The 212,705-nt window shown below is 38.4% G+C and overlaps 5 protein-coding genes and 1 long non-coding RNA gene across 7 annotated transcripts in view; 4 read left to right on the forward strand and 2 right to left on the reverse strand.

The window, feature by feature from the left end:
- Positions 1-5,915: 5,915 nt before the first annotated feature.
- LOC121467594 lies at positions 5,916-8,981 on the forward strand. Of its 2 annotated transcripts, none has more exons than XR_005977653.1 (3): positions 5,916-6,419; positions 7,976-8,130; positions 8,183-8,981. It is a non-coding gene; the product is annotated as an uncharacterized LOC121467594 (long non-coding RNA). The 2 variants fall into 2 exon arrangements; XR_005977652.1 differs by having other exon boundaries at positions 5,920-6,419; positions 8,177-8,981.
- A 7,369-nt stretch (positions 8,982-16,350) lies between these two features.
- On the forward strand, positions 16,351-62,231 carry LOC108147131 (endonuclease G, mitochondrial). Its single transcript, XM_041709264.1, has 4 exons — positions 16,351-16,668; positions 16,726-16,899; positions 16,954-17,811; positions 62,128-62,231. Exons 1-3 carry the CDS (start codon positions 16,510-16,512, stop codon positions 17,755-17,757), a joined length of 1,137 nt encoding a protein of 378 aa, XP_041565198.1. The 5' UTR covers positions 16,351-16,509; the 3' UTR covers positions 17,758-17,811; positions 62,128-62,231.
- A 477-nt stretch (positions 62,232-62,708) lies between these two features.
- Positions 62,709-127,028, forward strand: LOC108136907 (irregular chiasm C-roughest protein). The gene is made up of 16 exons (XM_017258365.2): positions 62,709-62,812; positions 82,629-82,752; positions 82,845-82,968; positions 83,047-83,131; positions 83,926-84,036; positions 91,534-91,734; positions 97,282-97,433; positions 97,493-97,637; positions 101,331-101,461; positions 107,278-107,437; positions 109,404-109,612; positions 115,956-116,118; positions 120,362-120,583; positions 122,067-122,366; positions 123,106-123,263; positions 124,130-127,028. Exons 1-16 carry the CDS (start codon positions 62,722-62,724, stop codon positions 124,967-124,969), a joined length of 3,216 nt encoding a protein of 1,071 aa, XP_017113854.1. The 5' UTR covers positions 62,709-62,721; the 3' UTR covers positions 124,970-127,028.
- Positions 127,029-162,592: 35,564 nt separating this feature from the next.
- On the forward strand, positions 162,593-163,279 carry LOC108136745. Its single transcript, XM_017258088.2, has one exon. It carries the CDS (start codon positions 162,633-162,635, stop codon positions 162,879-162,881), a length of 249 nt encoding a protein of 82 aa, XP_017113577.1. The 5' UTR covers positions 162,593-162,632; the 3' UTR covers positions 162,882-163,279.
- Positions 163,280-195,973: 32,694 nt separating this feature from the next.
- On the reverse strand, positions 195,974-197,106 carry LOC108136725. Its single transcript, XM_017258050.1, has 2 exons — positions 196,988-197,106; positions 195,974-196,926 (listed from the first exon to the last, which is right to left on the reverse strand). Exons 1-2 carry the CDS (start codon positions 196,996-196,998, stop codon positions 196,131-196,133), a joined length of 807 nt encoding a protein of 268 aa, XP_017113539.1. The 5' UTR covers positions 196,999-197,106; the 3' UTR covers positions 195,974-196,130.
- A 14,798-nt stretch (positions 197,107-211,904) lies between these two features.
- Positions 211,905-212,705, reverse strand: part of LOC108137000 (UDP-glycosyltransferase UGT5) — a 1,905-nt gene continuing 1,104 nt past the window's right edge. The window contains exon 2 of the mRNA XM_017258498.1: positions 211,905-212,705. This exon is cut by the window's right edge and continues 607 nt beyond it. Within this exon, the coding sequence (XP_017113987.1) occupies positions 212,003-212,705 (703 nt within the window). The 3' untranslated portion in view covers positions 211,905-212,002.

Below are 212,705 nucleotides of genomic sequence, written 5' to 3' on the forward strand. Positions count from 1 at the left end.
CTGGCGCTACTCACCGTGTCCAGTTGGACCGGCTAAATTGTTTGCCCGTCGCTGGCCGCATAATTACGGAGTTTCGGACAGAGGCCGCGTGTCAGGCGCCATGGCGACATTTTAAAATTGGCGCATAAAATGTCAATTTGATGTCATTGGATCAACTTAAATGCGCTACTAGTCCGGCTAGTCCGGCCCTCGCAACGGAGCCTGATGGCTGCCGGTCCTGGCGGGTTAATTTTGGCACCGCGTAACACCCTTACACACAGCACAAAATTTTAAGATTAAAAATACCTTTTTTTTTTTTACTTTTTTCAACTTTACTTTGTGTTAAGGCTTGTATATGAAAGGTATATTATTTTAATCTTAGTTATATTAATCAATATCTTACCTACATTACATTTTTTACCATTTTTTTTATAAGAAATTTTTCTTAGGGACTTTAAATATTTTAATTTAATTTCAATTAGTGGAATGTTAAGTAGCTATTTTATTTGCAGTTAGCCTTAAGCAATATTAGGTCACATAAGACTAAGTTAATGGTAATTATTTTCTGTGCACTTATTCACATGAGTCGACGAAATTCCAACCCCCGAAATGCAAACGATGTTTGTCATGTTGGAGGCAACGATGTGCCATGAATTTTGGGAGGCGATTGGGGGCGGTTTCCTTATGTTCCGTTGACATTGATGTTGTCGTGTTGTGTTGGGCGTGGCCTTTCGGCCAGCTCGGCAAATACCTGTTTATGTTATGCCTGGCACATCAGGGCAGCCTCACTGACCGGTGTCCACAGCCCAGAGTCCTGTGCTCAGTGTCCGGTGCCCAGTTTCCATCGTTAACTCCGAGCAGATTAGTTTACTTAAATTGATGGCAACTTAGCGCTAATAACAATGCACCGCGATGTGTTTGTAGTTGTTCACTGGAAAAAAAAATTAGGCCTTAAGATAAAATATTTCAAATAAAGCGATTCAGTTTATTTATGATGAACACAGTATTCACAACAGTATTAAGAAATATTGAAATCAAAATAGGTAAAATGTTTATGAAATCAGCTTTTATAAGAATAGACAATTTTAATTATTTGTTCTTAGGAATTTCACATTTGAAAATATTTTTTTTTCCGTAGTGCAACATAGTTGAACACCTTGAGGAAAACCAAAGTGGGTCACCGAGTGGGCGGAGGCTGCTGCGATTCGGTGCATTAATGATGAAGTGGGGCCGCTGAGTGGTCAACGGTGTGGGGCTTAATTAAATGATCTGGCAGGTGCATTAATCAATTTTTTCAACTCTCTGTTCAGCTGTGGCATAAAGTTTGCTTATTTCCCAGGCGATTTCGCCTGCTTCACCTGCCCAGCCACATACATTATTTACCATTCTTATGGCGCCCTTTTGGCATAACTTCGGCTTACTTTAAATAAATCAACGTTGGCCATGCCAGTCGCGGCGACTCCCACTTTTGGAACAACTTTTTATGGGTCGCATGTGTGCACGTTTTGAAATATGGCCAACCTACTGCGGAGATGATGACCGCGTTGTAAAGTATGCAACAGTTGATTGGGAGTTGCCAAGCAGCACACGGAGCTATTGACTGCGAATAATATATGGCCAAGAAACAGAGATGCCTTACCTTACGAATGATACCAAATGATAAATCATACCTGTCTTCTTATTTGGTATGTTTCTTATCTTCTTGAAACATACCTGTTAAAAATACTTTATAATCCATTTATGTCCTATGTGTTTTTTTAATACAACATTTTAACTATTAAATTAACTTTGCAATTCCTAATATTTAACAGATAAGCAAAAACATTTACAATATTTATTGTAAATTTTATTTACTAGATAAACAATTGTATCTGTCTGATTTAAATGGGTTGGTGATGGCTTTCCACCTCAATAAGTAATGTCGATTCTCAGTACTCCATAATTTCCTTTTTAAAGTCAGGCAATATCCGTCGAATTCCATTCTTGTCAGTTCTCTGGTGTCAATTAAGAGAAATATTTAAATTAACTTCGAATACGGCCACTTCCAATGCACAACTTATTTTTTACTAAGCCACTGGTGACAGCTAATTTACTCAGACCCAACTCGTTCATAGAACTGAGTAGTCGTTTAATTATTTTTAGGAAATTCACGGGGAAATTATGCAAAGCCGGGCGAAAATATTCATTAAGTGCTTGCTGCTCATCAGAAATTTAGTGGCAACCGGGCCGAGTCAAAGCTTTTAAAATTCTTGCCAAAAATGAACGAAGTAGGGAGTCGGGCAGAAACTATAGCTATTTTCAGAATGTAATTTTGCCGGCGACGCTGAAAACTTTCCATCCTGACCCAAAAACGTTGGCCAGGTTTAGCAGCTTTAAACCTTTGGAGGTTTCGTGCGCCGGCGTGTTTATTATAAGTTTGCCTCTTGCACCTCGGCCAGCTTTTTTACAGCCACACTGGAAAATGGCTGTTCCAAGAAGTTCTATCACTTCAGATATAACAAACAAATTATTTATTAAAAGAATAAAAAATATTTTACACTATAAAAAATTGTGATAGATGTCAGACCGACTATTTGTTTTTAAGTAGCGTTTTAGTTAGTTTACGAGCAAATTTAAATCAGATCAAATCAAAAGTAAAGTTAATTTTGAAAATATGTTAAGACAAATACTGTATACAAATATTGTATTTGAGAACAATGGAGCGAAAAATATTAGAAATATGACGTTAATACAATTGCAAGAAAACTTAAAGTATTATAAACATTGATAAATTTATATTAAAAAGTATAATCATTGTAACAGAGATTAGTTCGACTGAAAAATAAATGACTGATAGAGCTGTCTTGGATACGGTATAATTGTTAATAACGACTTCTGTATTATGTTTCTTTATAGAGAAGTAAATTGTTATTATTCAACATTATTATTATAAATTTAAATTATTAACCAAATTTTAAGCAAATACTGTTTTTTTCCCTGTGTGCCTTCCCTTTTTTCTCTCTCGCTCGCTTTTATATTATATCTCTCGGTCTCTTTAGTTTCAGCACTTGGGGTGAGGAACAACTTTTCATTTTTGTCTCGGGCGCACAGTTTGACACCCGGTGTCAAATGATGTGTCAAAATGTGCACAATTTACCGTATGCCGGACCTGCTAAAAGCTGCCTGATGAGCAGGTGGGCAGTTGGGCAGGTGAGCAGGGGGTGTGGGTGTGGATGAGGGTGTTATCTGGGCCGGGTTTTTCGGCTGGCCGAGAGTATGGGCATGGGCTGGCACTGTGGGGTTAAGTGTGTGCGGGATTAATAGCCGGCACACGCTGTCGAGTGCCTCTGGATTTGACTCTTGTACCTGTCACCTGGCCCCTCACTCACACCCACTTCCAATGGCACTTGGGCCCCTGTCAACGTGTTTCTTTGGGGGTCATAAATGTTTTGGCAACTTTAATGGAGCATCCGTTTATCCAGCACGTGTAATTGCCGTACAATTTTTCTTATGTGTGCGATATCTTTCGGCACTCAACCGGATCCTTTGGATATCCCATACCACTCAGTGTATTATAAATTATGCTTAGCTATTTGGGAAAATTAAAACGCACACGGCACATTTTTAAATGCATGCACGTGCATGTTGTCGTTACTTCAGCACCCTGTTTTCACCCCGTTTCGTTTCGAGTTCCTCGCACCTTTGTGTTTTGCGCCAACGTCAATTTTTCACATAAAGTTTGCCAAACGCTTGACTTGCATATAAATGACTTGGCCGGAACCGGAAAGCGGAGCCACTGAGGAAGCCGGCGAAGGTGGCAGAACAGGCGAGGCTCCCAAAAGCATTCGAGTTGTCAACTCTTTCAACGTGTATTACATTTTGAGCTTGAGAACTGGCGATGGGGGAGCAAGCAAGAGAAAAAAATAATTTCCTTTGCGTAATATATGCTGTATGAGCTCCGCTTTCCTTTCAATTTCTTTTTGCTTCCGTGTTTTGTTTTTCCAGGCAAAAGTGCACGGACAGAGGTGTGAAAAATGCATGCGGGCTAGAGTTGCAAATCGGTTAGGTGGAAATTTCGGTGCGGTTTTTAGAGTAAATTGAAAAGCATTCAAGCAATTAAGTTAAGATTTAGAGATACATAAGAGCAAGTGGAAATGCTTAAGGACTGACAAAATGGCAGCAGTGATAAAATAATGTATTAAGATGCTTTTTATTCTTTGAAAACTGAAGTTTTGAAATTTTATTGCTATAACTTTATTGATCTTAACTTATTAGAACCTATTCTTTTATTTAAAGTTATATATACTTTAATTTCACTATGATTCTGAGACTCATAAGTGAGATAATAGCATAAGTTATAATTCGAAAACAATTTTGTTTCTATTATGCGCTTTTCAAGCCAATGGAAGAGCCGAATTTGTTCTCTACAGTAGGACATAGCTTTAACATGTTAAAAGCTGCTCCCAAAGTGAATAATACTCCCACGACGTGCTGTCATTTTCAACTAAAATAAAAATAAAAATAAAAACACAAATACACTCAAGCACACTGGCACATGCACATTATTCATAAATAGTACGCATATTACAGACAGTCACTAGATGGCTGAAGGAAATGAGACGGAGATGGAGCACGGGCTCCGCTTCCTGCATTTGTAAGCGATCAAATTTGACGTGCACTTATAAAACAAATTGGCATTCCCCGTGCTGGCACAGGTAACACCCTCTACGTTCAGCTATTTTTGCATAAATACGTTATACAGCCATTAAATTAAATTTTCGCACATTACGCATACGCCATGTGGGTGGAAAAACTGAGAGGCATAAGCGAAACTTCCTCCAAGTGCACAGAATTAAATGTTTGGAAGCCATCTAGACACAGATGGTTTTAGGGGATGCATTAACGGCCTGATCAAAGCCTGATCCAACGCATTTGTCATCAATCAAAGTTAAATCTCACTGTTTATGATTTGTGTCAATGCCAAAAACGACCGACAGGAAATATAAAACTTCAGCAGATAAATGTGCGTAAAAATTGTTTGTGGTTCCCCCACTTGTGATTTTTATTTCGACGTGTGTGTGTGTGTGTGATGGCGGTGCAAATTATCAATAAATAAATAAAATTACGCACGCTTTGGCTTAATGTTTGGATTTCAAGTTGATGTCTGGCATTTGATTGGTTTTGCTTTCGGCTGCGCTTCCATCTCCTTTTTATGGCATTCAATGCGATGAACACAAGAAGATAGGTGCTGTGGGGGCTGGAGAACCCGAGGTTCTATTTGATGCCTGATTTTTGGATTTCGATTGAAATGTAATTGGGTAATTATCACAGATAGGGAGGCGGTAATTCAGGCAGAACATGATTGGGTGGGCTTTTTTAATGGTGCCTAGGAAATCAATAGGTACTGCGATTGAAAGAATAAAAGGATTTTTATAAATGAGCCATCATGTTATTGTTTTTTTCATTTGTTTAAGGCATTTATGTTAAACTTGATTCAGCAGTCAGTGAACTTCTTCTCTACTATTTATCTTATAATCGTCTAATTTAACTTATCATTAAGATTAAGGAAATTAGTTTTACCCAATCATCTCTAAATCTCCTTTAAGATGTGAAAGCTTCTTCGAACTGAAGGCAACCGGCAGCGGAGTGCACAACTTGTCCTTGATTAGACAGTTGGCAGACTCCTGAGCAAGCATATTAATTGCTCATAAACAGCCTCGCAATCGCCTCTTGGGTGGAGCAGCCCGGCCTTGTTTATTATTCAGTGTCATTTGCCACTAAGCAATTACGCGTTCTTGTACCCCAATAAAAACCAAAAGGCTTAGACAACAAAAGCCCACATAGAACTCTCAGGATGCCAGACTACACCTGTCAGCAAGTTTGGGGCGAAAGTTTGTTTGCTTTTTTACGCCTCTTGTCTGCTGAGTGCGTGTGTGTGTCTGTGTTAGCCGACTGAGATTTCATGACTTCAACGCAGGCTTTTCAATTTTTCCAAGCGGAGGGAGCGAGGAAAAAAAACGTTATCAAAATTTATTGAGCGCTGTCATGAAGCTGTCAAAGTCGATATCAAAAACATTTGATTTTTGACTTTATTTTGGCAGCCCACAAGCAACAAGCAGTCCGGAGTTCCGAGTCCCAAGGCCCGAGGCCAGGGCCCAACCCAATTCCAGAGTCCCCAAAGAAGTCCCAGTCCAACCCCAAAATCCCACCCAACGCACATTATAGCCGCGACCGTATGTGATTCCCCCTTTGTTGTTGTCTCGGCGAAAAGAAAGAAATAATCATAATAAAAAAGCCCATAAAAGAGCCGTGAGCCATGCAACCATGTCAAAAATTTTCATGCTCTCCCAAGGCGCTGGCACATTGATAAATTAATGATTGCCAAGGCTGGCAAAGACGTCGGAATGGAATGGAATGGCGAATATAAAGCGACTGAGGTGCAGTCGATGGGGTTGAAAGAGGTGAGCTTTAGAATGGTTGGGTTTTATGGGAAATCAATCTAAATGTATGCATAAGTTGTTCGGAATTCCTCTTTTAATAACGTTGATGTATGATGCGAAAGCTTAAGAGGGTTCACCTTCGGAGGGTGCTTTCAAAAAGTTTTTGGGAGTTTAAAAAAAGGAAAACAAATTTAAATATTTATTTGTAATTTATTAACTTGTTGAAAACGAGATGTAACTTAGGAAGAACAAGAATAAAAATGCTTAAAAATATTAATAGGCAAAACAGATAAAAGACTTTTTGTTGATAATAATGCAAAAACACGCAAAAAATTTACTATTTTCTTTAATTTCAGAAAGTTATAAGAAAGTAGTTTCTTGAAGGATTACTGTTATTTTTATACCCTTGCAGAGGGTATTATAATTTCAGTCAGAAGTTTGCAACGCAGTGAAGGAGACATCTCCGACCCCATAAAGTATATATATTCTTGATCAGCATCACTAGGCGAGTCGATCTAGCCATGTCCGTCTGTCCGTCTGTCCGTCCGTCTGTCCGTCCGTCTGTCCGTCTGTCCGTCTGTCCGTCCGTTTATATGCAAACTAGTCTCTCAGTTTTAAAGCTATCTGCATGAAACTTTCCCAAAAGTTGTCTTTCTATTGCAGGTAGTATATAAGTCGGAACGAGCCGGATCGGACGACTATAGCATATAGCTCCCATAGGAACAATCGGAAAAATAAATGAAAAAAAATTATAACTTTGCTGTTTTTTAATTTTTTGTTTAGTTCTTCGACATTTAGTAATGGTTAAATATTTCCGATTTACGGTTTAAATTTCATCAAAATCGGACGACTATAGCATATAGCTCCCATAGGAACAATCGGAAAAATAAATGAAAAAAATTATAACTTTGCTGTTTTTCAATTTTTTGTTTAGTTCTTCGACATTTAGTAATGGTTAAATATTTCCGATTTACGGTTCAAATTTCATCAAAATCGGACGACTATAGCATATAGCTCCCATAGGAACAATCGGAAAAATAAATGAAAAAAAATTATAACTTTTCTGTTTTTTATTTTTTTGTTTTGTTCTTCGAAATTTAGTAATGGTTAAATATTTACGATTTACGGTTTAAATTTCATCAAAGTCGGACGACTATATCATATAGCTCTCATAGGAACAATCGGAAAAATAAATGAAAAAAATTATAACTTTTCTGTTTTTTAATTTTTTGTTTAGTTCTTCGACATATAGCAATGGTTAAATATTTCAGAATTATGGTTTAAATTTTATCAAAATCGGACGTCTATATCATATAGTTCCCTTAGAAATAATAAAAATATATAAAATAACTATCAAATAATTGAGCTGCAAATCATCATAGCTTCAATGTTTTTAAACATATACGAAAGTAAATCATAATTTTAATGTTTTCAAAAATGTTTAATTCTTGCAATAGCTGCAAGGGTATATGAACTTCAGCTTGCCGAAGTTTGCTTTCTTTCTTGTTTGTTTGTATATCTAATATTATTATTATTTTGTATATTTGTTTGTGTGTTCTTATCTCTTTCCGTGGTAGATCCTTGGCTTCAATAGGAATTTCGTAGGCCTTCAACCTAATGAATATTAATCGTAGCCTGACTGACTGACTGAGTGAATGCCCAGTGTTCGCCACTCGCACCTGTGTCTATATATCAAGCAACAAAGCCACTTGTCTTATCAGCCGGCGCGACTGTGAGTTCCGATGAGTTGAGTAGGACTATTAACGAAACAAATATAGTTTCAGCATGAGAGGTCCACTGGCGACTGTGGGCTGGCAGCAAGTTTTTATGCTTTTTTGCGGTTTTGCCACTTGAAACGCTGAACATGGCGGATTAATGTCATTTATCACTCTCTTGCTTTGCGGGGAAGGGGATTTTGGATTTCGAATGGGCCTTTGGTTGGCATTGGCATTGGCATTAGCAGGCATTTGAAATGTACAAAATAAATAAGGGACTCGCTGAATCGCAAGCCTACACACTCGGTTACAGTTTAAGCCGTCGATGTTGCTGGCTTTGTTCGCTCGGTTTTGCTTTGTTGCCGCAAAAAGGATAATGACAAATAATCAAGGATAAACGCTTTTGATTGATCTTTAATGGCAACTCGTTGCCTCCGTTCCCCAGTTGCCTTTGACATCCGCAGGCGAATGTAAATCATATTAACTTAAATGTACCATAAAACAAACCAACGAGCCCATGCGGATTGGGTTGGCTTGCGACGAGAAACTGGGGTGGAGTGCGTGCCCAGGACACTTATCCTTCGGGCCACACACGGGCTTATGAGCTTGCCACATTCTTTTGCAATTGTACTGTGTAGCGGAAAATGCTTTTCAATATATCAAAGGGAGAGGGCAAATAAATAACAAGCTGAGACGAACCAGCTAATGAAGGAGTCGACTGGGAAATGCCCATGGTCAAAAAGCATTTGTAGAAAAGTATTGTTATATTACAAAATTATTTTTTGTACAAATCGACAAAAGCTTTGCTGTTTATTAATTTAAAGATTTTCTTTAACAAAAAGTAAATAGATGCCGACAAGTAGATGTCGATAGGATATACATTTATTAATTAGATTTAAATATGTTTGCTTAAAATAAAGATATTCTATATTTTGGATTTATTGATTATTTTAGAAGTCTTCTTTGTGGAGTAAAAATAAAAACCTTGCCCAGTTAGCAGGCTCGACAAAAAAGGGAGAATCTTTTGGCAAAGTAGGATCTAGCTAAAATTCAGGGAAAAGCCAATTGGAGAAATCGTTAGATGGGAAATGCAGAATGGCAAGGAATGGGCAGTAAAAATGGGAGACCAGGGCAGTAAGGAAGAGCCATTCAAAGACGGCGAAATAAAGCAATTAAGCGGCTTACAAATGCCAGCCATTGCTGAAATCCTCTGCGTGTGGGTATCTAAATATCCCAGTACCAAACACAGATACACACACCTCACACGAATGGCACAGACAGTTGGTGCAAACAACTCTGACAAGACTGAAACGAAATTGAACAAAACATCAGCAAATTAATTTACATCTGCGATTCATCAATCAGCTCCAGCTAGAGTCCAGTTGAAGATGCGCAGCTTTCCTCCGTTTTGGCCAAAAGTCATAAGCGGACATATGTGTAAGAGAGAGTCTGTACATCTGTGTGTGCAGCAGGCCGTGCGTTGATTGATGATAAATACTCCAGTCGGCGCATGGAAAGAATCGCAGTGGTCCTGCTTCAGATAAAGCGTTCAAATATTAAATGATGCAACATGTAAAGTGAAAGGGGGACTTAATGGCATTGAGAGCATAGGATAAAGTGTCAAGTATACAAAAAAAAGGGGGGAACTATTATTGTATAGAAACACTGGACACCAAATCCACTAATTATATTAGAGGCAATAAGATAAAAAATACCTTTTTTTGAAATATGAACAGATTTTTAACATTTAAAGTATGACTAAAAACAAATGACGGAACTATAATAATCTAACTTTAAAGTAGATATTTATCTTTTAAATAATTACCCAGTTAAAGTAAAAAGTTCATTTATGTTTTTAGTTAATTTAAGTGGCATCTTATAATAAGACAAAGAACAACGGCTGATGATAAGTTAACAAACCACTTCTTTAAATTTTAACCAGAAGATCCTACAAAAATTAAAACGTGTATGTATTTAAAAAGTTTTTTTTACTGCCTAATGAATCCTTTATTAAGTGTAATATTTTGTTGAGTGCAGCCCTTGCCAGTCTCAGTTTATTTTATTATTATGTAATGCTTTGTTCCCCTTTCCCATGCCGTAACCCATGGCAATCGTTATAAATGACCATTTGCGAGGGTTCTTTGGCTAGTTCCCATTTTCCTCGTCCCTCGTCCTTGTCAGGCTTTTGTATTGTTTGCTAGCGATAACATTTATGCCATTACATAAATATATAAATAAATCAGTATTAGTTGAACTTCAGTTTGTCGCTATTCAAGGCTTAATGTATGGAATTGTGTGAGTATCTACGTGTTTGTGTGTGTTTGTATTTTGGGTGGGAAGTAAAAATATTATACGGTTTTTTTTTTGCCATTGGCGGTTGATTTATGTGCATCAATTAATTGCAGGTCAAGCTCTCGGTTGTTTTGAATGTGCTTGTATTCTACTAAAAATTTAATTTACTATCGTCAACACTACGAACCTATGCGGAGTGTGTCATTATGTTCTATTTAAAATGTGCTTTAAGTAGAGCATTGCCCTTTCACGTATGGTTGACCTTAGTCAAAGCTAAAATATGAACAATGTGCATTTATTTAATTCATTTTCTCATTTGTATAATGCGTCTGACGACTTAAACAATTTGAGACCAAAATACCCAAAGGACTCGTCTGCGAAGGTGTTGCGCCTTTGATGCTCTCCACCCCTTTATAACCCCCATTAGAGGTCACAGACATTTCAAGCGTTTTGTAGTCGCGACAATTTGCAGTTGGTTGGGCTTGTTGCTGCTATTGTTGTTTATAAGAGGAGGCGCACCCAATTCAGCAATTCACATGCATGCAGCGACCTCAACGGAAACCCCTGTCTGTCCCCCTCTTCCCTTCTCCCTTCTCCTTTCACCTTTCTCCTTTCTCCATTTTCGCCTCTCGTCGCTCCTCTTTCAGAAGCTGTTGTTTGACGCGGTTTTCCAACGATGTAGTATTTCCTTTGCTTGTCACCGACAGTTGGCGAATTTCAGTCACAGTGGTAGGAGGAGAGAATCCTCAGGAAAGAATCAAATAACAATAGCCTCCACTACACTTTAAAACCCGTTTTAAAATATTTAATAAAATAACTAATGTAAATATAATAAATCATAAACTTATTTGCATAATAATAACAAATTAATATTATAATATATTATGATGAGTACTTCTTGTTCTTGATCAAGAAAATTTTGCAACTATTAAATGCATTATTATATTTGCCATTTCGCAGTAAAAATTATTTAACATTTTTAAAATAGTGAATAATTTCTTCTTAATTAATATATGTATTAATAGAACTTTTCAGTTCTATTCTCAGTGTAACTCAACTTCGTGCTAAGCATTTGCATCACCACCCTCAATACTTCCCCAAACCGTGTGCCATTCATAAATTCAGTGTTCCTTCCATCGCTTCGGGGCACCTAATAATAGTCAACCACACCGCAGTGCCACCTGTACCGTCTGCACGCCCCATACGGGTCTCACAGTTCTACATGCGAGGCGGGTACAACAAGTTAATTACGGAGGCATGCAACTCGCAGTTGCCGCCATAAATTGTGCGGGCTTCGGGGACCAACTTGATGTGCAGCATTTAATGAGTGTGCAAATGTTGGCTAGGAAAACGGGATAAATTAAAAGGGGGCGGCAACCCCAAGAGGTGTGTCTTTAAAGTTTTTGCCAGCAAAACTATTCGATTGTCAAAGTTGTGCAGATTCTTGCTCAACTTAAATTGTGAAACTCTTCACGGCAAGAACTCTTCTCGACTGAAGCACTGTTCAAAGAAGTTTGGAGCCCCAGAGATTCTTGTCGAAAGTATTTGCGCTCAGGAAATATTCATACATTTTTGGGGGCATCGATACACGAGCTCATTAGAACTAATTTATTTAAAATGCCTTTGAATGTTAAGGAAATAAAAATAATTTTATTTTAAGCTTATCCAATTACTCATATTTTATAAACTCTTAATTCGGTAAGGCAAACCTCATATTTATTTAGTTCCACATTAAAGTATTTCAATTTATTTCCTCGCTTATCTTTTGTTTTCCTTATTTCCTTCTTCGTCTTCCCAGTTAGCCCATCGTCCGGAGAGCTTTAAATCCTGCCACGTGGAAGCCTTCGGGCCGCCCGACTCTTGAGGTGTTCAAATCCAGTCAGCAGCCGGGGCATAGGAATTGAATAATTCAAACGGATAGATTATGTTCGGCATTAAGAGCAGGGGAGATGCCATAGCTCTGCTCATAACTGTTAGCTTGCCCAAACTGCTGAATATTCATTAAGTTTTCGGTAAATTACTTGGAAGCATGCAATACAATAAAAGTGCAGCAAGGCCGCAATAAACGGGCGAGGGAAATTAGCGTAAAATCCGACCGAAACTGAACCGTAAACAAAAACCCAACTCAACTCGCAGTTCCCTAACCCGCATTTACTATATATATACCATACACATAGAGTGAGCAATACGGGGCAAAAAGTTGAGAGTGTTTGTCATGTGCCAACACTTCCTTCCAACTGCTTTGGTTTTTTGTGTGTTTGTGTAAGCGCAGGGTAGAGCAGACTAATTTGCGCATAATTAAATATAAATTGTATGCGTCATTGTTTGTTTTGCTACAAGCATTGGGCGTAAATATATTAAAGAAATTGCTGCTCTTCCAGCACGTTACGTATGCGCCATGTATGTCGCGCACTTTCAGCTGCAGTTGCATTCGCAGTTTTGTTTTGCTTCTCTTGGTTTCTGTTCTGTTCTGTTTTGCCACCGGCAAGTGACAGGTTGAAGCAAAGGCCAGCAGATGAGGGACAAGTGGGCGGCTAAGGATTCGAGTTTAAGGGGCAGCAGCAGGAATTGCAACGTTTTGGCAACAGCACAAAGAAAACGTAATTATTTACGCTCTTGAGCAGACGAAGGCGACAACAACTTCCTCTCCTCTCCCCCATCGGTCTGCCACCAAAGCTGTTGTTGTCGCGTCAACAGCAATTTATTTGAGTGTGAAAAAGATGAATTAATTTTACAGCATTGTGCAGCACAATTAAAAATTATTTTCTCTCGGCCCCCGCTTCACATTGCTTTTGGGCCCAATGCCAGAACTGGCCCCGAGCTTAATTGCTACAAAGTTGTTGTGGCTTAGCCGGTTGGGCGTGGCAGTGGGCGTGGACTGTGTTTGGTGATCCTTTTGGGGTGACTAGCAATGCCATTGTCTACACGGAAGGAAGAAATACAAAGAAATGCTGAATTAAACGAAAGTTTTTTTTTATAAATTTTGGCCAAATGAAATTTTTGAAAAACAATTTTTGAAATATAGTTAAATTTACTGAAAATACACAATCTTTGGTTAGAATTAACACAATGTATAGAACATATATAAAGAATCTATCACTGTCACGAATGTAAATATGGAGTTCCAACTTCGAAATACATAAAAAGTATAAAATAAATCTTAAATTTTATATAAATAAAACCAATATTTTTTTTTTATTTGTGTGAAATATATTTATTTATTTAAGATTGTTGTTTTTCGCTCTTATCCAAATAAACGAAAATTACAAATCTGAGTTAAGATAGTTCTAGTTTCTTCACATGTGTTAATTATGTTGGCTTTCTTATTGCTTATTTTATATTTTTCGGGAACCTTCGCATATTTTTTGGGCATGGTGCTATAGGAAATAGTCACCATGTTCCAAAGACATTGTTCCCGGTGTTCACTATGTACGCTCTCTCCCTGTTGTCCTGCAGCAATTTATGTTTTGGGCCTTGTCCACCGATTCGGGCTTTAGCTTTCTTCGGGCTCTTTTCGCCCCCTCTCGCTCTCACCGCCGTCTCACTTGCTCTCCCATTGTTTTGGCCTTTGTTTGTGGTTGATGATGAGAAAAGTTTTTGCCTGGCAGGCAGCTGAAGTGTTGGCGACGTTGACGGCGAATGTTGGGCATGTTTTATGCATTTTCTTATGACTTTACTTTTGGCGTAGATTTGTGCGTGGTCCCCACCAACCCCTCGCGCAGCCCAGAGAGTGTGAATTATTATGTACATTTCAAATGTGCAACAACAATAACGAGGAACAACTAAAAGCAATGCCGTAAATTTGTTTTCCTGCCAAGTGGACAAAGACCATGGGGTCAGAGTGAGACCTGAGACAGGAGATGTACTCTCACATATAAAAAAAACTATGACCCGCTTCCGCGCAGCTGTAAAGTTTTTTCGGAAGGCGTTCTTAATGGTACATTTGTCATTTTGGCCGGCCAAAATTAATCCACGATGGGCGCGGCAAATAACTTAATTAAAGTAAATGTGTTGCGGGACATAAGAAGTTGTAATTAGTTGGGCGTGGCTTTGAACAATATTTACCATCAAGTTGGTCCATAACTCTCGAAAAGGAGGAGCTTTTGTTTACCAGTGAATGTTCTAGGGCATTTTTTGGGAAGCAAAATGTATTAAGCATACGAAAACCTAAATTAAGAAAAATATATTTAAAAACATATCTTATAATATACAAGAAGCACGATTTTCTCTTTCACAGAAAACAAAAACAAGTTCTTAAGGGTTTTCCTTACACCAGTAAATACGAAATGTTGTTTTTTTAACTTAACAGAGAGATACCTTGTTTATTTTATTGCATGATGAAGCATAAATTATTAAGAAACTCATTCCTTAAATATTCAAAAAAAATGTAAATACATTTAAAAAATCTATATCTCTATATATAAATATTGACTTTTGTATATTATCTATAAATTAATGAATAACCTGTGCAATAAAAAATCAACATTTCATAGCAAAATAAAAACTAGCTTTTTAATTATCCTACCATTTTATTGACAACTAAAAAAAACTATATGGTGATTTAATTTTCCTCTTCAAATCGGCCTATAAATTTTGTTTCATAGCCAATTTAAAATAAATTTGCCACTGTTCATATTGGAGCTGGAGAGATGATGAGTGCCAAGTAATTTATTTCTCTCGCCAACTGTTTGATATTTCTTGGTAGTTCCGCTGGTCTGCCTTTTGTTTTTCCCTCTTTCGTTTTGTTACGTTTTGCTTGTTGTCTGCTCGAGTTGACTTCCTTTGCACTTTGGAAAGAAGTTTTGAAAAACAGGATTTAACAACGGAAAATTACATTTAGCACAGGACGCGACATGCTGCCTCTTCCTGCTTCCTTCGAGAAAAAGGAAAGTACGGAAGAGGGCAACGAATGGGGAATGGGAAACTGGGCCTGGTCAAGGGGGCATGAATAAATGAAATGCGCTAACTTTGCTGGTCTCAAACAAAGGCGAACTAAACGCGGATGTAAACGTGCACTTTCCCTCCCCCCGTTTCCGAAAAAGTTTCCCCATGGGAAGTGTAAGAATAAAAACTTGAAATTCACTTCCGTTTCCGGCCGAGGCTGATTGAGCTCTTTAATAATGCATTCGTGCGCTGCCGATTCTCGGCAAAATGTTAATTGACATCGCAAAACTCGGGGACCGCAGCTCGCAAATATCACAGCTGCCTTAGAAAGATTGTTGCTGTTAATAGTTTCGAAAAGTTCTCAAAATTAATGAATCTACCATGACGGGCAGACCCACACACATTAACCCCTAAATGACGTCATAAAAACCTCGTTTAGGATAGGATGCCGCTTTTGGGACTCATATCCAGGCATTACAACATTGTAAAACATGAAAATGTAATCATTATAAAATAGGAAAGCGTCGCGGAAGGAAGCGGAAAGAGGTGGTTTTTTGAGGGGAAAGTGGATGCAGATTATCTCATGAAATAGCACAAAATTCCTTTCTATTTCCTATAGGCAGACAACTTTCTTTCGCAGCTCAATGAAAATACATTCAATATGCGTGGGAAGTAAATTTAAAATACATTAAACTTAAGCACAGCTCGCACACAAATATGTGGTAAGTCATTAAGTTCACATTACTCATAATATTTACAAGCATAGAGAGTAAAAGTACAAATATGCTTATCACATATGGCATAAAAACCAGAGAGAATGTCAATAGAAGAGGCAGAAAAATGTAATTGGCAAAATAAAAAGGAAGTAATCCTCAGGACACCTCGTTATCATTCGTAATTGAATTGCTATTGTTTTGTTTTTATTGTTTTTCAGCTGCGGTACAAAATATATATATTTACTAGTGTTATCTTATCATATTCTTAAACTCATATGTTTTCGGCGTGAAACGAAATTTCTTTGCTTAAATTGTCAAATTGTGATGAAAATTATCTATATTAATCTAAGAATTTGGTGTTCGATTTAAACATATATAGAAAACCCAAGTAAACAAATAATTGTTCAAAAATTGCAATTTAAATATGTGTATTGTAATGTATTCATTACTCCATAATTTTGATAACAAAATTAAAGTTTTCTACACAAAAAACAAAACAATAACATGTCCAGTTATGTAACTGCAACATTTTGTGCTGTAACGGGAGCTACCTTTTTTGTTCTCGGTGCGCTTGTGCAACAAGATATATCTTGTAGAAGAATTAAGGCTATCATGGTGACTGATCCATATGTTTACCAATGTCGGACACACATTTTTAGGGCCGTAAGTCATATCCTTTTTATTATTATATTATGTTGTTACAAACCCTTTGTATTTCAGCTAGAGCTTTTTTGGGGGTCAACTAATATGTCCGTCGTTGATAATAAAACTGCGAAGAATAGTGGTGGAGAAAATACACCTAGTGCCAAAACGTCTTTTGAACAACCAGATATTGGTAGTGTGTCATTATTCGAGCAATTCACACTGTGGGGTAGGACGAAGGCAAATAAAATAGTGAGTCCAGACTTAAAAGCCGGGAAAACCGATATTGACTGATTATTATTAAAGATAGCGTTCATGAGTTTTTCCGCCGGGCATCGAGAAGGCAACCTAGAAAAGGAAATGGAGCATGTTGCTGGAATTATGAAGTATGGCTTTCCGGGAATGGATGAAGTACGCGTGTATAAAAATTTTGTACTATCATACGATCGTCGCAACCGCATTGCCCATTGGGTGTGCGAACACATTAAAAAAGACTGTTTAGAGCACAGAGATCCTAAGACGCTGCATAAGCCGAATCTCTACATAACGGATACTTCCATATTGCCAACATTTTGTGCAACTATGCGGGACTATAGGAATAGCGATTGGGTTGGAGGTCATTTGGCCTCGCCCCAGAACTACAAATGCGACATGGTTAAATTTACGGAAGCCTACAAATTTCCCAACATCGTACCCATTAATCGGGGACTAAAAAATCACATTTGGCTTCGCTTGGAGAACTATGTAAGGGAATTGGCTTTTAAATTCGGATCGGTATATGTTTATACCGGTCCTCTATTTATGCCACAAAGGATTTCTTTCAGAAACTGGTCTGTGCGTTATCACGTAACAGGCATGAATACTGTTGCCGTACCAACTCACTTTTTCAAAATCATCATTTGCGATGAGAATGTCGATGGTGCTGCACCTCTTATGGAAGGCTTTGTAGTGCCGAACGCTGATGTCGACAAAGAAATGGACCTGCGATCATTTTTATCTGACATTCGAGATATTGAGCACTTTGCAGGTCTTAAATTTTATGATGGCCAGCAGCGAGATCAGATAGACATGGTTGTACATGTACCCTCTATGACGGATTTTGAAGAATAATAAAAATGTATATGGAAATGTAAATAAAATACTGAAGTAGAATATGAACTTAAGGTAAGTTCGATTTCTAAAATAAAAGAAATGCCAGTATGCACACGATATAGCTTTAGGCGCGATAAGAGGTCAATATGCAATATCCTTTCTGAATATTTTATTTATAATATTGTTTTGTGTTGGTGATTTGACTGAATGAATCTTTATAACACAACTTTTGATAACTTTCATCATACTATCACTCCCTATTACATAAGTTAATTAATTAAAAAATAAAAAAAATATATAAAATATAGTGTAAAAGAATATTTAAATTTTGAAATATTTGAAGGGGTATATAAAGTATGGATTGTCGAAGTTTGCTTCCTCTCAAGTTAAGTTTATTTTTTATGGCATACCATAAACCCGTTATATTTTTCAATTCGATAAAGCCAATAAATACCTCTATTATGATAACTGAAATAAATTTAAGATATGTTTATAACAGGCTTAGAAAAATTTTTGACTTTCTGCACTTCTTTAGACCAGAATCTTGTCTCATAATGTCAAGCTAAACGTTATTTCACACGCCTCCTGTTTAACACAGTCAAATCGCATCCCCTTTCGCACTCACAAGCTCCCCTAGTGGCTGCTGTTGCTGCTGTGCTAAGCAAAACAAATGAGTTAAAGGGTTTTCACTTGCTAACTGGTGGCGCCACCCAGAAAACCGAAACCACCAACTTATTGTGCATGGTCTGGTGGGCAGTCGGTTCCAGGCTTCAGGCTTCAGGCTCCTGGCCCCTTGGCTTTGAAGGAGCCAGGACCCCGGCATAATGGCCCCAACATAATGTGCACATTAGTGTTCGCACATTTATAGATGTGTCTATGTGGGTGTGCTGCATGTTTACGGCTGTCTCTGTGTGCGCGCAAAGGTTGTGGATGTGCGGCCCAAGGAGGTGGTGGCAGGAGCGAAAAAATCACTGAAAATATGTGGTAGAGAATCACGGCACATGTGCAACAGTAGCAGGAGTAGCAAGAGCAAACAGCAACGGCAACAGCAAAACAAGCTTCCACAGCATCCGCAGCATTTGTGAGCTAATGACATTATAAACATGAAAACTCCATTAATATTTTTTTTTTGCTGTTGATTATGATGTTGCTGCTATTTTTTTATGGTCGGTGTTACTCCTTTTTTCCAGATGCGGCAGCCGCCAACAGAAATTTTCACTCTTTTAGTCAGTTTTTTCATTTTCATGAATATGTTTTTTTTCTTTTTTGTTACAGCATAAGCATATGAGTAGACCAGGGATTGTGGCGGTGGGGCAGGGTAAGCCGCAACCATTTCTCACACTTTACTTCGGTTTTTCCATAATTTATTTGATTTATTTGCACGCACCGCACGCGGCGGCTGACAAGTAACTTGGCCAAGTAACTTGGGCTTCATCTCCTGTTTTCCACTGCCTTCGGGCTGAGAAAAGCTCTAAAAGTATTTTGATGCTTGACAATTTTTTCAAATTAAAGAACAGCAAAAAAGGCAACTTCTTGCTGCTCAACTCACTTAGTGGGGCAGGTGGTCGAGGTTGGTGCCATCTATGGTACATGTGGAGTTGCTGCTCGTGTATGTACTGCATCCTTGATGGTGGTTTCTCTGGAAATATGTGGGTCTTTGGCGCAGAATGTGATCAGCATCGGTGGATTTCCAGATTATGGCTTACTATATGGCCAAACTAAAGGCTGCTCCAACTGCACACATAAAAATATTACAAATATTGTTCCTTGTTTTTGTTCAGATTAAACAATATCTTACAACTCCTTGTAATAAATAAATTAAATTGTGACCCTTTATGTTGTTAACACATTTTAAAAACAAGAAATTGATAATTTGTCATTGAGTTTCAAAAATGCTCAAAATCGTCGTTGCTCTAGCTTTTATATTAATTTTCTTAAAACTTAAACTTGGAGGAGCATTGCCATTAATATGGACTATCAATTCTAAACCAAAATTTGGCATAGTGAATTTGGACCAATTGATTTTAAAAGCTTTTCAAAACTTTTTTTTTCCCTTTATATATAGACTTTACCTTTGACCAAATGCCCATTGAATTTTGATTGCCGGTGGGCGTTTTCATTAAATTTTTATTACAGCTCCTTGCAGTCGGCGAAACTTCTCTGTCTCTTTTCAGTGCACATGCAATAAGTTGCACTCCATTAAGCGGTTTTCAATATCAAAATCCAGGCAGGGAAAGCCAGCAATATCGGAGATCCTTGGGCTGAAAGCAGTTACAATTTCATTGGGGTATTTTCATTTCTGTTTTCCAAGGCAACCCTTAGCCAAACTGCCTTAGCGTCGTCGATAATGGCAATTGAGTGTTGCATTTGCTTTGATTTGCTTCTGGCTTGAATTGGACTTGGATTTCGCTGGGGCGCATTTCGCATTTGGCATTTTGTTTTTATGCCCGCTAAGCTTTTGTTTGCCTTCGCCATGCTCCGCTTGGTTTGGGTGGCTTGGCTGTGGTTGCAGTTGCAGTTGCAGCTACATCTGCAGCTGCTTCTGTTAGCGGCTTACGCCGGTTTCGATGCCCCGATTGTCTACACTTTCACCCCTCAAGCCCTCGACCCACAACCCATTTGGCTGCGTTTGAGAAATGTTATAGCGGCTTAGAGACTTGCGGTTTTGTGTTATTGCTGCTGCCACAACCGCTGAGTGCCTTTGGGAGCCGACTGCTTCCCTGTTTTTGTCAATTTCCTTGGCGCTGCCAAAGCCACATTGCACATACGCACCGTTGCCGCAGGACGGCAAAAGCCCCAAATGAATTCGATTTCCGCCAATGGCTGATGCACTTACCCACCAACGGCTTAGAACATTTGTTGCGCTCCAACAAAAAAGTAAGAGTAGTTTCGAATTAATCAATCCTGGTTTTGTTTTAAATTGAAGGCACAAAAGATTTTGGTTGGAAAAACAATCGATAACACCATCGATAATATCGATAGTCGAACAATATTGCAAATCTAATGGTATATTTCTGGGAACTTGCTAGAATTTTCAACTTTCAGGCTAAGAATTTAAAAAACAAACTTTGTAAGATAGTTGGCCTGCAGACCATGGGGAAGCGTTATAGGACAATTATAATATATATTTGAAGTTAATGAAAATATGAATTCGTTACAATTTGCTTTGTTAATCAGTAAAAATAAGAACTTTAAATTTGATTTATTGTTATGTAGTATTATATTTTCAGAGCTGAACAGTAGTCAAAACTATTGATAGTGCACACTATCGATGTCTTACCAACCCAATTTCCGCAATAGATTGAAAGAAAGGTATTTAATCTTCAACCTTAAACAAATAAAGTTAAGTATACAAGTAAGTCAGCGCTGTCCCTACGGCAATCAATCTTACCATAAGCTACACATCTTCTTGGCTTCAGCCAAGTTTGAAACCTAACACGCAATAGTCAGTTCAAAAGTTATAGGCCTGCCATAGTACTGCTTCAGTTTCTATTGCATCGTTTCATCGCCCGTTATAAATCCGACGCATTGCGCTAACCGCAAATCAGAACATTAATGCACTTGAGAACTTGGCAAGCTCCTTTGTTCATGTGGTCAAAGGACTCAACAGGAGCAACATCAGCAACACTAGCAGCAGCAACAGCAGCGACAAACAGCAACAGCAGCAACATCTGCTACTGCAGTAATTGCTATCGCTTCTTGCTGCTGCATTGGCATTGATTTTCATGATTTGTGTGCACAGCAAATTGATTTTCATACATTGACTGACTGGCGTTGCCTATTCAACTTGGCAGCAATTTAATATAGTTTATGCTTACATAATATTCTTATATTTATAGAAAGATTATAAACTATGTGCTTGTGTTATTATTACAATAAATTTTAATTTTACTAAAATTAAATAATAATTGAAAGATTAAAACCATAAGCTTTAATTGATATTATATTAATTTTTTAAACAAAGGTTGCTATTGTCTTGTGTTCTTAAACATTATTTTTAAAGTCCAAATAAAATTCTCTTATTGTGACTTTGCACAGTTTAAGCTTGCAGATGCAAGGCAAATTCAATCAATCCGCCAACAATGCGAAAGAAGAAGCCTGGCCGTGCACTGCAGTGGCAGAAGCCCCTATTCGATCGAGTTCCCCTGAAAGAGCCCCTGTATTTGGGTGTCCCGCCCAGCAGGTCACTTATATTTCACCACTAAATGCTGCACAACACAATTCATTTTTGTGCAATTTCCCGCTGTGTGCCAAGCTGACACTCGCCCACACAAAACCAGACCCCATATAGCATTTTTATTTTTATTTTTGGTATTTCGAATGGTGCTGTTTTTCTGCTGACCGCCTTTCTGGCTTTGGCCAGTTTTGAGCTGCTGCTATAGCTGCTTGAGCTGCGGTTAGCTTTGGTTTGGCTGCCGCTTTTTGGTTTTTATGGCGGGCTCCGTTTTTTTTATATAGCCCGGCTCACTGGCCGTATTCATTTGGGTTGTTTTGTTATATATATTTACGGAGCTTATCTTTGACCACACGTATGTTGGCAGAGCAAAATTGTTTTTGAAATTGAAAAATTGCAATACAAGCTGAGCGGGGGGTCCGGTCGCAGCAGCCACTTCTGAATGTGCAGGGGACGCTGTAATACAAAATAATGCGAACCGAACCCCTCTCCGAGACCCTTGCCCCCAGCCCCCAGCCCTCTACACTCTTGGCCAAAGCGCGGCATTTTCTTTTGGCTTTTAGTTTTGCCTTGCGCCCATTTTTTGTATAGCTCGCCGTTTGCTTTTATTTTCTTTGTTTAGCATTTTTATTTTTTCTCCACTTTTTGTACCTGCTAGATTTCCTTCTCGTTTTGCTATGAAATATGCAGTCAGAAGCGGAGAGCAGAGCTCGGAAAAAATGCTTTTGTACGTTGGCATCTTTTTTATACTTTTATATTTTCGGCTTTCTTTATTTTTGTTTGTGTTTTTGTTTTCAAGGATGCTGCAGGTGCTCGGGGTGCATCTGTCTAGAAGTTATGCACATATTTAAATAAGTACGTCGAATAAAAAGAGATAGAATAATAAATAAATGATGGCCAAAACAGACACAATATTATCATTACTATTGCTTAGCTGGTGTTGCATGGTCGCGTTTAAAATTAAACGCTTATACAAGATTCATGATTAAGTAAAAAGCAACAAAGGTATGTTGTAAAATTTGTTTCAAATAATAATTTCTTAAGTCGGTACTTATTTATCAACCCCATGCCTTACTAAATACCCTTTTTTCGAAATCCAACCAAAGTCTATTTGTTATTTATTGGACCTTATCTAAACCAACTCAACCCCAAGGCAGACCATTAATGGTGGAATAAAATTTACAACTTTTTTGGACACGTTTTGGTGTAAACATGGGAACGGACATTTTGTCGACCATGCCGCCAAAAATGGCAAATAAAATCAGCAAATATATGAAAAGCCTGACAATTTGTTGATAGTTTTTCGATGCAGAACGTAGGCCGAGCTTAGATGAAAATTAAATTTCAATGTTTTCCTGCAGCCCTATCTCCGCGTGCGTATGCTTATGTGTTTGTGTGAAATTAAAATAATTTTAATTACGTTAGCCTGTATGGAAATTCGCGAAAATTGCCGCAAAACGAAGGCCGATGTGAGTCGGTCATAATTATGCAATGCGAGGATTTTAAAGCGGCGTTAGGCTAACCCATTGCGAATAATGCTCTAAGCCCCGACATTTTAGCAAATTGTTACACGAATGATGCGGCGCGGGGTTAGCGGCGTGTCAAAGGCGACAAAGCATAACGGAATTAATTGTGCGCATTAAAAGGGATTGCGCAAACATTAAAAAGGGATTTCTGAAAAACCATTCAAATGCCAGAGACAAACCAAACCAAATGCGATAATGAGCAATTCACTGGCATAATGCCCGTTCGCGGTTTGCAATACCTCATAAAAAATTCAACACAACAATGCGGCTGCAAAGCAATAGGCGGGAATACTATATAGCCGTATTAATATCCAAATCAATTGAAGGGAGTGCTATTGATTATCTTTCACTTGCACGCATGTTTGCGATGGTTTAGCGTTAGTGACCTGTCCGGCTTAAATAAATAATTTTCTTTTATTATTTAGACAAGGCCGTAAGCCTTTTCAAATTATCGGTTCAAGGGTTGGAGAAACTGAAATTATTTTATACAAATATAAAGTAAAATAGACTTAATGAAATTAAAATATTGTCTTTGTTTTATAGACTGCTTTAAATCCGTTGAAATAACATTATACAATAATTTGGACAACAAATTGAATCTCTGAAACAATAACTTAAAAAGCTATCAATATATTTAAAGCTGTAGATACTTAAAGTTTATTAAAAATATATTATTCAAATCAAATTCATTCAGATAATTATTGGGGTTTTTTCCTGTGAAAAATTAACAAAATAAGCTTTTTTTCGACCAACTGCCCTTATCATCATTACCAGCTCAGTTGTTATTTTCGAAAATCGAGTTTCGATTTCGGCTGTGATTGCCGTTACCACTCAGATTCAAATTCGATACCGATTGGGACAGCTCACCAATGCAAAAAATCGGTGATGGTTACCAGGGTCAAGTATTTGGTTAAGTGCCAGTTGAAAATTGAATGATTGTAGCCCGATGTGCATTGCAATTCGAGTGGCTGGGACTGGCAGACTGGCTCTGACAACGGTCGTGGCTGCGTATAATTGCATGTCGTGTTCCGACACCTTTGGATATGCAACAGTTCTCTTGTCCTGGCCCGATGTCATACCCTTTTCTAGAGGCAAGTAATGGCGATTTGTGAAGAGTTTTCAGTTAAAAGACAAATATAAAAAACAAAAAGATAACAAAATCATATTTTGTTTTGTCATAATCTTTTTGAATTGAATGAAAGCATATTTTTAAAATTAATATAAAGAATTTTTTTAGAATTGTAGCTATTCAAGTTAGTAAATTTAACTTAAAGACTCTTTTTAATTAATAGAAAAATTGTCATAATGTTAGGGTATTTCTCTTCACAAGATAGAAGAAATACCATCCTTTTTTATTGTGCTTTCGTATTCTGTGCAGTCGAAGCGACAAGGGGCAAACGATGAATGCGTGGCATTTAAAACAATATAAACGTCTGCCGCGCACGAAGACGACGGCAGTTGTGGTCTTGAATGCCAGGATTGCATGGCGATAGGTCCTGGCTATCCGTATCCTTTGCACGGCCAGAAGCATGACCACCAATTAACGCAAGGCGATGCCTCCTTTCCGCTGGCAGCATAATGTGCGCACACACGTCTGTTAGTCTGCCATCTCCCGTCTCTTTCTTCGGCTCTATCCCCCTCTCTTTCCGTCTGCGTGGGTGCATTGTGGTTGTCTCGCACATGTGTAGACGGCGGTGCATTGTGTGTTTTCACAGGAGAATGCAATTTAAATTGCATTAAAATTGATTGAATTCATGGAACGCTTTTCCCGGCCGCTGACTGCATGCATGAGGCAGGGCATCCTGTCAATGGATCTCAGGATTCCCCTTTACCTCGGCATCCCCGCTTTCCCTCGACCGCCTCCATACTGCCGGCTCCTTGCTCCTATGAGTCTGCCTTGATTGTTTTGTGCTGCGTTAAGTGGGCAGCGTTCTTTCACTTAACCCGAGGGCTCAAATTAAAAGGTGCCGGTCCACATAGATTCGTTTTATTGCCAGGTTTTACCACAAGCTTGTGCACAATTACTTATTGCAAGTTCAATTTAAAATTTGTAATTCAATAATTTTAGTGGAGAAAATAAATTAGTAGGATAAAAAGCAAATAAATATCTGTAAGTTGTATTGATTATTATTTAGACAAAAAATATAAGCTTAGAGCTTATTTTTCGAAAAATTATAAAAAGATATGCTCCAAAACTTTGAGGATCACAATTTAAGCAAAAAATTAGAAGTTCTATTTTTATTTTTCCAAAAATTTACGATAAAAAATTTTCTGAGTTTCTAAAAAAAATATAAGTATTTAAGTTAAGTTAACAATCTGAGAAAGAATAATTATATGTAAAATATGTTGGGGGAGAGGTGTGTGTTAGACATGAACGAATTTCCTTTTGTAACACAATGGCCGCTCTCTGTGGGAAAATGGCATTGTGTTGGCTGGCACTTTCCATCACAATTCCATTAGCGGCTGGTTAAATAAAGCGAACGGCCATAATTTGCGTGTGTGTCACAATTACACAATTATAGCAATCTGGCCAACACGAAGACGCCTCCCAGGGCTGGGACAAAAGCGGACCCATACAATATTTATTTTCCCACAATTATTTCGCCAACCCCCTAACCCCTCTCTACTGCTGCTGATGCTGGTTCCTCGGCGGTGGACTTCTTTTTGTGGGCGGCGTTTAATAAATGCATGTCATGTGCACGGTGGCGTCAACAAAGGCAGCAACAAAAAACAACGACTCGCTGACCGCAGCACTCAACAAAGGTAGCAATTTAAATGACCGAAAGCGGGACGAGAAGAGTTGTGTCCTGATGCACTTCGAAATAAAATCGCAATAAATATAAACGTTGCTGGCATAAATGCGCTATTTTAGTCTGATTAAACAAAGGCCGCAATTAATTTGCCAGCATTGAGGCGATTATAGAGACTGTTCGTGTGGGAAATGGACTTATCCAACGGCCAATGAGCATATGCATTTATTTCCAATTTTCTGCGGCAGTTTCAGCTTTCAGTTGCTGCTGCAGCGTAACAATTAATGCGCATTAATGAATTATTAATTTGTGTACGCGCCGCCGTCGCCTTCAAAAGTATGCAATTAAATTCTATTTGTTAATTTATAGCCGCATCCAAATATGCATTGATTATGCAAATGGAATTGGTCTGGTCAACGGGTCTGGTTTCAGACTCTGATACTGATTCTCATTTTGATATTGATTCCGGTTCCGATTTTGATTCTGGTCGTGGGAATGCCGGCCTTAATCGGGGCCTTAATCAGCGCGGATTTCACTTTTTTTTTAGACGCACCGTTCGCGTTTTATCTCCGTCGCTTTGTTTAATTCATGATCTCTTTTTGCAGCACAACAAATTGTTAATTTTTAATTGCATTTTTGATATTTGCCTTGGCCCGTTTGAGTACGCGCTTCATTCGAAACGACGTCGCATTTAATTTATTATAATTAGAGTTAATCTTACGTTTAATTACATTTAATTGCCTTTGCACAGGCGCCCAAAAGGAGGAGGTGGCCGGGTGATTTAATGTAATGAATAAACAGGCAGGTCGGCAGAGCCGCCTAACTGGGCGACAATTGGACAATTTAGCAGAAGGTGACAGCTGTGGGTGTGGACAGCCCCTAGGAGATAAGATACGAGATTGCAGATGTTATCGATTCAGAGGATAAGCACCAGGGAAATTCAGGTGCGAGGACTCAATTAGAAAGGTAATGAGCCTGCAGTAGAGGGGGTATTTTACGAAAAGCGAATATACAAAGGATGGTTTGTGCAACAAAAATACAAACCTTTAGAGTAAATACCTGAAATATATTTTGTTTTTATACCCTTGCAGAGGGTATTATAATTTCAGTCAGAAGTTTGCAACGCAGTGAAGGAGACATCTCCGACCCTATAAAGTATATATATTCTTGATCAGCATCACTAGGCGAGTCGATCTAGCCATGTCCGTCTGTCCGTCTGTCCGTCCGTTTATATGCAAACTAGTCTCTCAGTTTTAAAGCTATCTGCATGAAACTTTCCCAAAAGTTGTCTTTCTATTGCAGGTAGTATATAAGTCGGAACGAGCCGGATCGGACGACTATAGCATATAGCTCCCATAGGAACAATCGGAAAAATAAATGAAAAAAAATTATAACTTTGCTGTTTTTTAATTTTTTGTTTAGTTCTTCGACATATAGCAATGGTTAAATATTTCAGAATTATGGTTTAAATTTCATCAAAATCGGACGACTATAGCATATAGCTCCCATAGGAACAATCGGAAAAATAATTGAAAAAAATTATAACTTTGCTGTTTTTTAATTTTTTGTTTTGTTCTTCGACATAAAGCAATGGTTAAATATTTCAGAATTATGGTAAAAATTTCATCAAAATCGGACGACTATAGCATATAGCTCCCATAGGAACAATCGGAAAAATAAATGAAAAAAATTATAACTTTTCTGTTTTTTAATTTTTTGTTTAGTTCTTCGACATTTAGTAATGGTTAAATATTTTCGATTTACGGTTTAAATTTCATCAAAGTCGGACGACTATATCATATAGCTCCCATAGGAACAATAAAAATATATAAAATAACTATCAAATAATTGAGCTGCAAATCATCATAGCTTCAATATTTTTAAACTTATACGCAAGTAAATTATAATTTTAATGTTTTCAAAAATGTTTAATTCTTGCAATAGCTGCAAGGGTATATGAACTTCGGCTTGCCGAAGTTTGCTTTCTTTCTTGTTTTTTAATGTTTTTAAAATTTAAAAAAAGGTTATTATAACTGCAAGTAAATAAATGTGGCATGACTTAGAAATTTATTTGGTGTGTCAAACAAATATATAAACTTTTATATGTCTAATTCAGAATTAATAGCTTAATTTTGAAGTTCCCAAATTTACTTTTGTTCCAATTGAAATCTCTACAGCAAAATTATGACAACAGCTTCACGAGTTGATGAAATTCCAGATTAAAAGGAACTGTTTTGTTCTTAAAGTAAAGCCAACTCCTTTTGTGGAAGTGGATACATCTCCCAGATCTTGGCATTCAGCTTTTAACGCCATTTTTATAATCTTTGCAAGTTGGAAACTCTTTGGGGCGCGACATCTTCTAAGCTTGCATCCTAGCAAGTGCAACATCAATAAGTTTTCGTTGTAGCTCACTGGGCTTGCCTCCCCAACTCCTCCCGCTTTTGTCCTTTTGGATCCTGTCACCGCGGTCGCGAGCTCGGTGGGTGGTGGTTGGTGGGCAGGGGGTGGAAGTGTCCATTAAACTCAGCCACTTGCTTGCCAAGTTTTTTGGCCAAGTGCTGGCGGTGCTAAAACATCTGTACGGTGTGCGCCGTGGCGTGTCCGATGGCCAGGAGATACATGTGTATCTATGCACCCGTAATTCACATGCTCACAATTTGAAATTGTAAATTTTGTGTCTTGTTAGTGCTGGAAAAAGGGAGGCTTAGGGGACTTTCGTTTGGTGGGGGTGGGGAGCCTGGGAGCAACGTGAAGCGAAATAAAATAACGAACAAAATCAACAAACATAAGGTAAAGTGCTGATTTGTTGTTGTTGTTTTATTCTGTCTCTCTCTCTCGCTCTTTCTTCTTTCTCGACTGCTCGTTGTTTTCATTGTTTGTCGAGTAAAACTGTTACTTGTTTTTTCAGGCTGCCATTTTTGCTTGTTTTAGACCACAAACACAAAAACACACGTGAAGGCAAACACAAACACATGCGCGCACAGAGATACATTTGTAGTGCAGGTAGGAAAAGAATAATGTAGCGTAGATAGCTCCTCCGCCCAAGACTTTCCCATTTTCTTTTTCCTTTTCCAACTTCAACTCAAACTCCAACTCCAACCGGATACTGGATGCTCGAAATTTATGCCCACTGTATTTTGTTTATACAAATTTAATGAGTACACACAGTGGCAGCCAGGCAGCCATCCCATTGTTGAAAACGTAGCATACTATATAAATAAAAGTGTATATTCGGGACCGTAGGCGTCGTCTATACTTTATGCTCCTGTCCCACCCATGCGTTTTACATATGGCGGGAAGTGCCTGAGGGGCATCCAGTAAAATGTTGATGTGATGTAGAGGAAAAGGCTGCCGGGCAGTTCCTCGAAAAATTACACGTAGCCCAACAATGGCTGATGATGTCTGCTCCAAGAAGTGGATGGCTCAAGAAATTGGTGGAATTTTCGCAGATCCAGGTAAACTGTGTTTATTAATAGTAATGTTTGTCGAATGTAAGTCGAGTAATCTGTTGCTCAAGAATAATAATATCCCTCTTCAATATATGTCTTGTTTTCAATATCTTGCATTTGTATGTTAAAATGAATTTTTTAGCAATTACAAACAAAGTTGGCGTAGGTACGCCAAATAAAATATTTATTCGTACTATTTCCTTTATAAATACCGAAGACTCACTGAATATATTACGTTTTTGGACAAGTATTTCAAAAAAATGACTTGCTGTTGATAAGAACTTCTCTAGAAAATCATTTCTTGAATTTTCCGCCAGAGAATCTCAAAAAAAATAACGAACGATTGCTTGCTTTCCCTGTCTAACTATTTTTAATTTTCCAAACACGTTTTCTTGGTGCAAAAATCCTTTTTAAAAATAAAACAAGAAACGGAGAAAACAAATAGAAAGTCGTGGCCAGAAAGGGAAAAAATTTGTTGTAACTAGTGTAGTTTGTTTATGTTAAATGCGCGGCACTCATGTGTGTGTGTGTGTTTGAGGGTTTGTGTGTAGGAGAATGGCAACAGTGTTTGCAGTGTGTGGGTGTGCCAAAACTTTTGCTTAGCTTAACGCGTGTCCCTGTACGCTCGTCACAGTTGTGTAGTTGTAGTTGTTACTTTAAACAAAGACCGCAGGCAAGAGAAATGAAAGGGGTTGGTATAAAGGGTGAGGGTTGGAGAGAAACCAGAAAAAAACGGCGGGGGAAAGTGCAGTGAAAGGGGCGGCGCAGACAGCCCTCTGACTGACAGCATACTGCGAAGAGAAAACTTTGCGTTTTGCCTAAGTGACGACGTGCGACAAGCGGCGGCAGTTGGCCAAAAAAGAGCTGGCCAACACTGTTAAGAAATTCTATGATTTAGGGTCTGGAAATAAAAACTAAATTGCTTAGGTCTGAAAAGAAAAATGTTTAATCGTTATTATAACCTGAAGAGTTTTTATTGTACCAATATTCTCGATTACCTTTGTCTTAAAAGTTATTAATCGAAAGGCCGAAAAAACTTATAAACTAAAACTATTTGAGTTCGGAAAACATTTTACTGCTAATTGTGTTTTTAAAGAAGGAAGTTATTTCTTTTTGGAACCTACTATGATTTAATGTTAATTGTTTATATGTTTTTCTTATAAATTATAAGTTTTCATTACCATTGATTTATTTTAAACTTTCGTATATTATTCACTTTCCAGTTAAAATTGCTCTCAATATTGTGAGGTGAGAGAAAAATAATTGGGATCTAAAATAAAATGTAGAGGACTACTTACATTATTAAACTAATTTGTACCCATATTATTTTTTTGTCCGTTACATTGACATTGATTTATTTTTCATCTTCAATTAATGTTAATTTCTCACTTGAAATTGCTTTCTCATTGTTTTTAAAATTTTTGTTCCTGGAAATATAGGTTCTACAGTTTGAGAACAATAACTGGAAACTATATTTAAATTCAGAAGGTAAACAAGGATATGAAATAAGGTTTGAGTATTATTTGATCGGTTTTGTGGAACTAAGCATCGATTAAGGATGGAAATCCTTTTTACAAATCCATAATTAAACTGTTTTTGTTTGTCCTTTTTTTCACAGTGATCCCACCTCCTTGCAACTTTGTTCATTCTTCTCCGGCTTGGAGTTTTAATATTTAAGGATGCCTGGTCCAGGCCGGGAGACGTCCATCGTCTATCCGACCGCCGCTGCTGCTGTTGCTCGCTTCACTGGCCGCTAACAGCAGCAATAGCAACAGCAACATCAACTCACACACCCAGCAACATGTGTAGGAAGTTTTTGTTGCAAGGACTTGGTTACACCTCTGCGGCTGGCTGTGAATCTGGTTTGCAGCTAGCAGGAGTCGCCAGCGCCGCTGCTACTGTTTCCTTATAGTTCAGTTTCCCCCTTTCATTTTAGTTTGTAGCTTTTTTACAAGTTTCGGTAAACTTGCCACTTGGCCAAAAAGCAGAAGACTTGTCCCCGCTATGCTCCCTATGGAATGTATCTCAATGTGTGGTAAAATAAATTTACAGCTTGACCAAAAGGATGCAAGTTTCAAGGCAGACGAAGGAATAGAAATAGTTGACGAAAACACAACGAGTACGAGAATGCTCTGTAGTTAAAATTTCGAAGCGAAAAAAACAAAAAACTATAGAATGATTATTTGTACTGTGGGTTGTTGTAGCAAAACCTTTTTCGTTTTGCATATGAAATATTTTTAAGCTTATTTAAGAAAAAATTCCAATTTATTGTGTTTTAAGTGACTGTATAATCAAAAGTGAAAAAAGCTTACATATTTAAGTCTGTTAAAATTGTTTAGTTCTTAAAAACCACTTACAATGCTTTCCAATGATTTATTATAATTTGCCTTGGGCTACTAATTTAATAACTGTTTTTAAAAAATGCATCAACCTTAAAGTACTTTTGTATGTCAGCCAGTAAAGAATTTTGTAGACTGGTATGGAACTTGTATTTTATTTGTATTTAACTAAAATCGAATTACTGTTATTGTTATTGTATGTTATTAGATGTTAACCAGTATTCTTATGCCTCTGCACACACTGCACTCCTACATTCGAATATCTTGCCTGATGAATAATTAAGTGATAACTTTTTAGCTCACCAAAGGACAAAGCATTCCTTTGAGAAAGCTTTGGTCAGCTTAATGTGTGCCATGTTTTAACCCAGCCCTTTCGGTTTCTGTGGTTACTATTTAAAGTACTGATTAATTAATGAGTGAAACCCATCTGAGGTTGGCCCGCCAGAGGTAAAAAAAAGGTCTCAATGACTTGGCTCTGGCAGGCTAAAATTTCGTTTGGCCCCTATACATTAGCACTCCATCGGTAACCTTATCCAAAATCCAAATTGAGCCCGGCGCTCCCAATTCGATTCGTCTCCGGTTTAATTGAGTGTTTGATTTAATTATAGACCATTTAAATGCCGTTGCGCTGCCGCTGATGTTGCTGCATCATTAAGCATTGATTACGAAAGCTGATTAATTAGTTGTCCTGCCCGCACATAGGCGCATGCCCACGCACACACCTCTATTTATGGCGATGCATCAAAAGTGCGTTATAATTATGTAATTGTTGCACACACCTCATTGCGATCGCATGCAAATTGTGTTTGTTGTCGGGCTAATTGTGATTGCAGGGCTGTAAATTTTTGGAGGCGGTTGGGAAAATGCATGTTTGGGCCACCGCCACCGCCAAAAGCTTTTCGATGCACCAGCTCAACTTTTAATGACAAAACGTTGAGCGGCGCTGAGCACTAACTTTTCTCAGCTAACAGGCAGTTAGCCAGGGCACTCAGAGAAATACCTATTTGAACACGCCAAAATCAAAATTAATGTTATGCTAAATAGTTGCCCAATAATTACGTAATTCGGGTATTTAACAGAAATAAGTCCTTAATGACCAATAGCTTCGATTCTAGGCAGCAAAATGCTGTTTTTGAATACCAGTTGCTTTCTGAGACACATTCATTTAAGCCAAACCAGCCATTTTCGACAGTGTGGGCTTATCACAGAGAGGTGGCCATAGAAACCGCCGTCTCATGATTTAAATTTAATGCAACTTTTTCTCTATAGCCAAACTGTCGCATACACCCACCCAGAGTCAGGTCCTCGCACACCCACACACCATCACACAGATTAATGTAAGAGCTATAAAGTCATGTGCAACACCATCGCCACTTCCTGGCGGTGGCATCAGCAGCAGCAGGGGCAGGAACAGTGGAGTAGGAGCAGGATCAGCTGCCGGTTCGGGACTCTCTGGCAGCTATTTGGTCACTGCACTTAGTGCACTTCCTTTACTCGCATTGCTGGGGTTTTTCGCCAGCCAGGGAAACGAGCAGTGGGCTAAGGGTTTTTAAACCTGCTACTCTATACTGATAAAGTTACATGGAAAATGGTTAAAAGCAGCTGTAGCCCAGTTAGGAAGCCTCTATGATAAAAAGAACTCCTGTAAATTTAAATTGCTTTAAATTGGTAAATAATAATCGATCGAGCTATAAAATTTTATTTTGTATTTGAGTGTAAAAAATGACAAACTTGATTAATTTTAGATAAGAAAGATAAAGTTTAGGGAAGTAACAAAGTTCAACATAGAATTCTTTATTTGTTTTCTTTTTGCTTTTTATTTTTATATTTTACAAATATAGCAATGTTTCTGGTTTCTGTTAGGTAATTATTGATGGGTAAAATGAAATCCAAAAAAAAAAACATACAACTTTTTATCTCAAGTAAAGCAGGTCTTCGATTGGTTATTGTTCACAATTAGAGGGTATCAGAAGAGTCGCAATCCCAAGTATACTTGCTTAGATTTGGGCTGATTCCGGTGCTGCTGCCCTCGTTGCTGCCGCCTGATGAAATGCCATGCTTGGCGGTTGAGCGTTGAGATTTTTCAGCTGCAGGAGACCGACAATCCACACCACACACGAACCTGCATGTGTGTGAGTGTTGTCCTGGGTGTTTGAGTGTGTTTATGTGTGTAATGGAATTTTGCAGTTTTAGTTAATGTTTAGCCAGCGCATATTTGGCCCAAAGAATGCTGTGTTGAGCAGCCAAATACTTTGACAACCTAGTAACATTTCCCTTATATCTGTATGTAGAACACATCTTTGTCATACTGTGAAAAATGGGGAAAATCAATGTGTGTGTGTTTGTGTGTGCTGACAAAAGTGGCTTAGTGCTATTTTCATTACGGCATTGGATTTGCCATTAGAGTTTGGCCAAGCGTGTAAATGAAATTTGATAAGATTAGGCTGTGCAATTGTTGCAGTGGAACCTCTGGGCCCATCTTCATCCCTTGAGAGCTGTTTCTTTCGATTCGGGAGCTTTTTTGAGTGGTATAAGAGTGAAACCGTTGGAAATTTTGAAAAATCCCATTCATTGCAAACGAAAGTTTCACAATTCGTTTGCTTTTTCGTTGGTTTGGGGCGCATGTCTGTCGAAACCACTTATTCGAAATCGAAAAGAGAGCGGGAGAAAGTCAAGAGAAAGCGGGAGAGATTCGAGACTCGGGTCTCGTGGTCCCATGTCAACTTACACGCTTACACCCCATTGTAGTAGACGTTTTAAAAGCGGTGTGCTGCGTGATTTTCATGGTGGTGTAGGTTAAGATGTAGCGGTGCCAGTTTTTGGTCTGCAACTTAGCGAATCATAAAAAAAATCTTATTTATGAATGACTTCTCTTAATGCTTGGAGCTAAGCCTAAATATAAAAAAAGTTGAAAACAGATTTTATGGATGCTAAATCCTAAAAAGTTCTTATAGTTTATGATTCTCTATTTTTAAGGACTTGTTTGATTATTCTTGTTATACGGGCTTATGTTGCAGGCACTTAACTATACATTAGTGCATTATTCAATGAAATCTGTGATCCTTAACTAGCTGCCTTGACCAGCGAAGCTGTAGTAACTGTGAGATGCTCTTGGTAACCGCTTTTTGAAACTCTCATTCATCTAGGGAGAGGCGGCATTAAAGGGAGACAGCAAGAGCCAGTTAGACAGAGAGCGAAAGAGCGGGGGAGGGCAAAAGGTTCCACAAAAATGCGTGGTGGAATGTGTTTGTACACAGTTCAGGAGGGCAGGAGGGCGTTGAGGTAGGAGAGACCTAATTAAACAAAGAAAAGGTTCAGACTCTAAAAATCAAACTTAATCTTTTATAAGACAGCGCTTCAAATAGCATTACCTAAAAATATCATCATAATCATCATTAAAATATCAAACAATAACTTTGAGAAATGTTATAATCCTCCAATTAATTTATATACAATTCTTATATATTTAAATACAAAACAATTGGGTTTCTGTTAAATATATTACATAGAACTTGCGTTTCAAATGATGCAAATATGATAAGCTAACATGGCAAAGAGTAAAAAACCTTATTTTTTGTGATCATGGCGCATTCTTTTTGATCTTTTCCTCTTGATAGTTAATATTTCGCTGACAAACTTGACATTTCAAGTTCATGTGGCATTTGAGGAAAGCTTACCTTCCACCGACCCACAAACTAAGCGGTTTTGCTGGATTTTTACCCCCAAGACTCTTATACTCCTGGTGCCAGTCGTTCGCTTTTCGATGTCGAACCGGCGACTTGCGTTGGCCCACTTACAGGGCTCACACACACGGCAACTCAAAGGATTCGCATGCTCGGGAATTCGAAAATGCGCGACCCGAGCTCGAGCCGAAGGATCCGAATCGTGGAGGGCGATGGCAAAAGTGGCCAAAGCCACGAATGGATGGCCAGGCGCTTCAGTACTGAAAAGGTCGTTGATTTGTGTAGTTGTCGTGCTCCGTTGTCGCCGCTCGTCGTTGTCGTTCTCGTAGTCGTGTTGTCGTTGTCGTTGTCGCTGTCGCCGTCGTATGGGCATCATCGCATCGCCTCACATCGCGAAGCCGCAGTGTTGACCGTCCGCATCCGCAAGCTGGCGAACGAAGCAAGGCAGCTGGAAAATCAAGAAACAAGTGCCAGTCCAGATATTTAAAAGTATGTCCCAATCGTCTATCGCATTTGTTGAATGCTGGGAATGCTTTGAGTGAGACGAGAGTGCACGTGCTAGAAACATCTTAAACGCCTGCGTTAAGTTTTTGGATGTGTTGTTATGCAAATCGCGTCGTTTTGGCTTGAGGCAACAATACAGTGAGTGTGTGTGAGTGAGTGCGGTTGAGTGTGTATGTGTGCCGCAGTTACAGAGTGTATGTGTGCTGGTGTACGCGCCCACAATGCATAAATCAAAATACACATTATTGAGTCATAAATAAAGTTCGCATCGGCTGCTACTTTAAATATTGGCCCGTGGCTGGCGGCAATTCGAAGACGAGAAAGTCAGTAGAAAGCCAGCAAAAGCAAGGCCGCCGAAATCGAAATTTATGCCTCTCACCCGCCAAATACTTTTCCATATTTTTTGCTCAATTGCCTGCCGCTCCTCTTTCTGCTCCGCCTCCGCTCATTGGTATGATGTGTGCGTCTCGCTGGCTGCATAAAACCCGCTCAATGCCAACACGCCCTGAACAGCAGCAATAAGCAATAAGCACAGCAGCAACAACTCCATCCCTGCGGGCTGCTTTTATTACAAAGGCCGTAAAAAACGCCAAAAAGCGGAATAAACTCCACAGCGAAAGGATACAATACGGGCACACAGGGGTAAGTGCATGTGCGTAGTAAATATCTACCAAAACAAACACATTCACATTCTCTTATACCTATACCACCCAATCTTCACCCGAAAGTAAACGCTCAAAAGTATGCTAGGAATAATAATGCAGGTCTTTGTGCCTGGCAGGCGGAGGCATTAAAAATAGAAGTAATCATCTAGAATCGAATGGTAATGAAAGGTAAACAAATCAATACGTAACAAAGAGTCATAGTATCGTTCTCTAAAATCACCCACGCTTTGCTTGTAATAATATCAAGTCCCGGAACAGAATGAATGAAAGGATGCAACGAGGCAATACCATTAATAACAGTAGAATATAAATTAAGCATTTTATAGAAATCAAACACTGTGTCTAATCAAAACAATCTTTACATAAATTATGGAACGAATGTAATCCAACGCATTATTTTGAACAAAGGAATAAAAGGAACAAAATTTGTGGGAAATTTTTAAATTTAGAGAAATAACAACAGAGAAATACCAAATTCAATTAAACTAAAAGGTTTTGTTTCCCAGTGAATAAAAAATGTAATTCTTTGATGTTAGCTTATAGTTAAAAAAAGTTAAATTGGATAAAAAAATACCTCTTCTTAAATCTCAAACTGCAAACATTTTTAAATAAAAATATTGGGTATTTTTATTAAATACAGATTTGTTAGAAATTTGTCAGTAAAAAGCTTAAAAACAGAGCAAATGGGCTGAAAATCCAAATGATATATTTTAAGCCACAGCATAAAAGTGGGTCAGACATATGACTGAAACTTACAATTTGTCTGCGACTGTGTCACGGATAATATTTCCCATTGCCTTTGATCATTTTGTTGATGCCGGCGTGTCAGTTAGTCAGTCTGCGAAGTGCGTTAGTCTTTCTCGAGGAGACGTAAGCCATGGAAATCATATTAAAATGATGTCTGTGCATAGCCCACTTTTTATTTTTATATGTACATATATATAGCACGCAGAGTAGTATAAAACTCAGTGAGTCTCGCACCCGTTTGCATTGTGGAAGGGCTGGCAGTCCCATTCACATTCGCACATATATTGTTGCTATTTCACTTTTGCTGAGCACGTCTTCGCATGTGCATATGGGTAAGAGCAAGAGGTTTGTGTATGGGTACGGGTGTTGGCAAGGCTGCAGGCGCTTGCCAAATGCGCTTTGTTGCCGCCATTGTCAGCATGGCCAGAAAGCAGGAGCGGCAGCAGGAAATTTTTGCATTTTTCGGCTCAGTCAGCGCAACGTGGCTTGGCATCGGGCCAGAGGAACACTGAGGGGGTGCTATTTCGGCTCTGATTTCCTGCAGAGCTTAAATTATTAAAAAGCTGGTCCAAAAACTTAAGGATCCTCACATAAATCAAGCTGGCCAGGGGACAACCTGGCGTATGCGCAACTTTAATAACATGAGCAGCAGCTGCAAAAGTTTCGTCTGCCAAGGGGAGCAAGTTTAATGCAGCATGTAAATATTGCCGTGACACACGAAAACTTTCACTGGCCCTTTGTTGACAGGCTCTCGAGGACAACGACTGAAAGGATATGAGTGTGTAAGTAGACATCCGAGATTTATGAGCGCAAATGCAAGGCGAAGCGTGTGACTGGCATCAAGACTCGGAGTGAAAAGTTTCACAATTAATTTTAATAGTTAATAGCGGAACTCTCCAAGCTGACTTCTGACGCATCCGATCTAAGCAGCAGCCTTCTGAAAATAAAACGAAGTTTTTGTACCATTCGTAAATTTGGAACAAGTAATATATTTTTTTACAGACAACATAAAGTATGTTTTTACTGTCCTTAAACTTTACCTTAAAAATACTTTTATAACAGAAATTTAAAGAAAAGGAATTGTGGTTTCTAGGAAAGTGTTTATTTCAGTAGAATATTTTATTTAAATGTTACGGGAACAGTAATATTTTATTTGAAAAGTTGTTATTCATATTTATGAAGCATTTAGAAACTCTCCATGTTTTCATATTCAAATATTATACATTTGCTCGTTAAGGAATTGAAAGGTTATTGATTGCTTTTATATAGTAGTGGGAGAGCAGCACCAAACAAATGGTATTAAATTGTAATGGGATTAAATTACATGGCTAACGGTTTTTCTGAAAATCAAAATGAAATTAAAATTGATTGCCTAATAGCTTCTATCAATAGAGCAAATTATATTTAATTTACATCTTAATTACATAACGTTTAATACGTTTATACCTCCAAGTCAAAGCGCTTTAAAATCAAACCGGGGAATATTAAATTTCAAAGCAAAGAAGAACAATCAAAGCTTTGACTGTGCAAAGCTAAATAATCCATCAAGTGGCATTAACTTGAAACAATAAATTTCACACACAGCTGCAGAGGTTAGCCCAACCCAAAGTATGTACCGAACAACTCGAGCTCGAGCACTTGAAGTGCTTGACAACTAATCAGGTTTCAAATGGCTAAGCACACACACTCGCGCACTGAGCGAATAAGGTAACAGAAACCCTGGCAAGGGGAAATAAATCCGTACTGAGTGTCGGTAATCAAAGCTGCTTACGACCTGCGTTTTTGTTATTTTTTTTTTATGGGAAATCATACATCGGTATTGGAAAATTTGCGCTGCGACTTTCATTTTCCGCCTAATGCATTCGGTTTCGGTCTAGACGATGATAGCCGTTTGAATGTGATTGAAAAATTTACCAAAAATTGTTGGATTACAGCAAAAGCCTTGGAGTAGGCTGAACAGGAAAATGGAAAATGGAATTTATATGGCCTCATTTGGATTTTCATTCTAGTTAAATGTTTGGTTAACCTATAATTATAAACAGACAAAAGCAAAGCAAACTTTTGTTCGAAATTTTACGAGACCTCGATTTTGTTTTCTTACATCATGCCGCAATTAAGGTCTCCCCCAGGTCTCTCCTACAACTTCAATCAAACTTAATCCTCACTCGAGTGCAGCACTCACTTTTCTCTTTCGGTTTTCCTTTTGGCGCTTCTTCGATTTCACAGTCATCATGGCTAAAAATTAGCACAAATTGTTTTGAAATGTGAAGCCATGCGTTCGGTCCGGCAAATGCTAATCCGGAATCTGAGCCTCCGATTACGTTGCTCTGCCAATCAGCAGCCAAAGGTTGCCTGCCAATTTTACAAAATAACTGAGAAAACTCATGTACTTCCCATGTTGACCAGTACACAAAAATAAAAGAAGCCCGACTGGCAGGGAAGCATAAAAAGCAAAAACTGAACGAAGAAATTGAGGTGAGGCAGAAGGTAGCTGCAGAGTATGAACCCATTCAAACGGTCGACCCAAATCTGCAGGGGCTAGAAAATGGAGAATTGCAACAGCATACAAAATGAAAGACCAACATGAGTTAAAAACCACGGCATATTGCTCTAGCTGGAATAAAGCAAGCTTTGCACCAGTTATAGGCTAAGAATTCTGGCTTATAAGAAGAACTTAGTACACGACCTTAGGAATTTATGCACGGTTCTTATGCTTTATAGGATATTTGAATCACGATTTATATTTGTTTTCTTAAATATATTTACAAATAATGGTCGCCTTACAACTAATTTTTTTACATTTTGCTCCTCTTACGGAATTTAGAAAATTTTACATTTCTTATATAGATTGTTCTAAAATATATAAAGCTCTTTTACATTTGTAGTACAGTAAGCACTTCCATTGCAAAGAGTATTAGCAATCACAACCATTACAAGTTTTAGCCATTTCTCTTACCTTCATTTCATTTACTGCTGTTTTGCATCAAACGGTTATTCCATCATATCGTAAAACTATAAAATTTCAAGCGGGGTAACTTTTTACTTGCTCCCACTCTTTTTGCCTCCTTGGGGCTTTTACTTTTCCTCTAGTTTCATTCTCCGCTTACCGTTGGCATTGTGTGTGCATAATAGCCTGAAATTAAATCAGCGAGCGCGTGGTTAACTTAAAATAATAGCCATTGCTTATGTTTAAGTAAAATATGAACTTTGTGTACGAAACAAGTGATGAGGAGGGAGAATGGAGCGAAAATGCTGCAGCTGCTGCGTACTTTTTTGATTTCAGAATGCTTTCTTATTTCCGTTTCCGCTTGCCCTGTTGCATTTTTTATTAGTAGCTCACCGCTCTGGCATATTTTTTAGACCGCCACACTTTCCCTCCGTAGCATTTCGTTTTACTGCCGCATTTCCATTGCATAGTTTAGTGGAGCCGCTTAAGAGCTTTGCTTAATTCTTAGCTGCTTTTTAGCTGGGATTATCACTGGCTAATAAAACAAACAGGAATCGTCTACCCTACAATTTAAACCTGTCCAGTGTCCGTATTTCCGTCTTTATTGACACTAGCTAATGCCTGTAATTCTCTGTTTGTTCTAGCATGTCTAGCATGGGGCAATGTCCGTGGACTCTGGCATATATATTTCAATAATAATAATTAATAAAACGAAACCGAGACTCCGACTGATTGACCGTATTGATTTATGGCCCTTGGTAAATTGTGGCACTTAGTGTAATTGTTTATGTATATGCCAAGGTTCTCCAAATGGGGTAAGGGTGCCCACTTGATTATCCTTCTCACACCAACATAGGTAAACCTAGCTGATGTACTCACGTAGATAGCACACGCCCATATAGCCATATAGTCAGGGCGAATTTTAAATTCTTTATTTTAACTGCAACAGAAATGGAATTAAATGTAAATTTTTGCATTATTTTAAAGACTTTAGTTTTTTATGTTTAAGGCACTATAATTTTAAATAATTGCAGTCCACTTACACTTACCTCTCTTAACTTTTATAAATTATTTGTTCGTTTTTTGCTTACTTTAAAGTTTCTCATATAAATCAGGCAGGAAAGTTTTGCAATTCATTTTTAAAAAGCAGAAAGATAAACCACAGAAAACCAAACATGCAAACGGAGCGAGGAACAGATTTCTGGCATATGAAATGAGCAAATAAAAGAGACATTCAATTATCTAAAAAGCAAAACAAATATGAAAATTAATTTGACATGTTTGACATTTTGGGCAAACACAAGCATGAACGTCAAAGGGGGCGTGGTCGACAGTGAGTGACGGAAAATGCCAGAAAAACATTTGATTAGCCCGGATAAAGAGCAGCGGAGAAGAGGGCAATGGCGAGGGGCAATGACGTGACAAACACTTAACTCTTTCATCAAGGATTCTTTTTGACCCTAGCTCAACTTATTTTCCGCGCGAATGTGAGCATTTCCCATTGCTCTTCTTCTCGCCAACGTATAATTCCCAGCCGTTTTCCGATATTTCCTTTGGTTTTGTCATAATTTCTATGCTCGAGTCACGCAAACTTCTGCGTCTCGAGTGTCCCTGTGTGTTCCAGTGTATTCGGCACGCATGAAGCGCTGACAGCAAAGCAAACAGTAAACAGCAAACAGCTAACAGCAAACATGGGACCAGGCGACTATTAAAGGCATACAAGCGTGCCCACACGTAGAAAACTAAAACGGGGTCCTAGAAAGTGTGCAAAAGCAAGGACACTGCGAAAGGATTTTTTCGCAATAAGCAGCAGAGGCCACAATGTTGCTGCTGATGATGATGGTGATGGCTAAGAAGAACAAAGAACAGCAGTAGCAACAAAATATTTCCTGTCTGCGCTTAAAGATTTCCCAGACACACACAAACACGCACCTAGCCTAAAGCCCTGAAATTGAAAGCGCCTTGCATGTCAGCGACCGTCTCTTTGGCCACGCCTCCTTTTCCACCCGCAGGGCCATGCCCACATCCGTTTGCTTGGGCCCTAACTTGGCTTGCAAAACTTTTGCGACGCATATGAAAATGAATGTGTGTTGGCAAGCACATCATTTTTGCCTTTGCTACAGTCTTTTGATATTATTTTTTTTATTTTTCATCCACCCTAACAAGAGATTCTCTAGTGATGCAAAAAAAAAAAAAATGGCTTTGCAAATATATATTATTATATTTTTGTGGCAATTTTATTTTTTAAATAGAACAAATTAAGATAAAGCAAACATTAATTTTTTGGTCATATAGGTAACGGCAATTAAATCGTTACAATCTACATAAGCATTGTTTCAAAAATAATTGTCATCTTGAAGAAAAAACAGAATACATTTAGGACAAACCGGCCGAAAATATAAAAGAGACCAACCTCATAACCGTTAGAGTATTTTGAGGTTAATTTAGTTTGCCTTTCCTGCCAGACATATACATATTTTTCCGCAATTTACCGCGCCATCAAAATAAAGTTGAAGTTGATTGTTGCCTGCTTTTGCCAATGGCAAAAATAAGAAGGATCCAGAGAGCCATCTTCCTGTTTGTTTTTTTTGTCTGCCGGGAGCATCATCAGTATTTGCCTTGCCATTTGACTGTCTGATAAATACTATACTTTTCGTTTTTTAAATTTCGTGGAAAGTTTTGCATTTAAATTAATCCAACCCATGTGAAATTTGTGCTACCTTTTTCGGGTTCCGAATTTGAGCCACTAACTAAGCTCTAATGCCGACAGAGCCATATACATTTCCCCTTTTGGCTTTCACTTCATATTTCCATAATACACATAAATAAAGTCATTTTGCCCCACTAATGCCCACTCTTTTGAACACACGCACACGGCGGAGAAGGAAAAAACCTAGCTGAAAGTTGGCAAAAAAAAAGTGAAGAGAAAAGTTTTGGTAAAAGTTTTTTACCTAGCTTTCGAATCGAAGCGTAATCAAAGCAGCCGAACACAAACAAATGCTAATGCCAGGACTTAGTTTTCGGGTAATGATGTAGACGTATGTTTGTGTGCTGGTGTATTGGGTGTTTCTTTTTGGTGTGGGTGAAGCGCGTGTGCGGCGCTAAAGGAAACGACAGTCAGTTACGTGACTTTTATATTCTCAACGCATTTTTGCCCACAGACACACACACACACACTTGCAGGGAAAAGGATTTGGGGAATAGAGTGTTTTATCCTGATATGCTGCCCCGACCAAGAGCCAACTTTATATAAGCCATTTTTCGAAGGGGCGCTGTCAAAGGCAAAGGTCAAGTCCGCCGGTTGAGTGCTTCGCATGCTTATGCGGTGACATGTTCCTGGCCGAAGGACGTGACCGGGTTGAGGATCAGAAGCAGAAGTGCTCAGTGCAGCATTAGTAACAGTTACCAGCAGTCAGAGCCACCCGGGCAAATCAATGTAAATGGCTATGGCTGGGGCTAATTATAAAACTCACCGGCGCAACACCTTCTGTCTCAATTAGTGCAATTTGTTCAAGTCATTAATGTCAATTGGGTGGGTGGTAAGTGTGGCAAATGACAATGAATAGACAAAAGGCGCGGGGAGCAGCCAAGGATGGGAAAATTAGCGCAAGACTTTCAGGCGTAAAATTGAAAATCATTGCAGCAACACCTGACGCCTCGAGTGGGCCGCACGCATTACGTGATTTTCGTTTATGATTTCTGCTTACTTTAACTGCTTGCCCGCTTCCATTTCCGCTCCACGATATTTGTCCCCGGGTCTGGCCATAAAAATGACGTAAATATGTTGATATTCGTGCACATAATACAAGCGATATATGGCCCTCACACACGAGCAGTTGGCATTCATCAAATCGCATCGATTATTGTGTACTACTCATATGTGGAGCAGCAGCATCGGAAATTTTCCAAACATCTCTCCCCATCATCGTATATTCCACTTCACCCGCGTCATTTGTCATGGCAAGGAGAAACAGCAGAGCAGTGGTGATTTATCATATTTACCTTGGCCGCACAAGCAGTACATGCAGTACAGGTGCAAGGGTTCAGGACCCTAATGCAATTTGTTTCGCGCCCTGGCCGTCGAGCATTTTATGGCCCGAACACAACCGATGAAGGAGAGCTGCCGAGCTGCAGAGCTGGATAGCTGGAACGCCGGAGAACCCGGCTAAGAGCACTCTGCATCCGCACATGTGTGAGTGCCGGCTTCTATGTGTTTGTGCATTCATTTAAGTGCTTTGCATAACATTTTAAAGAAAATGAGACATATAATGCAGCCCTGTAGTGTCACGTTTTACTGCAATCATTATACTGTTAAAGATATAAAATTTTGTCATCTCACTCAAGTATTAGAAAGATCAAAGTTCAAGGTTTTCTATTTTCAATCATAATGGAAAAGTAACGATAGTTTCGCACTAAAGAAAATTATTTTCTCCTTTTTATTTTAGCTTAACAACATAAGGAGGAACTATAAATAGTAGTAAAAATTTAGTAATTTAATTAATAGTAAACATGAAATAGTGATTAAAAGCATCAAAACAAATTTAAAAATTCAAGTTTGTGATAAAAATTTGATAAATTGTGATTACCTCTAAAAGAATTACTTATCCGGAGAGTTTTTTTATTTTTCTTCGATTTTAAGGAATGCTCTCAATTTTCTCCCAAGTTTACGTTCTGCAGCTGAAAGAATCTTGTGCATATCTGTTCCAATCTGATTTGAGCAGTTGCTATAATTCTCATGGTTTTGCCAGGAAATAAAAACAGAACTTAAGAGCCGTGTATGCTGCTTGGAAATCGAGTAAGTATTTGTGCAGAGGACGGAGCACAGCTACATTATTGTTCCCCTTAGAGGGAGAATAAAAGAGGAAATGCCGCAGAAATAAGAAGGAAAATCATGAATAAGTGAGTGCAATCAATGCCTGAATGTTTGCGGGCCAAGAGAAATTCGAGCGTATTTTCGTATGTAAGTGAGTCTGTGTTTGCATACGTGAAGAGCTTAAAACGATTTGTAGCCTTTAATGCGCCCCGTGGCCTGACATAAGCGCCCGGTGAAGGAGACACGTGGCGCACAGCTCTTCGTGCTCCTCGAGGTCCTTTTTTCTCTTAGCGCTCTTGCTTTGTGTTTTATGCGACACGTTTGGTAATTCGATAGCCCGGCACACATATTTAAATGGCAATCTTACAGAATTTACCAAAATACCTCCCCGACAGCCGACCCACTGCTTTGTTTGCTTTGCCTGGGAATCGATTATTCAATTTATTCGGGCATACTCGGCAAATGATTTTGATTGATACGCTCACATATCGAATGACGCTGTTTGGCTGCTCTGTTAATTTGCATCAATTTCGGACGTCTAATTTGATTTGATTAATGTGATTAATGTGGCCACTCTCCGGGTTTTCCCGCTCTGTGCAAAAGGGTTGTCCAAAGGCGCAACGGAAATGCGAAAAAGCGAAAACGAGTGCCAACTGGCTGATGGGTTTGTCAGTTGACATCAAAGTGCTTTAGTTAGTGTTGCGCCCAAATTGGTAAGGCGGCAGGCACTTTGCAAACACACCTCTCTCAAGCATATCAGCGTCTAAATCTGCCAGGCGCTCCATTTTTGCACCACACACACACACTCACTAGCAAAAGGCGAGAGCTGAACAATACAAAAAATCCCAAAAGTGGGCTAACACTGAGTGCAAAGCTGCCAAAAAAAATAGAAACAAAACGAGGTGGAATAAAAGAGAGAAAACAGCAGATATAAGGGAGCCTGCAAAGCATGTTCGCCAAAAGGGAAGAGGATGCGAGGGTGCGGATTGGGTGGAGGCACTTATGTGATAGCTACCGCTTTGACGGCGGCACCTTTTGTCTATCCATGTGTTTGGGCCCAATCACAGCGCAATAGGGAGGAGAAGAAAGCCAAGTTCTTAGAACCCAGCTACACTCACCAAAAGTACTTAACATTTTTGGTACATTTTTAAAACCCTTTAAGCTGTCTAACCATAAAACTCTTTTATTTATTTAAAAACCTTTAAAAATATAATTAAATCATAGAAATACAATTTTTAAAGACAACTTTTGTTTAGAGCAAAAAAAAAGCCTTTAATACATAAGCAAAAATTAACTAAAAATGGATTCAATAGAAAAAATATTATAAAACCTAGTGCATAGTATCCGTTAAATAAAATATTTTTTGTTTTCTTAAAAATAAAACTGTAATGTAAGTCCGCTTTGTAAGCTAAATAATAACTTTCTAAAGAAATCATATACAACAAAATGTAACATTTTTAATACTAAACAAGGCTTGTTAAACCTCGTACATGGTAATAAAATCTAAGACTATTTTAAGTGCACTCGAGTCCTCCTGTTCTTATTTTTCTGTCGTTGGTCGCCTTTCGCTCGTCTTATCTGCTCATTTCAGCCACAGGCGACGGGGTCTCAACTCTGACATATGACAAGAGGAATCTACAGCATCGGGGAGAACTCAAGCAGGCAAAAGTGAAAAAGAGTTTTCCCCAGCTCTCGGTCGCCTCATTAGGCCGAAGCCAGCTTAATTACGGCTCCTGGAAAACTTCAATTTAAGATGTTGCCACGACAGCTGCCGGTGACCACTTTCCAATTCCTAATTGGGATTTGGGGGCTCCGTTAAATAATTTCAATTTAATCGGCACGCGAAACTTTCACCTAATTGTTAAATCAATGGAACCGAAATTCAAACACAATGCACTAATTACAAAAGTTGCGAGCGGCGCTAATTAGAGGATAAAGGAATCGATACGGGAACGGAAACTTGTTAGCCGAGCTCAAGAATTACCGGCAAATAATGCCCAAACATTGCCAGCGCAAATTCCAGGCGTCTTTCGAGAGCTTTTCAATCAAGCCCACAGTCTCAGTCTGGGTCGCAATCCCGGTCTCCGTTTGAATTTCAGTCAAATCAAAACGATATCCTATTGGCAAACAGGAGAGCAAAACAAAAGCCAAACACAAATACGAGTGCAAAATAAAAATCGATTTCGCCGGCAGCTGAAGTGCTGGTAACAAATAAAATAAACGACACATGGCAGGGAAACGGAAACTGTGAAATGCGAGCTGGGAGCTGCGAGCTGCGAGCTGGGAAACAAACAGACACAAATAGACAGACAGACGGGGTTGAGACAGACAGACGAGGGCAATAAAAAAGCGGGCGGAGAAAAAGCGCCAGAGACAGGCAGCAAGGACACGTTAAGTTGCATGATATTCTGGACAAGACAGGCGGAAGAACCAAAGTCACTATTAAATATTGTGTTAAGACGACACTTTACTTTCACGAAATCTTTCTTCCCGCTCCTTATGTTTTTCCCCCGCCGAGTCGCAGACAAAATCCAAAAGTCATGCAATTTATTTATTACCGATTCCAGATAAGCGAGCCAAGGCTACTTACAAAATGTATTAACTAATTGCTTCCCGTCAAGGTCGTTTCGTGTCACCCCGAATTCCGCCTTACAAAAGACCATGAAAAATCTGATTCTCGAGGGCATCGCTTGGCAGTTTGCTGCCTCTGTCTACGTTTCTGATAAATGAGCATATTTCCCTTTTAGTGGAAAAACACAAAAAAAACTTGGCCATAGCCGAAATGATTCGAAGCTTTTTTCGTGGCTGATTATCTCTTGGTTGGATAGGACTAATGACTAAGGAAAGTGTGAGGCCCTGAGAGACGAGTTCAAATGTTATTGTTGTTTTTGCAGACGTCTAAAATGGTTAGTTTTCCATTTATTTTTACAATATAATTGAGATTTTATTAAAATTGTTTCTCAGTATGTATAATCTTTTATTATCACGAATGAAGTTTAACTAATTTGTTTTGTGTTTTCGCATTAAAATCTAGCAAGGATATAAGCAAATAAACAAGTGAATTTATTGAACTCATTAATTTTATCTTTATTCATGAAAAATAGCGTAATCAGGACTAAAAAATAAAAATTCTTAGTGAGATGGGACTGTAGTCCTAACTTTACTTATTAAGGTTTAAAAAGCTTTAATTTAACAACAATTTAAAAACAAAATGAATAAAGTCATTCAACGCTTTTTTTTAGTTATTTTAATAAATTATTCTTTGCATTGGATTGTGAAATAAAATATATCTAAATAATATATAACAATGTACTCGTTAGTAAAAATATAATCATTTAACTAAAACTTTGTTAAAGTCTTTCCTTTTTTGTTAATTAAAGTGGTTGTACCGAAATACATCTTTTTTTTTGAAGAATTTTAGCCTGAAAAACCTATCTCTTGCTTACTTGGAATATAAAAGAGTGATGCAGACGTAGTGCATCAGCTATGAATATCAATAAAAATGATTAAATTTTTTACACAATCGGTTTTGTTTCCGCTGCTACTGAAAGCTAGTTAGATCCTGTCATGCTGCGGAGTTGTGCGAATCGTTTTCCCCGAGGACTACCAGAGTGCAGCGACATATTGAAATTTGATGGCGGCAGTGCACCGCTCGCAAATGTCCCTGGCGGCATTAATTTTATCAAAGTCTCGCTGGCAGAGTGTGTGTGTGCCTGTGCGAGAGCCCCTGTGTGTGGCAAGTAAAATTTGATCCGTTGCAACAGGACCGCGTTACAAAGGCTTCTGAGCTTCTGCGAGTGTGTGTACTAGCCCAAAGGTAAACAGCCAACACTGGGCCTTCCCCCGAACCTAGCTGAACTGAACTCGGCGGGTATTATAAATCAAAGCCAGGTGGCTGACACGCCCACAAGCAGTGGCGGCATAAGCTGCAGCATCCTTTTCATTTTGCCTACGTGAAATTAGTTGCGTAAATCCCAACACGAGAACGCACTCGACAGCAACAAATTAGGCAAAAAGCTTATGTAAGAAGGGAATAAAAATGAAGGCAGCTGGTAAACTATACGCCTAATAGTGGAGCGGTGTGTGCAATAAACCAGCTCAGAGCAAGTGGGATGGAGATACAGAGTGAGCGAGACGGAGACAGACACACATACACGTCTGTGCATGGGGGGCTCGTCTTTGGGGAAATTAAAGCGTGACAAAAAGTGCCAGGCTTCATGTTAATTTTCATTAAAATTATATTAACTTGTAACGTGGCTGGCGTCGTTGTTGTAGAGCAAAAAGTGAAAGAGATAGCCGCCCACATAAGGAGTGAGACGGGGGTATATACCCACACATATGGGCGAGTGAGGCGAGGCGACTAATTTTTAGTGTCCTTGCAAGTTTACCAAGGGATGGAGGACATAAAAGGGGCGCAAAAAGCGAGTTCAAGTCCTGCGGGACACTTAAAATATTTAAATGCGCAAAATAATAAATTAGAACATTTTTGTGGCCCCAAAAACCTCACTCCCCGTAAAAGAAGTGGGCAGTCACAATGACCCTGTACTTTTCCCCCTCTTTGGGGTAATGGGTTAGCCGGGAGGAGGCTGGGACATGAAGACCTTGCCCATGTTCGTGTCGAGGTCCGACACCAAACATGACAGGGCTCAACTGGGTCACTTGGCTTCAGAGCGGGAAAAACTGGGCTAAGCGAAGGCAAAAGTACCTAAATTACACAGAAACTGTATGACCGAGGTAACGCAAGTAATTATATGCAGGAATGCAAAAGAATGGGTGTTTCGTAATTATTTATAAATCTTGTCCAGTTTAGTAAGCTAAATAAGTTGGGATTTGAATCAAAGGTACTCTCAAACTAACTGGTGGTTATAAATGTTCAAAAACATTTTAAGGCTATATCGCAAACTATAACTTAAGGATTAAGGGTTTTCTACAATGTCGAAAAATATTAAAGAATATTGTTGAATATTAAACTATTTTTATTAGCTTCCTTAACTTAATTAAATATCCCAATTTAGAATTAACAGATGAACACAGTTTTTTTTTTGCGTACCATAGTTATTAACGAAGCATTTTAAATATTAAAACAGAGCGTAGGATTTTGTCTAAGTAAATTTGCTATAAAGTGTGTAGTAGCTCGTATATGACAAATATCTATTGTTATTCCGATTCTCACACCTGAGAGCTGTGGCAGCAGTCATAACCATTTTGTCTCTCTTTGCCCAACATAAACATTCATCTAAACATTTATTTACACTTGAAGTGGCCCAAATTTTTGCCCCAGCACGTCGGCCACATCTGTCATTATTGTAATTGTCAAGTGTGCAGCCGTAGAGAAACATTCGTTGGGCTCCTATTGACGCTGAGAAATATAAACCATTATGAGTTGCTCTCGGTCATAATAACGTCGATGTGAATGTGAATGCGAATTGGAAGGCGAATGGGAATGGGAGTGTCTAGGTATGTGCTTTACGAGTCGGTTGGCGGCAGTTGGCCATTTATTATGTTGCCACATAAACAATATTTTATTTAACATCATTACCAAAGCGTGGGTGTGTTCGTGTACACACATCTCTGTGTGCTGTAGGGACAATAAAAATTGTCAGCTTCTGTTTGGCTTCTGCGTTACAGTCTTTCGCTTGGCAAGGACCACAAACCATGGACCGCATAGCGCTGTGAATTATTTCACGCTTTGCTTTATTATAAAACACTTTTATGTCTTCATATAACCCAAACATTTTGAGTGCCGCACACACATCTCCGCCAGATCTTCCGTTTCCGCTCTGGCATTGTTTCGGCGAGCTTTTCATTGCACATCCCACTTGTGCTGTAAACATAAATTTGACGCCGTAAAGAAATATCAAAAGTATTTCGCTTCGCTTCGCGTGACAATAAAGCGCATCATAATAACAATAAGTGAAGGTTCTGCTTTAAGGAGCCTTTCCGCCGAAGGCCTAGAAGTCGCACAAACACATTTCCACTCACGCACATGTCAGCTGTAAAAATTCGCTTCAGTTAATTAAAACAAAACATTTTCAATTTAAACAGGGCGGGGGGCGGGTGGTGGGGTGTTATGGCTGATGGCTACTGCAGCTGCTGCTCTTGCATAGATACATACAAGTACTCACATTGCAGACAATATACACACCATGCACATGCATAGCTATGTTGCAAGGCAGCTGGAAAAAGTGCAGCATACTTATGTGGCAACATCAGGTATGCGTGGGTCTGCAAAAGGGTGTGTGTGAGTGTGGCTGTCGGTGTGCATGTGCAGCGCCAGGAGTTATTGTCATTGCAGCTGTTGCTCTTACTGCTGCATTTTATTATTATTGTTATTTCAGCTGCTTCCAGTGTTGTTCCTTCTCTTGTCAACAGTTAGCGAGGCATCATGAATATATTAAAAAAAAAGTATTGTATTTGGTGTGGGCGTTTGACTGGCTGTTAACTTTATAATAAGCCCAAATTTTCATAATAGTTCTTAGGTGGAAAAACAATTTAAAGAATGTAGAACTACATTTTTATACCCTTGCAGAGGGTATTATAATTTCAGTCAGAAGTTTGCAACGCAGTGAAGGAGACATCTCCGACCCTATAAAGTATATGTCGGAGAACTAAATTCATCCCCTTGTAAGTCGTCATTGCTGGTGAATTGATCGTTTGGTTCTTGATTGCCTGAACTTAATTCTGGCAAATGCAGCGAGTCTTCGATGCCTTTGTTGCTCATAATTCTCTCTTAAGGACCAAAACACGTGTCTATCTCACGTCACACTACAAACCAGAGGAAAAGGAGAGACCAGACCTAGCAACGCATACGAAGCCACACTCGGCCTCAGCTCGCAAACTGAGTCCCCATTCTACCAAAACTAATATCTAGTATATCTAGTATACCAGCACAACCCATGGTCATACCTGTCGAAATGCTGCACTACATACTCTCCGACACGGCCATTCTGACATAGACACGTCCTCGTGTCTACAATAAACCTCTTTGTTTCATTCCAACATTATAATACTATTGAATACTTCAGAAAAACTTAACCAAGTAATCTCAATTTCATAGAATATTTCAAATCATTACGTTTTCTTATAAACCATTTCTTTCATTTACATTTCCAGTCAAAAGATCGTTTACACATTATCAAATTATAAATTAATCATTACAAATCATTAAGTCATAATCCATGAAACATATCTTGTCTTATACTAGCCAACTTTTGAATATTCATCAATCGCCAAACACATTGGCTCACGCATTTTATTATGCTCTCAGCTCGTCCATCGCCCAATACTTGGCTTCACGAATTCATCAACCACATCGCTCGTTCATCGCCCAATACTTGGCTTCACGAATTCATCAACCACATCGCTCGTTCATCGCCCAATACTTGGCTTCACGAATTCATCAACCACATCGCTCGTTCATCGCCCAATACTTGGCTTCACGAATTCATCAACCACATCGCTCGTTCATCGCCCAATACTTGGCTTCACGAATTCATCAACCACATCGCTCGTTCATCGCCCAATACTTGGCTTCACGAATTCATCAACCACATCGCTCGTTCATCGCCCAATACTTGGCTTCACGAATTCATCAACCACATCGCTCGTTCATCGCCCAATACTTGGCTTCACGAATTCATCAACCACATCGCTCGTTCATCGCCCAATACTTGGCTTCACGAATTCATCAACCACATCGCTCGTTCATCGCCCAATACTTGGCTTCACGAATTCATCAACCACTTTTCTAAAGCAACCTTCGATCATCGCCAATCACATGGTTTCACGACACTCTTCTGTTTCAAAAGACTTTTCTAACAGACTTTGTTCTTTAAAATTTGCATCAGGCTCTCTGAAATTTACACATCCTGTAACTTTCTCAAACTTTCGTGTTTGTTTTTTTTTTTTTTTTTTTTAACATGCTGTCTCCCTTCAATGCCTCAACGAAAGAACCTCTAAACTTTGGATCCGATTTCGTTTGCTGTTTCACACTGTTTTCCAGCACAAAGTAACCCATACTGAATCCAATTACCTTAGCCTTGCTTTCGTAAAATTTTGTTTTCTTATATCTTGTCAATTTCAGTTTCAGTATCGCTTCTAGGATTAGCCCCAGAGGCATAGCATTTAAACCAATCAAAAGTTCTAATGGACTACATTTTGTACTACGATTCACTGCGAAATCAAGGGCCAGCTGTACCTCCACTAGTGCTTCTTGCCACGACATAGAGCTTGTCTCAACAGCCGTCAATAGATTCTTAAGGGTTCTCATAACCCTTTCAACTTGACCGTTGACTCGACTTACACCTGTGGCAATTAAATGTAGATCTATCTATTGATAAGAACAAAATTTCATAAACTTTGAACCAGTCAAGCTTCGCCGCTGATCGGCAATTAGACGTGTTGTCACACCTTAAATTTCAGTGGGTTAATACAAGTATAAGCATCAATAGAGAAGGTGCAAAACAAATAAGCAAACTTAGTAAAAGCATTAATTGGAAACTAAGGATCAAAAATAATCAACACTGACTTGTTCGTTAATACAGTGATTATTCTTTTGCTAATTTCTTAGTGCTCTACACTCCAAAACAAGCTATTATTTTCAAATGTGAGAAAATACAAAAGGTTCAAAAATTGTGCAAAAACCTCGGAAATTTGCGAAAATACGACATCAAACCGATGAGCTGTCGTAATGTAGCGATTGATCTCGATGTTGCTTTAATTTTTCGCCGCGTTAACCAATGTACCGAACTATTGTTTTCAGAAAGAAACATTTTGAAATGTTAAATAAAAATTCATCTTTCACTAAAATTTCTATAACAATTTCCAACCGTTCTTTGAAACACAGAGAAAGCAATCTTTAATCTAAATGGCATCGATAGAAATTCATTCTTCCGATCAGGTGTAACAAAAGCAGTATTTAATTGTTCCGAGTGCATTGGAATCTAATGATATCCACTAGACATGACAAGAAAAGTGAAATAATTTGTTCCCCAAAGTCTAGCTACTTTATCTGATATCAGAGGTAATGAAATTTTATCAGCTACTGTATTTTTATTTAATTCACGATAATCAACTCAAAGTTTTGCTGAACCATTTATTTTATATTTACTTGGTCTGATAACTTTATACTCAATTAATTCTCTATTTTTGCCACGAACTAGCGCCCTCTCACTTGAACCAAATCTATATGGTCGCTTTTGAAGAGTCTTAGTTGATTCAACCAGTCAAATGCAAAAAAATAAAACAAAAACTATACCAAAAACATTGAACCAATATTTGTCTGCCAATGACAATATTTTTTTTTTTTGATTCCACAATTTGGTACTATGTGAAACAAAACTACCAAAGAATTTCCACCAACAATGATATAAATCTTGATTTTCGAAGTACTGTAGTACTGTACTTTCTTTAATTAATGAACACTTAGCTTCCGGATCAAATGTTATTGGAAATCTCTCACCATTAACCAGCATACTCAATTTAGGCTCCTCCATAGTGCACAGCTCCACTCTCTTCCGATCTTACTCCTAATCCGGTATTCTGCACTTTTTTTTGACAATTAGTGGCAATGTGTCCCGGCTCCTGGCATCTGTAACAAGTTACAGTTGGCCTTTCCTGATGAGACTTCCCAGAACGCCGCTCCTTTTCAGTTGACGAGAACTGAAATCCTAGTCCAGATCTGCAGTCTTGCTTTTTATGTCCTGGTTTTCCACACTGATAACATTTTAGATCAGCAGTTTTAGCTCGCTTAGTCTCCGGTTCCCAGTTTGGTGCAATAGGACGCTCCTTCAGTGCAGAAAATACTTGCAGCTCCGCTTGCAGCTCACGTCGATTGCTGATATGCGTTGTGTGTATCATTCGTTGTAAACGCCGGTCGAAATTAGCCATATGCCCAAGAATCAAAGCGATGGAAATTTGTTCACAATTTAAATTACGCAATTTTGTGCACAGTGACGTCACGCTGCGGCTCGCAAAAACAGGCAAGCTCTCACCGTTCCTTGGGCGACTATTTAGAAGATTAAAAATAACAGCGGCTGGCGTCTCTGAAGACTCGAAACGCTGCTCAAATAATTGCCGGAACTGTTGCCAAGTTATTCCTGGGTAGCATATTTGTGACAACCACTGGGCCGCTGTGCCTTCCAAGGCCTTACTCAGCGCTAATATAAGAGCGCTGTCACTTAGCGGTTTCGTTCGTAAAATTATGTCGACCGTAGCGCACCACTGCGTGGCATCCACCCCAGCAATGTCCGGATTATATTTCGGCAAGCAAATCTCGCCAGTCTGTTGTACTGTGCTCGCCGGCATCTGTAGTTTCTTAACCAGTTCCAGAAAATTCCGGTTTTGTTGCTCCAACAACGCGAAGACATCCCTTGACAAAGTTTGGTTAGGGCCGAATCCCACTTCTGATGTCGGAGAACTAAATTCATCCCCTTGTAAGTCGTCATTGCTGGTGAATTGATCGTTTGGTTCTTGATTGCCTGAACTTAATTCTGGCAAATGCAGCGAGTCTTCGATGCCTTTGTTGCTCATAATTCTCTCTTAAGGACCAAAACACGTGTCTATCTCACGTCACACTACAAACCAGAGGAAAAGGAGAGACCAGACCTAGCAACGCATACGAAGCCACACTCGGCCTCAGCTCGCAAACTGAGTCCCCATTCTACCAAAACTAATATCTAGTATATCTAGTATACCAGCACAACCCATGGTCATACCTGTCGAAATGCTGCACTACATACTCTCCGACATATATATATTCTTGATCAGCATCACTAGGCGAGTCGATCTAGCCATGTCCGTCTGTCCGTCTGTCCGTCCGTCTGTCCGTCTGTCCGTCTGTCCGTCCGTTTATATGCAAACTAGTCTCTCAGTTTTAAAGCTATCTGCATGAAACTTTCCCAAAAGTTGTCTTTCTATTGCAGGTAGTATTTAAGTCGGAACGAGCCGGATCAGACGACTATAGCATATAGCTCCCATAGGAACAATCGGAGAAATAAATGAAAAAAATTATAACTTTTCTGTTTTTTAATTTTTTGTTTAGTTCTTCCACATATAGCAATGGTTATATATTTCAGAATTATGGTTTAAATTTCATCAAAATCGGACGACTATAGCATATAGCCCCCATAGGAACAATCGGAAAAATAATTGAAAAAAAATTATAACTTTGCTGTTTTTTAATTTTTTGTTTTGTTCTTCGACATAAAGCAATGGTTAAATATTTCAGAATTATGGTAAAAATTTCATCAAAATCGGACGACTATAGCATATAGCTCCCATAGGAACAATCGGAAAAATAAATGAAAAAAAATTATAACTTTTCTGTTTTTTAATTTTTTGTTTAGTTCTTCGACATTTAGTAATGGTTAAATATTTTCGATTTAAATTTCATCAAAATCGGACGACTATATCATATAGCTCCCATACAAATAATAAAAATATATAAAAGAACAATCAAATAATTAAGCTGCAAATCGTCATAGCTTCAATGTTTTTAAACATATACGCAAGTAAATCATAATTTTAATGTTTTCAAAAATATTTAATTCTTGCGATAGCTGCAAGGGTATATGAACTTCGGCTTGCCGAAGTTTGCTTTCTTTCTTGTTAAATCAAAAATAAACTGTGCTTCAACAATACATTACTATCATGATAAGAAGTACTTTCATTATTTTAATAAATATGAAACTAATTTAGATTTCTGAGTTCGTGTTTAATTTATTATAAATTAAATTTAAAGTGCACAAAAAAATGTATACGACCATGTATACCATGTATAACATTTATAAATATTTGGCTTAGGAAAAATAAAGCATTTTAGTTTTTCAATACAATGAAAACTTGAACACAACTATTCGAAACATAATGTTTTGATTTCACTTTGCCAAAAATCGATAGTAATTAAAATATTAAAAATATTTTAAAATATGTAAGGCCAATAACAAGAAAAAACAGTTAAAGTATAAAAACAGTATCGATTTTTGTTTCCCAAATTTTTGACTAATCAATGAGTATGCAAACGCCTTTTCGTTCGCGTTAATTGCTGCCAGTGCTTCGCATTTCTGAGACCGAACATGCAATCAATCAATCAATCAATCAGTGGACACACGTTCAACATGATTAGACTTCGTCCCGTTTAATTAGTCCGTGGTCAGTGAGAGCCGTGAAAAAGTTGTTAACACCGGGGCCAACACGGCAATTGTTTGTGCCGTGTCCGAAGTGGTTTAGATTAATGGTTAGCCCGAGCTAAAAGCGCAGAGGGTGGATAAGTAGGTCATTTTCACGTGTGCATGTCGCTTATCACTCTTTTAGTAGTGGCTCCCTTTTCACTATTATATCTTCACTGGAAACTAAGCCAAGAAATGTTAGGAATCATTGAACAAATTTAATTTTAAGGCTATAGAAGCACAAAATAAAACTGCAATGAAATTAAACCTTAAAGAAAACCATAAGTAACTGACTAGTTGGTTAAATTAATGGTTTTTTTATCAATCAAGAGTTATGTTTAAAAGAAAATGATTTTTGTCTTTTGACTTAAATTAAAGAGCAAAATTTACGGAATGATTAAGCCAAGAAGTTGCTTCCTTCCCTAACCTTTTCTCAGTGTTTTCCACATTCCGTTCTCGCTCAATTTCTCTATTAAAAATCGACTCAGTTTCATAATTTACGTTTCCCCCACAGCTGAAACCAACCAAACTCTGGGGGAGCGTGGGTTGAATGGAGCCATAAAAGTGGACATAAATAGCTTCCCGGTGGGGCATAGATAAACCCTCAGACGGAGTTCTCTGTCCCTTTCCAGCGACCCCTCTGCGCAAGACGCAGACAAATTATGGACAAATTATGTCGACCTGGAAATGAGCAGCGGGCAAATGCGAGCCTGGTTTCAGCCTCATTATATAGCTGGCTGCTTCCTACGCTGCCCACCCACCACCTAGTATCCACCACCCACAACCCACACACCCCCACCATTCTGTTTGCCTGCGTTGTCGTCTGTTTGGCTTTTGGCTTTGGGGCTGCGGCTTGGCCATATTTAAATCGCAGGAAGTCAGCGCCAGGTTAGCTACGGGCTATAATATCCCATGTGCTCCTATACACACACTTGTGTGTGTGTTTGTGTGTGCCCTAGCGTGTGTGTGTGTGAGTGCTGGTGGCCACTTCCGGTCGTTTGTCGCCATTTTCATAATGTCTGCCTTTGGCCCGTAGGCGTTTGTTGATTTAGTTCTGCCTTTTATTTCTCGCACTCGCACTGCTGACGCTGGGTTTTATTTCTTCTCTTGCAATTTACAAAACGGCAAATATTTAGGTCGCCACCAGCGAAGCTTGCTCGATTTTAAAAATGCAATTCAAGTTGCAAAAAATTTGTATATGTATTTGTACGAAAAAGTTTTAAATTTTTTTTTGCGTTGAGGGTGCTTGCATTGGGCCCCACTGCACAATTTGTTATATTATTTAGCGAAGTTCACTTGAGCGTGTAGTTGAAATGAAAATGGGCATGGTCCAGGCGCCGGAGGGTAAGAGCAGGTGGGGGAAGACGGATAAGCCGTGTCGGCAGTTTGGCGGAAATTGAAGCATACAAAAAAAAAATAAATAAATAAAAAAAAAAACAAACTAAAAAAATGAGAGGCAAGGAGAGCCAGAAGAAATTGTTGCAGTTGCAGGTGCAAAAGTGGAGCTCGACCACTCAAACCCCCGGCACATTCCGAAATGTTCCCCACGCTGTAAATATAAAACATAAAATATGCAGCAGACGAGAGACAGGCTTTTAAAATATTGCTTAAAATTTTATAGCAGGGGGGCGGTTGCAGCTGAAGGCGGGATATAATTGGAGTGCCCGGCAGCGAGTGGTAGAACGCCCCGTCTGCTAGCTGCTTTAAATTAATTTTCATTTAGTCAATCAATTTGTATGTTCTTCTATCCACTGTCAAATACCCACAAATCCCCTGACAAACGCAGATGGGAGTCATCTATCTATCGCAGGAAATGCAAATCATGTGCTGTGCTGTAAAAACAAAAAAAGAAAAGTGCAGGAAATCTGGAGTGGAGTAAAGCGAAACAAAAAACGTTTGGCAGTTTGAAAAGCATGTCAAGCGACTAAATTACCTTTATGCTGGATGCCACTTACTCAACCCGATCGCTTAAGTTTTCCCCTTTCGTTGTACCTTTTTCTTGCCCCATACTTATCGATTTCCTTGCCAGGCGACAGTTTTTCCACCGCAATTTTCGCGGCGGGTGGCTCCCATCCTGTTTCTCCTCCAGGTTCTTTGCTTTGTTTGCCGACTCCGACTTCTCTACCGCAATACCCCCCAAAAAAAAATCACTTACGTGTGTGCTTGTGCTGCACTTCCGGTTCCTGCACTGTCATTCGTCCTGGCTGCGTCTTTTTGCTTCGTTTTTCCTGCTGTTTGCTGGCCAGGCCTGCATTATGCATGTTGCTCGCAAAATTAATGTGATTTACAATTTAGACGATGTGCAGACATAAACGACACACAACACCGAAGGAGACGGGAAGGAGACCAACCAAAATGCTCGAGGGTCATGAACTAAGTTTATTGTGCACATTTAAATGAAATTGCCGCGCTCAATTTATACGCTAAGCGCCCAAAGGCATTGCTAGGTAACTTGCTATGAAAAAGTGAATAACAAAAAAGCTCTAGAAAAAGAAAATTTTTCTGGTCGAAGTTTCGAATACACTTTAAAGAAACATTTTTAGGATTTAAAGAGCATGGTTATACCAAAACTAAAATGTTCAAAATCGCTTTAATAATTATTTATACATTTAAAAATAAAGAAAATTTAAAAATACTTGTTTTAATTTAAATTCAGCATAACAGATTAATAAATTATTATCTGTCGAGTGTTCAAATGGAAATGTTTCAATGGAAAAGAGAAATTGAGGAAAGAAAAACTATGGCCACAGGCAAAAAACATTCAACCAACTTCACACTGACTACTCCATTTCCCCGGACTCCACAACCACTACCACCATCGCTTATTCATTTCGTTCGGTTCGGTTAGGTTTTGTTCCCCTTCTGCTTTTTGTTATTGTTTAACGGTGCCATAGTTTTATGGAATATTCGTGTTGTCCTTGCCAATGTTGTTGTTTTTACTGGTTACTGGCCTGGCATCGTTTTTGAAATGTGTGCATATTGTTGGAATAATTGACTAGGTTTTTGTCAATGGTTTTTGTTTGCTTGCCTGGTTTTTCAGCCGCTGCCATTGGTACTAGGACCTAATGTGCCATTTGTTGACTGTTTCTATAGGCATAGGCAAATGGGTTCACTGACTAGCCAAGTGACTTGGAATTTGTCGAGCTATGCATTTCAGAGAAAAAGCACTAGAGAATTATGACCTGTCTAGATCCAAATCACATCGGTTTATATTTGATTTTGGTAGTTTTAAAGGGATTTCAGAAGACTTTAAATATGTGCTGACTGGGAAACTCCTGAAAATGTAGAACTGTTAAGCTTAAACTCAAAATTCTGATTGCCTTTAAATCAATAGAGCTTTACTTAAGCTATGGGTACAAAAATATTTCAAAAATTTAATAATGTTTTAGCTGTAAAATAAGTGCTTATGAGACAAGGTAGGTCCTAAGAATTTTGTGTTTGTAGTACAAATGATGTCCTAAGAATGTCAACAATGATGTTATCACCCCTTAATCGTTCTTAACGTCGAAGTTCTTTCCTTATGTTTCTGTTGGAGTATACTCAGCTTGGAAAAACTAAACTTTCCCCCACAGAAACCCATTCACACAACCGAAGACACTCTCCGCCGTCAATCTCTTAATAAACACTTGCACAGCTCTTAATTACCCAATGCAAACTTGCTCAAGTAACACAACTTGTCCTTGAGGTGTGTAGGGTGTTACTGCTGGCACTACTTGTACCTGCTGCTCAGGTCGATCTGCTCCTCTGACCCATCGCACCTGCACCCACTTCCTGTCGCGTCCTCCTCTTAATTTTCCTCCTCCGGAAACCTTTTTTCCCAGGCGCTGGAGAACTTCGCTTGACTGGCTGTCATACAAGTTTGTCAGCTTGTTTGGCTGCGTGTTAAACAAAAACGTGGTAACAACTTTCAAGTCAAAGTTTTCTTGACTCTTTTGTCAATTACCGTTAGTTAGCAAGGTGGGTGTTGTGGGTGGCGAAGGGTAGATTCAGAGTTTTGACTGCTTAAGACCATGGCCACGCATTAGGCCATTGACAAGGCGATTGGGAATGTTATGTGGTAGAAATCTCTTGCTGTCTTTCCGTGTTTGTATCTTTGTTTTTTCCCCTACTGCTGTACTGAAAAAATAGTTCAGAGAGTATAAACCTAAATTAAGCTGAGTTGCAGACAAATTGTATGCTATTTGTACTATATTCATATCAAAGCAGTTTAAATTCGAGATTTGAAAATAAAAAATCAAAAATTTACCAGTCAAAAATGTACAGCTCAAGAAGTCAATAGTCGATTTTAGAATGGATTTTTTTTCCAGTGCTGTTTTACTCTGTGCTTCCTCAATTAATTCCCATTTAAGCTTAGGCTATTCGTTTGCGTAACCGAAGCAGATAGATGGAAGTTCTCCTGTGTGTGTCTCGGGCTAATCCATCATTATTGATTGGCATTAAGTTGTTTTCGGTGTGTGTCCTGGCATTATGTAATGGCCTTCGAATTAATGAGCATTTATTTATGGCGGAGCTGGGTCGAGAAATCCCCCAAAACGAACTGGCTAATTAAAACGCAACTAACCACATGAAACGACCGCTATTCCTGACTCACTCTAAAACTCTGTCTCTTTCTGTTTAATTGCAGTTATCACTCGGAAAGGAAAGGACACGGCTAAGCCTCAGGATGCGAGGAAAAAGGATTTGAAATTACATTTTTAATGCAGCCCAGGCAAGAAAAAGAGCGCGAAATGAGCAACACGTGCGCGCTTTATTTTAAATATTTATAAGCAGAGCAAACACACACACACAGCGAAACGCGCATCAACACACTGGCACACACACATATTTAGGTGACCAAAGTTAAGCCTCGTCAAATTCCATTAAAAATTCATCTTAACGGTTATGCGTTTTATACAAACAGCAGCTAAGGAGCCGAGCGGAAAAAAATGTTTGTAAATATTAAAATGAATTTATGTGCAGCGCAAAAGTTTTTAATTAAGTGAAAAGCGAAAACACGAGTGAAAACGATAAAACGCGCCGCCAACAAATCATTGCGACAGCGAATTCGAGCACAAGCTTAAATATTTGAAGCGATGTTCGAGGAGAGCGAGCCCAATTTATTTGCATATTTAATGCTCGTTCAGTGAGCCGCAATCAAGCCGAGCGCCGAATACTAACTAAACAGTAATCACCATCACCATCGCCATCAGCCAAGCGGATCGGGAGCAGAGTCATAGCCATGTCCATCACCGTCTTATTCCTAATCTGCCTGATCATGGGAGCTCTATCCTATGCAAATTCGCACGAGCATGCCGATGGCTTCAAGCCAGGTAAGTGATTAAATCAAATACAGTCTTTGCTGGCAGTTGGCTGTCGAAAATATCCGCTGATCAAATGTAATTAAAAATTGTTAATTTAACCCCGCAAATCTATAATTGTCCTGTTGTTTTCCCTGCTTTTTATTTTATTGGTAATTGTTTGCTGTACCATTTGCATATTTGCCTGGGTTCCGTTTCATTTGTAATGGCCATTTTTCATACCCACATTGTTTACTCGTATTTTTTCCAGCCTTCAGCCTGGCTTTAAATTGCAAGAGTTTTTTGTTGTGAAACTTTTATCATACGCAAAGGAAAAATAAAATGTAATTATGAAGCAAAAGTTATACACTTTTAATTAGTCGCTTGTGACATTGTTTTGAAGAATTTAAGTCAAAGAAAAGTCTGCTGAGAGATAAGGTTTATTTGACTAATTAGGCAGAAGACAAACATTTTGTTTGAGGACATTTAAAAATATGGTTATACTATATACATGTATTTTATTAAATTATCTGTATTTCTCCTTAATCAATTGATTCATTTCCCTTGACGCTCCGCCCTTAATTGAACATTTAAATCCATTGTTTGAAGTTCAGTACATATTTTTTCCGACCAAACATTTAAAAATGTGGTCAACCATTTTTAATCCGAAAGTGTCGTTTGCATAAACGAACAAAAGTTTTTCGAGCGAGAGGTAAAAATGTTTATATTAATGCGGAAAGAAAGAAATAAAATGTTGCAATTTTTACAACTTCATTATGTATACTGGATACTTTGTTGCTGTAGCTTTTTTCCTGGGCGACATGTGCGCACTTCCTTCCTCGCAGCACCATCCAGCAATAAACGCCAATACTGGCCACAAATCCACAAAAGCGTCACCTGTGTCACCTCGGCTGCTCCTGGATGCCAGGATGTCAGGATGCCGGGATGGCGGTATGCCCACCCCACCGGGCAGGATGTTGTTGGTCCCGCTCCCTGCGGTAGCTACTTTGGCTGACTGTTCTGCCTCACCGGTCTGAAGCTCAAAAAAAAATGTATAAATTCTCATTTTTATGTGTCTACGTTGGACTTTACATTAGCTTTGCCAGCGATGCTGCTGCCCTCGCTGATTATCCCCGGGGAGCTATAAAAAGAAATATAACATGGCACTATATATAGTATGGTAAATATATGTGCATTTGTTGTTATTTCACTGGATATGTGTGTAAAAATATATTTTGCTGTCCACTTTTGGCCAGGGGAATTTTTACGGCGTTGGCATGCGAAATTGAGTTAAACCATGAACATTATCATATTGCAAGGTTAACTTTATTTTACGGGTATAAATTATCGATCATTTGCGCTCGCTGCGCTGCGCAAGGTTTTAAAACGTGCTAGACGCACCTGGCACATAAATTACGTAATGGAAAATTAGAGACGAGGGTGGGCTGGCCCACTTGAGGAGCGCTTTAATTTCATTAGGCAACACTTGGCGCTTGAAGCTTCAAAGCACCGCCGCTTACATAATAATTAGTAAAATAAATTTCACCTAAATAAACAGAGCGAGAAAAAGGCAGCATCACTGAGAAAACAAACCATCTCTCGTCCCCCCTTCTATATGGTCCTATATCTCCGGGAAGGTGCGCCAAATGGCCACGTCAAACGCACGTTCACGACCCACTTACTCTGCGTCCTTTTCGCCAGCGAAGGACAGCATCCTTAGCAAATTATTTCCCATCATTTTTCACGCAAAAAAAGCGCACAAATTTTAGCGAGCTGGAGAAACATGCAAAGTGGCACGGCGCAGGACAGCAGCCAGTTGTCAACGGGCGTCGATGTCCGGGAAGAATAATACCAGCGGAATGGCTTGTAGGACGATGTCGTCGCTCGAATGAAATCTAATTAAAGGCCGCCGAACGTGCAGTTCCCGGACTGCAGTTAACGGCTCCAGCTGAATGCTTTGCAAAAACAGAGGGCCAGACAAGGGCAAATGTTTTGGTAACCAAAACGGCCGTTCTTGGCCAGAAAACGTGTCCATTGAAATTCAGGGGGGAGGTTTAGAGAACCATTAAAGCACATGCTTTGCTTTCAAATGTAATCAGGAACTTCGGAAATCAGAATCGAGGCTTGTAAACGGGTTTCCCTAAAACTAGGTATGGCTTTTGAGCTTTAAGAAGTATAACTTCTCTTGTTGTCTAAGAAATTATAGAAATCAAAAACATAGTTTAAATGTGTCTTCGTAAATAAGGCAGTTTAGCTTAACTTGCTACTGAACACTAAACACTTAACTGTCGGAAGAAAACAAATTCATAAAATACTGATTTAGGAATAAACGTTTTGTCCTTAAATTTAATATATTTCATTACCTAGTTTTCTATAAAACTAAAGAACGTCGAATTTATGTTTTACTCCCTTAGAATATGTGTTCTAAAAATGTTGATATCTTAAGAACGTCGTGAACTTTCAAGTCACACATTTTCCTGAGCTATGGTCCATTTCGACCGCCAGCATGGCTGCCAACACAAGCGAATTCTAATTCAATTTCGGTGACAGCACATAAATAAAAGAAACATTTTGAGTAGAAGCAGTCAAAACGAAAAAACTGTAAATGCAATTCCTTGGCAAAAACGACGGAGAAAACTGTAAGGATAAATACAGACGAAGTGGGGAAAAAGAGCACAAATGTCAGTTTTCCCAGGACTGGACCGGCCGCAACTACAACTGCCACTACGAAAATAACCCCCTGTGTTTGTGTGTATAATACCCTAACAACATTTCGACGAATCGTTTACCAATTTTTCTGACTGCTGCAAATCAAAAGCGAGAAACGACTGAAATTTCTCTGCAAACCAGGATCGGCAAAAAAAAACTTTTTAAATTAACTAAAAACAAGAAAGAAAGCAAACTTCGGCAAGCCGAAGTTCATATACCCTTGCAGCTATCGCAAGAATTAAATATTTTTGAAAACATTAAAATTATGATTTACTTGCGTATATGTTTAAAAACATTGAAGCTATGACGATTTGCAGCTTAATTATTTGATTGTTCTTTTATATATTTTTATTATTTGTATGGGAGCTATATGATATAGTCGTCCGATTTTGATGAAATTTAAACAATAATTCTAAAATATTTAACCATTGCTATATGTCGAAGAACTAAACAAAAAATTAAAAAACAGCAAAGTTACAATTTTTTTCAATTGTTTTTCCGATTGTTCCTATGGGAGCTATATGCTATAGTCGTCCGATTTTGATGAAATTTTAAACATAATTCTGAAATATTTAACCATTGCTGTATGTCGAAGAACAAAACAAAAAATTGAAAAACAGCAAAGTTATAATTTTTTTTCAATTATTTTTCCGATTGTTCCTATGGGAGCTATATGCTATAGTCGTCCGATTTTGATGAAATTTAAACCATAATTCTGAAATACTTAACCATTGCTATATGTCGAAGAACTAAACAAAAAATTAAAAAACAGCAAAGTTATAATTTTTTTTCAATTATTTTTCCGATTGTTCCTATGGGAGCTATATGCTATAGTCGTCCGATCCGGCTCGTTCCGACTTATATACTACCTGCAATAGAAAGACAACTTTTGGGAAAGTTTCATGCAGATAGCTTTAAAACTGAGAGACTAGTTTGCATATAAACGGACGGACAGACGGACAGACGGACAGACGGACGGACAGACGGACATGGCTAGATCGACTCTACTAGTGATGCTGATCAAGAATATATATACTTTATAGGGTCGGAAACGTCTCCTTCACTGCGTTGCAAACTTCTGACTGAAATTATAATACCCTCTGCAAGGGTATAAACAGCAAACAAAAAAAGTGGGTGGGTGGCATTGGGGTGGTTGGGACACGTTGTCGCTGGTGTTGGCATTCGGTTTGAGGATTTTAGAGCAAAGTGGAAAACTTTTAGTGGCATGTTTACAAAATAAACTTCAGCTTGCAAAACGGGCAGAAATAAAGAAAAATGCTGATTGCTACCAACAACACAGTGTGGCCGAAAAAAAATGATTATGATGCGTGGGTGGTTGGCGGTGGGTGGATTGCCTTCTCCTATGTATCAGCTGACACACATTTTCGGGGCAAGGTAAGAACAGCGAAACCCGGCTTTGCCAACTTTTGTTTTGTTTGTTGTCACTGTCACTGTGTGTAGGCCAGAAAAGTTTTTTACACCAGTTTTTATACTGCTCATTTTTTTTGGAGGGAACGTTTCGTGTCCCCACTGTTATTGTTGTTGCTGCTGCTTTTTCTGCTGACAGTTGGGCAAACAAAGCATAATTTTTAATCTGGCCGGGCAAACATTGTTACATATGCGACACACACTCACCGAGTCCGCCCCAATAAAAGAGGAAACTCCACCTGAACATGGCTTTTAGCTTGATTGTTGATGGGCCACAGCAAAAACAGCAGCGGCAGCAGCAGCAGCAGCAGCAGTAGCAGCAGCAGTAGCGAAAAATGGAGAAAATTATGTTTATTTGGCTTTGGCCCCGATTTGTTACGCATACGCAGCGTATGATGCCGTACGTGACAATATCATCAAGTTGGGCTCCGTGAATTTGTTGATTCAGAGTTTTTCAACTCTGTGCTTTTATAAAATGGTTTATGCCCCGTATGAAAAACTAATTAACAACGTTGCTAGCGATAAACTTGTACCAAAATATTGTTTATTATTTTCGTTCGAACAATGGAACCTTATGAATTTCTTAATTTTAAGCTGTTGTACCCCGAAAAGAGTAAACTTTGTAGTTTTATTATTAATCACAGAAAATAAGAGGTCAGACATGTATTGAAAAATAAAAACCGAAAAATATGAGGAGCAGAGTATTTTGGAGTTTGTACTTAAAAATTTGCTTAGTATTTAATTTAGTTTTTTGTTATGATTGCTTTAAAGTTGCACAGAGCTGAAAATTATGAACCTGTCTGAGGATCGGGGAACTCGGAGGTAATGTCAAATATGACAGTTATTGGCGTCATTCAGTCGAAAAGCGTTACCGGCTTATTAATGCGTAATATGCGGTGGTCCGAGGGGCTGTTAAGCATTTGATTTTTCCCTGTCTGTAGTTGACATTTAATGACCACAGACAACACACACCGCACACATGTTATTTGCGGTTCGGCGTTTAAAATTCAAGTTCAGGGCGGTTCTGACAGGCCGACAAACAGCTGCCACTGACAGGCAGACTGGTGTGGGTGTGGGTGTGCAGTCCCTTGTCTAGACCGCTTCGTTTGCCTGAAAGGGCCGCCCATTCAGGCATGACAAATGGGTCCTCTGAGCTGGCGAATACCGGGCTTTGAACGGGTTGTTTGCAAATTTCTTAACACGAAATTAGTCGCCATAAACAAATGGCAAACAAACTGCAGCAGACGAGAGACAGTTAGTTGGGTCTAATCGAAAGCAAATAAAATGCATGCCATACCTGCATGCCATAAACTGTCACTTGCATTGTGCCAAAGACACTCATGCAGCAAGGGCACACGGGCCTAGTCAGTCAGTACACTGTAAACAAGATTGATTAAAAATTGGCAAGCAAAAAAAATTTGTAAAATATTTTTAAATATTAAAAACATATTACAGATTATGTGATTACACGTAACGTAATTAAAATTAAAAAACAAAAAAAGAATTATATATTTGAGGCTTTCAAGATTTTATATAAATCGTTTATTGCCAACAAATAAACAAAAATGCCTCTTAATATATTAATACAATTTTCTTATATACCTAAAAAAAAATACTAGCTTTGATAATTTGATTATTTTGTCTGAGAGCTTTTGATTTTATCTCTGAGTGTGGAGATAGACAAACGGCATGCAAGGCTTGCCAGTCTGGCACCGTCCCCTTTTCTACTTTTCTACTGAAATAGCTTGGCTTGCATGCCAAGTTCTCGTTTCACATGCCACCGCCTCCCCGGCCACGCCCCCTGTATGTTTTACCATAATTTGCCACCAGTTAGAGTTTGTGTGCCCCAAGTTGGTGCCTCAAACCATTCAGGGGGGGCTACTCGGCTTTTATCGAATGCGAATGCAAAACTTGCTGCAGTCGTAGGGAAATTAAAATTGTTTACGCAGAGGGACATTAATGGCCCGGGCCCCATTGAAAATAGTTACAACGAATTGCTTTTAGGCGCTAACAGGCCACGTACACTTGCGATGTAATGAGCGGAACAGGAATGACGGCATCCCCCTAATGTCAACAATGATAATTGCACAGTATGTGGGACAATTGCCGAGGGAACAAAGGTGAGCCAATGATGAATTGCTTTTGCTAATGGCAAATCAATCTCTATGTGGGTGCTGCCATATTATCATATATTATTGGGGTGGAAAGATCGCCTTTATTAAAGGTTGTTCAAGGGAAAGACAAGTAAAGTGTGAGACTGTAGGGAACAAGTTCAATTTGATACAGCCAAAAACCTTTGGTAGTCTTTGTTTAAGGGATTCAACAATTACAGGATTTGAAAAGTTACGAGTTAGCTGGAGCAAAGCAAGCACACCTAAATCTAGGGAAAAGCCAAAAGCCAAAACCCAACTGCATAGAGAAATAATTGAAAAGGTTTTACGGTGTGTGTACATTTCAGAGTTTCACAGCGTGGTTGAGGGTGTGTGTGTGTGTAGGGGAAGGGCTGGGGGGATCTACGTAGCTCGTTTTTTATGGGGCACACACACATAAATAACCGAAGGATCTCGAGTGCTAATCCAAAGGGGAGAAAGCAGCAGAAGGACGCGAGTGGCAGTGGAAATGGAATGCTGTCACAGGCAGAGCCGCAGCGTTGGTGTCGTTTACATTGTCAGCGCATGTCGCGCCTTAAATGCTTTGATTTCATTTTTCATTCGGCTTGTCAGACACACACACAATCACAAACAACAATTGCCAGGTGAACGAAAGGTAAAAGACTTCGGTTTGCTGGCTCAATTCAATCACTAGCTACTTACAGACAAAGCCATTATTCGATATTGTTGCTGTAATGAATTTGTGTTTGTTTGCCAGTGTGTGTGTGTGTTGTGTCGCACACGTGAAAATGTTTAAGACACTTTCCCCTATGACCCTGCATGCCCCAAAACTGCGGCTCTTGCCATAAATAATCCAATTCAGTTTAGACTCAAAGCAAGAAAAACAGGAAATGTTTCTTTATTGAGATCCTATGACAGGGTACAATAAAGAAAGCTGAACCCTTGGCTTCGTCGCTTTCACCTCAAGCTGCGGTGGAAATAAGCAGGATTAAGGATGCTTAAAAGCAACTCTATGTGACTCTTATACAAGGAATATAGGCTCCTAAGAAAGATCACTCAGAAAAAAAGTCTCTAATTTATCTGAATACAATTCTTTATAAGAAATGGCATAACTAAATAAATCTCTAGTGCAGTTTTGAAAATTTAAATTTTGTATAATTAAATTTTGTTTGAACTTTTTGTAAATACGAGAAACCGCAGTAATGAAATTTAAATGAAAATGAAATTTAAATGTGTATGAAGGGAAATAAAATTGTTTTTCAGATAAGGCCATTATATGTTGTAATATGTAAGCCATATTCTTAAAGATTTTTCGTCACTGAGACCTCGAGTTCTCCCAGGTGTCGTCGTCTTTGCCAAGGACTCGCGTATATGATTACAGAAATTAAACGAGCCTAAACGATTTTATCAGGTGACGGAATTTTGCGAGCTGCTTTTAACCTTGACTCGCTTCTGGCGGGGTCATTATTAAAGGTTCACGATTTGAATGGCTAGCACTTGAGGGCGTGACACAAAAGTAAGTGCAAAATAAACTAACAAACTGTAAGCATGCGAGGCTCCGCAGGTGCTTGTCTATGCTTTAAGGAAAATAACACCCACGAAAAAAAGGGGGCGTGGAAAGCCGTTTATTTAGTTAGGCGGCCAAGTGATTTTCCTCGGCCTGCTTACCGCTGCTAATGCGCAGGAAAAAACCCAAAGGGAGCAAGAGGGGAACAAACAAGCAGCGCAAATTGTCGTTTCGCGCTTCAGTTGAGCAGCTTAAAGCCAGAATCAACACACACAACAAGTAAGCCCCGGAATTCCTTGAAGCCTTTGTAAGCAACCGAGAAAAAAACACATTAAATTGTGTAAATTTTTTCCATGCCTGAGCGACCAAAAAAAAAATTCAAAGAAGAACCAAAAATACTAAGCATCTTAGGCATTTTCCTTCTGGCCCTTTAAAGATGTTTAACCTTCCCTCACTCGCTCTCCTTTGGCTACCTTCTCAAATTGTTTTCGGTTTTTTATTTTATTTATTTACTTTCGCAGAAGGGAGCGAGCGAACGGGAAAGGTGTCCTTCCTCCTTAGTCCGCTGGCTGATTGAATTTTCCGAGCGAGTAATTTTTAAATTGTGCTCTGGTCAGGGCAGATAATTCAATTTTAGTGTTTAGGTTTCTATTACTAAACTCGCCGCCCCAAAAAAAAAAGTTTGGTCTTGCGGTTTCCTTTAGACTGCCTTCATTTACATGCAACTTTATGATGCTACAGAGAAATTGTTTCGTGGAATTTATGGTAACAAAAAAGCTTGAGCCTGAAACTCTAGAAGCTATGGACCAATATGCTTTTGACTTCTATGTTGATGCCAAGACTTTAGGTATAGTGTAATATTTATTTGCTTCATTGCAATACCGACCAAGCAGTCAAACAACTAGCTTAAAAGTTGTTCACGCAAATCTGAGCTTTATCGATACAAAAATGTTTATTAACTCTGAATGTTCCTAATATAAACTGAACTTATAGATATGACTTACATAAATTATAAACCTAATTTCGCTGTGGTTGCACTAAAACAGAGGAAGTCAAACCCCTTGAAGTTATTTCTTCTACACCTGACCCCTCAAATTTGAAGTAGAGTTTGGAGTGCACTTTGTTACTGAGGGCAATGCCACGCCCGTATCAATGGGCAATCGTTAAATGTCATGTTCAATGCCCTCGCAAAATGCCAGGGAACAGTTGAGCTGGCACAGAAAATGCCACAATTTGTATGCATTATGCTTGCTACGAGTAACAGATACTGCCGGAGATATGGCCAAGGCTTCATGGGGCTTGGCTCTTGGTGCTTGGCGCAGCAGAACTAAGCCAAAAATGCCACAAAACATTTACCATATATCATGCATTTTTACGTACACTCTCAACCACTTGTCGTCCCTCTCTCTCTGTCTATCTATCTCTCTCTCTCTCTCTCCCTCTTTCTGCGGCACTATCTCTCTCCCTCTAAGCCATTCACTGCACTCTGTCGTAATTTACACATGTAGTCGGCGGGACCGGGACTCGTACAACTCTTATGGCTGCTGCAGTCCAAGGTCCGTTTATCTGGCAAAAGCTGTGTGGGTAAACTGGCCTCAACTGGCTCTATCTCTTTCTGTTCACCCCCCTTCCCCTTCCCTTCCCACAATCTCCTCACTCCTTCTCTGTTCGCCGCACACGCTGCGTATGCGTACTGTTTGATGCTTTAAAGTCCTTTTACTGAGCGCCTGTTGTGTTTACTTTCGCCTGGCTTCGACCTGGGACAAACAAAAAGATATTTAAGATTTATCGATTTATTTTGCTCTTGTGAATGCCATTGTGCGTCTACGTGTTTTTGTGTGGGTTAAGCTGTTTATGGTCTCGTTGTTGTTGCGGAAAAAGTATGCTCTAAACAATTTACTGCTAAATTGATGAAATAAATTTTCCAACACACTTATTTTTTTGATGTGCTGCCTCTGACTGTCTTTTTCCCATGCCTACGGGCTTATTATATTATTTTTTTTAAATGTTTGTTGTGGTGGTTTTTGTTAACGACAGCTAAGCGCCCAGGCAAGTTCTATTTTTCGGATGCCTTTAAGAAACTTAACGAAATGTGTCTATAAATAATACCTATTCGAACCAATTATAATTCCCAAGTTCATTATCCCTCCTGCCTAGGCCCAAATATGGCTTCCCATGTCACTTAATTCATCAGGCCAAATTAATTTTCTTTGCCGCACAACGCACTTGTGGCCACAGTAAAACACGGAAATTTTATACAGTTAAAGTACAAAAGCTAAGCCTTTGCCACATTTTATTACGATGGCCAGGATTTTATCCCAGCTCATACACAATACACATGTGTTTGCATCATAATTTATCCAGTGCTTGTAAATTACACTTGAGTGACATTGGTCGTCATCAGCGACGGAAAAAGCAAAGTGCAAGCCCGGACTAAAGTATCTTCCATGTTCCCCTTTCTACTGGATAATCTGATTCGTTACCTGTGCAGAGAAAAAAACAAATTACACTTTAAATTTACAAAACTTATAAAAATTGTTTTTTTTTAATGACATTTTAAAATATAAAATTAAATATTTATGTAAAAAGGTCTCAAATATTTGGGAATACCTCAATTTTATTAGTTAAGACTTGAGGACTTCCTTAAAAATTAATTCAGTTCCATAACTAAAATTTGGATTTTTTAATTCAATACATGTATTAAAAAGAAAAGACTTACTGTTTATAGTAAGTCGTCTCAAATATGTTCATCACGTTTTCTAAGGTGTACTACTTCTTATATATTATGCCATCCGTGTCTGTATCCCATCCACTGACAATTGTCAGCCATACATCTCTCTCTTGTCTCGTCCTGTCTGTCCATTGTCCCATTTTCGTCCTGGCAGACATATCAATTTGAACTCGGCTAAATACTCAGCATGCGATGAGAGTCCCGGGCCAGGTATATTGGCCTCTGGCCCAACTCAATGTCTCTGCCTTTGGAATTTTTAATGATTTTCTCACAATTTCTTGGGGCTTTTTATTCGTTTCCTTGCCTTTCCTTTGTTGGCAAACATTTTTCTTGTCCTACACTTTAAGCTGGCCATTATTAAAATGGCTGATAACAGTTTTGGCTGCAAGCCCAAAGTCAAACACAGCACAGGACCCAAACGCACGGAGACACACACATGAATACGGATGTGCCTGGGAGCTGTCTGGGCCTGTCCTTTTGGTGCGTTAAACTTGTCCCTTTTTCTCCGACTTTGACTTTTTTGCATAGAGTCTTGGCTTTGCTGCGCCGGCAACTTTCGACATGCGGATGGCTGTGGCTGTCTGAAGAGGCTTTGCAAGGTCAGCTACATTTTGTTTGGCCTAACACACCTCCCCTTTGGCTCCTTTTCTGCCCTGTCAATTTCTGGCCGACCACAAAACGTGATAAAGTCAATAACTAAACCAATTTTTCGTTAAATTTCCAATAAAAAAAAAACTATCGTAAAAATCTTTGGCTACTGCCGAAATTGGTGGTCAATTAAAATGGCGGCCTGATTGAAATTCCATTTACAGAGATAACGAACGGGGAGTAATATGCATATCGCTTTTGAAGCTGGCACTGTTTTTGTTTGGTCATTTTTCTTGGGCAACCACAAAAAAGTGCTGGAGGGGCAGGCTAATTGATACACAGACACCGCAGATTGGAAACCTACCCTAACTTCCGACATTCCCATCATCACACCCCTCCATTCCTGGAGTGTGCGTGAAACCTTCTGAAATATTCATGAAATCAATTTCGAGGCGTGGCCCGGCAGTCCACTAATCTCGCCCGGATCGGATTTATATATGCGTGCGAGTGTGTGTTGGCGATTATTTCAAAATATGGCTATGGTTATGGCTTTTTCGGCAGAAGGGCAACTTTTCCTGCACTTTGCCTAAGCTCTGATGGGAAAATGGAGCCACAGCTGGCCCAAAAAGGGAGGTATATATGTACCTTTAGACGAAACCCAAATTATAAGCTTCCAGATACAGGTTAATTTAGCTTGGGTTCTCTATAATATTTAACATATTTGAGTATTTGAAATCTGACAAGAAAATGAAATGGTTTTAAGGTCGAAAAAGGCCATATGCTCAAAATATTACTAAAATTGATTTGCCAATGGGAAATATTAAAGAGTAATAATAAAATTTGAATAGATTTTGCTTGCATCGGTAACAAGGTCCCTTTTTAGGTTCCCAATAAACCGAAACCTCCGAAAACAATTAATCAAAGTGTTTATCCCACATCTCGCAATTCATTTAACACATAAAAAAGGCGAATTCCCCAACATCTGTTGCCACATTAGCCGCAGCCTGAGAATGGCTCAGCGTGGATTTTCAGCCTCCCTTTCCGACTGCCACGCCCCTGTCACTCGGCTTTATCCTTTCACTTTCAAAGTAGCCTCTGCCAGCTGCTGTGGCTAAGCGCAAAATTAAGCAAATTAAAAGCCACACCGAGAGCAGCTGCATAGCTCGTGTGTGAGCCTTTTTCTATGCCCGGCTGACGTGCAAGAACAACAACAAGCAGCACTGGAAAAAAAAAAAAACAAAGCCACAGCCGCAACCCTCCGCCCAGCTCAGGGTCACCTACAGAAAATTTTGTACCATGGCAAACAAAAAATAAGCGGGAAAAAATGTACTGGGTTGTTGAACAAAAAAACAAAAAGAGAAAATGCCATTGAAAAAAGCCCGCTTTGCCGGGCAGTTTGCAGATTTTCATCAAACTCAGCTCTTGGCCACACAGTCGCCCGTTTTCCCTGTCCCATCACATACACAAAATAAGCGCATAAAAGCCGCGTATATGTGTGAGGGTCGGTGGGCGGAGAGAGGCCAGAGACTGCCAAAAACATTTAAATTAAAATTTCTTTATATACATAGGTGTATATGTAATGGGTACGAGTATATATATTATTTGGAAGTGCGGGTCTATGCGATTCGGCTACGTGAACAAAAAATTTCATGGCCTCCGTTGGCATTAACTGTTATGGTACTTTTGGGTGGGCGGTGGTCGTGCTCGACGCTGTGGGCGTGGCCATGTAAGCCGTTTAGCGCTCTTTGATGCCAGCAGCAAAAATTTATAGATTGCTTTTAGTCGAACCGAATCGCAATCAGAGCCCAGAGAAGTGGGCAATATCCAGAAACGCTGGCGACCAAAACGCAAGGCAAACACATCCGGCAAGCAAATAACAGTTTAAAGTGTCTCCACACACAGAAGCGTAAACTATTACGCTTACCAAGGCCCACACGCACACACATGAATGCGGAGCTGAAGGGCTGAAGGAGCCAGCACTTTGGGTGCATGTTTAATGGCATTTGTTGCTAATCAATGAATAATTTATGTGCCAAGGTTTCGCCGCTGGCCAACGCACACCACGACACGCTCTTAAGCGGCGCTCTATTTGAATACTCTGCAAGAAGGCTCCTTAGTTTGGCATACCTGAAAACGGAGATGAATTTTGGATACATTGAAGTGTTTATTTTAATTTTTTCTTGGTAATTATTTTATTATATCGTTTTACTCTAATTTAAATATATAAATTCCAGACTTTGTATGTTATATTTGAGAGGGCATTCTAGCTTTCGATTATTCCGGCTGACCCGAAAGTTGCTGCATTATGCCAGGGCTTCGAAATGTTGTTGGGCGTCAGCTTTACACATTCCCGCCACTTGTTTGGAGCCGAGTGTTGCACGTTGCAGGTCGCCGGTTGCAAGTTGCAAGTCGTGTCGCATTTAATATGCAACTTTTAATAGCGCAATTATTATTTGCATGTTGTAATAGGTTTTTTACATACCCGCTCGGCAGGGGTGTGATCAAAGAGTTCCGCCAAAGAAAACGAAAACGATTTCAGAGGAAACGCACCTGTCGTAGGAAAAACTCGACGTTCTACCCTCTGGATACGAGTTCAAACCATACGCGATTTTTCATTACATTACTGTAACGTAGGGAGCGTGTGAGCATATCGATCGATTCGTCAAAACTATTTGGCCATTCAAGTATTTGACATGCTGGCTCAACAACAAGGGGTCGAGTAGAAAAGACATTAGGCTAAAAGTGTTGCTGGGGCATAACAATTTTCTAGCAATTAATCTTGATAAAGGGTTTTCAGCCAGTGCCATAAACACGGCCATAATCATAACTAACACAAGGCTTCTTGCCAACTACAAAACACAAATAAATTGGCAGGGAAAAACTTTTAGACAAAACCGAATGCGCCCACAGATACGATGTGTGATTGTATGAGTGTCTTGTGTGTGAGTGTGAGTGTGCGTCTGGCATTTAACCGTTAGATAAATGTTGACGAGGTCAATGGGCGCCAAGCGGAAGTTATAGTCTCGAAGTCGGGGCACAAGTCGTTTGGCGACACGTACAAATATACTGGAGGCAGCTCCTGAAGACGCCCCTCCGGCCAGCAGTCAACTTTGGCCCATTAGCAAAAGGCAAACGGATCGAAACGCCGTGAGGCTTTAGCTGCATTACGTGCCCGGACCAATAATCTCTGTCAACATCAATTTGCCCCGCCGAACAAGTGAAACTAATTAAATGGTGTCCCATAAATTGCGCATTAAAGAAAATTTATTGCATTCCCGAGTCAGCGTCGAAATCGAAGTTATTGCCAAAGTCGCGAGACGTTTAATAAACTTTCTGGCAGCGCCAACGTGTAGCGATCGTTGCCCAAATACCGTTTGTGATTTATCGAACAGGAGATGTGACCTGAAGCGGGATTGGATTTTTAAGATAGAACTGGTAGAGTTTTGGAGGAGTCATAGGAGGTGTTTTTTCATCCGAAACGCGTAGATAAAACTGACAAAAAATTGTATTATTTTGACTTATGACTTAACGAAAAAAACCTAGAGTTATCAGGGGTGTGTAGATCTAGGGTTTAATAATATAAAAAGCATTCAAGAAAATCTTTAATTATTTATTATATTTATTTTTTCCTCAATAACTTTTCAATATATATTATATTTATATAAAATATATAAAATTTTCAAATTTATTTATAGTTCTTTAACTCAAAAAACAACTTATGGAACTCTTTACCATCGACTAAAGTGGCTGAAATTGATTGTGTTAACTGGTTAACGAATGCTTTTGAGCTTCAGATGACAAGGTTTCCCCTCCACCAACTTGCTTTCTGGTTGCCTTTAATTTCAGGTCCCGGCATTAGCTGAGCATTTGTTACCTCCTTTTGTTTCCGCTGTTTCCCAACAATTTGGGCTAACGATGTCCGTGAGCAATGAAAGAAAAATGTTTCCCAGACACACCAGCACGTGTCTGCAGTGACCCATAACGTTAGGTTGTGTTTGACTTTTGGCTCGGGCTTATATTTCACTCATATGTCGCTGCCGGCTTTGCATTCTTGGTTCCCATATTTCTCTGGATGATTTATATATTTCTGGTGAGTTTAAGCAAGCCTTTGGTTTGGCCTAAAACGGTGACACCGCAGAAAACTTTTTTGGATTGGAGTTGCAGTAAAATCGGTTTGACATTATCATTGCAAGTTCAGGCCGAAACTCTGCAAATACATTCCTCTGAGCGACTTCTGTCAATTACTGTTGGATGTCAACTGTCTCCTACTGCAGCTTGTCGTCCTTCCTCCCCTTACTATCCAACCCCCAACCCCCCTCCCCTGCACGGAAGAAACAGCAAGGACTCTTTTTTGAGGGTTGCCTGTCAAACTGTCTCTGCTGATTGTATGTTATTTTAGCTGCTACCCATGCTGTTGTTGTGAGTGCTGTCTGTCCTGTTATTGGATTTAACGAAGTGCACTGCATAACGCGCATACGCCATGTGCGCCCATTCCCAGCAATGTTTTTGTTAAGTCATGCGCATCATTTTTAAAGGGCTGTGCGGAAAGTTACTTTAAAGTGTAATGTCCCCCAAAAGAGCCCTAAAGGGAAGCAAGCTTCGGCAAGCCGAAGTTTAAATATATTGCAAAAATTAATTATTTCTGAAAACATTCATATTTTGATTAAAAACATTGGAGTAATGATGATTTCAAGCTCAATTATTCGATATTTTTTTATTGCAGCTATATGATATCGTTTTCCGATTTGCATTAAATTAAAATATGATTAAATGATAGTTCAGTATCAAATCAACTACCATTTACTTTCAAATATAAACATATTTTATGTTTAAGATGTATAAAATATTTACAAAATTGATTAAATAATTTTGATTAAGAAGCTTACCACAATTTTTTCAGATCTAATAAAAAAACCAAAATGTTGACACATTATTAAAGATTATTCATAAATTTCTTCAGTCATGTGTCATGACAACCCAGAATAATTAGTTTCCACCTCTTATGATAGTGTTTCAACAGTGCTTGCCGTTCCCTTACACATCACACATTCCCCCAGTTATCCAGCTTTGCAGCGTTCGCCAAATGCTTTCAGCCAACTGCTTCTCACAGCCTGATGCACTCCGTGCGGTTTTCTTTCTGCGAATGCGTCACAAACTCCTGCTGGCTGGTAGCAACACGAATACATCCAATTGCCGTGCCGCACCAGTGAAATGTCTGCTCCTCAGCCACCGGTCGTCATCGGAGGGGGAACACATTGTCACGTGGTTTTTGTATTTAGTTGTGTCCTCCACCTGTCGCCACAGCAGCTCCTGCAGCCTTTTCTTTGCGGTGACTGCAACCACTCGTATGACTTCCCATTCACATTGGAGCTCACACCAGTGCAATAAATTCGCCAGCCCGAGTTAAGTTTTGTGTGCCATTGTCGAGGGCCTCCATTGTGCCACAAACACAGATACAGACACAAGTCGCCTGTGTGGGTGTAGTTATCCTATCCGTGTGGTTGTTGAGCTGGCATTGTTTTGTTTGCCACTGCGACTACTTTGCTCCTTTTGTTGTGCAGGGAATTTGAAATAAATGTACGTGTAAATGCGTCAAAATTAAGTTTGTTTCTTTTTCGCTGGAGCTTTTTAAATGTCTTTGCCAGTGACAAGTGTCAATTAGAAAAGTTCAATTACATTAAGCCGAAGAAGGAGCAAACAACAACAAGTGGCAGCTTTGTTACAGGCATTTCCATGAAGGATATCTAGAGAGTCATTGTCAGTGTCGTTGCTTGAGCGTTATCAGGCAGAGGTAGCGTAGTTTTAATCACATTATGTAGGCGTATACACTGGCTTATAACTTTTTGGGGATGTGTAAACATCCATCAAATAATAAACCAATTTTTTATTTAAAAAACCAAATATTGTTACTTTGTGTATTTATTTAAAAGATTTTAAAACTTTGAGTTGATGGAACATTTACGAAATAAGGCATTTTTATTAGTATATGTATAACTAATAAATAAAAGAAAATAAATATATTTTGAATTAAGGTCCAACAAATAATTATTCGCTCATTGTTCTTTAATAGGATTACTTCATATTTATGAAGAAACAAGTTGATCAAATTCGTTCAAGACATGATAATAATAAACTTACCAAAGCAAATGTTCTTCAGTGTAGTACGTTTTAACAAATCTTTGAATAAGGCCAATTGCCTCTCAAAGTATTTTCAACAGCTCTTTGGACATGAAACAATTTCAATTTCACCCATAATTTGTCATGGCTAATTAACTTAACATTTTCGAATCTATTTCTTTCAAAATGTTAAGCTGCTCAGCTAATTTCCAGCTGTGGTTTAAACTCTGACGGGATCCAGTGACGACACATGTCATTTCATGACCAATCAGCTAATTAAATAAAATATTAATTAAGAAACTACAGACAGCAGACAGTAGACAGTAATAGTGGTAGAGATAGAGTGCATGGCCAAAATGACGTTTCATCAGTGGACATTTGGAGCTGTCGTTTGAGTAATTGTAATGTTTGGCATGCAATTAAGCAAATGATGAATGAATCATTTAGCGAGGGAGAGATGCGGCTGAGTTGTCTGGAGACCAGACAAGTTGACACTGCGCCAAGTTGGCAAAGTCCGTTAACATGGCGTATGCGCAATAATTTAGTGTGTAGCCAAACAATTCTCTCGTTGCAACGACGTGTTTAGTCAGCAGACAGCGGACACTCGCCGGCGTTTATAATTCGATCATTATTTATATTTAAATAGGTCCTTCCCCCACGCACCCGAACACACATCTGTTCGCTGTCTTTTTTCTCTTTTTTGTCGTATCGCCCCGTTTGCTTTGTTGTTTTGCTGGCCTGGCTAACAACAAATTGAAGGGAAATGATTCCATTTCATGCTAGATTAAACATGTGTCCACATAATTTATCGATTATTTATCATGTGGTCTGCTACGGGTGTGCTCTGTGTGGACAAAGTGAAGTGAAGCCAGAGGCCCCAGGCCCCCAACATGAATCTCTGTTTGCGGCTGGACGGGAAATGTAGGAAAAGTGGGCGATTGCCCTATTGCGTAGGCCTATTTCGGCCACATTGCGCACACAAGTGCAAAATTAGAAACAAAAGCTTTGCTAAAGGCATTTACCGTTTACCCTCTGCCGTAGCAAGTGAAGTTCGATGTCGCTTGCCATCATAGGCACTTGTCGCTCCAATGCCGAGTACCTCAAGGATATGACTGGGGTATGCTGGCAACATAATCAGCGGCAGCACCCCTTAGCAAAGAAAAACTCTCAATTATTCCAGAAAATGGGTCACTGCATCTGTTACCATACTACTACTACTTCTACTTTGATGAAAGATTTTGATTTTAATTTTCATAGGTCAGTTAAAGAACGTGTCCATCAGTCTATATTAAAGAGTACCAAAGGCAAACATTGTTCCACTTTTAAATATTTAGAAAACATTTTTTTATGATTTTTTTTTTTGTAAATTATTAAGCAACTTGTAAAATAATTTAAAGTTTTTGTTGCGCATATAAACACAAAATCCCGTTCACATAAAAAATTTTAATTTTGTTATTATAGCTAAGACTATTTGTGTTGCTCTAGTAATAATTAAATATTGTAAGATTATTTAAGCCAGTAATAATAATTAAAAAAATGGACTTTATAAACAAACTATTACTGAACAATATTATGGAACAGAAGAAGAGTTTGGTACAGAATAAAAAACTGGACTTATGAACTACCAAGTGACTATAATTGAATCTTCATTAATGAACCCATGGAAAAGTAACCTATCCAACGATTGTGCATAATGATTACAACATTTTCTTGTGTTTGCCAGTTTTAAGGTCGGGGTAATTGGATCTTCGATCAGTGAATTTTTGTGGTTTTTTTTTTGTATGTATGTGTTTTTTTTCGAACTCTTTTTACAAGCCAGACGCATTTGCCAATGCATTTTTACCGCATAAGCACACACTAGCACTGGGCGGCGAGCCACTGGGCAGCACAACACGAAAATGGCGGCCATTTTGTAATCCGCATGTGGCTGGGTAATCACCCCTAAGCCCCGCTTTTCCACTATCCGCCCCTCACACGTGCGACGGTTTTTGCCGGGTTTTGCTGTAGTGTTTCTTTCCTGTTTTGTTTTGCAGCATTATGTGGTCGCTTGTCGCTGCATTTTCCCCCTATATCTGGTTTTTCATCGCCAACGCCATAGCCATAGCCCTTTCCCGGTATCTCCATCGCTCTGTGATTTCGTTTGGCGATTTTCGGCTATTTTTGGTTTTCATTTTTCAGACCTCAAACAGCTGCAGATCGATCGATTTTTTAAAGCTTAGCCAAATGGGGCGAGTGCAGGCAGCCTTTTGGTCAGCTTTTGGCTAATTAGAACGGTGGTAAGGGAAGACATTTGCCAGCCAAAAAATAGCAACATTTATCAGAGAGAATTTCCGTGACTGGGTGCCAGAAAATATGAAATATCTTCCTAGTTGCTGGCACAAACAACTTTATCAAAACTTAAAGAACTTTATAATGCTCCTTAACTCCTGCTGTGTGTGCGTGTGTGTGGGGTATGCTGTAATTCAATTGTTGAACACTTTTTGACAAATTCTCGCGGCAGCCACTTGGAAATCAATTTGCCAGCTAAATTGACTTCCATTCTCAGCCAAAAGACTGCTGCCAGCACAACAAAAAAAAAAAAACTTAGAAATAAAACTTGCCAACTTCCAGCGACGACTTCTTTCTCACGACATTTCTCTTCACCAATCTCCTTTTCAGATGGCGAAATCCTGCGCGTTCTGGTGAACAGCTCGGCCCAAATCAAATGCGATGTGGGTTCCAGCCAGGCCGACGACAAAGTGCTGCTGGTGGTTTGGTACAAGAATAATTTACCCATTTACAGGTAGGTCAATCTGAGCACTACGAGCGCGTGCATCTGTATATGTATCTGTATCTGTAAATGTATCTGTGTCTATATCTCAATTCCTTTGACAGCTACGACACACGTGGCGCCCACGCAGGCACCCCATCGCACTGGCGGGACGAGGAGGTCCTCGAGGATCGGGCCGTCTTTCGCACGCACAAGGAGCCGGCGGAATTGATTATAAATCCGGTTAAGGTAACGACCAATCCCCCTCACCTCCGCCACTCGCGAGTGTCAACAGCGCGGCGCTCTATAATTGGAATTTCATTTCAGGAAAAGGATGCGGGCAACTTTCGCTGTCGCGTGGACTTCAAGCTTTCGCAGACCCGGAACAGCAATGTCAATTTGGAAGTTGTCGGTGCGTATACCCAGAACCGAAAGATGTCAGGAATCCAATATACTTGCCTCACACACGAATAAATATTTGATAGGACCTAAATACGTTTTAATTAACAAAAAATCAAGAGGCTTGAAGAAGAACTATGAGCAACTCAATATTTATAAGCATTTAAGTTTAGATTTTAAAAGGAAAAACATGAATTTTATTGATTACTAAAAGCGTAGAAACTAAAACAAATTTGGTGGCAATGAATAAGAACAAATTATTATATGAATTTAGAAACTAATAAAAATTAATGCTTACGCAGTTTACAAAGGACAAAAGGACAATATATACAAAAGCGTCCTTTGGAATTGTTAGTATCTTAAATCGAAAGGTTTGCTTAATTTATATACAAAGCGCAGACAATCATATAAAAATCAGATCTTTTCCTGTTTGTCCAACTCAAATCTCAATTAAAATATTATTTACTTTGACCGTTTTAAATATAAAAACCAGTAATAAATATATAAACAATCTGCGTGCATACAAAATCAACAATCCCATAAATAAATACACATGGCCAGCCAGAAACGATTATAAAAGCAATTAATATTTGTTTCGTCCGCACACATACCGAAGCAAACGAATTGCACATAAATTAGCTGAAATGATTTTTCGGTTAGCCGCAAAACTTACAATTTACAATTTGAGTAAAAGCGATGTATCAATTTGCATTGCTTTTGACAATGCCAAATTGTTTCTGATTTGCGGCTGTTTAAAATTTTAAATAGTTAAACAGTCGTAGTAAATGAATTTTGTTTTGTTTTCAGTGCCGCCGATGGAGCCAATTATCTTCAACGAGCGTCGCCTGCGAATAGATTCAAGGGCAGGTCCCTATGAAGAGGGTGGCAGCCTGGAAGTGACCTGCGTCGTCTACGGAGGTAAGTCACAGGAATGCTGATCGAAAACTCTTAGAACTGGATGTGGGGCAGTATTATTTCAGCGAAATAAAATATTAATTGCTGGCCCTATAAAATGCAATCGATAATTAAACTTTACAAGTGGATGTAAAAACATAAAAGAATTCGGCACGAACACAATCAAAAATTAAAATCGCGCCAGTGCCCGGGAGTGGGTAACTAAGTTTTGTTGGCATGCAAACAATGGCACGAGCATAAACAAAAACAATAAGCAAGGCGGCGGGTGGGAACGTAAAGTTCAATTGTAAAGAAAGCGAACAGAATAGTCGGAGAAACAGATATTAAAAGGCTATTTGAGGCAAAAAGCCAAGAATGTTTCGCAAATGTGTTGCCTTAACAAAAGGATTCAAAATGCTCAAGAGTAAGAAAAAATGAAAGGAAAACGGGAGGGGCCGCGATAGTCAACAGCCTTTGTTATCTATGATTTCCAGGGCGATCCGTTAAACATGAGTAAACGGAGAAAAAGTCTTCGAATTTTAGCTCATACAAATAAAAATAAATGTATATTATTAGTAACAATAGTATTTAAAAGTATTCATTGCCAAGTGTAGCTTTTATCATAACCCTCTAAGAATATTCCCTTTACAAAGTTATTAAAAATCTCTTAAATAACATAACATTTATTTGATATATGGACAAATAAATGACAATATAACTGATAAACTTTTGAATCCTTTTCTCGTTGTGTATAATCAGATAGTCGCCCACAAAACCCTTAAGTCAATTGTTGTTGGAGAGAGCCAAAATAAAGATGGGTTGATCGAATTAAATCCCCGAGAAATACGAGGCTGCCAGCGAACTCAGTCAAGACCGAGAGTCGGAATTCGAGAATCCAGAGCTGTTTCCTCCCTAGAAGCCGTCACAGTGCTCGACATAAGTATGTCAGCAGGCAACGACAATCGCGTGCTTTATCGCTGCGTACTCCCCTTTGTTTTCTGGGTCTGGGCGGAAGTGAAACCACTTTGAATGGTTTGACATTTCAACGTTGACATAAAATAAATCACCCAGCAAGCAAACTGCACTTGAAACTGCCCGGCAACTGTTAACTGGTCAGTAGTTTTCTGGGCGGAACTGTTGGGTGGTTGCCGCGAAAGGGGTAACTGTGAAATGAAAAAAAAAGAAAGCACGAAAATTGGGCACTCAAAATGTTGTATGTGCCAATTAAATGGGGGCAAGAAAAATGTTGCCAATGTACAAATGTGAATACATACAAGATGGGGGGACATTTGGATGTGGTGGGCGGAAGGGTGGAGCGGACAACCAAGTTGTTGACAAGGCAAAAGGAAGTCTGTTGATGTTGGCAAATGAGCGAGGGGGAGGAGAAAGAAATTGGAGTACTTGAAACTCGTAAAAAACAAGGGGGAGCATGGTAGTATGTGTGGTCAGGCTCGTTGACAGTTGAAACGAACAAATTGATCCGAGTTGTAAAGAAAAGGACTGCGCTCTAACAAAATTATATTATTAAAAGTATGCAGCATAAAAATATAAAATGCAAAAAAAGCAAAAAAAGTTAAGCTTAAAATTTTATTTAATTGCACTGTGTGCAACTACATATATAATTGAATAATATTTTGAATCTTATATAAAGCTTAGCTTTAAACACTGTAAAACATTAATTTAATAAAAGAAAATTAAAAAAAAAAAATTTACGAATAAATTTCGAAAACTGTGTCTTTTGATTTCCAAATAATATGTATAACAGAATTAATAATAAATCATTAAAAAGGTTAGTTTAGAGAATGTTATTTATTTATTTTTATACCCTTGCAGAGGGTATTATAATTTCAGTCAGAAGTTTGCAACGCAGTGAAGGAGACGTTTCCGACCCTATAAAGTATATATATTCTTGATCAGCATCACTAGTAGAGTCGATCTAGCCATGTCCGTCTGTCCGTCCGTCTGTCCGTCTGTCCGTCTGTCCGTCTGTCCGTCTGTCCGTCCGTTTATATGCAAACTAGTCTCTCAGTTTTAAAGCTATCTGCATGAAACTTTCCCAAAAGTTGTCTTTCTATTGCAGGTAGTATATAAGTCGGAACGAGCCGGATCGGACGACTATAGCATATAGCTCCCATAGGAACAATCGGAAAAATAAATGAAAAAAAATTATAACTTTGCTGTTTTTTAATTTTTTGTTTAGTTCTTCGACATATAGTAATGGTTAAATATTTCCGATTTACGGTTTAAATTTCATCAAAATCGGTCGACTATAGCATATAGCTCCCATAGGAACAATCGGAAAAATAATTGAAAAAAAATTATAACTTTGCTGTTTTTTAATTTTTTTTTTAGTTCTTCGAGATATAGTAATGGTTAAATATTTCAGAATTATGTTTTAAATTTCATCAAAATCGGACGACTATAGCATATAGCTCCCATAGGAACAATCGGAAAAATAAATGAAAAAAAATTATAACTTTTCTGTTTTTTAATTTTTTGTTTAGTTCTTCGACATATAGCAATGTTTAATTATTTCAGAATTATGGTTTAAATTTTATCAAAATCGGACGTCTATAGCATATAGCTCCCATAGAAATAATAAAAATTTATAAAATAACTATCTAATAATTGAGCTGCAAATCATCATAGTTTCAATGTTTTTCAGCATATACTCAAGTAAATCATAATTTAAATGTTTTCAAAAGTATTTAATTCATGCAATAGCTGCAAGGGTATATGAACTTCGGCTTGCCGAAGTTTGCTTTCTTTCTTGTTTTTTTTAATTCTATTAGAACTTTCACCATGTCCCAAGAAATGCTTTGATACAGTAAAAATTTAACTTGTCCATGAATTAATTCAGTTTCTTGTAGTGCACAAGGAGACTATTGTCCTTTAATAGAACAAGCCCTTCCCTAAGCCGCTGAACATCCCAATTATGTTGGAACAACTTGTTAATGGTGTGAAATTGAAAAGCTTGCCGTCCTACTGAAATCTTAAACAGCGGGCGGAAATAAATTGCAGGTCAATGCTGACATTATGCTCAGTCCGGCACCATCTCCGTTTCCATTCTTAGCAGTTTTCTGTTTTGGGTCTGGTGTGGTCAGGGCTTTGGCATTCAACATGCAATGTCCATTACAGAAATTGCAATTCTGTGGCCAAAACAAAAAGCCAGCAGCATGGAAGGGGCTACGGCATAAAGTGCTGAAAAAGTTGCCACTTAAACAAGTGCAATCAGCAGAAGTAAGTCAAAAGCGGTAGGCGATGAGGAAAGAGCGACCCAGGATGGTAACGGCCGGTGGATGGATGGCGGGGAGGTTTTAGCCTGTTTGGGCTTAAGAGTGTGCGAAATCGACAAAGGAGCAGTAAATTTTATTGCAGCCTAGGAGGTGGGCCACAATTGCAAATGAGCGCGACACGCCAGTCCCGAAAAACGCCAGGGAAATGGGGAGCGAAATGAAGTTATAAACCAGCACAGTCTGTGTGGGTAGTAAAAATTACCAATCTTCCCCGAGTACCCCAATCCAAATCATAAAGAATATATACATTGGAACTGAGGGCAGCCATTGTGCGCTGGCATTGGAAGTCAGGGGGAAAAGTGGGCGAAAGTCCTGGGCTTACGTGGCCACTAATGCATAATATTCAGCGTTGCCTTCTTTTGCACGTCATGAATTTTACACACAGTGGCTTCTGCCCCCTGACTCCAATACCCCTTCTCATCCTTTATCCGGCAACTCTGCGGAGCACATTGTATATTGAAAGCGCCAGTTTGCGGTCGAAAGCATCAACTAAACCGAAGAGGGACATTTTTGTTTAGCATATCGGTTACCCTCTGATCTTCTGAAATTTAAAATACGGTCCCTTGCCAAATTATTCCATATACTACAGTAAAAGAATTTTATTATGCGGAATAAAAGCTTGTCATTTCGAAAGTATAAAAATTGCTTAACTTGGAAACTATTATTTTATTCCTGCCAATATAGTATCGTCAATTAAAGAGCTCATATACCCTTTATTCAGTGCACAGCAAAAGTGTGCTAAAAATGGCTTTTAGCCTCTTTTCTATTTTTTCGCTCTGTGTGTCAAACGGAAGTGCAGGCGTTTTCCGCTTTGGCCAAAGCGAGCGTTGGCCATATTGTTATTGTGCTAGCTGTTGTTGTTCTAGGCAGGTTGCCGAGTACAAAATTGTGTGCATTTTTATAAAAATTTCTCTCCTCACTTTTTTTCTGTTGGTATTATTATTATTACGACTATTGTTGTTGCGCTGTTGTGGCGTATTTTGGAGCACGGAAGTGCAACAATACGGGGCCATGCAACAACACAAGTTATTTACTAAAGCGAAATAGGAACAAGAGGACGGTGGAAATACTTAAGAAGCCGGCGCAGAAGAAGAAAAATGTGTTGTCTGCCACAAAAGCTTGAATAATTTCAACTTAATTTACTTTCCAATTATGTTTTTCTGAAAAGGTGCCGTAAGTGGTATAAACCTTGAAAGTATCGGTAATTACATTTGGTTCGTTTTAAATATTTAACAATTTTTAGACAAACAAGTTTTTTTTCGTTTTATTTTTTTTACTGCTCTACTTTTAAAATCATTCAACGGCTTACTTCATAAACAAAGTACAATTGACAATTGAAGGTGGCAACTTCTGTTGTTTCTTAAAAGGACCCCCGAAGCCAGCAAGTTTTAAATTTATTTTACAGCTTCCTCTCTGGACAAAAGGTCAAATGCCAAAGAGCACACAAAGGAGCGAATCAGAGGGAATGCGAACTGAATAAACAGAAAGCGTACCAAAGACAACAACATAAAATATATTTATGTGGCATGGCAGAGCTTCCTCCTTTTACTGTTTTGTTACTATCACGAGCCCTAAATTTCTGCTGCTGTTTCTTCTATTTCTTCAGGGCTTTGTTTGCGTGGTCCCTTCACCGCACTCGAGTTTTTAGCAGTGTATCTCTTTCACCCGAGTCAAATCCAAAGCCAAAGCAAATGCAGATGATGTAAAGATATGCAAAACTAAACAAGCAAATATTTCAGCATTGCATAACTAAAGCACATGGTCTATGTTTTCATATGCATGTTGAAGGGTGTCTCTTGCTCTCAGTTGTTTATTCCACAGAGAACAAAATAAATAAAAATTATTAACAGTACTTTTTTAGCATCTCATATATTTGCTATAAATCAAAGTAAATAAATAGATAGTTTTTTAAATTGTACTATATTTAATAACACTATCAGATTTATTTCCCCATTAGATATTATAAATCAAAAAATAGTATCAAATGAGAAAACTACATTTAAAACTTGTTTTAAACTTTTTTTATAGACTGAAAATTTCAATTGCTTAACATAGGTATTTGGAAATACCAAGTGGTGTATATTCTTCCCGCTGTGCATTTCTGAATAATGTCGGTGAACAGAACAATGCGAAACCAGAAATAAGGACTCTTTGAGCTCCGGTAACGTGTGTGCAAAAGTGCATAAATGAGTCGGACTTCGCTGGCAGCGGCTTTAAGTCTCCGCCGAAAGGAAACGCTAAAAACTGGCACGCAGTTTGAATGCTGCTGCTCATTAGGAAGTGGGTGTGGCTGTGGGTGGTGGGCCGGTGGGCAGGTGTGCAGGAGGGCAGGAGCACGCCAGGTGGACATGGCAAAGAAATGCTAATGTCGCTTTTGCCGCTACTTGGCTACTGCTTTTCTGCTGCCTGGCACAAAAACCCGTTTTTTGATGCCTGCTCAAAAAATGGCAAAGCACTTGGCAAAAAAGCAAAAGGAAATAAATGAAAGGAGCGTGGTTTTTCGAGGAATGTTGGAAAAAATACTCTGTTAATAGTATAGTTCTTATTGGGTTTTCTTTTAGTAACTAAACCATTGATTAAAATTCTCAAAAGTTGTATTTAATGATCATTATAAATTACCTAATATGTTGATTAAGAAAAAACTTTTTTTTAGTATTTAATTTATTTAGTTACATTTAGTTAGTTAAATATACAAAAAATTATAAGAAGTGAAATGTTTTATAAATTTAAAAAATAAATATTTTATTTGCTTATATAGCAAGCAAAATGCAGTTTAAGACAGCAAAAGTTAGAATTTTAGTGCTTACTTTTTGGATAAGCCAGGGTATGGAAATGCAGGATAAGAGAAAGGAAACCAGGGCGAAAGAGTAAAAAACTAGTGCAAACTTTGTGTTTGTTTGTGCGGAGAGTAAATGCAAGTCAGCTTCTGGTGTGTGCGTGGGAGTTTGCGTTGGCTGTGGCACCTTATGTTGACATTAAAATACAGCAGACATCACCTGATTCTTGCAAGCAAACTTGGTCTGGGTTTAAAGTGAAAGCAAGAGTTATAAAATTCTGAAACACAGAAGGGCTTTAAGTGATTTAAAGACAGCAACAATTGCAATGCACAATCGTACTTTTTACATGCGTTTTCCCTGGCTTTTCAGTTGTTTTTTGTTACGTTTTTTCGATGTATTTTTGATGGAGGAGAGGCCAATAAATAACAAGCAACCATTAAGCCGCCTTGCTACATATGCGCTAATCTACTCCAGCACAAACACTCACACACAGAGGGCCTTCTGCTAGTATGTGAAATATTTTCATAAACAACATAAAACTCTACCGAATGGCAGTTATTAATCAAAGTAATGTGCGTTTACCTCTCTGTATATCGGCATACGTATATGAAAATCTATATGTGAGTGTGTGACACATTTTTCAAACATATCAAGTGCAGTTTTTGGCCTATCCGTGGCTTAGTTTTAGTGAATTTCCAGGTGGATTTAATGGCACTTGTTCAGACGCATTGCTTTTTATGACTACTCATCAAGCATTTTGCGCAATAACTTAGTAATAATAGAAAAATATACAACAAGCATGTCAGAGTATTTATTTGTGTCAACGCCTGACACTGACAGAAAAGTAATGAGAACTCTTGTTATTAAATAATGTTTAGTTAAATGACTTTGAGTTTAAAATGACAAATGGAACTAGATGAATCCCCTCTATACATCCCTTAAGTTGCAGTTTAAGTTTGATTAATTATTTTTTTACAGTGTATTATTTGCTCTCCACACAGTAGTAAGTAACCGACCACCCGTTGCTATTAAATTAATGTGCGCTCATATACGCACACAAAAGCTAATTTCAGCGCTTGATTAAGTTGAAGTCGTTAAAAGCGGCCAAGTGCCGCACGCTGCGTATGAGTAATGTAGCTGTACGTCTGTGTGTTGATTTAAGTGGACTCCACTCCTCAGCGATTGCACCACTGTGGTGGCAAGATAACATCGCCCACCAGCCAACTAAATTAAAAGTTAAAGGAATAGATTATAACGAGCTCTTTAACCCAGGAATGACACTTGTCTAGTGAACTTTTCACCATGGAAAAGTTCCGTAACTGAAGAATAACCTGTTATATATATTATAAAATATTTTATAAAATATCTTCTGAAACACTTACGAATTTAGCACTATAAATTAATAAACTTAAGTGTATTTATAAACAATTTAAACAATTTTTTTGCAGGTTCTCCGCCACCGACTGTCATCTGGCTGATGAATGGCCAGCTCCAGAACAGCGTTGTCGATTACACATACGATGGCGCCATCAACAGCAAACTGGTGGTTCGCAACCTGTCACGAATCCACCAACATGCGGTCTACACCTGCCAGGCCAGCAATTTCCACAAGAAATATGTGGCCACCAACATAACTATTGAGCTCTACTGTGAGTATAAGACTGCTGTTTGTAAAATTAAAAAAAAATACTTTTCTTTAAAGCTAGTCAATCAGTGTGTGAGAGTCTTGAGAGTCTAGTTTGTATTAATGGAATTTGTTCAAAATACAAGTTGTGCATTTATTTTCCAATTTAAAGTTAGTGAATTCAAAACACTGTCTGCATTGAATCGAGTTTAAGCGACCCAAATATGGTGCTAAAAGCGTTTTGCCAAACAATTTATTTATTTATTGTATTTATTTCACTTTTTTTGATCGCTTTTAAGAGTTGCGATAAAAGTTTTAACAAATAGCTGTGCAGATAAAAACAAACTGCCAGCCACCCCAAAAAAGTAGGAAAGAACCCAGAGAGGCTGAGTAGGAAAAAATAGATAATAAAATGGCTTATGCAAATATAACGAAATGCAAGCGGCAACAGCAGAAACATTGCATGCGATACCCGAATGCCAAAAAAAATATGCACAGAATAGGGACAACAGAAATTCCTGTGCGTAGCTTATTCCATTTACCATGGCCTCTGACCTGGCACATATTGTACGCCCCCGCACCATATCGAACTCTGTGTTTTTATTAATATAGAAGTTGCGTTCAGGTTAGTGGACTGCACATGACCCGAATGGATTTATTATTTTGTGACAATTTTTTAAATGCCCCTTTTGTACGCTTTCCACGGGCAGGAGCAATTGTTAAATTGAATTAAATTGTTGCCCATTTCGTGTGATTGTCAGCGAGTGTACGTGGCTAGGAGATTTGTGTTAGGAAAAGCTGCTTTGCTGCAAGTTTATTTGTAGTAACAAAAATTAATTTTCATATGGGATAACGAGATAAATAAAATGCATTGGAAAGTTAAGCTTTCTATATGAAAACCAAATAAATGGCATTTATGATGTCCCAACTAAATATTTTCAAAACTCTGAAAACGAGTTTATTATACCCTTGCAGAGGGTATTATAATTTCAGTCAGAAGTTTGCAACGCAGTGAAGGAGACGTTTCCGACCCTATAAAGTATATATATTCTTGATCAGCATCACTAGTAGAGTCGATCTAGCCATGTCCGTCTGTCCGTCCGTCTGTCCGTCTGTCCGTCTGTCCGTCCGTCTGTCCGTCTGTCCGTCTGTCCGTCTGTCCGTCCGTTTATATGCAAACTAGTCTCTCAGTTTTAAAGCTATCTGCATGAAACTTTCCCAAAAGTTGTCTTTCTATTGCAGGTAGTATATAAGTCGGAACGAGCCGGATCGGACGACTATAGCATATAGCTCCCATAGGAACAATCGGAAAAATAAATGAAAAAAAATTATAACTTTGCTGTTTTTTAATTTTTTGTTTAGTTCTTCGACATATAGTAATGGTTAAATATTTCCGATTTACGGTTTAAATTTCATCAAAATCGGTCGACTATAGCATATAGCTCCCATAGGAACAATCGGAAAAATAATTGAAAAAAAATTATAACTTTGCTGTTTTTTAATTTTTTTTTTAGTTCTTCGAGATATAGTAATGGTTAAATATTTCAGAATTATGTTTTAAATTTCATCAAAATCGGACGACTATAGCATATAGCTCCCATAGGAACAATCGGAAAAATAAATGAAAAAAAATTATAACTTTTCTGTTTTTTAATTTTTTGTTTAGTTCTTCGACATATAGCAATGTTTAATTATTTCAGAATTATGGTTTAAATTTTATCAAAATCGGACGTCTATAGCATATAGCTCCCATAGAAATAATAAAAATTTATAAAATAACTATCTAATAATTGAGCTGCAAATCATCATAGTTTCAATGTTTTTCAGCATATACTCAAGTAAATCATAATTTAAATGTTTTCAAAAGTATTTAATTCATGCAATAGCTGCAAGGGTATATGAACTTCGGCTTGCCGAAGTTTGCTTTCTTTCTTGTTACTAAATATGTTTAAATTCCACAGAAGACTTTATATCATTAAATGTTAAATTTAAATCCAAAAATATAGAACGACGATTTTTTTTATTATCATCTCAAAAAACATCGAACTTCATGTTTAAGTTCCTTCTCATGGCGCCTACTTTACTAATTTTCCTTGTTCTTTAATATTTTGTTGGATGCTTAGTTATTAGGCCCATGGCATTGCGCTAACAGCCAAAGATTGGCCATAGAATTTTATGGCACTTAGGCGCGTCTGTCATGGCTCTCAAAACGCCAAAGCAATTGGACGTCAATTCCTACTTAGGCACCCAGTACCCGAAAAGTAATGTTGAAATGTTTCAGCGACAGCAGCTGGTGATGCGCCAATTTGATATTATTGCCTTGAGTTGGGGTTGGGGCAAATATTAGGACTAAGAAAAGCATAAGAATATGTCGCACTTGCAGGCACATAAAAGTTAACACGCCAATAAGGAATGCTTAGGACGAGGCTGTGGAATTTCGATAACTTAGTCAACTAATGTGGCCACAGCCTCGTACTGCGTTTAACAAATGACCTTGAAACGTATATAGTAGTGGTGGACTTAACCAGGTTTTTTCACTTTTCCTTAACACAAATTCTGCTGTTTTTTGTTAGCATTAGCAACAGAATATGGGCATGGGAAACAGGGCAGTTGTATAATAAGTACGACCGTAATTAGTTAATTTTATGGCCACCAACAATTAGATTACGCCCGTCACGATACTCAGTCCCCCTCACAATACAGTTATGAGAGTTCCTCATTAGCACTTAGTTTCAGCTACCAATAGGGCTGGGTGAACCCGAAATGCAGCATTTAATTGAATTAAAATGTTTCCTCTGCATTTATCATTTTGCTTGCAAGCTGAGGCTTCCTTGGGGCTTGGAATCATAAATTTTAATTGCTAAATCATCGCTATCAAATTAGAAATAAGCTATTGAAAATATTTAAACTTATTTTGTTTTTGAAATTTCTCTAGAAAATTTAATATAAAGGATATTTACAATTTAAAGGATATTTTTGCATAATTGGTCGCGAATCAGGGCCTTGAGGCTGGTCCTCTATGCTCTCTGGTGTAGTGCGTTTAATTAAACATTTAAATGATTTTCCAATGCAAATGTGCATAATTAATTTAATTACAATAAAGCGCTTCTGCAGCAGCAGCAACAACCGCATTGCCTACGAAAACAATAAAAAGTAAAATAATATTGTAATGTATGCACGGAAAAAGAGAAAAAAAAGGCATTGAAATAAATAAAATTATAGATAGCTGCATGTCTCTCTTTCTCATTCTGCCTTCCTTTTAGTTTTCCTTTTTTATTATCGCATTTGGGCTTAACTGAAGTGTCACACGCCTTTAAATTAGCGCATAAAACTCGCGGCCAAACGCAGAAAATATAAAAATTACAGAAAAAAGTAACAACAGTTGGCTTAACTTATTTAATTACAGGAAATGTAACAATATATTATTAAAGGTATCTGTAAATCTTTACCCTTTCATCAGTTAATGGGCTTGTGAATGTGTAAGCCTAATAATAAAGATATAAAAGTAGGAATCTATTAAGACTGTATTTTAACCAAAAACAAATATTAAACTATTTCAAAAAATAAATATATTGCAAAAGAGTAATATCAAACGATATTTTAGTATTTGTTAGCACTTTCCAATTACAAACCAAAGAGCGTAATTTATAATTTTCCATGAATGCGCCAAAACGCAACAAATAAATAAAGGTAAGAAGCACAAAAACATTTGCAATGACAGCGATAACTATGGGAAATTGTGTAATGCTGATAATGAACCTGGACTCTGAAGCGTTACGTGACCATATTAGGGTGGCGAAAAAAGAACTATGTTTGTTATTGTTTATTTGTTTGTCCAATTTTCAATTTTGTGGACAAACAAATTGCTGTCATCATTAGTATTAACAAATATTCAAATTACATAAATGTAATTGCATGAATATTTATTGGCTGAAATGTAATGCATTGTTTGTGAACTACCAATTGAACAAAAGCCCATAAGCCAATTATATATTAAACAGTCATTGCAATGCGGAAACGATATATCCGCGTTAAGCTTTTTAAAGTTTTCGATGAACTTAGGCAAGCGGAACGAAAAACCTTAATGAGATTTTTATACCCTTGCAGAGGGTATTATAATTTCAGTCAGAAGTTTGCAACGCAGTGAAGGAGACATCTCCGACCCTATAAAGTATATATATTCTTGATCAGCATCACTAGGCGAGTCGATCTAGCCATGTCCGTCTGTCCGTCCGTCTGTCCGTCTGTCCGTCTGTCCGTCTGTCCGTCCGTTTATATGCAAACTAGTCTCTCAGTTTTAAAGCTATCTGCATGAAACTTTCCCAAAAGTTGTCTTTCTATTGCAGGTAGTATATAAGTCGGAACGAGCCGGATCGGACGACTATAGCATATAGCTCCCATAGGAACAATCGGAAAAATAAATGAAAAAAAATTATAACTTTGCTGTTTTTTAATTTTTTGTTTAGTTCTTTGACATTTAGTAATGGTTAAATATTTCCGATTTACGGTTTAAATTTCATCAAAATCGGACGACTATAGCATATAGCTCCCATAGGAACAATCGGAAAAATAAATGAAAAAAATTATAACTTTGCTGTTTTTTAATTTTTTGTTTAGTTCTTCGACATTTAGTAATGGTTACATATTTCCGATTTACGGTTTAAATTTCATCAAAGTCGGACGACTATATCATATAGCTCCCATAGGAACAATCGGAAAAATAAATGAAAAAAAATTATAACTTTTCTGTTTTTTAATTTTTTGTTTAGTTCTTCGACATTTAGTGATGGTTAAATATTTCAGAATTATGGTTTAAATTTTATCAAAATCGGACGACTATATCATATAGCTCCCTTAGAAATAATAAAAATATATAAAATAACTATCAAATAATTGAGCTGCAAATCATCATAGCTTCAATGTTTTTAAACATATACGAAAGTAAATCATAATTTTAATGTTTTCAAAAATGTTTAATTCTTGCAATAGCTGCAAGGGTATATGAACTTCGGCTTGCCGAAGTTTGCTTTCTTTCTTGTTATACAATTATAATTGTATGGTCTCTTGTTTTCCTGCAAAAAATATTAAATAAAAATAAATATTTAAATAAAGTTGAAAATGTATTGGGAGATGTGGACCAAAATTACAGATGCTTTTCCTCGATTTGTGTCGGTTGCTTTGCCTTTGCATTTTTCGACTGACATTTATCATTTCATATAATGCGCCCTTTTATGGAAAACAGAAATATTTGCTGCCCTATGCTCGACATTGTTGCACTACCCAGTTTTTCTTGCTGCAATTTCTGTTGCTGGTGGCGATCGTAATTTGCTGCAATTAATTTTAATTGCATTGCCTGTCATTTCCATTTCCATTTCGATTTCGATTTTTCACACACAATTTGAATAAATCAACAAAAAGCTGCTGCCGCATCAAACAACACGCAGAAAGAGTAAAACAAAACTAAAAAGCGTCAGGGGTGGTGAAAGTAAAAACCAATCTTAAATGTCATTTAAGCAAATAAATTACGGATGGAAATTAATGTGCGTCTATAATCAAACTGTTTGCATTGCAGTGCGTCCTCTTCTGGTAGAAATCAGCTTCAACAACCAGCCGATGTCAGCAGATCGAAAGTACGAGATCGAATGCCAGGCGATCGGATCGAGGCCGCCGGCCAAAATCACCTGGTGGATGGGCAACCTCGAACTACATGGGCACAGTCAGAAGGTAATTGGCAAATATATTTTCTTATTTACTCACAAAATAATTGATTAATTTTACTACAGGTCTCTGAGGATGGCAATGTAAGCACTTCGGTGCTATCGATCACACCCACAAGAGAGGATCATGGCAAGGCATTGTCCTGCCGGGCAACCAATGAGCTCGTACGGAATGGCATCCGAGAAACGGCCATGAAATTGAATGTTTTCTGTGAGTATATATAACATAAAAAAATATATATTATTCATCAATTAAATAATTGATACTGAAACGTTTTAATTAAGCCTATTATTTGCATCGTTTTTTACGGGTGCAAAAATCTTAAACGAAAACATTTTATACATCCTGCTTTTATTTAAAAGATTAAAGGCAATTTAACTGGTTATTTGCTGACCATCAGTTATAAATGCGATAATTACCAACAAAGTATTTATTTACATGTAGAGTATTTTATATTAATTAAGTTGATTAAATAAAATATGATCAATAAATATCAAACTTTTAAGCGAACCAAATGTTTTTGGGGTAGGCAAAAAAAAAAAATTAATGAATGCAAAAATGAATAAATTAATAGAGTCTTAATTCTGTCTTCTAGATTCGGGTAAATTATCTAATTCCTGTTTTGGTCTTGAAATCAATCAAAACATTGTCAACTGTTCTCCTGGAATATTTTGTGTGCCAGGAACAACCTGCCCATTCCGCATTAATAACAGCCCGTTTTGACACATGCCGCTGCTTTATGAGTGCCCCATAAACCATCGATGGGCCCTCGTTCTGGTTCTCGTGCGATCCCATAAACTATGTCAACCGCTTATCGCCCATGTCCTTTGGGGAATCAATACTGTTTTGCATACCAATGCCATAGTGACAGGACGGGCTGGAGGCGGGATTTCGGAACTCTGTTGCAAATATTGGCGGGCTATACATAATACATTCCATTTTTTTTTCCGTTCCAATGGCTCGTATGTCAAACGTTTGTTTTATGGGCCGCGTCAACAATGTACTGGGGGTAAAGTTTGTTAATAAAATTTCTATGGCAAAATATTAAAAACGCGCGCGGCCAAGAAAGTTGTGCACACACACACACGAAAAGCCGGAAAGCTCACTTAAAGCCACACCCACACACCGCACATATGCGCGGATAGCCCTTAATGTTTCAATAGTCTTGGGGTCTCGTGTCCTCATCTTCTGGGCTGTGACGACAGCGTCTTGGGCAAACAGTTGCCACGTCTATTATCTAAAAAGCTTGCCGCCTCGTTGTTCCCCAATGCTATTGAAACTTTTACTCCTTTCGGTGCTGCGGCGATGATGGGGATGCTGCCGCGTTTGGCTGCAAATGATGCACTGGGAGAAATGCTTGCCTTAAAATCAGGGTACAACATTTTTCTGCCTTTTTTAATGTAAAATATTTTAGCAAATAAATATTTCAAGCAGTGAATTTACTCTTTTTTTGTAGGTATGATTCCACAGTTTTGTAGTAAAATTAACGAGACGAAACTCTAGTCAAAACAATCTTGGCTTTCGATTTTGTGCTAAGATTTTATCACAGTGCTGTCTTGTGCAAAGAGTCAGGCGCAGCTTCTGCGCGAGCGCTGATATAAAAAATTAGATAACAATTTCAATTTCCATGCTCATTTACATGTTTATAGCGTGCTTAAAATATTTTGGACCCTCTCCGTTTTCCTGCTCCTGACACTTCCTGAGATTTCATATTTCCCGGCTCCCAACCTTTTTTCGTTGCCACGAAAAGATTTTGTGTCTTTTTTAAGCGCGTTCTTTGTTTGTCTCCTGCGTCGGGTGTAAATTGAAAAGTTGATGCAATGTCGACTGCTACCAGTGTTGAGATGGGGCAGGTTAAAGTTGACGCTGCCAATAATTTTCTCATTATATTACCTCACATTTAGCCGGGCCATAATAAAGTTATCTTTAATATCTTAATTCGAGCACCTCAGCGCAGACAGCCCTTATTTTCCAGACAATCAACTCCGGTTAGGCTCAGCAAAATTAAATCAACAGGAAATGACAGGCCCACAAAAATGTAAGGCATATCCGCGATAAACTTAATGATGAGGCAGATTTTGGTTTCAAAAAAATCACGGACTGTAGACCTTTTAAGGATCAGGGTTAGAATAAGTATTAGCACTTATTTTGTGTTGTTAGGTGGTACAAATAAATATTTACAAACGAATTTGGATATTTTTCTATACCTTTAAATATTATTCTAGATTTGTTTTTAAGTACTCCAGAATTTGTTGTTATTTTTAAATAGTTTGTGACTTCATTAAATAGTTTCCCAGTTATTTATTGAACCTAAAATGAATTGCAAACTTTTCGATAAAACTAAATTACCCTCAGGAAGGATATAAAGGAATAAAAGTGGAAAATAAGCTTTAAGCTTAATGCAATTTATATGCCAGCAGAGGATAGTGGAATCAATTTAAGGACTGCTAACGAAAACTGGTTCAACTTTGTGCAAAGGACAATGACAGACCTTACCCACACTCATACACCCATACACAAGCACCCACACAGTGGTAAACACACAGATGCAGTCCTTCCTATTGCAACTGCAGCTGAAGCATAATGTGCCACTGGCACTCAAAAGTCGTTACGTTAAGCTGCAGTTACGACTGGGTCGGGCTTGCTTTGGTTTTTCCTCTGGTTTTCGGGACATTCGCTCCACGAGGGATCGGTGGGTGGGCTGGGTCAGGGGTCACCGAGATGGAGGACCATAAAATGCATTAGCCCGACGTAGTTGGCCAGCTTGGCCAGTGACAGTTATTACCACTTAAGCCCATCCTAACCGCAACAGTGTGGCCTGCCAGCCACTTGGAGCTTCCTTCGGAGAACGTCTAGCTGTCATTATGCAGATGAAAAAATATGCGGGGGCTATATAATTTAATTTTAATTATTGTGATTTTAGCAGGATATTAAGCGGCTCGTTCTGTTTTTGTTATTACTTTAGGCTATTAAAAATAATTCTAGTATTTATTTTAAACGGGAAATATATGTGTTTTCTTAACAAGTCTAAATTACATTATTATTTAAGTATTAATTTCTATAAATATTTTAGACACAAATTATTATATTTTTACTCTCTAAAACTTTTGTTAAACCATTTAAAAAATTGTTAAAATTAAAATCACTTAAAGACAACCTCATTTCTCCGAGTGCAAATCCTCTATTTCCTTCGTCCTTTCGTTTCTGTTTAGTTTTCTGTGCCGGCTTAAAGTCATCGCTAATGAACTTGTTGAGCGGGAAAAAGATAGACACAATGAGCGGGACGGGCGAGGCTGGAGCAGTGGGCAAAGTCTTTAAATTATGCAAACTGCTTTGACTCGTTCTTCCTGTCCTCATTGTCACCCCCCCCCCCTTGCCACCCCCCTCTTCCACCCTCATTTATTCGGTTTACGTCCATTCTCTTTCCATTTCTGGGATGGTGTGTGTTAAAGAACTTTTCATTTTCATTAACAAGTCTTTTCAAAAGACGAAATCGGCTTAAAGAAACTTGCTCATAGAACGTGCCACCCCAGAATGCAGAAAAGAAATAGGCAGAAACACTAAGCGGCCAGACCCCCAAGACCAAAACTGCGACTAGGTAAAGTTGCCAAAAACAATGTGCAAAATAATAATAAACAAGTGGAAGGTGGCAAAGAGCCGACAGATAGAAGGCGAAGGCGAAGACGAAGCGACGCTAATCACGGATAAGCCGGGATTAACCCCCTTTTCCCACCCATTTCATGCCTTTCTTGGACTCGAGTTGAAGGATTGTCCAAAACAGCATATTACGTTTGATGGACTCTCCTCCGAGTGAATCCCAATCCAAGTCTAAGTCTCAGCCTTAGTCAGTGAAATACAATGTTTCCTTCAGTGTTTTGATTTTCTTCACCACTTTCTTTGCAGTCATTCCCACCTTGCAGCTGGACCTGGGCTCCAATCTAAATCCGGAGGATATCGAGGAAGGCGATGATGTTTACTTCGAGTGTAAAGTGCATGCAAATCCGGCTGCTTATAAAGTTGTATGGAAGCATAATGTAAGTGAGCAAATAAAAACTTTTCTTGACTTGCAATATTTATGAAGGGCTGTTTGAAATAGAAGAGCTCTTTTTATTGAGTCAGATACAAAGCGAAAAGGAAGAGTGCGGTCTAGGGTGTAAAGTAAACTTTTAGTAAAAAATACCCTTTAGTGTCATATACGATATATTATTTGGAACATTAAGCTCTTGTTTAAATACACACACAATAATATATTCGATAACAGTATTGATTTTAATTTATAATATGTAATAGGTAAGGACTACACTTATTATTAACCGAGAATAATGTAAAAGAAATTTAATTAATATATAATTCAGATCTAGAGCAGGGAATATGAGAAATATATATAAATATTCTATTATATATTATATAATGAATATTTTTCTCTGTTTACTGACCTTTAAACATACTTCAAATGTTTCAGTCAAGGCAATTGAGCGAACAATTGCCGAACTTCCGGCAATTCCCAAGACATTGGCGTGCTTCTCTTACACACGAGCCTCCGTGCGACTAAAATATTATGAAACCGAAATTAAGTGGTCATTTTTACTGAATTATTGGCCAATTATTTTAAGGCAATTGAGTCAAGTGGCTGGCATAAGACAGGGCTTTGGGATGGGAAGAATTTCGAGAGTCCGTACAAGTTTACAAGGCAAATCATTTGTTTATTAGTAGACGCGCCAAAACCTCTCACCACAGCAGCCACAATGGCTGCCAAATAAATGTTATTCAATGCCGAACAAGAAACGAATCAAGTGTATGAATAATATGAATGCTAATTGAATTCATTCACAATGAAGTACATGACCAAACAAAGAGCTAAGCTAAACAACGGCAACAGCAAAACCAACAACTTAGCCATAACTTTTACCGAAAACAACAATAAGCAAATACAAATACTCGAAGACGACCAAAAACTTTTACGTTTTAGGGGGCGGCCAACGAAGGATATTTAGTACAAAAGAACTTCCACAAGACATGAGCGCACGCTTGAGGGTAGGTAGATAAAAACTTTATATGAAATAATAATTTAACCGACAGACAATGGCTTGGTTCGAGTGCTGAATCCATTATAGTCTATCTTACATCGAACAAAATGGTAATTATATAGGGGATACAGACGAAACAGGGAAAGTGAACGTCTGGAAGAATACAGGGGCAATCAATGAGCTTTAGAAGTCAATGTTAAATGCAAATGAACTGACAACAGAATTTTTAAAAGGAAACTAACTTTAAACAGAAACTTAATTGTCCTAACAAAATGAAAAACAATTTTTAAATAGAGTTCTCCAAAACAGTTGATAATAGTTAATATTTGTTTTAAATGTTTTTTGAGTGCTTTAATTGATAATGGCAAAAACAAAACTGGTTAACATTAGCTCAAGTTTTGATATATTTTTTATAACTTAACAGAAGCAGATTTTTATTTGATTTTTATTTTAAAATGTTCAAAACCAATGGCGTAATAGTCTTTAAACGAGACAAAGAAAATGTATTACAGGCTAACAAGCCAGAAAGCGACAGCAGCACAGTTAGTTAGTTTGCAATCGTCACTTACATTTAGCCAGCTCAGCGTGAAATCCCCTACACTGTTCCCTCCGCCTTCCAACTTTTCCCCTTAGCCGAGTGTCATAACAATAAAAGTTCACTGCGGCAGTGCAAAAATGGAAATGAAATGGATACGAAACTAAGCCAAACACACACTGTGAAAACAGTAAAACATGGACAAAGGCAGAGAGGTTAGACAGACAGCCACACTTGGTCGAGCTGTGCACATGGCGTATGCGTAATGAGTTCAAGGCCAAGCGGAAAATTGCAAATGACTTGGACCAAGTGAAGGCGAAGAAGCCAAGTCGGGCGTTCATTAAAAGTCAATTGTTAATTGGCAACGGCGACAGAGACAGAGGCAGTGCAACCTGCAAATGCAATTAAAAGTCAAATCAAGTTATATCAACTCGGTTGCACCCAGTTAACAAGTAAATTAATTTTTGTTTTGCCACCACATCGATTCGGTTTGAACCATTCTTCTTGGCAGAGCAGCCGCAGGGCGAAAGTGGAAAGCATGCAACTTGTCTTCGTCTGTTATTATTCAATTAGACAAGCTGACAATTAACGACGAGCTGGCAAATTAAATTAACAATTAGTTTTATTAAACATGCACACACTCTCACAAACAAACAGCGGAGAAAGTTCTCCGATGAGTGTCTGTGTGCGTGCGAGTAAAAGTTTTACATGTTCATTAACAACAACAGCTAGTGGGAAAGGAAAGAGAACTTTGATGGAATCGTTGCCACAGCAACCAGCTAGCTTCGAATGAATCCGAGTCCCGTCGGCAGCAAAACTTATTTGGCACACACACTGGCATTTATCTGAGTTGCGTCAGGAACCGCAGAAATAGCAAACATAGCCGGAAAATTTGATTAGAGAACAAAGTCGGTGGAAACGACTTTAGAGTTTTCCAGCAACTTGAGCATGAATATTTACATAGTTCCACAAGGCAAATGGCAATGCTTGGTTGGACCATAAAGGCAGTTGGAAATTTACATTGATTTAAATAAATGTTTTCATATCCTATACTCAGCTATCAACTGGAAGTTTAAGGCTAGCAAATACATGTGAATAAAATAAAATTGTTAATTGAATAACAGTTTGTTCATGGTTTTAACCTTGCGTAAGCTTACAAATAAAAATTTGTTTATTTTGAATTTATTTTTATTATATTCTAATTTTTATTATGTACCGTTGTGATCTGCAACTAATGTTTAGAAATTCAAAATCTTTCGTATACAAATACCGACCATTTTATTTATTTCCCAGTAATGATAAATATATCATCAAGAGATTGTGTTTTATATATCAAGAGATTGTCTCACTAAAAATTTAGATTTTCCTAAATAGGAACCAAAAACACGTTTAAGTTGTTTTATAATTTATTATTTCAAAAACGTTGAAGAAAAGTATAAAGTAACGTTTAGTTTTTTAGAGAAACTTTAAAGAAGAGAGGCCGTGTAAAAAGTGCCCAGGGAAAAGCTAAACCAAATCAGTTCAATCAGGCCGAGCCATCAGATAAATTACGGAAACTAATTGGGTATTTATAGTCGGAACAAACATCAGCGACAGACGAACACAAGGGGCGGCGAGGATTGTGATTGTGGCCCTGGGCTCTTGGCGCTTGAGGAGTGGCAGGCAAACATGTCGAAAACACGGCCGAGAGACAGACAAACAGAAATGGCAACGCATAAAATGCGCCATTAGCATTGAGGGGCACTAAAGGGTTGTGCAGACATCATCAAGTCAGCGGGAAGTAGGTGCTGTTGGGGGTGGTGACCTCGAACGGGTGATGGGTGATGGGGGATGGCGGGCGGGCGGAAATTCTGCAGCGGATGTGCCCCAAACTATTTGAAATAATCCTCTACGCCCACTGGGGCGGAACAGCTTTGCTGGCCCTCCTTCTGTTTGCCTTCCCTTACACTTTTTGGTTTTTCTCCTTTTCAGGTTTTTTTTTTATTTTTTTTGGGCTGCGACAACCTTGAACTTTATTTACTTTTCGTATATGCATGGCGACATTTTTATTTGTTTTATGACAACAAGGTCGCTGAGCCAAGCCACAGTTCATTCCCTCCCCCTTTCGGGCTATTTAAGTTAACCCTACGGGAATTGAGGCTGTGCGGAAAACGAGAAAGGTCCTTCGTTCAAGCCGGGCTAACAATGCCTTTGGGACTCTTCTGCACTTTAAGAGTCTTTAAGAGCGAGTCAAGAGAAATGCTAATAGCGACAAAGCATTGTACATAATATGGATACATCTGTTACTGCAATCGGGTTTCTTGTTACTCTGATACTTGGCCAATAGTATCAATCATTTCGCCACAAAGTCAATGGCCGAAATGTGACTAGTAGGCAAATATGGTCATGACTCGGCATTCACCGGCTGTCTAACCATTTAAATAATTGTTTACATCTGCACAATGGAGAGGGCACACACCAGTGGGCCAACAAACAAAAGATGCGGCGTGGTATTCCCAGGATCTACGACCCCTACACAATGCAATCGTATATGAACTTCTGCCCGTTCCATTTTCTAAGCCCTATTTAGTTCTCCAATGGCCTATTATGTACACTTAAAAATAGTAAAACTGTATATGTCAAGATTTTACCAAATTCTGCATAGCAAATAAATAAATAATTTAGCAAAACTTTAGTCAATTAAATCTATTAAAAATATTGTTGAATACTTTTAAACTCTTTATTAATCGATCGATTTTGTTTTTGTAGGTATTAATATTTTTATTAACAAAAGTGTTGATATTTTTGAATAGACATGCACAGATACCAATTAAAAGTGTACAATAGCAGGAAAATCTATTGCCAAACTAACACTTAAATGAATATTTTAAGAACCAATTTTTATATTTTCGAAATTACATGCCAAATTATGTTTAGGCAATTTTTTCAAGTGTAGTCGACAACACTATTATCTAAGTGTTGGGTTTCCGGACTGCATTGTTTCTATTTATTTGCACACACATCCAGATAAAGGCATCTCAGTATGGATGTGTGCTAAGGTCGTCGAGGCTTTGTTCGGCTGGCTCTGGCTTTTTGACTTTTGTCGACCATATTTATATACATTTTTATTTCTATTCCTATTTATTTCAATGCTTTCATTGTTGCCACGCCCTCTTCCCGCTGCCCGCCGGTTGTTTGTTTGCTGAGCTCGGGCAAAGAGCGAATTTGTTTTGCTGCTAAATGGCACAAGGCTCTGGGGAAATGCGTCAAAATGTTGTCGAGTGCCGGCCTGTTGGGGAAAAGGCTACCAAACCAAAAGGCGAACATTGGGCTTCGAGCATTATTTCAAAATGAGAGCGAAAGTGCGGAAAAGGCAGCAACAAGGTCAAGCCTCTGTAAGCATTCGGGTGTGAAGGCCTCTGTGTGGGTGGCCCTACGTTAGTGTATGCCTAGGAACTTAAAGTAAATATCGGCTGATTTTTCAGTACCGATGCCAGGCACGTAGCCAGCCAAGGCTCAGCTCCTTAATGAAGCTGCGGGTTCAGTGATGCGCGCATTTATGAGTGCTTTTCAGGGGGGCGAAAAGTGCCCAGATAGGTGACCTTGTATCCAAGGGATATATGTGAATAAGTGCTAGCCAAGCAAACTTTTAAGGGAAGCCTTCGGGTATGGGTAAGATGAAATCCTCGGTGGGGAACGAATTTTGAATGAATTTAAATGAACCACAATTTTAACTGCGGAACGTCCTTTTAAAAAATTGCAAGTCTTTTGCAGTTACTATCGCCATTATGTTTATAGCTCTGGAACTACTGCCTACCTTAGTTTTATTTTAAAGAATATTATTATTGCACTGGTTGTAGAGCCTAGTTCAATAATTAAGGTATATTAATAAGTCTAATATTGGAAGGCTTACACCCACATTATTAATTTTATGAAAATTAATTCCTACACGTATTTCAATATTAAAAGTTCAATAATTAAGGTATATTAATAAGTCTAATATTGGAAGGCTTACACCCACATTATTAATTTTATGAAAATTAATTCCTACACGTATTTCAATATTAAAAGGTATTTAATAAATCCACAAAGAAGGAGTGTTATTACACAAATTCAATTAATTAAAGGGTTTTGAAGCACCTGTGAGGTATTAAATGCGTGTACATTAGGTTTGAAAAGCTCACACAAAGGCAGCTTAATTAAATTCAATTAGCTTTGGCCAAAGGCACTCTTCCTCTCTCAAGCTTTACCGTTCCATCTCGAATTTGAACATTTTCCCCCCTAATAACGACTTAATCCCGCATTGCAGCACCAAATCATCCAGCACAACCAGCGAGCGGGCGTGATTGTCAGCAGCGGAGATCTGGCGCTCCAAGGAGTCACTCGTCACCAGGCTGGCAACTACACCTGTACCGCCTCAAATGTTGAGGGCGATGGAGACTCCAATGTGGTCGAGCTGAAAGTGATGTGTGAGTATCGCGTTGAGTGGGCGGTATATGTTGATTTGTGGCACCTCAACACACACGCACACCACATTGTGTGCCGCGTATTGTGTTGGCTGACCCATAAAACGCTCTCGAACGGCTGAATTCGGGCCATTAATGAATACTTCGGCGTGGGCTTAAATAGAAAATCGAATTGTGACCCACAACCATCCACTGAAATCCTTCTTCGGCCACGCTGCTTTAGCTGCTGCTGTTTGGATTCTCTAGTGAACCTTTGACACACAAAAACGAGCATTATTGAGTGTTCGAGTATGGCCCGAGATGAGGATGGATGGCCAACAGCGGGGAATCCGGGGCTCAACGGGGCACTCCCAGCATTGTGCGCTCGTGCGGGCCTCTTGCAGTTTTATTGCGTATACGCCCCATTATTGTGCGCTGCTTGAATGCTCCTTTGTGTATCGCTGAGCTGTGGACAGGGCGAAGAAGTGGATCTGGGAAAGAGTAAAAGCAATCTCTTGCTTCGAACTTTTGTGGCACAATAGTGGAAAATAGCTCGAGTTATTGTCAAGTTGGATAGGTTGATATTTAAATGCGCCATTTAACTAGCTATGGATTATGGTACGGTCAAATTGAAATGTATTCAAGTAGGTAGGCGATAAAATGTTGGTAACAGCTACTAAATAAAACTTCATAAATATTGAACTGAATAGAGGAATCTCCAGACGAACTTTGTTAAAGGGTATACAAAAACCATTTACTCAACGATATTATTTAAACTGCTTTGGGTCTTTAGCTTAAGTTTGTTGTGGGGGCTTTCCTGCTTGCAAGACAGGACCGCAAATCTTCTGCTCAATTTGTGCTGGATTCCTGAACTTGGCCCTGTCTCGAGTCAAACTTTGGTTAATTAGTTTGCCTTTTTCGAGCAATTTAGCAGGCCAGAGAGCCTTCTATTCATTTTCGCCTTCATTCATTCATTTGTTGCTGCCTTATGCCTTTGTTTTTACGGCACCATTTTCCTTTTATCACTTCCACTTCTTTTTTTATTCCTGTGCTGGCCGGGCTTTTGTTTAAAGCTCAGTGTCCAACTGGCAACTTTGTATTCCCCCGCTGCCCGAGATGCGCTTAAAATTTGTTTACGGCTTGGCCAGCTTGGCATGCAATATCGACAGTTGTCAAATGGCACAATAAATGCGGCACTTGCAACTTTCGCAAGTTTTGTGGCTGGGACAAGAGGCAGTTGAAAGATTTTCCCCAGCCAAGGATTAGAAAACTGAATATTCCCCTGGCCTGCGCAACTCGGCTTTTCCTTGAAATCGCCGTCGCTTCTGTTCAAAGTTTTCACTACAGGAAGTTTTTCTTTATGTCGAGTCTTCTTTTTGTGGTTTTATAAAAATGGATATGTTGTTTAACGAAATAATGCTAACGGGTCTTACTTAAAATTTGTTATTATTAATTTAATAATAATGTGGCTGCAGTTATTGGGAGTTCGTGTTCAAAATTGTTGGGTAATTAAATTGAACTCATAAATATATACAAAATGTTTATTAAAATGAAAGTGTGGGGCAACTGTGATACATGCCACATGGGCTACAAATTTCCATTACTTTCGGTTTAAAGTTGAGTTAAGCTTAAAGATCCGCAAAGGTAATTAAGCCCTTCCGTACTAGCCCTCTACGCGGTTTCTTGTTGACCAACCCGATTCGGTTCTGTTGTTTTTTGGCTTTTGTTTTCTGTTCGCCAATTTCTCTGTTGAGTTAGCTGCTTGAATGGGCAACAAAGGCAGCCGAACAGAAGGGTGAACTTTTCTACTTGGGATTTCTGAGCCTGTAGAGAGGCAGGGTCTCAAACAAAGAATCCTTCGAACAGAGTTTGATGCGATTATTGATTCCAGCTGCAGATGCAAACAGCAGAATGCACTACAGCCACAGCACAGCCAACTTTGTTTCGATCTCCGCACTCACCGACTCTTTTCTCTGTTTCCGCCACACAGATAAGCCAATTTGCCGGCCCGATCAAAAGAAAATCTATGGAGTGGCGCGGAACGAGGCGGCCGAAATCGTTTGCGAAGTGGATGCCTTTCCGCCGCCGGAGAACTTCAAGTGGTCCTTTAACAACACGGCGGAGACCTTCGACATGCCGCAGAGTGGTTTCCGGCCACATTCCGCCCAGGGCTCCACCCTAACCTACACGCCCGTCAAGGTAAGTTCCCAAAGTCCGGAAAGCCCGAAAAGTCCGGAAGGTCGCCTGGGAACGGACAAATGTCGGCGGGATCGTGCTCTGGGGATGCGTGACCCGTTCGTCACGTTAAATGCTAAACAATTTTGACATTCGATTCACTCCTAGTCGTAGATAGTAGCATGCGGCGCTTTGCTGCGCTCGCCTTTAATGTGAAATTGTTAATGACACATTTGACATTTTGGACGGCAGAAACACTGACCAGAAGAAAGAAGAACAAAATTGAATCTATATAAGAAATAATGTAGTCTAAGATTCTGAAATCTATAATATTATTGGTGTACATTTAAATTAAAAATGTATGATTCCATATAAATAATACTTAAAAACATTAAGAAATTATATTACCTCCGTAATATTAAGAAAACGTTGCATGCATTTTTTGAATGTGTTGTTAGCAAATGCAGGCACCCTTTATTACCATTTCTGACAATAAAATTCTTTTTTCAATTTTAAAATTTTCCCATTTATGTTTTAAGTCATATTTTTTATATGTGCACCGTAGTAACTATTGAACTCCACGGGGGTTGTCTGTTATTGAATAGCAAAAATTTTAATTAATAGGCGGGTCACATGGTTGTTGCCATTTATTTGGCCTGTGTGCGTGTCATGTTGTCAGCCAGCAACAGGGCAAGTAAACTGGAGCAAAGTCCTTCCTGATAGAGACAACAGCCAGCCATTTGGGGCGGTCGAGCGATTTAATTAAAAATTCTATTAGCACTGCTTTCTAATTAAAAATCCAATAGCAGAAGCACCACCAGCACCGCCATCACCATCATCATCATCGACAACAACACCATTGAATGACAAAGGTTATTTGGGGAAAACTCAAAAAAGCTAGCACAAAAGAGCTGGAAAAATTATTGAAAGTAAATGCCATTGACTTTAATAGCAATCATTATTGGCCAAAATGAAGAGGATAAAGCTAAGCACCTTCCACCTCTCTGTCTAAAGTTCTGGGTCCGTGTCTGTCGATTTTGGCAACATTTTCGCATTAATGGCGGCAATAGCCAACAGCAATTGCGATTGCAGTTTTCGGCGCTCCTCCCCAGCAATTCGCCAAGCAAATTGGCCATCAATGAGCTGCACTCCCATCGAATCGTTGGGATTTCGGTTTTTGCATTTGATATTCCCCATGTCAGCTCTCGACAGCAGATGTTGCTTTGGGTGATGTGTAAATTTTAACGGTCAGCCAAAACATAGTTGCATGCTATGCTTGCACATCGGAATTGACACACAAAAAGATTGAGCTTGTCTTTGCCGGTCAATAATACTCAAAAACGAATGGTGAAACCTAAAACTAAGCGTTGTGAAAAGCAACTGATAAAATCGTTGTTCTTTCGCTTTCGTCTTTTTATAGATTAGAAATGAATATCGAATTATTAATAATTTTTCTGTAAAGAAAAAAGTTTTTTTTTAGCATCGGCTTCTTGTAATATTAAATTGAATAATAAAATATCTCACTACTAACATGTAATTTTGAGTGCCTTAGCATAATAACTTTGTTGTCAGAGCAAAATACATCACTCACTTGGTTTGCATTACATTTTGGCAGTTGTGAATAAGCTAGAGTTATATTAAAGTGGCAAATAAATCTCTGCAACATTGGAACACTTTTTGGGATCTCGACAACTCCTGTCGAGGATTTTTCATGGCTGGATTTGCCAACCAGTCGGCACCTACATTTCCGCTTGGCTGTCTGACCACAAACGTGTTAAGTTTTTCGGACTGGGCTTGCGGTCGCTTGTAAGCCAACATGGCTGCCATTATGCGATGACAGTGGAGGAGCTGCAACTGGATGCTGCAAATGGCATTGGACAGAAAGGGGGTTTACGAGGGAGGTGCTGAGAAGAGGCACTCAACACAGTTGTTCAAGTTGCATGGCACCCAGTTGGTTTGGTTTTGGGTTAGGGTTTCGGGTCCCCTGCTTCGTCTGGTTTTCAAGCTGACCCAGTTTAAAATGTTGCGGCTTCTTCTGCACTTGCCGTCCTTTTCCACTCTTTTTCCACACTTTTTTACGTATTTTTCTTTATTTTCGCCACCATTTTTTTTTGGCATGGAACTAATCAAACTGGTGGGGAAAACCTCGGCAAACATTTCGCCGATCAAACGAACAAATTTCGAGGGAGCAAAAGGCATTCAAATGAGTTCCGCTCACAAACACTCGTCCATCGCACTGATTGGACACACACACACACAATTACATCCAACCGAAACACACACACACACTCACACAGACATAAATCATTTAGCTCAATTGAATATGAAAAATCCCTTCCGTTCTGTTGTCATATATGCTGTTTCCGGTTTCCGCTAACCGCAACTCAAACGTCGTTGTCGTTGTCGTTGTCGTTGTCGTTGTCGTCGTCGTCGTCATCACATTTTGGTTAGGATTTTTCTTTTCGCTTTTCCCCCCTTTTCTTTTTTTTTCCTGCCTGAGCGACTTGTTCAAAGGCAGCCAACAGCTCATTAATTTTGTTTTGTGCATGGGCATTTCTCGTTCTCCATTTCCCCACATTTTTTCTCGATTCCATTGCTATTTTCTATGTGTGAGCGGAGCAATTTTGCCAGGCTTTCATGTCAAGCAATTTCCGCTGCTGACATATAAATTTCTCAAATATTTCACGAAAATAAATTTCGGTCTCTTGGCTTTTTGGAGCACAGCCATCGCAGCTCTGTGTGAACTTCACTGCAAGAAACTCATTAAAATGTCACTTAAATGTTTAAATTTTTAATTAAAATGCATAAATAATAACAGCAGACTTGACTTGAAACGAAATGCACAGAATGCCATGCCTAGAAGTGGTATTTTGCCTTCTTTAGATCTGGGGCCCCAAAACACACAGATACACGCATGGAAAAATACCCAGTATACGTGGGTATATTTATTTTATGGATTTCGGTTTTCCTTCCTACGAAGAAAATGTTGCTGTTGCAACAATATTTACACATTTGCTGGCGCAACATTAGGACAATATAAACACAATAAAATAATCATAATAAATAGAGGGGCATAAATTCAGGGGCCCTAGGGCACTAGAAATTATCAAGGATTGTCGGGCCGGGCGATGACAGTTGCAAATAGAACAAGAAAGAAAGCAAACTTCGGCAAGCCGAAGTTCATATACCCTTGCAGCTATTGCATGAATTAAATACTTTTGAAAACATTTAAATTATGATTTACTTGAGTATATGCTGAAAAACATTGAAACTATGATGATTTGCAGCTCAATTATTAGATAGTTATTTTATAAATTTTTATTATTTCTATGGGAGCTATATGCTATAGACGTCCGATTTTGATAAAATTTAAACCATAATTCTGAAATAATTAAACATTGCTATATGTCGAAGAACTAAACAAAAAATTAAAAAACAGAAAAGTTATAATTTTTTTTCATTTATTTTTCCGATTGTTCCTATGGGAGCTATATGCTATAGTCGTCCGATTTTGATGAAATTTAAAACATAATTCTGAAATATTTAACCATTACTATATCTCGAAGAACTAAAAAAAAAATTAAAAAACAGCAAAGTTATAATTTTTTTCAATTATTTTTCCGATTGTTCCTATGGGAGCTATATGCTATAGTCGACCGATTTTGATGAAATTTAAACCGTAAATCGGAAATATTTAACCATTACTATATGTCGAAGAACTAAACAAAAAATTAAAAAACAGCAAAGTTATAATTTTTTTTCATTTATTTTTCCGATTGTTCCTATGGGAGCTATATGCTATAGTCGTCCGATCCGGCTCGTTCCGACTTATATACTACCTGCAATAGAAAGACAACTTTTGGGAAAGTTTCATGCAGATAGCTTTAAAACTGAGAGACTAGTTTGCATATAAACGGACGGACAGACGGACAGACGGACAGACGGACAGACGGACGGACAGACGGACATGGCTAGATCGACTCTACTAGTGATGCTGATCAAGAATATATATACTTTATAGGGTCGGAAACGTCTCCTTCACTGCGTTGCAAACTTCTGACTGAAATTATAATACCCTCTGCAAGGGTATAAAAAGCGGAGCGTTCTATGCATCTCCCACATTGATTATTACCTTAAATGCCATGCAATTGTGTGCGAGTGAGTGTCTGGCCTGGTGCTTTTGGTCCTGGCAGCTCCATTATTATATTGCCGTAGCCGTAGCCAAAGCCGAAGCTCCTGCTTTCAGCCACTTTCCCTTTGACCCGTTGGTGTTGATGCTTAGTGTTGGCAGCTGCCAACTGGCCGCCTTTGTGGCGACACTTTTGCCACACACAACAAAAACTGCAAAAGCTATTACACACTGGGCAAACCTATTTTAATTTTCACAAATTTGTCATAAATTTGCATAAGCATTGTTGCTTAAAATTCGAGTCCAAGGATGCTGAATATTTGCAATCTATTTTCGTCTTTAAACATCCTGACGGCAAAATAAGCTGGTTATTCACAACTAAAGATTTTCGACTAAAATTTCGTTTTAAACTCAGTCTAAGCTAGATAGTCGAGTTTAATTCTTAACTCTTGTCTAACTAATTGGTGTGATGGCATATAAATGATATTATTGAATTTCATGTCAGAAATATTTATAAAACGTGTTTAACTTCTAATTAGTAATATTCGAAGAAATTTAATAATTGTTTTCAATTATTTATTGTAAAGTTATCTCAACATCAATAATTTATGATTTTCTTGGGCTTGTATGAAGTTTATGGAAAATTAGTAAAAGCTTAAAAGCTTTTGAATACATTTGTTGGATGACTTTAAAAAAGAAGAATTAAAAACAATTTAAATATTTCGTAGATTATTCATTTTAATGTCATTTTTAATTGGTAAAGAAATAAGAAAGCAAATAGTTTAAAGTAAACTGACTACAATGACTAAACTACAATTTAAACCTTAAAAGTGGAATTAGTAATCGGATAGCTTTAGCTCATAAGGACCCAAAACGTTCTCTATTGATTTTTGGGGGAATGAATGTATTAGGCAAAGTAATCAATCAGTTCTGCTAAAACCCCAACTCTTTTACTAGATGATTGGAGTTTCATCTACGACGGCAGAAAAAACCGAACTCATTTCCCGATCTCCATAAATCTCGACTTTCCCCGTACTGAAGCAAACTTTCCTTTTGGTATTTACTTCTGTTTTTTTTTTTCTTGCCCTAATTAAAATGACAACCACGCCCAGTTGCGACTTGAAAGATAGCGAAAGCAAAGAGACGAGGTTGAAACGCGTGCAGACTGATTAATAAGCTGCAATTTGCGTTGACATTTCGCCGAGCACCCGAAAGTGATTTCAATTTTTAATGAGTCCGGGCCGCCTGAAGTTGATTAAGTGCGTTGATTCCAGTGCTCGCAGTCAACGTTAAAGGCCAAAGGTAAACACGTCCCGCAAAGATACAAAGATACGCAGATACGCATATACAGGCCATGAAGGCGAATCAATTGTGGGGGACGTGAGCGAATGGTCCGATAGTTTGGTGGGTGTGTGTGTGCTCTTGACCGAAGACGAAGGATTTCATTAGCACAACATTTGACAAAATGCAAACAAATAAACAAGAACGACAAACAATGGCCAAGACCGCAGGCGGCCACTTAGCACTGGGATACAATGGGATAGACAGGCATTAGGACCATGTTAACATGACTTCCTTCCTCTCCCACAATTTTCACGAGCGAACATACATAAACGAGTATGTAATGGCCCAGGGGTGGAGAGCCACAAAATGCTTCATTTGTTTTTACTGCCAGGCATTTTTCTGTCCTTCCTTGGCCTTTCTGCATCGACATGACATGAAATTATATTAATGAAAAACTTATTGACAGCTGCAATCAATCAGAAGCAACTCTGACAACACACTGGCCCGTATCCATATTGATTTAATGAATTAAGTTCACATTGATGTCGTGTGCGGCTGCTTGGATTCCATTTAAATGTGTGTCCAAGAGATGAATTCAAGTAGCAGCACTGGGAGAAAATTGAGAAATAATTTGTGCTTATATAATGAAGTACATTTATTTCATAACATTCTTAATATAAATTACAAGGTATTAATTAATGTCTTTTGGTTTTCATTTTCTCAAAGTTCACACAAAGTCCTTAGACGCCAGAATGTAAATGTTTTGTTGTTTAGTTATCAAGTCAACACATATATATATTACTGGAACAAATTAGTTTTTATTGAATTAATATGTATGAAAAATATTCCAAACGCAATTCCTATTTCCCAACGTTTTTTCATGTGTGCAATCTATTTTTAACCCATGTTCACACTTGAGTATTGATGAAACGCTGTGTTCTCCGCATTTTCCAGGAAATGGACTTTGGCACCATCATGTGCTGGGCCGACAACAATGTGGGTCAGCAGAAGGAGCCCTGTGTGTTCCATTTGATAGCCGCTGGCAAACCGGAAGCGCCCACCAATTGTACGGTGGTCAATCAAACTTCCGACTCGCTGGAGGTTTATTGCATTGAAGGTGAGTTATATGGCCCACACACTCATACTCATACGTCAAATTGCCAGCCAATTTGTTGCCCTTTTTCGTTCGGTTTGGTCTCTTTTCCTTTTTGTTTCTATAATTGCTGATGAGCCAATCAATGGCCGAAAAGGCATTGGTCATTGGTTGGGGCGGAGGCGGGGGCCGGGGGTTTCGCAGGGCAAAAGGGGGAGTGGTCATGTCCTGAGACATCCTTTGCAGCATGAGCACGAGTGTGCGAGGAGAGCTGTAACTTGTATATGCTGAGTTTCCTGCAACGCTTTTCAGACTCATTTAAAATACATGAGCAACTTAAGTGCACTTTGGCAGCCATCTACGAGTATGTCTATCCACTCATACAGACACGGATTCGTATTTACCCCTTCCCCTCCCCATCCCACTCCCCACACACACTCATACAATTGTAAAGCAAAGCCAACTTCCTTTCGTGATGCAGACACAAATAATAAAAACGCAATGAAAGCATAAAACTAGAAAGGAAACACAGCGTAGAAGGGGGAAATAATGTTGCTAAAATTTCAATTCCAGCTTAAAATTTTCAGTAATAAATAAAATAGAAGCAGTCAAGTGATGAGCTGCGAGCTGAAGGAGCGCACGGCCTAAAGTTAAGCGCAAATTTGTACATACAAAATGTTTTGGCTTGTTAGGCAACTTGCTGCCTGCGAGTTGCCCAAGAAGGAGAACGGAAACTTTAAATACAAATTCAATTCGCATATTTTATGCGCAGCACAAGAGCGGAAAGCGCAAAGACAGAAAAATGCCAGCAAAGCGCAAAATAAGCAGCACAAATTGCAGTCCCAGAGTTCAAAGTTCGCAGCGATAGAGTTGCACATTAGCGCAGACAGAGAAATGTCCTTGCAAATTGCAACAGCTCCTCCAAGCTTATGATGCATTTATGCAACCCCTGAGTGCCGAACCGGAGACAGAGGAGGGGACAAAACAGGGGAAAGGCTGGCGGATCCTGCGAAAAGGCAACGCAAATCAAAGCGTTGCGTAACGAGGCGGCTGCTGCAAGAAGTGCAACAAAAAGCGCATAATAACTGCATACTTAATGGCGCTCTTTTCCAGTTACTGTTTGTTACACCCCCTCGTGGCGCATTCCGCTGTTCTTTTTTTCCACCGCTTAAAGCGCTCAATGTTTTTTCACCAATTGCTGGCAATCGCAATTGTTGTGCTCACTTAATGTTGTCTCAAGTGCTCGCCCACCCCGCGTATGCGTAATGTGTAATTGCATTACTACGCGCTTCAGAATGGAGGGAAATTCCATTGCAATGTCTTTATTGTTGTAATTTACGGAGCTCCTCGGAAATGTTGTAGCTTTTTAATTTTTATGTTCGAATTAAAGGCTGGGTTTAGCAACTGTGGTAGAAAATAATTTATGACTATTAATAAACGATAAGTTTTACGAATTAAATGGTTACTTTTTTTAAACTTGTATAAAATCGAAAAATTAAAGTTGGAATCAAATCTTAAAAATTGATGAACCATTATGTTGCATAAATAATAAACTTGTTAAATTTTTGTTGGCTTACTTACCTTAAAGCGCCATGATATAAACTTAAAATTAAAGCAGTAATAAGTTTAGATGCCTCAACTTTGAATATACAAAATTATTAAATTTTGTACTGAATTTCCTGGATAATACGTTTTCTAAAGAGTACTAAACAATAAATACAACTTTAAAAACGTAGTTCTTATCAGAATTGTACACACTTCTATATATTTATCTAATCATCCCTTAGCGGCCATTGTGCGTATACTTGATGATCTAACTTTAGATATCATTACAAATGCACTGCAACTATGGTATTAAGCAGCTTTAGCTCTATGTCTCTCTCCTTGTGGCAAAGTCATTGTTCTCCTTTTTACCGCACCACCCCCACTGCCATTTCTGCAGTCTCGACCGTCCCTCGGGCTGCTAATTTAGTGGCTGCACATTATTATCATAGTCATCAGCATCATTAAAACTTTAACGCAAGTTGTTTAAGCACAACACAAGAGCAGCAGCATCAGGATCGGGGTACCGCGCACAATGCGATACTTTTTATATTGCGCTCTACATTAAGGCAAACGACGACTGAAATGCCACGCCCCATTCTACCCACCATCCAACAAACAACGCCCCCAGCCCTTTGGTCGTTTGTTTTTATAATAACTCAACTTTAGCTGCGGTCGACTTTAATAAGCCAGCACGCAACTTGGCCAACTCAACTCGACGTGGTCGTCGCCGCAGCTCAACTTGGCTCAAACTGAACCGAACTAAACTTAAACCAACTCTGCCCGACTCAAATTGAATCCAATGTACGCTGCTGAAGACAACTCTCTACATCTTTGGCTGGCTACTGCTGTTTTTTCTCGGAAAACAAAAATAAACCAAACTGGCAGGCAGCGGCAACAGCAACTAACCAAACTCATCAACCGTCGGTTTAATATAATAAAATTTCAGTTTATAACATTTTTCTTCGCTGCTGACGATGCTGCTGCACTGAGAAACAAATTAATCTTATAGAAAGGGTGTATACAAATTAAAATGTAATATTGTATCATTTAAATGAACTTGAACTGAAGGTACTTTGCTTGCTCTAATAAAAAGAGTAACTGAATTTGTGTACCATAAATTATTTATTTCAAAAGATCTTAAAATCCTTAAAAAATCAGAAAAAATTGTATGCAAATATGCATCAGGGCTTGCAAAATCACTAGGAAATTCTACACCATTTATTTTATTTATAGTATATTATATTTTGGGTTCAGCTTAGTAATGGACCAATAATTATTTTAAGCTATAGTTGACCTTACTATTTTAAACTGAATGCATTTTGACCTATTTTTCTGAGTGTTCCTGCTGCTGGTCGGTCTTGTTTTATTATTTTACTCCACTTGCGCAGCATCCATTGCATAGTCAAGTAAATAAAATTAACCCATTACAATGAAGTTTTTTTTCGCTCTGACAACGGAGCTGCGGCAAATTTCATTAGCTAAACGTTTTAAAGTGCGCACAAAATGGCCGCCAACGAGCTGTGGGAGTGATCCCTTGAAAGGGAGCAGAAAGTAAGAATGGAATAAGCCCGCCAACCCGCCCAGCCACCCTGCGAACAATGACGCTTTGAGGCAAAGGCCAAGCACATTCTCTTTACTCTATTTCCGTGCCATTTTCTTTGTGAGTGCAAGTTCGGGTGGCTGAAAAAGCTGGCCAACAACAACTAAAATTCATAGCAACATATAAAACATTTTCCACAACAATTTCGCCTTGGGGTCCATGGCGTGTGCCCGTCTGAAGAAGTTCCTCGGAACCCGCCCTAAACCTTTTCACTGGCCGCTGCCTTTATTACAAAATATTATAACATTTTTCGCAAGTGTTTTAAGTCGGCTTTTGTGTCTACAATGAAGTGCCATTTGAGCTGCCAAAGCTAGCAAAAGCAGCCGCTGAAGAAGTGGTCCAACATTAGCCTCTTACTTTTGGCCAAACCGCTTCTCCCTCCTCTTAAAGGGGCGAATTCGAGTGGGTTCGGCCAGTTCTTTTGTGGTGTGATTAAATGGCATTTAAAATGTAACTTTAGATTACTGAAAATACATATTTCAATGGCAGTCGGTAACGAGTTGAGGAGTCCTTACCAGTGAGCTTTTCCCAAAACTGGAATGGAGGGGTGACCTTTAGTTGACCGGTTTTGAGTAATAAATTGTTTTTAAAAGGCTTTTATAGAAAAGTGGGACAAATTTAAATAGAACGACACCATGACATTTATAAGACAGTTATTTGGTTGTTCTAAATCTTTTTTGCGTCGATTATTAGAATTTGTATCAGATTAAACTCAAATTCTAATGATCATGTTAAAAAATCTTTGCCCTTGTTCTTACTTTGATATATTTATGTTTTTTTTTTGTTTCCCGAATTATCCACAGCTTATTTGGTGTTGTCGCGAGGGTTACAACTTTTGGAACAGCAACACAATAACTTTTCTGATGATAATTCCATTTGTCTGTTGTCCTTGGCATCAAAGAAATCCCAAAACAAATGTCTTGCCCAGGCAATCTACCTTCCACAAATCTCCACCAAAACCATTGGCAAAGTGTAAACAAGAGCCGCAGTCGATTGGCAACTACTTAATATTAATAAGCTCGAAGTTCCATCCCCTTGGCCAATGCCAATCCCAGTCAATATGTTAAGTAAGCCCCAGTTCGTGCCAAGTTATGCAATCGGAGTCTCCCTCTTTTTTTGCAGGGTTCGATGGCGGAATGCGGCAGTGGTTCCTCATGGAAATCTTCGATCAGCACAGTGGCCAGCTGCAGGCGAACATCAGTGCCAAGTTCGCGGCCTTGAGCGTTACGGGATTGGATGCTGGCCGCCTGTTCCGCATATATGTGTATGCCGTTAATGGACGGGGCCGCAGTGATGCCATTGCCCTCGATGGATACACCCTGAAGGCGGCCGAGAAACAGACGGGTAAGTGACGATATAGCCCATGAATTTTAATGAATATAGTGATGGAGCTGTGCACTGTGGGAAAATGTTAGGAAAAGCAATAAATAAAATAATTTCAATTACTCACGTTCTTACAATTCTTGTTTTACAATGTTTTCTTTACAAAATCGATGTTTTAAAACTATTTGATAAAAAAAATGATTGTTTTCAATGAACCAACAATGTTAGGAATGTTAAGTCTAAATAATTAAAAAAATGAATACTTATAATAACAATAGTAATTAAAATTAACTCTTGCCATCACAATACAAAATACCTATTCATATACAAAATTGTAAAAAGCAAACTTGTAATGAACATTTTTAATTTTATATTAACTATCCTTAAATCATGAGGTATGAATACTTTTGTGTTCCTTTTTGCTAATCTTTGAAGACCTTTTTTCTCGAAGTGAATTGTATTTTTTATGAATTCTTTATGCTAATACTGTAGACTTACGCTCTCTTTTACTGAAAACGAAACGAATTGCATAACTTTGCATTCGGCTCGGCCCCTGTATCAGTTTCGCTCCAGAGATTGCTCAGGGTTTTATGATTATTATGCCACCTCGCAATTTAATTACGCTAAACTGCTCAATGAATTGTAAATTCTGCGACTTCAAACTTTCACCTGCAGTTTGGGGACAGTAAACGCCAAATTTTATGCAGCCTTCCCCCACAAAGTAGCGCAAAAAATCTGAAATGATTAGCATTTATGAATTGGGGTTGAAAGAATGCGGAAGGAGCGTTTCATTATTGAGGGTAAGGGGTCTAAGCGAAAAAGGAAATTGTAATGCTAATTAGCCAAAGGAGGACCTGACAAGAATTTTATTTTCATTTTTGTACATTTCCCTTTTGAGGGAAGCCAGGAAGCCGAAAGGCGGGAATCTAGGAGGGACGGTCACATTTTGTGTAAACAACTTGAGCCGACATTTCAATTTTTCATAAAGTCAGCCGGAGCAATGGCAACAGGGAAAAGTGCAAAGCAAATAGCAAACAGCAGAAAAGCCAGACAGAGATGAAAATCAGAAAAGAAAATCGTCTTGGCAAAGAGTCAAAGAGTGGATGCTCTGAGCAAAGGTTAAGCTTGATTATGATCAGTATTTCTCAAGGTTTCATTTTCTCAAAAAGGGGGATTAACTTTACTCGTTGGGCCAGAGAGCAAAGATCTGAATTGTTTCGGGAATGAAAAGAAAATAAGACTGAACTTAAAAAGCATTTTGAAAGGTATTTTAGCAAACCAAAATTTTTAAATAAACAACAATAAGTAAGGAGAGTAAATTATGAAGACATGTAAACATAAAAAGCCAACTAAACTAAATGTAGTCCATTAGAAAGCTTTTAAATTTTTAAATAAAAGATACACCTATTTTAAAGAGAATAGTGCTATATAATTAAATATCTATGAAAGCTTAATTTTTCTTTAGACCAATTGTATATATATATTTTATTACTTATATTTGCAGTCGCCTTGACCTCGTACAAGGGCAGTGCCCAAAGTCCGGACAACTTCGAGCTGACACCGATCCTGTCGATTGGCATCTTCGTGGGCATCCTGGTGGCCATCGTGTGTATCGGGATTGGCACAATTGCGGCACTGAAGCTACGCTCGCACAAACATCAGCAGCAGCAGAAATTCGTACATCCGAATGCGAAATTCTCACGTCCGGGCAATTTGCAAATTAAGGACAAAATCTCGTTGCCATTGAGTCATTCCGAGGAGATGTACGACGAGAAGAATCCCGATGTGGTGCCCTACAATGAGGGTAAGTTGCCTGTTCCCGGTTCTTGGTCCCAAGCCCCTAAGACCATCGCCACTTCCCTTCGGCTTACCCTCAAGATAAATGGTGTCTGCCAGGCTTCTGCCCGTCTGCTCGCAATTTATGGACGCTGGCTTGAGGCTTTCCTTTATGCAAATGCATTTGACAGGCCGTCCGGCTCATGTAGGCAAAACAAACAGGACTCGGCGTCCTCAAGAGCTGACTGCATTTTTGTGCCAGTGCTGAAATATTTAAATGACAGCTAATTGCTGTCAGGTCCTTGCCGGTTAGCTTGTTTGCTCGTGTGTCTGCAGTCAAGGGCCTTAAAGACCCTTTTAAACGTGAAACGGGAGAGCTTGGCCAAAGCAGCAGCAAATTCACTCACTGCACGTGCTCGCTTGATTAATGGCAATCAAGAAATCAGGCGGCAGCCAAAACCAGAAGCAGTTCTAGCACAGCACAACAATTTAATCAATTTTCCAAACGTAAAGCAATTTCATGGCCAAAAAAAAAGCATAAAAAAATAATGTAAGGAAGCTGGCGGAGGGAAAATTGGGCAGGAAGAAAACTTGCTGCTGAAAATAACCAAAAGATTTGAGGGCGTCGGCCGGGCCAGAAACTTTTGCCTTGCTACTTAACAACAAAAAACAGAAAAACAGAAACGACGACGGCCAGCTCAAACTTTTCGAACTAACTAAGCGTTCTCCATTCTGTTCTGTTCTCTTCCCCCAATGTTTCCACCCAGTTGATGGTGAATATAAACAAAAATCAGCAACACAAACGCCATCGGGACATCTTTCGACGACCAGCGAGGTGGAAATCAGCTGCAAGCCGGGCTCAACTTCCGGCACCGGAATCGTACAGGCCAACTCGGCGGACAGTGGCACCTATCAGAGCAGCAAGGTGAGTCTGTCGGCCAAACTTTTGGTTTGGCCACCGAAAAGTTTTAATTACAGTCGAACAACTCTATGACGAACTCCCCCGAGTGCCGGCAACATTGCCATGACAAATGTTTTGATTTGATGTCGCGAATTACTTGCGAACATCTTAATGCTCTTGAAAACAATTTGGGAGAGATTAGAAAATAAACCTGTGATTATAGCCAGTTTCACCTTGGGGAAGGATGATCCCTTAAGGAGTTATCTTAGATATGCTCTCCTGTTATTTCTTGGAAGGCCAAATTGGTTGTTTTTAAAGCAATTGAATTTGTGTTGCTTGTAATTATCTTGACAAATACTTTGATTTGGGTTACGCATTTCTAGAAATATTGGAAAATGATGGAAACATGATTAAAGTCAGTTTGAAATGCAGAATAAAAAGTGTATATATGGGAGACCACATTAAAAAAATGATTACAAAACTAATAATAAGATTGCTATCCTTAAATATATTTTTATTTGCATTTTCAGTTTTCCAAAAATATCAAAACTATTGAAGCTTTTAGGCTACATAAACAGCTTTTTAGCTTTTTATTTTTATAAAAATTTTTATTTTTTATATTTTTGTTGAGACCAACCATTGTCTCTTCTATAATTAAAATACTTTTGTTCGTGTTCTAATTTTTATAAAACCACTCTGAAAAGTTTCTTTAGTTTCTTACACTGACTGAGATTTACTACGCTATAATATTTTTCAAATCATTATTTGCTGCCAGTTTTATCTATGCTGGTTTCGACTGTACACCTTAATCCACTTTTTCCAACTCCCCGATTCCCGGAAGTTCTCTGATGACAGTTTATTAAATGCCTGGCCATTTTCTCCCTCTTCAGGACGATGAGCTGCACTACGCGGAGCTGTCGCTGGCCAACATGCCGTCCGGCAGCAGTGGCGCCTCAAAGAAGGGCCAGCCGTGTGGGGTGGTGGGTGTGGTGCAGCAGCAGCAGCAGGTGCAGCATCCCCACCCCCTGATGGGTGGCACCTTGCCGCACGGGTCGAGTATGAGGAAGCTGTTGCCCACGATTCCGGCGACGGCGACGCTGCAGCGCCACAAGCCGAATGCGGGCGGAATGCAGCATCCGCACCAGCACGCTCCGCCGCCCACGTACGACTACGATTACTTTGAGGAGCCGACGATATACGCGCAAATCGATGCATACAAGACGATGCAGGTGGACACAACAGGTGCTGGAGCAGGAGCAGGAGCAGCCGGGTCAGGGGTCACGGGCGCCGGGGCATGCATCTCCTCGCCCGGATCGCACGGCACCCCCTCGACCGTTTCGCCTGGCACCGTGCAGATGTACACCCTGCCCGAGCATCCCGGTGGCTACCACACTCTGCCACACAATCACCACGCCGGAGGAGGGGCCGGGGGGACAGGTCCACAGAACTCCACTTCGATGATGCAAATGATGCAGCACCAGTTGCACCACCATCCCGCGCCCAACATGCCGCCCTCATACCAGCAGCACCAGCAAAACCAGCAGCACCAGCTGACCCACGGCCAGATGCTGGTCTCGAGCAACAGCAGTGGACTGGCCTCCACCACGGCAGCGGTGGCCAGTCCCAGCAGTTCGCTGTCGGGCCTCTCGGGCGTGGGAAAGTCCTATTCGCGCGAAATCGTCACCGTTCGCACCCCGCTCATGTACTCGCAGCAGGAGAGCTGCGTCTAAACACTATCCTGGCCCCAAATATCCCCCATTTACTAGTCATCTAAGTCCTGAGCTCTTCGTGGTTGCTGTCTAGGCTAAGTGTTGCCAAAACGAATTGAACTTAAATGCAGCATTCAAGAGAATTGAAGTGAATCGTTTGTGTGCTCTTGGAGGAACTGATTATCTTTAAATAAAAAGGCTTATCACAAGGCTGCCACATAAGTCCTTTTCATTTCAGAGAAGACACCGAAAAGGGATTTTTTTCATGTTTCGTCGTGGGCATTTTTTGAATAGGTTCCTTGTACACGTTCAATAAGAAGATATTTCTTTTTGCTCCGGCATTCCACTTTTAGATTTGACCAAAAGTTAAGTTTAAAAGCATTTAACTAAAAATTACTTTATTTGTTTAGTTAAAACAATATTAACATTTACTTTAATTTACAATAAAATAGTTTTTCATCAAAATGTTAATATAATTAAGAAAATGTTATTCTCTTAATGCCCTAATTGAAAAGTTCAAATATTAAATATAATAGTAACTCAAAAAAAAGATTATAATTTACACGTCTAAACAAGAACGTTTCATAAATGCGGCATAAAAATTTCAAATTACTGATAACAGTAATTTTAATAAATCAAAATTGATTGGTGAAAATAGGCAGAAGAAAAGAAATATTGATTCGTGATTTATGTTTTGTAGGAGTTCCAGCGTAAACGGCAAAATGCTCAAAAGAAGACAGATAAATTTAGTTTTTAAGGTCTACTTTTGAACATTTAGAAGCAGAAGAGGAATGTTCCTTCCTTATAGTAAGTACTCAGATGGACACTCAGTCATTGCAATATTTTTTCAAGATATTACTTCACAAATACATATGAATTATCTTCCCAAGGAGACTTTGTAAATGTTTGTAAATGTCAGCTGGCGAGTAAAGAGCAGCATTTTCTAGCAATTAGGCTCAAATCTAGTATATATCTAGTAAGTATATCCTTGATATAATAGACTTAAAGCTCACTCTCACTCAACCAAAGATAGGCGAGCAATGCGAAGGCGCAACTTCTTGGCAATTATATTGAAAATAAATTACATTATTCGTATCTATGGAAAACAATATAAATAGTACGAACACATATACATAAACACAAATAAGAAATTAGATGCAATTAGATTAGCATAAATTAATACTAAGTATTAATGTGTAAATAGCAAAATCGTAAATCAAATTTATTTTACAAAAACCAAAAGCAAATCAAGCTGAAATGCAGCAAAGTAATGAATGTAAATTATTTGCACATTCGATGCGAAAAACTCCAAAAGACTATAAATAACAAAAAGAAAATACAACATGGACCTATCGTTGGTATGCAAACTTTGAAAACGTAAAAATAACAAAAGGGATAATTGTTGTTTGTAAATTGCATTTATATATCCATTCGTATTTTTCTCTTCAATGTATAAATAAATGTTTGAACTGTGAAAAGGTATAAAAATAAAGAAATAAATGCACCTTGTAAATTATTGTTACATTTTAATATTTGTGTTTAGTGAATGGAGATGTGAACACACAAACAAAACGAAAAGCGAAAGTATGTATGAAACACAATGTTGAGCTGTATTTGTAATAGACAGGAATAATGGCCAAGCAAGGCAAATGCAATTTCCGTTCCCAAACTAGTTAAACGGAAAAGATCGAAAATTAAATAAAAATGAAACAAGTGATTTCTCTTACATCAATTAGAATAAATTACAAAGAAACGTACACATATATGTTGGTCATCATCTGCGTATATTTCTGCATGTAAGTGTTCCAACCAATATGAATCTAAACTAAGTGTAGCTAATTTAACATCTAAACGAAGCCATAAAAGATAATTGTAAAATATATTAAAGATTTAGTTTAAAGCAAGACATATACTCTACAAATGAATTATGAATGTATGTTACGATTAAGCACTCGAAACGATATGGAAAATACCCCTCCCCTATCCCAATGAATACAAGGAATACAATAAAAACTTGAGACACAAAAAATAAACTGAACAGCAAACAACTGAATGAACTCAACCAAATAAATCCATACAAAATTTCAATGAAAAGCAAAGTATTTTTTTTCTTTGAGAGCGGGCTTCCAGATATTGCAGATCCCAGATGTCTACCCTGGTAGTATTATCCTTTTTCAGTCAGCGATGAGGACTCAAAAGAAGTCTCGGCCCATTGGCGACAAGGCTTGTACTGCTGCAATGTTGCAACCATTTTAATGCACACACAAAATTCAAAGAGAGAACAACATACCAAGTGATTTGTAAGATCTAAAAATATTTTGTTGTTGCGTAATTATTTAAATTCCTCTATATATAAAATTATATATAAAACAGATATTTAAGTTTTTTTGTTATTATAATGTTTGAGGAGGTAAAGCTTATATTTATATGACTGCTTTATGCTGAAATATTTTTATTTGTGTATAAAAAAAACACATACACCCAGGCTGACATAAATTGACAATGCAATGTTGTTGTCATCTGCTTGCAGCAGAGGGCCCAAGGCCAAAATCGAGGCAAGTAGCCTTTTCAAAGTGTGCACTCAAATGGACACAGGCGAGGACAAGCGACGACATGGCGTATGAGTTATTTCGGCATGTGTGTGTGAGCGGGGCCCAAACATCTCTTCCATTTGGCTTTCTTCATTTTCTTTCGTCGTGGGCTATTTTTTTTTCTTTTTTGGCAACCGTTTGCATGTGCAGCGAAGCGTAGATCTAAGAGAAATAAGACGACAGCAGGAGACATCACATGGATTTGTGGCCTGGCAATGGCAATGGTCATGTTTGACAAGCTACCCGTGATGCTCCCAACTGTGCTCTCTTTGGCATTTCCCCTGACTTTCAAAGTATTTGCGATACTTTGTTTCGCTCGGTCTAAAATTAAAAAGCGCACACATACAATGACTCGGAAAAGCGGGAGGAAAAGAAGACAGAAATAGAGATACTAGACGGTTAGAAAATGAGGCAGCTGCCTAAATATTACTGTCTGTGCAGACTTACACCTAAAAACGTATGCTTTGAATATATGAGCGAGCTTAAATGAATTATATCAAGTGGTTAAGCTATAATAACTTGTAGTATATACATCTATATATATTCAGTTTTCCAGAACTAAAATCCTAAAACTATAAGAAGAATTTGTATGTATATTCTTAAATTAAAAGGCTTTTACAACACAAAATATATTTATTAAACATTAAAATTTTAAAATAGCGTAAAGCGGGCTCATATTTTTTTAATGTAAAATGAAACAATATGCTCGTTTTGGACTGTCTCATATTGCCACTTTGTAATACGACAGCCCTGGAAGTCTCCTTCCGGAGTAATTTATCTCCCGCCCTTTATTGGGCGGAAAATGTCTTGGGCTTTTTGCTTTGGTTTCATACTAGCCAAAATTAAAAACCTTAAAGTCTACGCTCAATTAAACATATTTTTTACGCTTTCTGTTCCATCTGATTGTAAAGCTTAAAGAAAGATTTGCCGATGAAAGAAAATACATCAACTGAGAAGCCGCATTTGTTTAACATTTTTTCCCCACATACCCATACATATTTATAAACGCCATCGATCCATTCTCAACGAGATATGCCAGAAACTTCAATCAGGCTCCCTCGATGGCTGGTTGGCTGGCACTTGAACCAACCCTTGAACTGGTTCCACTTCGCTTTTGTACCTATCATCCATTGTTATCTGCTGGCCATTTGTTATGCGCAGACCAGGCACCAACCAGGCACCAACCAGGCACCAGCTAGGCACCAAACCCCGTTCGATGGCAACCAGGTCAGTTTATCCTGGCCACGCAGCTCGTCCGGGAGGAGGATTGTCGGGCACCCATTCATCAGAATCGGGGCGCATAATGCAGGCATATTTATAACATTTGACAGAGCATCCACAAAGCAAAACGAAATGCAGCCAGGCAATCCATAATCACACTTATGACCCGCACTCTCGAGCACTATTTATAATTATTGCTCTCGGGGATTATGGGGCTTTGAAACATGTGTGATGCATCTGAGCAGTGCGATTGCAGGCAAAACAATCTCATTACCATTACTTTTAAGATGCTCGAAACTTGCAATCAATTTCCCTAGCAATATCCGCCGGGGCACTCGGCAGAGCTTGGGGACCTCGAGGAAGTCTCAAGCACTCGCTCTATGTACTAGAAATCGAATCCATTGTTACGGCCTCCTTACACCCAATACAGGGTGAGAAAAATTGTTTCTTCGATTAAAAAAGATGATAGAAGTGGCAAAAACTTCAAATTGTTTAAGGTTTTATAACAAAAAGTTTATTACAACAAAAATCACGAGTTGTAGTTCAAAATATGGTCTAATTAATTTTTTTTCCAATTTGTATATTCTTTTTTTTATTAAACAATGAATTTGTTTGGTAATTTTTAGTTGTTCTTAGATATTAAATAAATATAATTTTTGTAAGAAAATTAATAAGTTCAAATAAATAAAATGGTTTGGAATTTGACTTAAATTAGAACAGATGGGAAACATACTTCATTAAAGCCATAAATTAGAAGGGACTAATTATCAGGCACCCAATTTTATTTCTGATTTAAAGATGTACCGAAAACCTATATGAACTTTTACTAATTGCTAATGATTTTAATCCTTTTTATCAAAACAGTGTATATTAAAAATAATTTGTTTAATTATGTGTCAAACTAAATCGAAATTTAAGTATTTTTAATGGTTATCTGGGTGTCGTTACGCTGTCTGCACTTCTTCCATCAGTTTTGCCCCTTTTGGCGCTGATGGCGTTGTGCGATGGCAGAGACGCCGAGGTTGACAGCATTGTTTTGCGTCATGACGCAGCTGATGCTACAGGAATTGCTTGCTTTGAAGTAAACAAGCAATTTTGCAAAAGAAAGCAACCCCTCGGCTGCCGGAGCACCCTTTGCCCTCCCCAGACGTACTCGTATGCATAACTCGGGGCCTGCTCAGCCTCTTTGCTGTCAGCTGTCAATGCACTCGACGCGTCTGCTCCCCATTTCCCATTTCCCAGTCCCAATTCGTATCTCCATCTCTATTTCCCATATTCTGCGCCAGACCCCTTGCACACCCGTTGCAGCATTTTTTATGCTGCATTGCACTTTGACTTGGCGGGGCTTTGTTTGCTCGTTCGATACTCGTACTCGTAGACTGCCTTATCGCCGCCCAGTGTTGTTTTTTGTCCTCTGCCGTCGACGATGTTGTCATCAACATTATCATCAGCGAAAAAGTTTTGGCATCCTCCCCTCGATGTTAAAATGTCTTTGAAGCCAGCGAGTTGATTGGAGTTGGCTATGGCAAAATTAACAAATACTTCACACGCAGAAGACACTCAAAACGAAGTACAGTACAGAGAACTTGCAGCTCGCATGACAAATGTTGGCCAATAAATTACAGTTACGCCTGCAATAAATATTCAAATAGCTCTGACCAAGCCAGAGGAATCCAAGGCAACCCCAAAAATGGTCACAGCAGCACAACTGCTAACTAATGATCTATTAGCCCAGAACTTCTGTCCTTTCTTGCTGTGTATCTGTTTCTGTGTCTGTCTCTGTATCCGAGTTTCTCATATCCGGTGCTCGTCTTATTAGTTCACAAAAGCGACCACGTTTGACTTTTATTACACTCACTGTGCCAGTCGTTGCAAAAGTAGTTTTCTGACACAGAAAACATTTATCTTGCTTTGCCCGGTTTTCGGGTTGCCACCGGATGTTGGCTAACTTACAAATGAGCTGGGTATTCAATTTGTCTAAACTGATGCAAATATGATTGAACCCATTTGTTTGCGCTAAAATGGGAAAAGAATCCATCCCGGAGCGGATGGGCAGCCAACTTTTGAAGGGTGGCTAAGGGTCGAGAAAAAGCTTAGCTTTTTATTCCTTAATGGGAGAATCAAAATCACACCAGAAATATTTACGCGGCTTTAGATATGTAGATGTAGCTAGGAAGGTTGATTTTTGGAAATAATAATTTTAAAGCTAATAAAATATAAAATTTATTTTAATTAAATGTTAAAATGACGGCACAATCCAATTGTTTGAAAAACTACTATCATTCGTTCATTCCAATTTTCAGTAGAATCCTTCGAAAGTTTTATGGACTGAGAATCGACCAACTTTCAAGTGAATCAATTGTGTTTCCCTCATCATCAAAATCTTTCAAAAAGCAATTGCTTTTGCTGCCGAACGAGTTTGCCACCTTAGTCAAACTTCGCAAGCCCGAAAACTTTAACTGCCATCTGGATTGGGCAAAACCGAGGAAAGTGTCTAATGCGCGTTTTGGCGACACTTTTCATATGGACAGACGGACAATAGGATGCGGCGAGTGCCGTGCGAAACAAAACTGCAAATTCAACTAAAAACTCAGCGGCAACATAAAAGTATTTCCCGAAAAGAGTTTTGCCTGGCAGTCGAAGCTGAAACAAAAGTTTGCGAGCACAAAACATTTTATTGCACTCTTAAGAAGCAGCACTACACATTTCGCATACGCCATGTAGCACAGCTAAGAGAGCCCGTAACTCCCCGAGCCCAAGTAAAATATGAAATATATTTCAACTTTTGCACACACCGAAATATGTGCGGCATTATGGAACTTTGGGGGGTGGCGTTGGTGTTTCTGCTGGTGCAGCTGGAAATATGCGTCCAAGTCGCTGCCAGGAACAAGCCTTAAGCATCTGGGGCATGCTACAAACGAGAGGAAAGAATGCGGAGCGCAAAAAAAATTGGAAAATATGCCATGACACAAATACGCGCTGCACGACCCAACGAGGTGGAAAAGTTTGCCTTGGAAGTCGCTGGGGGCCGGGAATAGAATCCAAAATCCGAGTCCTGGCCCAGGTGCAAAAGTATGTGGAGGGCTGGGGCGGTGCGATTGCATTTCAAGGCCATTCCGGCCAAATGGAAAATTATTTGCTCCCTGTCATTATTTTCCCCCAGCTCAGCTTGGCTTAGTCTGAGTGCATTCCGTGCCGATGTCAAAATACCTGTTCAAGGTCCAACGGATTGCTATTATTTATTTAACTCAACACACTTTCAGTGATTTATTTTGTTCATTGCCACGCTGCTGTCGGGATTTGTTAGATTTGTTGAATCTCTTAAGACGTAGATTACATACATTTACTGCTTTGTTTCGGCCTGTATCTCCTCATAAGTATTACGGCTAACAAATAAATATTTAGTTCCAGCCACAAATTCTGTTGTAAATTTCTGTTGTAGCTGTAACTGATTTTTGCTCTTATCTTATACAATTGAATACAATATGAACAATAATTTTATTAATATCGTTTAAAAAATGCTACAGTTTAACCAACTCATTCTCCGCACAAAAAGTACAGAAATTCCTCGTTGGCCAAACAGTAGGTTATTACCCGCACTTTAAATATCTTGCTCAAAATTCATGTTCAACATTTATGAGCTGTCACGCCTCCCTTTGCAAAGAGCTACTATTTATCATGCGCTCCACTCCTCCCACACTGACCACAGTGCGTATGCGTGACAATGTTTGGCATGGGATTGGGCATAAAATGCACTTTTAACCGCAGGACCCGCCGCTTTGCGCAATGTTTAATTAATTATCAATTAATGTGTTACAAACCGCAACGGCATTAATTTCATACGCCGCGTTGCACTTCCGCAATAACGCAGTCAGACGATTGGATTGGCTTGGCTTGGCTCGGATTCGATTGGATTGAATGGGATTGGATTGGATTGGATTGGATTGGGACGGCAGCGGCAGCATCATCGTTATTATCACGCACACCGCCTGTAAAGCTGTCATAGCTTTGATTATTATCGATTTCTTATTAAGCTTAACGGGCTTCATGTGGGAGTGAGCCAGTTGCACTTGGCCAGCCGTACATATTATTAGTGCGCTTCTGTGTGCGAGCTGCACTTAGGCCATCAGCAAATAGGCAAATTGGTGGGTTAGCGTATAAATATTTGGGTCAAGCAATGGCTGCATTGACCCAAGGAACACAATACGCCATTAAAGGCTTATTATCGGGGCAAACAATGGGGTTGAATCCACTGTTATTTGGTTACAAGCTTATGTTTTGGTCCAATGTAGGTAAATGTATACATTATATAAGCATTATCTAAATAAATGATTCCTTAAGCGGACAATAACGTTGGAGGTTAAAACTCAAAACAATTATCAATAAGACTTATTGAAGTACTGATAATAAGTTTACATTTCATTACATTAGATTAGATTAGATTATGGTAATTTTTGGTCATACATTTTTTTTTAAGTAAAGGTACGGACATACGACTTTAATTTCGATATTAATTGAATTTGAGCGCATCTAAGTTGTTTTTCTATTTGTATGTCTAGGGAACTGCAAGCCAAAGTCCCAACCTTAGACTTTTTTAAGGTAAAATGCTCAAATACATATATGAGACACTCAAATATGCCTAGCATGTCAGATGTGACGTATACGGCTCCTGGCATTCTGTGACCTATCTCACCATAAAACCCTTTCGAAAAGACCCGGCAGATGGCTATCTCGGCCAAGTCGTTGCTCCGGCTCAATTTGCTAGATCTTGATATTTATGAATGGCCCAAATGTCCAGGGCCGAGTTCCCAGCACGACTCTGTGTGACTGCTTCTCGCTTCCATGCCGTTTCGGATGTTCCTTCGGTGTGGTTGCTGCTCTCACTCAAAGTCAACTCATTTTTTCTCATCTAATGCACGCTGGGGATCAATTTGCCATGTAAACAATTTATTGACTGTTTTGTTTAGTGCGCTTTTGGGATACTTTCGCTCAAGTTTCGCTTCTGCGCAAGCTGGCTGAACAAACAAAATGTTACGAAGTTCGAGAGCACCGCTTGCCACTAGGAATTTTAAAGCGTGAAAATTCATTAGCGAATTTCCGGCAAAGGGCGTGTCAATTAAGGTGCTGTGTGAGCCCGGTTCAGCCTGACCATAGTCAAAGCCTCCAATTAATTTTAATTACAGTTTGGCAGCAAAAAGAAGAAAAGTGATAGAAAGTCGAGGGATAAGCGGCGAAGATGCAGAAAACAGCAACAAACTGTTTGTGTTTTCACACCTTTTGGCCAGCAAATGCCCCTTGAAGTAAAAAAGCCGAGAGACATCAACCTGAGCTGGCCGCAACTTTGTGCTCAGTCCGAGTTTGCCTCCAACTTTCCCATACTTTTAACATCCACAAGTAGTATATATTTCGTTTGCTGTGTTTCGCTTAGAAAGTATTTTGAAACTAATGAAATTAGCATAAGGAAAAATTCGGTATCAGGCTTAAACTGAAATACAAAAACTTAAAACATTTCTTAGGATTGAGTGGGAAAATAAACATGCATTACGAATAAGATAGCGAACTTTCACTTATATATTTGAAGAGCACTTCAAACGGCTTATATAATTATTATAAAATTATAATTATTATTATTTCTCTACTTTTATATGGTTTTAATGAAAAACTGTTAGTTAAAGCGTAATTGCTGAGTATTCGAGTTTCTTTATTTAAGTGCCAACCAAGGGATCAATAAAAAAAATAGTTTATTGGGAAAGCTCATGACTTAAGGTATCCAAAAGTCTCAATACCTTAATCAAACTGCTCTGCTCTTGCTTGTTAAACATTTTTTTCTGCGCGGTTTTCTTGTTACTTTTCCTAGTTGTCGCTTATTCGCATTTCTTCGTTTCCTCGCCTAAGATTTCTTTCTACATTTGCTTACACTAATTATGACCCCAGGTGAGTTGGCCCGTCCCGCCTGACACTGCATGTAATTAGTGGTTAAATTGCCGCCCAGAGGTCAGTGAAAGCCAAGACACGCCGGTGTTTGGACGACGTAGCCCTTGGCGTCAAGGTGTCATTCTCATTATCAAGTGGTTTACATTCGCAGGGGATCCAGCTCAAAGTGCTTCGACACGAGGCTAAGTTGCCACCCTCGCGCTAATTAGAATGCGAATTCGGATCGTTAGTCGAACGTTTGACAGCTGCAATAAGATCGGACACAATTATCAGTTGGATTAGATACTCAAAATACCACGACTGACAAATAGAACTGATTTTGCGAAAAACAAAGAGAGACTGAGGGAGAAATAAAATCAGCATCATAAGGCATTTTAATTCATAAGCTGACATTTGTCTCGCTGGCCAACGTTGACTGCCTGACTGGCTGACTGAAATGGAAAAGATATTTCATGCTCATTTACATGAAATTTTCATTATGTGCCGCACGCTGAAACGCTGAAACTTATGCAATGCCAGCCAGCAGACGGATTTGGCTAGAAAGCTGGAGGGAATGGCAATGGGAAGGGGAATGGACGGGAAAAGATGGTGGGACCATTTGACGGAAAGACAGAAAGCCAGCAACAAAATCACGTTCGTTTATCATCGCCGGCGACATCGTCCCGACTATGATGTTGATGCTGATGTTGATGTTGATGAGCACACAGACAGCCAAGGACATGATAAAGAACGGCAACGGCGATGCCAACGGGAATGGGAACGGGAACGGGACTTCGAGCGGGATTGGTTGGATACTGATGCGAAGGGGCGGACGACAAAGCGTGTGACAGCATTTTGCATACGCTGATGAATCCATCATCTTTACTCAACGTCACATCATCAAATCCGCAGCGCTTAGTTATACTTTGTGGGCGCTGGCAACGGAGACGACTGCACTTCTGCATCCTGAATCTTGCGGATTCCCAACATCCTGTCGCAACCCTGGGTCCTTTGCAGCCACCTGCAGATTCCACGTATGCAAATATATGCGGGCCAGGTGCATTGGCAACTGGAAGCACGACACATCAAACACTTATCATCAGACAATGCATTCCTATTGGCTGTCCGCTGCTGCTACCTATGCATCTTTGATTTGAGAACACTGGGCGGAAAAAATTTCATTAAATAATGCCACTCAATAATTGCACCTGTGACTTAAGTTGCATATACTGCAAAAAGACTTGTAAGGAAACCTATTCTATAAATCAGAAAATCAGGATAAAACCACAAGCTTTCATATATTTTTTTTTCTTTAATTCTTAACAATCTATTTAAGATACGGCTTTTTTTGACAATGAACACATATGAATACCATAATCTCACTTTAAGCATTAACGACTTAATTCTTAATTCATAAATCAATATGTGGAAATACGTTCGTGATATTTTAAGGCAAGAAAAACTGCATATAATCTTTGGTAATTTTTAATAGGCCTAATGTCAAAATTTGGAAGGCTTCAATCGGTTTTTTTCAGTGCACACCCCAGCGCTTCCTTATTTGTTTACGCGGCGTATACGTAATGGCCTTTTTTCCAGTGCATTCCTTTAATTGTTTAACGCAAAGATCCCAGACTCAGTCTGTGTTGACAAAGTGGCCACCGTGCTGCACCACCCACCCCCTTCACCTAAAATAACCACCCCCATTCCCACCCCATCACCACCAGTGCACGTACTCTCGTTGGCACTTAAGGGGATTTGTTTAATTGAAACGAATGCAGGGCCTAAAGCAAAGGCAGCAAGCAAAACAGAATGAACCATCCGAAAACGAAACAAAGGCAAAATGAAAAGCGAAAGACAAACTGCTGTTGGACAAAGCCGAAGGGAGTGGGGAAACTTGGGTTTGAGTAAAGATGTGACAGCAGCTTAGTCTAACAAATAAACAAAAATGCACTTGGCTTTCGGTGGGTGGAAAGTGGGTGGATCTGTTGCGAACGTTACAAACACTGTCCATTGCTGAAAGCTGTCACTGAGCCTTCTAGAAAGCAGCTGTAACAATAAATGTCCATTTGGCTAATTAGAAAACGCTTTCTTCATCAGCTGGCTAAGGTCAAGTGGTTGGGGCTGATCCCTTTTTAAGAATAGAGTCGAACTTTGGCCCGCCCTAGAGACAATTGGCTATGTCAAAGGTCGAAAAGCTTAGCTCTGATTGAAATAATTCGAGAAATATTTTCAAAGAAGGCAACATAAAAATTTCCACAAAATTTTGCCTACATAAATGGAAAGGTTTTTTATATATAACACAAAGTTTCTTCTTCTGATTTCTATAGAAATATTAGTTATAATAATAATAAATTTGTAAAAGCTTTTCTCTTAAAAAATTTTTTCACTTTTGTTTACCCGTTAAATTATTTTTCAAAGTTTTCTTTTCTTTTATGGTCATAAACTTATTTTTACCTTATATTTATTTAAGTGGCCGAGGAACTTAAGCAAGTGCTAAACACATTGTTAAATGGAATAACAATACCAATGCAGACTTTTCTATGCACTCTTTGCAAAGTTCATTGTAAATTAAAATGTCAACGAAACCATAACCAAGGCAGGTCACATACTGCCAATTGGATAACACAGTCGCAGGACAAGCGATATTCGTAAACATTCCACTTGATGACTGAAAATTGAAATTGAATTCGTAAGACGAGACAGGGACAAGTGGAAGGATTCAGGCAAATAGCCAGCTTACTCACTTGTTCAGCGGCAAGGAGAATTTTGAGTGAGTCAGAGTCTTAGGACAAAGAGAATGGCCTTTAATTAAATTACTGCCAGTCAAAGGCAACTTTGATCCCATTTTACATCGCTCTCTACTGCAGCTTCCTCGCTCAGTCCAACTGTCAGTTTCCCTTCCGTTCTTTCGACCCAGTGAAAAACTTGACTTGTGTTTGTAATTGCGTTCTTTTCAGTTTCCAAGCCAAGTTGATTTTCAATTTTTGACCTTTTTTCTACACCCTAAAATTGGAAGCCATGTACCTTTAATCACTTAACCGAATTTCAAAAAATGTATTGAACATTAAAAAAATAAAAAATCAATGTTTTATTGTATTTAAATGCTGTTACGTAAAACTACCTATAATCCTTTTGATTTGATTTATATAAGCTAAATACATAACAGTTTAATTTATTTTAAATATATAACAAAATTTAATTTTATGAGAGTATATTTAATTTTGATGTTGCAACCTTTTCTGGATATACTTTTTTACCTTTCGTTTAGTTTGACTGGCTTTTCATTACTTTTGCGTTCGTCAGTTGGTTGGTGCTTCTGCTGGTCTTGTTTTTCTTGCTACTGTACTTTTTTGTTTTAACTTCGGCCAACGTTGCTTTCGTTTATGACAAACAAAACTTTTGCCAGCCAAGGCTGACGTGTGCAGGCTTCAAGAAAAGTGCCAAGACGAAGTGAAGTTTCTCCTGCCCCGGAAAGGGAAAGTCAAACGGCATAAGTAAACATTTGGCTCTGGGAGCGGGGTTTTCTCAAATGGAAAGTGTCGCTTGGCCGGAGCCAATTAAACTTGCAATGCTAATTAATAACCTGCAATCGTGTGCAAGTCACCTTAAATAAAAAGCAAGAGACAGCAGTCATTTGCATAATTTTCGTTCTGATATTTTTTTTGGGAAAATATTTCTTAGCGCTTGTGCATATAATTAAAATATTTTTTCACAGCAATTAAACAGAGCATAAATACAAAGGCAGGAAAAGTTTTTGAGGAAGAAGAGATGGAAAATTTGGGGTAGTAATTCAAAGACGGCAAACCGCTCACCTCTTGAAGTAGAAAGTAAAAGTAAAACGATTAAAAAGCTTTCAATTTAATTGAGGCAATTCTACTTGCTTTTCCTCTCTCTCTTTTTCTCTCTTTTTCGTTCCCATGATTTTAATTCGCCCCAAAACTTTCAGACAATTTCACATTAATGCAACAATAAGAGCTATAATTGCTAAAGTCTGGCACACACGAGCAATCCCCATCGATGATACACGATAGATTGATTCCGGTGGATATAGCAAAAGTTATTTTTATGACGTCCGCCTTTGATGTGGTCATAAAAATGTCGAACCAACCTAGGGGCGAGCACCAAGCTGCACATGGCCTGCAGTTGCGGCTGCTACAGGGCGTATGATTAACATAAAGCCAAGAACAGACAGCGCAAAGCAGCAGCAGGCTCAAAAGGAAAAGCTGATTGCAGCATTAAATGGGATTGGGGCAGCAGAAGCAACAGTAGTCAAGCCATAACATGCATACACATATAAGGTTATATGTGGCCATATACCGTGTACTGCAGGCCAGAAAAAGGCCAGATTTCCCGACTAACAGGCAGACTTGGACGGCGAAAGAAGTGCAAATCGAAGTGCAGATGGCCGGGTTGGCAAAAGGCTGCCAAATGGACATTAACCACATGCACAATTCATTGAATTTTTCTCTGTATTGGCTGGGCCCTTATCGTCTTGACGGCTGTTTCTTTTTTCCCCTCTCACCAGCTATCTGCTTTGTTTCTCATCCTTTCCAATACTCCTTCTTTATTACATATCCTTTCCAATTTTCGTGGGTACCACGATAAACAGTATACCCTAGCATTTAACTGTTATAAGCTTATACATCTTTAAAAATTATAATATTCACAAAGAAACATTTTTTTAGCTACTAAAATTCGAATAACACAATATAAACACTTTAAATACATTTTTCACAGTATGTGTAAAAGCTGAAATTGTTTTGAAATATTTTTTAATTAGTTATATATTTAGGAAGTCGCATAACCTGTGACCATAGATACCATTTTCATACTCAAAATGTACTAGTTTTGAGCTTTGATGTGACCCTTTCCAAGGGTATTTTTTGTGTCGTCTAAAAACATTTTGTCTGGGTACGCCTTTTAATTTGCCAGTTTTCAATTGCAGCTTATTGCTTATCGCGATGTCTGCCGGCTTACTCCTCCACCCAAAACCACTCTCCATATCTTTAAGGTAAGCAACCATTTAAAGTTAAGCCAGTGGGCGGGTGGGATGTGGAATGGCTGCGGTCACAGAACAGGCAGCAAAATTTAAATAAAGCCGGAGAGAAAAAAATCGTTGCACATAAAGGCACATAAATCGAAATCTGTCACAAAGAACATGCGCAGCCAATAAATTTCCTTATCTCAATAGCAGCGACAAGTGGCAAGCAGCTGGAGGGGAAGGTACAGTGGAGCCTCGGATGCCTCGAAGGCGTGTCCGTTGCAAGGAATTCGAACATGTTGCATATGCAATGCGGACGCTACTTTCGCCCTCCCTCGACCCTTGTCTGTGTGCGGTTTGCATCCGTGTGAGTATCTGTGTGTTTTCACAGGGACACGTATGTGTGTGTGTGCGGGCTGTGCTTTTGCCTTTCATCTGCCGCGCTATTTGTTTGCCTTGTTGTTGCCGCCTGTCACATTGCAGCGAAAATTGAAATTATTGCCGCAGTAGCAGCATCCTCTGAAACATTTTGATTAATATTTCTTTTTATATACAAATTAAATTTGCTTCTTTCGTTGCTCGATTTCTGAATGCTCTCGAGGCGAGGCAAAACATGTTGTATTCAACTAACATCCTAAAACACTGAAAGACAGAATAGGCTTTAAAAGTAAAAACATATAATAAATAAATCTAGTCGACTTTAAATAAAGCTTAAAACTGTTTAATGTTCAATGGTGTAAAATATATATATAAAAAGTACAAAAAAACTGCTACCTTTCGTTTAATTTCCTAGCAAAAACACAAATAACTTAAGCCCCAACCAATTAAGCCAGCTAACCGAACTTGCAGAGGCCAAAAAACTAACAAATCAAACAAACCCCACTGGAGGATGGAGATGAACAAAGGCACTTAGGGAACGAAGCGAATTAAGTATACAGTTTTAAATCCATAAATCACACATATAATTATGCAAATTACAAAAATATGGCCAGAACAAGTTGTAGGCTCCGGCCCAAAAAAGCGGTTGCTCCCCAGTCCAATGCAAACTAAGCCATCATCAACTTGCTCAGACGAAAATAGAAGCCGAAAACTGAAAACGAAACTCAAGTTGGATGCGGGCACGTGTTTGGCTTGCTGAAATCTACATAAGCTGGCTGGCAGCCAATTTGGTAAGGGACTAACTATCCGAGCCAGGGAGTCACTCTGTCAGCCAGCTGGCCAAGAAATCCTTCCGGGAGAGGAGCAGCCGAAAAAAATAGGTGGTTAAAAATCTGTTTTGCCAACATTTGCATGGAATGCGTTGCCCCTCCGCCGTTCTGGCCATAGTTTTCCGGGTGCCATTTTGCATAACTTGGCCCGAAACACACACTGATCCGCATTTCGAGAATTTCGAATGGTCATATATATGCTGGCGTATATATCAGCATTTTGGTTCGTTGGTTCTCCGTGATTTTGACAGCCAGCCTAACGAAACGAAAAGCGAGTCTTCACCGTAAAAATATGCATACATTTAAATAGGTAGGTAAGAGGAAAATAAATATAGAGCCTATGTTGTGCCGCATGTCAACTTTTCAATGTACATATATATTATTTGTTAGGTCCCAAATCAAATCCCAGATCCAGGCAATATCCGACCATCTTAATGTGGTCAAGTGTGCTTAAGAATTCATTCAACAGTTTGGCTGGCTCTTCATCATCGTATCTCTTTGTTTATTACGTTTGCATAATATTTATTATTTATACACAGACATATATTTGTGTAACTTCTTTTATGACTTCCACCACGTGCGCCCAGCACTTAAAAGTAAAAAAGAAAAATGTATTTTCCTTTAGTGGGTGCCTATATTTTGGCCTACGGTCCAATTGACATTGTGCTGCTTATTTCATTAGCAATTCTTTTGAATAAGAATGCAAAGTATACAATATACAACAACAACAAAATTTAAACGAAAAAAAATAATAAGAACGAAAGGAAATTCAAGAAAATATGCTGGGAAAGCTGAGCAATCGTTGGCAGAGCTTTAACTACCGGAAATTCCTTTGTGCTGCTGGCGCTCATTTGCTGGCAACCACGCCCCCGAACAGGACACGCGCCCACTTTTTGAGCCACCTCCTCCACCGGCGAACTCACGCCCGCACAATTTTTCGCTGTTGACAATTTTGGCGGTTGTTGTGGCAACACGTGACTTGCAAGCCAAGCGGAAATGGCGAGTAAGATCAGAGTAAAAGCGGGGGAAAACTTCCTTGGAATGCTAAAGAATGTTTGCTTCTGTGCCGGAGATACTTTAAACTGGTTGTCGACCGCCCTTGACCCACCCCACCGATCGAATTGAAATCAGTTTCAAAATAATTTGCTGTTGAAATTCAATTTGTTATTTCCACTTGCCAATCTCTCCCCAGACTTGTTTCTCCTCTTACTCCTCCTTTTGGTGTCGCATTAATGCTTCAATGGCTTAATTTATTTAGTCAAAAAAAGTAAATTATGTCATTAGGGCTACGATTTCGAGTTCTAGTGCCTCGGCACACATGTCGAATACGCAATTGTCTTGAGTGGCCACTCAGGGAAATAGTAGCAACTAAGACTGAAGTGGGCCAAAGAGATAGGAAAGTGAGCCAGTTGAGTGCTAAGTTGAAAGGATTTAAACTTTGCTCAAGGATACTTGACAGAAAACTACAGAGAGTCCGATGTCACCAATTAAGTCTTTCCGTTGGATTAACTTTTTTTCCAGGCTTTTGCTGGACTTGATGCCATGCCAATTTGACAAGCATCTTCAGATGTTTGACGTTAAGACATATTCTTCAAAATTCTAAAAAATTGCACTTCTAGTTGTGCGCTCATAAGAAGGCACTAAGTTTAAACGATATGTCAAAGCTTTAAAATTGTTTCCATTTTGTGTAGTACACTAAACTCTTCTTGAGTTCGGTTTGATACCTTGAACTTTTGTATTTATGTGCTATTTTTCATTATCGCCACCTGCTGCGATTTGGCATACGAAGGCGATGAAAAACACGCACCAGCTTCATAAGCCTTTTCCCAACTTCATCATCTAGACCCGAATTGGCTTTGTCTAGACGGGCTTTAGACTTTTCGTGCACTGGGCTGAGAGTATTTCTTGTTTATTTATTATATCGAGACATTTGCATTTTTAAAGTCAGGTCTGTGCAATGAACCAAGGCTTTGAGGTTGGAAATCGAAAGACAAATCGTCTGTCATCTCCAGGGAAAACCGTCTCCCTTCCAGTTTGGCTTAGCTAGGCAAAGCAAATGAAGTTCTAAGCGTTATTCTGTACTTGGCCATTAACAAATTGCCTGTCAACTTTATTAAAGGAATTCAAGTTGGAGGAGAACACGAAGAAAATCTCGATGTGCGCATAATTTATTGTTGTGATTTGCTGCCTGCCTTGCTTTTGGTACATTGCAGATAACGAGCCACGTCAATGTCGCTAATAAACTCAAGAAGGATTAATTTTATGATTTATGATATGCAATAGAGTCGAAGGTAGCGGACTGACCACCAGAGCTCAAGCCCAGGAAAAGCTTAGAGGCTGTCCAGAATAAAATCCCTAACATACATTTCAGCTGTCGGTGGATCTATGGGCATTTATAAATTAATTGTTCCTATCTCGTTGATGAAATAGCAGTCAACGTAATTTGATTTGGAAAAACATAGGACTGCTCTCTTTTTTTTTAAATTTGAACATTTTGAACAATTTTTCTCCCTAATTTCATCCAGTTAATTGAGAAAATGTAATTTTTTTTTAAATAATTGACTTAAAGTTCATAAGATATAGACTTGCTTTCGGAATCAAATCAACCTTTACAGTTGCGTTATGTCAGGAGCACTTCTCAGTTTATTTATTTTCCATGAGCATCTTGCTGCTTTGTTTTCCGGCCCAAACATTTTGAAGTCAATAACTTGCTGCACACAGAGTAGAACCAAACCGAGAGAATTGCGGCAGCTTGAAAGGGTCCCCGGTTAGACTCCTTTGGCAGACAACTTTGCATTGAGCCATTTATGCTATCATGTATGAAATGGGCGCCCACATAAAATGTATTTCCACAGGCACATATAGTACAGGGGGTACATATATCCGCATATATAGTATGAACCAGTATTTGTATTATGAAAGAGGCCACAAAACAAGCTGTTAAAACAGCTGCCAGCAGCTCAAAACTCTGACTGCAGCCAAGTCCTCTGAGAGTTTGTGCCCCGACTATAAAAATTGCTTGCTGAGGCATTAAATTGAATGAAAATTTATGATCTTTTCATATTTGCCTATGCGGCTGAGACAGGGCCAAGCGACTGGCAGCAAAGGAGCCACTGCCACTGCCAGTGGCTAAAAACCTGTATATGGTCTCAGGCCTCGCCATGTGTGTGTTGTTTGAACACGAGGCAGCTTTAAATTCGCAGCCAGCACCGTTTGCAAATCAAACAAATTCCGCCAGAGTCAACAGACCATCAATCAAAGTGAGCAGCGCTCATATTTGCAATATATCCAATAACTGACCTATGACCTGCAGCAGCCGCCGTCGGCGATTTATCATCGCAAATGGCAAACAAAATGGACCGTGTGACAAAGAGGCGATGAAAGCTAAGCCTCACTCTGGCCACCAGCTTAGACGCCCCGCTAATCATGGCTAACAACTTGAAAGGAGGAAGGTGGTCTTGTTTGCTTTTTATTCTCTGGTGAGCAATCTCCCCCTCAGGTGACAAGAAGTTCCTCTGGAATGCCGAAAGGAATTTTCGGGCAGGTCGCGATGCCTTAACAACGGCGGGCACGTGCTCAGACTCCAGACTCCGTTTCCAGCTAAGAAAGATTAATGATTCCGATGACTGTGGCAGCAGCTAAGAGCATTAATATTTACACAATATGCAAAGATGCAAAGACAATACAGTACAAGTACCGGGGTCTATTTGTAGTTTGTCTTTTGCTGGCGATTTGTAACAATTTGAAGTCCATTAATTGTGAAGTTAGTAAGGCAAATGATGATAAGAAAATTCCTTGAAAGATAATAAAGTTTTAAATTTACATTGAAGAAGTGTTTTGTTTAGGAGTATTTGAATCTTTTATATTTATAATAAATAATAATTTTTCTACAGTTTGTATGGCAAAGCCAACCAGTAATTTATGACTTTTCCCAGAAACTGTCCTTGTCACACGGCTACCAAAATATGAGACCACTTTCCCATTAGGATTTCCGGTTGACTGTTGCTTCTGATTATGCAAAGCAATATTGATTTTCACCTTTTCCTGCCGCACATAACATGAAATTGACTTTCAGCCGAGCGTTTCAGTGGGGGGCGTCTTTGGAGCCGGGCCATGCATACAGTTTGAGTAATTTAAGCAGCAGCAAATGTCTCAAGTTATCCCGGCCCACAGAGAAGTAAATGGCTCCATAACTCTCCCAGTTTCTCAGCTTCTGCTCCATGTGTGTCATGTCGGACATGTTGGTGGAATCAGCTCGGCCAAACGCCCGCCCGCCCGCATATTGCATGAATAGCTGAATCCGGCTCCAACTCTGTCTCTTGGCCCTGTGCATGTTCACTTGTCAAAATACGTTTGTTGCATGTAACTCAATGTCGGTTTAGAAGCAGCAGCAGCAGCAGCAGTAAAAGCAAAACCAAAAGCAAAAACCAAAACCAAAAGCACCAGGACAAGCAGCCAGCTGCCTTACGCGGTCGCTGACACAAATGCACTGGGACTCTGGCTAAAACTGGTACTGGGACATGGCAGACAAGCGCAATGTCAGGCGAAATAATAGCAAAAGACATGAGGCAGAGCAACAGCTCAGCAGCTAAAGAAATGCCCCACAGTGATTTATTGTAGCACTCAGCCAGCTGGCGAAGGCATCGAAAGCACCAGCTGGAGGATCTGACACCACGAACAAATGCGCGAGCTTGTAACTCGATCATCAAGCAAGTGTCCACCTCATAACGGGTAATTGCAGACATGCATGTGAGTAAGCATGGGTATCTAAGGGCAAATTGCCTACTTCTAGGGCTCATCTGCTATAAGTCAACCTGCCTTTAAGATGATCAGATTTTCAAATTCGCCTAATACCAACTCACGCCGCTTTAAAAACAACTTCCTGCTTTAACTATATATAAATTTATGTATATTTGTGTTTATATATATTTGAAAGCTTAAATTTTGTTTTAGTGCTTTTAAAATTTTAAGACGTACGACTCCATACCAAGACACTTTTTGTCAGTAGTAAGCCACATACCTTACACTTGAATCAAACTTGTTTTTTCTTTTGTGACAATTCAAGACCTGCTCTTGATGTGCATCGCAAATATTAATTGTTTATAGTTTGGGTAAATATTTGTCTTAATAATTTATATATAAGTGAGTCAAACCCAAACTAGGAAGGTCGGCTAGATTTCGTAGTTTCTAGATCTGAAGAGGGCTCTCTAAAAATTTCCCCACGTCTTAGGCGGTTTGCCTGGTTTCAGCAGCAGAGGGTAATTTTTTAAGACTCAGCTGGCCTTGCATATGACATATTGAAAAGTTTCCTTAACCATTTGCACAGTCAGCAAATTTGTGTAAGAACAGTAAAACACCAAAACTAAAACTTTATGGCTTGTTCAGATGGTACTTTATGGTTCTCAAAGAAGCAAAACAGTGATTTTAGATTTGTCGCAATGCCGTAGTTATGTTATAATTCAAGTCCCAAATCGATAGACTTTCTCCAAAAACTTAAAAAACAAGTAATGATTAATTTGAAAATTCTAAATTATGATATTATAAAACAAATATCCTTGCTTATTGTGGTAAAATATATACTTTAGCATATTTATATTAAAGTTTTGATGCTTCATTTGTATGTTAAAAGCAAAACCGAATTATGGTTAAGAAAATACGTTGCGTCATTTATTTTTCTGCCTCTTTTTTCGGTTTAAAGCTACTTTCAAGTCTAATCAACAGCATTTCATCAGCGTAAATTTTAATTAATATAAATTACGTCAACTGACGGACGGAGAGGATGAAAAAATGACTTTTGGACGGCTCGAAAAGGGTTTTCTGCCGTGGCAGGTGGCGAATGGCGGCTAATCATATTTCAAGGCTTTTGGCCAAGACACAAAGAAACAACAACAAAAGTGAGTAATACTTGGCCACGTCGGAAGGCTCTGTTATTAGCAATGTCATAATTTCATTACTGTCAACGACCGCCACACTGCTGCCGATGCCGTCGCACTCCTCTTTTTCCGCTCCCCCTGAAGCTCCTTTCCCCGTTTTCTGGCCCGTCTAAATTACACACGCGTGGCAGGTCTATTTATTACCGTTAGCGGTAATCCTAAGCCACGTCGGCGGCATCAGAAAACAAAAAGCACAAAACAGCAAAATATTCCCATACAAAATACAAGAGTTTCTTTGATACCCTTTAAAATGACTTATATTAAGTGAACTTATAAATAAGACAATGATCTACAGTATTAGTATTTTAATATTACAATACTTAAAATATTGTCCTTACTATAAGGAAAGAATTGAATTGCAACATCTTTTTAGATCTTATATCTATTAATAAGGGGTTTACTGTGATCCAGAAAACAAAACACACATAACTTTCCTGGAAAGCTGCACTTAAAACTCAACTTTGGCAAAACAAAAACATTTTTATCGTTTTATTTGAATTTTACCCAAAATGAAAGACAACCAATTCACGATTGCATAGTTCGCATTCCAAATGAATCACATTTATCATCAAACCAACAATCTGTAACCTGCCCCCAGCTTGAACCAATATGCCTTAGATATCCATCTTTTATGTTCTAGCTAAGCGATAAGTTCTGCCTGAAAAGTTTCCCCCAAACCATTCCCATTTTTATTTTTTGGGCGGGTAGCTGCTGTCGCGCAAATTTTTCACAGCCAATATATCATTATAATTTGCATATCCGGAGCTGTTGGAAAATAGAGTATCCTAGGCGTAGGATGAGAGCAGTCTGGAACCGGAGTCGGAAAGGAAGTGGAAGTGGAACTGGTGACGAGAGTAGGAATGGGACTGAGACCGAGAGGAATCCCTTTCGCTGGCAGCTGTTGCCACACAAATGTCTCAAGTGGCAATCAAGGCGCTTCCATTCAAATTTACGTCGCAACAAATTACTGCTCATTTGTCAACTTGCCACGCCCCCATATCCCCGTCTTGCCCTTTTGGAGGTTCTACACTCTCGGAACACCCCTATATGGTAGTGTAAAAAATCTATGCTTGGCAGCAAACGTTCCGCTAAATGTGACCGGAAAAGTTAAACAAAATTCACCCTAAGGCTAATTTTCACTCGATTCCTCTTCTCCTTCAAGAATTTAATTAATTTTTATTATACGTTTCCGCCAAAAACTGTTCAGAGACAACAAGTGTTTTAGACTTGCAGTTAGTCACTGATTTTTTTTATAAATTTTAAAAAATTAGATGTGAGTAAAACGAGAATTAAACACTTTAATAACTTAGATAAGTTAATTGACTAATAACAAGAAAGAAAGCAAACTTAACATACCCTGCAGCTATTGCAGAAATAAATTAAACTTTAAAGCATATAAAATTGGATTTAATTGCGTATATGTTGAAAAACATTGAAATAAATTTAATTGTTCGATCGTTCCTCTGGCAGCTATATGATACCGTGCTCCGAATCGAATGATATTATAAGCATAATTCTGAAATATTAAACCATTACTATAAAAATAGGATGTCTGTAAGAAAAGTTATGAAATGAGAACAGCGGCTTTAAGAAAGAGGTTAGTTACATCATATAATCGACAAAAATTTGACCCAAAATTACCAACCAATTTTTAAACACAGATTTTTAGAGACTACAGCTACAAGACTTTGAAGATATACCAGTTTCCAATCGGATGTCTGTAAGAAAAGTTATGAAATTAGAACTAAAGGTTTTTAGTCATTTTTCCGCAAATCAATTTGTTGCAAATTAAGAAAGGGGTTACATCATAAAAATTACACAAATTCGACCCAAAATTTGGCTATGGCAGCTATGTGATATCGTTCTCCGATTCGAAGAAAATTGAAAGCGGTATTCTTCATTATTAAACTATATTTATGTCCAAAAAAAATGTAAAAAAAATGTAAAAATATAAAAGATCAATTTTTTTTTAAATTTAATTCTTTATTGTCACATATTCCCATGAGAGCTATATGATATAGTCGTTCGATTTTAATTAAATTTAAATCATAATTCAGAAAAATATCTTTGAATTTTGTTTCTTTTTTTTTCGCCGATCGTTTCTATTGGAGATATACGATATAGTCGCCCGAGCCGGCTCATTCCGACTTAGATACTACCTGCAACAGAAAGACAAATTTTGCGAAAGTTCAAGCAGATAACATTAAAACTAAAAGACTAGTTTGCGTAGAAACGGACGGACGGACGGACGGACGGACGGACGGACGGACGGACGGACGGACAGGCGAACGGACAGACGGACATGTTTAAATTGACTCTCTTATTGATGCTGACCAAGAACATGCGTTGCCAAATACTTATTAAAAGTTCATAGCCTCTGCAAGGGTATAAAAAAGCATGAACTATTGTTTTTTTTTTATTTAATTTAATAACAAATAATACTGAATACATATATTTACAATCTTACTGAAATTCCTTTTATTGTTATAATTTTCCAGTTCTAACTTAAAAGTACGTAAAGTAAAACTTTGTTGTGAGTTAAAAGTCACGAAAGAATCTAAAATGTAGAATCACGAATTTGAAGGCAAAGGTGTGGGTAAACTATTCCATCATTTGCGGCCAGTTCTAAGTATCTCAAAGAGAGAAGCAAGAAATATTAAAGAAAACTGAGTGGGGCAACAAAATTGCAGCCAAAGGTGAAGCCCAAAGAAAAGTTGCTACACCGACTGAAGCTGGAAAACAAACACCGTAATTTCTCACCCATTTATGGGCGTAATAAACGTTTATGATGATTCCCTGGGCAGGATCCACTTTCTAAATGTTAGACTCTGGGAGCAACAATGTTGTCGAGCGCAAAACTTTAAGCATTTTTGTTCACTTCTCAGGCAACATACGTTAGTCCAAACCTGAGCTTTAATAACCTTCGACGACTTTGTTTTCCCACCTTCTAACCTCCTTCTCTAACCTTTCGGCAATTGAGAAATTGTCACCATCTCAGCCATCAAACAAAGAATGTGAGATAAGAAAAATTCACAATAAATATACTGAAAAGCTTTTAAATCCTAAAAAAAAAGAAGTAAATTACGTTCTTTAATTCAATTCTTTAACAAACAATCTACTATTTCATTGCCAAAACATGGTTTGTTTGGCTTTCAATATAAGCTACTAATAAATTTAACATATGTTTAATAATTGTTAATAAAGCATTATTCTGAAAGTCAAAATTTTATTACAACAGTTCTACATATCTGAAGAAATTTGCCACAGACATATTTTGAAGCCTGTGCCGCAGGAACAAACTGATTTAATGATGCTGTGCCACATTGCTGAAGATATTTTATGTGATTTTGCCCAAACCAATATTCCGAAATATTCCAATATCAAAATATGGCCCACCAATGTTGGACAAACATTTGTTTTGGTCAGAGTTTCTGCTCCTTGACCATCTGCAAACCTCAGGGGCAATCTAGTGTGAGCAGGGCGAAAGGGCAGATGGGCAAGTAGTTCGACATTGTGGTTAATGCACATTACGTGAGAGTTGGACACAAACAATCTTTAATTAATTAAAATTCATTGCTGTCTGTCTGGGCCAGCTCAAAATCACAACATTCAAATGGCATATTAACTTACTTAGGCAAGCATGAACCGAGGCCAAGGATTCCTGCTGCTCAGTGTTTGGTCAGTTATTATTACTTGTGTTGTCTGTCCTGGGCACTGTCAAACTGCTTGAAACAATGTTGATGTCCCAGCACAATATTTGGCCAACCTCAGTCTACAGACTCTGCATTATATTATTATTTGATTTGCCTGAAATTACATGCGTTAAACTGCAGGACATGAAATCTGTTGAAATGGTCGTCCAACGAAATGTGTCTTGTTATAGGGATCATGGCAGAGGCAGACTGCCAGCAATTTGAGCCCTTTTCAAATATAGCAGAATCTATCAAAATCGGAAAGTAAAAGAACACGAGAGGCCGAGCGAAAAGAGAAGTTATTCATGAATCAAATGCAGAAATGAAGCTGTTTGAGTTTGCAGTTGCCCGCCAGTCACAGAGATTTATGGGTTTGCCCATGTGTGCGAGAAAGAGAGAGACTGAGCGGAGAAGAATGAGAAGGCAACATGGGAAAGAATGCAAATGCCTGTTCTTGGTATAGGTTCGGTTCTGCCACTAAATGGTTAAAATATTACTTGAAGCTATATTTTATGCATAGATTTAAAACAAAGGGGGTCGGTATACAGCAATAAAGCTTTAAGTCTCTGTACCGACAACAAATCACCCATTATAATATTTTTCATTTAAATTGATTGGTACCTTTTGGGAACGGACATATACCAGAATAAACGTATTGGAAAATCTAGAAATATTTTAAACTGTTAAATTGGGTTCGAACATCTACATGCCGAATAAAAACTTAAAGCAACATCTTCACTGAAATTAAATGAATTAACCTTAAACGTTTGAGATTATAAATAAAAGATAAAACACCACAGAACAAAAAATTAAATCTTGTCAGTTTTTAAATTAAATAACTATATTTCGTTTAGACCACGAGGCTTTGTGTACACAACAAAATATTTTTAATTTTAAGAATGAAACTGGCTACATTCGTAGAAAAAAATTGTAAAAGTGAAATGATTTTTAACTCATAATAAAGTCTTTTTATAAGCGAAAAAGACAAACATACCCTACACAAATTGGGCATGGAATTCGTAGAGAAGCAAGAAAGAAGCTAAATAAAACATTCTCGAGTTTCTGCATAAGTATGCCAAGTCTCTGGTAAATTTGAGTAAGTTTCAATTCATAAAAAGAATACAATATAAATGTCCTTTCAATTTAATTTTTCGGGCTTTTTAATCAGGGACTCATGGTCTTAATCCAATCACAATATTTGCAAAGCCCGAAATGTTACCTTAGCAATGCCAATAACGAAATCTGCAGGCAGCCAAAAAGGAAACACAATTTTCGGACCCCCAACATAAAATTGATCAATCAAAATGTAAACATTATTTACGGTTTCTCGCCTAGAGAAATTCTGTTTATGCTGAAATAGATTTTAACAATAATTAAAATTGAATATGCTAATCAATTGCCTGTATCGGTGTGTGTAAATATGCGTGTGCCTATGTGTGAGAGCGTGTGAGCTGGAAGTAAACAAAATTTTGCATTTGCGGTTTCCAACGCAATTGTTGACGTCGAACATTTTGACAACTCCTGGCACGCATTCGCCCTTTTGCAGAGAGAAAAGGTAATTTTATTAAAGTACAACTGGAATGGTAATGGTAAGAATAGCAGGCAACATTCATTTCAATAATATCAACAACAGCAACACAAAAAACAAGAAAGGGGCCATTAGAAAAACCCCTTCTCAGCCTCGACATTTATTGTGATTGCGCTCAACCGTAAAATGACCCTTAAAAACAAAACAAAAACTCCAACAAATACAAAAGCAAAAACGCTCCGAAAAATGAAAACAAAAACAGTACGACAACAAAAAAGGCGAGGCGAACGAAATGAAAACCAAAACTAAATATCGACAGGACATAAGCAAATAGGCCAAAAATTGTTTTATTTCAACTCTAATTTGGGCCAAAATTTTAATGATGATTGGCCGCCCTCAACGCCCGAACACTCTTACAAACAAATAGAACTCGTAACCCTTTTTGCGGTGGTTTGTGTTGATTATCCTCGAAGGGGAAAAGAGCACAAAACAAACCGATTTTCTCTGTGATTTTTAAATGGACAGTTTTAATTATTTATGCAGCTGTTTTGTCGGCACATTCTCCTTTTGCCCAGGCAATTAATAACTTGCTAGGCAAATCTTTTAGTATTAGTTCTTGGGGATATGGGGCATGTTGTTGTATGGGTCTCGCAAATACCTCAACCAGTTGATTGCGACACTTTGCCGAAGACTGGGGTTTATGTGGCTGGCACATAAATTGTGACAGGCGAAAGTTTTGCAGCATGCGGCTGCGGTTAACCAAAAGTGAAAAAGAGAAGGGTGGAGAAAGGAGAAAGCTGAAAGGGCGCTCCCTTCGAGTATTCAACATTTATGAGCAATATGTGGCAACTGTTGAAAGTGCCAGGGCTCAAGACGTGCCCCCAACACATAGCACATCACACATATAGCACCCAAGTCAAGTCGGCGTTTGACATATGATTGAAAACTTTGACTTTGTTGCATGTGGTTGAGCAGAACAAAGGCGCCGGGTACAAAAAAGGAACAAAAAGGCGAAGGTAAAACATAATATGAGGATGGCTGGTGACAGGCAGCAGCAAAAACAAGAAGAAAGAACATAAGCTCCAAGTGGCTCGAATAATAAATATCTATCATGGTTATATTTAATACATAAATTAATACAATTTAAAATGTATCTATTTCTTAGTTTTAATTTTACTTGTTATATTTTTGTGTTTTAAGAAAACCTGATATTTAAGACTCGATTAAATGATATCCGGAGTCATTAAATTGAAGTTATTAAGAAAACTATTTAAACATTTAATTTAATTTTTTAATTTTAATTTAATTTTTTATTACCAGTTAACAACCAGTTGTATGTGCTTTTGGCAAAAATTATAATTACATACATTAAATCCTGTATACCTAAATTTACGCGAGTACTGCGCATTACTAATAGTATGGAGGAAAAAAAGATAGATGAGAAGTTAGGAAGTTGGAAAGATTTTAATAAAAACCCGCTGGTACGCTTTCTTGTCTTATGACAAATTCCAGGTTGGTTGCTGCCACACACATAGCTCAAAGTTACGAGCTTTAAGAGCCAGCATCAGAAGCACTAGCCGCATCTGCTGCAAGGTGTAATAAAATAGATATTTTTAAATATTCCACCCCTCTTTGGATGGCTTTAGAAAGTGCAATAAAAAACTAAAGCAATTAGTGAAACACGGCTAAAGTTTTTAATTGGCTTTACTTGATTGCTCTGAAACTCTCTCATTAATTCCCGTGAAATTTTTTCTTCCCCAGCAATTTGTCCAAGATCAATCTGCTTTTTAATTTGCTTTTCCCCTCAATTTGTCAGATATTTGTTGTCACTGGCTCGTAAACCCCGCTTTCGGAAATAATGAATTAATTTATTACAATAAAAAACACATAAACAAAAGCCGAAATTATTTTTATGCCAGCGACTTTAGTTTGAAGGACTTACATATTAATGGAAAATCAAGAAATACTGGTCTGTGATATAATTTTAGCTTATTTGTCAAAAAAACCTTTTTTTAAACCAAAATAAAAACATTTTTTCTAAAAAATATTTTCAATGTTTTGTTTTATGTAAATTGGTTTTACTGAAATTGTTATACATTTAGAATTTATTAGAGACTTAAATTTACAATTAATTTTTCATTTCATGTGTTTTGATAATTCAATTTTAAAACAGCCTTACTTTTCAGGTAAATAAAGGTATATTCTGCACCATAATCATCATACCCATTTGGCCAAGCATTAATAAATCCATATACAAAGTCACATGAGTTTTCACCCATATCAAAAATGATTAAAAAAAGGCTCTTTGAAAAACGAGATCAGAAGAGGCTGCGAGCGTGGGGAGAACTGTGTAATTACAATAAATGCGACGTTTAAATGGCTTGCTTATCGGACGCGCAATTACAATGACAACGATGCTGACCGACACGGAAGCGAATCGAAAAGGGAAATAAAGAATGGGGCGAGTGAGCCCGACCAAACCAAACCGATTCACATTAATGCGCATAAATATGAAATCATGCGTTAAGATCAACAATTCAACAATTAAAACTTAATTGCATTAACATGAAATGTGCATCATCAACAATGCGAATGGATGACTGAATGGCGGCGAAGGATGGCACAAGGACATGGCCACTGGCCATGTGACAGTTTTCAGTTTTCCATTTCCAGATTTCCGCGAAAAAGTCCGATAATATGAATATAAAGCGGCCAGACATCTGCAAAAAGGAAGCGTTATCTTCGCGCTCGTTCGCTGCTCATCAATTTATGGAAAATTGTTTTGAAGTAATGATAAAGTTTGCGTTTTTATATTTTCGGTGTGTAACCTGCATTAAAAAGGGATCAGCGGAACAGAATACACATCTGTGAAGCTCATCCCCCCTAGAGTGTGGAGCCATTAAATGGTTAGGTTCCCGCACCGATCCCCACCTTATTCTTATGCTCGCCGCCGACCTCAAAATGCTTAAATGGCTTTTTTGTTACACGTAGCAAAATACTTTGTTGTCTGTCCGTGGCAGAAGGGGAAGGATGAGGGTTGTGGGGGTTCGGTCTGGAAGTCTGCAGAGAAAAGAGGATGCTGCCTTTTGTGCGTTTTTGGCGTTGGCATGCTGGTGTGAATTTATATTACAAACTATTACTGTCAAAAAACACGTTTACATAGCACAAATATACCAAAAGCCACACTCGCACATACGTACACACAGCCATATAAAGGTTTCTCCCTCCTTAACCCTCTGTTACCCCTAGGGATGTAAGTGTCGTCCCCCTCAAAATGTCTTAGACTTCCCCTCATATATGTGACTGTGCGTGTGCCTGGGGTTTCAGGGTAGGTGGAAACATCTTGCTCGGGGTCACACTCATCCACCAGGAATAAATATCACTTTAAGGTAAGGGTGAGCAGAGCAATACCCTTTATTTACGGTACGAAAAATCGACCAATAGCTTGAATTTTAATTTATTTCGTGTTCAAACAAAATGTAATCATAGTCAGCGAAAATGCAACATTTTATTAAATATATTATTGTTTACAATATATACTTATTAAATTGCATTATGAATTTCCTAAGAATTTTTTTGCATAGCCATAGAAAAAAATGTTAAATATTGATACAGCGATTTTAGCCATTTTAGGAATGAACCGTTGGCGAAATAAATAAATATATAATAAAATTTTCAGTACTTTCTAAATTCTTCAACGACATACCCAATATTTCTTCTGAAATTTCTAGGGTATTAAAAATTGCTTTGCTGACACAGTTTGTGGCAATGGCTCTGAGCTTTGGCATTAGGCAACTCGGACGTGGCTGCTGCTACAAGGTGTTAACGGTCGGCCTTATGGACTTGTCCATAAGCTCGTGTCTAAGACTGTCTGACTGGCCCTCTCGCTCCCACTCGCTGTTGAGGCGCCGCATCAGCATTAGTTTTAATGCGTCGCCCAACCGAGGGCAACAAGCCGCTGCCAAGAGTGCACCGCCACCCACTGCCACGCCTATTTTTAGGCCGCCTTTATAGTAGAGCAATTATTTACGGAAATTTCATTAGCACAGCTGGCAGCCAGAAATGCTGGAACGGCTTTGCAACAGTCGGCCCATATGCCGAGTATGAAATGAAATTTAATTTAATTTGCAAGTTGCTTAATTTATTGCATATTTACAGTTCGCAATTTGTACAATTCGATTTATCAACAAAAAAGAAAACAGCGTACCCAGCTTAGAGTGGGGGTGAAAACGCACGAGTTGGCAAATTAAATTAAATACTAAAACATTGAGGGAGGGAGCCCCCGAAAAATGAAACGAGGCGGCTCAACTTTGTGCTCGTTGCGTGTCAACGAACAACGCTTTCATTTAAATGTCTGTGTCGCCTTGGGGTCACGACCCCATTTCCCACCTTCCAGCGATCGCACCACCCAGCCACCCAACAATCCACCGCTGTTCCCACTCGCCTTTTGCCTTTGTCTTTGTCTGTGGCCTTTGGCCTGTCTGCCAAACAGCAACAGAAATAGAACCAGAACCAACAGGCAAAACACTTTAACTAGTTTGTCTGTTTGTCCCCCTTGTTTGTCGTCCCTCTGCTGACCTCTGACCCCCCCTAGCAGGTCTGTGTGCGTCGCATGCAATTTTTCTGCATGTCCTCTTTCATGGTAGCAGCACAACAGAAACTTATTTACCTCATGTTTAATTAAATAACCAACGCAACTGAAATTTCAATGCTTTATTTGCATTGTTAAGTATTTTAGGGTGCATTTTGTTGCACGCTACCGCACCCTCTTGGCTACTCCTGACTCATGGGAATTTTTCGAAACTGGCTGGTACTGGATTTTTAATAAAACTATCTGCAAAGATATAAATTAATAAAATAAACCTGTAAAACATAGATATTTTTTTCAAATATAGTTTAGAAAAATTCACATTTGAAGTACATATAATAGAAATGCACAACATTTTCTTAAAAATTAAATATGTTATTAAATAACCATTTAAAACAGCGATATAACGGTTATTCCAATTTAAATTCCTGATGTATATCTTAAATAAAAGACTTTAATTATAATATTTTTATATTTGGCCTGCTTTCAACCATAACTTTTTCATTTTTTTACACTTTATGTCTATGTGTATTTGTCTCCCACAGGCCCATTTTAAATATTTAAAGCAATTTCGTTTCGTTTTATAAATTATAGCACCATGTTTATTTCGCAGTACATGTGATTATCAGGTTTTACAATAGCGAAGTCAAAATACAGCAAACAGTATTATTAAAGTCAAAGAGCAAAGGGTATTACGGCGCTTAAAAAAAATTTGATAGCATCTCGGTTGGGAGACACAGCCTAATGATTCGCATTTCGTTGTAATTTGGCTAATTTAATGGTACATTCGGCACACGAAATAGATGCCAATCACCAACTTCCGCACACACTCGTACACATAATTATGCCTTGTGCTTTGAACTTTTGGCCCCTGACTCCTTGGATTTATGTGCACGTATTCGTATTTTATTTATTAACCCCTTGCACGGTGCGAGGTTAGAGGCCCAAAAATGTTTTCGGCTGCCATTGAGGCATCTTGAAATCACTTGAAATAAATTTAAATTAGTTTTAACACATTAAGCGCAAAAAGGCAGGCCCTAAAAGTCAGCAATCGACGTTATTGTTGTCCCAACATCTAGGCAAACATAAACTTTAATGAATTTCACCAAATCCAAATATGCGTCGGTGAGCATATGAAGTTATTTTGCTAACCTTTTGCCACCATTTCGCCGCTGGTTGGCATAGAAGCGGCAGAGTCAACCCAAATATTTGCATGAGTGCGCGAGGAAAACCCGGAGGATGCTGCTGTGCCACCAAAAACATTTTAGTTTGGTGAGAAAATTAAACGCACACACGCACACATAGATGCACGCACCCTGGTTTCAGACTAGACAGTTATATTTTTTGGTTAGCAGCCTAAAATTGCAACTTTTCGCACTTGAATATGAACATCCGCGGAGCGAAAGAGACATCTGGCTAGTGCTAGAGAGACTCGGAGCTAGGGATCCTGAGACCTCTTGAAATTTGAAAGCCGCAGCGAAAGGGGGTCGCCTTGGTAACGCCCTCACCTTACGCATAAATTTTGCACTTTACAAATTTGCCACGCACACGTTTGCGGCATTTTGTATAACATTTACACAGTCCGCCGGAGTGAGGAAGACGGAGCTAAAGGCGGTGGGCGGGGCAGTCGGGGCAAGGTGGAAAATTAGGAGGGTTTTCGAGGTAACTACATATGTAAAACGTGTGCCATTTGTCAGGCAGCCTGGCGGGTACAAGGTGACACTGCTCGAGGACCTTGCAGAACTACTGCGCCTTCAGCTACACTAGTCTTTTTGGAATGCCCTTAATAGTGAACAGCAGATCAGCATTAACATGTTCATAACTAAAATCAAAAGTCCCCGCATGTATTAATTTTGGATATTGATTCAGTTATGTAAAGTATTTTTGGCTTTATTAAATATTTAAACATATATACTAATCCAATTATTCAAAGATACATATTAATATTTTTGTTATACTGTTTTAAAAATACTTTTAAAGTAATGTAAAGTATTTTTGAAATTTTTTGGATAAGCTATAATACTCTCTGCGAGGGTGTTGTGATTGGGAAGAACAAGCAAGGTAATGTAAACCAGCCCTACACTAGTAATAAACTGTCTTGTATGCCTTTCAACTAGAAACTCACCAAACCTTCTCGTTTGCCGCAAAAAGCATAATGAGGTGGGTCAAAATGCTTGAAGCGCTGAAAACTCCGCACGTTATAACATCACTTATACGGCTTTCTATCTAACGCAAACGCCCGCGCGCACAGTTAGATTACAAATTAGGATTGGGTCTCGCACACACTACCGCCCCCTGTTTTGGCCCGGCCACGCGGAGTATGCGTAATGCGTTCTTATGTGCCGCCATTTCGGTTGCTGTTGTTGCTGATGATGTTGCCTCTTGTAGCCTGCGGTGCTTGTAAGCTTGTAGCCCTGTCAAAATGTCAAAAATGTTCTAGGGTAGTCAGCGCCATTTCCCGCGCCTTCGCCCACTTTTCTTCGCACACTCTAAACGATGAGAAGGCGTAAAAAAAAAGAGAACGGTAGCCGAAAGTGTAATTGGGCGTCGCTCGGGTTAATAGAGGTTACGGCATGGGCGCGATATTTTCGACGATGTCCCGCTCCCGCCACTTAGTTTTAATTAGTGGCTTACATTTCATGCAAAAGATATGACAAAATTGGTTGCACGAAATGGAGCAGCCTCAATCGCAAGGATGGGTGCTTGTGCCTCCCGCAAATGGATTTTCCCCGCTTTCACGACGCTCTTATCTGATGTTCAAAGTAATATTGTTAAACATTGACTGAAAATAAGGTTAATTTAAGACAAGAAATTTTTTTTTTAAATGTAATTGTTTTTTATAACAATTTTTGAAAAACATTCACAAAATACTGAACAGTTTGGCGTTCCTTACTTTTAATAGTAATGAATAATGATGCAAAATCCTTATAAAAGTATGTTACTAAGTGGTGGGTATTGAATATGATAAAGTTTAAAAAAAGACGTTTCCTTATTTGTTCAGTAAACCACAAGGCTGTCATACATTTTTTAAAGACCCTGATAATTTTTAATGGTCTTTTCAATTTTTTATTTATTTAAATGGCACTTTCCCTTACCCAATTTATGTAATCTTTTGCACAATAGAAGTGTACCCTTTGCTTTTTTACTTTCGTCTTGCCTGTCGACCTACTCCACTTCCCCATAAATTCAAGAAGGAAACCCCTAGCGAAGCCGCGACAACAACGACACATACATTTGCAATTACATGCAATTCGTTTAAGTGTAAATACAACATAAAAAAACTTGTTTATTAACAATTATAAGTGGTGTAAAGAACTCGACTAAATAATGACTCATTAAAGTGAACGTAAAATTTAAACTTCAAAGAACAGTTAGAAAATGTTAAAATATTGATGACTTGTTTACAAACTTTTTACAGCTTTATACTAATTGTCTGTTTGTCATGTGTTCCGTAAAAACAATCACTTATAAACAAATACATGAACAAAAGCTGTAGTTCTTGGCCTCAAACTAATGTAGTCTAGAAATACGATCAAAAAAGATGTATTTACAATTTACACATCATCAAACGTTACAATATAACAGTGAAAAAAATTAGAAATGTTTAAGGCATGCTAAAAAATGTGTTTAAAATAATGAAAATGTTAAATTTTAAACAAAATTTGTACAAAGTAATTTAAAATATTTTGTCACTAGACTAAGATGGTCCAATGTATTCATATTGCTACCCTTGATAAGATGGAAAATGATTCTAAGGGAACCGCAGCTAGAAGCGGCTATTATTTTCTCAGACCTCCTTCGCAAGCCAGCTCACCCCTTTTTTGCATAGGATGTACGCAGACAACAGGCATTTAAATTGTCATGGCAAGCAGCCTAGACGACAGCCGACTACAAGGACACGCAGAAAGGCTTGTCTCTGGTCTAAAAGTGGGAGAGCGGGACCGAGTGGGCGGCAAAAATGTCTGCTCGCTTGGTTGTGCTTTTTGTGCGAACTGCAAACAAATATTACAGCCTGACGGAGCAGTGGCAAACATACTTACACCTTGTTGCCATATGCTTAATGAGCAGAAAGGCAAGATGAAGGATAAAAAAGGGGAGGCGTACAAGGAGGATGCCTGGCTGCCGTGCAATTGTAATTTTTGTTAAATTAACACGTTTGCCAACTGTTGCCAGACAGAGGAGCGGGTCCTGTCGCTTTATGCCGGAAGTTGTCAAGTGGCGTCGGAATAAATTCAATTAGCAAAGTGCCCTCGAGTGGCGTTGGCCGGGGAGCAGCTTTAAGATGCCCAGATCCTGCACAATGTATTAGCTTCTGTGCATGGGCATTCGCATTTCGTTAGCCTTTTTCGACTCACAATCAGCGCAGTGAAGCGCACATCCTGTCAGCCTGAATGATTGTCCGGATCTGTGTCCCGCTCTTGATTTAAACCGAAACTGAAATGCACACAAATGGATTCCGAACTTGACCTCGGCAGCCCTCTCCCTTCTTTTCTGCTCACCCAAGCCTGTTTCTATTATATTGGGAGCTTTATTTATACACGACTGAGAGGGGGAGATGGGTTTGGAAAAGTTCACTGGTGAAAAAATCGATGTCCTTGTACAGAAATAAATAAACGGTAATATTTTTTAAATATGTGGTAAAAACTACTATTTTACTTAATTGTGCACCTTTATTTTTCTTTTGGCATTCCAAAGGTAATTTTTAGTAAAGAATGTTGCGAGCACTGATAACAACGTGATTAACCTAAACAGTTTTATCAGTGTTTACATTTTTTTTTCATTTCATTCAAGTCAACTTTGGTTTGCTTTGCCATGATTTGATGCGTGTGGGAGTGGGTAAGCCCTGGGTGGAGCATCGGCACTTATGCGCGACCCGTTGGCCTGGCGACAACATCTTTCGATTCCACCTGCAATTTGCTCGCGGCAACCACTAAAATGTGTCACTAAATGCTCAGCATGCGAAACAGCTCTGCACTCTGTATGCAATTCAACCCACTACCCAAGCAGCCAGCAATCAACCAAACAAAACTTAACAATGCCTCAGGGTTAGCTTAGGATAGGGTATTATTATATTAGTAGGACACCTACAAAAAAATTTTAATATATATGTGAATAAGTATATACTAAGACACGTTAAGCAAGCCCAATAAAATCATGATCAGTATATTAAGGTAAAAGTAAATCCAATCTTCAAAATCATTATAAAAATGGTAAACTTTGAAATGTGGTTTTTGTCTTTGCATAATAATTTCGATTTCAGACACAACAAATAAGGCTATTTTTAATATAGACATAGCATTTAATGACGAAACAAGAGCATCTGTTTTTATACTATTACTCATTTGAAATAAAAAAGTAAGAGAATTGGATATGAAAACACTGGTTAGGGTAATCCTGAACTCGCAGGTTCCGCCTGTTCTCAGTTGGTTATGCATTTGTTAAGCCAGTGAAAAGAAACTGGAAATTGCAACTCTAGAAATTCACCCTCGCTGGGCTTGAGCTCCTGCCTTACGAGTGCTGCTGCTACACGCCCAGTAATTGCCAACGCAGTAGTTGTAGATGTAGTCCTTGTCCAACGCTTGCCACTCCCACCCCCTGGGCCCACATCCGCCAACCGAAAGCCCGCTTTCACCCGTTGAGCCACTAAAAACAACCGCAACACAAAACTATTTTGTTCACGCAATGCGAAAATGGATTGTTGTTGGCGCTCTTGCCACTGGCATTTGGCGTTACGTATACGCAACATATGCCAGGGCGCAATTTGCATTTGTATGCACATTGTTGTGCAGCAGGCGTCGGTGGGCGAGGACTTTGGCTTGGTTTCGCTTGTAATTGCTTTAAACGTCATCATCACAGCCTCTTGCTCCACAGCTGAATGCATTCATGGTTGTTATTGTAGGACGACGGCACTTTGCTTGGCCCCATGGCTAAAGTTTATTAAATTCGTCTTTGATTTAGCAATCAATATATGATTTGGTTTGGCATTGATACAAAATTGTAGCTGTAAGCTTATTAAATAATCCAATGAAATGAACAATCCGTGGCGGGAAATCGGCTTTGTCAGCAAGCGAAAGCCGAAGAACAATTTGCAAATCGTTCAGATAAAGAAGCGCATTGCAAAGTCTAGGAAATTATTTGAGCAACGGCGAACAGAATTGATACAGCTTCATTTAAGGAATCGCATCAAGTATTTAATAATCGAAAATCTCAAGTACAGACTAGCAGAAAACAAGCACAAAAGAAAGATTCAGAAAAGCTTAAAGCAATATAATATCTAACTAACGTCAAGAGTCATAAAATAGATTTCAAGGCAAAAGTATGAATAAAAAGTAGTTGCTAATTTGTGTGGAATTATTATCAGCAAATAGGCATTTTCGATTTATTTAAACAACCTTCGGATCTGGAAGAGAAATAGAAGTTCTGTGGCCTCAACTTGAAGAATATCAAAAGATTACTGCCCAAAGCTTAAGAAGTAATCTTCAAACAATGCCTACCACATAAGTCAATTTGCAAGTCAAACAAGAAACTGTTCTATTATCTAGAAATTACTGCTTATCGTATTTCAGCAAATTAATCACATATATTTAGAGAATTTTCTATTTCAAATCAAGCCAAAGCAATAAATGGAATTTCGTTTGTTTGGCCCTCAGCATAGATTATGAAAATATAAAATAAACTTTTGCTGGGCACCGACCACATAATCATTTTCAAACTCAGCTCAATAAAAATCAAAGCCACTGAAGAATCATCGCATTGGATACTCGTGCTCAGAGAAAGCTCGGAATCCAAGACAAATGGAAAGTTTCACAGCATTAATAAATATTTACAGGCACGTCGCGTCTTCTTCAATGGAATGGCCTACTGGGCAGTTGGAGTCTCAGTTCTGGCAATGAAATCAAATCAAATATGCGCGCTGACGCTTTATATATCGCACCGAGGAGGCAGCAGCAGCATCGTTCGCTTTGGTGTGCTCACAAGAATTTAAATCATCCGACTTACATGCTACTTACAAGCTAAAGCGCCTATATGTATGCCCCATAAAATGCGAGCAAGACCCGAGTGCAGAATGGGCAGTGGAATCACTGAAACATTTTTGTGCAATTTTCAGAACTTGGAAATAGCCCATTTTTTACGAAATTCTAAAATAAATGATGATTAGACCAGATCAAACTATTTTCATTTTACAATATTTTTAAAATTAATACGATTTGAGTGTGCCTTAATCTAAAACATGAATATAAGTATTTACAAAAATATTAAACTTTTGGTATTTATTTTGTTGATTATCTAATTCCCAATTGAAGTGATGAACGAAAATTACTAGTCAAAAAAATCGAATTTCTACGTGCTTTATTATAGTTATTTTTAAGCAATAATGAGAAGCCCGACAAAAATCACCGGAAATGATTATATTTAATATTTACTGTGATGCATATTATATATTTGCCCTGCAAAAATGAGTATTTTATAATGAAAAAATTAAAATGATGTTTTATAAGATTATAGGTAATTTTTTTTAAGATATATACTTTTTCTCAGTCCTTGAAACGGAACGAAGTGGTGAACGGTCTCTGGCGGGCAGTTTTTGGACAACGCAGCAGCCTGAGACTGACAACGGCCCGGATAGGCAGATAGATAGATGGCCACCCACTTTGCCTTCTTGGCGGGCTGCAACAAAAACAAAGTTATTATTCGGGTTCCGGACGGTCGGCGTTGGAGGTGCCTTTTTATGCACACAGAATTTTTATGAGTTAATTTAATTTATAGTTTTATTATTATGTTCAGGGCATAATAACGGGCAATGGCGCGAGTATCGGGGCCCTTATTCTTTTGAGCAGTCGTTAAGCTCGGCCTTTCATGCACTTTTCAAGTGTGAATCGCCCCACAACGATTGCCTCTTCTCCCCTTTTCTAGCCCGTTTTGTCTTTGGCTTTCGTCTTCGGGCCAAACAACTTGTAAACAAGTCGAAATGGCGCATAAATTTAATTTAAACGCCGGACTGCTGGAAGTTTGCTACGATTTTTGCACTGTTGATTTATACGCTAATAAAAGCAATTTCACTGAATGCCAAATGAAAGCAGCTCCACAATCGGAGTAGCTGACAGATAGAAGGGGCGAAAGTGTGGAGAGTGTTGAGAAAGTCGGAAGGGAGGACGCCAAGGGCCTGCCTTTGACATTGTAGACAAGCTGCTCAAGTGGTTCTTTCAGTTTCTGGTTCATACTCGGCCATTTTGGCGGCCACTCCAAGTTTTATTTACGCAGCAAATTTAATTATTTATCCTGACTTTTCGACTTGAGTTTGTGGGCCAAACTAATGGATTGACCGCACCACCCTCTCCTTCAGCCTAGCATTATGATTAACTTTGCCCTAGCTTTTGTCGACCGAACTTAAAGCAAGCCCACCTCAAAATTGATTTTTAAGCGTTATTTATTAAAGAGAAATCAACAAATTTAGGTTGCATTTTTCCTTTTTTCAGCTATTATTGTATACATTTTAGTAACATGAATACCTAACATGCATTTAACAGGCACATTTTCGGGGCAATTTTATTCAATGTTCGCCTGGCAACAAAACATTTAAATTACAAATGGATTAATTTTGCAGCCGCTAAAAAAACAATACCATCGAAATAAGCGTTTGGGGACTATTTCAAATGTTTTAAAGACCCAAAAACACAGAGCCAAAACATTGTTAAACAGAAGAGGAAGTAACCAAAAACAAGAGCTGAAAAAAGTGAGAGCCAGATCCTGAATATTTCACCTGATACATGAATAAAGTAAAAACGCACACTCATGCCGTTGGGCATTAAGCTTTAATGAAGCAATAAATTTAAAATCCGCCTTGTTTATTATGAAAAAAACATCACACTCATTGTGCGGGAGCGACTGAAAGAGAGGCATGTCAGTTTGGCGTGTTCGTTTGTATAAATACATAAACCTTTTTAAGCTGTCAAGTGATATGTCAAAATTGATATCCGAGTCATTTAAAATGCATGCAAATATGGCGAATCGACAAAAAACCAACTCAACCTGAAACTCGGCGAATGAATGAGATACATAGAGTAGTTGGGCAAGGAGGAGGGCTGAAGCCGCCGGACTCAAACATGTAGAAAGCAGGACTCGCAGCACATTTGCATAAATACGTTTGTGTAATGTGAAATGTCAGCGACAGCATCAAGAACTTTACATGCCGTTCAAAATGAGAGCGAGTGCCATGACTTTCTTCTTTCGCAAAAACGCACTCGATGCCAGTAAGCCCCACTCACTCACTCGCTTTTTTTGCAGTGCATTTTTTCAGAGTGAATTTGGTCTATATTTTTTCCATGCGTTGCATTGAAATTCATAACACATCTGATGCATAAACGCCCCCAAGCTGGCTATGGAAATTTGACGCATTTTATTAACACTGCAGGGGGCGTGGCACTGCATGTCGCCTACATGAGTAGCGTGTCAGCAAATACAAAGGAAGAAAATCAAAAAGAACACCAGCTGAAAGGGCATAGCACCAGCGGGAGCATAATGATGGACTTATCAATTTTAATTTTACTTTCATTCGCCGGCTAAAATTATTATGAATAAGTTTTCACGCACTTTTGACTGCAGAAATGTCAACACATGAAATTGTTATCAAGGTTAAAGTTCATTTCCAACTGGTGCTCATGTACAAAACAAGCATTAATATGGAGATGTCGAAATATTTAGTGTGGAATTGCCTATAATAAGGTTACGCAACCATTAACAAACACACCATTAATGCTTACAAAAGGAAGCACATATTGAAATTTAAACGAAAATAATTAGTGAATAATTTATTTACCATTATATATTACTTTTGAGAACAAAAGGAAAATAATACAATTATTATTTAATTTTAATTGAGGAAACATTAAATATTTCAAAGTTAATATAATTTTCATACTTATAAAAAACTTTGTACAAGGTATTAAAACAGCTTCGTTTCCGCTGTGGCCCACTTTAAATCCTATTAAATATTTCGGATGTCCCTATCCAATCGTCTAGAGCTTATCTATTTAATTTATAAAGTTCCTTTCACGACTGAATCCGCAATTCGGTGGCAACTCCTTAAAGTCGCTGCCTGCTGTTTGTTTCGCACTTCACTTCATTTTCTCTGGTCGTATTTGGCTTCAGTTTCCACGCCCGCTATTGCAACCTCATTTGCTTCTTCATCTTTCAAAAGCGTTGGTGCCCTCATACAGTTGCCTGTGTTCACTCCATCCTTGTCAGTCTGTCTGATGGCAACATATGGAGGCAGATACTTCGCATTGTTGCTGCTCGTGTGGCAGTGTTCTTGCTTGCAATCATTTTACTGAAGGCTTAACTATAGAAAAAATCCTTTCTAAAACATTTATTTTAATCAAATATATTTGGAAAAAGAGAAATCAACTAAACAATTGAAAAACCGATATGTTTAGTTTTTTAATTGAAAGAATAATGGTGGCAAAGAACACATTTTAAATTTAAATTGAAATTTTTATTTTGAATTTAATTAAATAGATTACCAAATTAATAGAGGAACTTGACTTATGTGAAATACAAATTTTGTGTAGGCTAGTGTGATTTTCGGTTGCATTTTTGGGGAACGCGCAAAACGTTGATGCATTACTTTCAACTTAACGCGTTTATGGTGCAATATAACGCGCAGCACATTCACACACACACACAAATTCACGGAGAGAAAAACCGGATGCGGGGAAAGTGGAAAAGCTCCTCTGCCATCGCAAAATGTTGCTTATGAATTATTATGAGACCCATGCACGCATTTTGCATTTGCCAACATTTTATGGCACCGAATTTTGTTGTTGCCCCTGTCTGCCAACCATTTGCCAGCCAGCCGAAAAGTTTCCCAGCTGCAGTTTGTAGTGCAGGTCGTGGTTGCAAGTTGCAAGTTGTAGCCATGACCAGAGAGCCCCAGTTTTTGGGCCATTTATGAGTGATTTGCCAACTGGTTTTGTTGGCCACCGCATCGTCGCGCGCTCCAATTTAGCCGCTGCCGGGCTCCAAACTTATTTCCAAGTGCATAATTCATTGTTTCGCCCACATTATTTTCATGTCATAAGTTGGACAGCTGTTTGCCAGTCTCCTCCACTCCGCTCCGCTGTCTCTTTGGCAATTGGCTACAAGGCATATGGAATTAGTTCTATTTTAGTTTGGCAACTGCGACTGTCACTGGCAATATTCAACAAAACTTCTCGCGTCGTGCAGTGGAAATATAATTTTGTCGAGAATTTAATTGAATTGTTCCGCATTCAAAATTACAGAAAAAAAATACACGAAAGACAGCTGACATCGCAACGTTAAAGGAGTGACGGATAGTTTTTGTAAGATGCTTAGGTTAAAAAGTGGTATACGCTGAAATAGCTTTAGCAAATTTGGTAACCTTTATTGATAACTTCAATGAATGTGAAACATGCATTTAAAAAGGCTAGCAAACATAACTTCTAAATATCGGGATTGAAATTATTAAAGAAATGAATGCGCTTAAACTCAGCAATTACTGCTCTGGATATAATTCTTTTTACATAATATTTGAAATAATCTACGAAACACTTTTTAGGGTGGGCTTTTTTGTATATTTTATTTTTAGTGTAAGAGCTTAATTTACTTTCCTCCGTATGTTGGTTGAAAAAAGCCACCCTTTCCACATTTGGCCTGAGCCAAATATATTTTTCCATGTTCTCGCTTACGCTTAATGCATTTGGCAAATCTAGTTAGTTGCTGCTGGCACTGCTCTTACGCCATTTCCATTGCTCTACTCAACCGGGCAGAAGTCCGGGGCCCAAGGTGCTATACATTCGGGAGTACTGGTACTGGTACTGGCGTTGTGCACCTTTAAGCAAATTCAAACTCGATTTGCACTCAAACTAAATGTGTTTACTTTTCACTCGCAGGCAAAAACTATTTACGAGTGCAACGAGACTCCAGTGGGTCGGGCAACCTTGCCGGTGGCTAAGTTATTTACATTTGAGAAGGAGCAGCAGAACCTTCGTTTTATTTGGGAACGTGCGCCATTTCGTACACCTTTCAATGCTGTCAGGCAAAGATGCTTCATCAGCCGCTGAAAGCTCCTTGTTTTTCCCATCGGGCTGCATCAATCGCATTCAAAATAATCGGCAGCTGATTGTTTTTTACCGGAAATGTTATCACACGGAAAGAATATTCATTGAAATTTGAACATTTTATGAGCATATTTACATAATCAAAGCAGTAAGGGTAACTAATTATGTCTTATAGTCATATTATTACAATGATTTTTGTTCTGTAATAGTATTTTATGTTTTATAAGTATTTATTTATAAAATATATTTTGCAACAGCACATCAATTCAAAAAAAAACCGACCAAAGGATTCTTTTTATCTCAATATCATACCCAATCAAAAAGTGATATTGATATTAAAAGAGAATTTTGGGAATTATTTGTCTTTAACAAAATAAAATGTTTGAAAATGTAAAACTGATATTTTTCGATTTTCCTGTGCATCACTCCGCTTCTTTTTGGAAAATATCAATTGTAAATAAACTGAAATAACGTGGCATAGTCGAGCACAACTTTTCCTTACATCTCGTTGCAGTCTTCAATTAAATCGATTAATTTGAGATACAAAAGGGAGAAGAGTCCGACAAGAACGGGAACAAAACTTTGGCATTGCATCACCCCGAAAAAAGACTGAGATAAATGGCAGCAGTTTGGGTCTCTGGTCGTTGATTAGCAATCCTTGCTGAGGAGAGAAGCTGAAAATTTTAAATGTTGTTCTTCCACCGGAGAAACTGGGCAAGAACTGCAGCAGGAGCACTGAGCAGTTTGCCATTGTCCGTCCGCTTGTCACTTTGTTTGTCTTGTGCAAAGTTTGTTTATTTAGCAAAATTGGAAGTTCCAATGTGGAGGAGTTGTCTAATTGCCATTGAGCTGTGACAAGGCAATTGCTTTAAGGAAACTGATAGCAAGATATCAGTTTGTCGGACTCTCATTATTTAACAAGTTCAAGCGGCTTAAAGTTAAATTTTGTATAGCAGTACGTTTAATTTATTGAGGAAAAACAAACATTTTTCGAAAGCAAACTTACTTCGAGTTGTATATATAATTTGTAAAGGTCAAAGCAGAAAGCAATAAATAAATAATTTCAAAATAGTATTGTTATTATTATAATATTTTTTATGATATAAGCACACAATTTTATAAAAAAAAGGAGTGAAAAAACATATAATTTACAAGAAGTCTAAATTTTTATTTACGCAGATTAGATAAGCCTTTTGCAGAATAATTACACCAATAAACTGTTTATCAAGTTTGATACTGTAGAAAACAAAGCAGACAAATGTTACATAAGCACAATTTTTTTTTAATTTTCATTTATTTTGTGCATAGTCATGAACGTTAAAAAAACATTTTAAATTTAAACTCAATCTTCTTGCCGTTTGAATAATTTCCATGGGAATTTAATTGCCTGCCTGATTTCATTTCATTTCACCGTACTCAATGTCATTTTGGCGAGATATAAGTGAAAAACGGTGGGTGGGCATGAGAAATTGTGTTTCCAATAGGTTGGTTGTTGTAATCCTACGTTTATGTTAGTGCGTGGTCAGGCAATAAATATTTTATGCATTGACACTTTTTTGGCACTAAGCCAATAATACGCACACGACAATGAGTCATTGTTGTTGCCGTGGCGTTGCGATTGTTATTTGCTGTTGTTATTGTTTTTGTGTTTGTTGTAGTACCAATGGCTGTTCTGTTGCACTGCAAATAAATTAAATGCAGTGTGGACCTCTGTTGCCGTCCATTGTTGTTGCTGTGTGTAACAAATGACACTGTTGCAATTTGTAAAAGCTAATCAGAGATGGAATGGTGGCCTCCAAAGGGCCATGGGCGTTCGGAGAGATTGGCGACTCACGATGGAGGCCATAATCAAAAGCTTTCATGCGCATTACCAATACAATTAGCCGGCATTCAAAGCCGGTCTTTGTGTGCGTGCCCAGTTCGTTTGTGTTGGTGCAAGAGGGGAGGCTGTTTTAGGACTTTAAGTGGTGCACGTTGCTCGCATTTCGCAGATAGGGTCGAAATCCTATCCTCTGGTTGGGCTCTACAAAATGCAGTTAATTTTGCATTTTGTTTTGCCACAAATTGTTGTTTCGACAGTGGAGCAAATGGCTGGGACAGAGATAGCCTATTTCGACTGTTAATCTGTTGGGGCACTTGCAAATTTATGGCAATTGCTTTGATAAATGCCCCCGAGCAGCGAAAAATTGTCACAGAGCGAGCGCCAAACGAAAGCAATATAAACTGACAAATGTGCCGAGGACACGACAATAGCCAGGACAACTTCTCATCCCTACAAAACATTTTCACAGATAGATTAACAACTACCCACCCAGTCTTTGATTTCTTGGTAAAATTTTTAATTAAAACGAAACATTTTGCGGGCCATGCAGAAAAGCTTTTAACCTAAGCATTTAATTAAAACGCTCATAATTAGAAGATGAAACAGAAAACGAGAAAGGACTTTGACCAAAGCACATAAGCGTACACAAACAAAAAACTGTCTGCATTTCAATTTACTTAAATGGCACACACCCATCTGCCCCACAAATGAGACCCCAAACAAGAAAACCGAAATAAAATTAGATTTTTAGCACATGTGTAAGTCCCAAAAAATGAAAAAGTAAATAAAAGGCACCCGAAAATCATGTAGGCAAACATAATTTAGTTTTAAAGTCAAGGGATTGGGGGAATCATGTTGAGAAGAACAACCACTAATCTCATCTTCATCCCACAAATAAAAAGAAATTGGGAAATAGGATGTAAGCGACTTGTTGATAACCTACGACATTTGACATACAAGAAATGTATGCTTCTAATGACAAAAGGGTAATAGACAACTTAAGTAAGTAAGACTTATTAAGATGACATTTAAATACATTACACATAATTCTGAACAAGAAAGAAAGCAAACTTCGGCAAGCCGAAGTTCATGTACCCTTGCAGCTATTGCAAGAATTTAACATTTTTGAAAACATTAAAATTATGATTTACTGCGTATATGTTTAAAAACATTGAAGCTATGATGATTAGCAGCTCAATTATTTGATAATTATTTTATATATTTTTATTATTTCTATGGGAGCTATTTGATATAGACGTCCGATTTTGATAAAATCTAAACCATAATTCTGAAAAATTTAACCATTGCTATATGTCGAAGAACTGAACAAAAAACAAGAAAGAAAGCAAACTTCGGCAAGCCGAAGTTCATATACCCTTGCAGCTATATATTAAATACTTTTGAAAATATTTAAATTATGATTTACTTGAGTATATGCTGAAAAACATTGAAACTATGATGATTTGCAGCTCAATTATAAGATAGTTATTTTGTATATTTTTATTATTTCTATGGGAGCTATATGATATAGACGTCCGATTTTGATAAAATTTAAACCATAATTCTGAAATAATTAAACATTGCTATATGTCGAAGAACTAAACAAAAAATTAAAAAACAGCAAAGTTATAATTTTTTTCATTTATTTTTCCGATTGTTCCTATGGGAGCTATATGCTATAGTCGTCCGATTTTGATGAAAATTAAAACATAATTCTGAAATACTTAACCATTACTATATCTCGAAGAACTAAACAAAAAATTAAAAAACAGCAAAATTATAATTTTTTTTCATTTATTTTTCCGATTGTTCCTATGGGAGCTATATGCTATAGTCGTCCGATTTTGATGAAATTTAAACCGTAAATCGGAAATATTTAACCATTACTAAATGTCGAAGAACTAAACAAAAAATTAAAAAACAGCAAAGTTATAATTTTTTTCATTTATTTTTCCGATTGTTCCTATGGGAGCTATATGCTATAGTCGTCCGATCCGGCTCGTTCCGACTTATATACTACCTGCAATAGAAAGACAACTTTTGGGAAAGTTTCATGCAGATAGCTTTAAAACTGAGAGACTAGTTTGCATATAAACGGACGGACAGACGGACAGACGGACAGACGGACAGACGGACAGATGGACAGACGGACATGGCTAGATCGACTCGCCTAGTGATGCTGATCAAGAATATATATACTTTATAGGGTCGGAGATGTCTCCTTTACTGCGTTGCAAACTTCTGACTGAAATTATAATACCCTCTGCAAGGGTATAATTAAAAAACAGAAAAGTTATAATTTTTTTCATTTATTTTTCCGATTGTTCCTATGGGAGCTATATGCTATAGTCGTCCGATTTTGATACAATTTAAATCGTTAATCGAAAATATTTAACCATTACTAAGTGTCGAAGGACTAAACAAAAAATTAAAAAACAGAAAAGTTATAATTTTTTTCATTTATTTTTCCGATTGTTCCTATGGGAGCTATATGCTATAGTCGTCCGATCCGGCTCGTTCCGACTTATATACTACCTGCAATAGAAAGACAACTTTTGGGAAAGTTTCATGCAGATAGCTTTAAAACTGAGAGACTAGTTTGCATATAAACGGACGGACAGACGGACAGACTGACAGACGGACAGACGGACAGACGGACGGACAGACGGACGGACAGACGGACGGACATGGCTAGATCGACTCTACTAGTGATGCTGATCAAGAATATATATACTTTATAGGGTCGGAGATGTTTCCTTCACTGCGTTGCAAACTTCTGACTGAATTATAATACCCTCTGCATATAAAAAAACCAAATCAATTTTATCACATTGATTGTGTAAACAGATGATAATAGTTTAAAAAATAATAATTAATTGTTTATTATTTCATAAGTGCACAAACAAAGCTTAAATTATTTAAATTCATCACAGTAATATATTTATGATTATATTATAAATTACTTTAAGTAAAAACGTAACCCTTCACTTTTGACTTCACCTTTTCACCACTCAAATGCACACAAGATGTATATAAACAAGAAAGAAAGCAAACTTCGGCAAGCCGAAGTTCATATACCCTTGCAGCTATCGCAAGAATTAAATATTTTTGAAAACATTAAAATTATGATTTACTTGCGTATGTGTTTAAAAACATTGAAGCTATGACGATTTGCAGCTTAATTATTTGATTGTTCTTTTATATATTTTTAATATTTGTATGGGAGCTATATGATATAGTCGTCCGATTTTGATGAAATTTAAACCATAATTCTGAAATATTTAACCATTGCTATATGTCGAAGAACTAAACAAAAAATTAAAAAACAGCAAAGTTATAATTTTTTTTTAATTATTTTTCTGATTGTTCCTATGGGAGCTATATGCTATAGTCGTCCGATTTTGATGAAATTTTAACCATAATTCTGAAATATTTAACCATTGCTTTATGTCGAAGAACAAAACAAAAAATTAAAAAACAGCAAAGTTATAATTTTTTTATACCCTTGCAGAGGGTATTATAATTTCAGTCAGAAGTTTGCAACGCAGTGAAGGAGACATCTCCGACCCTATAAAGTATATATATTCTTGATCAGCATCACTAGGCGAGTCGATCTAGCCATGTCCGTCTGTCCGTCCGTCTGTCCGTCTGTCCGTCTGTCCGTCTGTCCGTCTGTCCGTCCGTTTATATGCAAACTAGTCTCTCAGTTTTAAAGCTATCTGCATGAAACTTTCCCAAAAGTTGTCTTCCTATTGCAGGTAGTATATAAGTCGGAACGAGCCGGATCGGACGACTATAGCATATAGCTCCCATAGGAACAATCGGAAAAATAAATGAAAAAAAATTATAACTTTGCTGTTTTTTAATTTTTTGTTTAGTTCTTCGACATTTAGTAATGGTTAAATATTTCCGATTTACGGTTTAAATTTCATCAAAATCGGACGACTATAGCATATAGCTCCCATAGGAACAATCGGAAAAATAAATGAAAAAAAATTATAACTTTGCTGTTTTTTAATTTTTCGTTTAGTTCTTCGACATTTAGTAATGGTTAAATATTTCCGATTTACGTTTTAAATTTCATCAAAATCGGACGACTATAGCATATAGCTCCCATAGGAACAATCGGAAAAATAAATGAAAAAAAATTATTACTTTTCTGTTTTTTAATTTTTTGTTTAGTTCTTCGACATTTAGTAATGGTTAAATATTTTCGATTTACGGTTTAAATTTCATCAAAGTCGGACGACTATATCATATAGGTTCCATAGGAACAATCGGAGAAATAAATGAAAAAAAATTATAACTTTTCTGTTTTTTAATTTTTTGTTTAGTTCTTCGACATATGCCAATGTTTAATTATTTCAGAATTATGGTTTAAATTTTATCAAAATCGGACGTCTATATCATATAACTCCCATAGAACTAATAAAAATATATAAAATAACTATCTAATAATTGAGCTGCAAATCATCATAGCTTCACTGTTTTTCAGTATATACTCAAGTAAATCATAGTTTAAATGTTTTCAAAAGTATTTAATTCATGCAATAGCTGCAAGGGTATATGAACTTCGGCTTGCCGAAGTTTGCTTTCTTTCTTGTTTCAATTATTTTTCCGATTGTTCCTATGGGAGCTATATGCTATAGTCGTCCGATTTTGATGAAATTTAAACCATAATTCTGAAATATTTAACCATTGCTATATGTCGAAGAACTAAACAAAAAATTAAAAAACAGCAAAGTTATAATTTTTTTTCAATTATTTTTCCGATTGTTCCTATGGGAGCTATATGCTATAGTCGTCCGATCCGGCTCGTTCCGACTTATATACTACCTGCAATAGAAAGACAACTTTTGGGAAAGTTTCATGTAGATAGCTTTAAAACTGAGAGACTAGTTTGCATATAAACGGACGGACAGACGGACAGACGGACGGACAGACGGACGGACAGACGGACATGGCTAGATCGACTCTACTAGTGATGCTGATCAAGAATATATATACTTTATAGGGTCGGAAACGTCTCCTTCACTGCGTTGCAAACTTCTGACTGAAATTATAATACCCTCTGCAAGGGTATAAAAATGTATGAATAAATACCCTTTAAAGCACCTTACTCTAAATAACAACAAATATGGGAAAATCTACGCACAAGCTTGTTTGTCAGACACATACTGGCTAGGAAAAAAGTATGCTAACATAAAAATCAACAAGAAGAAATCAGAGAGATGTATATACATGCACAGGCAAACATATGACCAGCACATAGATACAAATCACTTGGCCACACATGCCAGACGTGTCACGCCCCCCGCCTCCGCCCCAGTGAATGCCGAAAAGCAAAGCAAAATCTTTATACACACACAGAAAATAAAACTAACTTGACCCGTAAACTAAAATGAACAAATAGCAAGGCCACGACTCAAGGCAACTCGGACATTCTGGGGATTTTTATCCTTTAAGGGGATGGGGAGAAGCTGAGCAAGAGGTTGAGTTCATATTTTATGCGCATAGCGGCACATGTTTAAATTAACATAAAGCGAAATTGAGCTGCCGCCAGGGCGGTGCCCAAAAGTTGACATTAGGCACACACACTCTCTCACGCACACATTACGGCGATCACCGCCCATCCCGCCCCCAGATGGACTCAAAAATTCCACACAAATGTTGAATTTTATATGTCAAATTTTAGGCAGGGTATAACGCAAGTAAGAAAAAATTGAAAAGGATTTTTGCGCCGCCTTTTTACATATTTTTCCGTTTGGGTCAGGCACATAACTGTGCATGGCATAATAATGATGCCCCACTCAACCGCAGAGTGGGTGGAAACGAAGGCGGTGGCTGGGGGCATGGCACCTATAAAGCACGATACTAACTGTCTGGTCAATCCAATGCCGGACCCGCTCAAATAAAGTGGAAAGTCGATAAATGAGAAATCATGGCGTGCGACAAAGCCAACGGAAATCCGATTCGAAATGCATATTCCCCAGGAAAAGGGGATAGATTAAAAAAGAACCAGTCGGAAATAAATGAAGGATAAGGCTTCATTATTATGAAGGGGAAGCAAAAGTTAATCATAATCAAAATCCATATAATATAATATAATAACCATTTAACAATAATACCCAATATAATACGCAAACGAATATTTTTATACCCTTGCAGAGGGTATTATAATTTCAGTCAGAAGTTTGCAACGCAGTGAAGGAGACGTTTCCGACCCTATAAAGTATATATATTCTTGATCAGCATCACTAGTAGAGTCGATCTAGCCATGTCCGTCTGTCCGTCCGTCTGTCCGTCTGTCCGTCTGTCCGTCCGTATGCAAACTAGTCTCTCAGTTTTAAAGCTATCTGCATGAAACTTTCCCAAAAGTTGTCTTCCTATTGCAGGTAGTATATAAGTCGGAACGAGCCGGATCGGACGACTATAGCATATAGCTCCCATAGGAACAATCGGAAAAATAATTGAAAAAAAATTATAGCTTTGCTGTTTTTTAATTTTTTGTTTAGTTCTTCGACATATAGCAATGGTTAAATATTTCAGAATTATGATTAAAATTTCATCAAAATCGGACGACTATAGCATATAGCTCCCATAGGAACAATCGGAAAAATGATTGAAAAAAAATTATAACTTTGCTGTTTTTTAATTTTTTATTAGTTCTTCGACATATAGCAATGGTTAAATATTTCAGAATTATGGTTTAAATTTCATCAAAATCGGACGACTATATCATATAGCTCCCATACAAATAATAAAAATATATAAAAGAACAATCAAATAATTAAGCTGCAAATCGTCATAGCTTCAATGTTTTTAAACATATACGCAAGTAAATCATAATTTTAATGTTTTCAAAAATATTTAATTCTTGCGATAGCTGCAAGGGTATATGAACTTCGGCTTGCCGAAGTTTGCTTTCTTTCTTGTTTTCTATAAAAACTATTAATCTAATTTACTGAAGTTTCCTTGGAAATTAAAAAGTGAATTTCAACTGCTGGTCAGCTTTCATAAACCAACCCTCTTAATGACTTGTTAATTAGTTATAACCAATGACAAACCATGAAATTTTCATCACGCAAACGCCTCCAACACTGTATAGTCTACGGCAAATTTAATGCCGCTTGGCTCGAGATTTATTCACTGCTTCAATCATCGCTATGTTTGCATCCGATTCGGAGCTCAAAGAAGGTTTATATGTGCGCAATGCCATAGTCAGATGATGCGGTCGAAGCGGTATAGCATTGCCAATCGCCGACGAGCTACATTTGAAAATAGCCAAACGCAAATACTCGCACATGACCTAGGTCGGAATCTGACCTGGCCTCCTCTTTATACATGCTTCTGAATCTGATATGGAATTTCTCCATTTGATTAGGAGCGCTTCAATGCCACTCGACTGAAAACCTTTGCACTGGAAATTAAAATATAAAAGATTTTATATATTTTAGGGATGCCATTTATTCCTTCCTCTGTTTTTAGAGACTTTCATTATAGTTCTCGTTTTTAACCATTTTTCATCTCCTTAAAAAAAAATAAAGTATTAATGAACATAAGATTTGATCAGAAGAAATTTGTATTTGTTTTTAAAATATGTTTTTTAAACATTATGTACAGTAAAAAATTTGTTTTTTTTTAGGTGGAGTAGACTTGGATGGAAAGGCAGTTGTGCTATTAAATGCCTCATTGCACATATTAAGGGAAAAAAATCTTTGGCAAGATAATTTTATTGTTGACTTTAAAAATAGAGTTATCAGTGCATTACTTGAGATTATTGGTTCGTGGCAGCTTCCTGGTCAGAATGAAAAAGGGACAGCCCATAAATTTATGGTCCGTCCTTCTGGTCTCAATAATGAGTAAAAATTTTCGATAATTTTGGGTTTATCGGCCGCTTTGGTGTCCCTTTTTTGGCTGCGCTTCGCTGGACACGGCTCATTTGTAATTCACTTTCACTGTCTATTTATTTGCAATTTATTATGGACCGTTTGAGAGCGAACGGGAGGAGAAACGGAATGAGATGATGACTCATTGGATTATCGAACCGACTTTGATTTTGGAGCCTGGAGTCTTAGACCCTTAAGCGGATGGGGCGAGAAGGAGATGTCTAAAAAATCCCATAAATGTTAATTGCATTGCTGGCCCCATTGTCTCCTGACAGCTGAGTGGAATGAGGCCGACAATTATGTGAAACCCGCACAGTCACACACGAGCCAAAAGGGGAAGGAATTTTTCGGCCAGCACATCAAATTCATTAGAAACGTTTCGCACTGAGAACGAGATGTGCGGAGTGTCCTGGCGCTCGGACTGCTGATGCTGCTTGTGTTCCTGCATGCAAAACGATGTTTTAATATGAAATTAGTTGAGTCCTTTGCTTTTTGGCTTCGGTGCGTACGGCAATCTGGCTAGCTGGATAGCTCGAAAACTGAACAGGACTCAGGGACTTGGCAAAAGTAAAACAAATACGAATTGCTTGCCATGTACTTATTTGGTCAACAAATAACAGGACACTCACTCACACACACTGCTAGGAGCGAGGGGTAGAGGAAGCAAACGTATGGCCACTATTAACACAACATTGCGACTGTTGACTTACGCAGCAAGAAACAGTTACGACCAACTGCCAAAGTAGACACAGTAACATCCACAAAAGTGGGAATCCCCTGGAAGCTGAACGGAAACCATTACCACTTAAGCCCTTAGCTAACGACATGCGTGGTCTATAGAACATGGAATGCCTGTTGGCCCAAACAATTAAGACTAAGTGTAAATGCTTTTTCCATTGACTTTTAAAATGGAAATGAGTTAACTCGTCCCGCTCAGTCATTTTAAAGTGCATAGAATTTGAAATATAAGTAGTGCAATATATATGTACTATTTGTTTTGTCTGTACATTTTTTTCAAAATTGTTGAGAAAAGCCATTAATATGTTTAAGGCTGTTTCTTATTTATAAGCAAATATTGCTTTGGCATATATAGAGCTAAAAACCGAATAAAGAGTACAAAAACACATTCGTGAAGATTTAAAATAATATCAATGAATGTCATTGAATTCTTTTTTGAAGAACATGTTTGAAAGTAAGTCTTTACAGCTGTTAGACTGAATTTGAAAAATTTTAAAAGTCAGCATTCATAATATGTCATGCAAGAAATATAATTTGTGTATAACGAAGAACAGTAAATATTACGTTGTTCAATTTATGAAACTGGATCGAATTTGATTGAGCTCCAGTAAATAATGACCCACTATTTTAATTCTCATTCCCTTGGCAATTTGGAGTTGATTTTGCCAGCGCGCTCTAATGGACGTGGACCCGTTTCCACCCAGCACCACCGACATTCTACCCCCTTCGACTTGACATGAGGCAGGCTGCCTGAACTTTTTCAACTGTCAATTAAAAGTGAAACTAATTAAACTTTGCAACACTGGCACAGACGAGACGCGTAATTAATCGACACATATACCAGCCGCAAAAAACGCCCACGAAATCGCTCCGAATGATTGAGAGTGAGTCTGAGAAAAGAGGCAAGGCAATGCTAATGCAAGGAACGCTTAAACTTTAATTAAACTTTGATATAAACAAAGAGTCACGACCGCCAATGACGATGACGACAATTATTAATCAATTTGGTGATTAAGTTAAGCAAAAAAGGATTTAACCATGAGCAGTGCGTCGAAAAAACAAAAACTTCCGTGTGCTAACAAAATTATATCCGCTTTTCCTTTTGTTTAGTCCACCATAAAACCCGCCATCCTGCACACAGGAAGACCGAGAAGAAGAAAACACATTGTCATCGTTTTGGAAACACCAGGCGGTAAATGTCGAAAAAAAAAAAATATAACTGATATTGTAATCGGGGATCGGAACTCTTAATACCCTTTCAGAGGAAATGTTTTCTCTTGTTCTCAAGCGGATTAAACAAATTTGAATTGCTTAAGCTACATTGTTTCATTGATTGAACATGATTCTAATTTTGCATTAATTTATCTTATGATCAATTAGGGATTGTAAACTTTAAATTTATTTTTTATTTTTTTTATTTTTAATTAGCATGTAAGCCCTTACAATTTTAAATTATTATTTTTTTACAAGCTACCAATGATTGTACCGGGATACTTTTTGTTGAGCAGGCTTAACAGCATTCGTTTCGCAAAATTCGCAAAATTTCAAAAATTTGAAAAATTCTAAAGTACGTAAGTCATTTAATAAAACTTAGAAAAATATGTCAACAAATTGCAACAAGGCCAAGAGTTGCCATAAAAAACTTGATATAGTTTCTGGGTTGTAAACTAAGTTTAGTTTGCACAGATATTTTGTGGCGACTCGAATGAGTAGGTTCCTTTATCCACAAAGGGTATGAAAGAGAGGAAAGCGTCACTTCCGGTCGCGTATTAGCAGCAGGCAGCTCCATCGGGTGAAATTCGGGGCCGAGGTCACATTGCATTGTCATGAAGCGTGCCGCAGCTTAGTGGGTGTCATTGTGGCTGTTGTCCCATTGTCTGGGCGTCATCATCATTAACGGTGGGGCCGGACCGAATGTTTTGATCGATATATACCTTGGGCCCCAGGTCGGTCGGGAAATCATTTTAAACTCGCCCAGCCCGTAGGCGGCTTCAAACATCAAATTAGATTAATGACCTGGGCGGCGGTACTGCAGAGTGGGGTAACCTCGGAACGGGACAAAACCCCAAACCAATCCAAAAGGAACTGAGCACTCATTATGCGCCGCACGAGTTCGATTTGATGCTCATTTACTTGTTTGTCTGCCCCATGATTTTTCTTTCAGACGGGATTTCCTTTTTTCCTTTCTTTATTTTTTTTTGTGTACCCGCCTGGTGTCTTGAGCTCCCCGCCGCTCGGCTCACCGCAATAATTGGAAAAGTTTTCATTTGAACGCCATCAACGACAGCGCCAACAGCAGCAACAAGAACAATGGGGCGTGTTACTACAACAAGAAAATTGCGGTTCTAGCAACAACATCTCCAGTAGCTGTGCCAGTAGCATCAGCAGAAGCAGCACGAGCAGCAACAACAACGCAGGCAAAAAGTCATCAAAAGGCTACTAAAGGTTGACGCAGGCAATGGCCAGTGAGCGTCCGCATTCCCCTATCTACACCGCTACCACATCAGCATCAACGCCATCGCCATCGCCAGTAGCCCTTCCTTTCTATTGTTCTAGACTGAGGGAAAATTCAGAAAAACTATTAATAATTAAAAATTATATATTCAAAAATCTACAAACATTTGATAAATGTTTTATCACAAATGCAAAGGTTATAGAATTAATACAGCCCAATATTTAAGGCTTACTGGCGAAACATTCATAAGAACAAAACAAAAGAATAATTAACAAAACCGATTGAAAAGTTGACAATTAAAACAAAATCGTTCTTATTAAAATCAAAGTCTTTCTTAAGTATTTATAGTTTTGTCTTTTATTGCCATCAATTAGAGGAATCATCCCCAAAGCAATGATTAATTATAGACCCCTAACTTAATTTTCGTAAATAGTTCCTTGTGAAATTTAATTTTCCCAATTAAGCTAAAAATTTAATTTGAACTATTTTTTGAGCAGTGTTCACCCATCTTTAGCCAAGCATCCTCGTTGTGTCCGGCAACTTTTTGCGGCCATTGCACGCTCTCATAGATTTGGCACGCAACGGACCACGAAAACGAAACGAAAACACTTTACACACAAGCAGCGAGAGTGAGATGGCGAGGGCGAGAGTCCAGACAGAGATAGAGATATAGTCTAGAGGCAGGGTTCAGAGTCCAGATCATTTTGTTCAGTTGGCCAGATAGCTCGCCTGCATTACCCAATGCACTGCCGCATAAAAATGGTTTGCCAAAAGACGCATTAGTTGGGCCTACAAAAAAATACCTACAAGTATAAGTAAAATAAATGGAAAAAGAAATGATCGAAATGAAAAATATTGTCGAAAGTTTTAGATCTGTAAACGCAGAAGTTTCTTTAAAGCACTAAAACACTTTACCGATGTACCTTGAGTCAGGTCTATATATGTAAAACAAATCTGGTTAAGTATTTCCTAAGCCCCTTTGCAGGGACATTGCGCATTCGCCTAGTTGCCAGCTTTCCACTGACTGTCCATCCAGTGCAGTTTGCCTTCAATGATTCAAGTTTTCATTATCAAGCCTGGCATTTCTCACTCTTCAGCGGCCAAGTTTGCCTGCTGCCCGACCACCTTTCAAACTTTTCCGTCACCCAATTATCCATTCCCCCACCTTTGAAGCCAGCGTGAGCATGAAAAAACAGAGCAAAAGCAGTAGCAGTTAAATGTGAAAAGTTCCATTTCGTGTGGATTACGTCGTTTATCCTGGCAAACAGGCACACACACAAACACACACACTAGAGCACCACGCAGTCATACAGCAGCAGCCGCACAGAAACACTTGCACAGGATAATCAACCAGGCAGGGAACCGCTTTCGATCGCTCGCTGGGTAAATGCATTTTCGACGCGCTTCAAATGCGCCGCCAACCAATCCGATCCCGCTTTTTCCCCGCTCCTGCACTCGGCCAAAGGGAAAACCAATGAAAATGTTTGCGCCGCTCACAATGCACTCGGTTTCCACTTCTACGATGCCAGTGTGCGTGTGGGCGTGGCATTTGGGGGGCCGTAAGGAAGTTGCCAGAATCGCAAGCAAATGCTAATAAAAAGTTGCTTGTTACCAGTTGCTGTCTGTGGCTGCGGTTTGGGACCGGCATTTGCTTTTCAGCTTCATTTTTGGTCACCAACTGAATAAAAACAAAAAAGCCCGTAAGCTTCCGCTTTAGTATTATAACTCACTAATTTTCACAGGCATTGATAGTTTGAAACCTCTAAAAAGATGAAAAGGCACTAAGCTGAGTTTATGTAGTTAACTATTAAATTAAAGCGGAAAAAAGTTTTTTATAACCATGCAGCTTTGACACAAACTGAGAAGTGATTTTTGTTAATTGAATTTCTGTTAAATTGTCACTAGGAATCGAAATTTCTTAAAAAGGTGTCTGAAAGTATGCAATTTCAAAATGAATCCCAAAATATATTCGACACCTCTTAAAGTATTGTCAAAACCCTATTGAGAACTGTGGCAACCTCCGTAAGATTTGAGATGTAGATTTTTGGGTTTTTTGGAAATATGTTGTTTTGAACAATGAAGTTAATTCTTAAGTATCAGCTTAAGTTTAATCCTTTTTTCCGCAATCTTTTCTTCAACATGGCCAAAGAAGTAAAACAATTGCCCAAAGAGCTGAGAGGTTTTAATCAGCTGAAGCAGAGCCTTTGTGGCGTTCTATATCCTGCGCAATATCCTGCTGGCTTCGACCGAAAATCAAATGGAAGCCAAGACCACATAAGTAACACTACTCCTTCTTCACAATACCCTTTTCTAGTTCTAATTCCCTTCCAACTCATTTGTTTCTACTCGCTACCGCTGCCAGTTATCTTTCAGCACTCAACATCCACTACTGGCACCACCTACACTTCCTGCCCTGGCACACATTGCTAGAAATGTTGTACCAATAAGCCAGCCCGAGTCCTGAATCCTGAATCCTGAATGGCTGGCTGGCTGGTTCAGGGGGTAAAACTGAGGTGATGGTGGAGCTGTGGGAGGATGTTGGAGCTCCGGTAGATTTGCTTACAGCTGCAATGCCATGCAATTTAGTTGAATTACCAAGTGAAACAATGGCGTCTGTTAATTGGTTTCCTTTGTCCTCGGCCCTCGGTAATGGGGTTGCATCCGCTTTGGACCCGATTCCTGTCCCCGAACCCCTCGGCACTAACATCTCCGGCTGCCCTTGGGCTGTGGCTGCTGTTTGCCAATTGCTAGAAGAATTTAAAATTGTCTTTGCCGACGCAAATTTATTAAACAAACAAAAACCCAAAGTCAAGAACTTTTGGAACGGAGATGGAAGCGGGCTGGTGGATTTCGGGCCTTCAAGCTAGTGAAGTGCAGCCATGAAAATTTGCATTTTGCACTAACTAACCTAAGGACAGGAGCACGGACCATGGGCGACAGCTGACAGCTCGACCAGTGCTAATGAATGCCAAGTCTTAGCTGCTTCTAATACACTCAGAAAAACAGTCCTTACAGAACTAGGAACTAAAAAGTTAGTTAGTTAATCGATAACATAGTGCGATAGTTTTCAAGATATAATTAAATTCCTATAATGAAAGATGTAGGGGGAGCCCCATAAATCACGTGTGTTTAGAAATCATTTTAAAAAAAGTCTTAAATAATGCAAATAAATTTTTTTTAATTTCGATGGATACATTCCTTTCTTATTGTGTTCGAGACCCTACGTACATTTATTTATTTACTAAGTTCTGCTAAACCTTACTTCAATATAAACTATTTAAGCCAAACTATTTATTTAAATGAAAACTAGCAAAAAAAAGGAACAAATTTAAAAAAGATAAAGTTAAAATCTTAAAAGATAAAAAATGTATTGCTTCAGCACAGCAGTCCCCACCTATTTATGTAGTAACTTTAATATAAATAAGTTTGAAGACCATAATTTTCAAAGAAGTGCATCTGAACTAGAATTAATAAGTAGATTTAATGCTTTTTTCTTTTCAGTGTGCTCTCTTCGAGGCTCTTATGCCGGTGTCATTTTCTCCAGACTTATCCGAATGTGACTTGAACCAGCTTGCTTATCTTTATGACGGCGCATAACTAAATGGCCAATCAGTGGAGCTGCAGCTGACAAATGATTGTCTTGGCTGGTCTTCACAGTCTCCCTTGATTTCTGCTTAGACATTTTCGGTTTTGTGCTTTGGAAATTTAACTCCAACGTTCAGCAGGAATTAGTACGTTGTTTGGATTAATCCTGAAGCTGGCGTAACTTAATTGTTCTCAAATGTCTTCGGCTATCTGTTAAGCAGCTAAGCCATTTCCATCAAATCTAAGCAAAAGTGGGTTAAGTTCAAAATATAAATTTAAAAAGAAATACATACTTTGAGTTTTAATTTGTAATGCATATTAAAGATTACATTTAAAGTACTTTTTCCTCTCATGTATGTAAATCAATCTATTAAAAAATCCATAAGTTTGTTCTATTAAAGAAAACTAAGAACATTACTAAACATAAAGCAAAAACATACTTTTCAATACTGTGTAATTCAATTTAATAAAACATTTTTGCCTTGTCAGCTTTTTGTATGGAAACTAAATCGCATTACTATTCTGGACAAAATCTGAATTCCTCCGACCAAGAAAATCTATCACCAAATCCGACGAGGCCATATCAATATTGCAATTGATTTTAACAGTTGTTAAAAGCACACAACGCTGAAAGACGAAGTGAAATCCCTTGCATTTCCATTGTAAAAGTTTTCCCTGGCTGAAAATATTTGCATACACTCGCACAGAAAAGGAGCGAAGAGTCGAAAACTTTTGGCTTTTGTAGAAGGCATCGAATCCTTTTCTCTTCCTTTTTTGGGCTCCCGGCTTTTGGCTTGGCTATAAGTCAATAAGCTAGTGTTGAGCTGCAAAGCGTCCCAACTTTTGGCCGTTTGAAAAATGAACTCAGCAGTCAAGGCAGATTGGTCCGACTTGCTGACTGCCGTCATAATTTGTCTGGCAAGTTTATTGCAGCGCATAAATCGGTTGGCATTGATGACAGCTACAGCCAGGCACTAGGGCTCATACACTAAATCAATTATGATTAAAGCTCATTACACTTGCAACACACGACTTGGGGTCCGTGGCAGCCACAAACTTGGGCGGAAATTGCATGGAAAGCGTTAGGGTTGAGGTTTGAGTTCGGCTTGGGGTTTTAGGAATTTGGGGTTACGGTTTCAGGGGTCCCTAGAGTCTAGGTTGCGCCCTGCAGTGACAATTATTTGCATTGCCATAGAATGCCCGAGCGCTCACTAATGCATGCGCCATGTCACTAATTTCCAATGTGCCGGCCATACACATAAAAGCATCGGGGGAAACGGGTGGTACTGCTGTAGACTCGGTTTATAATTGAGAGCATAATTAGATGAGTGTCATGAGTTTTAGTGACGGTCTTCGGGAGAACTGCCTACAACAGAACTGTGTCCAATTAATTGACAAACATATTAAACATAAAATAAATTAATTTCTCAAGTCAGAACAACAGTTATATTATATTATAAGGAGAAAAACAAGTCTTAGAAAGTAATGATCACTTTGAACTTTATATTTTAAAATGGAGAAATTGCGATGCACCATTTATATCAACTCCTTAAAATTATGTTACATGTATTTTAAAAAAAATTTAATAAATTTCAAGAAATTGGCTTAGCAGACAGCCACTGCACGAAACAAAAAGAATTGCGAGGCCAAGTTCTGAGGGATGAATAAAAGTCTATCGAAGTTAATGACAACGTCAGCTTTCTTTAGAATCAAGTTGGCCTGACTGGCAAATGTTTGGCAAAGGGAGGGGAGCATTTTGTATTATTTAGCTTGCGTTTATTTCTCATTCAATATTTGTTTTGTGTGTTGAAAGACAAACGCCCAAGCACTGACATGGCACAGGGCTATATGGCCTTACATGCGTGTGAGTGTCTCGCTTTATATAGCGACCGTCTTACTCTGTATATAAATGCCTACTTATAACGATATTTAATTTCAAAGCACGCACGCACAGGACGAGCCTGCAATATTGAATATTGAAGCGACTTCCACGGATGCTTACTCAGGAGACAGGGTCGCAGTTGGGATGGCAATAATGGGGGCATATGTTTATTCAGCTAATGTTCAAGATCTTTCTTTAAACATGGATCAAAGTTTTTTAAAATAATTATTTTGAAAAGATAAACATAACAGCGTCGACATATTTTATATTAAATTAAATAAGTTATTTTATTCAAGACCATTCTTTGACCATAGAAAAAAATAAATCCTTAAAAACATTATTTTAAGACATAAGCATATAAAAACGCAGACTAATTCTGGATTAAAATAAAATAAGACGAAAAAAGTTAAATTCGGAATACATTCTATTTAAGATTTTAGAAAAGAATTATACCTATTTATTCGTTTTCTACAATCATTTACTTTAAAATGAATGTGTTCAAGCTCTTTTGGTAACTTTGGTCAAATATTCCTTGTATTTAAACCATAAGTAACACTATTAATTTAGTCATTATTTATTATTATTCAAACTTCCCAACATCAAATGTTATATTTACTTAACTTAAGACATTTGAAATCAATCTGTACTATTCCCCCTTAAAGTTATTGATCCTAGAGCTATACTCGCACAGCACAAGCTCAGCTAGCAAAACTCGACAAGCGAGAGAAGCCAAACAGTGATAAACTCTTCATCAGCCAATGAATGCGAAGTCAATGTAGAGCCTGCCAGAGAGCTGCCCCTTGAAGCCGCGCCCCTGGCACGCATACCAAATACCGTCGCACACCCATACAGCGGCCCATTTGCACCTACACGATCCTGCTTATTTAGTGGCCGTGGCCCATGGACAGGAGGTCCTCGTCCTGGTCGTGGGTTTTGGGCCTGCTCTGCTTTGTTTGCTCATTGCCACAGACAGTCAATTTATTTGCAACACATGCAGCAACAGCAACAGCAGCAGCAGCAGCAGAAGCGGCCGCGGCGATGGCGGTGGCTTTCATCCGAAAATGGCGTCTTTGCACCTTCTAATCCTGGGCGGCTTTACGTTGTGGCCCCGAACTAGGTGTTTTTCGAGGCGCTCGGGGGCCCACTGCGCATAAATCTCGCACGCACAACATAATTATCCAGCCAACAAACGCTGAATAACCGGGCGGTTGAATGGACGATGCGAGTGAGTAAGTTAGTGGCGCCCTGTGGCAGCGACTACTTAGTGACAGGACCACGCTGCTTATGCCGCATTTAAGCGCGAAGCGAATGGTAGTCACTGAAGCCAATGAAAGCTTAAAGTACCCAGAAATAGACATATAGTTTGGTATCTGCTCCACGCTTACTGCTTAGTGAGTCCAATAAATTTTAAACGGGGCTAACTTGGCGGAGAATTTATGATTTATTTTTATTTGCTGCCAAATATTTAGAAATAGTTTATGACCGCTTTTAAATAACGACTTAATGTTAAAATCAAAGTCTTTAAAAGTTAAATACGTTTTTCATTTAACTAAAAAATTGCCTTCCCTACTAAAACATATTTCTGATTGGAAGTCAATCAATTATTTAAAAGTAGTGCTACATATAATACATTTTTGTACCACCAATATATTCTGACCCAATGGGATTTGAAATTTTTCAAATTCAAGAAAAATGAGCACTTGACATTGGACCTTCCACAGGCAAAGCCGTGTCTTACCCATTCTTAATTAACGTAAAAATGAAAGCTGCAAACAGGGCAACAAAAAAAAGTCCACACAAAAGTGGGTTGAAGTGGCTTATGGGTCGGCGGCTTAATACGGACTGTCGACAGAGAGTTAAATTCTTTTTTTCATTATTATTATTATTGTAATGTAGTTTTTTTTAACTTTTGAGTAAGCCTTTCACTCTACTTAAAGTTATTAGAGCGGAAAATCACATAAACGCAAATGAAGTAAGTTTCATACCCGTTGCTTAAGAGCGTGAAAAGCAGCCAAACAACTGTGCACACTACTGTAGCAACAACAAAAACTAGAACTAACAACTGTTAACAACACAAAAATAAAAAAAAAAAATTAAAAAAACGTTGTATATTCCGAGGATCTCGACTGAAAAACACCTGACACTCAGTTTTCTAATAAATGATAGCATATTTTTTGGCGTTTCACTATTTATAAAATTTGTTTTCAATTGTATTAATATGTAACTAGGAAAATGAAAGTTTAATAGATAGACAGCTGGTATTCTCCTTTTCACCCACATTTACACGAGTTCAATATTCCCTTGGGCTCTGCAAGTACCGGGTACTACAAGTAAGGATTCTGCGAGAGGAGGAACAATGGGAAATGCGGGAAAGGTGCAGGAGAGAGGCTTGAAGAGAGAGTTTTTGCCATTGCCAAAGCAAATATGCAAATTGTTGATTACAAACTTTTGTTGCTGCAGCTTGGCCCCCCACCACTTGCCACATCCTTCGGTCCCTTTGGTTATATAAATATTTAAGTATCTGCGCATTGTTGCTGCCGTTGTTCTCTTCCACGGACGGCATTGAGAATTGTCTAAATTAGACTTTTGAGTATTTTGCATATTTAATTGAAATTGCATTTCTTAAATAACTCATTGTCATTTGCACAGCTCTCACACAACTACATGTGCCGTTTATTTGTGCATTTGACTACAGTTTGTTTCTCCATGTTCCTCACTGCTGCTGCTACTTGTATTTGTTTAGTTTTATAAGAGTTTATTCAAGTGCATGTCTTACCCAATTCTTTGTTTATTTACATTTACCCGGAACAAAACGGAAAAATCCGAAACTCATTTGCAATTTGTTTAATCAACACTCGACGCACAAGCAGCTGCTACACCCACACAGACCAACCAATTATCTAGCACAGGCACACTCACAGCCCGAAACTCGCATTACACATACGGCACGTGTGCCCGGGACGAAGGCTCAGCCTTTAGTCCTCTAGAAAACTTTCCGCTTGCCAGCAAAGTCAAATAAACATGCTAATTAAAGGGCGTCCAAATAAGGAAAGAACAAGGTGCCGAGCACAAGAGTGATAGCGGGGAAATGGGGATTTGTTTGACCTAATTTAATTGGCTATCCACTAAAAGGTCTTAAGTCCATGTCAATCATCCAAAAAAAATTAGCACACAAAAGGTATAATAAAAAACCAAGTTAACAACTTAATATTTCAATTACACAGATTTATACTTTGAATTTGACTTAGTAAATACTTCATAAAGTGCATTTCAAGGCAACTGCAATGCCACTTTGTAGTTGTAAGCTTAGCTACGTTTTCTGTTTCATTTCAATTTCGTTGTGATGGCTATCTAAATGTGGCTAATGAATGCCATTAATTCGCCAGAGCAACTGCAATGTCCCACAGCTGGGGGTTTTGGGGATTTCTGGGCCGATTGAAATCGGATTAATAAATGAGCGTTGCGCAGAAAAATTCAATTAGGCGACAGGGGCTGCCAGGAGGAGTGGCAGCAGGCATTCGTGTCCTGGCTTAACTACCTGTAATTTTTCTACCTTTAATACAATTATACGTTTCGGACACGACGGACACCTTAATGGGCAACGGAAGTCGCAGCTGCAGCCGATCATTTTTAAGGCTGACATTTTGTGGTTTCCCAGCGGCAGCTGCAGCTGCTGCAGAAGCTTCTGGCCCGTCTGATTTATGTCTGCAGTAGTTCAATTGGCAATGACAAAATTGGCAATCATTGCAGCCAAAATCAATGAATTGGAGAAAAGAAAAAGTCACTTAGACGTATCTGTCTAAAATTCATTGGCGCCTAACGAATTAATTAGTTTCTGTACCCTTTTTAAAATTTAATTCTGTAAAGTGCTTGGAAAACTTTATAAAATTTAAAAAATGGTTTGTAACATTTTTAAGTTTCTATAAATATGTAATTTTTTTAAACACATTTTTATTAAGTCGAAATTTTATAAATTCGCTTGGTATAAATTTCTTGAAAATGCTTTTAGGATTTTCATTTCATTTAAAAATTAAATGTTTTAATCATCACATCCTCATGTTCAAAGAAAAAGTGATTTTGTAAATAAATAACTTTAAAATGTTTTTAAATTTTAGACATACATATATATTTAAGGGAATTTAACATTTCTGAGTTTAAGCTTTCAAGTACTTACAACTCAGGCAAAGAAAATCTCTGGCTGCTTGATTATTTATTTCAAAATACAGACATCGCTTAATCCCTGACAGTCATAAATCACACATGTGTATAAGAACAAAACCCGTCCACCCGCTCGAGCAAAACTTATCGTTTATTCTGGCTTTTAATTAAAATTTAAAAAACCAATTACAACTGCGACAAGATTTAATAACAGCAGCAGCATGGCAGGGTGTGAAAAAAATGGGTTAAAATTACATAAATTTTGCAGAAAATATGAAGCAGTGCAAAAAAAAGTGAAAAGAGTGTCAGAGTTGAAGGATGCGAGAGAGGAGACACAAAATGGACATCGTGGTCGTAAACGTGAAAGGGGAAAGGGAACAACCCAAGTCCAGCTCACACATACTCGAAAATGTATGAAGGATGAAATTCTTGCGGTTACACGCACATATAGTACACACACACACAAACAAGCCAAAACATGCACATCAATGTCAGCGAGAGAGCTGAATAGGAAATGGTTCCTGGTTCCTGGGGATGCCAAGATTGGGTTGTGGCTCGCTTCTAGGGCCGCTTGTCAGATGTTGGCACCAGTTTGAGCTTTTCGTTTTGGCGTTTTCCTGCAGTCACTCGACTGATTTAAAATGTTACCGTTATTTATACACGTAGACCAAGCTATATAAACAGCAGGAACAGGAACAGCAGGACCAGTTCCCTTTTCCCCCAAGAGCGAGAGAATATCGCGTATATATCTCCTTTCCACCATTTTTCATCGTTTACGTTACACGACTGTGTATGCGTGTATGTGTGTGTGTGTGTATTGGTGTTTAGCTGCAGGACGACAGCATCCTGCAAGTGACTGACTTGCGACTCGGCAGCAAAAGCAGCAGGGGCTGCAAATAGAACCGAGGAGCTGTAACAACACCTCGCATCCTTGGCTGTTGCTGTTGCTGTTCGCTGTCAAAAGAGATTTTTTCAAATTAACTTTTCATATATTTATGTACGTTCAAATTTTCAGCTCAACCCCTATTTTCCCAAAAGTCAGACAGGACATTTAGGTAAAGTAACGTATCGCAAAATAGAACTGATCCCCATAAGCTATATAAAAAAAAACCTTGAGCAAGCTTTTACCACGGAATATATTTTTTTTAAATATTTGTTACGTAACGTAACTTAAAGAGATTTTTTATTAAATTAAATATTTAAAAACAATTGCCTTTGTTTAATCTACACTTATTATTATTTATTTTATTTTCTTTTTTTTTTACATAAACTTCAAACATAAAACTTTTACAAGTAAAATATTGAACAAGCTTTCATCCAAGAAAATATTTTTATTTTCGTTTCGTTTGCTTTCGAGCAGTACCTTGCTTTTATTGTTAGATTTTAGAGCAAATGGTGTTCTAAAAGTTTGCTCCTTTGATTTTGTAGTGTATTTATTTGTATTTTTACAGAGCTTTTCCATACCCCATATGCTTCCTATTAGTCTTTGCCTTCAGGCTCTTGTCTGAATGTGTTATAAACGCTTGAGTTGCAAAAAATAAAAGAATACGAATCATGAAGTAATTTTTTATATATCGCAGACCATATATGAAAAGCTTGGGACTTCTCAACTGCAAGTTTTAATAAAGCTAACATTTTTCCTTACCAAATAGTCAACATTTATATTCAAGTTTCTACTGGTCCTTTTGTGTATGTATATTCTAAGTTAATATTAGCTTGTGTTATGTACTTCAAGTACCCTTGACGAGGACATTAAACGCTTTACTTTGCGCTACACCTCATTTGTTCCAAGTGCAAAACTATGGGCAAAATTAAAAAAAGGAAAACGAGCGGACAAAAACATTAGCAAAGAAGTAAAAAAATAAGTGAGGTTATAAATAGAGAAAGAGCTCACAGCTCATTGGACCCTTGGCCGCTGTCTTTGTTGAATCCATTAACTTTATTAAGTATCTTTAATTAGTTACCCCCAACTGTCCCAGTGCCCACTTTTCATTAATTACCGGTGCGTCTTGTGGAGAGGGGGGAAGTCCTTTCTAAGCCATGAGATGAGCCGAAATGAGTCGAGCCATGGCAACCACTTAAGGACACTTCTTACCTTTTGATGGCCGCCTGCGGCCAAATAAATTACAAACAGCGACAATAATGGCGGAGACCTCGTGGACGGAGGGGGCTGACTGGCACTCCAGAGTTTTGATTGAACACTCGCATCCGAACTTTTGACGTTAATCTTTGATTGGAGGGGGCGACGGCGTCATTTTCGCTGACACTTCATTATGTGATTTTAATATGAATATACATACAACAATGGCCTCCGACCGGAGGGTAGTTTCTGGCCCGGCAATGGAATCTCATTTGGACCCCCGAAACGTTTGATCTTAATTAGTGTACTTGAACGTCCTCATCCTCATCCTTCGCCCACGAGCTCGAGTGTCGGCTTTGCATCAGCGAAAATGACAAAATGTCGCAAATCACTCGGGTTTGGGTAATGGAACGGGATGTCCTTGATTGGCATCGTTTTCCCACCGATTTCGCTCTTCGCTTTGCCTTTTGTTTAAGCGGATATAATTTTCTTATTAATTGAACCTTACACAGCAGCAAAATGTAACCAACCCGTCGAAAATAATTATACACAATTTCACACTGCAAAATATTCAAAAAAATGCATTCCTTTCTTATAAAAAAGGTATTATTAGACATAAACTTTTTTACTTAAATCAATTTCACATTTTCTCAATAAAATATGATTCAGTAGGACAAATAAATGTATTAACGAAAATATATCAGACATCTCTTCTACCCTATTAATCGTTTTTATTTGCTTTTAAAGAGATATTCCTATTTTTCTCAGTGAAATTACAGTGAAATACCTAATAGACACTGGTGAGGTCATCGAGTTCCGCAACAAAATGTCGAGCACGCTGGAAAGCTTAGTGTAGGTAAATGTTTTTCAATTAAAATCGCTGCCTGGCTATTTGCTCAGCACTTTAGCGACACGCATAAAAATTAAGTGAACTCATTGTCGAAGGTATTTTAATAGCCACAATGGAGGAGGTTTGCCTGGACTTCATTAACGAATTTCGGAAGAGAAATCAGGTAATAATAAGAAAGCCAAATAAAGAAAAAGCAATGAACTGTTGATTATGGCAGACTTAACATAGCTAAAATATACAAACTAATAGCTTTATTTTCTTGAATTGAAATAAATAGTGCTCACAGCAACACATTTATAATCGTGCCTGTTGGGAAAAAACTGTTGGTCAAACTAAACTTTTCATAACTCATTTTACAGCTGGGCGAGCTTAAGTGGCCACCTCTCTGTGGACACAATATCAAGCATACGCCATGTTATCAACATTTAAAGCATATTTTAGCCACACACTTAATTACCCGAAAAGCCAAGTCGGAAAAAGTTGCAGCTGTTGTGCCATATCTTTCGCAAAATGGAGAAGACCATGCACCCCCCCCCCCAAAAATGCGGTGCTTAACTTTTCAACTGCAGCGCCAACTGGAAACCTCGGTGGCAACAAGAACAACGATCAAGCAGCAAATGCCCTGCGAAGTGTCGATAATTACCTGTAAAAGTTTGAGCCAAGCCATTAGCAGCATAATGAGGCCTGTCTAGCATAGATTTCCCAGTCGGACCCATCGTGTGGCGCATTCGGCAAATCCCTCTGTCCCTCACCTCAAATGAAACAAAATCTGAGAAGAACGAGAGCAAGTTGAAGGGGGGGCAAAAAAAATACCGAAACACAACTAAAACTTTCACCCATTTGAACTTGGGGCCAAATGCGGGGGCAGCAGCCGGAGAAAAGTAGGAGCCGGAGTAAAAATAATGGCAACAACCACACTTGACTGGCGTTGAGTGGTTCATAATTAAAGGGGAAAACCCCAAAAAAGCCTTGAACTCATTCAACTGGCTCTGGCTCTGGCTGCATTGCGTGCAGTTTGGCTTAGAAGTTGGCCAAGTTGCCCAGGCCGCACAATTGTTGCACGCACACAGTCCGACCACACTCAAGTGAAGTGGAAAAATGCCTGCGGGCGTGTCCCCACCCTAAGGCTAACTGCACTCGGAAAATTAAAACGGAAAGCCTTTGGAAATCTGCAAATCATAAATCTGTCGAAGGGAAAATTTCAAATTTATGAATTTTATTCATCTTTATAGCGCTTAAGAACTGCATGTCATTACTATTTTAGGAATTTTGAAATCCAAAAACATAATTTCTTTATAAAAGATTAGCCGAGTACGTCTTTATAAAGAAAATAAATAATAACATTATACAAAAAAAAGATATATTTTATGTTGGATATGGAAAAAGCTACAGGAAAAAGGTATTAATTCATATTTATTTAAATACACAATACTATTTTTTCTACACAGCACAAAGAATTCTTCACGTGTAGCAATTTGTTTGATTGCATATATAGACATACTCCTCAACACATATTCATATTTTCCCTGGGACCAGGACAAGTTCTCTATAGACTCTAATTACAATCTTTGACTTGAAGTTGGCGTGGCCGAAGCAACTTTCTGCCTAGCTTAATTTCTTAATACTGCACTTGATTGCTGTTGCCTACTTTAGATTGAAATAAGAGTGCGGGATGATTTTGTGACGTTTTTGAACTTGAAAGTGGTTAAGGATTGCCTTTTGACTTGTAGTTTTACCATTATATAAAGAAACCGTTCTAAACTTATTTAAGCGGTAAAATTCTAAGGTAATATTTACAATGTCTGATTATCTTTTAAACAAAACTTGCCATCGATTAATGAATATAGTGCTAGTTTAATACTATTAATTTTAAAAGTACTTTCAAAAATCATAGTAAGAGCTCGTTAATGTTTTGTTAGCTTGGTTTGAAATGTGTATGAAATTCGATGATTCGCTCTATTTTTCAATTAATCTTCACATTTCCATTATGATCATTTAGCAGGCTTGCCTTCGTCTTCTTTATTTTTGCCCTTTGCATCCTTCTTGTGGTCTTGCTTGGCATCTTTAGGAGCTTCTTTCTTAGCATCTTTCTTGGGCTCCTTTTTTTCGTCTTTCTTTGGTGGTGGTTTTTGTCCCTTCTTTTGCGGCTTGGTAAGATCCACCACTTGCTCCTTAACTTTCTCGCCAACGTCCACGATTAGCAAACCGGCAGCCACTGCAACCGAGAGGACCATAGCCACATAGCCGGTGGCATAGACCTCCGGTATGGTGAGAAATTTGTTTAAGTACCAGATCAGGTGCCGAGTGCCAGCGACCAAGTGGTAGGCAAATGGCATTACAACCATTACCTTGGCCATTGTCACAAGACCGTAACAGTCGCAATCCTCGACCCTTTTCACAAATCCCTCCATATCGCCCTGCATGCAGAGTCCGGCGATTCCCAGGGCCCAAACGAAAACGCCCAAGACAAAGCCGCTAATGCGCAGGCATATGGACAAGCCCGAAGTCAGTTGCAACTTGTAGATAGTCAAGTGTGGCGACAACTGCCGACCCAGCAACATATTGCGATCGTCGTAGGGCAAATCCGGCTGCATTCGAAAGGGTATTACCTTCAGGGTCACGGGAGGTACCATGATATTTCCTTCAGGGCCAATTGTCGTGGGTCCACTCGCTTTGATATCCTTTGATCCTTTGGTGGCCAGAAACCGATCCCTCAGCTGTAGTTGTTTTAAGAGCAGCTGTCTTAAGAGCGGACTTCTTCCACTTACACTTCGGGCCAATGGGCGACTTAAACGAGAGGGTTAGCTATTAAAAAAAATATTACCACTGATATAGTTGATACACTCACCAAGCGTACATTCTGAATAAACAAATTGTAGGTGTGGTCGCTTAAAAAACAAATTTATGTGTTGCAAGTGTCACCAGTTAGTATTAAATGTATTGAAAAGCCTATTTGTCTTATTAAAAGTCCGTTTTGTAACGAAATCTTTACTACGTATAAGCAAGGATGACCTGAGAACTATAAACACAAATTTAGCTTTAAGTTACAAAAAATATTTTAAAGGAATTTAGAAACTTACTCAATTGTTCGTATTCAAAATTGTTCATTTATTATTACTGTAAATATTTTTTCAACTTTTTCTGCTTGATGCAAAAGATTCGAATTACTGTTATATTTTTTTGTCACCTTTCCTATATGTCGAGTGAACTGATGGGGAATTCGATTGGCGCTGTGATTTTATTACCTGGCGAAGGACTCGAGGACCACACGAATATCCTGTGCATATGCCATAATTTTCTGGGACGATTGGATGAGCATATATTCGATTTGTCGATGGCCGGCTGGCCTTATTAGATTTCTTTGGAATTATTTCCTTCCTAGCGTTAATATACCGCTTGTTATTTTCCTTTTTCCCTTATTCACTCCACTCACTGCCAACTGAAGTTGGCATTGAGCAAGCCTCGCAAACATTCCTTTAACCGCCGAAATTTCATTTGCGGGTCCTTTTGGAATCATTTGCCTAAATAAATGCGTCGCACACAACAAAGAAACCCAGAAACATCTATACACACTCTCAAAATCATTTTAATTTAATAAAATTCATTTGAGTTGTGCGTGGCTGCGGTTTTCCTTTGCTGGCTTGACATATTTCATGTTCGTTTTCGTCTTTGCTCGCATGAATTTGCGGCACCGTAAAGCTGGGAAAACTTCACGCTCAATTAGCATCTGATATCGTTTCTTTCGTCCCAAAACCAAAATTTATTCTTTGCCGCACATCAAAGGCATGCACTCAGTCACTCTTTCGCCCATCGATCAATCAATCAATCCATCATTTACTGGGAAAACATTTCATAAATCAAACGCATACATAAACGAGAGCGTATACATACATATATCGGCAAAGCACATATAAGCACGCGGTCAGAGTGCAGGTTAATAAAATTAAAATTAATCGAATCAGAAGAATTGTAAAATGAATTAAGGCTTAAAAGAAGCCGAACAAAGTTGGCCTTGGCCAATGCAAGGAAAAGTTTCAAGTGTATGGAAAAGTTTTTATGAATACGTATGTGGAAAAGCATGCCAAGGAGTCATTAAGCCTATATACATATGTAGGTATACTCAATGTAATGATGAGGCACAGGCGACCAATATTTCTTGTTAAATCCTTTTGAAAACAACATTATTCAGTGGATCTTCTTAAAATTATTTTTAAAACTCTATAAACAACACGTTCATGAGGTCATATTTTTATACCCTTGCAGAGGGTATTATAATTTCAGTCAGAAGTTTGCAACGCAGTGAAGGAGACATCTCCGACCCTATAAAGTATATATATTCTTGATCAGCATCACTAGGCGAGTCGATCTAGCCATGTCCGTCTGTCCGTCTGTCCGTCTGTCCGTCCGTTTATATGCAAACTAGTCTCTCAGTTTTAAAGCTATCTGCATGAAACTTTCCCAAAAGTTGTCTTTCTATTGCAGGTAGTATATAAGTCGGAACGAGCCGGATCGGACGACTATAGCATATAGCTCCCATAGGAACAATCGGAAAAATAAATGAAAAAAAATTATAACTTTGCTGTTTTTTAATTTTTTGTTTAGTTCTTCGACACTTAGTAATGGTTAAATATTTCCGATTTACGGTTTAATTTTCATCAAAATCGGACGACTATAGCATATAGCTCCCATAGGAACAATCGGAAAAATAAATGAAAAAAATTATAACTTTTCTGTTTTATAATTTTTTGTTTAGTTCTTCGACATATAGCAATGTTTAATTATTTCAGAATTATGGTTTCAATTTTATCAAAATCGGACGTCTATATCATATAGCTCCCATAGAAATAATAAAAATATATAAAATAACTATCTTATAATTGAGCTGCAAATCATCATAGTTTCAATGTTTTTCAGCATATACTCAAGTAAATTATAATTTAAATATTTTCTAAAGTATTTAATTCATGCAATAGCTGCAAGGGTATATGAACTTCGGCTTGCCGAAGTTTGCTTTCTTTCTTGTTAGCATTTAATTTTATTCATAATCGACATTTTTATATTTTCATTTTTACCTATATTTAAACTCGTTGGTTGAATCTACTTTTATTTCATTTTATTTTATATACATTTTTTGCATATGTTTATATTTGATAAAAGTTGTTGCCTGTTATATTGCCACAGTTTATGAATAAACTGGGTATACATTGTTCATATACGAATGAAAAAAAGATTTGAGCCGAAAGGCGAAATCGAAAAAGCAAAGCATTCCCTCGGCCCCTTTCTCCGAAACTCTACTGCTTTCTCCTCCATGTTCGCTCTTACACAGACAGAGAAGTCAGGCGATTGCTTTTGCCTTTCAAGCAACTCAATATGCGTATCCGTGTTTAATTAAGATTCGAGTTGGTGTCAGTGTGTGAGCGTTTGTTTCGTTGTGTGCGTCTGCGTCTGAGGCATATGAATAAATATATGAGCGCATGCATTTAATTTAATTTTCATTTCAATTGATTCGATGACTTTACGTTTCAATTCACGTATCGATGCGATTTCAATTACAAGACCCCTCAACTCTCGCACACACACCCAAATCAAGGGAAAGCTTTCACCTAGGCACTGGTAGGTGTGAATGTGTGCGACACGCTGACGGATTCGCATATTTATTTATGTACGTCATGCAATCTCATCCAAGGACGAACAAAAGGCAACTTGACAAAGAGACAATGGTTCCACTGGAAAACTCGGATAACTTCAAAGATATATGGAGTAATAAAAATATAAAAAAGTGCAAATCAAAAAAAGATTTTAAAATAAAAACTATACAACTAGGAAAAAAAGACGTATCAATTTGAAATGCAGTTCAAAATGTTGATTTTTATTTTTATACCCTTGCAGAGGGTATTATAATTTCAGTCAGAAGTTTGCAACGCAGTGAAGGAGACATCTCCGACCCTATAAAGTATATATATTCTTGATCAGCATCACTAGGCGAGTCGATCTAGCCATGTCCGTCTGTCCGTCTGTCCGTCTGTCCGTCTGTCCGTCCGTTTATATGCAAACTAGTCTCTCAGTTTTAAAGCTATCTGCATGAAACTTTCCCAAAAGTTGTCTTTCTATTGCAGGTAGTATATAAGTCGGAACGAGCCGGATCGGACGACTATAGCATATAGCTCCCATAGGAACAATCGGAAAAATAAATGAAAAAAAATTATAACTTTGCTGTTTTTTAATTTTTTGTTTAGTTCTTCGACACTTAGTAATGGTTAAATATTTCCGATTTACGGTTTAATTTTCATCAAAATCGGACGACTATAGCATATAGCTCCCATAGGAACAATCGGAAAAATAAATGAAAAAAAATTATAACTTTTCTGTTTTATAATTTTTTGTTTAGTTCTTCGACATATAGCAATGTTTAATTATTTCAGAATTATGGTTTCAATTTTATCAAAATCGGACGTCTATATCATATAGCTCCCATAGAAATAATAAAAATATATAAAATAACTATCTTATAATTGAGCTGCAAATCATCATAGTTTCAATGTTTTTCAGCATATACTCAAGTAAATTATAATTTAAATATTTTCTAAAGTATTTAATTCATGCAATAGCTGCAAGGGTATATGAACTTCGGCTTGCCGAAGTTTGCTTTCTTTCTTGTTAAAATTGAAAACAGTGTAATTAAATTGCCTTGGGTTATTTAAATATCTTTTTTTTTTTCATCGGATGTTCAATTCTTTGAAATTTCGTCGACTATTTCACTATTTTTCTATGCTTCTATTTAAAAAGAACAAATACATTAATGTATCCTTTTTAAATTTCTAATAGATAATTCTTTTTACCACAATTTTCAAAGCATAACAAATTTTATCCATTTGCAAGTCTAAACTTATCTCTAGCATTATTGATTGAGGTTTTCATTACTTTCATCAACTATAGGTATACAAATTTTGTAAAACTTTCTCGCACCCGCCTTTACAACATTTGTATCTTTTTTTTACTGTGACCATGGCTTCACACCTAAGCTTAAAAGTTTAACATGCAAAAAACTGAGAGCAAAAGTCAGCCGCAAACTAAACGCCTCCTCTTTCTCCTTTTCACCATTGAGGCAACATCTATTTGGGCATTCATGCTTTTAGGCTGACATATAAGTTCGGTGCAATTGTAACGCATTTTTTGTGGCACTTTCTGGCTGTTGCAAGGCTGCGACGTGATTTTCTTTCCACACTTGGCAGTCTAAGCTTTGGTTTTTGGAACTTCTGCAACACAAAGCCATTTTTTGTCCGCCTGCAGTTTGCTTTTCCCTTTGCCTCTCTACCTTTTTTTTGGCCCAGTGTGTGCGCTTTTTTGTAACAAATGCAACGGAAAACCTATTTCCTTTGTGGATATGAGTAGGAAAATGCTTGTTAGCGCCGCATTTGCCACAAACACAAATGTGTGTATGTGGGGTGGCAGAACCTTGAACTTGTTGCAATGGATTCGAAAACTGTTAGCTTTCCCCGTACTTCCTTTTTGTTCCTTTTAACAATGCTAATTTCATTAGAGAAACTAAAAAGCACACACGTAAATGAGCGCAAGGACAGATCACGGCTAACATTCAACGTTTCCTATAAAATGACAATTACATTTTCGACAGCAGGGCAAAATAAAAAGGAAACCAAGGAGCATCGAAGTGAATGCAAACTTTTAATTGCGCATACGACAGGTGTGACACGGCCAACGCAGCTGAAGTTGAGAGAGGTTGTGTGAGTTTCGGAGAAAGTTTTTCCCACGTTTTCATCCCAATTAGTGGGCCAGAGAAAGCACAGAAAAACATATGCAGCTGACAAGCTTTTGGACAAACATTGCTTGACTAATTCTAAACACCTTTTTAAAAAAGCCGTAATGTGTGCATCAAGTAGTATTACACATTTCATAAAGGAACCTAAATATTTTCGATTATTTATTATCCTTTAATTTATTTGTATTTAACTTTTAACAAAAAAAAATTATATTTAATTTAAGTATCTGTAACATTTTCAAAACGAAAAAACGAATTTTAATATTAAATATTTTATTGCTCATTGCAATTGGGTGAATTTTATTCTGATACCAAATATATATATATATTTTTAGTGTTAAATATGTAAAAATCAAGCTCCATTATTTTAAAAATATTTTTAGCACGAATAATTACTTTGGTTTCAATATATTTTAGTATATTTAGACTATTTTTATAAAATAATATTAAATTTATTATATTGATTTTTATTTTGTATTAAACCCAAGATCATATTCCTGAATCTGCTGCTCAATCGGCACCTAAGTTGGCGAGTGTTGCCTTGTCATAGTTGTCAGTTTGTAAAATTGAATTCTTGCCCGGTTTGTTTGGCTTTTGAGAGATTTATAACACGACCATGGTGGTCAGTGGAGCTGGTGGTTCAAATGGCAATGGCCGCGTATCGATAAGCACAATGCCCGGCACAGAGTGTGTGTCTGTGACAGTTACACACACAGACAGACCGGCACATACACACACACACATACACGCACACACCAACACACCAACACCCGTCGGCGGCGACAAACTTTTTAATCAAATTTTTTAACGCAATTTCTTTGACTACTTTTTTTGCTCAGCCCTTCTCTCCATCGCGTGCTCTTTCTCCGTCTGCTGTTGCATATGCATGCTCAATTGTGTTTGTATTGGCAAAGGACATGCTTTGTGATTTATACACACATCACACAAACGCACAACCAGGGAGAGGCTGCCAGAGGCGGGTGAAACAGTTGGTTTGCTGCCTGTGAGCAAACAGCTTTTTTTGATTTATGAGCGCTTTGGGTGCCGCCAGCGTCACACAAAAAATATAAAGAACCAACCAAAACAGCAAAGAATCGACAGCTGAAAATATTGAAGGCATAACTTTCGTAAAAGTTCAAACGGGCAAGTTAATAAAGCTAACAGAAGTGGAAAACTTTCATTTAATGAACGTTTGTTTAAAGCGCCTTAAAAGACCCCTTAAAGTTTAGTTTAAAACGATAGTGTTTTTATGTTTATATATATATTAATTTAATGGCGTTACATATTAATTATGAATAACTGAAAGCTAAAAAATAATAAACATTTAAGGAAAGGAAAGCGTATATATCATTGAACACTTGCGTAAGGTATACTACGAGCACTTTAACATTTTCCACTGCCACTTTTAAAGTTTAATCACCGAAAAAATTAAACAAAATTGAACGCAATTTATGTAATATAAATTGAGTAAAAGTGGCTCAGTTATTTTACGATATTTATATTGGTTTTTCATACTTTACGTTGCCAGGTCAGAACTTTTTTAACATCATATTCGTGGACTGGGCCTATTGCCTATCGATTTTTATTAATCCCAGCTGACAGCAGCAAAATGTTGTTTATAAATACGAAGCGCATGAATTTTAATTAAGCGCAGCCCGCAATTGCTTTGCCCTCCCGACTCGTCTGGCTTGATTTTGGATCGTTGGTACGGTTCGGTGTGTGGCTTGAGCCTGGACTCAGGCAGGGCCATTGTCCATATGAAATTTTGATTGATGACTCCCCGAACAGCAGGGCTTCGCCCTCCAACTATCGATTGTCGCCGTCATAAAAAGTGAGGGGCCAAAAGCGCACATATATGCATAAAGAGGGAATGAGTATGCAATGCCGAAGCTTATGCAAATCAAGACATGCCGCACACATCACTTTGTTTTACCAGCGACTCCCAGTCACTCGCCCCTCTTTACCACCCACCCACCGCACACCAGCGAGTGCCGGAGCTTGTCAAAACTTGGTTTCCCGTTTTTGTTAAGAATCTGCTGTAAAAAAGCGAACTGGCAATTTCCACGGGTAGAGCAAAGCATCGAATACCCTTTAAATCGGAATTTTTAATTTAACAGAATTTTTATAATAGAGATAAAATTGTCAATAGTTGCTACCTTACCTAGAGTGCTTTTCAAATTTAATTTTTACATATGTAGGTATCTTAAAATTGTATAGATTTTGGCTTTGGAAAGTCTTATGCATTTGGTTAGCTAGGAAGTATTCAAAAGTAAGAGAATCAAAAACGATCCCAAAAAAATTGACACTGCATTTTGTTCCCCGTTGTTTGGTACCCTAAAAAATAGAATCCAAGAGTCGAAATCGTGATGGGACTGGCAGTGGGACTGACTCTGGGTTTGGGTTTTGGACTAAGGCTGCAGATTCCGCTGGCGATGGAGCAACACTTTCCGGAGTTGATTTTTGCATTTTCCTGATAGCGATGGCATTAGTCTCCAGTGAACTGGCACATAAAAGCACAGTTATGGACTGATTGTCGGGGCCGCTATCCGACGTACGTGTAAATTGGCAGCCATCTTCCCCATGCCACTATATTTGCCAGCCCCGTGATCCTGTCTATTGCAGGCAGCAAGTGTTAGTATTTCAAACTTTTGTTCAATAAGATTTATATGACTGACAGTTTGGGGCGGTGGTGAAACCCGGCACAGTGCGGCAAAAAACAAGTTTCGATTTTCGTATGCTTTTTAACTTTTTCTGATATGTAGTTTCAGTTCTCGCAGCCTCTTTCCCCTTTCTGTCGCTCACTTTTTTTTAGGATTTTTTTCCTAGTTGGTTCGCTAGAAAGGGCTTCTGAAATGTTGCATTAGTGTTTTTAAGTTGGGTAGAATAACACCCTGCTTTTGTATGTTTTTAAAAAATCGGCAAATATTTTATTATTTTAAAATAACAATTTTTAAAGTTAGTTTTAATTAGGTGTTTAAAGTCGGATATCGATAAGCTACGGTTATCACAATTAGAACAAATTGTAAACTTTAAAGTAAAAAATATTCAACTCAATTAAATAGATTTTTCGTTAAAATTATTTGTCGTTACTTAATAAAAACTCACTTTTAAAACAATTTTGGTACTCATAAAAAATGAAAATAAATATATGAACAAAGACACAATTTTCGGAAATTTTCTTTTTTAATTAATGCTTTTACAAAATTTAATGAAAAACAAGAAAGAAAGCAAACTTCGGCAAGCCGAAGTTCATATACCCTTGCAGCTATTGCATGAATTAAATACTTTTGAAAACATTTAAATTATGATTTACTTGAGTATATACTGAAAAACAGTGAAGCTATGATGATTTGCAGCTCAATTATTAGATAGTTATTTTATATATTTTTATTAGTTCTATGGGAGCTATATGATATAGACGTTCGATTTTGATAAAATTAAAACCATAATTCTGAAATAATTAAACATTGCCATATGTTGAAGAACTAAACAAAAAATTAAAAAACAGAAAAAGTAATAATTTTTTTTCATTTATTTTTCCGATTGTTCCTATGGGAGCTATATGCTATAGTCGTCCGATTTTGATGAAATTTAAAACGTAAATCGGAAATATTTAACCATTTCTATATGTCGAAGAACTAAACAAAAAATTAAAAAACAGCAAAGTTATAATTTTTTTTCATTTATTTTTCCGATTGTTCCTATGGGAGCTATATGCTATAGTCGTCCGATTTTGATGAAATTTAAACCGTAAATCGGAAATATTTAACCATTACCAAATGTCGAAGAACTAAACAAAAAATTAAAAAACAGCAAAGTTATAATTTTTTTTCATTTATTTTTCCGATTGTTCCTATGGGAGCTTTATGCTATAGTCGTCCGATTTTGATGAAATTTAAACCGTAAATCGGAAATATTTAACCATTACTAAATGTCGAAGAACTAAACAAAAAATTAAAAAACAGCAAAGTTATAATTTTTTTTCATTTATTTTTCCGATTGTTCCTATGGGAGCTATATGCTATAGTCGTCCGATCCGGCTCGTTCCGACTTATATACTACCTGCAATAGAAAGACATCTTTTGGGAAAGTTTCATGCAGATAGCTTTAAAACTGAGAGACTAGTTTGCATATAAACGGACGGACAGACGGACAGACGGACAGACGGACGGACAGACGGACAGACGGACATGGCTAGATCGACTCGCCTAGTGATGCTGATCAAGAATATATATACTTTATAGGGTCGGAGATGTCTCCTTCACTGCGTTGCAAACTTCTGACTGAAATTATAATACCCTCTGCAAGGGTATAAAAAGAAATGCAGGAAATAACACTTTAATCAAATTCAAAACTTTTGGATTCGATAATTTTTTTCTTGATTAGGCCTATACGGATATAAGGCTTATAGAAATAACACTATAATCATTTTTTAGTTACGCTTTATTCAAGGGTTTTTTCAATGTTTCTGTAACAAACCAGAACAAACCTACTATTATCAAAAGCCCATCTGGAATAACTGTAGAATCTCGGCAAACATGCTGGAACAAGTGATTCGTAACAATCTGCACAGATATAATCCACTACAGATACTGAAGAGATACGCAGATACCTGAGTTATAACGCGCCATTTTCATTGTTGACTTACGCCGCTGAGATGTTATTTTGCCCGGTGGCATATTAACTGCATCACGAGCTACTCGAAACGCAGCCGAACCATCTATTCAACCTCAGCCTCTCCACTAAGCCGCACAGATACAAACGCACTCCGACGCCAGGACACGGACACACATTCACACTGACAAGAATGCTTGGTGAAGGATGCAGGACGTGACGAGGGATGGGAGGGGAAAGGACATGCAATCCAATACATAGAAATTTCTCGACTAGGCGGCTGTTATTGAAACCACTCGAGCGCGAACTGTGAGTGCTAAAAGCGGCAGGATCTGTAGTGGGATATAGGTATATTGAAGGAGCGGATTGGAGGCAACGAGGGGAATAGCGAGCTGTGAGCAAATGCACACCTTGTCCGCATAGGTCTACAATAATTGCCTGCACTTTAAGTGCGCCATTAGTACTAAATTACAGACAGCCACCCAGCCAAGCGGCAGCTAACGGCGCGGTCTAATTACGCGCTCACCTGCCGCTACCCTAAAGCCCCGCGTTTTTTTTCCACCCCACCAACCACTTTTCGCAGCACCACCATCCACCCACACACACACAAACACACACCCATCGAAGCAGCCAATGCAGGAAAAAGTAAAGTGCGCTAATGGCAATTAGAAGTTTACCCGAGTGCAGTCAAAAATTTTGTAACGGCTGCGCAGCTGAAAACGGCGAAATGGAGAATGGAAAATGGAACCGATGCTGAAGCTGAAGCTGGTGCTGCATTATTGAACATTTGGCTAATTGCCGTATAATTATTGCAGCTAAAAAATTTAGCACAACGCCGGGCGTTGGCGCTGGTGTCGGCAATCCTTGACCGTAGCAGAAACTCCATTTGGTCAGGTCATTGTTACGCTTGAATATGCTTAACTACGTATACGCAACGTTCGCCCAGCAAAGTTCGAGCAAAAGCCACAAACATTTACATTGCATCGGCCAAGAAGACAATCAGAGAAGCTAATGCACTGGAGGCAAAAACACCATTTCAAACATAATTTATACAAGATTTCTATGATCTAATTTCTTTTTTTTGTGTAGATCTGGAAGTTTATAATAAATATTAACAAGTTGCTGTAGCAGATTTTTTTTTAAATTAAATAAATACAGATTCCAACTACTGGATATAAAAATGTTTGCTGATTTATTAAACAAGCAAGTCATACTTAAATAAATATACTACTAATTTTATATATTCCTAAAAATATAGTTTATAACGACCAAATCACTATTTTTTATGACACACAGCAAAAAAATTAACTTTATTTTGCACCTTTCAAAAAAATAAAAAGCTTAACTAATTTCCTTAATTTTCAATTCCCTTTTTTACAGTGCTCCGAGGTACGAGTGGCTATACCTCAGCAGCTGAGATGCATCGCCGCATTATGCAGTTGCAGTTGGTGTTTAGCAGTTGCATTGGCTCTCATCTAATGCAAATATTATGGCAAAATCTCATAATTAAGATAAGCAAATCGGTTGAGTGCTTTTAATGAAAATCAAACATAGACCAACTGCAACAATAACGGTGACATACCAAGAGCCAAGATGAAAAGGAATCCGATGCACCCAACAATGGCAGCCGTACCCTTTATGTCTGCTTCGGTTACTGTTTAATTAATGCTCGGACCGTGTTTACTAATGACTGAGCACGGCTACATCTATTGCCATGGCTACCTGCATAATTATTTCGGCAGTATTTTGGCTTTGTTTTAGACCCAAAACCGGTCAGTCTGTGCCACTTTTAAAGAATTCCAAGAGAATTCGATCTGTATGGCAAGACCTCAATAATGTTTACAATGCCCATTAGATAGACTAACGAGCCCTGTTGTTATAAACATAAGTTCATTGCTTTTATATTTATTATTTTTTATAACTTCATATTGGAATGCCTTAAGGATTAAGCAAGCTTAATCCAGCTAGCGCAGTAAATCAGCTTTAATTTTAAAAGTCTTAACTACTTTCGCATCACATTTATCATTAAAAGCGATATTTTCAAACTGCCAAGTGTAAGGCAAAGTTTCTTGCAGAAGTAGCAGCCTGAATTCCCCATCTTTGCTCTTAATCTGCCATCATGCGTAATCAAATCGCGAAACTGCGACGCGATAATTGGGAGGAGAAAACCGTGTCGCCCCAGAAAATATGCAACGAGGAACTCGAAAGGGATGTGCTTATAATTAAGGCTTAATTGAACGCCGCAGTCGCCACGTAAGCCAGTTAATGATGCACACGTTACTCGCCTTTGACACGGCATGATTTCACCGCAAACAGCTCGCTACACTGCCCCACCCACCCAGTTTAAGCCGCTCAAGACCGAATTTAGTTTTGTTGGGTACGTAGATTTTCGCCTAACTCCATTAAAACATTTGCCTTGCGGAGTTTGCGAGGACATTATATAACTCACATGTTTGAGGTCCTTTTGTGTGGCTCAGCCCGCAGACAGACCATGAGCATTGTTTGAGATATACTTTATTACATACCTACCCTACCCAAAAAGTTGAATATGGAATTCGGTGAACATATTAACCCACAAGGGTTGGGCGGGAACTATGCGGAAAAGTTGCCATTTTTTGGCCAAACAATTTAGCATAACGACGGGCACTCATTATGAGGCAGTGTCCCCAAAAGGCGGGCGTACTCCCAACTTTATTTGCCCAGTGTATTTGACCCCTGTTATTCGAAGGCAGCGAGGGAACAAGAGCCGAAACATCAGGAACAGGACAAGGCGGCAGTTAGCTGAAAGCAGCTACCAAAGCACCGGGCACGTAAAATATGCGCAGTTGTACACCGGGAGTGTATGCCAGAGATCACTTGACTATAAACGAGATTAAAAATTCAATTACGCTGGAGTTGGAAGCTGCATCGAGTAGCAGCAAAGAGCGCAAAAAACACCCAACGAGGGCAAAGCAAGGCAAAAAACATGGACAACCAAAGTTGGCCCAAGCTGAACTAGCGTTCAAAAAAAAAACAATCATGACGGGAAGAATATCCTTTGTAAGCCGAAGTTTAAAATACTCTAGTCAATAGATTAATCACATTTATCAACATTTTTCTGGCAATTAAAATATACTGACTGCTAAGATATAAAAACTAATATAATTACTGCGCAAACTTAATATAAACTTTTGTTTAATTTTAGGGTTGTTTCTGCTTTAAGACTGCAAAACAATTATTTGTAAGAACAAAGCTTAACTATTTTTTAGTTCTAGATGATAGCTTTAAAACAAATCGTTAAAATATATTATAGCTTTACATTTGCAAAAATAAAATTACAATACCCCAATTAAGGACTCTAAAAAAGGGAGGCAGACAAACGCCATGGATATGGCGTATGCTCTCAAGTCAAAGCTGGCCATACGGTGGTGTAACTGGCTCGGCCAAAGAGTTCCTGGAGTCAAGGGATCCGGCGGAGTGGAGCAGGTGAATCACTGGACACAGAAGTGGGCAGTGGCGTCGCCGTTGTCGCAGCCAACGGAAGTTGACAACAATTTATGTGCCTGAAACGGATACAATTTACAAGCCGGTCAGCGATGGCCCGCTGACTGTGCACGTGTAGTCGTGTAGAAGAGGTGAGTGCCGTAAGCAGGGTGCCCACTGTACAGGTGTGGCCATGGCCGAAAGAACAGGGACCAGCACCGGCACAGACACCCAAAAACTTCAAACGGAATTTTGTGTGAGTACTTAGTGCAAAGTGGCTTGGGATAGGTTTCCTTTTTGCGTATGTGTGGCAGCACTTGGAAAAAAATATCGGAGGTTTAAGTTACTGTGAAAACCATCATAATAAATCTAAAAAATTTAATATATATTCTATTAAAAAAGTCTCGATGGCTTACTTAAAATGGGGAATAAGTTCATCAAGGTTAAAAAAGTATTTTTCTTGTAAAACCGATTAGTTCTAGAAATACTTGGTGATTAATTAGTTGGAGAATTTTTAAAAAATAATAATTTTCCAAGTGCTTATGTGAATCGCATTTTTTCACTCCGATTTAACCCCCAATGCCCACCCATCCCGTTGTTAGGGGCAACAGCCGGAGTCGAGTCAGCCTCAGTCGCATTTGCAGGCGAAGAAAAACGAGCGAAACATTTGAATTTCGTTTCAAGTTGAAGTTGATAAAAAGCCAGTGATTTAGGGCGTGTCCTGGTGCTAGCAACGGACACAAATTTGGGTTCACTTTTTCCGCCGGATTCCCTTTGCCCCCTTTGCCCCGCCACACAGACGGCTCTGTTATTCCACCCAGGTAGCAGGCAGACCAGTCGAAAAAAGTAACCCGCAATTAAGATAAAGTTTTTTTCCATGCGATATTTTTAACTCGGTAATTTTTGTGTACTTTGGCCAAAGTTCTTGGGATTGGAGGAGTTGCAGTTAAAAAAAAATGAAACTTAATGGCTTTCAATTAATCAAGAAACGAGAGGGTGTTAATAAAGCATTGAAAGAGAAAATAATATATCAGAAAAACAATTTTCAATGCCATTTTGATTACTGTGGCCTATAAGTTGTGTGGGACAATGTTTATACTTTCTTTATTAACATGGGGTTGCCTAAGCCCACACTCTTGATTTCTAATTCTCTGTTGCAATCACAGAAGTATAATTTGTATGCAAAACGAAACTAATTGTAGATGCTTACATGACAGAAATATATAATAAAACTGTTGTGAAGTAAGTAAACGTATACGAACTTTGTAGAATAGTATATAGTATCAGATGAATAAACTACTTGGGTGACGGATTAATATAAATTTACCTATTAACTGGAAGAAATATTGATATTCAAGATTGCTTACAGGTCCAAATAGATTCGTGTTAAAATACAAGTATTTAATATGTTTTGTTTGTTGTTTTAAAATAATAAAAAATTGTAAGCCATACCTATAATGGCAAAGTCAGTTAAGATTAGATTAACGTGTTAAGTCTATAAAATAAATAGTAATATTAAATCAATATTATTTTTTATACCGTGAAGGAGTAAAGTGGAAGGTTACAAAATAAACTGGTGCATTTAGGAATCAATAAACATTAAATAAATTTTTTTACATCGAGGTGTAATCAGTTTAGTATATATAACCATAAATAATTAATTTGTCGTACAAATACTTGAGTAAGATTAAAAGGAACGGGTCTCTTATCTTTTTGATTAGGCAACCAAAGCGTTGCATACTGTATATTCCCACCGTGCAAACAAAAACCTGTTTCCAGCTGAGTGCTAACAGAGGCGAAATCAAATGAAAACACTCAGCTAGTGAAATGTTGATAGCCAAAGGAAACAACAATATCAGCCGGCAACGGTGTTCCCCAGCTATTCGACCCAGAAAACGTAAGACACACCAGCTAAGCAATAAGAAATATAATTTTAACAATCACTTGATTAGGCTGATAAGAAATTTAGGTACTTAGGACTATAAACAACAAACATATAGTAAACGATTTCTACTGTTTCTTTAGCTTATCAGCATGCGGGCACCCTGGTTTCTTCTTGCCCCCCAGCAGTTTGCTAGATACCTTTAGGATGACAAGGGCAACCAATAGAGGTACGCCCAGCAGGACAGCCCAAGTGTCCAGGCTGTGGAGTTGAATGAAGTTGAGATCTCTGGCGGTTGCTCGCAGGTGGGGAGCACCTTTGTGTCTAATAACATATTCCGTCCACCAAACAGCCCGATCGACGGCTGATTCCGGCTGATCGCGATACCGCTCCGAAATGGAGGCCGATGCACGGGCGTAACTGGGATCGGTGAGCAGCGTTTGGATGACCTTTTCCAATTCCTCCTGCTTCAGATTCTGCAGATCCAAGCCCAAACCGAATCCCATTCGCTGGGCGCGCTGCACATTCATGTGCTGATCATAGAAGCAGGGCAATCCCAGCACGGGCTTGCCAAAGTACACACTCTCTATGGTGCTCAGCAGGCCACCGTGAGTGATGAACAACTTCACATTCGGATGGGCCAAAATGTCCGGCTGGGGATACCAGTTCTTGATCAGCACATTCGCTGGCCTGCCCGGCATATCGTCGTCTTCGAATTTCCACAGAACTCGCTGCTTCAGTTTTGCAAAGGTTTTCAGCAGCGTGTCGCGAGTTTTCTGGGGCAGATCCTTACTCTTCACATTGGATCCCATGGAGAAGTAGATGACGCCA

This window comes from Drosophila elegans, unplaced genomic scaffold (genome assembly GCF_018152505.1).
Source record: "Drosophila elegans isolate 14027-0461.03 unplaced genomic scaffold, ASM1815250v1 contig_476, whole genome shotgun sequence".
In the NCBI taxonomy this organism is placed as follows: Eukaryota; Metazoa; Arthropoda; class Insecta; order Diptera; family Drosophilidae; genus Drosophila; species Drosophila elegans.

Bases quoted from the DNA above. Each gene is read 5' to 3' on its own strand.
- LOC108147131 (XM_041709264.1), top strand. From the start codon at position 16,510: ATGTCCAGTTATGTAACTGCAACATTTTGTGCTGTAACGGGAGCTACC. The intron at 16,669-16,725 runs GTAAGTCATATC...TTTGTATTTCAG, and splicing joins GGACACACATTTTTAGGGCC to CTAGAGCTTTTTTGGGGGTC. The intron at 16,900-16,953 runs GTGAGTCCAGAC...TTATTATTAAAG, and splicing joins GGACGAAGGCAAATAAAATA to ATAGCGTTCATGAGTTTTTC.
- LOC108136745 (XM_017258088.2), top strand. From the start codon at position 162,633: ATGAACAATCCGTGGCGGGAAATCGGCTTTGTCAGCAAGCGAAAGCCG.
- LOC108136907 (XM_017258365.2), top strand. From the start codon at position 62,722: ATGTCCATCACCGTCTTATTCCTAATCTGCCTGATCATGGGAGCTCTA. The intron at 97,638-101,330 runs GTGAGTATATAT...CTTTCTTTGCAG, and splicing joins CATGAAATTGAATGTTTTCT to TCATTCCCACCTTGCAGCTG. The intron at 101,462-107,277 runs GTAAGTGAGCAA...CCCGCATTGCAG, and splicing joins AAGTTGTATGGAAGCATAAT to CACCAAATCATCCAGCACAA.